Source organism: Aquarana catesbeiana, linkage group LG05 (assembly GCF_042186555.1).
Source record: "Aquarana catesbeiana isolate 2022-GZ linkage group LG05, ASM4218655v1, whole genome shotgun sequence".
NCBI classification, from domain to species: domain Eukaryota; kingdom Metazoa; phylum Chordata; class Amphibia; order Anura; family Ranidae; genus Aquarana; species Aquarana catesbeiana.
In genome coordinates this window covers 512,324,785-512,613,142 of record NC_133328.1, presented here as the reverse complement: position 1 = coordinate 512,613,142, position 288,358 = coordinate 512,324,785, and the positions used below count along the sequence as shown (strand labels likewise).

At 42.7% G+C, this 288,358-nt stretch overlaps 3 protein-coding genes and 1 non-coding gene across 7 annotated transcripts; 3 read left to right on the top strand and 1 right to left on the bottom strand.

Moving 5' to 3' along the window:
* Positions 1–33,884: 33,884 nt before the first annotated feature.
* Positions 33,885–43,270, top strand: RPS20 (ribosomal protein S20). Its single transcript, XM_073631644.1, has 4 exons — positions 33,885–34,023; positions 37,962–38,061; positions 38,437–38,510; positions 43,057–43,270. Exons 1-4 carry the CDS (start codon positions 34,021–34,023, stop codon positions 43,237–43,239), a joined length of 360 nt encoding a protein of 119 aa, XP_073487745.1. The 5' UTR covers positions 33,885–34,020; the 3' UTR covers positions 43,240–43,270.
* Positions 38,249–38,315, top strand: LOC141146561 (small nucleolar RNA U54). Its single transcript, XR_012244954.1, has one exon. It is a non-coding gene; the product is annotated as a small nucleolar RNA U54 (small nucleolar RNA).
* Positions 43,271–70,876: 27,606 nt separating the features above from the next.
* LOC141146063 (kinesin-like protein KIF20A) lies at positions 70,877–138,662 on the top strand. Its single transcript, XM_073632826.1, has 18 exons — positions 70,877–70,987; positions 73,411–73,494; positions 74,743–74,862; positions 74,967–75,105; positions 93,584–93,768; positions 94,272–94,347; positions 110,552–110,716; positions 112,429–112,540; positions 117,267–117,338; positions 117,590–117,736; positions 120,792–120,954; positions 121,931–122,092; positions 123,744–123,883; positions 124,211–124,376; positions 124,894–124,972; positions 125,362–125,423; positions 129,507–129,617; positions 138,258–138,662. Exons 1-18 carry the CDS (start codon positions 70,877–70,879, stop codon positions 138,513–138,515), a joined length of 2,352 nt encoding a protein of 783 aa, XP_073488927.1. The 3' UTR covers positions 138,516–138,662.
* Positions 138,663–156,884: 18,222 nt separating this feature from the next.
* On the bottom strand, positions 156,885–280,057 carry LYN (LYN proto-oncogene, Src family tyrosine kinase). Of its 4 annotated transcripts, none has more exons than XM_073631642.1 (13): positions 279,781–280,057; positions 225,979–226,058; positions 201,071–201,119; positions 200,875–200,980; positions 197,085–197,183; positions 196,899–197,002; positions 189,928–190,077; positions 185,872–186,024; positions 182,623–182,805; positions 180,366–180,442; positions 168,462–168,615; positions 167,838–167,969; positions 156,885–160,116 (listed from the first exon to the last, which is right to left on the bottom strand). In XM_073631642.1, the coding sequence occupies exons 2-13, from the start codon at positions 226,051–226,053 to the stop codon at positions 159,914–159,916; spliced, it is 1,485 nt and encodes a 494-aa protein (XP_073487743.1). In that variant the 5' UTR covers positions 226,054–226,058; positions 279,781–280,057; the 3' UTR covers positions 156,885–159,913. The 4 variants fall into 4 exon arrangements, with proteins under 4 accessions (XP_073487743.1, XP_073487741.1, XP_073487744.1 ...); XM_073631640.1 differs by having other exon boundaries at positions 225,916–226,058; positions 279,781–280,054; XM_073631643.1 differs by lacking the exon at positions 279,781–280,057 and adding an exon at positions 229,334–229,437.
* Positions 280,058–288,358: the final 8,301 nt, after the last annotated feature.

The following is a 288,358-nucleotide window of genomic DNA, read 5'->3' as shown; positions in this document are numbered from 1 at the left end:
ACTATATACGATATATATATAGTATTAGGACCCCTGCCTTTACATGCAATTTAATGGCATCCCTGTCTAAGTCAGTAGGGTTCAATATTGAGTAGGCCCAATCCTTGCAGTGATAACAGCTTCAACTCTTCTGGGAAAGCTGTCCACAAGGTTTAGGAGTGTGACTATGGGAATATTTGACCATTCTTCCAGAAGCGCATTTGAGGTCAGGCACTGATGTTGGATGAGAAGGTCTGGCTCACAGTCTCCGCTCTAATTCATCCCAAAGGTGTTCTATTGGCTTGAGGTCAGGACTCTGTGCAGGTCAGTCAAGTTCCTCCACCCCAAACTCGCTCATCCATGTCTTTATAGACCTTGCTTTGTGCACTGGTGTGCAGTCATGTTGGAACAGGAAGGGGCCATCCCACAAAGTTGTGAGCATGAAATTGTCTAAAATGTCTATGTATGATGACACCTTAAGAGTTCCCTTCACTGGAACTTCATTCAAGCCTAACCCATGAAAAACAAGCCCACACCATAATCCCCCCTCCATCAAATGATTTGGACCAGTGCACAAAGCAACCCTCATTGCCCCATTGATGACGCCTGTTACAACAAAACGCATGTTGGGCGGAGGAAATATCCGTGATGTCAGCACACCCGCCAGGGCGCAGGACGAGTGTACATACTGAATGCCTGTATATTTCTGTCGATTTGTGAGTATACATTTAATTAGGGTTGCGCCGATATTAAGCATCTGCACGAGTATCGGTACTCGTGCAAATGCGCCAATACCTGAAACCAATACTTTTCAGTCTGTCAGTGCCCCCTGGGCACTTGGGTTGTTGGAAGCTAGCATCATCAAGATTGAGGAAGAATAGGATAGTCAGCATAGGCAGTCTTTAAGGGATCCCACATCCATAGCAAATTCAAACAGTTACATCAGCATCAAGTGCTTGATAGCTGCTGATCCAAGACTGATTCATTTTTATGAATGTGAGTCTATAAACGGAGTCTGTGGACAAACGCACTCTTTGATTCCTTACAAACCCTCCAGCAGCACTGAATGTGCTTCAGAAAGCATGCGGGATACAGGACAGGCCAGTAGCTCAATTGCATATTGAGCAAGTTCTGGCCAGTGGTCCATCCTCAAGACCCAGTAACCCAGTGTATGCTCTGTTGGAAAGGACTCCAAGTCTGCTCTTTCCCCTTGATATTCCTGCACCATGTAAGGCAGACACTGGCGATGTTGCTTGAACTGATCAGACCTTGGCGCTGAAGACTGAAAAATTGTTTAAAGGCATCGGTCAGCTGGTCACCTTCTCCACCGCTCTTCCTCTGACTAAGCGAAGCCTCAGCAACACATTGTCCAGCACCAGGAAATTGTAACCTCCCAGGGTCTGGAAACAAACCTTTCTTCAAGGCCTCCTGAAGATGTTTCATCCTCTGCACCCTCTGCGAAGGCAGGATGAGTTCTGCAAACTTACCCTTGTAACGTGGATCAAGAAGGGTTGCCAGCCAGTAATGATCCCTCTCCTTGATACCAAGAATCCTAGGGTCCTTTCGCAGGCTTTGCAGAATCAGGGAGGCCATGCAGCGTAAGTGTGCAGAGGCATTTGAGTTCTCTGGGTCACTAAGGATCACATGATCCGTAATTACCGCCTCCCAGTCACGTACAACTCCTTGGGTTTCTGGGGACTGAAAACCATCCCTTGAAGACTGCTGCTGAGTGTTATCCCCTACATCCATGCTGACACAATCCTCCTCCTCATTCTCTTCTTCCTGTGTGTTTGGTGGGCCCGTAGGAATGCTATCTGGATAAAGGGGGGTAAGGAAGTCCTCCTCTTCCTCCTGCTGTTCTGCCTCAAGTTCCCTGTCCATGATTCCATGAAGTGTGTGCTCCAACAGGAAGACTAGAGGGACAGTGTCACTGATGCATGTTGCATGCATTGTCCCTGCTCACCATCCTTGTGGCCTCCTCACATGGTGACAGGACAGTGCATGCATCCTTTATCAGTAGCCACTGGAGTGGCGAAAAGAAGCCAAGCTCCCCTGACCCGGTCCTTGTGCCATACTCGCACAGGTACTCATTGATGGCCCTCTGTTGTGTGTGCAGCTGCTGCAGCATTGCCAACGATGAGTTCTACCTGGTGGGCATGTCACAAATGAGGTGGTTGGTGGGCAGGTTGCATTCCCTTCGAATGTCAGCCAGCTGAGCACTGGCATTGTATGACCGGCGGAAATGACCACAGACTTTTCTGGCCTGCCTCAGGAGATCCTGTAAGCCTGGGTATCTGCTCAAGAAGCGCTGCACCAACCAATTCAGGACGTGTGCCATACATGGAACATGGGTCAAGTGTCCCTGTCAGAGGGCAGAGAGAAGGTTGGTGCAATTGTCGCATACAACCATTCCTGGCTAAAGCTGGCGTGGCGTCAACCACCTCTGAGCCTGCCCCTGCAGAGCTGACAGAATCTCTGCCCCAGTGTGGCTCCTGTCGCCTAGGCAGACCAACTCAAGCACCACATGGCATCTTTTAGCTTGACTGCTTGCGTAGCCCCTTGAATGCTTACAGAGCACTGCTGGTTCAGAGGACAAATCTGCAGAAGAGGCCCCAGAGGAAAAAGAAGAGGAGGGGGTGGAGGAGAGAGCTGTGGCAGAATCACCACTAGCATTTTGGAGGTGTGGTGGCTGAACAAGCTCCAACAATACTGAACCCTGTCCTGCATCCTTCCCAGCTGCCAGCAGAGTTACCCAGTGGACCATGAGTCAGCAGTAATATGCACCTTACTGCTGACCGCCCTGTCCAACAAGGCCAAAACATTGACTTCCACATGCTGGTAGAGAGCCGGAATGGCCTTTCGTGAAAATAAATGGCGCTTTGGAACCTGCCACTGAGGTACCGCACATTCCACAAATTCATGAAAGGGGGCAGAGTCTACCAGCTGAAAAGGCAGCAGTTGCACTGCTAGCGATTTGGCCAAGCTAGCATTCAGACGCTGAGCATGTGGATGGCTGGGACAGAATTTCTTTAGACGGTTTAGCAACTGGGGTAGGGAAATTTGCCTGCTAAAATCCGATGTTGGTGTACCGCTAGCAGATTGGCCGCAAGTACTTGGGACACCTATTTCTATACCTTCATTCCTCTCAGTGCAGGTTTCTGAAAGAACTGGAGGTATAGTGGGGTTGGAAATCCCAGCTGATGAGGAGCAAGGAGAGGTCCGCCTTGTTCTTTGATGTGGGTCTTTTAAGTGCTGTTGCCAACGGACTGCATGGGAGGTCATCATAAGTCTGGTCAAGCATGTGGTGCCCAAGCGGCTGCTGTTTTGGCCATGTTTGATACGCTTCAGACATATGTTGCAAACAGCAACGGTGCGATCTGCTGCACATGTTTTAAAAAAGGCCCACACCAAAGAACTTTTCAAAATATGCGGGGAGTCAGCAGCACCCTGCACCTGCTTAGCTCTGCGGTGTGATGCAATAGGGTGGCTGCCCTTAAACTGCCCCCTGGATGGCACCCTGCCTCCTTGGAGATGTGCCTCCTCCTCCTCCTCTCTTCTATCAGGCACCCAAGTAGAGTCAGTGACCTCATCATCCCCTCTCTCCTCGCCACTGGAGCAAACTTGGCAGTATGCTGCAGCTCAGGGAACATGACTGCCAGTTTCTTGACCTTCTTGGGCACCCCTTCTCTCTAGGCTCACATTACTCCCTTATTCAACCTGGGTACCATCATCGGATTCTTCAAATCGCTGCGCATCCTCCTGCAGCATGTACCCAACACTGTGGTCGAATAGTTCGGGGGACTCCTCCGTGCATGATGGTGGGGCTAGGGAAGGAGTGACTGTTGACATGGAGCCGATGGGATAGGCCGCTTTGGCAGCTGCATTGGCAGGAAAACTATTCTGAGCCTGGGTGATAGAGGATGGGGAGGATGAGGAGGGCTTTGTTATCCATTCCACCAACTCTTCTGCATGTTGTGGCTCAATAACACGGCCAGCTGCAGAAAAAAAGGACAAGCGTGCTCCACGGCCACGTGCTGAGGATGCACCGTGTCCACAACCAGCACTGTCAACTGCAGAGCCTCCTTGTCCTCTTTTGTGGCCTGTGAGTGTCTGCCTTTCCTTGGTGGACATGCTGTAAATTTTGTGTACACCACCAGAAAAGTAGTAGCAACTGCACTAGAGGTGCAGGGTACTGTGTACACCAACAGAAATGTAATAACAACTATGAGTGTACTGTATGTATTGTGTGCTGTGTACACCACCAGAAAAGTAGGAGCAACTGCACTAGGGGTGCACGGTACTGTGTACACCAACAGAAGTGTAATAAAAACTATGGGTGTACTGTATTGTGTACACCACCAGAAAAGTAGTAGCAACTGCACTAGGGGTGCATGGTACAGTGTACACTAACAGAAGTGTAATAACAACTATGGGTGTACTGTATGTATTGTGTGTTGTGTACACCACCAGAAAAGTAGTAGCAACTGCTCTAGGGGTGCACGGTACTGTGTACACCAACAGAAGTGTAATAACAACTATGGGTGCACTGTATGTATTGAATTGTGAATAATTAGTGCGCTATTTTCAAAGAACAAAGTGAGATAAATTGCCACAGTGCAACTTAACTATATAAATATTGTGCAAATGTGCATGCCAAAAACTCCATATGCATATAATGGGTTAAATAGAAACCTCCATGTGTAACTTAAAAATACCAGAAAAATGTGTGTGTATATGTATGTATATATATATGTGTGTGTATATGTATATGTAGATCTCATAAATATGCTGGCTGGTGAGATAATATATTAAAAATGCACTGCTGATGGATGTTAAAAAGATCTTGGTACACAGATTACTATTATAAGAAAAAACTTAGTGAAACTGCATATACATATGTCGATCAGTTCTATCAATCAGTGGTTTAGATAGGGAAAGAAACCCCTGCCTTTCAAAATCCTCATTCGCTTCTGTAATATCCTTCGCTCACGCCCCACGATTAGGTAGCTGCTACTGTTGTCATAAGCTATTGATCTCAAACGAGAAACAAGAGAGACAAACTCATCGCGCAACAATGTGGCAAACAAACTGATAAGTTTTGACACTGATAAGTGTCAACAGGTTCACTCACATGTATCCAGCTATATCTGAGCGTGTTAAATCAGTCAGGCGCTCAGAAGCTCAGGCGTGCTTCTACTCACTTCACCTCCGTGCTGTTCCGTGCATCGGAGTGACGTCACTGGCTCCTCCTCCTGCCGCATTGCGTCACAGGTCATGTGACTTTCTCAAGGGAATCTGCTCAAAGTAGTAGAAACTGCACTAGGGGTGCACAATACTGTGTACACCAACAGAAGTGTAATAACAACTATGGGTGTACTGTACTGTGTACACCACCAGAAAAGTAGTAGCAACTGCACTATGGGTGCACAGTACTGTGTACTGTGTACACCACCTGAAGTATATTAGAAAAAATACACCAGGAATGGCCTGCAGTCAGATATAGCTAAACTGGATACAGTGGATATATATAGGAGACTGTCTGTATATATATGAATTAAATACACTGCGGCTAACTGAATAACCGGCCTGCCAGAAGTATATTAGAAAAAGTACACCAAGAATGGCTTGCAGTCAGATATAGCTGAACTGTATGCAGTGGATATATATATATATATATATATATATATATATATATATATATATATATGAGACTGTCTGTATATATGTATTAAATAAACAGCTGCAGCTAACTGAATAACCTGCCTGCCAGAAGTATATTAGAAAAAGTACACCAGGAACAGCTTGCAGTCACCAGTCACATATAGCTAAACTGTATGCAGTGGAGATATATATATAATACCCTGCAGCTAACTGAATAACCTGCCTGCCTGAAGTATATTAGAAAAAGTACACCAGGAACGGTCTGCAGTCAGATATAGCTAAACTGGATACAGATAAGCAGGCAGCCTTATATAGTGAGGGGGGGGACTTAGTCCTCCTGAGCCATGATTGGCAAAAGGCACCCTGCCTTTGGCCAATTATGGCTCTCTTATCTGAGGGCAATGGGATTGGCCAAAGCATGCAGGTCATGGTGCATGCTTTGGCCAATCATCATACAGCAATGCACTGTGCTCCCGCAGTGCATTATGGACCGTTATGCGCCTCTCAAATTTGGTACGAACGGCCCATAATGTTCGGTTTTCGACGAACGGCGAACAGCCAATGTTCGAGTCGAAGAAAGCTCATCCCTAGTCCACACCAACAACACTACACACTGTGTAAGCAGCCTTATATAGTGTTGGGTGTGGACTTACTCCCCCTGAGCCATGATTGGCCAAAGGCACCCTGCTACCTTTGGCCAATCATGGCTAAAAGATCCATCCACGGCCCATCTTCTATGTTCTGGCTGAAGAAAGAAGGTTCTCATCCAAGATTTTACAATACGTGGCCCCGTCCATTGGCCTCTAAATGCAGCAAAGTTGGTCTGTACCTTTAGCAGAGAAACAGCACCAAAGCATAATGTTTCCACCTCCGTGCTTGACTGTAGGTATGGTGTTCTTAGGGTCATAGTCAGCATTTTTCTCCCTCCAAACACCGAGAGTCCCCCTCTTCAAGAAGGCACATGTACAGTCATACCACTGAAAATCTAAATGATTCAGAGAAGGATTAGGAGAAAGTGCTGTGGTAAGATGAGACCAAAATTGAGCTCTTTGGCATTAACTTGACTCGCTGTGTTTGGAGGAAGAAAAATGCTGACTATGATCCTAAGAACACCATCCCTACAGTCAAGCATGGAGATGGAAACATAATGCTTTGGGGCTGTTTTTCTGCTAAAGGTACAGGCCGACTTTGCCGCTTTGAGGGACCAATGGATGGGGCCATGTATTGTAAAATCTTGGATGAGAACCTTCTTTCCTCAGCCAGAACACTGAAGATGGATCATGGATGGGTCTTCCAGCATGCTAATGACCCAAAACATACCACCAAGGCAAAAAAGAAGTGGCTCAAAAAGATGCATATTAAGGTTACGGAGTGGCCTAGCCAGTCTGCAGAACTTAATCCTATATAAAATTTATGGAGGGAGCTGAAACTTTGAGTTGCCAAGTGACTGCCAAGAAACCTTAAAGATTTAGAGAAGATCTATAAAGAAGAGTGGACCAAAATCCCTCCTGGTGGAGAGATATCTGGGGGCAGAGCAAAGAGTTAACTGTGTAGTAAATGTCGCTCTCAGTCGGCTGGCACTTAGATTGTGGTCCCGCAAAATTTTTGTGCAGGGTGAGGCTGAGAGTGTCACTGTCTCTTATCAGTGACAGCCCAGTGTCAGTTTGACCAGCTATTTTTCACAAGCTGGTGAAGGTGGTCTGACACTGCGTCTGTCACACCCCCATTTGCATTTGATCATTTTTCTGCTTGTTTCTATACACCTGTGCAGAATTCTATTTTTTCTATTTGTGCCAATTCACACTTGTATGCTTGGACACCCTGTGCTCTATGCCCTACACTACAAAAAAGTACATGAGGGGGTTTTTTGTAGCATATTTGGGAGTTTTTGATTTCATTGACTTGGGAATGCTTGTTAAAGTGCTATACACATGTTTTTGTGGGTATTTTTCTGCCTAAAAAAAAATGAGTTCCTCTCCTCTTAAAGAAATACTTACCTTTCCTTGCCCTGCCTAGGAACAAACTCCTGAAGCTTGATACATGTGTAAAAACGCCTGTGACACGCATGAAAAAAAATGCTTCAAAACCATCAGGCATATTCTCTGCTTGTGCTCTGCTCAGGTGTGAATGCAGGCTAAATACGCTAAAAACCTCAACTACTTTATTAAGCGTAAGTGTAGAGCATAGGGTAACTGAGCATACATGTGTGACCAGTCACAATTAGAAAAAGATGGGATTCTGCATAGTCGGGTACAGTCAGGAGTAGTCAGATGAAGGGAAATGAGAAGAAAAACGCTCCAGTGTGTGTGTGTGTGGGGGGGGGGTTAGGACAGCATGAAAACTACAGTCATCACAGAGGGAAAGAACATCATAGACAATCCCTGGGATATTTGATGAGCCTTTATTTTGTTGCTGGGTTTGGTAATAAATTAATTTATACTAAATGTATGCTTGTTACACACAGACAAGAGACATTGTTGCAAATATAATTGTAAATTAAATGAAAATGTATTAACTGTTCCCCTTTAATACTATCAATACTGATGTGGTTTGCTAGTAAAATATGGACACTGTAAGGTATGTTCTTTTAATGAAGCATAGTTAGGCATGTGTTGTTCATCTGTTTGTGGCATAAATGAGTTTAATAAAATCTTGCTTGTTAGTTTAACGCCAACTCTAGCAAAATGTGGTTAGATTAGTTTTTATATATCCGTTGCGTTAGTTCTATTTTGTCAGATGCCACTTAAAATTTTAATTGAAGAAACCTGGTGACTGCAGTACAGCTGTGATTTTTTTTTTTTTAAATAATCAACATAATTTGTATTTATTTAATAATTATGCCGCAATTGATTAATATTTTCATGCTGCAGGTGTGCTGCGGTTTGAAATATATGTATGCTGCATCTTTGGTGCAGTTTTTCAAAAAGGCACCTTCCATTGTAAGTCAATGGGAACACATTTGGCTGTATTAGATCAAAAGGGTGCTTCTACTAAATACTGAGCAAAGGGTCTGAATACTTAGGACCATGTGATATTTCAGTTTTTCTTTTTTAATAAATCTGCAAAAATGTCAACAATTCTGTGTTTTTCTGTCAATATGGGGTGCTGTGTGTACATTAATGAGGGAAAAAAATGAACTTAAATGATTTCAGCAAATGGCTGCAATATAACAAAGAGTGTAAAATTTAAGGGGGTCTGAATACTTTCCGTCCCCACTGTAAGTCGTGAAAAAAGAAAAGGGTAAAGAGGGAAATAAGATATGAAAAGAGGAATGGGAAAATAAATGGGGAGTCATGAACCCATATTTATGTAAGGAAACTTTTATATTTTTAAGTAATCAGTCTGTGTGGGATAATTTGAGGATTGAAGAAGGGAGACCACGAGGGAGATGGGGGTAAGGGAGGTGGGGGGAGATTGTAGAAGGTATAGAATTTTTTGATTGTGGAATGATGTAAATGGCAGATTCTTTATAACTTGGAAAATAATTAAGAAAGAATAGAAAAAAACATTGAGTTTGGAAGTTGTATAAGGGCTCTTTCACACCGATGCGATTTGATGTCCTTTTGTGCAGCTGAAAGTGTTATGCCCCGTACACAAGAGTGGAAATTCCACCAGCAAAAGTCCGATGTGACCTTTTGGTCGGAAATTCCGACCGTGTGTATGCTCCATCAGACTTTTGCTGGTGGAATTTCCGCCAGCAAAAGATTGAGAGCAGGTTCTCTATTTTTCCGTCGGAAAAAGTTCCTATCGGAAATTCCGTTCGTCTCTATGCGATTCCGACGCGCAAAAAAACACGAATGCTTGGAAACAATTTGACGCATGCTCAGAAGCATTGAACTTCATTTTCTCGGCTCGTCGTAGTGTTGTACGTCACCGCGTTCTTGACGGTCGAAAGGTCAGAGAACTTTTGTGTATGCAAGCCAAGGCATCAAAAGTGTGAAATGGGCCCTTAAAGTGTTAATAAACCCACAATAGTAAAATTTGTCTGTATATGCAGAATAGCATGCTTGTTATACTCACTGTGGACCTTTAGGGGTTAATCCTCTGCATTGTGTTTTATCCTGTATGCATAGATCCTCCTCCTCCTGCACTGTCTATCTGGGGAAGGCCAGCAAACACAGGCATAGTACATGACCTGCACATGCTCAGTTGTGTATTTTTTGCTGTAGAGAACAGTTTCTTGTTCTCAGAGCTAGCCAGGTCACATGATATTGACATCACACATGTGGGCGTGTATACAGGCTGCAGTGAAAAATCTCCTCCTTCCTGAACTCTCAGCACTGAAGAAACTGTTTATCATGTAACCGTGGTATACAGATCAGCCAAAAAGGTATATGTATATAGTGGCAGTATTTTAATGTAAAAAGAAGATTTATAAGCTGTGGGCACCGTGGGGGGGATGGCAGATGAATTATTTTGATATTACAGAGTTTAGTAATGCCCCGTACACACAAGCGGAATTTCCGTCTGAAAAATGTTGGATGTTTTTTCCGACGGAATTCCGCTTGGCTTGCATACACAAAAGTTCTCTGAACTTTCGACCGTCAAGAACGCGGTGACGTACAACACTACGACGAGCCGAGAAAATGAAGTTCAATGCTTCTGAGCATGCGTCAAATTGTTTCCAAGCATTCGTGTTTTTTTGCGCGTCGGAATTGCATAGAGACGAACGGAATTTCCGATAGGAACTTTTTCCGACGGAAAAATAGAGAACCTGCTCTCAATCTTTTGCTGGCGGAAATTCCACCAGCAAAAGTCTGATGGAGCATACACACGGTCGGAATTTCTGACCAAAAGGTCACATCGGACTTTTGCTGGTGGAATTTCCACTCTTGTGTACGGGGCATAACACTTTCAGCTGCACAAAAGGACATCAAATCGCATCGGTGTGAAAGAGCCCTTATACAACTTCCAAACTCAATGTTTTTTTCTATTCTTTCTTAATTATTTTCCAAGTTATAAAGAATCTACCATTTACATCATTCCACAATCAAAAAATTCTATACCTTCTACAATCTCCCTCCACCTCCCTTACCCCCATCTCCCTCGTGGTCTCCCTTCTTCAATCCTCAAATTATCCCACACAGACTGATTACTTAAAAATATAAAAGTTTCCTTACATAAATATGGGTTCATGACTCCCCATTTATTTTCCCATTCCTCTTTTCATATCTTATTTCCCTCTTTAAACTTTTCTTTTTTCACGACTTACAGTGGGGACGGAAAGTATTCAGACCCCCTTAAATTTTACACTCTTTGTTATATTGCAGCCATTTGCTGAAATCATTTAAGTTCATTTTTTTCCCTCATTAATGTACACACAGCACCCCATATCGACAGAAAAACACAGAATTGTTGACATTTTTGCAGATTTATTAAAAAAGAAAAACTGAAATATCACATGGTCCTAAGTATTCAGACCCTTTGCTCAGTATTTAGTAGAAGCACCCTTTTGATCTAATACAGCCATGAGTCTTTTTGGGAAAGATGCAACAAGTTTTTCACACCTGGATTTGGGGATCCTCTGCCATTCCTCCTTGCAGATCCTCTCCAGTTCTGTCAGGTTGGATGGTAAATGTTGGTGGACAGCCATTTTTAGGTCTCTCCAGAGATGCTCAATTGGGTGTAAGTCAGGGCTCTGGCTGGGCAATTCAAGAACAGTCACGGAGTTGTTGTGAAGTCACTCCTTCGTTATTTTAGCTGTGTGCTTAGGGTCATTGTCTTGTTGGAAGGTAAACCTTCATCCAATTCTGAGGTCCCGAGCACTCTGGAGAAGGTTTTTGTCCAGGATATCCCTGTACTTGGCCGCATTCATCTTTCCCTCGATTGCAACCAGTCATCCTGTCCCTGCAGCTGAAAAACACCCCCACAGCATGATGCTGCCACCACCATGCTTCACTGTTGGGACTGTATTGGACAGGTGATGAGCAGTGCCTGGTTTTCTCCACACATACCGCTTAGAATTAAGGCCAAAAAGTTCTATTTTGGTCTCATCAGACCAAAGAATCTTATTTCTCACCATATTGGAGTCCTTCAGGTGTTTTTTAGCAAACTCCATGCGGGCTTTTATGTGTCTTGCACTGAGGAGAGGCTTCCGTCGGGCCACTCTGCCATAAAGCCCCGACTGGTGGAGGGCTGCAGTGATGGTTGACTTTCTATAACTTTCTCCCATCTCCCGACTGCATCTCTGGAGCTCAGGCACAGTGATCTTTGGGTTCTTCTTTATCTCTCTCACCAAGGCTCTTCTCCCCATATAGCTCAGTTTGGCCGGACAGCCAGCTCTAGGAAGGGTTCTGGTCGTCCCAAACGTCTTCCATTTAAGGATTATGGAGGCCACTGTGCTCTTAGGAACCTTAAGTGCAGCAGATTTTTTTTTGTAACCTTGGCCAGATCTGTGCCTTGCCACAATTCTGTCTCTGAGCTCTTCAGTAGTTCCTTTGACCTCATGATTCTCATTTGCTCTAACATGCACTGTGAGCTGTAAGGTCTTATATAGACAGGTGTGTGGCTTTCCTAATCAAGTCCATTCAGTATAATCAAACACAGCTGGACTCAACTGAAGGTGTAGAACCATCTCAAGGATGATCAGAAGAAATTGACAGCACCTGAGTTAAATATATGAGTGTCACAGCAAAGGGTCTGAATACTTAGGACCATGTGATATTTCAGTTTTTCTTTTTTAATAAATCTGCAAAAATGTCAACAATTCTGTGTTCTTTTCTGTCAATATGGGGTGCTGTGTGTACATTAATGAGGAAAAAAAATGAACTTAAACAATTTTAGCAAATGGCTGCAATATAACAAAGAGTGAAAAATGTAAGGGGGTCTGAATACTTTCCGTCCCCACTGTATCTTAAAGTACATTTCTGATTGCCTGAATATCAACCACTCCTTACACTTTATTACAGACTTGTCCAAAGTATCCTCATACAGTATGTATGCATTATTTCTTCTATGTCACAAATATAGTCTACTTTCACAATCTATTCCTCTATAGTAGGATTCCCCCCCCCCCCCCCCCCCAATACTTTGGAATCAACCCTTTGGCTGTATGCAATAGATATGGCATAAGGAACATTGTATACCGGGAAGCTGATATTTCTGTTTTATGAAACAGGGGTCCATCCATACTCTTTTTTTTTTTTCCCATTTGTCCTGTTATTTCTTGATTAATGTTGGAAAATTATCCCCAAAACACCGTATTCTCGGGCATTGCCACCAAATATGCCCAAAGGTTCCAGGTTCATCACAACCCCTGCAACACAGAGAAGGCATCCCTACCTGGAACCTGTGGGTAGTAACCCTTAATATTTTAACTCTCTGATGTTCATTCTCCAGCAAACATTTCTTGCTCCTGTTTAGCTACATAAGGAGGTATTTTAGGTTCTGCTTCTCCCACTAATATATACTACTGTATATATCTCACTAGATATAGTGCCTCTTACCATCTGGTGAACTACATAACTTTTCCATTGGCGTTAGGCTCCTCCTGGGCATATCGGGTGGGTTAAGGACTTTAAAAAGTGTGAAATTTGTGCATATCTCCATTTATCTAAGGGTATCATGCCCTATTTCTCCCTTTATTTGTGTACTGAACATAAATTATTCTCCTTCATAACTTTTCTCAACTGTAGTGAATTTCTCCCTACCCATCAAGTAAAATATAAATAATAATCATTTGTCGAAAATAACTAGTGCCAGTTAATTAAATCAACAGGGAAATATACCCCCATTTAAGTTGTCTATGTACTTCATGCCACACCCTCAGTGCATTCTATTGAACTAGTGATTCTACTTACCCCCGATATCATTGTGGAACCCATATCACCTTATCTATTGCCACTGACTTTTATTAGAATAGTTATGTGTCCATTCCACCAGTCTTGATATTTGTTCTGCCTGAGAGTATCTTTTGAAATACCAGTCCCCTTCCTCTTTAGCCTTTGCCAAAACTGTGTAAGCAATCCTAGGACGTCTATGCAGCCATATGAATTTCAGTACAACTGATCTTAATATCTTAAAAAATACTTGCGGTAAGACAATGGGGAGCACCTGAAAACTATACAGAGCCTTAGGCAGAGTGCTAATTTTTACTGTATTTATTTTGCCAATCCCAGGAGTCCTGTATCTTAAAAAAATCAGTTCCCTCTTCACAGAATTGAGCAGTGGAATATATTTTCCTCTATATACAGCTTCTAGGGAAGGAGTAAGTCTAATACCCAAATATCTGGGTTCCTTTTTCTGTCATTTACAATAAAATGTAGGTTGTATTGCCAATTACACTTGAAGAGGTACTGAAATATTCAAGATCTCCAACTTTGCTATATTAAATGAGATATTTCTCTGAACTGTTTCAACTCTTCTACTACGTTTGGGAGGGTTACTCTTGGACTGGAAACAGAAAACATAAAATAATCTGTTTAATCTGCGACTTTGAATTCTTTTCCCCCTAGTGTGATACCTTTAAGCTGAATTCACACTGAATTGTGATCAAATGCAGGGAGAATGGATGTACATTTCCATCCATTTTATGTGTGTTTTAACGTGCATTGACTTGATCTGCGTTTTAGCGCACTTGTAAAATGCAGGTCAATGCAGGTCAATGCATAGACACATGGGGGGGTCATTTACTAAGAGTCCCGGGAAGTACTGGGCACTCTTTATGTAATAGTACCGATTTCAGGCAATCAAGAGTTCAACTAGGCGAACGTGCGAATGAAAATAAACAATATACAAAAACATATTTGGGGGGCACACCCTAAAATGCGTTTAAATTCAAGATGGTGCTGCTATAAGACCAACAAACAGTACAAGACATATTACAGCACACACATTCAAGATTGACATTTCCTGCAAGGCTAGTTAAAAACACCTGAACGTATTCAAAAAAATACGGGGGTTTGGTCACACTATATGGTCATATAGTGCTAAGCCCACTTACTGCAACAAAGTACCCTGAATTAGTGGGTCCTACTCTAGTTATAGAATGGAAGATCCTTTGTCTCAACTATGGGAGCTGAACTCCTCTGTGGGAGAACTGAAGGGGATACATCCTATGCACTGGTGGCCACTAAATAAGAGGTAATGAGGAGGGGGAGGGGTGCTTCAGCCCAAAGAAACCTGGTCAGGGTCTATTACAATATACAAAAACATATTTGGGGGGCACACCCTAAAATGCGTTTAAATTCACGATGGTGCCACATAGAGGAGTTCAGCTCTCAGTTCTCCCACATAGAGGAATTCAGCTCCCATGGTTGAGACAAAGGATCTTCCTTTCTATTACTAAAGTAGGACCCACTAATTCGGGGTACTTTACCTCCATTACACAAAAAAAAACAAAAAACCCTGTACTCTCAGGAAATCTTTACCCTTTACAACTGCTTTGGAGCTGTCCGTGCACTTAAAAGCTTCTTATTCCGCTCTTTGAATTTGGGGGTTTCCTTCCTTCTATCCCTGGTAACTCTCGCTATGCATCAACATTAGGGTAAGCTATGCTTATGAGACTATTTTACGTACACGTCCCGCTTGAACGCGGATCCGCATGGTGGATGTGTGGACCTGCGTCCACGCTGTGGTCATTTTTTCTATATTTTCTTTTTTTTTTTTTTTTTTTTTTTTTTTTTGTGTAATGGAGGGACATTAGCCTATTGGATGATTTTTTCTTTGTTTTCAGATACTCCCCCTCTTGGCCTACATTTTATCCAGGCTCATTTGGGATAGTGTTGCCCCCGTTGAGTCTCACTAGTTTGGGGTCACACAGGGGGACGAGTGTGGATAAGGCGGGGCCAGTAACTACGCCCGACTTCCCTTTGGATCTTCAGGGCGCCTTGCACATACTCGCCTTCGGGACTCCGGCAGTGAGTCTTCTTGATTGAATATGCTCGGGTATGCATTGTCATTGTTATTGTTATTATTTTTATTTTATTTTTTTTTTTTTTCATTGTACTTTTCATGTTTCCTGATGTCCAATCATACAGAACGGTCTAGGATGCAAGCAATATGTTCAATATATATGATCTCTAATTATTTCAAATTTACATTTTATTATGTAGTGCGATTCCTCCTACAATTTGCCCCTGATGAAGGGATTCTATAGTTAGTCCCGAAACGCATAGGCCCAAGGTGGAAGACTACACGAATATACATTCAAACTCTACATCAGCATATTCATATCCTTATTTATTTTATTGTCTGTGTAGTGTATTGTATTAGATTTTTCCCATATTGTATATTTATATTTTTGTACCAATAAAATAGTTTTTTACTACTTCGTTGCCTTCAATGTCCCACCAATTTTTTGAGGGGTTATCTCCTTTTCTCCTTTTATAGTTCTTTTATAGTCACGTGATGTCAGAAGAGGCGAGGTCACCTGGTTAAGTCACTGGGTGGCCCTGCCCTTGCCAATATAACACCTGTCACAGCGAAGAGACAGCAGTCGGCGGGAGCCCTCCCATTGAGGGGGAGCGTTTTTTTTTTTTTTTTTGCTATTTTTCAGGTCTGTTGGGCGCCGTGATTGACTATGGATGTACATCGCGGGACACTTTTAAAAAAATTTAATAAAGGATTTGTCAAAAACTGTCTCGTGGTTTGTATTTTTTGGTGAATGGGTAGGAGTACAATGTACCCCTACCCATTCACATAGGGGGGGCGGGATCTGGGGGCCCCCTGCACTAAAATTTAAATCAACATAACTCAAGGCACGTTAAAATGAATATATAAAAAGGATGGAAATGTACATTCATTTTACCTGCATCATAAGTCAGTGTTAATTCAACCTTATATTTTCATTAGCTTAGATCAAGGATAGAGGTGGCTCTAAGTAAAGGACAAATAACACTGGCGACAGGGGGCATCCCTGGCCAATCCGTTCGCTTCTCCTCCCAGCCAATCCGGTCTTAAGACCCCTTAACTCTCCTGATTGGCCGGGAGGAGGAGCAAGAAGTCAATAGCCAATGTTGATTCGCCAATGTCAAAAGTGGGTGGGCACAGTGCTCTGCGCCCCGAGCCCAACCTTTTTAAAGCCAGTTAGAGCCTCAGGCTCTAATCATGTGTTTCAAAGATTTAAAAAAACCTCATAGAAATCTATGCGTCCGGCGCCCTGCATGGAGATTAGGGGCCGGCACTTGGATTTTAAGGGGGTGGTGCCACTGCGCCCCTTATAGACCGGCCACTGCTGTTGGCTTTAGAAGTGTTTGGGGAAGAGGTGAAAAAATTACATCTCATCCTGTATTTTGGAGGGGTTCACACTGCACCATTAAAAAAAAAAAACATAACCCCAGCCTGGGGACGCATAGCAATTTACCTGGGAACTGGAGGCATGCAATAATGCCATATTGGTGACCCTAGATCAGGGGTCTCAAACTGGTGGCCCTCCAGCTGTTGCAAAACTACAAGTCCCATCATGCCTCTGCCTATGAGAGTCATGCTTGTCACGGTCAGCCTTGCAGTGCCTCATGGGACTTGTAGTTTTGCAACAGCTGGAGGGCCACCAGTTTGAGACCCCTGCCCTAGATACATTTAATTACTATTTACTGTATATAACCTCATGTACTAGTCGTATTATTCAATGCTTGTGCATGAAGAGCAGATGGGCTATTTCAAAAAATGTTTGCTGTATTTTCTGCAACTTGCAGGCTTTGATTCACCTCAGTCAGCTGACTTCAGACTGTAAATTCCAACTTCCCAATAGAAGTCCACAAAATGCTCAGATTTATCTAATCGGGAGGCACAATGGTTGATCCAGCAGTGGTATGCCTTAACAACCAGCCAGAATTAATCTCAGCAGCTTGCTGCAGTAAAACGTTTTGCCTTTAGCTGTGCTTTAAGCAATTTTCATGATTTGACAGTAGAGGGCGCTTGTTCATTTTAAATTCATGCTGCAAGAAAGTGAGCTCTCTGTCTTATCTTTGTTCCTTATGTTGGCAATTTTTTTTATCTTGTATGGATTCATCTTGTAATCATCAGGATTCTGTTTGTTATGCAACAGTTATACAAATGAATGAAATCTGGGATGGGGGGACCACAGCAGCAATACATATAAAACATCATCAGTTTTAATGTATTACATAAAAGATTATTACAATATACATACCTCCCAACTGTCCCTGATTTCGAGGGACTGTCCCTGATTTGGAGCAATGTAAACGAGGGAGGGTTTTTTGGCTGGATTTTTGGGGGTGCCGGAGAAAAAGGGGTAATTTCAATACTCCACAATAAGTATAAAAAATAACAGAATTCTTTATTACATACAGGACATAGTTAAAGAAAGCTTTTAAAGATATGAGGCTATGTGCACATGTACAAGGATACATCTAGAGTTCTAAACAGTTGATGAAATTTGATCACTCCGCAGTAGCATTGGAGTGGTTGTCCCGACATGTTTTGCCACTTTGGGCTCATCAGGGGATATTTTAGACACAATTAGATGTAACACTGCATAGAACAGAGCAAAGTAGAATTAAAAACATTACATTGGCTTTAGAAACAGTACAAAACCGTTATAAGAAACAAGAATAGTGATGGTACGGTAGAGTAGGCTGTCGAATACCATGCCCATCATAAATCGCTCACCCAAATGATGATCGCTGTCCTGTGACTCAGTGTCGAATCAGAAAAAAACGTCACTGGGTAGTGCATAATAGGAAATGCCAAATAGGGCCTAACAAAGTTGTTCGGCTAAAATCTAGCTAGTAAGATAAGGCAAAAATTTAGTGAGTATGGATGATCCTATGTGAAAGGTTCCTTAAATTGTAGAGAAAAAGGGAAAAAGATGGGGGGGGGGGAGGAAAAGGGAGTGAGAAGGTGAAGGTGCTGGGTGAGGGGATGAAAGGGTGTGGATAGTGAGGAAAAGGGTGGTTACCATCTGATGTACCGCAAGGCGCATGCGCGGAACTTCACAGGAATGCTATTTCCAATGATTTGGAGCAATGTCCCTCTGTCCCTCATTCCTCCTCATTTGTCCCTCATTTTGGTCTGATCTATATAGTTGTACAGTATATAAAACGCACTTTTTATCTTTCAAAAAGTGTTTCCCAGTGCTAAACCTTTCATCCAACTTCTAAATTGCTGCACGTGTACATTTTAAAAGCCAATATAACAGAACAGTAGTGGTAAAAAAAAGCACTTGTGGATTTAATTAACCAGTTGCTGACCGCCTAACGCAGATATACTGCGGCAGAATGGCACGGGCAGGCAAAATCACGTACCTGGTACGTGATCTGCCTCCCACGGGCTGGGGGCTCATCGCGCCCCCCTGGTGCCAGAGGCGGTCGGCTTCGTTGGGGAAGCGATACAGGCTGAGGGGGAAGCCACTCATTCGCGATTGCGATCGCTCCCCAGGAATGAAAATTTTCCTCTGCTGCTGTAATGTAAACAGCGGCAGAGGAAGTGATGTCATCTCTCCTCGAGCCGGTCTTTTCGTTCCAGTGCCTAGGAGAGAAGACATCAATGTGAGTTGCACCAACACTACACTTTCAGTAGAACACACTAGGCACACTTTTCACCCCCCTGTACCCCCTGTAACATTGACACCAATAGCAGTTTTTTTTTTTTTGCATTGGTGTCAGTTTGTGACAGTTCTAAGTGGTAGGGCAGTTAGTGTTAGGCCCCTTTAGGTCTAGGGTACCCCCCTTTAGGTCTAGGGTACCCCCCTAACCCCCCCTAATAAAGTTTTAACCCCTTGATCACCCCCCGTCGCCAGTATCACTAAGCGATCGTTTTTCTGATCGCTGTATTAGTGACACAGGTGACGCTAGTTAGGGAGGTAAGTATATAGGTTCGCCGTCAGCGTTTTATAGCGACAGGGACCCCCATATACTACCTACTAAAGGTTTTAACCCTCTGATTGCCCCCTAGTTAACCCTTTCACCAGCGATCACTGTATAAGTGTTACGGGTGACGCTGGTTAGTTAGTTTGTTTTTTATAGTTTATTACAGTTTTAGGGCACCCGCCGTTTATTACCTTATAAAGGTTTAACCCCCTAATTGCCCGGCGGTGATATAAGTTACATTTTTAGGGTCAGATAAGGTCTGTGTCGCCCCAGGCAGCGTCAGGTTAGCGCCAGTACCGCTAACACCCATGCACGCAGCATACACCTCCCTTAGTGGTATAGTATCTGAACGGATCAATATCTTATCCGATCAGATCTATACTAGCGTCCCCAACAGTTTAGGGTTCCCAAAAACGCAGTGTTAGCGGGATCAGCCCAGATACCTGCTAGCACCTGCGTTTTGCCCCTCGGCCCAACCCTGCCCAGCCCACCCAAATGCAGTATCGATCGATCACTGACACTTACAAAACACTAAGCACACATAACTGCAGCGTTCGCAGAGTCAGGCCTGATCCCTGCGATCGCTAACAGTGTTTTGGTAGCTTTTTGATACAGTCGCTGACAGTCAGGAGCTTTTTTGCCTGTGAGTCTCACTAGTGTACCACTAAATTTAGAGCCCAAAATGGCAAATCGAAGGTACACTAGTGAAGAGGCCTACACATTTCTGAGCATGACAGATAGTGAAGAGGAAGTCACTCATCTGTCAGATTCAGGCTCAGCGGCTCCATGACAGATAGCTCTGATGACAGGTTGTGGTCCCTGCCAAGGTCAGGCGTACCAGACCCCAATCTTCTTCTTCTTCTGTCCTTGAAGTGCAAGAACCGCAGATCCCTCGTATGGAGCAGAGAAGTACTAGCACTGCTATTCCTTCTGGTGAACTGGCAAGCACCAGTGGCCTAGTACACCCTGATCGTATATACAGCACTGCAGTAACACTTGATGACGTGGCGAGTCCCATAAGTGCAGTTCAAGCTGGCGAGGTGGCAAGCACAAGTAGTGTCCCGCTGCCACCAAGAAGACGAACACAGGCCCGTCGTGCCCATAGTGCCCTTCCTGCTGCATTCGCCAATCCGAATTGGGAACCCACCACTTCTGCAGCACCCGTACTTCCCTCATTCACTGGCCAACCCGGCATTCAGGTGGAAACAGTTGATTTTGCGTCACTGGATTTTTATTCGCTGTTTTTCACCGAAGATCTCTACAGATCTATTGTGGACCAAAGCAATTTGTACGCTGGTCAACACATCGCCACTATTCCCCAGTCCTCCCTTGCCAGAGATTGGAAACCAATTACGGTTTCCGAATTTAAGATCTTTCTGGGTCTTTCCCTCAACATGGGCATAAATAAAAAGAGTGAGTTGCGGTCATATTGGTCCACTGACCCAATTCACCATATGCCCTTGTTCTCTGCCTCCATGGCCAGGGCACGATACGAGCAGATTTTGCGGTTCATGCACTTCAACAACAATGAACTCTGTCGTCCTCGTGGAGACCCTGAATACGATCGACTCTACAAAATTCGGCCCCTCGTAAACCACTTCAACCAACGTTTTGCAGACTTGTTTACTCCCCATCAAGTTGTCTGCGTTGATGAGTCCCTGATTAAGTTTTCTGGCCGCTTGTCATTCAAACAGTACCTTCCCAGCAAGCGTGCCAGATACGGGGTCAAGATATATAAGCTCTGTGACAGGGCCACAGGCTATACATGTAGTTTTATGGTTTACGAGGGCAAAGATAGTCACGTAGAGCCGACAAACTGCCCTGACTACATAGGAAGCACTGGCAATATTGTGTGGGACTTGGTGTCACCCTTATTCGGAAAGGGGTACCACTTGTATGTGGACAATTATTACACGAGCGTGCCACATTTTAGTCACCTTTTTGATCATCAGATTGGAGCATGTGGCACCTTGCGACCTAATCGCCGGGGCTTTCCCCAGCAGCTTGTAGATTCCCGTCTTAGGCTGGGGGAGAGAGCCTGCTTGCAGTGTAATAATTTTCTCGCTATGAAGTGGAGGGATAATAAGAATGTTTTCGTTCTTACCTCCCTTCATGCAGACACGACGGTCCAAATTACTACGGCGACTGGTGTTGTGGAGAAACCCCTCTGTGTCCACGAATATAACCAAAATATGGGAGGGGTGGACCTCAACGACCAGTTGTTGGCGCCGTACCTAGTTGCCCGTAAAGGCCAGACGCTGGTACAAAAAAGTGTCTGTTTATTTCAATTGGCTTTGCTGAACGCTTATGTGCTATACAGAGCTTCAGGGTGGACTGGATCCTTCCTTAAATTCCAGGAAGAGATTGTCAGAGCCCTTCTGTAGCCAGACGGTGCTCCACCTCACCATCCCCAACCAAATGCAGTAAGCCGGCTGCATGAGAGGCATTTTCTTTATGTCCTCCCGAGTACCCCTACCAACGAGCCCCCCAAAAAAGATGTCGTGTCTGCAGCAAGCGCGGATTTAGGCGTGACACCCGGTATTATTGTCCCTCCTGTCCTGACAATCCTGGTCTTTGCATTGGTGAATGTTTTGAACGCTACCATACACTAGTTGAGTATTAGCGTAGGGTACAGCACTGCACAGACTAGGACACACTTTCACAGGGTCTCCCAAGATGCCATCACATTTTGAGAGACCCAAACCTGGTACCAGTTACAAAAGTTAAAGTTACAAAAAAAAGTGTAAAAAAAGTAAAAAAAAAAAAACCAAGAAAAATATAAAATAATAAAAACCAAAAATTGTTGTTTTATTGTTCTCTCTCTCTACTCTCTCTCTATTGTTCTGCTCTTTTTTACTGTATTCTATTCTGCAATGTTTTATTGTTATGTTTTTATCATGTTTGGTAACCATTTTTTTGTTTTCAGGTACGCCATTCAGCTGCAGAGCGGATTTATTTATCTTGACAGCAACAGTGTTTGCTCCCACGATACATAAAGCCGTGACTCTAGCGTTGTCGGAGGTGATTTCACCACCACAGTTACATACTTTAGCATATATGCCGAAGCGTGGGGGCAGCAGTGGGTGGAGGAGCGATTTTCTCCTGCCTTTTGCAGGAGGATGCTCCCATGCTTCGGCATATATATTTTTTAGGCACAGGTTGCGTTTAAATGTTTTAATTTTTACTATTTTTTTTTGTATTTGCTTTGCAGGTATGGTAAGTTATACTGTTATATTGTAATGTTACTTTGTTTTATTGTTAACCATCATTTGCTTAGCAGGTACGCCATTCAGTTGCAGCGCAGATTTATCTATCTTGACAGCAACAGCGTTTGCTCCCACGATACATAAAGCCGTGACTCCAGCGCTGTCAGAGGTGATTTCACCACCACAGTTACATACTTCAGCATATATGTCGAAGCATGGGGGCAGCAGTGGGTGGAGGAGCGATTTGCTCCTACCTTTTGCGGGAGGATGCCCCCATGCTTCGGCATATATAAACGGTGCATGTATGCCCATCAGTAGAAGTGGGTGGATGAAGGGAGGTATTCTAATAGTGGGCATACCCACCGATCAATATCTTTTTTTTCGTTCAGCCCACAGGCTGCATGAAAAAAAAGTTTACAATATATGCCCAACAAGGACCAGCAACGTACTGGTATGTTGCTGGACTTTGAGTGGTTATACCAGAATGATGCCTGCAGGTTTAGGTATCATCTTGGTATCATTCTTTTCAGCCAGCGGTCGGCTTTCATGTAAAAGCAATCCTAGCGGCTAATTAGCCTCTAGACTGCTTTTACAAGCAGTGGGAGGGAATGCCCCCCCCCCCCACCGTTTTCCATGTTTTTCTCTGGCTCTCCTGTCCCAACAGGGAACCCGAGAATGCAGCCGGTGATTCGGCCAGCTGACCATAGAGCTGATCAGAGACCAGAGTGGCTCCAACATCTCTATGGCCTAAGAAACCGGAAGCTATGAGCATTTCATGACTTAGATTTCGCCGGATGTAAACAGCGCCATTGGGAAATTGGGAAAGCATTTTATCACACCGATCTTGGTGTGGTCAGATGCTTTGAGGGCAGAGGAGAAATCTAGGTTCTAATAGACCCCAATTTTTTAAAAAAAGAGTACCTGTCACTACCTATTGCTATCATAGGGGATATTTACATTCCCTGAGATAACAATAAAAATGATTAAAAAAATAAAAAAAATGAAAGGATCAGTTTAAAAATAAGATAAAAAAGCAAAAAAATAATAAAGAAAAAAAAAAAAACCAAACACCCCTGTCCCCCCCTGCTCTAACTCAAAGGCGAACTCAAGCGTCGGTCTGGCGTCAAATGTAAACAGCAATTGCACCATGCATGTGAGGTATCACCGCAAAGGTCAGATCGAGGGCAGTAATTTTAGCAGTAGACATCCAGACATCCTCTGTAAATCTAAAGTGGTAACCAGTAAAGGCTTTTAAAGGCTTTTAAAAATGTATTTAGTTTGTCGCCACTGCACGTTTGTGCGCAATTTTAAAGCATGTCATGTTTGGTATCCATGTACTCGGCCTAAGATCATCTTTTTTATTACATCAAACATTTGGGCAATATAGTGTGTTTTAGTGCATTAAAATTTAAAAAAGTGTGTTTTTCCCAAAAAAAAATGCGTTTGAAAAATCGCTGCGCAAATACTGTGTGGGGAAAAAAATGAGACACCCACCATTTTAATCTGTAGGGCATATGCTTTAAAAAAATATATAATGTTTGGGGGTTCAAAGTAATTTTCTTGCAAAAAAAAATAATTTTTTCATGTACACAAAAAGTGTCAGAAAGGGCTTTGTCTTCAAGTGGTTAGAAGAGTGGGTGATGTGTGACATAAGCTTCTAAATGTTGTGCATAAAATGCCAGGACAGTTCAACCCCCCCCCCCCCCAAATGACCCCATTTTGGAAAGTAGACACCCCAAGCTATTTGCTGAGAGGCATGTCGAGTCCATGTAATATTTTATATTGTGACACAAGTTGCAGGAAAAAGACACTTTTTTGTCACAAAATGATATATTGCTCAAACATGCTATGGGAAGATGTGAAATTACACCCCAAAATACATTCTGTTGCTTCTCTTGAGTACGGGGATGCCACATGAGACTTTTTGGGAGCCTAGCTGCGTACGGGACCCCAAAAACCAAGCACCGCCTTCAGGCTTTCTAAGGGCGTAAATTTTTAATTTCACTCTTCACTGCCTATCACAGTTTCAGAGGCCATAGAATGCCCAGGTGGCACAACCCCCCCCCCCCCCCCCCCAAATGACCCTATTTTGGAAAGTAGACACCCCAAGCTATTTGCTATTTGTGAGTATTTTGTGTTTTGAAAATTGAAAAAAAAAATGTTCTTGTCTTACTTCATTTTCAAAAACAAATGAGAGCTGCATAATACTCACCATGCCTCTCAGCAAATAGCTTGGGGTGTCCACTTTCCAAAATGGGGTCCTTTGGTGGGGGTTTGTGCTATCTTGGCATTTTGTGGCCTTCGAAACTGTGATAGGTAGTAAAGAGTGAATCAAAAATGTACGCCCTTAGAAATCCTGAAGGCAATGATTGGTTTTCGGGGCCCCGTATGAAGCTAGGCTCCCAAAAAGTCCCACACATGTGGTATCCCTGTACTCAGGAGAAGCAGCAGAATGTATTTTGGGGTGTAATTCCACATATGCCCATGGCCTTTGTGACCAATATATCATTTAGTGACAACTTTGTGCAAAAAAAAAAAAAAAAAAGTTTGTAATTTTCCCGCAACTTGTGTCAAAATATTAAATTCCATTAATTAATATTCCATTAATTATTGTTAACCATTTTTTTGTCTTCAGGTACGCCATTCACGACTTGCCTGCAGGTTTAGGTATCATCTTGGTATCATTCTTTTCAGCCAGCGGTCGGCTTTCATGTAAAAGCAATCCTAGCGGCTAATTAGCCTCTAGACTGCTTTTACAAGCAGTGGGAGGGAATGCCCCCCCCCCCACCATCTTCCGTGTTTTTCTTTGGCTCTCCTGTCTCAACAGGGAACCTGAGAATGCAGCCGGTGATTCAGCCAGCTGACTATAGAGCTGATCAGAGACCAGAGTGGCTCCAAACATCCCATGACCTAAGAAACTGGAAGCTACGAGCATTTTATGACTTAGATTTTGCGGGATGTAAACAGCGCCATTGGGAAATTGGGAAAGCATTTTATCACACCAATCTTGGTGTGGTCAGATGCTTTGAGGGCAGAGGAGAGATCTAGGGTCTAATAGACCCCAATTTTTTCAAAAAAGAGTACCTGTCACAACCTATTGCTATCATAGGGGATATTTACATTCTCTGAGATAACAATAAAAATGATTTAAAAAAAAATGAAAGGAACAGTTTAAAAATAAGATAGAAAAAAAAAAAAAAAAAGAAAAAAAAAAAAAAAAGCACCCCTGTCCCCCCCTGCTCTCACGCTAAGGCAAACGCAAGCGTCGGTCTGTCGTCAAATGTAAACAGCAATTGCACCATGCATGTGAGGTATCACCGCGAAGGTCAGATCGAGGGCAGTAATTTTAGCAGTAGACCTCCTCTGTAAATCTACAGTGGTAACCTGTAAAGGCTTTTAAAGGCTTTTAAAAATGTATTTATTTTGTTGCCACTGCACGTTTGTGCGCAATTTTAAAGTATGTCATGTTTGGTATCCATGTACTCGGCCTAAGATCCTCTTTTTTATTTCATCAAACATTTGGGCAATATAGTGTGTTTTAGTGCATTAAAATTTTAAAAAGTGTGTTTTTTCCCCAAAAAATGTGTTTGAAAAATCGCTGCTCAAATACTGTGTGAAAAAAAGAAATTAAACACCCACCATTTTAATCTGTAGGGCATTTGCTTTAAAAAAAATATATAATGTTTGGGGTTCAAAGTAATTTTCTTGCAAAAAAAAAAACATTTTTTCATGTAAACAAAAAGTGTCAGAAAGGGCTTTGTCTTCAAGTGGTTAGAAGAGTGGGTGATGTGTGACATAAGCTTCTAAATGTTGTGCATAAAATGCCAGGACAGTTCAAAACCCCCCCAAATGACCCCATTTTGGAAAGTAGACACCCCAAGCTATTTGCTGAGAGGCATGTTGAGTCCATGGAATATTTTATATTGTGACACAAGTTGCAGGAAAGAGACAAATTTATTTATTTTTTTTTTTTTTTGCACAAAGTTGTCACTAAATGATATATTGCTCAAACATGCCATGGGAATATGTGAAATTACACCCCAAAATACATTCTGTTGCTTCTCCTGAGTACGGGGATACCACATGTGTGAGACTTTTTGGGAGCCTAGCCGCGTACGGGACCCTGAAAACCAAGCACCACCTTCAGGCTTTCTAAGGGCGTAAATTTTTCATTTCACTCTTCACTGCCTATCACAGTTTCGGAGGCCATGGAATGCCCAGGTGGCACAAACCCCCCCCCCAAATTACCCCATTTTGGAAAGTAGACACCCCAAGCTATTTGCTGAGAGGTATTGTGAGTATTTTGCAGACCTCACTTTTTGTCACAAAGTTTTGAAAATTGAAAAAAGAAAAAAAAAATTTTCATTTTCAAAAACAAATGAGAGCTGCAAAATACTCACCATGCCTCTCAGCAAATAGCTTGGGGTGTCTACTTTCCAAAATGGGGTCATTTGGGGGGGGGATTGTGCCACCTGGGCATTCCATGGCCTCCAAAACTGTGATAGGCAGTGAAGAGTGAAATCAAAAATTTACACCCTTAGAAATGCTGAAGGCGGTGATTGGTTTTCGGGGCTCCGTACGCGGCTAGGCTCCCAAAAAGTCCCACACATGTGGTGTCCCTATACTCAGGAGAAGCAGCTAAATGTATTTTGGGGTGCAATTCCACATATGCCCATGGCCTGTGTGAGCAATATATCATTTAGTGACAACTTTGTGCAAAAAATAAATAAATAAATAAATAAATTTGTCACTTTCCCGCAACTTGTGTCAAAATATAAAATATTCCATGGACTCAACATGCCTCGAAGCAAATAGCCTGGGGTGTCTACTTTCCAAAATGGGGTCATTTGGGGGGGTTTTGTGCCATCTGGGCATTTTATGGCCTTCAAAACTGTGATAGGTAGTGAGGAGTAAAATCAAAAATTTACGCCCTTAGAAATCCTGAAGGCGGTGCTTGGTTTTCGGGGCCCCGTACGCGGCTAGGCTCCCAAAAAGTCCCACACATGTGGTATCCCCGTACTCAGGAGAAGCAGCTGAATATATTTTGGGGTGCAATTCCACATATGCCCATGGCCTGTGTGAGCAATATATCATTTAGTGACAACTTTTGTAATTTTTTTTTTTTTTTTTTTTGTCATTATTCAATCACTTAAAAAAAAATTTATATTAAATGGCTCAACATGCCTCTCAGCAATTTCCTAGGGCTGTCTACTTTCCAAAATGGGGTCATTTGGGGGGGTTTTGTACCGCTCTGCCATTTTAGCACCTCAAGAAATGACATAGGCAGTCATAAACTAAAAGCTGTGTAAATTCCAGAAAATGTACCCTAGTTTGTAGACGCTATAACTTTTGTGCAAACCAATAAATATACGCTTATTGACATTTTTTTTACCAAAGACATGTGGCCGAATACATTTTGTCCTAAATGTATGACTAAAATTGAGTTTATTGGATTTTTTTATAACAAAAATAGAAAATATCATTTTTTTCAAAATTTTCGGTCTTTTTCCGTTTATAGCGCAAAAAATAAAAACCGCAGAGGTGATCAAATACCATCAAAAGAAAGCTCTATTTGTGGGAAGAAAAGGACGCAAATTTTGTTTGGGTACAGCATTGCATGACCGCGCAATTAGCAGTTAAAGCGACGCAGTGCCAAATTGTAAAAAGTGCTCTGGTCAGGAAGGGGGTAAATCCTTCCGGGGCTGAAGTGGTTAAGGGGGTGTGGCAGGGGGCGTGTCCTATGCTTACATACATTTGCTAGTAGGTGTCCCTCATTCCCATCTCAAAATGTTGGGATGTATGCAATAATATAAATATAATATTATTTACAATAAAAGTGATATTTTATATGTATATGTTTACCATTATAACCAAAAGTGAAAGTACTGCTAAAGGCTCTTGTATTACTTCATTACCGCAGTACACCAGAGCTGAAAATTATGAACCCAAATCTCTATGACTGCTTGTCTAAACAAGTACCAAATCCAGTTACTATATTAAAGGATATCTAAAGGTTTTTTTTTTTGTTTTGTTTCTTAAAAAAAACATGTCATGGAGTTGCTTTTGCACAGAGTGGCCCCGATCCTCCTTTTCTGGGGTCCCTCAGCGGCGCTCCTGGCTCCTCCTCTTCTCCAGTGCCCCGTTGGAGAGCTGCTCTCCCCCGGAGCACTCGTGCAGACATGCTCCCGTGTCCTGCTGCTGCATCTATGGACACAGACAGCAGGACTTGGCCCCGCCCCCGGCTCTTGCATTATAGGATTTGATTGACAGCAGTGGGAGCCAACGGCTGCACTGCTATCAGTCTATCCAATCAGGACCCGAGACACCGGTTGGAGCTGGTGTGCTCGTCCCCATTGTTGGAAAGACCAGGTTCACGTAAGTAAAAGGGGGGCTCAGGGGGGCAGCTGTATCACAAGAGCCTTTTCACCTTAATGCATAGAATGCATTAAAGTGGATGTAAACCCGATTTTTTTTTTTATATATATATATATCATACTGTAGAGTATAAGATTTCCTATCATTTGAGCCCAGTCTTGTCACACAGAGTTAATCCATCTCTGAGCAATCCTCTTTTATTGTTCAGTGAGAAAAATCTTGACAAACTGAGAAAAACTTTGTCAAATACCCCCCCTTGCTTTGAGTGACAGCCTAAGACACAAGCATTATTTTTTTATTTCCTCCCCCCCTCCTTTCTTCAGCAGCTCTGCAAGGAATGGCTGTTCCACACCTCACCATGATTTGGCATGCTGAAGTCATGTGGTTACTTTCCTGTCTTTTCACTGGATGTTAGAGATCATAGCAGAAGTTCAGCAAAAGTTCAGTTAGAAATGCACAGGAGAAAATGCATATTGACAAGGAGTGTAGAGGTGGGCGGGGAGTCTACTGACATCACGACTCCACCCACCGAGCTCCAGACAACAGACCCACCCACAGAATCTGCAGTTTTTCTGGTCTAATAACAGACAGAGGGGAGACATTTGACAGGTAAAGATACATGCAGGAGGCATGTATATCCTTATAGATAACCCCTATGGCAGTAGTTTAGAAAGGATGACATTGGGATTTACATCCACTTTAAGGTGAAAAACTGTGAGGGTTTAAACCCCTTTAATACATGAGCCTCATAAATTAACCATTAAACTACCTTTATTTTCCCTGACTGAGCCAAATTTGTGCCTCACCTGCACCCCTCTCAGACACTGCAGCTTCCAGTGGGAGGTTTTCAATAACAGGCAGTGCTGGCCATTCAGAAAGCAGTGGGCAGGAATGAGTGTGGTCAGGTGATGAGTGACAAGCTGCCGGCTAGTGAATCAGCAGTGACAATGTTGACATTCACACCCCCTGCATAATTTTTTTAAGCAAGCAGGCACAACCTACATGAAAGTGGCAACTCTGCTCTGAACTCAGGAGCAGTGCAGCACCCCACCACGAGAAGAAGCTGCATTAGGTGGACATTACTGGCTGGTTCTACAGGTATTAGTGAGAATTTGCAAGAGAAAGCTGTACATGCAGATGCAGCACATTTCTGTTTTTATTTTTAATGGTAGGCCATAGTCTTATTTCAGTTTTAAATAGTTTTAAACGCAGGCATTGAAATCATTTTTGATGCACAAGAATCTCAGCAGCCTGCCAGCCACACAGGAGGAGTTACTATACCAGTGTTTTTTAACCAGGGTTCCATGGAAACCTGGGGTTCCTCCTGAGGTTGCTACAGGTTCCATAAGTATTGTTGGATTGATCTTCCACCTACACTAACCACCAATCCAAGGGAGCAATTTTCCACTAACCACTCAAAAATAAGATTGGGGTGCTGAACTCAAATTTAGTTTTTATAACACAGCAGTTCATGGAAGCTCTTTTTAAGCTGATTTTGGCTGCTATCACAGGAGCGATCTCGCTGACTGTGTCCAATTCCTGTGTGTCCGATTCCTGACAGTTCCCCCCGCAGCCGGCAGGAGAGGAGGGGAGCCGTTTGCGGGGGGATGAGAGGGGGTGGAGGAGGAGGACAGGAGCAGCAAAGGAGAACAGGGGGGCCGGTGGAGAATGGGGGGGGGGGCGAAGAAGGACATGGAGGGGGGGCTGGGGGAGGATCACACAGGAAACAGCTAGGAATTATCGCTGCGATCACCAATCTCCCTGTATAGCTTTTTAGCTGACAGCCGCTGGAGGGAGAGGAGGAGAGGTGGCTGTCAGCTAAAAATCTCATAGTTGCCAACATTGTAAAAAAATGTATAAGGACACTTTTTTGGTTGTAGGCGGAGTCTTATTATAATTAGGGGGTGGGACATGCATTTGTAGGCGTGGCATAGCAAAAAAGAAGAATGCAGAGCATCTGAGCTGAAAATGGGCGTGGCTTATATGGGCGTGGTTCAAATGGGGGTGTGGTTAGAGTCTGAGATGAATGAGAGATGGAGAAAGAAAGGGGGAAAGAGGGAGGGAGGGAGAGAGAAAGAAGGAAAGAAGGAGGGAAGGAGAGAGAAGAAAGAAAAGAGGGATGGAGAGACAGCAGGCCCAGATCCTACACCACAATAGAAATGTGTATTCCAGAGATTAACAAATCAGCAGATAAAGATACTCCAAACACCTGGTGTTAGCGCTTCAATCATCCTGGCACCATGGTTGTAGTGGTGTCTGGATGACTGAAGCGCATTATTGCTATTATTACATTGTAATATAGAATGAAATAATTCAACTCACCATAATCCAGAATCAGTGGGACCACTGAAAGTGTCACCTGCCACGTCGCCTGCCACCAGATGCCATCAGGTGCCCCCAGCAGAGTCCATCCTTGCATCAGGTGCCCCCGGCAGAGTCTTTCCTTATATCAGGTGCCCCCCGCAGAGTCCATCCTTACATCAGGTGCCCCCAGAAGCAGAGGCCCTCCTTACAGATCTGTGTCCCTGGCAGCGAAGCCCCTCCTTACATCTGGTGTCCTCAGCAGCGGAGCCCCTCCTTACATCTGGTGTCCCCAGCAGCGGAGCCCTCCTTTACATCTGGTGTTCCCAGCAGCGGACCCTTCCTTTACATCTGGCATCCCCGGCAGCGGAGCCCTCCTTTACATCTGCTGTCCCTGGCAGCGGAGCCATCCTTTAAATATGGTGTCCCCGGCAGTGGAGCACTTCTTTACATCTGGTGTCTCTGGCAGCGGAGCCCTCCTTTACATCTGGTGTCCCCAGCAGGGGAGCCCTCCTTTACATCCGGTGTCCCCAGCAGCAGAGCCCCCCTTTACATCTGTGTCCCAGGCAGCGGAGCCCTCATTTACATCTGGTGTCCCCGGCAGCGGAGCCCTCCTTTACATCTGGTGTCCCCAGCAGCGGAGCCCTCCTTTACATCTGGTTCCCCCAGCAGCGGAGACCTCCTTTACATCTGGTGTCCCCCAGCAGCGGAGCCCTCCTTTACATCCGGTTCCCTGGCAGCGGAGCCCTCCTTACAGATCTGTGTCCCCCAGCAACAGAGCCCTCCTTACTTCAGTGTCCCCAGCAGCTGGCAGCAGCGGAGCCCTCCTTACAGAGTGATTTGTGTCATGAAGCAACATAGCCCTTCTTACTTCAGTGTCCCTAGCAGCAGCAGCTGAGCCCTCCTTACAGAACGATCTGTGTTCCTAAGCAACAGAGCTCTCCTTACTTCAGTGTCCCTGGCAGCAGCCCTCCTTACAGAGCGATCTGTGTCCCCCAGCAGCGCGGTAGCTACAGTTCCCGACTTTCTCGTGTGTGTTCAATGGAGAGGGGAGAAGCTGATTGGCTGCCCCTTCCCCTCTCCACTGAACACAAGGGGAAATAATCCTCGTGACGTGGGGGCGGCCATCTTTTTGTAGCCAGCCAGCCATTTTTTTTTCTAAAACATTCCAGATTTTCTCGGGACTAAGGAAAAATCCTGGGAAATTAATCGGGACGAGCTCCGATCTGGACGAGGGTCCCCAAATCGGGATTGTCCCGGGAAAATCGGGACTGTTGGCAAGTATGAAATCTATACAAAGGAGATCAGTGTTCACAGCTGTTCCCTGCCACACCGATCATTCCTGGGAGATCGTGAGGCGCTTGTGGGTGTGCGGGAGCCACCACAGAAATGCGGGAGACTTGGGATGTTTGTGGATGCATACCTCCCAACTTTATGAGATGGGAACAACGGACACCTATTAGCAAAGGTATGTCAACATAGGGCGTATCCCCTGCCACTCCCCCTTAAAGGAGAGTTATACAAAGAAAAAAAAAGAATGGTTGAGCCCACAAGTGCTTTTTTAACACTACTATTCTTCATATTGTCTTTTGAAATGTACAAATGCAGCAATATAGAAATTGGATGAAAGGTTTAGCACTAGGAAACACTTTTTGAAAAATAAAAAGTGCATTTTATATACAACCATATTGGTCAGACCAAAACGAGGGACAAATGAGGAGGACAGAGGGACTTAGCTCCCAACTCTCCCTGATTTGGAACAATGTGAACATTTACATGCACGGAAGTCAGTGCTTCTTATGGACACATACATTTTTTTCATGGAAACCACCTATCAACATGCATTTTACAGGTGGATGCATTTTACTTGATATTACATATTTATAATGACAGGTTCACTTTGAATCCAACTCTCGTGTATGGGAGTAATTTGTACTATGTCAGACACTGCAGTGTGGTAGTGTTTCCCTCAGTAATGATGGCGATGTTTCGTCAGATTATGCGACCTGTCAGACTGTGTAACGGAAGTGATGTTCCGTCGCCACCATCTTGCTATACCCCCGCAGTCCTTTATAGTAAGGATACACTGAGAAGGGGGAACGCGGACATCTTTTTACACCCACCAGAGTTTTGCAACCTATACTTATTTTTACCGTAAAGTGAGTTTATATAGTGAGTTACAGTGCTTAGAACTCCGTCTGACTGGTTAGATGTTGAATTTTAAAAGCAGCGAACTTCTGTCAGATTAGCAAAACTATGAGATGAGCAGGCTTGCCGTTGCTTTTAAAATTCAACATCGAACCAGTTAGACGGAATTATGAGTACTGTATTTCACTATATAAACTCACTTTACTGTTAAAAATAAGTTTAAAATGCAAAATTCCGGTGGGTGTAAGAAGATGTCCGCTTGCCCCCTTCTCAGTTTATCCTTACTAAGGAGGAGTGCGGGGTGTAGCAAGAGGGCGGTGATGGAACACCACCTCCGTTACACATTCTGACGGGTCGCCAAATCTGATGAAACACCAGCCGCTGGTTCTTTGTCGCACTTATAATGACGTGTTTCCCATAGATCGCCCGCCTCCTTTGTATAAATATCAGGGCGGAGCCAGGCCTCGTTCTCTTTGAGTACAGCCAGTGGGGTGTACGTACGCTGTGGACTGTCTGCTCCTGGCTCACCGCTGTTCGCTCGGCAAGTCTCACGAATAAGTCGGCCAGGAACGTGATCAGTCATGGTGAGTGTGTGGCGGCTCTCTCCCTTCTCACACAGCCCGCCATTGTACATGTGTGTGTCTTGTCCCATAGTCCTGCAGTGTGCTCACCGGGGAGCTGACTAATGGTGCATTGTATGCGGGTCCCCCGTGTATCCGGACTGTTCAGTCTGATGTGCAGGCCGTGTAGCACTTTCCTTTAATATTACAAGACGACTGGGTGAGGGTGCATAGACTACATTGAGGTGTCATTGGCTTAGTACAGTGTGTGAGGGTTATGGTTCCCTGCATGGGGATGTACAGGTGTCCCATCTATTCCCATTCATATCTATTGTTATAGTTGCTGTTCCCCGTTTGATGTGGGTGTATGGCCCTGAATGTGGATGGTGTGCTTAGGACTGTACAGATGAGACTGGGAGCTTCTGTCCATTGACTTCAATGGGACAACCTGCATAGAACACCTGTACATCCCTATGTGGGTAACCATGGCCCTTTGTATGTTTTATATGCTGTCATTCACCCATGTGAATCAGGACCCAGGACCCTGCATTCACTAGATCTGGTCTCTCACAGAACATGGAAATGTTAATATTTTAGTAAATTAACTGAATACCTTTTCTCATTAGCAGTCTTGTGACTTTTATCAGTGTCTGGTTAAAGCTTGGAGTTTTAATTCCCTTCTGACTCTTCTGTGAGGCTTCCTGACCCTCTCTGGACAGTCCTGATTGGCCCTTTGCTGATCACATGTACCCTCCAAAAAATACTCTGTAGCAATCCATGCTGAACTGAGCATGTGCAGTGTGACTCCAAGGCTCTGTGCTATCAGCAGATGCTCTGGGCACAGTAAAATGGGGAGGATTGGAGAAGACAGGATCAAACAGCCTTTTTATATATAATGCAGAGGATTAACCACTTAGATTCTAGTGAGTAACCATTATGGATATACAGACTGATTTTACTGTTGTGGGTTTAGTAATGCTTTAGGCCAGTTCCACACTGGAGCTGTGTTGGCGCTAAAGTGCCGTTTTAATGGCGCTGTTTAACCACTTCAATACCAGGCACTTAGACACCTTCCCGCCCAGGCCAATTTTCAGCTTTCAGCGCTGTCGCAATTTGAATGACAATTGCGCGGTCATGCTACACTGTACCCAAGCAAATTTTTTATCATTTTGTTCCCACAAATAGAGCTTTCTTTTGGTGGTATTTGATCACCTCTGCGGTTTTTATGTTTTGCGCAACAAATAAAAGACCGAAAATTTTGAAGAAAAACAAGTTTCTTTGTTTCTGTTAAAACTTTTTGTAAATGAGTACGTTTTCTTCTTCAATGACGGGCACTGATGGGCACTGCTTGTTTGCAGTGATGCCCCTAAGGGTGGCATTGCTGGGCATCACTGCAACATAATGGTGCCAATCAGTGCCCATTTGTGGGCACTGATTGGTACAGATTTGGCACACTGGGCACATGTGGATGACCATGGGGTACATACCTGGCCATCCACATGTTGCCCCTTCCCTGGTGGTCCTAGTGGCGATCCCTGGTGGTCCAGTGTGGTGATCTGCGGGGGGGGCTGCGCTGATAAACAATCAGCGCAGACCCCCCCCCCCCCCCCTGCCAGGAGAGCCGCCGATCGGCTCTCCTCTACTCGCGTCTGTCAGACGCGAGTGAGGAAGAGCCGATCAACGGCTCTTCCTATTGACAGCGTGATCAGCCGTGATTGGACACGGCTGATCACGTGGTAAAGAGCCTCCGCCGGAGGTTTTTTACCAAGATCGGTGCGTCAGACTGACACACCGCTCCACCGATCGCCGCGATGCGTGCCCCCGGGGGCGCGCTGCAGCATGTCATATGATGTCCAGTCAGGATAACAGAACCACTTCCCGGACGTCAATCCGCCATAGGGCGGGCAGGAAGTGGTTAAGCCGTGTGTTTTTGACCGTTGGGGAATGCAACATTGACATTAGTGCTACAAAGCATTGCTACTTGAGCAGCAGCATTGCTTTTTAGGTAGGTGGTAAGCTGCAACTCAACCTCCTGCTTTACTGCTACCTGTGTGAATGAGCCATAATGGTCCACTGACCTTTTGACTGTTGCAATTTTTTCTGCTGTGATCATCAGTACAGCATTCTAGGTTAAGGGACTAGTGTTGGACAAATGGACTATTTTACTAGTAAAGTAGTAAGAGGGTTATAACACCTGTCAGTTTTTTCCATCTCTGTCCTATTGGATATTTCCCTTCACCTGGCTATAGCAGGATGTTAAAAGCATCCCAAAGTGAGGGAATCGGTTATAACAAGTCAGTTGGAAGTAGGGTTGTCCCGATATACCGATACTAGTATCGGTATCGGCACCGATACCGAGCATTTGCCCAAGTACTTGTAATGGGCAAATGCTCCCGATGCTTCCCCCGATACCTAGAGGACAGCTGTGATTGGCGGTGGGGGAGTTACAAGATTCTCCCCCCGCGGCTTTCACCAGCTTTAGTGACATACAGCGGTGATCACTCACAGCTGACTGTCACTGCATCCTCCTCCATGCCCCCTCCGTTCCTCTGTGCCTCTCCGCTGTCCCCTGCATTCCTCTCTCCTTATCTGTCCCCTCCGTTCTCCCCCTCAGTTCCTCCGTCCTCCCCCTCCCTTTGTGTATGGATAGTCAGCTGACTGTCCATTCACATAACTGAAACATTGTAATCTCCTGTGATTACGAAGCCGCTGTCTTCTCTCCATTCTCAGTGCAGCTGACGCTGCAGAGAAAGGGACTGGGGAATCTCTATCCTCTGTCTCTTTCTCTGTCTCAAGGGGGAGATATCAGAGGTCTGTTAAGACCCCTGATATCTCACCAAAGACCCCCCAAAAGGGCTGATTAAAAAAACAATAAAGAATAAAAAAAATATTATTGTAAAAAATAAAAATTGTAAAAAAACAAAAACACACACATACAATGTTCACCCCCCCCCCCCCAAAAAAAAATAGCAAAAAAACTGTCACGTGACATTAAAAAAAGTATCGGTAATCAGTATCGGCGAGTACTTGAAAAAATGTATGGGTACTTGTACTCAGTCCTAAAAAAGTGGTATCGGGACAACCCTAGTTGGAAGGCTTGCCTTCTATTTTTGTTCTGGTACCCCAACATTTGTTCACTCCCCCATAACAATAAATGGGATGTATTTCCCTCACAGGGCACAGACCAATAAAAATCTAGAAAAATTGCTTGGCTGTTGAAGTTCCTTGCCATGGCACACTATCTTCATTGTTAAATGTTCTTGGCACCCCAATTCAGCTTTTTAGTGTGCTGTACCATGCTACTGGAAATCCACAACAGCGACTCTTGGTCTGTTGCACCTTAGGCAGTTTAAATGAATGGGCACCACAACAGACCTGACTGGTGTGAATGGCCCATTAAACAAGCCCTTCCTTGCCTCTGCAACCATAGGCATTGAGGAGACCTTCATCTTCAGTCTACAACAGGCACTGATCTTGGGTTTTCTCTATGTAGAGCACAATCTTGTCAGCCTGCTAGCCTTCTGACATAAATGCACAGGTGTTTCTTTGCTGTTAGAAACCAACTGAAAGTTAACTTTGGAGCAGTGGTTGTCAACTTATATGCTGAGACCTAGGAGGCCACAACTGGCCCCTGATGTTTCCACAGGGCCAGGCATAAGTCTGTATTTGACAAGACCGACATATTATAGCATATGATAGACTGCAGAAATGCAAAAGATGTGGTTGCAGGCAGGGCACTATGACTTTAAAGCATTAGTTTCCATGAGGATATAAATCTAACATCCAGTATGGGAAGAGATGCTCTTTAAAACAGGAGATTTGCAAGTTTGATAAAAAGTTACCCAGTATAATGGAAATGATGTAAGTGAAATGCATTGAAACAGTATTAAGTGACATAAAAGCTTTTTGTCTTTACCTGACATGATTTGCAAGAATAGTAATTATGTGAACTTTTCCCACAGGCATTTAAAGACACAGGCAAAGCACCTGTTGATTCGGAGGTGGCCATCCATCGCATCCGTATTACACTCACCAGCCGCAATGTGAAATCTCTGGAAAAGGGTATGTTTACATTTAAAAAAAAAAAATTGTAAGACTCTTAATGTGTTGTGAGTTATCACATTTGAGCAAGAGATTTAGATTTAATCCTTGATGCATACCTCTGGTAAACATTTTGCTATTGAGCTGCTTGTGTAGGTTTTATCTTGTCCAGGGATATGAAGTTTTATCATATGTATTATGATCTGGTTGGCAATGAGGATAACATTTTGTCAATGATGTACAGTGATTGATTTATACGCTATTCTGAGCTGACCTTGGAAATGCAACTGGGTTAACATGCCTTTGTATCACTTAACAAGAGTTAATATCCATAGATTGTGTGATGTATAATAAAATCTTACTATGATGGCACTCTAATGGTAATTTGTCTCCTAGTCTGTGCTGATCTGATCCGTGGAGCAAAGGAGAAGAACTTGAAGGTGAAGGGACCTGTGCGCATGCCCACCAAGGTAATGACTGATATGGTGAAATCTTGTTATAGTGAGGCTAAGTTCACACTTGTGCTGCTGTCATGCTTTGCCTTCAGAAAATGCAGGGAACAGGACCCCTGCACCTTTTCTGAAAATGGGGCTTGTATGGAAACCACAAATGCGGTGCTTTTTGTGTGGGTGGTTACAGCTGTAGGAACAGGTACAGACCTGCAGCAGCAATCACTGTGAACCTAGCCTAAATGTATGGTGTGCAGCAGGATCTGTGCTTTAGAACTAATTTTAGATTACTTCCGCAGTTTAGTGTAAAGTGAGAATCTTGTTAGGATGGTGACTGAGGAATGTATGGTAGAATAAGTTTTGAGTTTAAGCGTTAATCTTTAAGACAGAAGTAGGCTTAAAAAAATTGCCAGCAGGTTATAAGACTTGGACCCCTTTCACACTGAGCTGTGTTGGTGCAAAAGTGTGCTCGATGTAGCAGGGCTTTAGCACCGTTTTAAAGGGGTTGTAAGTAGAGGTCGACCGATATATCGGCCGGCCGATATATCGGCCGATATTTGGCGTTTTTTACTTAATCGGCATCGGCCGATTGTGCTGATAAAAAAGGCCGATTATAACTTCAGCCGTGACTTGCAAATGACTTCTGTAATATAAGTCAATGCAAGTTGCCTGAAAGTTATCTTCTCTCCTTCTCTGGGCAGCCTGCCAAGTCTGATAAGAAGATACATTTGTATCTCTTCAAGTTCTTTTTTATCAATAGACTGAACTCCGTGGAGAAGTTTTCAGTTTAACCATTTAAAGACTAAATCTTTTCTGACACTTGTTGCTTACAAGTAAAAATCCTGTATTTTCTGCTAGAAAATCACTTAGAACCCCCAAACATTATATATATATTTTTTTTAGCAGAGACCCTAGGGAATAAAATAGCGGTTGTTGCAATATTTTATGTCACACGGTATTTGCGCAGCGGTCTTTCAAACGCAATTTAAAAAAAAAATACACTAATAAATTAAAAAAAAAAACTAAGCAGTAAAGTTAGCCCATTTTTTTTTGTCCAAAAGTTTTGATTACCTGTTTTTGTGTATTAATTTTTAAGATATAGTTTTTTTTTTATATTTTTTTTAATCTAAATTCTACATACAAGTGAACTGATTGGAGGTTTGTTTTGTTTAATAAATGTTTAAATGTAAAAAAAATTTCTGTATCACTTTAGGTTGCTTTCACACTGGAGCGGGCATGCGTTGACGGTAAAACGCTGCTAGTTTTAGCGGCGCTTTACCGTCATTTTAGCGGCGCTATTCGGCTGCTAGCGGGGAGCTTATCACCCAGCAGCAGCCGAGGAAGAGGTTAAATGCGCGCCTGAAGCGCCGCTGCCGAAACGCTTTGCAGGCGCTTTGGCAGCGGTGTGCATTCATTTCAATGGGCAGGAGTGGTGGTATACACCGCTCCAAAGATGCTGCTTGCAGGACTTTTTTTTAACATCCTGCCAGCGCATCGCCTCAGTGTGAAAGCTCTCGGGATATCACACTGAGACTGCAGGGGAGCCGTTTTACAGGCACTTTACAGGCGCTATTTTTAGCCCAAAAGCGCCTGAAAAAAGCCCCAGTGTGAAAGGGGTCTAAATGTTAGATTTTATGAGATGAAGGGGAAAAAAAAAAAAAAAAAATCGGCCTAATATATCGGCCCAAAAAAATCGGCATCACATATCGGCCATCGGCCACTGCGATTTCTAAATATCGGCATCGGCATCAGCCAGAGAAAAACCCATATCGGTCGACCTCTAGTTGTAAGTGTTTTTCACCTTAATGCATCCTATGCATTAAGGTGAAAAAACACCTGTCAGTGCCCAGACCCCCCATTTTACTTACCTGAACCCTTGAACTTGTCCCATGGGGACAAACCTTCTCTGCTAGGGGCTTCTCGGCTGCTGATTGGATAGATTGATGGCAGCGCAGCCATTGGCTCCCACTGCTGTCAACCAAATACAATGGGGCAGGGCTGAGTCCTGCAAGGTAATGCCCCCCCCCCCAGATCACTTCTCCCAGGGGGTTATCTGATGCAGGGAGGAGCCGAGACAGCTTCCAAGGGACCCCTGAACACCAGGATTGGGGCCAGTGTGCAAAACGAGCTGCACAGTGAAGGCAAGTATGCATGTTTAGAAAAAAAAACCTTTAGTGTCACTTTAAGCAGCGCTTTTGCACCTCTTTTTGACCACTAGCGAAGGTTAAAAAAACTCATGTTGCAACACTTCTGAAGCACTGCCCATTCATTTTAATAGATGCAGTGCTCCCAAACTGCCCCAAAGATGCTGCTTGCAGAACTTTTCCCAACTTGCCAAAAGCGCACTGCCTCAGTGTGAAAAGACACATTGAAATAGATGGTTTTCAGGCGCCATTTCTAGTGCAAAAAGCCTGAAAACCACCTCAGTTTGAAAGGGTTCTTAAGTCTTTTGCCTAAAATTTGACTTTCCTGCCAGCAAATGTTTGCATAGTACAATAGTGTATAGTCTGGCATTGTAGATACCTGAAACAGAGCTAGGTAATGAGATTATGTAACTTCTGCATGAATGGTAGTCACATCAGTGCCTGGCAAGGATGCAAAACAAGATGGGGGGGCACCTGAAGGATGGAGGATATAACATGACACTGGGGGGGGGGGAGAGACAGTGGGTACAGGTAGCTTGCTCCCAGGGGTGGAGTGAAACATGTTTGGTGTGGCCTGGCTTCAGTCCAGGCTGAGACTGCCATTCACTTCACCTCATACATATGGGTCTGCTCTTTGATGTGTGGCTAATGGATCTTTTTTCCTCTGACATTCAGCCCTTCAATTGCACATTATCTTGTCAAAGGTGTGAACCAGGCACATGAGGCATTTTACAAGAGTTGGCTGTTGGCTCTAAAAAAGGTAGTATAGTAAGGCTGGGGAAAAAATCTATTTAAATCTTGAGTTGAGGGGTCAAATCGATTCAAAATTTAAGCAAATCGATTAAAAAAAAAATAGAAAATTTCACCGAGCCAGTCCTGAGGAGCTGTGGGCAGGAGTTTTTAGGCGAGGCTGCAGCTTCGGCCTAGTCCGTGAGGCTGAGGCCTCTCCTCAAAACTCCTGCCAGCAGCTCCTAAGGACCGGCGTGGTGTCCAAAAAAACTCAATTTGAATCGTAAATCAAGTTTTTTTAACGATCGCAGATTTTATTTTTTTGAGAATCTCCCAGCCCTATAGTATAGGCATCTTCCCAATGTAAACACTTGAGGTCTAGTGGCTAAACAATATTGGAGGTGGTAAAGGCTGTTAAAGTAACAATATGCTTGCTGTGTGCAATGGATTTGCAGTGTCCCCAAACACCTGAGGTACCCCACTGGTGCTCTAGGTTCACCTTCTGTCTGCCCCATAGAATGCTACTTTCTCTGTGGGCAGATATGCAGGCTTGCTCCCAAGCCAGGCTTTGCATGCTTGGCTCAGGCCTGCTCCCTAACATGATTTGAATGACAGCAGCAGGAACCATTGGCTCTCTGCTGCTTAGTGAAGCTTGTGAGAAGGAATAGAGACCTGAAGCCAGGCACAGCACTGGGATTGATACGGGACTTGTAAGTGTTTAAGGGTGGGCAGGTAGCCATGCTGTTTTCCTTAATGCAGAGAATGCATTAAAGTGTCACTAAAAAAAACTTTTAGTTTTTGGACAGTGCAAATGGAGTAGATCACTTTTATTGCTGTCTGTTCCCCTGTTGGGGAGATTCACACTCCATACTTACGATTATGGAAAGTGATTACAAGAAAATCCCAAACTTTATTACTTTCCTGGGGGCAAACTTGAGGGGAAGTCTTCCATTGGACATTAGTTCTGGTGATATGGGGGGGACATCTGATTCCCTTAGTTTGCAGGGATTGCATTACTTCCTGTTTTGCTCATGAGACAGGAAGTGAAAGTAAATCTCCCCAATCAGACAAGATGGCAAACATCTGACTTTCCCTTACTCTATCCAAATTGAGAAAAGTTTTGCCTTTAATTCTATAAGGTAAACTTTTTTGCCTTTACAACCTTTTTTTATGTGAATTTCATAATGTGTGATCTTGAGCAACTGAAACTTCATACATTCTGTCTGCTGTGGTTTGTCATCTAGTTGACATGGAAATCATGTTTTTTTTGTATCAAAAGTGGTGGGACAATCTTTTTTTTTTTTTTTTTTTTTTTTCCTGGGAAATCTTCAGATGGAGACACCTGTTCTGGTGACAACTGATTACTTTCACTTTGTAAAGATTTTCTTGCTCTCTGGAACTTTTAATGGCAATCTCTCCCTGATGGGGCAGTGACTTGACTGACAGGATCTAATAACCCTTCCCTACTTTATCCAAAGCTAAACGGACTTTAAATACATGGTGGTTGGTTTTAAAATTACTAGGCTGTGCATTTGGGTATAACAATTCTATAGAGTTCTGACATGCAGTATATTAGATTGGTGAGTCCAGTTGATTCCATGACTTGCAAAGAAACTTATATCTGTAGAAATTAAACCTCAAGCTTATAGTAGATAATCTTGATATTTTTTTAAGTCTAAATTTTTGTCTTTTAGACTCTGCGCATTACTACAAGAAAAACCCCTTGTGGTGAGGGTTCCAAGACATGGGATAGATTCCAGATGAGGATCCACAAGCGCCTGATTGATCTACACAGTCCCTCTGAGATTGTGAAGCAGATTACTTCCATCAGTATTGAACCTGGTGTAGAAGTTGAAGTGACCATTGCTGATGCATAAATACCACCTTTGAATAAAAGTTACCACCATATTCCAGTTTCTTTAACTTTATTTAAAACAAGTAGTGAACAAAAACTATAGCCACACAAATGTTTTGGTGCAAAAATGTTCAAACTGAAAGCCGCAATGAAGTTTAATAGGATCCAGTTGAGTTTATCGGCCAAAATGAGTCACAGTGTTTGGCAGCTTACCAGTCCCTTTCCCCAGCTTGTGCTTTTAGAATAAGACCAAGTAGCGCACTGCACTGGGATGAAATGGTTAGGGATCCAATAGTCTGAAGAAGGAAGGTGGACTCTCTGAACAAGCCTTTAACCCATATTGGATTATCTTGACCATTTTATCCTGATTTAGTGTGCTACTTTGATATCTATTCCACAACTCCAAGCCCCCGATGAAAGGAGGGGACTGGACATCTTTTAAAACTCATTGGACCATACTACTGTGCCTTTTTAGTGATGTAAAAAATCAACATCCTATTACATTCTCGAAGACTTGAGCATTACTACAACAGTGACCTATGCTGTATTCATCTTTTTAGAGGGCTGTCTTCACTACATGCCTGGAAATGGTTTACATGGCATCCAGCTTTTCACCAATTCTGAAGTCTCTGAAAATATTTCTAACAGATTAGGAAGAGGTCAAAATCTGTCAGGTTTCTCAATACAGAATTGAGATTCTCATGTAATCACTTATCAGTGAAACCTATAAGGTTCTTCCCTTTCTCCACAAAGATGAGCACGTGTTATGGGGAGGAGATTGGCTGAAAAGCAGAACTATCTTCTGTCACAAACTGAGCAGGCTGTTTATTACTGAAGAGACTTGACTAAATTATACCTGCTTGCTATCTTCTGATATGTAAACTGAGGTATGCGTGTACAGCTCAATTTACCTCATTGGCACCATCCCTACATGCACAGGAGTGAGCCATGGTTCTGATTTGACAGGTCAAATTGCATGATGTCACACCCCATTGCTGGCAATGGAGCCATTCAAATGGTTGTGACTTAAGTCGCAGCAACTTTGAAAAGGTTCCTGCACTACTTTTTGTAATTTTATTGCGGCTTGCGTTTACTTTTAAGTTGCGAGCTGCAAAAAATGGCACATCAAAATTGCACTGATCAGGCAGCTTTGAAATTGAACTGAAGTAACACCATTTTAAAACCACAACAGTGTGAGCAAGGCCAAATTGCAGATGACCAGCACTCGGCAGAAGATGTTGGCGATGGCTGGGGGACAACTGAAGGAAGGTATGTTTAGCCCAGCTTTACCACTGCAGGGCAGTCTATTCTATTAGTATGGAACACGGCTAGTAATAGTTGCTGTGACGCTGCCTCTCACAGCATGTATATTTTATCCCTGGTGGTACAGTGGGGCTCTGTCTAAAACAATCTCCTAGGTGAGAACCATTTCAGTCAGGCTACCTCTAGGTTTCTACTTTCTTGGGTACTACTTTTGAAAACTGATGCCTGGCATGTTAACTGAACATAGATGAGGGATTTTCTGATCTGCATGGTTGCGCTATACTAGGGATAGGCTGAACCCCATTCTGTTTGCACCAGAACATACCGAACAGGCAAAAAATTTGGATGAACGCCGTTATGGGATTAAATTAAATAGATTAAAGTCTATGGGACACAAACATGAATAATAAAAATAATATATAATAAAGTGCTCATTTTAAAGGCTTGTATGCAAGTTATTGTCAAAGTTTCTTTTTTTTTTTTAGTGCTTAACCACTTCCTGCCCAGCCTATAGCAGATTGACGGCTGGGCGGTGGTTCTGCTATCCTGACTGGGTATCATGACCTCCAGCAGGATAACATGCGGGCATGCATTGCGGCGATCGGTGGAGCGTTGTCAGTCTGACACACCACTACACCGATCTTGGCAAGTGATCAGCCGTGTCCAATCATGGCTGATCACAATGTCAATAGGAAGAGCCGTTGATCAGCTTTTCCTCACTTGTGCCTGACAGATGCGAGTAGAGGAGAGCCAATCGGCAGCTCTCCTGATGGGGGGGGGTCTGCGCTGATTGTTTATCAGCGCAGCCTCCCCTCAGATGACTACACTGGACCACCAGGGACTCCACTAGGAGCACCAGGGAATAGGGCAACATGTGGATTGGCAGGTATGTACCCCATGGCCATCCACATGTGCCCACTGATTGGCACCATTATATTTCAGTTCTGCCCAGTAATGCCACCTGTCAGTACATATCGGTGCCCGTCAGTGCAGCCGAAAATGTACTTATTTACAAAAAATTTTAACTAACATTTTTGGTCTTTTTATTGCGCAAAAAAATAAAAACCGCTGAGGTGATCAAATACCACCAAAAAGCTCTATTTGTGGGAACAAAATTATAAAAAAATTGGGTACAGTGTAGCATGACCGCACAATTGTCATTAAAATTGCAACAGCGCTGAAAATTGGCCTGGGCGGTTAGGTGTCTAAGTGCCTGGTGTTAAAGTGAAAATTTAAATGATATTTCTTTAAATATCATGCCTGGGGGGTGTCTATGCCTGTAAAGGGGTGATTTTTTTTTTTTTTTTTTTTCCCCCCCCTGTGTTTAGAACAGTACCACAGCAAAATGACATTTCTAAAGGAAAAATTGTCATTTAACCACTTTCAGACCAGCTCATGCCGATATGTCGGTACTTTGAAGAAGGATCATTGTTATGGTAGTAGCTAGCAATTTTGAAGTGTGACACGTTTGGTATCAATTTACTCAGCGTAACATTCTTTCACAATATAAAAAAATCGGGCTAACTTTACTGTTTTTTAATTTAAAAAAGTGTGTTTGTAAGACTGCTGCGCAAATACAGTGGGACGAAGTATTGCAACGGCTGCCACTTAATTCTCTAGGGTGCAAAAAACCTATTAACTTGTAAACACATCTCAGAAAGAGGCTTGGTCCTTAGGTGGTTAAAGCTGATCGTGGCTGTAATGAATTGTTGGGTCTTGGCAATATAGATAAAAATCATTGAAAAAAGAGCATGTGGTCCCCCCAGTCCATTACCAGGCCCTTTGGGTCTGGTATGAATATTAAGGGGAACCCCAAACCAAAATTTAAAAAATTGCGTGGGGGTCCCCCTAAAATCCATACCAGGCCCTTTGGGTCTGATATGGAAGTTAAGGGGAAACCCTGTGCCAAATAAAAAAAAAAAAAAAATGCTGTAGGGCTCCCCCTCAATCCATACCAGACCTTTCAGGTCTGGATTTTAAGGGGAAACCTGCGCCAAAATTAAAGGCGTTGGGGTCCCCCTCAAAATCCATACCAGACCCTTAGCATGCAACCTGGCAGGCTACAGGAAAAGGGATGAGAGAGTGTCCCCCTCCTGAACCGTACCAGGCCACATGCTCTCAACATGGGGAGGGTGCTTTGGGGTAGCCCCCCAAAGCACCTTGTCCCCATGTTGATGGGACAAGGGCCTCATCCCCACAACCCATGCCCGGTGGTTGTGAGGGTATGCGAGTGGGGGGCTTATCAGAATCTGGAAGCCCCCTTTTAACAAGGGGACCCCCAGATCCCGGCCTCTTCTTTTTTTTTTTTTTTTTTTCTCCGCTTCTTTTTCTGGTCTTCCTTCGGTTTTCCCCTTCCTCCATCTTCTTCACACACTTCTTCCTCCGGTCTTCTCCATCTTCTTCCTGCTTCATCCTCCAGACTGTCTCGACTCGATGGGAGGCTCCCGCTGTGTGACTCTAAACGGTTGACCCTGACTCCATGGGAAGTCCCAGTGATGTCAGAGGGGGTGGGGTCACCAAGTGGCACCGCCCTCGGTTATATAAGAACTGTCACAAGAACAGAAGTGTCACACAGTGGAAGCCTCCCATTGAGGCGGGGGAAGGAGAGAAACCGAAGGAAGACCAGAAGAAGATGGAGGATGAAGCTGGGGGGAAAGAAGAAGACATTATTATTATTAAAGGAATTGTCAAAAACCGGCTATTGTCGTTTTTTTTTTTTTTTTTGTTTTTTTTACCATTTTGACACTTTTTTTTTTGTGAAATGGTAGGGGTACTTGTACCCCATTACCAATTCACACAGGGTAATGGGGGCTTCCAGATTATGATAAGCCCCCCTGCCCGCATACCCCCACAACTACCGGGCAAGGATTGTGGGGATGAGGCCCCTGTCAACATGGGGACAAAGTGCTTTGGGGGGGTACGGTTCAGGAGGGGAGGGCGCTCTCTCGTGTCCCCCCCCCCTTTTCCTGCGGCCTGCCAGGTTGCGTGCTCTAAGGGTCTGGTATGGATTTCGCGGGGGAACTCTACACCATTCTTTTTAATTTTGGCGCAAGGTTCCCCTTAAAATCTATACCTCAGGTCTGGTATGAATTTTTAGGGGACCCCTACGCCATTTTTTTAAAATTTTGGTTCGGTGTTCCCCTTAATATTCATACCAGACCCAAAGGGCCTGGTAATGGACTGAGGGGCATCCCGTGCTTTTTTTTTTTTTTTTTTTAATGATTTTTATCTATATTGCCGGGACCCGACAATTAATTACAGCTGCATATTGGTCGGTGTTCGCAGAACATCCGAACAAACAAAATTCGGCCCGAACTTATGCTCGGGCCGAACCATTCGCCCATCCCTACTCTACACTGGTGCTCTAGATAATGTAACAAACTGAAAACAGCTCTTAAGCCCTGTTTCACATTGATGTGGGATTGAAATCATACAAGTTCAGTTGAACGTGCACAATTTCATTCCCGCATGTCAGTCTGACTATTTTAGACATCTGTGCGGTTTCCTGCACAGATGTGTAATGAAATCACCAAAAGTAGTACAGAAACTACTTTTGGGAATTGGTGCGGCGCTGCTCTGATTCGGACAGTTCCATTGCAGGCAATAGCTGCTGATTTCACATGTCAAATCGCATGCCAAATCGCATGAATATGAACCAGGGCTAAAAGCCATTCTGTAAAAAGCAAGTTAATGTCTTACTACTGTCCATGCTAGCAAGCTCTGCTTAGTGTTATTCCTGCACAGTATCCCACTGTTATTCTTAAGATTTCAATGCAAAAGTTTTGGTTGGCAAGCAGAAGATTTCTCTATCAGAGGATCATTTTTCTGTAAAAGACAGCGGCAAAAAATGTATAAATTTCCATTTGTATTGCGGCTTCCAATTTTCTCTTGTCATAGGGACTTTAGGTCTGCTGCCTCTTGCCAGAATATACATTGAGAGCAAACTTTTAATAGATATATAAGCCAAAAACATATAATATTGCAGCTTAATTGTGGTGGCTCTTAATTTTATTACAGGAACTTGTGGAGCACTGTTAATTTACATATATTGCACTTTCACATTAGGCCCTGCCCACAATCAGGCCACTAAAAGGTCACTGCCCTGATTATTAGTGCAGCCTCATCAGTGTACAACAATGAAGGAGAAAAATTACTTATTTGAAAAATTTTATAACAGAAACTAAGACAAACATTTGTTTTTCGGTCTTTTTTGTTTAGCAAAAAATAAAAAACCCAGTGGTGATTAAATACCACCAAAAGAAAACAAAAAAATTATAAAAATTTCATATGGGTACTGACCTCACAATTGTCATTTATTGCTAATTCACACGTTGGCCCTTTTGCATGTGATCAGCTGTGTCCAATCACTGCTGGTCACGTGCAAACAAACTTGCTGGTTATCAGCATTCCTTTCCTCACGTGTGGTCATAGTATGAGGAGAGGAGAGCCCAGGATCTGTTGAATACTGCAGATCGTTGAGTAATGCCTCTGACGATATGCGCAATACGTAAGGTCACTTACCGATCAGCTGTGTGACGTCAACGCTGCCTATGCGCAGATTGTCAGAGGCATTATCCGTTGATCAAAAAAGCGTGATCTGCAGTGTCTCGATAGAACACCGGCATGTTGATGAGGATCTCTTGCTCCGCTCTGGTCCCACACCCCGTGCAACATTGTTGGACTCCCCGGTTACATGCCAGTGCTGTGTATTTCTTCTCCGTCCATTTCCTGTCACACTTCTTGTGTTACCAAATACAGAGAGCTTCTCCCCTCCCGTGCTGTGGGCTGTCACTTAGGTGTACCAGTGAGAATGGGATACTGACAGAAACCGTATGCCACCAATGGGAGACACCAGTGTTCTGTCAATTACTGCAGATCGCGCGTTGTCGGATAATGCCTCAGACGATCTGCGCATGCGCAGTGTTGATCTCACGCCATCTCAGCTGGAGTGATGTCACTACTGGGCATACGCAGATCGTCGGAGGCATCCAATGATCTGCAGTATTTGACAGAACACCGGTAATGGTAACTCTGATAGCACACATTTACACTGATCCTCACTTCCCTGATTATCAGTGCAGCCTCATCAGCGCACACCAGTGAAGGGGAAAAATGCTAAATTTTATAACAGAAACTAAGAGAAACATTTGTTTTTCTGGTCTTTTTTGTTTGTTTAGTAAAAAACCCAGTGGTGAATAAATACCACAAAAAGAAAACTGTCTCAAAAAAAATGATAAAAATGTCATATGGGTACAGTGTCGCATGACCATGCAATTGCCATTCAAAGTGTGACAGTGCTGAAAGCCGAAAATTGGCCTGGGCAGGAAGGGGGTGAAATTGCCCAGTACTGAAGTGGTTAATGCATTCTCTGCATGCAGCCCCCCTTATAATTACTTGAGCTCAGTATCGATACAGCGCTATGCACGAGAGCAGAGGCTCTCTCACCTCACTGGACAGAAGGGCAGTAGCGGAGGCCAGTGAGCCTGCACAAATGCCCCTATAGCAAGCGGCTTGCTATGGTCTGCAATTGGCAGAGGGGAGGAGCCAGGTGTGCTGTTGAGGGACCAGAAAAGAGGAGGCCCTGGGCTGCTCTGTGCAAAACTATTGTACAGTGCAGGTGAGTATAACATGCTTGTTATTTAAAACAAATAGGTTTACAATCGCTTTAAGGTAAAAAAAAAAATGTACCAGTAGTTTTATTGTCCTGCCCACCTCCCTATATTTACCTGAGCCCTTTCTCGATCCAGCGTTGTGTGAGGGAAATTCACCTGAGACCACACTCTGGATCAAGTTAAGAAGTTTTCTTTATTTGACTCATACGGGGAAACAAGTTACAACAAAAGGACAGATATTTGCCCATTGGTTCTGATCTCTATGAGCCGTGCAATAGAGCAGTATACATAGAGTTCAGTCTTGTGAGCTCCTATCTGACTTGTCTGTCTAACAATTGTAAAACTTGCATTTATATACCTTTTACAAGCCTTATCTTAGCCATCTCTCCTAGATATGATTGGTTGCTAAGATCTTTATCAATGTAACTAACCGTATATCTGACACCTGTTCTACAACCAGACAAACTTATTCATTCCCAGAATTCCTATATGTTCATTAAAGTGATTTATAACTGGTTTTGTCCAATTAAAAACACCTGTGTACTGACAGTATGGCATCCAGCTGTGTTAAATCAAACCCTCCTCGTCCTGATAAGACTTAACCAACTTCAAGGATAACAGATTTACGACTTTGGGAGAATTAACTTTCAATAACCCCACCTTATGTGTTATATGTCTCACTATATAATCCCATATGTATGTATTTATATATTGCTTCTACAAAAAGGTATTGTATTATTTACATAATAAATATTTTTATATATATATATATATATATATATATATATATACACACACATACATATATATATATATATATATATATATATATATATATATACATACACATCGGTGTTATCCTATTCAATGTATTTTAACAGTTTTAATGAGGGCACAAGCAGACCTTTGTTTGACCCTGTCAAACTTAATGTACTGTACATAACTTTCCCATATTCCACATAATTATTTCTAAACCACCTATATAAGATGTTCTTATCTTATCAGGCTGTAATTCAACTGCTGTAAAAAGTCTCTCTTCTAATTAGTGAACTAAAAATGAACTATCTTATCTCTGTGATTTATATGCATTTCAAGGACTCGAAACAACGCTGTGTAACCTGAATCTATTCTACTTCTAAGCAATCTTTTTCAAGCATGCATTAAATGATTATAAAATAAGAATTTAATTTTTCTAACATGTTGTGCCCATCTGCAGCGGCTCTCTCTTCTCACAGGCAACAGTGGGAGCTCCTGCTGCTTTCAATCCAATCCTGTGAGGAAGGAGTGGGGGATGTTGCCAAGTTATACGGTGTGTGTCCATAGTTGCACACTGCCTGGCTTTGGAGTGTGTTCACATGAGTGCTCCTTATGGGGGCACTCACAAAAGAGGATGAGTGGAGAGTGCCGGTGGGGGACCCTAGAAGAGGGGGCAACAGACTGCTCTGTACAATACCATTGCACAGAGCAAATAAGTATAAGTTCTTTGTTTTATTAAGTATGTGCATAGCAGATATTTAACCATTTATCACATACAGAATTGTTGTGATCTGTCTAAGCTAGTACGAGAAAACATTGACAACACTGGAGTGTGCACTCCTAATTGAGAGATATAGAGATTTGCTACAGAACAAGTTTGTTTCCTGGATCTCATGCTGATCCAACAACTTCATTACACTGACCTGTAACAAGCCTTGACAATTTAGTAGTTGATTCAGCTAGCTGCATCCTTTTTCCAGACTCAAGTATTGACAGACAGGCATAGGCATGCGCAGTATATTGCATTAGGGTGTGTACCCCAAAGTTTACATACAGTTGTGCTCATAAGTTTACATACCCTGCCAGAATTTATGATTTCTTGGCCATTTTTCAGAGAATATGAATGATAACACGAAAACATTTCTTTCACTCATGGTTAGTGTTTGACTGAAGCCATTTATTACCACAAAGTATCCCGCATTATAAATATATTATAAATATTATTACGGTATACAGTATTATAAATACACCAAACAGCACAGAGACAAACCTCAAACCTTCTGGCACAAAGTCGTTTGGAGTGAGACCAAAATTGAGCTTTTTGGCCACAACAATAAATGCTACACTTGGAAAAGGAGTCAACAAGGCCTATAATGAAAGGTACACCATTTCTACTGTGAAACACAGAGATAGATCACTGATGTTTTGTGGATGTGTGAGCTACAAAGGCACAGGAAATTTGGTCAAAATTTATGGCAAGATGAATGCCGTATGTTATCAAAAAATACTGGCGGAACATTTGCATTCATCAGCCAGGAAGCTGCGCATGGGACGTACTTGGACATTCCAACATGACAACAATCCAAAACACAAGGCCAAGTTGACCTGTCATTGGCTACAGCAGAATAAAGTGAAGGTTCTGGAGTGGCCATCTTAGTCTCCTGACCTCAATATCATTGAGCTACTCTGGGGAGATCTCAAACATGCAGTTCATGCAAGACAGCCCAAGAATTTACAGGAACTGGAGGCTTTTTGCCAAGAGGAATGGGCAGATTTACCATCTGAGAAGATAAAGAGCCTCATCCATAAATACCACAAAAGACGTCAAGTTGTCATTGATGGTAAAGTGGGCAATACACGGTATTAAGAACTGGGGTGTGTAAACTTTTGATCAGGGTCATTTGGGTAGTTTCTGTTGCCATTATAATTTAAAAAGAGTAAACACAGTTGATTGATAATAAATGGCTTCAGCCAAACACTAACCATGAAAGAAAAATGTTTGTGTTCTTCATATTCTCTGAAAAATGGCCAAGAAATCATAAATTCCCCCAGGTATGTAAACTTATGAGCACAACTGCACATACACACTATTATAAATTAATCTAAACAAACATTTTAACATGTATTAAAACATTGACAATGTCAGTAGAGCAGTAGACTATATCAGTAGGGCAGTGAACAGTGTCAGTAGATTTTTATTTTTAATATTTTTTACAATTTAAAAATTCTTTTTGTATAATATTTTTGGGTGAAATATCAGTTGTCTAAACAGCTCTGTGCTAAGCAGATTCCTGTTCTTTCATAAAGACAGTTTACTATGCTTCAGTTATGAATGGACACAGTAGCGATCGATAACAATTCCTCACTCAGGGATGCCAACCGCCAGTAAATTTACTGACAGTTTGTAAAAATCAGTGATTTTTTTTTACAACTGCTAGTAAATATCAGGGGCTGATAATTTCATGCTGTGTTTACTTTTTAAGTGTAAATCAAGCAAATTACTTTGTTATAAGTAGTGTCAGTGTTTCTATATCATGTTTATACTGTTAAAATATTCACTGTGTTACTTTTCAATAGGAGTTCTGTAATTTCTCAAGTTGCCAGTAAAAAAATGTGCTCTGCCAGTAAATTTTCCATGTTTTGTCAGTAAAATATGCTGCGGGAGGTTGGCAACCCTGCCCTCACTGTACTCATTCAGAAAATGAAGGGGCTGGTGAATTACATATTTACCAGCCCATTCCTCCACTCTCCATCCTGACACATCCTTCGCAGCAGCTGGTGGGAGAGGAAAGAAGGGAAGCTGGCAGTGCTGCAGGGGAGTTGGGAGGGGGACACAGAGGGGCCTGGGCAGCAGGGGAAATTGGTACTGCACAGGGTGATTAGGGTGTGCCCAGGCACACCTGGCACACCCCCCCTGTGCATGCCTATGCAGACAAATAATGTTTAGTTGACTCAGCAAACCTGAAGTTTTGATACTGAACACATTAAGGCTGCAATCACATAAAGGAGAAGTTTGGTGTTAACAAAAAACAAACATATCTCTTTGCTGCAGCATCAGTGTGATGCTGCAGCTCTCCCACATTGGCACTAAGCCAGTGGTCTCCAAACTATGGCCTGGGGGTCAGATGTGCCCCTTTGTTTAGTTTTTTTCGGCCCTTGGGGCACTATTCATCCCACTGAGATACGCAGTGGGGCATAGTTCCTGCCACTGACACCAATGATGGTGCATAGTTCCTGCCACTGACATCGATGATGGGGCATTGTTCCTGCCACTGACACTAATGATGGGGCACTACTCCTCTCACTGACACGACCATGGACACTATTCCTTCCATTGCCACCAATGATGGGGCACTATTCCTTCCACTGACACCAAAAATGGGGTACTAGTCCTTCTCACTGACACAAATGATGGGAAACTATTCCTTCCACCGACATCAATAATGGGGCACTACTCCTCCCACTGACACCAGTGATGGGGCACTACTCCTCTCACTGACACCAACGATGGGACACTATTCTTTCACTATTCTTTCCAATGACACCAATGATTGGGCACTATTCCTCCCACTGACACCAAAAATAGGGTACTAGTCCTTCTCACTGACACAAATGACGGGGGAATATTCCTCCCACCGACTAATAATGGCGAAGTACTCCTCCCACTGACACCAGTGATGGGGCACTTTTCCTCTCACTGACACCAACAATGGGGCATTGTTACTGACACCACAACATTTTCTACTCCTACTGACCATAATAAACTGGCCCTTTGTTTAGAAAGATTGGAGACCCCTGCTCTAAGCAGAGAACTGAACAATCAGATGAGTGCTGAACGCTCAATTCTTGATACACCAGGTTGGGGAGGGGGTGGGAGTGTCTGGCTTTGGCTCTCAGCTACGCAGCTGTCTCTAAGGCAGCTGGATAGATCCCGACAATATTGTTGGAACCCTTCCAGAGACTGGAGCGACTCTGCTACATGAGCTGATAGGGGGCAATAACCTGCTATCAGCTGATTCTAGGTCACTGGAGAGCAAAATTAAGTGCATTCCAATTTTTAATTTTTTAACTTTACATATGCACACTTCCTTTACTTGGAGCAGAGGTACTTGCTTTTAAAAGTCATGTCCCATTTTTTATGACCTATTTGTGCTTGTGCATGTGTTTTTGATCCATGAGCTGATTTACATATTGTGCTGACTGAATCAGAATTGTTATCAGCAATCTCTTTGCAGTACACTATAAAACAACCAGAGAAAAGAAGAGGGGAGAAGTGTTCCTGGGTGTGCTAGGGTGTTAGTGACAGGATCCGCAGGTTAAAAAAGAAAAAAAACAAATGCAGCCACCATATCTAAGGACTGGGATGTGGCAATATATAATTTTTTTGTGCCTGGGTTTAGATATGCTTTATTTGTATTTCTACTTTTTGGGGTGGAGCCTACTTCACCCTAAGCAGGGACACTTCACAAACGTGCTCGCTATTGCCTGGAAAAGATGGTCATGCGAGAATCAGCATTAAGGCGGTATTTGTATGGAAAAAAAAATTATAAAAATTTTGTTTGGGTACAACGTTGCATGACCGCGCAATTGTCATTCAAAGTGCGACAGAGCTGAAAGCTGAAAATTGGCCTGGGCAGGGAGGAGGTAAGAGTGCCCAGCAGGCAAGTGGGTAAGCCCTGGTAAGCAAGTAGGAGCTGGGGTATGGTCTAGTAAACTTCCATTTAGGCAGAAATGAACAATAAAGTTGCCTTGGGCCCCCCTGTTTAGCTGATGAGGCCTGGGCCCAGTACAACAGGATCAGTTATACTGCTTTGTCAGCATCCCTGCCATGAACACCTGGGAGTTAGCAACCTTAACCCCTTTCTACCTCCTTGGGCAGCCTGCTGACTCACTAGCACATTTCTGTACAGAGAACAGTGAAATAGACATTTACATAATAACAGTAGGGTTTCCAGTAACATGTTACACATACCAGTAGTTAGGCAGTGCCAACATTACAACATTCCTTTTAAGCGGGTCGCTTTTAACCCCCACTAGTGGCCAAATTTTTTTTTTTTTTTTTTGTAAAAACTGAACTTCCTTTTTCTCTAGTCCTATGTTTAATATTTCCGTTTTTATTGGATTAATTTTGAAGTTTGACAGTTCTCCGTATTTTTTTATTTCTTTCAATATGTTTGGGAGTGACACTCTTGGGTTGGATACGTACATCAAGATGTCGTCCGCGTAAGCTGCGATCTTATGCTCTTTTCCTCCTAGTCTCGCTCCTTCTACCCCTTTGTTATTGCGGAGTGTTGCTAATAATGGTTCTAAAGCCAATACATATAATAGTGGAGACAGTGGACAGCCTTGCTGTGTTCCGTTCTGCATCTTAATTTTTGGAGAGAGTCTACCGTTTACTTTTACGACTGCTGTCGGGCCATTATACAAATTTGTTATCCACTTCATCATTTTTGTCCCGATACCCAAGTGCCGCAATGTATCCATCATGAAACCCCAGTCTACCCTGTCGAATGCTTTTTCTGCATCCAATGACAGGAATAGAACTGGGGTCTCATTCTGCACCTTCTTGTGCAACATCAGTAATGATTTTAGGCTGTTGTCCCGCCCCTCTCTCCCCGGGACAAAACCAGTCTGGTCCGGGTTGATCCACTGTGGGATTAGTTTTTTTATCCTAGTGGCCAGGATCTTGGAGTACAGCTTCGTATCAGCGTTCAGTAGGGCTATTGGCCTGTAGCTTGAGCAGTTAACTTTGTCTTTCCCTTCTTTTGGTAGTATTGTAATATGAGCTAGTAGCGATTCACTTCTTATTTCTTCATCTTCCCCTAAGGAATTCATATATTCTAATAGTTTTGGAGTCAGCTGTTCTTCAAATTTTTTATAGTATTTGACCGTGAACCCGTCTGGTCCTGGACTTTTTCCTACGGGAGTTTCCTTTAATGCCAGTTTTACCTCTTCTTGCGTAATATTTTTTTCCAATTCTTCTAGTTGGTCTATTTTTATTTTTGGTAAATTTGCTTTTTTTAGATATTCTTGTATCCTCTTTGTTCTTGTATTCGCTTCTTTCCAACTTTCCTGTCCTTTTATTGCATATAGGGAGCTGAAGTATTTTTGAAATGTTATCGCTATATCTGTAGTTTTATTTACCACTTCTCCTTTTTCATTTTTGATCTTCTCAATGTAATTCAAAGACTTCTTTTTTTTTACCAAATTTGCTAGGTATTTTCCTGGTTTGTTACCCCATTTGTATTTTTCTTGTACTACTCTGTTGTACTCCTTCCTTTCTTCTTGTTCCATCCAGTCTTTTAATTGCTCTCTCTTTTGAGATAATAGGCCAAAGATTTTGTTGTTTACTTGATTTTTGTGTTTTCGTTCCAATTCATAAATTTCTTTAATTATTTGTTGCATGTTTGTTTTCCTTTCCTGTTTTTTTCTTGCCCCTATGGCTATTAATTTGCCCCTAATAACAGATTTATGCGCCTCCCATATAGTTGCTTTCGATACCTCTGGTGTATCGTTTTCCTCAAAATATCTTTTAATTTCTTCTATGATACTTTTTTCGGTCTCGCTGTCTTCTAATAAAGTTTCGTTGATTCTCCATGGACCCCTTTCAAAGACTTCTCCTTTTATTTTCATTCTCAACGTTACTGGGCTGTGATCTGAGGCGGTTATTATACCTATTTTTGTTTCTTCTATTTCTTCCAAGTTTCTATGTTCGACCATGATGTAATCCAATCTGGAGTAACTTTTGTGTACTGTTGAGTAGAATGTGTAGTCCTTTGTGCTGGGGTGCTGGATTCTCCAAGGATCTATTAGTTGCTGTTCATATAGTGTTCTTTTTAATTTCTTTAGTTGTTTTACCTCTTTGTCCCTTACTATTGAGGTGCTGTCCATTTTGTTATCCATGCTAAAGTTGAAGTCTCCGGCTAGTATTAATTTTCCTTGTTTGAATTCCATTAGTATTTTAATGATATCTATCAAATATTTTTTAGGGTTCTTATTAGGACAATAGACATTAGCCAATGTATATTTTACCCCTTGTATAGTTCCTGTAATAAAAAGATATCGACCCTCCGGATCTATTTTCCTTTGATCTATTAGAAAACGTACATTTTTCCCTAAACCGATGGCTACTCCTTTGGCCCTTCTTATTGGCGAGTCTCCTTAATACCATGTTGGTATGTTTCTTGAATAAATTTTGGTATTTGAGTTTTGGGTTATATGCGTCTCCTGTAGGAAAATTATTTCTGCTTTACTTTTTTCTAGTTCTCGGAGAATGATGTTTCTCTTCCCTGGGGAATTTAGTCCTCGGACATTATAGGAGATTATTTTTATGCTGTTTACGTTTTCCATTCTTGTGCCTTTTCTTCCCCGCCCGTTCTCCAGCCCTCCCCCCCACCCGGTTCTCTTAGAAGGCCGGGTGGAGGGGACACCCAGCGGACACACGGGGTCTCCTCATCTCTTGTCTCAAAATAGGTGCGCCTATGTAACCACTCATGTGGATCAGACCTTTCCCTCCCCTCCCTCCTTCCCTCCCTTTTCCCTCCTCCCACCCTCCCCCTCCCTTTTTTCTGATATGGGTTTTTTACCCCCATATTCTCTAGAGCTGAGAGCATTTTACTTTGTTTTGTGGGGCACACCCTGCCCCCTCTGCTCTATTTATTGTGAGGCGGAGCTCTGTGAGACACCCTATTCCCCCCTCGCCTAAGCACTAATAGGGCGACCCCCTGTCCACTCCGTGAGTCCCTGTCTTCCTCTCCCTGCATTTTTGTTGTGTTTTACCAATCCTTTCACTTTCCTTTTTTCCCATCCCATCAACCCCAGCCCCCCCCCCCCTTTCCACTCTAAGGCCCCTTTCACTAATGTGTGGTATTTTCTCAGTTATTAATTTCCTCGAGATTCCACATCTTGATGTCTGTTCCTTGAATTTAATTGCCATTGCAGGTCATCTCCTGCCGTTATTCGCTCCTGTCTACTTGCATATTTTTCCAGTTCTGGGGAGGGGATTTCTAGTTTGTTACAAAAGTCCGTAATCTCCTCCACATATCTTAGCCTCGCACTTATTCCGTTTTTCCTTGCTATTAGACATGCTGGAAAACCCCAGTTGTATTGAATTTCTTGCTCCCGGAGGATTCCTAATAGTGGTTTTAATGTCCGTCGTCTTTTCAACGTTTCTTGAGACAAATCTTGAAATATTTGTAATTTACCTTCCGCAAACTCTATTTGTGTTTTCCTCTTTAGGTTTATCCAGTTCTGTTTTTTTCTGCCCATTTTTCGAAACGTACTATTACATCTCTAGGTGTTTCCCTTGAGAACCTTTGAGGTTTTTTTACTCGAAAGACACTTTCTATTCCTATTATGTTGGTTGCATCCTTTCCCAAGATTTGGTTGAAGAGATTGTTCATTTTTTCTATTAGGTTTTCTGCTTGTTCTGTTTCCGGTAACCCGCGTATTCTCAAGTTTTTCTTTTTATCTCTATTTTCTTGCTCTTCTATTTTATATGATTGTTCCTGTTGTTCCTGTTTTAGTTTCTTTATTTCCTCTTCCAGTTCCTTTATGTTTTTTTGATGTAGGTCTACTTTGATCTCTACTTCTTCCACTCTGTTTAACATATATCCCATGTCTTTATGGAGTGTTGATATCTCTGCTTTTAGGGAATTCTCTAGTGCCGCAAACATTTTTTCCATATCCTGTTTTGTTGGCAACTGTGGCCCTTGTTGTCCTTCCTCCTTTCCTCTGTCTTCCTCTCCCATTTCTGGCTCCATTCTGGGTTCTGAGAGGTGGCTGGTTTCTGTTTGTACTTTATACTGGCCTTTTTTATCCTTGTTGTCCTTCTCTTTTGTATCTATTTGTCTGCCCTTTGAACCCACTTGTTTCTCTCCTTCTCCAATTCCTTGCTGTATATACCTGTTCATAGGGCCTGGACTTGGGCCTAGGCTGTTCCTAGGTGATTTCGGTATTGCTCCCGCACTTCTTGTTGTTTTCCCCTTCATGTTTGTTTCTATGGCTGGATTTGTAAGATCTTCGAAGCTGCCTTCCAGAATACCCCTTGGTTGGGGTCTCTTAATGATGAAAAAAATCTCCCAGCCTTCTTAAATTGACTTATTTTTACTAATATTTCTTTTGTTCCGTTCTCATACCCACCATCCTTCCCACAATCCAATAATAGAGATAATTAATGAGATATGAGTAGTCTCCGTTTCCCAGAAGTTATGTTACTACCTTAAGTACATTAAGCATTCCTTGGTGCTGTTCAATTGTTTAAACCATAGTATTAAGTCCCCATGCACACGGACATCTCTACAGCTGCTTTTCTAAGCCCTTTCTGCAGCTCAAAAAGGCCTGTCTATGTTAGTCTATGGCTTCATGCCCACCTAGGCGTCTCTAAGCTGCAAGTGGCATAGGCGTTCCTAAGCTGCAAAAAAAAAAAAAAAAAAAACCCAGGCCCAATGGGTTCTGAGAGACGTTTTTCAGCTGCAAAAACGCTCCAACGCTAAAAAACGCTCAAAAACGCCCAAAAACATCATTCTCCAACGTCCTCCAGCGTCTTTGATCCATTGAAGAAAAAAAAAAAAAAGAAAAAACGCTCAAAAACGCTATTGCAAAAACGCTGCAAAAAGCTGAAAAAAGTAAAAAAAAAGTCACTGCAAAGACACCGGCGTCTTCACAGTGCTTTTCTAACAGCCCGTGTGCATGAGGGCCCAGGTGCTCAGCAAAATAATTCAAATGTTTTAGCGATATAATGCAATCTAATTCAAGTATTCAGCAAGATGATTTATATATTCAGCAGTATAGTTCCAGTATGAGCTTATATGTTCCACATTTTTGTTACTATGAAATTTCTTCTTATTCTATAGTTTGTACTATCAAGCCTATAGTTAGTACCATTTGCAAAAAAAAAAAAAAATCACAAGAAAGGGAGATACTGCAGCAGCAGCAGCAGCAGCAGCAAGCAGGTGGGGGCTGGGAGACAACTCTTCCGTTGGCTTGTCTCTCTTTCACCTTCTCCTTCTCTTCTCCCCTGTTCCCCCCCCCCCTGTTTTTATTGTTTTTCTTAGCTCACTTGATTCAACTTTTTCAGCTCTTTCGCCTTCATTTACTTTCATTTACTTTCACTTTTCATTCCATTTTATTTCATTTTATTTCAATGTGTTCTTTCCCTTTCCCTTTCTTTTGTTCTATTACTTTTCCTTTGCTTGTTCACTTCAAAAAAACAATTGCAATAGAAAAAAGCCAAAAGAGGAAAAGAAAAAAAAAAAAAAAACGCTCAAAAACGCTATTGCAAAAACGCTGAAAAAAGCTGTAAAAAAGTTAAAAAAAGTCACTGCAAAGACACTGGCGTTCTCACAACGTTCTCCCAACAGCCCGTGTACATGAGGGCCCAGGTGTTCAGCAAAATAATTCAAATGTTTTATCGGTATAATATAATCTAATTCAAGTATTCAGCAAGATGATTTATATATTCAGCAGTATAGTTCCAGTATGAGCTTATATGTTCCACATTTTTGTTACTATGAAATTTCTTCTTATTCTATTGTTTGTACTATCAAGCCTATAGTTAGTACCATTTGCAAAGAACAAAAAAAAACAAAAAAAAAAAAAAAAAAAAAAAATCACAAGAAAGGGAGATACTGCAGCAGCAGCAAACAGGTGGGGGCTGGGAGACAACTCTTCCGTTGGCTTGTCTCTCTTTCACCTTCTGCTTCTCTTCTCCCCTGTTCCCCCCCTGTTTTTATTATTTTTCTTAGCTCACTTGATTCTACTTTTTCAGCTCTTTCGCCTTCGTTTACTTTCATTTACTTTCGCTTTTCATTCCATTTTATTTCAATGTGTTCTTTCCCTTTCCCTTTCTTTTGTTCTATTACTTTTCCTTTGCTTGTTCACTTCAAGACAATTACAATAGAAAAAAGCCAAAAGAGGAAAAAAAAAAAAATTACGGTACTTATCTTTTAGTTGTTGTTGAAGTTGGGACACAAAGGGACGCTCACTACTGCTTGCTGCTGCTCTCTGATGCTGCGAACGCTCAGGTGCTGTCTCTGATGTTATCAATCTGCCCAGGTCTGTCTGACCCGCTGAAGTCGCAGCTGTTCTCCGCTCTCAGCTCTTCAGTGTCCGCTGCCGCTGCTCCTTGCTCCGCTCTCCTCCGAAATTCCCCGGTGCACTTCAGCTGGTTCCTCCGCTCTCCGCGGCCGGCAACACCGCTGGGGACTTGAAACAGCCCCCAGCAGCGCACCGTTTTCCCTGCTGCCGTCGCTTCCGAAGCACTCCGATCTCCGCGGTTTTCCAGTTCTCCTAACCCCCCGTCGTCGATGAGCCTTCTAGCCCGTCCGACTACGGAGGGGTGGGGGGGGGGGATGCAGGCAGACGCAGGTACAAACTTCCTCTGGCTTACACCGCAAGACAGCTCAGAGAGTGATGAGAGTGATGAGCAGGGGGGGCGGCCACTAGTGGCCAAATAAAGGGTTAAAAGTGCCAGCAAATCACTGAAGCGCTTTGCAGGCGCTTCAGCAGCGGTGCCCATTGATTCCAATGGCATGGGCGGTGGAGGAGCGGTGTATAAAGCGCTGCCGCACCGCCCAAAAGATGCTGCTTGCAGGACATTTTCTAACGTCCTGCAAGTGCACCGCCCCAGTGTGAAAGCACTCAGGCTCTCACACTGGGGCTGCAGGGGAGGCTCTTTACAGGCGCTATTTTTAGCCCAAAAGCACCTGAAAAACACCCCAGTGTGAAAGTGGCCTTACTGCACAAAAAAATTGTTATTTGTTAAAAAAGCGTAAACAGGCCCTAATGGAAGCTGTAAAAAGAGCCTTCAACTTGTTTTCCTAGTGTAATAATTTAACAGTTTATTATTTCCTTTAAAGCTGACCTTAACAGCTATGAAGCCTGTAATTTACAACCACGGAGGTGAGGACTAGGGATAGGTGAACGGTTCGGCCAGAGTATAAGTTCGGGCCGAACTTTAGCTGTTCAGACATTCGCTGAACAACCGAACAATTGGGTAGTTCGACCGTTTGTTCGGCCCCTCGAACCGACCACAATGCATTGCGGTGCTGAACAGTACATTGCAAGCACTGATTGGCTGAAGCAGTGAAAACTTGAGCCCATTAGGGCACAGAGCACTGTCAGAGTCATGATTGGACACTGTCATCATGACTTTATCCAATCATGGCTCATTACCGCCCCACAGTATAAAAGTATTCTTTCAATGGCAGCCATTTTCCGTTGGATTTTGGCGTGGAGAGAGATAGAACAGGTCTCTATTCAGTGCTATCAGTTAGTTAGTGTGCTATACTGTGCTATTTTGCTTCAATTTTCAGTGTAGAATATTAGTTTAGTGTCAGTCTAGGGATAGTGTGAGTGTAGTGAGGAGGACCATCATTCAGCTTTGCATAGTGTGCAGCTAGAGTAGGGACAGCTCATATAGTTTCAGTGTAGTGTAGTGAGACCTTATCAGTAATCTTGACATTAGTGTATAGCTAGAGTAGGGACAGTTCAGATAGCGTCAATGTAGTTGAACACGTCTATTTGATTGCGTTACTGCCAGTTTAACGCCATTTACTTCTGTGTGCGTTAATGGCAGTTTAACGCCATTTACTTCTGTGTGCGTTACTGCCAGTTTAACGCCATATCATTTTGTGTGCGTTACTGGCAGTTTAACGCCATATTGTTTTGTGTGCGTTACTGCCAGTTTAACGCCATATAGTTTGTGTGCTTTACTGCCAGTATAACGCCATATAGTTTTGTACGTTACTGCCAGTTTAATGCCATTTACTTCTGTGTGCGTTACTGCCAAGTTTAACGCCATAAAGTTTTGCGTGCGTTACTGCCAATTTAATGCCATATCGTTTTGTGTGTGTTACTGCCAGTTTAATGCCATATTGCTTTGCATGCATTACTGCCAGTTTAACGCCATATAGTTTTGTGTGTTACTACCAGTTTAACGCCATATAATTCTGTGTGCGTTACTGCCAGTTTAACGCCATATAGTTTTGTGTGCGTTACTGCCAGTTTAACGCCATAAACGCCATATAGTTCTGTGTGCGTTACTGCCAGTTTAACGCCATATAGTTTTGCATGCATTACTGCCAGTTAAACGCCATATAGTTTGTGTGCGTTACTGCCAGTATAACGCCATATAGTTTTGTGTGTTACTGCCAGTTTAATGCCATTTATTTCTGTGTGCATTACTGCCAGTTTAACGCCATTTAGTTTTACATGCGTTACTGCCAGTTTAACGCCATATCATTTTGTGTGCATTACTGCCAGTTTAATGCCATATTGTTTTGCGTGCATTACTTCCAGTTTAACGCCATATAGTTTTGTGCGTTACTACCAGTTTAATGCCATATAATTCTGTGTGCGTTACTGCCAGTTTAACGCCATATGGTTTTGCGTGCGTTACTGCCAGTTTAACGCCATATAGTTCTGTATGCGTTACTGCTGGTTTAACACCATATAGTTTTGCGTGCATTACTGCCAGTTTAACGCCATATAATTTTGTGCGTTACTGCCAGTTTAATGCCATTTACTTCTGTGTGCGTTACTGCCAAGTTTAACGCCATAAAGTTTTGCGTGCGTTATTGCCAATTTAATGCCATATGGTTTTGTGTGCGTTACTGCCAATTTACCGCCATATAGTTTTGTGTGTTACTGCCAGTTTAACGCCATTTATTTCTGTGTGCGTTACTGCCAGTTTAACGCCATTTAGTTTTGCGTGCATTACGGGCAGTTTAATGCCATATCATTTTGTGTGTGTTACTGCCAGTTTAATGCCATATTGTTTTGCGTGCATTACTGCCAGTTTAACGCCATATCGTTTTGTGCGTTACTACCAGTTTAACGCCATATAGTTCTGTGTGCGTTACTGCCAGTTTAACGCCATATAGTTTTGTGTGCGTTACTGCCAGTTTAACGCCATATAGTTTTGTGCGTTACTGCCAGTTTAACGCCATCTACTTCTGTGTGCGTTACTGCCACTTTTAACGCCATATAGTTTTATGCGCGTTAATGTCAGTTTAACGCCATATTGTTTTGTGTGCGTTACTGCCAGTTTAACGCCATATAGTTCTGCGTGTCATTGTACGTTTGGCACATTATATTGCAGTATATTATAGTGTATCCGTGGAGTGTGTCTGTGTAGCTTGAGTACTCAAATTAAAGTGCACCAAACGCCTCTTTACATTAAAGTGCATCTACGTACGAATTTCAACTTCTTCTTTACATTTGCTTATAAGCACCACCCCCTCCATCCCAATAATGTCTGGGAGGACAAGAAGGAGAGGCAGACGTTCCCTTGGCACTGTAAGGGGGTCAGCAACAAATGTGTCCACATCTCCTCTGTTTAGTGAGCTTGCCCATGCTATCCAGCCACAGCATGCAGAGGAGGTGGTGGACTGGCTTAGTAAACCTTCCTCATCCTCCTCATCCTCTGTCACGCAAGCAGAGACAAGTGTGCAGTCCCCTGCAGTTGCCAGAGTGGATAAACCTGCCTCCACATCTATTCCTGCCATTTCCCCAACATCAGCCATTAAGGAGTCAGCTGAGTTATTGACCACAGCATCAGCCATATGCTCCTTGAGATGCCCAGCCATTACTGGATTCGGATGTTGGTTCTGAGGTTTAGGATGACAGGAACATGAGCCTAGAGGGAGGGAGGAACACTGTTAGACAAATTGGCATTCATGTTCCCCAAGCCGCAGCGTATTGCCAAGTTGTCTCCAGTGGTAATGATGAAGATGGAGGAGATGATGATGATGATGATGATGAGGTCACTGATGCGACGTGCCAGATGGAGGAAACTGAGGGTGAGGCGGCACAACCCCAAGGAGACCAACATCAAGAAAGAGTAGAGAGCAGCCATCCTATTACATCACATTCTGCAACTGTTATCTCCTGGCCCACTCCCCAAAGCTCAGCTGTTGCTATCTGCAAACTGTGTCTCAGGCGCATGTGGCAAAAACACCAACCATTTGGGTACCACATGCCCAACACGCATTTAACGTCCAACCACTCAGCCCATTGGCAAGAGCACCTAAAAGCCACACAAAAGGGGCACAAATCTGTCCCTCCTCCTCCTTACCCACTTCAGTCTGCCTCTGCTATACCGAGTCATTACCTCTCAGCAGCCTCCACTGACAGGGATGATGGTATAGCACAGGGTGTCCTAGGTCCTAGCAGCACATCTGTCAGCAGCACACCACCAGCTGTAGACTGTAGCCGGCAAATTTCTCTGCCCGATCTGCTGCAGCGGAAAAAAAAAATACAGTCCCTGCCACTCACATGCCCAGCGTCTAAATGCAAGCTTGTCAAAGCTGTTTCCTTCAGCCTGGTGGATCTGTCCCCTTCCGAGAATTCGTACAATGTGCTATACCACAATGGCAGGTTCCTAGTCGCTACTACTTTTCATGTAAGGCCGTTCCATCTCTCTACCATCACATGGAAGGGAATGTTCTGGCATCGTTGGGCAAGACAGTCAGCCGTAAAATCCACCTTACTGCTGACATGTGGTCCAGCAAGCATGGCAGGGACAATATATTTTGTTCAAAGCACACTGGGTAATGCTTTTGCAACTCGAAAGGATGCAGGACAGGGCTCGGTGCTACAGCTTGTTGTGCGCCCACGTCTCCATACAGCTGGTGGTGAAGATGCCAGACCTGTGAGCTCTACCCCCTCCTCCTCCTCCGCCACCTCCATGCCCCCCTCTGCAGAGGTACCCCCTAAGTTTTCAAAGGGCTATTCCATGAGTCAGGCTAAAAGGTGCCATGCAGTGCTTCAGCTGGTGTGTTTAGGGGACAGGAACCACACCGGAACAGAGTTTCTTGCAGCTCTGTAGGGACAGGCCCAGAGGTGGTTCACACCATGCCAACTGGAGCCAGGAATGGTGGTGTCCGATAATGGCTCAAACCTCCTGTCAGCCCTTAGACACGAAAAATTGACACATGTGCCATGCCTGGCACATGTCCTCAATTTGGTGGTGCAGCATTTCCTAAGTACGTACCCAGGGTTGCAAGATGTATTAAAACAGGCCAGAAGAGTCTGTAGCCATTTCAGGTGGTTATACACAGCCAGTGCTCGGTTGGCTGAAATTCAATCGGAATTCCACCTGCCCGTAAACCGCCTGATTTGTGACATGCCCACCAGGTGGAACTCAACTTTGGCAATGCTGCAGCGGCTATACATGCAGCAGAGGGCCATCAATGAGTACCTGTGCCAGTATGGCACAACGACGGGCTCAGGCCGTCTCGGCTTTTTTTCCCCACGCCAATGGCTGATCATTAAGGATGCATGCACTGTATTGTCACCATTTGAGGAGGCCACAAGGATGGTGAGCAGTGACAGTGCATGCATCAGTGACACAATGTCCAGTAGGTTACAGTGTGGTGGAAAATGTTGTTTTGAGTCTTCTATTGGTCAAGAGAGGAGCGTTGGAGAAGGCGTCCGCCTAGGTGAGGCATTTTGGAATTTTTTTAGTCCTCGCCGCAGACGAGTTGGCGGATCATGAAATTCCTACCATCCTGGGAAATCCTATTTCTTTGACTGTCCAGATTGACACCCATTTCCAGGAGCGCTCCCAGAAAAGGACTGCAAATTCTCGGCTTCTCGTCTGGCTCTAACTTACCAACACCCCTTAAGCCTTGTACACACGCCTTGAACAACCCAGAGTCTGATTTTTGTCAAAAGGGCCAGATCTTGTCTTGCATACTAACGGTACACAATTGTCATGCCACAAACATGAATGTAGTGACATACTACGAGGAATTTCAGCTCTTGAGCGCCACCCTTTGGGCCCCTTCTGCTAATTTCGTGTTTAGTGAGCATTGATTCCGAGCATGCGTGTTTGTATTTTCGACTTTTGTGTGACGGATTTGTGTACTGACCATACAAAAATATGACGTCAAACCGTTGTCCGCCGAAAATTTACAAGCCTGTCATCCAACATTTGTTGGCCGAAAGTTGGACAACAATTGCCAAAAGGAGCGTACTAACGGTAAGATTTTAGGACAACAGTCTGTCAACAGACAATCCCCTGCCAACAATCGTACCATGTGTATGAGGCTTTAGTATCTCCCAATGACTCATCTCCCTCCTCTCAAGAAGAGCCTATGCAACAATGCCATCCACACCATAAATCAGGCTTTCCTCTCTGGCCCTGCTATCTTGAGGTCTGATGTTTTCAAGCCCTTCTCCATCAAAGTGGATGCCTCCTCTGTAGGGGTTGGGACCATTCTTTTCCAATCACTTTATGGGGCTAAACATCTCTTGCTGTGTGAATTGGATGCAGGGAAACCCACATCCAATTTGCACTAGTGTGAACCCAGCCAAGAATTGGCTTGCAGCATTTTTGTTTGCTGCAGGGGAATTGCTACCTTCCAGAGAAGCTATTACACACCACAGTTCTCTACCCCACAGTGGGGGCTCATCCACATTGTTAAATTGTAGTAACACACACAAAAAAACATTTTACGGAATGATACTGCACGGTAAAGCTCACAGCAGGGGTCCGGTGTGTCCCTGTTCACCAATGCAGGTGCGAATCAACTCCGAATTTTGCCTGAATTCACACCTGAATCAGACCATAAGATGCACAGGACCCTTTCTAAATGTAGACTGTTGCCACCCCGTAGCCGTGTAAAACTGCTCCATTGATAGCCGGTCATGATCTCTTGTCATGCGAATTGGATGCAGAGAAAGCCACATCCAATTTGCATATATGTGAATGCAGCCTAACACATAAAAAAGTGTAGTGCATTGCTAAAGCACCTAGGCAGCACAGCACTTGTGTTATACACACAGCAATGCACAGATGTGAACCATCTATACATCATGGTACACATTGTTTTTAAAAAAATCCATTAAAATATCACATTATAACATTATATTGCAAGTTACAGTAACGCACTGTATAACTGTATATATGTGTTGCAGTGTGTTATTGTTCATTGTTTGCGTGGGGTTCACTTAGGGTTGCCACCTCATCCCTTTACAACCGAACACGTATTAATCAGGTTCTGGAGCTAATTTAATGCAGGTAAGCTAATGAATTTAATTGCCACCTTCACCCTGATTCACACTGATGCGGGTTTGAAATCATGCGAGTTCAGCTGAACTCGCACAATTTAAAATCCGCATGTCAGTTCGACTTTGGGAGCAATTTCAGAGACATCTGTGTGGGTTCCTGCACAGAGGTCTATTGAAATCGTCCCCGAAATCGCCAAAAGTAGTACAGGAACTACTTTTGGGAATCAGACTATTCATACGGTGCTATTGCCAGCAATAGCTGCCGATTTGGCATGCGATTTGACATGTCAAATCGCATGCCAAATGGGACCAATGTGAACATGAGCTTAATCAGCCACAGAACCTGTGTAATTAATGTGTTCATTTTTAAAGGATGAGGTGGCAACCCTAGGTGCACTGAACCATACACCCATAGAGGGATGTGTTTACCGGCACGGGGATGGGATGCCTATGCAGGCAGTCCTATTCATGTAATTTGGGACACAGCAGCTTCACAGATGCTGCTCCCAATCTGCACCTGCACTTGTCTGGCTGTCATGGAACACCCTGTGCGTTTCCCACACTGCATTGCTACCTCAATATTTGTGATTTGCTGCGGTAGTTATTACAATGTTAATGACTACCCAAATGCATTGCAAACACAGTTTGGTTAATCAATTTACCTGCACCGGATTGCATTAAACAAAACAGCCATGAGATCTGGTTGCCGTGTGACTCCAAAAAAGGTGTCATGCAATGCGATTCGAGCCCATTTAAAATTAGCTTTTAATTGCTTTCTAGTGCATTTATACAATGCGTTGTCATGCACCACAGTAACAGTTTTAATTCTCTGTACACTTTTGTGTGCATTCACATCCCATGCAAAATAAATGAGCCACCTAATGTAACGCACCTCAACGCATAACTGTATGCTGTGTTGCGACATGGCTGAACCCTTAGGGCCCATTGACATCTTCACAAATTACTGCATGACAACGCAGCTACACCTGTGTTTTAAATGTATCTAGCTCACATCTGTGTGATGCCACATGACTTGATTTGACATTTGTTGTTTTTTTTTTTATGCATCAACGTGCATAATAAGCCCTATTGATGACAATGGTAGTGCAAGATGATGCAAGATTATTGCTAGCACACAGAAAATGAGCATGGAAGGAGAAAATAAATATTTCATTGCTAAGACTAGTCTGAGACCCCATACACACTATTGTATTTTCTGCAGATTTGTGTCTTCAGATTTACCAAAACCATATAATATGAGGTCAAACCTTAAGAGTTTCAATTTGTATGCAATCAGGCAGGCCAGTGCAACTACATGGTTTTGGTAAATCTGCAGACAAAAATCTGCAGAAAATTGAATAGTGTGTATGGGGCTTTAGTCATGTGTGGCTACACATACCTTCTGTGTGCTGTGGAGGCCAATGGAATTAGTGGAGACTGATGAGGTCAGGTGGGTGGCAGATGATATGAAGGCGGCAGTAGCTGCTCATCACTCCCTCTCTGCTTGTGCTGCTGAATCTAGACTTTGTGTGGTGGGTTGCTGTTGGTCCAGAGCATTAAAGTGTGCTGTAGCTTTGTATTAACGCTGTCACTTGTACCCCCAAAAACTGGGATTTGCTTACTTTGGCAGAATATTCCTTTCTCCTATAGTATTTAGCTTTTCTTTAGAATGTATGGGGGATGCATATGGGACCCCGTTCTGAATAAGAGAGCTGAAGTAGTATGGGGCCTTGCATTACAGCTGGAACTGTTCTGCTTGTTTGCTATTCTATAATATGGAATAAAATCATCTGGAAGCTCCTGATCTCCTAGTGGTGGGTGTGTGTGTAAATACAATGGAACCATGGTATCGGATTATACTAGAAGTGGTTTTTCTATTAGCAATGGCCTCTATTAGCACAGCCATAGAAAATACCAGGGTCATCAACACATAAGTGTGCTATTTTGTGTGTTTGTACTTTTAATGCTCAACTTCAAGGTGCATTCTGACTTTCTTGATTTCCAGCAGGTGCAATGGAGATCAGAGATGACAGTTCCGTGTTGACTGCGGAAGTGAGTTCTCTGCTGGATCCAGCGATATGCAGTGCTATAGGTGACACGCTCGTGTCTGACTCTTCAGTGTTGGTAAGTAAGCCCTTAAACCTTTTTAAGAAAAGATCTGAACTGTAGGTGTGCACATAGCTTCTATGGAGTGGAAAACCAACTACAATAAAACCTTGGATTGCGAGCATAATTCGTCCTGGAAACGTGCTTGTAATCCAAAGCACTCGTATATCAAAACGAATTTCCCCATAAGAAATAATGGAAACTCAGATGATTCCTTCCACAACCATTTATTCATAGGTCCTTCCGTTTATAGTCCATATAAAAAGATTATAGCAATGTGACTTGGTTGCGTAACCATAAAATGTCCATCCACAAATTAAAGCCTCCACAAGGGGATTAGACGCAAAATCCAGCAGGAGCTACAGTGTATAAAAGAGAGGTCATGTAAACTGTAGCAATATGGTTACATTTAATGAAGGTACAACATTTAGCAACTCACATGGTTGATTAAGAGGCACATGGCATAGGCATCCGGGGTAAAGCTGTTCATAGATCATCCCCCACACCGCCAAGTCTCTCCACTGCAGTCTGCAATCGTGACAGGGAAGACTACCCTGCAGTAGAGTGATCTGAAAGTGTGGTTTGAACCACTCGTGGAGCGCAGCGTGAAAGGGATGGCATAGATGGCAGTGAGGATGATCAGGGGTAGACAACCTCGGCCCTCCAGCTGTGGTGAAACTACAAATCCTATTGTGCCTTTAGGAGTCATGCCTGTGATGATCAGGGTCTTGCAATGTCTCATGGAACTTGTAGTTTCAAAACAGCTGGAGGGCCGAGGTTGCCTACCCCTGGTCTAGGTGGACAGCTTTACCCCAGATGCCTGCATACCTAGATGTGCCTGTTTTAATCATCAACCATGTGAGTTGCTAAATGTTGTACCTTAAATTTAAACTTTTTGCTTGTCTTGCAAAATGCTCTCAAACCATGTTACACTCCAAGATTTTACTGTACACTGGTTGCTATATAAAATATTTGTGGTCAGGTCAGCTACTTTGATAAAAGAACATGGCTGAAGACTTCAGAGATGTACCATACACATACATGTTCATTTTGTCTTCACTGTCCAGCTCACTAAAAGTATTTTGATTAGTTGCTCTAGTCTACTGTAAGGATGGGCTCAGGCGTGTTCGCACACTCCACGTGCGGAGCCCGCGCTAATCACAGGCAGTGAGACATTTCTCGATCTCTGCAGCCGCACATCGGGAAAATGTCTCCCTGCCTGTGATTAGCGCAGCACCGTGCCGACTTCCTGGCAGGCTCTGCACGTGGAGTGTGAACACGCCCGAGCCTATCCTTAGTCTACTGCAAGCTGCCTGCTTTGCCGAGGAAAAACAAAGGGCCCATTCACTGCAGGTGAGATGTGTTTCTGAATCTATTCCCACTGCATATACAGTCCAAAAATGACATTCTCTAATGGGCATAGTTCACACCATTGCAGTGCATAGTTTTTTACGAAAACCTGAAAATACAGGTCTATAAAAGCACAAGGCAGAAGATCTGTGAAGAGCACATAAAAGCACAAGGCAGAAGTGACCTCAAAGAAAAATGCAAGCAAACGCTTAAAAATACTAAGTGGTAGTAAAGCCACGTTTTGAAAACTTGCTGGCACAGGATATTTATGATCGAGACCCTTTCAGTCTCTCTTGTCATAGATTCTTCCTGCCTGTCAGCTGTTATGTACACTGAGCTGCACATGCACAGCTCAGTGTACATTTATGGCCCCCAATCTGTGCCGCGACAATGTGACTCAGTGATGTCATTGTGGTCCAGCCAATTAATTGGCAGAAGACAGGTGAAGAGGGAAGCAAGATGTGCCGGATTGATCACACCGCAGCGCTGGAGGATTTCTTTGACAGGTAAGTCTGCCATAATGTGCATAGTAGCACATTATGGCATAGGCCTGCAGAGGGTCCCTAAAAAAGAAGAAAATGTACCAGACTTTACTACTGCTTTAAGAAAAACTTCCTGCAAAAGCTTGTAAACGTACACAGACACACATGCAACAATATCCTTTTACAGGAGTGGGATTTTGCACATTCTGGGTGTAATGAGCACTGCTGACTGTAATTTGGTTTGTTTTCCCAATATTTGGCACTTGTCATGGGACCACTGTAGCTGATGAAGATTTACATCAGTTCATTTCTATATTGCAATTGTTTGAGAGCAAGGAGGTCCATGTCCTGGCCTTTCCACCAGTGTCCTTGCTGCCCCATATGGAAGCTTAAGTGTCTTGGGAAAAAATTATTCTATTATTTATTAATAAATGTATCTTGGGAGCTAGCCATTGTGTGCAGATCCAGAACCATTGAATTGTGTGCACTCTAGGGTCCATAGATATCACTAAGGCTGGCCAGACACCACAATCTGGTTGTATAATGGTAGACTTTGCTTGATCAAACTTTTATATTAATGTTAATTAAATTTGTATTTTTCTTTCAAAGAATGAACAAACTTCACAACCACTGAAAGTGTACTTGAGAATCAGACCTTTTTCAAAAGCAGAGCTTGCAAACCATGAATCCCAGGTTGGTTTTTATATTTGTGTTCATACAGTATTGATACCGGTGCCCTAATGTTTATACTTGTCCTGTACCTGGGAGGAAATATTACTCCTATAGTTATTGCCTCCTTCCCTAACAACCTGAAGTGTACTCAACGCCTTCATAGAGAATTAAAGTGAGGCTAAACTGGTTTTAAAAAATATATTATATTCCAGTATGTATTCTTAACTCAAAAGTACCTTCTATTGCTTTTCTGCCGCCTCCAAATTACTCCCGAGATAAAACAATGAACTATGGGATGTGTAATGTGCAAATGACTGCAACTAATGTGCACTGCTGGTTTCAACCAAATAGTTTGAAGGGGAAAAGGAGAGGTTTGAGAGCTTGGATGATGTTACAGGGAGGCAGACAAGCACATAAGATATGATTTAATAAGGAATTAATTGCAGGGACATGAACTCCTTCCGGACTGCCACGGTGTCCCTTGAAATAGTTTTCCAAAGTCCAAAGCAGGCTGGATCAGCAATTTGTTGCATAATTAGAAGCTGGTCCTGCTGGCTGCTGATCTGTAGCCCTGACTGAGAGCTGTCTGTAACAACTCCCAGCACACTCTCAGCGCATAAATAACAGCCACCCAGCGACGCATTTGAGTACTCTGCCCTAATGTAAAATGCTAAATTATAATATAAGTGGCAGGGGTAGCATTCAAGTCATACTTCCAGAGGTGTAGAAGGTGACTGGACCTCCCAAGTGGGTTGTGTTCCAGTACTGGTATCGTCCGGGGGGGCTGATTCTTTCTGGGCTTCATGTATGGGGAGAGCAGTTGAGTAAAATTGATCCCATGGATTTCTCTGTATACATCTATTTCCTTACTACAGTGTTTTAATAAAATTAAAAATGGAAGGACAGTCCCACGTCCTCCCAGTGGTGACCAGTTTTGTTAGGGATTTTCCCTACCAAGGCCTATTGCAGGTATTGTTTCATGCATACAGGACATATGCACCATGGAAAAATGTGGTGGATTGTTTATATTCAGCTTTTACTTATCAAATGAGTTATGACTGTTCTATGCATACTGGTATACGGCTTATTTTGTACCTTTCTTATTTTTTGGACATGCCTTCCTACTGAAAAATAAAATATATTTGGAAAAAGATTGATCTCATGGTGGTATGGTTAGTTGCCAGTATGGGCTGCACATACAAAACACAGCAAAGTGTACATTTGCCATCAATTCCTTATTTCAGTTTCCTTTTCTCCATTTCTTTTTAGGATTGTGTGACTGTTGAAAACTCAGAATTGGTTTCTCTTAGTGCTCCTAAAGACTCCTCTGCAATGAAAAACTCTGAAAGGGGAATCGGACAATCGGTGCACAAATTTACTTTCACAAAGGTTATTTATTACATTATGATTTTTTTTTTTTTTTTTGTGCCTTTTTTTTTTTTGTTGTGCCTTTTTGCTTGCCTTGTAGATGTTTACTGTTTGAACTTTTACAGATATTTGGACCAGATACAGTACAAGCAGAGTTTTTCGATGGCACAATAAAAGATCTAGTGAATTCTTTCACCCAAGGGCAGAATGGGCTTGTGTTCACGTATGGAGTCACCAATGCTGGAAAAACCTTTACAATACAAGGTATCAAGTTGTGCTTTTGTTTTTTGTTTTTTTTTTTTCCTTTAGTCTTTCTGCATCTAAAGCGCTAGTGACTTTCTGTACATGGCAAAAAAGGTTAAAGTATTGCTTAATATCATTTAGACACTCAGAAGTTTATGAGGCCACTTTATAATACTTAAACGCTTAAGGTGAACTTTTGTACATTAAAAGAATGGACTCATTGGTATGACCTCCTCATATGAGATCCACTGCAGCTCCAGGTCTTTTCTGGCACTTTTTTGTTTACAAGTAAAAATCCGTATTTCTCAAGTCGTCTTCCAGGACGGCACCCTGAGAGATGACTGGTCCTCCTGACGGGAAACACAATCAAAAAAGAGGTTAAAAACCCCGCCCCTCCCTGCACTCCTCAGTTTTTGATTGTGTTTCCCCACAGCGAAACAGTTTTTTTTTTTTTTTTTTTTTTTTTTTTTTTTTTTTCTAATAGACATAAGGCCGAGGGCTGGAAGTCTCCCCCTGGGCGCCAGACTGCAGGTTTTTGAAAAACCTTTGGGTCTGGTAGGGCTTGCCCTTCCCGGGGGGTTCGTTTCCCCTATTTCTCAGGGGGGCAATGAAGAGCTCCCCATGAGAACTGGAGGACCCTGGGCACTGTGAGTCTCCAGAACTCCAGGGACCATGTTCCTGCTTCCACCTCTCCTTACCTGACGGTTTTAGGAGAGGATTTGCCATATCTGCTGTTTTTTCTGCAAGACGCAGGTGTATACTGGGTCTCCTGGCCGCCTCAGTGCCAGCGGCTGTGTGTGTGTTCGGCGCCATTTTTTGGGGATCTTTCCGGGAGGAAATGACGTCACGGCGGCCCGGACACTAAAGCACACTGACCCGAGGCCTCGGCAAGATGGCGGCGGGGTTCGGAGCGCCTTGAGGAGCCAGAGGCCAGCACAGGGACTACAGGTACCAGCTGTTAAAAGGGGGGTAGTTCCGGGCGGCAGCATCACTGGGCAAGGAGCAGGCGTCCACTACTCACTGGCTGCAATGGAGCAGGAGGAGTCTACAGCTATTGTGGAGGCCACCGAGGGTGAGTCTACCAGGCTGGAGGAGTTAAGGGAGGGGGTGGCCCTCTAGCCTTACCCTCATAAGAGATCTGTTTTATTTTCACTAGCTAAACGGGCTTCTTGTTTTGGCAGACACAGAAACCCAGAGTGTTGCCAGTAGACAGAGACCCAAAAATCCTTCCTGAACCAAGAGGTGTGGGTACTGCAATGATAAACTAGCTGCAGAGCACACCAAGCCGTTCTGTTATAAATGCATCCACAAATTGTCAGGGAAGGAGACTTCAGAAGTTGAGAGATTTTCTCTCAGTACAATCTGAAATGCTGTCCACACTTAAAGCCTTTCAGGCTAGCCTCAATTCTAGGCAGGATAGCAGAGAAGGCTCATCCTCCCAGGAAAGTGCCTTTTCCAGTGTTAGACAGAAACTGCCATCTTCTCAGGATTCGGAGGAGGCGGAGGAAGTGGAAGACCCCTGCCATAGTCTCCTTGAAGAAGGGGAAGACGCAGAGGATAGCCAGGAGGAAGAGGGACACTCCAGACCAGGCCGACATATCTTCTCTACGGATGATATGGAGGGCCTCCTAGGAGCTATTTATGCTTCTGAGGAGATCCAGGAGCCAGAGGCACAGAGTTCTGTACAGGATAGGCTGTATCAGGGGTTGTCTAAAGCGCAGTCCGAAGTGTTACCTATCCACCAGTCTCTGAAAGACATTGTTTTAAGAGAATGGAAGGAGCCAGAAAATAAACTCCAGAAGTTTAAAACCTGGAAACGCGGGTGTCCGTTTAAGGAAGAGGAGCAGGAGAAGTTTTTTAAATTTCCCCAACTGGATGCATCTCTGGCCCAGGTGTCTAAACAATCTGACCTGTCTTTTGAAGACGCAGGTAACATTTGGGACCCAATGGACCGTAGGTCAGAAACCCTTTTACGCAGGGCCTGGGAGGCCAGTGCGGCTACATTAAGTCCGGCTTTAGCTTCAGCTTGTATAGCTAGAAATACTAACATGTGGCTTAATAAATTGACAGATCATGTGGCGAGTACTTCCAAGTCCAAGGATCTTTTGGATTCCCTGGAGGTAATTGGTAAGGCGGTAGCCTTTCTTGCGGATGCTGCAGTGGAGTCGGTGCGGACTTCAGCTAAGACAGCAGCTCTTCTTAATTCTGCCAGAAGAGCCATATGGGTTAAGACCTGGGATGGGGACTATACCTCTAAGTCTAGGTTATGCGGCCTTTCTTTTGAGGGGTCTCTCCTGTTTGGTACAGGATTGGACCAGACCCTCTCCAGATTTACGGAGAAGGGAAAGAAATTTCCGGTTAAACCTAAAAAGGCCAAGAAATTTTTTCGAGGCCCCCAGGCCAACAACCGGTTTAAGGACCGGAAGGAAAGAAATGGGGTATTGGAAAAGCCAAACAGAAAGGAGCTCTCCTTTTCTCCGGCCTCAAGGTCACAGACAAGGATCCTAAGTGATGCCAGCACCAAGGTGGGTGGGAGGCTAGCACAATTTATCTCTGTGGGAGCAGATAGCCCGGAGCCCTCTGGTCCTTCAGTGGATAAGAGAGGACTACAGGCTAGAGTTTGCCTCCAGGCCTCCGCAAACGTTTTTACTGACCTTTCTACCCAGAGAAAGACCAAAGGGCATAGGACTTATGGAGAATATCGAGCAGTTGGCGAGTCAGTCATTCTCCCAGTTCCGGCGGATCAGCAAGGAAGGGGTTTTTATTCCCACATCTTTGTAGTTCCCAAACTGTCCGGGAAATTCAGGTTAATCCTGAATCTAAAGAAATTAAACACCTTCCTGCGATACAAAAGATTTTGCATGGAATTGGTCTACACGGTCAGAAAACTTCTGTTAGAAGTTTTCATGGCTACCATAGACCTGAAGGATGCATATCTGCATATTCCCATTTTACCGCAACACCAGGTATTCCTTCGCTTTGCTATTCACACAGATCAGGGTACCCAGCACTGGCAGTTCCAGGCCCTACCCTTCGGACTGGGGGCCAGTCCAAGGGTATTTACAAAGATCCTTGCAGAGGTCATCTCCTACCTGCACCTTCAGAGGATCTCTGATACCTTATTTAGATGACCTGTTGGTCTACAACCTTTCCAGGGAATCCCTTCTCCTGGATCTGGACAGGGTAATATTCACCTCGGAGTCCCTGGGATGGTTGATAAGTCACGAGAAATCCTCCCTGATTCCTTCTCACACCAAGCGCTACCTGGGCCTGTGGGTGGACTCGGTAGGGCAGAAACTGATCCTCCCGCAGGAGAAAATAGAAGCACTGATTGCTTCAGTGACTTCAATCCAGCGCCAAGAGGTAGTATCCAGAAGAGTGATCATGAGGATTCTAGGTCTCATGACTTCATGTATTCCGGCAGTACCTTGGGCCCAGCTCCACTCAAGATCCCTGCAAAACTTCCTGCTATCCTCATGGGATGGGAAGAAGGAATCCCTGGATATTCAGGTTACTATCCCTCAAAGGATAAGAAATTCCTTACTTTGGTGGCTCAACCCCCAAAGGTTGAGGGCAGGTCATCTTTGGTCCCAGCTCCAGCCGGTCAGAATAACGACCGATGCGAGCTCGTGGGGATAGGGGGCCCATCTAGAAGAACTTCAAGCTCAGGGTGTGTGGGACACACGACAGAACGGCGTCTTCCAATTTCTGGGAATTGTTAGCTGTCAGGGAGGCGCTAATAGCCTTCGAGAGCAGGATCAGGGGGAGAGAGGTTCAGATTCTCTCCAATTCCACCACAGTGGCCTTTCTGAACCGTCAGGGGGGTACACGGTCGCTTTCCCTAATGAGTTTGACACAGGAGATTCTAGAATGGGCGGAACAAAGGATACCGTCCATCTCTGCAGTGCACATAAGGGGAGTTTTCAACATAAAAGCGGATTTCCTCAGTCGTCAGACAGTACAACAGGGGGAATGGGAGCTGAATCCCGAGGTTTTCTCCATGGTCTGTGAACAGTTAGGCACACCGGAGATAGATCTCTTTGCTTGCAGGGAAAACAGGAGTCAAGAAATACTTTTCCCTCTGCAGGGAACGGGGGTCCAAGGGGGTGGACGCATTAGCTCAGGAATGGGATTTCACTCTAGCCTATGCTTTTCCTCCCTTAGCCCTGATTCCGAGAATCCTTCAGAGACTAAGTCGGGCCAGGGGCAATTTGATCTTGATTGCCCCCTGGTGGCCCAAGAGGTCCTGGTTCCCCACGTTGTGGAACTGGGCGGTTTTACCTCTGGTTCAGCTTCCAGAACGTCAGGATCTTCTGCTTCAAGGCCCTCTTTACCATCCGAATCCTGTTTTTTTCAGGTTGACAGCCTGGCTGTTGAAAGGGAGAACCTGCGCAATAAGGGGTGTTCAGAGAGAGTGATTGACACCCTGTTGCTGAGTAGAAAGCCTGTAACAAGGCGCATTTATGCTAGGGTCTGGGGGGCTTTCTCCCGTTGGTGTGAAGAGAGAGGAGTTCCCCAAAAAGATATTTCAGTTATCTTAGACTTCCTACAGGAGGGAGTAGACCGAGGTTTAGCTACCAAGACTCTGAAAGTTCAGGTAGTGGCTTTGTCTAGTTTTCTGGATATTAAATTAGCTCTAGATCCTTTAAGAGATTCTTGTCAGCTAGAGAGAGACTTTCCCCGGTGCAAATGAAGGAATTTCCACCGTGGGATTTATCTTTAGTCCTGGAAGCCCTTTTTGAGCCGTTGGCTCAATCTTCAGTTAGACTGATTTCTTTTAAAACCGCCTTCCTTCTGGCTGTTACCACAGCCAGAAGGGTGGGCGATTTGCATGCTCTTTCTATGAAGGAGCCCTTTTTCCGTCTATTAGAAGACAGAATTATTCTCAGGCAGGACCCTTTGTACCTTCCCAAGGTGGCTTCCATAGATCACAAGAGATTATTTTACCCTCCTTCTGTCTCAATCCTCAGAACGAGAAGGAAAGGGCCTTTCATACGTTGGATGTCTATTGCTTTACCTAGAAAAGGTTAAAGTGTTCAAGAAATCTCAGCATCTGTTGGTCGGTTTTTGTGGAGTTCGAAGAGGCGAACAGGCCTCTAGAATGACCATCGCTAGATGGATTAGACAGGCTATTGCCATAGCTTATGAGCATTCAGGGCAGACGGTTCCATCTAATCTTAAGGCTCACTCTACAAGGTCTCTGGCAACCTCTTTGGCAGAAAGAGCTGGAGTATCGGTAGATCAATTTTGTAAAGCAGCAACGTGGTCAAGCCAGAACACGTTCCTGAAACATTACAGAGTGGAACTTCTGTCACCCCAGGACCTGGCCTTCGGCAGAAAGGTCCTGCAAGCGGTTGTCCCGCCCTAAGGTAGGCCTGAGCTACTTGCTCTTCTCTCAGGGTGCCGTCCTGGAAGACGACTTGAGAAAATGACCAGTTACACTTACCGGTAACGGTGTTTCTGGGAAGTCTTCCAGGACGGCAGGCCTATTTCCCACCCGGTTTGTATTATTATATAGTGGTACATTGGAGGTGTTTTTTGTTTCACTTTCATGCACTGGTGTGGGTCAATACTTTTGCACAACTGAGGAGTGCAGGGAGGGGCGGGGTTTTTAACCTCTTTTGACTGTTTCCTGTCAGGAGGACCAGTCATCTCTCAGGGTGCCGTCCTGGAAGACTTCCCAGAAACACTGTTACCGGTAAGTGTAACTGGTCATTTTTTGGTAGAAAATTACTTGGAACCCTCAGATTATTTTTAAGCAGAGGCCCTAGAGAATAAAGAGTGTTTGTTGCAATCTTGTGTGTCGCGGTATTTACACAGTGGTTTTTCAGACGCTTTTTTTTTTTTTTTTAAAAAGCATTTTAATGCAAAAAACAATGTATAGGCCAATTTTTATGGTAAAGTAAAAGATGTTACACTGAGTAAATAGATACCAAAACATGTCACACTTTAAAATTGCAGGCACTCGTGGAATGGCGACACCCTCCGATACTTAAAAATCTCCATAGGCGATGCTTTAAATTTTTTTTTTTTTTTTTTTTTTTTTTACCGGTTACCTGTAAGTTACAGGAGGTCTAGCGCTTTAATTATTGCTCTTGCTCTGTTTTCAGCGATACCTCACATGTGCTGCGAACACCACTTACATATGCGTTTGCTTCTGTGCGCAAACACAGAGGGATGGGGGCACTTTAAATGTTTTTCATTTTTAAACATTTTATTCTTTTTCATCACTTTTATTCATATTACAAGGAATGTAAACATCCCTAGTAATAGAAATGTGGGATGACAGGTCTTCTTTATGGTGAGATCTGGGGTCTTTAAGACCCCAAATCTTCTCTACCTTTTGAAAGCAAAACGTCAAACTTTTTTTTTTTTTTTTTTTTTTTTATTTCCAGCCTAGACCAAAAATGACGTTTGGTCCTCCTAGATGTAATCGGAGACTAGCTGGTCTCTGTGACCAGCCGTGCAAACTACTGGATCCTTTCCCAGGCTCACTGGTAAGAATGAGAAATGCCAGTGAGCAGTGGGAGGGGCTTCTGAAATCTATCTCATTGCTTCCAGCAGCTAATTGGCTGCTCGGACTGCTTTCATGTGGAAGAAAACTGCCGTCTTGAAGAAAAAATACTGGGGTTGTGACTGATAGTTTTAGCCATAACCCCAGTAAACCACTTGCAAGCTGAAGTGTGTGTGTGTGTGTGTGTGTGTGTGTATATTATATGTATTGTGGTTAACAAGTGGTTACCTGAGATGTAGAGCTTTCACTGATCCAGTCTTCTTGGTAGACTGCATAGGAATTTTTAGTATGAGCAGACTGTTTAAAAATCTAATTGATTAAATTGTAGAAAAACTGCATTTGGTACTCGTCATTAAACAACTCAAAATCAAAGCTCCCGCAGCTGCCCAAACAAACACATAATACCAGTGTTCTAACGTGACTCGCCAACTGCTATGGCTGGTAAGGTTATAAACAAGCGATTACACAGGATAAAATATTTGAACTGTTCCAATCTTCATGGACTCGCTTACTGTGTCTCACTTCATTCTGCCAATTTCAATCTCTCCACCTGTCAGTTTTTCTTCCGCATTGGACAAACGGCAATTAAGGGGAAGAGGAAAGGAACTTTCATAGCTTAACACAATTGCGTGTTATCAATAATGAAATCCTCTGCTCCTGGCTGTGTTCCAAAACCCGAGAGTCTGATCTCTGCAAAAGGCTTGTCAGCTTGGTGTCAGCGTCTTAGCCTCCACCCTACTAGTTTTGTTATGTTAACATCCTCGGGGAGCGGCAGGGAGTTTTAATTTGAATCCACGCTTTTCCAGGTATTTCTGTGATGCTTATTCCCCTTTCTGCAGTGTGACCTGAAGTATACAACCTATATACAAATGTCCAGATAAAACAATTAATGTGTAGGAGGGTTCCACCACCATTGCAAATCTTGCCATATGTTTCCACTTGTGAATTCAACACCACCACCAATTGCAGCCTCTTACCAAGTGATAAGACCCCCAAATTATAGGCGGTCTTATAACCGCATGTTAGTAAACATCCATCCCCAGCCTTGGAACCATATGGGATATCAGAGCAACAGGTGGTTCCATGGCACTTGAACTCCAGGGTACATCAGCAGGGTTTCCCTGTTTGCACCTCTGCTCGGCCATATACATTAAGCCATGTAAAAGATGAGCAATCATTCCATAGTGCAACCCGCAGATTTATTGTAATAAGTATTTCTGCATCTACTTGCATAGGTTCTAGGATAAATCGCATAGAAACACAACCACCGCTGCTGGCTCCAGTTGGTGTAATGACATCGGCACGAGCTTTGCTCCAACGCATTTCAACCAATAGGCCCTTCTCACCCTCCAGGGCTTCAAAGTGGTGAGGGGTATAAGATTAATTAACCACTTGCTTACTGGTCACTTAAAGGGGTTGTAAAGGTAATTATTTTTTTTTTTTTTAAAATAACAAACATGTTATACTTACCTTCACTGTGCAGCTCGTTCTGCACAGAGTGGCCCCGAACCTGGTCTTCTGGGGTCCCTCGGCGGCTGTTTCAGCTCCTCCCCGCAAGCATTAACCACCTTAATGCGAGCTCCCGCATGGTGGTGAGTGCTTGCGGGCGCGCTCCCGTGATACAGCCGGCGGCTATAGCCGCTCGCTGTATCACTCGGCCCCGCCCCCCGGTGCGCCGCGTCATCGGATGTGATTGACAGCAGCGCGAGCCAATGGCTGCGCTGCTTTCAATCCATCCACTGCAGCCAATCAGCGACCAGGCTGAGCTGCAATGAAGATGACGAGAACAAGCAGCGAAGATTCGAGGCGTCAGGTAAGTAAAACGGGGGGCCTGGGGGCGGCGGTATTGTCAAAAGTTTTTTCACCTTAATGCATAGAATGCATTAAAGTGAAAAAATTTTTACCTTTACAACCCCTTTAAACCCCCTTCCTGACAAGCTCAATTTTCAGCTTTCAGCGCTGTCACTCTTTGACCATTGTACAGTCATGCTAGACTGTACTCCGTATGATATTTTTATCATTTTTTTTTTTTTTTTTTTTTTTCCTTCATTGATGAGGCTGCACTGATGGGGGGCACAGAGACACTGATAGGTGGCGCTGATGGGGACTGATTGGCAGCACTGGTGGGCATTGATGCGTGGCCACTGTCATTGGCTGACAGCTGATCACGTGCTAAGGGGCCGGGGATCGGTGATCAGGGGGTGTGCAGGCATCACGTACATGGATGCCCTCCCGGCAATTTAGACCTGCACTGTAGCCCTCTTTTGGCTATAACATGGGGCGGCATTAGGTTAAAAAAAAAAAAAAAAAAATTATATATAATTTTTTTTTTTTTTTTTTGTCACTTTGGAATAGGGGTGTCACCCGCTGAACTTTCATTGTTTTCAATTGTATTTGGATTTATGATGTTGGTACACATCACATTTTTGCTTTTTGTCGCTGCCATGGCATGTGGTTATTTGACCAAATGCTCAAGCATTTGTGGCAACTGAAATGGAGTTTCAATGAACCTGAACTTGGTTCTTTCCCTTCAACGGGAATTAGGTTCTTCTAGGCAAGATACCTATTTTTGCTTATTTAGTTTAGGTAAATTGAGGACCTCATTTGCTTTGAATTTACTTTTTGAGGGAATGTTGTGTGTGTGTGTGTGTGTGTGTGTGTGTGTGTGTGTGTGTGTGTGTGTGTATGTATTCTCTATCTCTTATTGCTACCACGCCAGTGGTAAGTTCTATTAGACCTAGCTTTAGACAGGTCCTTGGTGAGTGCTTTTGGTCAATAAAGGTTGAAAGAAATTGACACAGGGCTTTCAAGACAGCACCTGAGAGATCATAGCTCCTCCCACAAGACACATGATTTGCCTCAATCTTCTCACTTTAAAGGAAGGCTTCTCCCCATAGATCCCCCAGCTTGGCAGGAACACTATGGAACTGGGTGAGTCTAGCATTTTTCAGGGCAGTCCTGGAGGGTTGGTGTCTCCCCTTTTACTTTTTTACTTTTTTTTTTTCTTTCAGTGTTAGGTCCCCCAGCATCCCCTCGGTACAGGTGTGGGATGTTCTGGCTCCTTCTCTTTCCATGCTCAGGGAGTGCCTGTACTACCTGGTGGGATAGTCCTGTTTTTGGTTTTCAGAGCTCGGCACTGCTGGTTCTGCTTGCTGCACCCCTGGGCCATATTTCTGGTGGTTGAAGGAGCGTCCTCGGCCATTATGTCATTCAGGAGGGCGTGGGACTTCTGTATCAGGTGTACAGTGTCTGTTTTTTAGCCACAAGGCTACAGGGAGGAGGAATGACCCTGCTGGTGCCCATTTCTGGTCCCGGCCTGTCACAGCATGGCGTCTCAGGATTCCAGAACCGGCATTTCAAGCCACACATTTTGCTGCAGGCACTGCAGAATGGAGGAAGCAGGAGTCTTGGCAATCGCTGGGTCAGTTGCTGGCAATCGCTGGGTCAGTTGCTGGCAATCGCTGGGTCAGTTGCTGGCATCAGCAAAGCCTAGGTAGGGATTCAGCAGTGTTCTCTGTGCTGAGCTTCTTGTTTATACCCCCCCCCCCCCCCCCCCCCCCCCGTGGCTGGGGCCTGTCTGGGCACTTGAATTAGTCCATGTCTTTTTCAATGCATCGGTGTTTAAGCTGATTTGGGAGTATTATGCTTAAGGATCAGTCTCAGCTGGGGCTCATGCAAAGTCCAACTTGAAAATTCTTGGAAAATGCCACTTTGTGAGAGGTGCTCTATACTTGTTAAAGAGGAGGAGGAATCTTCAGTTTTTTTTTTTTTTTTTTTTGCAATTGCCTAGTCTCCTCAGTCAAAATAACTCCGTGCCAAAAGATTGAAAAGTGGCACAATCTCTGAATCTGAGGAACATACTGAGGGTTTTTCAGCCTAAATACAAAACATCCCTTGAAGAGGTAAATGGTCTTCTGAAAGTGGTGCATGATGTGCTAGGCATTGAAAAGAGAAAAATCTGTCCTTAGATGACCGTACTTGTATCTAGACAAGCCTAAGGGGTGGGTGTTTCCGGTTCATCCTCATTTCCAAAGAGAAGATTCCCTTATGAGGAAGACCTAGCAGCTATATGGAGTAAAATGCCTAGCTTAGGCGTAGCCTTTTCCCAAGATCTCCACAAGTATGTATTTGGCTTTTAAGGCCATGGGCAACCTCAAGGTGACAATGGACAAGAGACTGGATCTGCTGCTTAAAATATCCTGGCAGTCTATTGTGGGGTATCTGAAACCTGCTATGGAAACTACCTGTGTTGCTAGAAACCTTGAACAATGGCTTTATCAGGTGAAGGTGCATATTATTGTAGGTACATCCAAAAAAGGAGATCTAGAAATCTTGACTTTGCCTAAGGCTGTAGGATATATAAGGGATGCCTCAGACAAATCCATTCAAATGTCAGCCAGATTAGTGGTGTTTACTGATTCCTCCTTTGTGGCTGAAAACTTGGCTGGGAGTTTGGCTTCCAAGATAAAACTGCTGACATATACCGTTTTTCAGGTGACTTTTTTTTTTGGTCCAGAATTAGAATCCATTCCGGATCGTGCGGCAGACAAACTTTTACAGTGACAAAGTACAGGGCTGTGTGTGTTCTTCCTCAAAGAGCTCAATAGCAGGAGGGTAAAACGCAGGGAAAGAAGACTTGTACCTCAAGTCAAAGAACAAAGGGGGAGTGCTTTTCCATCCTCCTGCACAGTCCAAGAAGTCTCAGTAGTTCTGCTCTCCCAGTGGGAGGAAGATTGCAGGGGTTTCTTGCACAATGAGGTTACCTCACATCAGTACATTTTGGGTATGGTCTCCAAGGATACAACACAGAATTTGCGGCATCCCCTCCGAAAAGATATTTGGTGACCGATATTCTGAAAAATTTGGTAACAAAGTGCATGATACAAGAATGAATACTTCAGAAGGCAGTTAGATCTGTGCCGGCAGATGAAGCACCAGGGATTCTACTTCTATGCGTTTTCTAGTGGTGAAACCTTTGAGAAAGTTCCACCTAATTCTCAGTTTGGGACCACTGAGCAAATCAATACAAAAAACTCTGGATGGACTCTGGATATCTTTTGGTAAGATCTGCTTGTGCAAGGTTGCTACGTGGTATCAATTGACTTTAACAACGAATCGATTCTATTCATAGTGTGTATGTTTGTGTGTGTGTGTATATATATATATATATATATATATATATATATATATATATATATATATATATATATATATATATATATATATATATATATATAATTTCTCTCTATCATCGATTATTCGGCCAGTAACATAATGGGGTTAAAAGTAAAATGAGCCCTTTTATAGTACAAAGAGCAAATCACTACTGTAAATATTACTTTCACAGTTCTACAGTAAAAAAAATGAACCCCTTACAGTAGTGATTATTTATTTGTTTTTTTTTTGTACTATAACGGGCTAATTAAAGTTTTTTTTTTTTTTTTTTTTTTTTTTTTTTTTTTTATCCCTGTTATGTTACTAAACGTCTTAGACCTGGTTTACATCTGTTTTTTGCAGGAACGCACTACAGTTCATTTACACGGTTTCCTATGGGACATGTTCACATCTCTGCTTTTTTTCAACCGCTGCGTATTTGGAAAGGGACAGGGACATTTTTAACGCAAAACTGCTTTTTTGGTTCAATATACTTCAATGGAGAAGCTGCAGAAAAGCACGTAATGCGTTTTTGCAGCAGTTTGTGTTTTTTTTAATCTGCCCAACAACAAATTGGCCACAAAAAATGCAAAAAACGCAGATCGCAGCAAAATCACATGCACAAAAATAAAAATGCACTGCAGAAACAGATCAAAAGCAAACTGCATAGGTGTGTACCGAGCCTTATGCTGGTCACTCGGATCAATTTTCAGACGAGAATATTCAGACGAAAAATCTTTGTACATTCGCCAAATGAAAGAGTTTGAAATTTTCATTTTTTTTAACATTCTGTTAAAATGAATGTAATTTCTGAATGAAAACCACACACTGTCTGAAAATGCCTATTTCTAAATTTTCCCGTCACTGTTGTTAAACGAACGTCGATTTGACCTCACTAACAATTAGAAAATTGAACTAACGTTCTTTTACTGTATATCTCTTCTGTCTGTTATTCGAGTGGATTAGAGCTTTTGCTCCCTAACCATATAGTTGGTTACTTACATTTACCACTGTATAGAGATATTTAAGAATAAATTGCTTTTTTTTTTTTTTTTTTTTTTTTTTTTTTTTGCTATTAACCGATTAGTTGGCCGATTTATTGTTTCAATTAATCAGTTATGAAAATAATCGTTGCAGCTCTAATTACATGCTGTTCATACTCTGTCACTGAGATTCATTTTCTGTAGCCTGCAAAAAACCTGGTTAATCCTGCCGCTCTTTATCTCCATCTTCTGTTCGTGTCCCAAATTCAGCTTGGGATTTTGCAGCTCTGGTGGTAACTCTGCACATGCTCAGTTTTCAGTGTATATCTATGCTGCTAATTTCCTTCCTATCATATCTGAGATGTCCATGTGACTATAGTCACACATGTGGGCACATACACAGTGGTAAATGACAGCCCGTTCCCTCCCTCCTTCATGCCCACTAATCAGCTAAACACAATGGGGGTAGGATATTACATGTAGATTAATGAAGGCTTCACCTCCTGCTTTTTTAGACACAGGCTGGAGGGGTGAGACAGCCTGTGACTGGCAGAAATCCACCCACACAATGTTGTCAAAAATGGATTTGATTTCAACTATAGATTTGAATGCCGACTTAAAACAGTTTATTGATGTATTTATTTTTACGCTGTATTCAAAAGGCTTTTTTTTTTTTTTTTCCCCTTTTCTCATTTTGAACATGTGACTAGCAGAGGACTAGAAGCTCCTCCGGCTTATGTTTCCCTGCAGACAGGCTGCAAAAGATCTAGGTCACGTGACAGCTGTATATCGATTACTTGGATGTTCTTTTGCCTGCCCCCCCCCCCCCCCCTTTACATAACTACTGAACAATTTAAATGGTGTTTATCACTTTAAGGAAGATCCAGAGAGAAAGAACTTTGGTCATCTTTTATAGTACCCTTTTGGTCTAAAAAGAGCATGGTTCTCCTCACTTCTCCATCTGGCAGCCAAACTTTTTTGGCCTTTTCCTGTAACACAATTTCTTCAGGGGCCTTTACATTACCTGGAGGAAGCATCGCAGCTTGCTTTCTGAGTAGCAGCTCTTAAAAATGAGAGGTTTTTGGAGCTTCTAGTTTCTACTCTTGTCAGCTGCAAGAAGGTGACTAAAGCCATCTGTGGTAAAATGTGGAGAATATATAACCCTCTTCTGGTTGTCAGAAGACCTTTTTGCTATTTTGGAATTTATACTGGAGAATACTATATGGACAAAGGTGTGGCAGTTTTTTTTTTTTTTTGGGAAGTTTTCAGTAGAGCCTTTGGTTGTATGGCTTTTTAAGGCTCTAGCATAAGGTTGCCCCCTGTCCAGGATTCACCCGGACAGTCCGGTTTTTACATCCTCTGTCCAGGTTTCTCACTGCCTGACACCAGTCACCAGGGCACCCCCAAAAACTCTTCCAACACCCCCATAAAAGCTTAATTAGAATCTTGCTTCCATAACATGTATCAGATGTTAACCTATCTTCACATATTTGTAATTGTCAGGGTGGAAACAGCCCTAGTTACAAGGGACTTGTTTCTCTCTCTGGAGGGATACAGGACCTCCTGGCCACATTTTCCAATGCTTTGCTTCTAGCTCCGGCTACTGGAGCCCTCTCAGGACTGTTTACTCTGACAGACCAATGTATTGGAGATGAGGTGTGTGTGTGGGCAGAGGAAGGAGCTGCACGGCGTGTGAGGGGACAGCAGGACAGAGGGGAAGAGAGAAGCTGGTTGCCTATTACCAGACTACATATGTATGTATTCATCTCACAGTATGTTGTGGTTGTGTCTAGCAGGGGCGGACTGACAACTCATGGGGCCCCGGACAATAGAAGATTATGGGGCCCCCAGGCTTACAGGTGGCCGCCATTCCAGGAGTAAGAGTAACAGAGTACAGCAGTCAGGATGAGCACCACGCTCACATCAGAGTCCTCCCTTACATCAAAGTCCCAACATTCTCCTTATACATCAGTCCGCAGAGTCCCACCCTATGGCATAGCCCCCCCCATGTCACCCTATGGCAGAGCCCCCCCCCCAGTGTGTCACCTTCTATCAGCGTCCCCTTACACACTCGTTAGCACCTTAGTGCTTGGTGTGGCAGGCAGCTGGCAGGAAAAGGCCTTTTAAATTGGAAAAAAAAAATCCACTTGTTGCAGGCTCTGAACTACACAAGTGAGTCGTAGAGCCAGTGGAATAGTGAACTGCTGTGGTTGGCCTCAGATCTGGCAGTGGGGCATGTGAATAAAAGCCATACTCGATGTGTGCCATGATATCGCTGCACAGGTGTTTGCCCAGACCTGCCGCCTGATCAGAGGCCGAGCTCAGCAGTTCACCGTTCAGCTGCTTCCGAATGGCAACAAGTGGATTTTTCACGGGCATAGGATTGTTAGATCGACTTCTGTTTGGTGGCAGTAGGCACACATGGATGATACAGTATGTGTGTATGTATGATAGAGATAGATGGATTACAGTGGGGACGGAAAGTATTCAGACCCCTTTAAGATTTTAGCAAATGGCTGCAATATAAACAGAGTGAAAAATTTAAGTTCATTTTTTTTTTCCTCAATGTACACACAGCACCCCATATTGACAGAATTGTTGACATTTTTGCAGATTTATTAAAAAGAAAAACTGAAATATCACCTGGTCCTAAGTATTCAGACCCTTTGCTGTGACACTCATATATTTAACTCAGGTGCTGTCCATTTCTTCTGATGATCCTTGAGATGGTTCTACACCTTCATTTGAGTCCAGCTGTGTTTGATTATACTGATTGGACTTGATTAGGAAAGCCACACACCTGTCTATATAAGACCTTACAGCTCACAGTGCATGTCAGAGCAAATGAGAATCATGAAGTCAAAGGAACTGCAGAGCTCAGACAGAATTGTGGCAAGGCACAGATCTGGCCAAGGTTACCAAAAAATTTCTGCTGCAATTAAGGCTCCTAAGAGCACAGTGGCCTCCATAATCTTTAAATGGAAGACGTTTGGGACGACCAGAACCCTTCCTAGAGCTGGCTGTCTGGCCAAACTAAGCTATCAGGGGAGAAGAGCCTTGGTGAGAGAGGTAAAGAAGAACCCAAAGATCACTGTGACTGAGCTCCAGAGATGCAGTCAGGAGATGGGAGAAAGTTGTAGAAAGTCAACCATCACTGCAGCCCTCCACCAGTCGGGGCTCTATGGCAGAGTGGCCCGACGGAAGCCTCTCCTCAGTGCAAGACACATGAAAGCCCGCATGGAGTTTGCTAAAAAAACACCTGAAGGACTCCAAGATGGTGAGAAATGAGATTCTTAGGTCTGAGACCAAGAACTTTTTGGCCTTAATTTTAAGCGGTATGTGGGGAGAAAACCAAGCGCTGCTCATCACCTGTCCAATACAGTCCCAACAGTGAAGCATGGTGGTGGCAGCATCATGCTGTGGGGGTGTTTTTCAGCTGCAGGGACAGGACTGGTTGCAATCAAGGGAAAGATGAATGCGGCCAAGTACAGGGATATCCTGGACAAAAACCTTCTCCAGAGTGCTCAGGACCTCAGACTGGGCTGAAGGTTTACCTTCCAACAAGACAATGACCCTAAGCACACAGCTAAAATAAGGAAGGAGTGGCTTCACAACAACTCCGTGACTGTTCTTGAATGGCCCAGCCAGAGCCCTGACTTAAACCCAATTGAGCATTTCTGGAGAGACCTAAAAATGGCTGTCCACCAACATTTACCATCCAACCTGACAGAACTGGAGAGGATCTGCAAGGAGAATGGCAGAGGATCCCCAAATCCAGATGTGAAAAACCCAAAAAGACTCATGGCTGTATTAGATCAAAAGGGGTGCTTCTACTAAATACTGAGCAAAGGGTCTGAAAACTTAGGACCATGTGATATATTTCAGTTTTTTTTCTTTTTTAATAAATCTGCAAAAATGTCAACAATTCTGTGTTTTTCTGTCAATATGGGGTGCTGTGTGTACATTAATGAGGGAAAAAAATGAACTTAAATGATTTTGGCAAATGACTGCAATATAAACAGTGAAATTTAAGGGGGTCTGCATACTTTCCATCCCCACTGTATAATATATTTATCACACACATAGACACGCAGTATACATCTATACACAGACATATACACCAGCACTTTTCACCCAAAAATCAGCCTAATTGAACACGCTGTTGCCCCCATCTCCTGACATGCTGGGACTTGTAGTGCCCCAGCAGCTCAGACACATTAGGTGGTAATGCAGGAGAGGAGGGGACTGCCTGTGTACCGGTGGACAGGTAATGAGTAGGCAGGGGAGAATTTCAGAACATGTCCTTCTTCCAGAAGCATGGCACTTCTCACACAGAAAATTGATCTAACAGCTTCAGAGACAGGAGGAGCCCTGCTAGAGCAAAAACACCCCCCCCCCACCCTACCCCCGCTCACCAGGGTAAGCCACTGACAAAAATACACTGTTCAGCTCAGCAAGCTTACCTTCCAGCAGGTTGCAGTCTGCCCCACACTTCAGGCTGTCCCCTCCTCCCTCTCCTCTCCTCTAGCAGTCCACATCTCCTGCTCTGAATCAAATGAGCCATGGTGGGGAAGGGGGCATGCACACTGTTCCTATTGGCTGAGGAGGCAGTGCAGAGCGGGGCAGCTATAGCCTCGGGATTTTCACAGCAAAATGATGTCGCCAAGGGACATTTCAGGGACACATGTAAAAAAAAAACAGATTTTTACATAGTGTCCCTGGTTTTACGGAGGCTGGCCACTCTGGGGCCACCTAGTGGCCTTGGGGCCCTCAGGCACTGCCCGAATGGTCAGTCCGCCCCTAGTGTCTAGTGTATTTATACCTGTTTGTGTGAGTGCATGTATCTGTATATATATATGTGTGTGTGTGTATGTAATTGAGCATATGTGTATATATCTCAGTATCTGTGTGCATTTAAGTGTGTGTTTTTATGCATGTGATTTAACTCAACATTTTATATATCTGAGTACATAATTCTCTATTGATGTGAACATCTGGTAATTCATACAATTACTAATAATTTCCCTATATACAAGCCCCATACTACACCAGGAGACCCCCCCCCCCCCCCCCAAATTACACTAGGAGGCTCCCCACCAAACTTTACACACTATATATACACTATATTGTACATTACACACGCCTGCACTATATGCATTTGGCTACACCTACTGTTCAACACTGCGCATGCCGCATTACTACTCCCCTAGGGCACACAGGTTTCCCAGGTATTTTACAATCTCAGTGTGCTACAAAAAAAAATGCCAAGCCCCGCTGAGGTGTTCGGGCTTGAAGAAAAGGTGGCAACCCTACTCTAGCGTGATCTGTCAGTGGCCCTGCAGGCTCTAAGATGAGAAGTCTGAAGATGCATTTCCTGTGTCTGGTGGCAGGAACCACAGTCTCAGGTGTTGTCCTGAAAGACTACTTAAACAAGTTACCGGTAAGTCTTGAATTTTCTTTCTATTAGGCCTCATGTACACTGGGCATTTGGTTTTCTCCTGATTGCCTTTACTCCTGCCAGGAAAAAGCTGGTTAACGCACCTAAAGCCACATGTTGCATGCGCATTCAGCATTTGAACGGTATTCATTGGCCAGAATAATTCTGCCCATTGAATGGAATGAAGTCTGAAGCAATAAACACCTAAGGTTTAAGCGCATTTACATGCATCAAAACTTTTCTGCCTAAACATTCCACTTCTAATATGCCTATAAACACCTATGTATGCATGGACACCTAGACTAACATAGAGGTGCTTTTACAGGCTGAGAAGGTAAAATGCCTGTAAAAGGTGTTTTTAAGCCCTGAGTGCATGAAACCTTATGCACTAAAACATTTTTGCCTCTGCAGGAACTCCAAAAGATGGTGGTATACTTCCTCGTTCACTTGATGTGATTTTCGCTCATATCAGAGGTCGACAGTACCCCAAAATGACTCTAAAGCCCTATCTTGGCAATGATGTCATGAAGCTAGACCCTGCACAAGTCAAGCAGGAGGAAGCCACAAAAGCAGCTCTCCTTTCCAGCCTGAAAGAGGTTAGTGGCAACCTAAAGCGATAAATGAAATTTGAAAACAAAGTTGTCCACTAGATGGCATTATTATTCTTACTGTTGGCTCAAATTGTGTGCTACATTATCTGTTCTCTTGTACTACTATCAACATATGTATAAATTGTGATACTTGCCATATGCTCGGTTTTCTGCCCTTTTCAGACCCTTTCAACAATTTTACATTTTTTTTTTTTTTTTTTAATCAAAGCCTGGAACAGAGCAAAGAGCCCGTTACCAAAGCTATTTCTCAGTATGGTAATCTGTTTCGCTGCTCCATTTGATCATATTTGTGAATCTTTTTTGAAACTGTCAAATTGTAGTGCATGGACCGCGTAACATTCTTTTCACACATCCGAGTTCGACAAGCATTCCCCACGCCTCTTGTTCTTCCTGACACCAGGAATGCTTGCTGTAGCATTTACTTTGTGCTACATAATGGCTGAAGACACATACTAAATTTTGCTTTTTTATTTTTTTTTGCATTGCAGGATGGTATGAAGACTGTTTCAAGTTCAGGAAATCTTCGTAACCTGGCCTCTAGTAATGAATCTTCACCTGTAAAAGGTAAATTTAAACAGTGGGTGCTGGTTATTACAGCTTCATATTGTATGGCAAAGTGATCTGTTCTTGTAAGCATTTAGTAGTGTTGTACCGGTATCGTTCCCGATACTAAGCATTTGTATGAGTACTCCTCATGTAAATGCTCCAATACCTGAAACGGATACCTTTTTTGTAGTGCAATTTAAGCACTGCGAAGAATCGCATTTGATTTAAACAGGCATGCAGTGCGATTCCTGTCCAAATTGCATGCAGTTTCCCCCACCGCACCTGTGTGAACCCAGGCTTGTCAGTGACTTCAGCCTGGGTTCACGATGGAGCGTGTGGGAAACTGCATGCGATTTGGACAGAAATCTCACCGCATTCCTGTTCAAATCCCATGCGATTCTTTGCAGTGAGATTTGAGCCCATTCATTTTGTATGGACTTAAATGGCACCACAAGGGTATTGGTACTCGGTATCAACGAGTACTTGACCAAACAGGAAATCGCTGGTAAAAGAAAACTATCGATGCAACCCTAGTATTTAGTTCTAATTTTCAAGTTCATCTTTTCTGACAACCTTGACCTGAGATTATGCATTCCCAGTGTCATCAGAATTAACCACTTGCCGACTGGCCACCGTACATATACTAAATGGTAGGGTGGTGGTGCTGCTCCTCTGTAGGACGACTAGTGAATATGAGAAGATCTACAGTATAAGGTGCAAGTGACAATCATTATGTAAAAAATGTATGTAAAGCAGGATGTCTGCACTAGACCCAATAAACAAACAAAAATATATGGTGTATGTATGTATTTTCCGTGTTCATCAAAGTAAAAACAGCGCCACCTACCAGATGTGATGGATCTCAAAATATAGAGATTGGATAGGCACACACAGGAAGGATCACCTGGCCGCGGCTGTTTTGTTTGGATGTCAGTGCCTACGACTTTTTGAATAAATACCCTTTAAATTTGAACACTGCACCATGAAGCCTCTTCTTTTTATTTTATAAATACATCCCGTGGAGGAATATATTTTACTAGAAGGCTCTGAGAGGAGTATTTCAGCAGAGAAAAGCCGTTACAGGAGGGGGGGATCCTGTTGAAAATTCAGTGAAAACAATGCCTTTGGCCAAGTGATCCTTCCTGTGTGTGCCTATCCGATCTCTATATTTTGAGATCCATCACATCTGGTAAGAGGTGCTGTTTTTACTTTGAACAGAAAAATAGTTTGTCCTTCTGAGAAGTTCGTCCTGATCACATTGGGTCAAGCAGTTTGGACTACACTTTTTTTTTTTTTTTGAGCACCTTGGTTTATTGTAGTGCACGCTGGCACTTATATGTGCCTCATTCGATTTTTCAATTGCGCATCTTTATTAGTTATACACAAATGTAAATATGCCCACAATGTTCTTACAGTAAATTTGCAAATCTGTGGAAATCTTCAATATAAGGTGCAAATGGCAATGTATACAAATGTGTAAATCTTCCCACAGTAACTTGCTAAAGCACAATATGGATGGGTGAAAAAACGTAATGTGCGAACAAAAACAAAGGTGCAACTCCATGCAGTAGACTCAGAATGTCCCATGTGCCACCTTAGGCACAAGTAGCATTCAGAAAAAAATAATTCATAAAGCAATCAAAGGATGTGCAGGTGATACCCTTCACCATAACCAGAAACTAAATGGCTGATGCCTAGCCAGTCCAGTACGATGACACCTTAGTGTGCGCTGGATTCTCACCTTAATGCTGCAAGGTAACAGCATAGGACTAGAATGGATGCTTCAGACAGCATCTGGGAGTTTCCTGGGGGTCCCTCTCCAGTAGGTCTAGCTGGTGATGCCTTATGATGGGTAAGTCCTCCTAGATTAAAAATTCTTAAACAATGGAGCGCTTGTTCTGTGTATAATGTGCATAATTCAATCAAAAGATAGAATATATAAAGATATGATAAAACTATAAATATAGATATTGTTTGAAATTGTCACAATTTTTTGATTGAATTATACACAGAGCTACATTTGTTTAAGAATTTTATACCTTCATGCTTGAGATCATTTGAATGGTGCAGCTGCTCTGTTTCACCCTATTAGTCTTTATACACATAGCAGCGCTTTAGTATTTTCACATACAGTCGTCCTAGATTGTTTCCTCTGCGCCAGTAATAAAGGTAAAGGAAAATCCCACCAGTGTAGTAACGTTTGGTAAGTTATTTATTAAAATTTGTGGCTGATACACTCTCACTTTTTGAATTAAAGCGGAGTTCCACACAAAAATGGAACTTCCGCTTTTCGGAACCCTCCCCCCCCCTCCGGTGTCACATTTGGCACCTTTCAGGGGGGAGGGGGGTGCAGATACCTGTCTAAGACAGGTATTTGCACCCACTTACGGCATAGACTCCCATGGGAGTCTACGCCTCTTCCCGTCCCCACCGCGCTGTCTCCTGGGAACACACAGCTCCCAGGAGAGAGCAGGGACCATTTGGGACGCGCAGCGCGACTCGCGCATGCGCAATAGGGAACCGTGAAGTGAAGCCGCAATGCTTCACTTCCTGATTCCCTCACCTAGGATGGCGGCAGCTGCTGAGAACCGAGCGGGTTCTCAGCGTCCCCTGCCGACATCGCTGGACCCTGGGACAGGTAAGTGGCCATGTATTAAAAGTCAGCAGCTGCAGTATTTGTAGCAGCTGGCTTTTAATATTTTTTTTTTTTTTTTTTTGGCGGTGTGGGTGAACCCCTGCTTTAAGCTCATAAACAACTCACAAGCAGCGAGCTCATATTCCCGTGTCACTTCCAGTTTTGCCTATCACTCAAACCCGACGTGTAGCGTCACGCCAACGCAACTTCATCAGGGGATCAATACTGTGGCAGGTTGGCTCTATTGCACAAAATGCCATACCTGTACATCATTTTTGTGTAACAGATACTGGGGGGGGCGCGCAATCAGTGGGTCCGGCGGACACACAGAGGGGCAGCACGGTGATCTCCCTATGTAAATAAGGCAGATCGCCGTTCTGACAGGGAAGGACACAGATCTTCTTCTGTTCCTGCTAGGCAGGAACACCGATCTGTGTTCAGTCAGTCCATCCCCCACACAGTAAACACCACCTAGGGACACACTAAACCCTTTGATCACCCCTAGTGTTAACCCCTTCCCTGCTAGTGTCATTAGTACAGTAACAGTGCAAATTTAGCACTGATCCTTGTATTGGTGTCACTGGTTCCCAAAAAAGTGTCAGGTATCCAATTTGTATGTTGCAGTCCCGCTAAAAGTCGCAGATCTCTGCCATTACTAGTAAAGAAAAAAAAAAATCCCATAGTTTGAAGACAGAATTTGCGCAATCCAATCAATTAATGCTTATTGGTTTTTTTTTTATTTATTTTTTTGTAGCGCAAAAAATTAAAAATGGCAGAGGTGAAAAAGCTTGATTTGTGGGGGGGGGGGGATGACATTAAGTTAATTTGGGTAACGCAGTACCGTATCGTAAAAATGGCCTGGTCATTTAGGAGGTAAAACCTTCAGGGGCTTAGGTGGTTAAAGCATTTACTAGTCCTGGCCTAACTAACTTTCTTGATGGCTTTCTACAGTAGGAGTACTATAGGCCTTCCAAGAGGTTGGGTGCTCCTCTTGCTCAACCTCCTAGGAGTGTAGGTCAGACTTGGGCTAAATGGTGAAGTACTGCTACCAAGTAACTTGTTTTGGGTAGCCTTCCACAAATATAAGAGATGAGGCTGTCTAGGCCTGTGCATTCTAATTTAAGTGGGCAGCATCAGAGCAGCTTCTGGCTGGGAATGATACTTGAAGCTGAGGCAGCACAAAGGGGCTCTGTTCGGTTACTCTTGATAAAGTAAGGGTCAAGAATAGTTACATCAGTGATAGATGTTTTATGTTGGTGCCAAAATACAGCAAAGCTTTTACCTGTCTATGGTTCATTATGTTTTTCTGCTGTATTCACATCTGTACAGAGCCTGGAACCCTTCTAGGACCCATGAAGCCAGAAGTAAATTCTGGGGTTTAAAGGATGTCTGTCTAGAGGGAAATGTGTTGGCTTGCCCCCTGCTGAATTCCTTCAGAAAAAAATGGCTGACTGGCTGTTATGCTGACCCAGGGCTGCTGTTAGAAATCACAGGCATAGTAAACAGTTTACTATGCTTCAGTGATGAATCAACACGAGTAATTGGTACCGATCGCTCACTGTGTTCATTCAAGAAAGGAAGGGGCCAGTAAATGGCATATTTACCGGCCCCATGTCTTGCTTTCTTAAAACATTCCCCTGTGTGCCTGCAGCAGCTGATGGTGGGAGAGGAACAAAGCCAGCAGTACTGCGGGGGGAAAGGGGCACACGGGGGTTTGGAGAGCAGATGGAAGGGGCACATGTGCTAGAACCAATCCCTCTGCAGTGCAGCAAGAGGGAGAAAGAGGAGGAGAAGCTGGCAGCATTGCAGGGGGAGGCAGGAGATGCTTAGTTTCTGCAATAAAACAGTACAGCAAGCCCTCCTGATCAGAAGATGCCTGGGGCCCAGTACAAGACAACTGGCTGGTACTGCCTTCTAAGCAGCCCTGTGCTGACCCACTAACTTGAATGCTGACCCAAACAAGGAAGCAGATCAGGAATGTTGGAGAGGTTGAAGTCTTTACTTGCAAAGTGGTTCTGGCTTAGTGGCTTTAAGTACTGAAACAAATATGCTTGGCAGTCAGTCAAACCTCAAGGCTGCCATTGCTATGCTCTCCTTGTTTGGTTATGTTCATTAGGGATGAGCTTCGTGTGAGTTGAACCCATGTTCGACTCGAACATCGTCTGTTCGCCTGAATTGCGAACGATATGGGCCGTTCACGCCAAATTTGTGGAGCGTCGCAGCCCATAATTCACTGCGGCATAGCAGTGCATTGCTGGCTGATGATTGGCCAAGCATGCACTATGACCCGCATGCTTGGCCAATCACAGCGCCGTCTGTAGAGAGCTGTAATTGGCCAAAGCCAGGGTGGCTTTGGCCTATTATGGCTCAGGGGGTTTAGTACACGCCCCACACTATATAAGGCCGCCTGCACGGCGGCCCTGTGAAGTGTGTTCCGGCGTTGAGAGACAGTGTCACTTGATTTAAGTTAGATAGATTAGGCAGGACAGTCAGTCAGCTGCACTTAGTGTGTGTGTGTGTGTGTGTGTATGTATATATATGCATCCCAGGTGGTGTGTATATGTGTGACTAGAGACTAGATTATTCAGTTTAGCTAGATCCGTTCCTGTTATCTTCCTACTGACAGGTAGGCTTGTGTTACAGTATTTACAGCTACCTGAAGAAAATTGCTGGTGTTCTTCTGATCCTATTAGTACCACAGTCAGGCAGCTAGACTATTTACAGTTAGTGTAGTGCGTCCTCTGAACAGTATTAATCTAAAGCTACAAGTTAGTGTAGTGCGACCTCGGCACAGTGTTCAGCTAAAGCTACCTGTAGAAGATTGGTGGTGTTCTCATACTACAGGCAGGCAGTTGATTTTGCTAGCTGCAGTATCAGAGTGTGTGTATATGTATGTATATAATCCCTCTCGGCACAGTGTTCAGCTAAAGCTACCTGTAGAAGATTGGTGGTGTTCTCATACTACAGGCAGGCAGTTGATTTTGCTAGCTGCAGTATCAGAGTGTGTGTATATGTATGTATATAATCCCTCTCCTCTCAATGTCCTCTCTCCATGTCCTCTCCTCTCCTCTCCATGTCCTCTCTCTCCTCTCCATGTCCTCTCCTCTCCTCTCCATGTCCTCTCCTCTCCTCTCCATGTCCTCTCCTCTCCTCTCCATGTCCTCTCCTCTCCTCTCCATGTCCTCTCCTCTCCTCTCCATGTCTCTCCTCTCCTCTCCATGTCCTCTCCTCTCCTCTCCATGTCCTCTCCTCTCCATGTCCTCTCCTCTCCATGTCCTCTCCTCTCCTCTCCATGTCCCTCTCCTCTCCTCTCCATGTCCTCTCCTCTCCTCTCCATGTCCTCTCCTCTCTCCTCTCCATGTCCTCTCCTCTCCTCTCCATGTCCTCTCCTCTCCTCTCCATGTCCTCTCTCCTCTCCTCCTCTCCATGTCCTCTCCTCTCCTCTCCTCTCCATGTCCTCTCCTCTCCTCTCCTCTCCATGTCCTCTCCTCTCCTCTCCTCTCCATGTCCTCTCCTCTCCTCTCCTCTCCATGTCCTCTCCTCTCCTCTCCTCTCCATGTCCTCTCCTCTCCTCTCCTCTCCATGTCCTCTCCTCTCCTCTCCTCTCCATGTCCTCTCCTCTCCTCTCCTCTCCATGTCCTCTCCTCTCCTCTCCTCTCCATGTCCTCTCCTCTCCTCTCCATGTCCTCTCCATGTCCTCTCCATGTCCTCTCCTCTCCTCTCCTCTCCATGTCCTCTCCTCTCCTCTCCTCTCCTCTCCTCTCCATGTCCTCTCCTCTCCTCTCCTCTCCATGTCCTCTCCTCTCCTCTCCTCTCCATGTCCTCTCCTCTCCTCTCCTCTCCATGTCCTCTCCTCTCCTCTCCTCTCCATGTCCTCTCCTCTCCTCTCCATGTCCTCTCCATGTCCTCTCCATGTCCTCTCCTCTCCTCTCCTGTCCTCTCCTCTCCATGTCCTCTCCTCTCCTCTCCTGTCCTCTCCTCTCCTGTCCTCTCCTCTCCATGTCCTCTCCTCTCCTCTCCATGTCCTCTCCTCTCCTCTCCATGTCCTCTCCTCTCCTCTCCATGTCCTCTCCTCTCCTCTCCTCTCCATGTCCTCTCCTCTCCTCTCCTCTCCATGTCCTCTCCTCTCCTCTCCTCTCCTCTCCATGTCCTCTCCTCTCCTCTCCTCTCCATGTCCTCTCCTCTCCTCTCCTCTCCATGTCCTCTCCTCTCCTCTCCTCTCCATGTCCTCTCCTCTCCTCTCCTCTCCATGTCCTCTCCTCTCCTCTCCTCTCCATGTCCTCTCCTCTCCTCTCCTCTCCATGTCCTCTCCTCTCCTCTCCATGTCCTCTCCATGTCCTCTCCATGTCCTCTCCTCTCCTCTCCTGTCCTCTCCTCTCCATGTCCTCTCCTCTCCTCTCCTGTCCTCTCCTCTCCTGTCCTCTCCTCTCCATGTCCTCTCCTCTCCATGTCCTCTCCTCTCCTCTCCATGTCCTCTCCTCTCCTCTCCATGTCCTCTCCTCTCCTCTCCATGTCCTCTCCTCTCCTCTCCATGTCCTCTCCTCTCCTCTCCATGTCCTCTCCATGTCCTCTCCATGTCCTCTCCATGTCCTCTCCATGTCCTCTCCATGTCCTCTCCATGTCCTCTCCATGTCCTCTCCATGTCCTCTCCATGTCCTCTCCATGTCCTCTCCATGTCCTCCTGAGGAGTCCCTCGAACTGTTTGACCAGTGTTTGGTACATGCTCCAGGAGGATGCCCAGCGTTTAGAAGGCTGATGCTACTGAGCTAGATGAAGGCAGTAACGTGAGCACGGACAGAGGGGGTGCCCAAGGCAGTCGTGCTCCCCATACTGCCAGGTTTGCTCCAGTGATGAGGTCACTGACTCAACGTGGGTGCCTGATAGGAGGAGGCACATCACCCACAAGGCAGGATGCCCTCCAGGGGCCAGCCTAAGGGCAGCACACTGACTGCATAACACCGCAAAGCTCCTTCTGCGCTTTATTCCAAAAGTTCTTTGGTGTGGGCCTTTTTTGAGACGAATGCATCAGATCGCACCGCTGATATTTGCAACATGTCTCAAGCGTATCTTGCGTGGCCAAAACATCTCCCACTTGGGCACCACATGCTTGACCAGACATATGTTGACCTACCATGCAGTTCGTTGGCAAGCGTATCTAAAAGACCCACACCAAAGAACAAAGAGGACTCTCCTTGCTCCTCATCTCTCTGAGACCTGCACTGAGAGGAATGAAGGTGTAGAATTAGGTGTGTCACAGCCAAGTACTTGTGTGCAATCTGCTTTCGGTACACCGTCAGATTGTACCAAGCAAATTTCCCTGCCCCATCTGCTGCACCGCCGAAAGAAGTTTGCTCCCAGCCATCCACATGCTCAGCGGTTGAATGCTAGCACTTCAACTGCTACCTTTTCAGTTGGTAGACTCTGCCCCCTTCCGTGAGTTTGTGGAATGTGCGGTTCCTCAGTGGCAGGTACCCAACCGCCACTTTTTCTCACGGAAGGCGATTCCGGCTCTCTACCGGCATGTGGAAGGCAATGTCCATGCCTCGCTGGACAGGGCGGTCAGCGGTAAGGTGCATATTACTGCTGACTCATGGTCCAGCAGGCATGGACAGGGAGGCACAGATAAACACACATGGATTTCTTCAGAACAACAAAAGTTTATCTCCTTTTTGGGTCACAACTGAGGATACGGATCTCCTGGCTGCAGAGGGCGAATAATTTATTTCCTATCACCATTCAATTGATTCCTAGTGCGTTTTAAAGCTTGCGAGTTGGTAAGCATACTCTACAGCTACGGTGGTGGGAATATCACCTTTTGGTTTATGTGCACATCAGGGTGTTGGTCATTATTGGAGGTCTACATATGATATATAGAAATACTACACTATGGCCAGTTTCTTGCTTTTCTCCCTTTTCTGGTGTATATGAACTGAGGGAACGGTAACCTGAGCCTGGAAGGAGCCGAATACTCTATATCCTAAAGGCCCTGGAACTCAACGTTGGCCATGCTGCAGCGGCTGCACACACAGCAGAGGGCCATCAATGAGTACCTGTGCTACTATGACACCAGGACAGGGTCAAGGGAGCTTGGCTTTTTTTTTTTTTTTCCCCCACGCCAATGGGCCATGATCAGGGATGCATGCACTGTCCTGTCACCATTTGAGGAGGCAACGAGGATGGTGAGCAGTGACAGTGCATGCATCAGACACTGTCCCCCTTGTCCACCTGTTGGAGCACACGCTGCGTGGAATAATGGACAGGGCACTTGAGGCAGAACAGAGGCAGGAAGAGGAGGACTTCCTTAGCTCTCAAGGCCCCTTTTATCCAGACAGTGTTCCTGCGTGCCCGCCGATCACACAGGAAGAGGACGAGGTGCAGCCTGGCACTCAGCATCAGCAGCAGTCTTTAAGGGATCATTTACAGTCCCAAGAAACACATGGACTTTTACGTGGCTGGGAGGAGGTGGCTGCGGATCATGTCGTCCTTAGTGACCCAGAGGACTCCGGACTGAATGCCTCAGCAAACCTATGCTGCATGGCCTCCCTGATCCTGCAAAGCCTGCGGAAGGATCCTCTTATTCGTGGTATCAAGGAGAAGGAACAATACTGGCTGGCAACCCTCCTTGATCCACGTTACAAGGGTAAGGTTGTGGACCTTATCTTGCCGTCGCAGAGGGAGCAGAGGATGAAACATCTTCGGGAGGCCTTGCAGAAAGGTCTATGCAACGTGTTCCCAGAGACTGGGAGGTTACAAACTCCTGTTCCTGGACAACGTGTTGCTGAGGCTTCAGTCAGTCAAAGAGGGAGCGGTGGAGAAGGTGGCCGTCTGACCGATGCGTTCAGACAATTTTTTTTTTTTAGTCCGCAGCCCCCAAGGTATGATCGGTTCCAGCAACCATCGCCAGCGTCTGTTTTACATGGTGCAGGAATAACTAGGGGCAAGATCTGACTTGGATACCTTTCCCACCAAAAATCCTCTGGGTTACTGGGTCTTGAGGATGGATCACTGGCCAGAGCTTGCACAGTATGCAATTGAGCTACTGGCCTGTCCTGCATCCAGTGTTCTCTCGGAACACACATTCAGCGCTGCTGGAGGCTTTGTAACCGATCACAGGGTGCATCTGTCCACCTCGGTCGATCGACTGACCTTCATAAAAATGAATCAGTCTTGGATCACCACCAGCTACCAAGCACCTGATGCTGATGTAACCGAATAACATTTTTTGAAATGTCAGATCCCTTCAAAGACTGCTGATGCTGAGTGACTATCCTGTTATACTGAGTAATTATCCTCTTCCTCAATGATCATGATAGCTTGTAAGAACATTTTTGGTTCTGGGTGCCGCCAGTCCCGCCACCAGTGCCTAAGGCTCAATTTTTCAGCCCCTGTTTAACAGGGGCATGTAATTACAATTTGATGCAGTTCTTTACAGCAGGGCTAGTTCCTGCGCTCCAACTAGAGTATCTGTGAGGGGTTCCAGTGTTGTGGCACCAGTGCCTAAGGCCCAATTTTTCAGCCCCTGTTCAACAGGGACATGTAATTAGAATTCTTGATCTAATATTTCACAGCAGGGCCCGTTTCTGCGCCCATCAAGAGTATCTGTGAGGACTTAGTGTTGTGGCACCACCACCAAAGGCCCAATTTTTCTGCCCCTGTTCAACAGGGGCATGTAATTACAATTCTTGATCTAATATTTCACAGCAGGGCCCTGTGAGGGCTTACAGTGTTGTAGCCACAACAACACCTAAGGCCCAAATTTCTGCTGAGTATATAGGGCAGGCCCCTACATTCAAACATCCAACTTACAAACGACTCCTACTTGCAAACGGAAGGAGACAACAGGAAGTGAGATGAAGTCTACCCCTAGGAAGGGAAATTCTCTCCTGTAAGAGTTAATATGGGAAAAACTTTTCTCCACTGATGCTTTATCACCAATCCTTGTTTCACAAAAAAACCCACATTTTCAAAAAAACATTTGTCATTGGGACAAAGTGAGGTGAAATCTTCTGAAGAGGTGCACAGACAGCAAAACAAATGTCACAGGGGTGATAACCCTTCCCTATGTTTTCCAAAAAGCTTAAAATAGATTTTTTGGCTGGAGGTAAACACGTTAAAAATGTACCAGTTCAAAATTACAAACAGATTCTACTTGACAACAAACCTACAGTCCCAGTTTTGTTTGCACTGCCTGTATACTGCTGTTCAGAGTGTATATAGGGCCTGGGGCCCCCACACCTTTCCTTTTTTAATTTGGGTGCAGGGTTCCCCTTAATATCCATACAAGACCCAAAGGGCCTGGTAATGGACTGGGGGGTACCCATGCCATTTGTCTCACTGATTTTTCATCCATATTGCCAGGACCCGACATTACATTAATATCGCAAGCAGCTTTAAATGACTGTTTCCTTTTAAAAATTACATTGTTCTGCTCTAAGCACGGGAAACACGTGCCACTTTACAGGCATACTATAGACACCCCCCAGGTACGATATTTAAAGGAATATTTCACTTTTTTTTTTTTTCTTTTACTTTAAGCATCATTAACCACTTCAATACCAGGCACTTAGACACCTTCCCGCCCAGCCCAATTTTCACCTTTCAGCGCTGTTGCAATTTGACAATTGCGTGGTCATGCTACACTGTACCCAAACAAATTTTTTATCATTTTGTTCCCACAAATAGAGCTTTCTTTTGGTGGTATTTGATCACCTCTGCGGTTTTTATTTTTTGCGCAACAAAAAAAGACAGAAAATTTCGAAAAAAAACAAGTTTTTCTTTGTTTCTGTTAAATTTTTTTGTAAATAAGTACGTTTTCTTCTTCAATAATGGGCACTGATACGGCGGCACAGATGGGCACTGATACGGCAGCACAGATGGGCACTGATACGGCGGCACTGATGATGGGCACCGATGAGGTGGCACTGATGATGGGCACTGATAGGTGGCACTGGTATGCGGCACTGATGGGCACTCATAGGTGGCACCGATGGGCACATAGGCGGCACTGATGGGCACTCGTAGGTGGCATTGATTGGTATATATGGGTGGTACTGATGGGTACGTATGTGTGGCACTGATGGGCACTGATGGGCACTGACAGGTGGCACTGATGGGCAATGACAGGTGGCACTGATAGAGCATTGCTGGGCAGATCTGGGCATATCATGGACATAATAGTGCCAATCAGTGCCCATTTGTGGGCACTGATTGGCACAGATTGGGCACATGTGGATGGCCATGGGGTACATACCTGGCCATCCACGTTGCCCCTTCCCTGGTAGTCCAGTGGGGTGATCTGAGGGGGGGCTGCGCTGATAAACAATCAGCGCAGACCCCCCCCCCTGCCAGGAGAGCCGCCGATCGGCTCTCCTCTACTTGCGTCTGTCAGACGCGAGTGAGGAAGAGCCGATCAACGGCTCTTCCTATTGACAGCGTGATCAGCCGTGATTGGACACGGCTGCTCACGTGGTAAAGAGCCTCCGCCGGAGGCTTTTTACCAAGATCAGTGTAGCGGTGTGTCAGACTGACACACCGCTCCACCGATCGCCGCGATGCGCGCCCCCGGGGGCGCGCTGCGGCATGTTATCCTGCTGGACGTCATATGACGTCCAGTCAGGATAACACAACCACTTCCAGGACGTCAATCCGCTATAGGGCGGGCGGGAAGTGGTTAAAATCACTGCTCCCGAAAAGTTTTTTTTTTTTTTTTTGCATTGATACATGTCCCCTGGGGCAGGACCCGGTTCCCCAAACCCCTTTTAGGACAATGCCATGCAAATTAGCCTTTAAAATGAGCACTTTTGATTTCAAACGTTCAAATCACATAGGCATCGATGGGGTTCTAACGTTCATGCAAATTTTTGGTCTGTTCGCAGGTTCTGGTCCGAACCGGGGGGGGTTTTGGCTCATCCCTAATGTTCATGTTGTGTCACTCTTGTGCTCCTGTAATTGCATGCATTAGTGGATGCCTAATCTTCTACCTACACACAATCTGATGACTGCAAAAAACAAGGCTTGAGTGTCAGGTTTCATTCTGTACATTGAGAGCTCTGGTTGTGATGAAGATCCTGACTTTTTGGGATAAGTAGTTTATGCCGATCAAGATGGAGAAAGGAGCAACAAAGGAATATATCAAGTTGGAAATGGAGCTTTCCCTAACAGTTAATGGCAGGTTTATGAGTTTAAAGCTAACTGACAGATGAAAGTTCACATGTATTTAGCAGTTCCTTAAATGCTACTTTAAATATCAGTCATATTAATACTCTGCATGTATAATACTGTAGGTGACCATAGAAGCTACATTGTATATGGGATTTCGATTGGGTAAATTCTTAAGTCAATGGGAAAATGACAGAGGGCATCCTGAAAAGTCTTCACCCTGCACAATAAAATCTGGTTATTTGGGGCTAGTTAATAAGAAGAAAAAGGCCTGTTCTGTTGTAAAGCTCTCAACTAGGAAAATGAAAAGTTGTGTTAAATGACCTTTTTCCCCAAACTAACCTCCTTGATAGCTCACTGGTCACCTTTACATATTATGCGGTTGGGTAAAATCACTGTGGTTAAAATGATCCTGCTCCCCAAAGTGTGTGTGTTTGTGTGTGTGTGTGTGTGTTTGTTTTTTATTTTTTCTTCCTTTTTTATGTCCTACCAGTCAATCCACCCCTTCATTATGTGTAACCTTCCAACAACAAATTTTTTTAGTTGACCTGGGGAAGGAATCACTCGACTTCCTAGGCCCACCATTTATTTGCCTAAAACACAAGGCTTTCTGGGGCTCCCATATATGAAATATTACCATTAAGCTCAGATGGTCCAACTGAATAAATGGCTTGTAACAGTAATCACTCTGTGGGCAAGTCTGAAAGGGACACGTTGCAACACATTGGCAATTACGAGATTCCTTTTGGTTGGCCCTGAAAGAGTGTAGATTCATTGCAAACCTAGTCACCTCACATTCTCACACTTTGGGATTGCGTTAAACAGCAGGAAGGTTGTCTTCCCACCTCACTGCTCTGTCATCTTTCACACGGAACCCCTTGTTTTACCCAGGTTGTGTACCTCTCCAGCCTCCTCCTGCATCTGGGTTGATCTTTAACTAGATTGAATAGATTAGCAGGCCCTGACAGGATTCTCCTTTTTCCAACACTGTCAGCACTTTCAATGTTTATCAGGTTTCATTTGAAAGTAGTCTTTTCTTCTTGATTAGCCCCCCCCCCTGTAAAGAGCTTTTCAAGCTCCACTTTCAAGCTCCACATCCATCCAATGTTAACAAGTGGGAATTTGACCTTGGTGTCACTGTTGAACCAGATGATTGGGCTTCTATGTGGCTGGCAAACAAGTCCTGCTCTTTAAATGTTGCCATGCTAGAGGCCTCATACGTGATGGTCTCCTACTACTGGTACCTGGTTCCAGCATGCATTTCTGTCTGTTCTTTTTAGAGTGCTTTCAGGGCTGCAAGGTTTTGATCTCACCGGTGTTGGACAAATCTTTTTTGCTCCGGAACCTGCTTTAACCAGAATCTGTGACCTTTAGACATTACCGATGCTCAATTTTAAGCTTTTTAGAAAGTATAAGTGCTGCTAAGCAGACAGTGGTAGCTGCCTGGAAAACCCACTCTGCTTGAAGTAAAAAATTGAGTTGCATGAGCCATGGTTCATGGCAAGATTGACACCACCCTACATGATTGTGTCCCAAATATACCAAAATTTGGCAGCCCTAAATTGATTTCTCCCTGGTGACTTTTTGATTCCATGCTGCATGAATCATAATGTGCACCAGACTTTTGCTGCCACTAGTGGCTTCCCAATATAACATGCCCGCCCCAGGAACCCCCTCCCTCCACCCTTCTTATCCATCCTTGCCCACCTCTGTCTGTCTTTCTTGCTTTTCCACCACTTTGAAAAGGACACCTTTTTTTTTTTTTTTTTCTTGCACAAACTGACCACTTAACATTGTTTTAAAGCCTTTACCCTAATGCATTTCTTACATTATGGAAAAAAATGTAGGCATCGGTATCCCCCTCCCCCTGTTCTTTCTTTACCTGAGGCCTCATTTGATCCAGTGCTGTGCCCATCTGCAGCAGGGGGCAGAGCAAAGTACCACTGCCTGTGTCTATAGAAGCATGCCCACACGGGTTCACCCATAGACTTCCTGTCGGGGCACTTCTAGAGAGGAGCCAGGAGCAGGTAACTATAAACCTGTTTGTAATGTGTTCTTTTGGGGGAACCCAAGGACATGTCAGCTATGGGCATGCTTGCCCTCCTCTTGTTGGAGCAGCCTACATGTCTTGGGTCAGGCTTTTTATTTTCCCAATGGGTGCAGTTTGTGCTGGGATTTAATGTTAAAGGCTACAATCACAATTTTTGAAAAAAATAATTCACATATTTTTGCCAGGGGAAAAAATGTATTTATGGAAACAAAGAAAGGAGGGTTTGGGACTTTAAATTAGGTGTGTGGAATCGCACACCTCCATCCCTATCTATATGCAAGAAAAAGAGTGTTTGGGGCTTTAAATGGGGTAGACCTAGCATGGCTAAAAGATGAGTCAATGTAACAAGACGTGTTTTATTCATTAAACATTACATGGCAATATGAGTACATACATGGTAAATAAGCATTACAATCGCATATTGACCAGATATTCACAAAAACAATCATAGCAACTTGGAGATGGCATATTGAGGTATCAGACAATTGTCCATAGTAAAGAATTGCTTTAAAAGCAACATGGTGGGGTAGCTTGGGATTGGATGAAATAAAACCATCTAAAAAGAAAATGGTGCATCAAAATTGACCCGATGCACGTTTCGTGGTTTCCTACCACATCAGGGGCGAGTGCACCAATGTCTGTAAAAAAGCATAAACAAACAATATGTTCAGATGTTACACCCAAACACAAGGGAGACTATATATATAGTATGTATGTATGTATGTATGTAGAGAAATGAACTCATCCCTAAGTACTTGCATATCAATTAAGTCTAGACCATGTGAACCTGAAAACTGGTGCCTGCTAGAAATGTTTATCCCGGGAGCCGAGGAAGGGGCCCGCAGGAAAGCCGAACGCACACAATGATCCCTAGAGAAAAGGAAACAAGTGGTCAAAAAGAGAACCATTTGGGCTACAATGCTCTAAAAGTGAATAAATCTGAGTACCGGTATATGAAGGTGTATATCATTGAAAAGTATAACTTTTGTGAAACAAAAAAAAAAAGAAAAGTATTAAACCGTAAATGGAGCCCAACTATTTCCACACTTCATTTGTATCCACTTTTTATCTTGGTGTTGGGCTCCATTTACTGTGTCTCAGTTGTTTCTGCTGTTTGTTACTGGGGAATCAGGAAAAAAATGCAATTCAGGAGTACAGTCTTGGTTTATTGCACTTCTTTTTTTTTTTTTTTTTTTTTTTTTTTTTTTTGCGCTCTTTGACTCGGAAAGCAAGACCAAGTTTCTATCTTGACAGCCAGCATCTTTTAAAATTCAGATTTTTATTTACTTAAGCACAGTAGATATTCTAGTCTAAAACATTGTTAAAGAACATGGTCTTCAATGCAGGGTACAATAAAGTTGTGGTTTTTATTTCTCTAGCTGGAGAAGGGGAAAATCTTCATCAGTTCTCTGCGTGGGTATCGTTCTTTGAAATCTACAATGAGTATGTCTATGACTTGCTAGATCAGTTCCCTACATCAAAAAACCAAAAGAGGGCAGCCTTGAAAATATGTGATGACCAAGCTGGCATTTCTTATGTCAAAGGTAATCCTAACTTTTTTTTTTTTTTTTTTTTTTTTTTTACCAGAAGTTACATTAAGGTATTCAAATGAGACATGGTCAATTACGAGTTGTATAGTGCCAGCAGAGTCACAGCCTATAATTGTTTAGCATAATACAAATGTTTTTTTTTTGTCAGATTCTAGTGTTCATGTTTTAGTAAAATTTTAGAGTGTCGCATATAAAATAATTATATATTTTCTTTTTGGGTTTTTGTTTTCTTCATGGCAGGTAGTGAGAAGTAACCTGAGAATGTGCATACTTTACACTTTAGCCTACTTTCATTTTACTTGAAGGCTTAATTTAGACGTTGGGGGTGGCAAAAATGCACGAATGAGCTGCATTTCTACTGCCCGCCAACTACCCTCTTAAGCTGCAATAAGCAGCAGATGGGCATGGGGGTGTTTGCATGTCAGTCGTGCTGCTTTGCGTCCATGGAAAAGTTTACCCAACATGTAGCAAATTGGCAAGCATCAAGCCCACTAAATGCCTCATACTCTAGCAAATGAGGAAGTGCTATGCATGCAATTGTGGTGCGTTTTGTCAGCAGAAATTGGGTTAAAACAGGTGGTGAAGAGGCATCTCATCACTTCCCCGCAGCCTGTCAGTAGCCTCTGAAGAGTAATCTGAATGCGAATTGGACTTCAGAGGAAAGGCGTGGCAGGAAACAACCCCCGCCCCTTGGTCGGCACCTCAACTGCACATCTTGGGCACACACACACACACACACGATCGATCAGTAGGTCATATAGCCCTGCACTTGCCCACATCTAGGTTGCAGATGGGCAGCACCTTCCATTGCGTCTCCTCCTCCTCTGCATCACGCCGGCTTCCGCCATGTGTCTCCTCCCTCGTCGTCCTAGGCATCCAATAGGATTGCCTGTCCTTTCAGCCAATCGGGTGACAGGTCTCAGGACCCGCTTCCTGATTGTCTGGAGGAGAATCAGTGTGGAAATGGTGAATATTCATTTGCTATTGTCACACAAGTGGGTGTGCTCGGGGCGCAGTGCTTTGAGCCCCAAGCTCACCCTTCTGTCTGAAGCCTATTAGAGCCTCTGGCTCTAATCGCGTGCTTGGGGGGGGGGGGGGGGGGAGGAACCTCTATTGGAATCCATGCACCCCTTATGGATGGGCTGCTACTAAGTAAAATCTGAGGAGTTGGTGTTACTAAACCCACAACTGTAAAATCTGTCTGTATCCACAGTAAAGCATGCTTGTTATACTCACTGTGGAACCTAAGAGTTAATTCTCCACATTGTTTGAAGGCTGTTTGATATGGTCTTCTCTGATCCTCCCCTTTTATTGTCCTCAATCCATCTGCTGATAGAACAGAGCCCTAGGAAGCACTTTGCACATGCTCAGTTTTGTTGTGTATTGCTAGAGGTGTTTTTCTTAGTTTTTTGGGGGGGAGGGTGCATGTGATCAGCACAAGGCCAATCTGCACTGTCCAGACAGTCAGGGGTCATGCAGCCTCATAGGACAGACAGAGGAGAATGACAACTCCTCCTACAAGCTTTAAACAGTGCTCAGACACATAAAGTCACAAGACTGCTATATACTGATGCTGAAAAAAGGTATTTAGCAGTTTACTAAATAAAAATGCATTTCCATGTACTGTGGGAGACCAAACATATTGAATGCAGGATCCTGGGTTTAGTAACACTTAAGTGTGTTTTATATATGTATATTTTTTTAAGATCTAAAGTGGCTCAATATCACCAGTACAGAGGAGGCATGTAAGATACTGCAAATTGGGAACAAAAATCGGAGCCTGGCATCTACTAAAATGAACCAGCAGTCTAGTAGAAGGTAAGATTTGTTTAGTTTTCATATTCAGTGATTTAGCATTGAATATAGCTTCTATTCAATCCCCATCATATTAAGGCACTTGTAAGAAGTGAGGTAAAACCTCTGAAATGTGACGGCTGGCTACCTTCTGGAAATACTGATTGGTTTCTAACTTCAGTATCTGAGTAACTGACCTGAATTAAGTATGCAGCATCTGAATTCCAAAAACACTCTTTGCATATTTTGGGGTTTTATTCTAAGTAGTCAGGCACCAAGTAGTGTCGGAAAGGGTCAGCAGTGGGAGTCTTGCCATTTTCCATTATGAATTACTTTAAGGGGGAAATGGAGGTTGCGGTTTCTGACTTCTCATAAGTATCGGTCATATTGATTCTCTCTAGGTTTTACCTAATAAGTTTACGCAACAGTGTTATCAACTCGAGGATGTTATTACCTTCCTAATCTGCTTGTTTCCAGTCTAACTCATTTAAAAAAAAAAAAAAAATGGCAGCATCAATTTTTGGGAAAGCTTTTAAAGCAGTTGTCAACTTTCAATATGCAGGAGGCCTGAAATGTTGTTTTAAGAATCCCTTCACACATCGTGATTTGGAATTCCAAATTGCTTGGCAACCGCTGCACAACGTGTTTAGGTGCCATTACCCATTATGGCACCCCAAACACATTAAGCTTCTGCCGTGATTATCGCGCAACAGAATTGTGCAGCAAACCACGTCTTTTAAAAATGGCTTGAAGCTTTTCGCCCAAAAAGGAGCAGAAGCTTCTCTTTGGGCAATGAACACGCATAGGGCAGCCCATTCAAACTATTGGGCTGGTCCTATGTGACGCACAAAATTGCATGGGATTCGCTCTTTGAAAATTGAGTATCAGGAAGACTTGTTTTGCTACGCAATATGTGAATAGGGCCTCAAACTGAACTGTAGAGAATTTTGAAAGCACTACCCTTGCAGTGGGCACCCCCCCCTTCCCGCACTGCAAGGGTTAAATGCTTGTTTTATACTACATTACCAAGGAAAAGGATGTTTACTTACCTTATCCCTTGCACCCCTGTCAGTCAACGCTCAGATTTTCTCTAAGGCTCCAGGTTGAGAGGGGTTTTCAGCTTCCTCTCTTAGAATGCAAAACTGCTGGTTCTGCATTGTATGTAATGTGAGCTTAGACAGACAGAGCACCAAAGACTTCTAGGAACTAATCTCATGGAAGGAGGTACTGTCCAGTATTTACTGTCTGTCTTGGTTATGGAGATTCACACCTAATTGTCCTGATCACCAATGTCACCAGGAATGAAGGCAAGGGTAAATTCAAAATTTGGAGTTGCCATCGGAACAGGAATAGAGAAGAAATCTAACAGGGACACTTGTTCCTGTGACAAATGTCTAAGGGATATCTTGCATTCCTGCTGAGTCCACAAGACAGGAAGTGAGGTGAAAATCTCCCTAGTGCATTCATACTTGCGGATGCACCTTGCCTCCGATTAGATGTGGGAACCCCAGCAGATGTTTCCATGATTTATCTGCATGAAGCAGCCCCATTGAAAGCAAAAGAAGGCTGCCGAATCCTGCAGCTAATTGTGGCTTCTCTCCTAATTGTTCATGCAGCTATCAACAGCAATTTTTTTTTTTTCCCCGAGTCTGTTCAGATTGTTACTATTTCATTCAAAATGGTTTAAAGCAGGAATGGGCTATCTTGGCGCTTTGGTGAAACTACAAATCCCATTATGCCCCTGCTGCTGGGAGTCATGCCTGTGGCTGAGTCTTGTAAAGCCTCATGAGACTAGTTTTACCACAGCAGTAGTGTTGAGGTTGCCTACTCTCATTTAAAGAATTTCTCTTTGGATAGAGTGGGGTAGGATTCTTGGGTTTTTATTGTCCAAGGCCTCACTGGGGATTTTCTTTCAGTTCATGTTCTAGTGACCTAAGGACAGAAGTTGGCAATGATCTCAGTGAGACACTTGGCAATAAAAAGCTGTTTGGGGGCTCCAGCTGTCCGTCTCTCAAGACATTACCCCGCCTTTCTGTGCTGGTGACACAGGGTCGGAGTGCAGCCAAAATAACGTTTTAAACCTTTCTTACTCTAGCTGGTACTTAAAGTAGAAAAACTCCTCCTGAAATGTACCTGCAGCTGTCCTTAGCCAGCATGCGCCCACTGAATTGCATTTTTTTTCTCTGATGTTGGGGCTGCATATCCCATGATCCCTTACATGTATCTTACAGTGCATGCATTTTCAATTGCTTTTTTAGTAACTAGATGGCTGCTCCACCCACCACCTTTTTAGATTGACAGCAATGCTGAAGAATGCTTGCAAATAAAGGGTTTGAAAAAAGATACATTTATTACCTGAAATGAATAAATCGCATCTATTTTTCTGTTGACCCTTCACTGCTGGTATTTATAGAGCGCCCTTCTTCAGACTGAAAGCATAGATGACATCACGATACAAATTCACTACATATATTCAGTCATCTGGAACCAATTAATTCATTTAGCATTCACTAAGTAATCATGAGTATAGAAATTGGCTTAATGGTTGAAACGAACGAGCCATCGGGTGTAGTGAGTACCCCACACATCATGAGGATACCAGGAAAAGGCACCGGTTATCCAAAAAGAGAAAATGCACATATGTATGCACTAGATTCTGAACCAAACATGTTTGATTCAGAATCTAGTGCATACATGTTTTTTTTGGTATTATGCTTTTGGACTGAAAAAGGGCGCTATTGTCTTAGCCCCAAACTGTTACCTTGCATAACCTGGAAAGTTTATGTAAATTTTTTTTTTTTTTTTTTTTAAACATTCCATTTCTGCAGCAATACCAATGCCCCAAACACCCCCCCCCCCCCTTCCTATATACGGCCCCCAGGAAGGCCTGATTGCTTTGCATCTGCCATGATGCACCTCACCCTCTCGGTATTTGAGATAGAGAATACATATATCTATAGTTTCATTCTATCAAACCTCAATATATCAAAATCATTCATTTTTTTTTTTTTTTACGCAATATTATATATATTTCTTCTAATGTAACTTATTTGTCAGTTTTTTTGTTTTTTTTTTCCTCTTCCAGCGCTGCTGTCAAGGACTGGTGGCAGAGTAGCCATCTAGTTGGCACATGAGCTGTAGTGCTGTCTAGGAGCAGGTGGCTACATTGGGGCTCCAGAGAAGACCCCCTTCCCAAGGCAAGTGTAGCCGCCCCACAGATGGAAGTGGTTTGCACGCGATTGGAGGCCATTTCTGGCAGTGGCCATCTTGAGTAGGGGCATATGAATTGTGTAGCATTTACTTCCTGGAATCTCTCTGCCTGTAACTCAGGCATCCAGACAGGAGGGTGTGCTTGGCAGAGAACCTTCTCCCCCTTCTGAAGCCTCCTGGGACAAAGGACATTATGTGCCTAGGCCAGGAAGTAATGTACAAAAAAGTTTTAAAAGGGTAAATATGATTTACTCTAATGAAAAGAAAGAAAAAGAGCGCACCAGCCTAGTGCATTATCCTTGACAGATTTATTAATTAAAAACTACTCACAAAGGTCGAAGAAAAAATCGCATTGTATATGGCACAGAGGCAAATAGTTAGTTAGATTTAGGTCAGCAGCCATGTATATAGTCCGGAGTGCAAACATCCCACAACAGACAGACTGGAATAGTCATACCAATACCTAAATCTAAATATGAATTATAAACTAAAAATTAAAAAGTAAAAATTAAAAAGTAAAAACTATAATTAAAAATTAAAAACAAAAAATTAAAATCAAATACTAGAGCTAGAAATATAACTATAAATTAAACTAAAATCATATTAAACATAAAAAGTTTCTTTTAATAAACATTAAAAATAAATAAATATATCATGGCCCTTTTAATAATGACGACAAAGCCAAGACCCACCCTTCTCAGAGGACTGCCCACTAATCAAGGGAGGAGCCTTAGAACTAATTTGACCAGTCTTGTCTAGATGGACACATATATAAAAGCCAGCAGGAGACCAACACTACTAAGGCTCTGATGAAGAAGGGTAACCTTCGAAACGCGTTAGCCAGCAGTAGTCCGTACGCCTCCTTCCTGGGACCTGGAAAACTGCTACCACTGGACTATTTGCCTCTGTGCCATATACAATGCGTTTTTTTTTTTTTTTTTTTTTTTTTTTTTTCTTCGACCTTTTGTGAGTAGTTTTTATCTTGTTTTTAATTAATAAATCTGTCAAGGATAATGCACTAGGCTGGTGCGCTCTTTTTCTTTCTTTTCATTTAACACTAGGACAATCCCATCCTTAAGAGCAGCAAGGCCGAAATCCACAGTCCTTCCTGAACCCTTGGGACCTTTTAGCCAATACACCTGTGCGCAAGAGTATTTTTGCATCTTTTCATATGATTTACTCTAATATCTTATTTACAAATGCTAACAGCATAGGGATAAAAATTAGTTGATTCTGATTGAGAGTAAAGTTCTGCTTGAATTAAAAAGCACCAAAACAAACCCGTTTCTACTAGTAACTACTTGGCAAATTGCAGCATGGCAATCCTTGTTTTAGTTTGCTTCCAAATGCTTTATATATCAGATTTCCTTTTTTATGTGCGTTTTTATAAAAGATAAACATGGCCATAAAGAAAACTAAATTGCCATTAATTATCTTAGTGCATCAGTGGTAGAATGGAGAAATTTATTTTTAAGTACCTCCCAAATTGCTTCTCTTATCGAAGCATTAATCTTTTTTGTTTTGTTATTTTGTTTTCCAGCCACAGTATATTTACAATTCGGCTCCTAAAATTAAGCAATGGTGATGATCCCAGTGTTCTTGGAGTGTCAGAGTAAGTCTTTTGCATGTGAACTGTATATCACTGTTGATTCTTGACATGTTTGTTGCTACTTTTTCACATATTTTACTTTAGACTTGTGTAGGGTAAACCACAATGGCCAATGATCTTTAGGGCTTATAAACCGAAGTTGCACCCTAAAGAATCAGAATGGCGTGGAGTGCAGGCAGTCTTAATTATAACCTATTGTACTGTACTTCTTTTTTTTTTTTTTTTTTTTTTTTCCTCTTTTGCCCCTTGTGCAGAATGTCACTGTGTGACCTGGCTGGATCTGAGCGCTGCAATAAAACACTAACTGTTGGCGACAGATTGAAAGAAGCAGGAAACATAAATAATTCTCTGCTCATCCTTGGAAAATGTATTGCAGCTCTGAAACACTGTCAGAACCCCAAGTAAGTTCATGATGCCTTGTGGCAGCATCAAGAAATTTTAAGATGTGTTCCTATTTTGGCATTGAAAGCTTGCTTAAAGTAAATTCCAAGCCACACACACACACTTTCCTGTCAAACAAAAAATGCATTTGTTACCTCCTGAAGTCAGGCTAGTTTCCAAGTTCCTTCTTCCTGGCAATCCAGGTTGTGTGGTCTCCACCACCTGCACACTGCTGCCTAGTTTTAAGCTATTCTGCTTGTTGACTTTGTGCTTGGGATCAGCTACAACTAAACAATAACCAATCTGGCTGTTGCCAGCACTGATTAACTTGTAGCCTGACTAGTCTAGTTTAATAAAGTGTAGTACCCTGCCGTAGGTTGGTTAAATTAAGTTTTTGGCTCTGTTGTGGTCTGTTCATATTTTCTGGTAGTCAGCCAGCCTCTTTAAGAAGCTTCCAGAAATAGAGTAGGAAGGTCAGCTACTGGGATATAACTATTTTTCAGACCTCAGCCAATCCCTGGGAGGTAGGCTCAGAAGGTATGGCTGGGGAGAAGATAAATGTTTGGGAAGGTGTGTTGAGCTCTCTCTCTCTCCTGGTGTCTCCCCCCGGCAGGCAGCTTAGGGGTGTAGGTGGAGTGCAGTGCGGCTATAATACCACTCAGTCCCAGTACAATGGAAGAACTTTTGAAATAATGCAGTGACCGTTCGCAAGTAACCTGGTGGGAAGGAGCCTTACCAGGAACAGTCAGTTCCAACAGTGTATAGAGGGCAGAACGCAGCTGAACTGACGGTCTGTGGGGGGAGGGGGAAATGAGGCCTGGCTGTCTTATGCCCAAACAGGCATGTGTCTAAAGCAGTGATGAGCCCTAAGCTTTCCCTCCTCGTCAGGAACATTTCCTTGCCACTCGTTCTGTCCCTAACAGGTGCGGTACATGTCTCCAATCTACCAACTCTCAAATACATGCAAAACCAGGGAGCCAGGGCCTTAAAGTGGATGTAAACCCAATGTCATCCTTTCTAAACTACTGCCATAGGGGTTATCTATAAGGATATACATGCCTCCTGCATGTATCTTTACCTGTCAAATGTCTCCCCTCTGTTATGAGAGCTGAAAAACTGTAGATTCTGTGGGCGGGTCTTTTGTCTGGAGCTCGGTGGGTGGAGTAGTGATGTCAGTAGACTCCTCGACCACCTCTACACTCCCCTTGTCAATATGCATTTTCTCCTGTGTATTTCTTACACTGAACTTCTGCTATGATCTCTAACATCCAGTGAAAAGACAGGAAAGTAACCACATGACTTCAGCATGCCAAATCATGCTGAGGTGTGGAACAGCCAATCCTTGCAGAGCTACTGAAGAAAGGAGTGGGGGTGGGAATTAAAAAATCATGCCTGTGTCTTGGGCTAGTGCACGAGATATGTAAATCACCTGTCACTCATAGCAAGGGGGAGGATTTGCCAAAGTTTTTGTCAGTTTGTCAAGGTTTCTCTCATTGAACAATAAGAGGATTGCTCAGATGGATTAACTCTGTGTGGCAAGACAGGGCTCAAACGATAGGAAATCTTATACTCTACAGTATGATATAAAAAAAAAAAATTGGAGTTTACATCCACTTTAAATAGACTCTGCTTGACCCAAGAAGGCTGCCAGTCACGTGAGGTGGCAGCATTCAATTGGATGCTTACCCCAGTGACACAGGGAACCATAGAGGAACTGTACCTCTTGACTTCCCCTCCAACTGCAGTGTCGCTGTGGAAGAGCACTACCTGCAGTGGAAAAAGACTGCACCTGCCTACAGGTGATACAGAAGAGCTACTGCGGTTAGGCCTCAGCAGAATGCTATTGCTGAGCCCCTGAAGGGAGCTGGACTTAAAACTTGCTTGAGGACACTACCTGAGCTGGAGTGGAAACCTTTCACTGAAGTGGTGCAGGCTAGCTGGTTGGGGGCTGCCTCTGGACATTGAATAGGACCTTTCACCTATAGCTCCAGATGTGCAAGTGCTTTTAGTGTGAGGTACCAGAGGTTGCTGCATAGACTGTGACTACTCAGAGTCTTGGGGTAACTGGCTATCCCCTTTTCAGAATACTATATGGCCCAGTACTGTTGAAACAGGATTTTTTTTTTAAGGAATCTCCTCCAACACTTGCATGTGTTTTTGAGTATCCTGCACTCTTATCCCTCCTTCCTGCCTATGTTCAAGATATGCCATAAAGCTTCCAAAGACACCCCCTAGACGTGGCCTGAATGTTGTCAGTGTGCTTCTAGAACTGGTATCTGGGCCTGGCAGCTTCTGAACAGGTAAGGGTTATTTACAGCAGCCCCTTTGGGCAGTTGGTGCTACAATGGTGTAATTTAATGGTCTTGTGTAGCTTTTATAATGGGCAGTCTGCATGGAAATAGTTTTGCCTACTGTATATACGTAAAGGCTTGCGCTGTTCTAGGTTATGGTGGGTTTTAAGCAGTTTCGTTTTCCTATAATTAAAGCCTATGTAACTCAATCACAAGCTATGGGTAATGACTAAAAATGTGGTCAAATTGATGTGGGTCTAGTCAGCTGACTATTTAAAATGAATGGTGTAGCATGCATTTTCTTCATGTACACCCAAGAACAAATTGGTAAGATGAAATATATTACACATCTTTCAATGTGGTGGCTGCCTTTTTTTTTTTTTTTTTTCAGGCCTCTTTCCTTTATTTTTACCTCATGATCCTGCCCATAACACCTCCTGTCCTTGTGCGACAACGCTTCCTTACTCTACTGTAGGTCTCTAACTTTCGAGCATGCCTGGATACACTGGAAGAAACTCCATGGCAAACGTTTAAAATTGTTAAATGTTAACATGCATGCATCCATCCTATGGGGAAGTAAAAGGCTCTAGAGCCACAATGCTTTCTTGTATTCCTAGACTAGAATTACCTTGGAAGACGGTGGATAGTCATACTAAGGTTGGGCTGGCCTATGCTGGCTTCCCTTGCCTGGCTTTTTTCTTTTTTTTTTTTTTTATCTTGATTCAGTGTCAAGACTGCCTTCCCGGAATTTTTATCTTTTTTTTTTTTCTCCACACCTTTTTAGAAAAGCAAGCTATGTTCCCTTCAGGGAAAGCAAGCTAACTCGGCTATTCCAGCCCTTCTTTTCTGGTAAGGGGAAGGCTTGTATGATTGTCAACATCAATCAGTGCGCCTCTACATATGACGAAACCTTGCATGTCATGAAGTTTTCTGCTGTTGCTAAACAAGTAAGTATTGGTTGGTATGGTTTGACAAGGCAAAACTTTAGTTTTGTATTTTTTGGATAGAGTAGAGGGGGATTAGAACACCTGTCAGGTTTTATTGCGGTCTGTGCCCCTGTTGGGGAGATTCACCCTCTGTCCTGTTAATCATTATCATTGAAAGCCCAAGTATTGGGTCATCACTTAAAGTGATAAAGGAGAAATCTCCAATGGGGACACCTGGGGGGGGGGGGGGGGGGGGGGGGTGTGCGTGCCCCCAAAGAGATTCCCTTTAATTTACAGGGATTTCCTTTTCGTTCTTGTTTTGGCTATGGGACAGGAAGTGAAGGAAAATCTTCGCTAGGACACAGATGGCAGAAAAAACCTGATGGGTTATAATCATCCAAAATGATGAAGAAAATGGTGCCTATAGTTCTACTTTAAGATAAATAGGACTAATATGATGATCCATTTCTTAACAGTGTAAATTGGACTATGGCGCAATTGTTTTTTTTTTGTTTTTGTTTTTGTTTTTTTTTTTTGTTTTTTTTTCACTCCCGCCTCCTTACCCTGCAGATTAACTTCACAGAGCAAACTGAGGTACTTCAAATTCAAGGTGCATGCTATGAGCTTGCAACCTGTACCCTGTTTTAATGACTAAAGCAAGCAAATATTTCAACTGACTTTTGCAATATGGTTCTGCTGGGTAAACAAAGCATTACCATTTAGAAAGAATAGTGGGGTGGTCGCCTGTGAGGTCTTGCAACTGGCATTGATATCCTATTAAAATTTTTAGCAACGATTCCAAAGTAGTTGATAGGGTGGAAGTATGCTTCTCTCCTACTTGCCATATGCTCCTTCCCAGATTTTAAATGTTGTATTATAGTAGGTGGATCTGAAGTGGTCCTCATCTGCAGATACTGCACATGTATTTTTTTTATTTTCTCAAAATTTTGCAACTCGAGGACAATGTTGGCCATTATAAAACTTTTCTGTTTTAAAGGTTGTCCAGGTAATTCAGCCCAGAAGCTTTGATTTCATTGCTCCGAGAATAGTTGGAAAAGATGGCAAAATCATCACAGAGATTGATGCTGATATATCTATTGAAGACCTTCTTTCTGAAGATGAGGCTGAAGAGATGGATGTGACTGTTATGAGTCCCGAGGTAAATGCCTTTTCCTATGTCAGACCACTTGGTTACATAAAAAAAAAAATTACTATCCTATATACATGATCCCATACCCACAGTTGATCTAAAGGAAGGCCAAACAACTCCAGCAAAGCATGATCCAATTTGCTCCAGCAGGGGAGAAAAAAGCCTTCCTGATTCAACCCCCCCCCCCCCCCCCCCCCCCCCCAAGAGGCAATCTGATATTCCCTGGATCGACTTTACCTATTATTGTTTGTATCCGTTATTACGTACATTTACATCCAGGACTTTTTAAAGCAATTTATTGTGCTGGACCGAACCAGCTCTCGAGGTAGTCCATTTCACATTTTCATAGTTCTTACTGTGAAGATGCCTTTCTGTATTTGGAAATTAAATTGTTTCCTCCAGATGTAAAGAGTGCCCCCTTGTCTGTGATGACCTTAAAGCGGACCTTCAGTCATTTTTTTTTTTCCTTTTCATCTTTCCATTTATTAAATCTTCTGCCCTTGTTTTAACTTTGGATAGTAATTTTTTTTTTTTTTTTTTTTTTTTCTGCCAGTAAATAACTTTATACAGCAGACTACCTGTTCCTTGTCTGGTCATGAGCCTAGGCTTATGACATGTACAGCTTTCTTACACTCGCAAGAGTTTGCCAGGAGGGAAGGGCAGATGAGGAAGAGGGCCAATTAGAGCTGCAAAGCTGGAGGTGTGCCTCTGTGTGTCTGTAAATCCAGGAAGTGAACAGGCAGCAGCTTCAGCTGCCCACAGTTAAAATGGATGCAGCCAGACTTTGTAAGGGAGATTTCTGCAGCATATTTGGCAAGCACAGTATATGTAAAATATGCAAAGTGGTTGGAGAAGCTTCAGAATGGCAAAGATGTTTTTATTACAAATTATGTGAGCAGACTGCAGTTCAAGCAGTTTAAAGTGAATAACTCAACACCAAGTTCACAATATGGCCCACTTATGTATTTTACATGTTGATCATGTCCCCCCACCCCCCGAATCTCCTCTTCTCAACTATACCGTGAGGGAGCCGTAGTACAGTCTTATAACTGCTGGTACAGTTCTGACTTGAACTGTAAATAAGAAAACTCTTTGTGCTGAACAAGCTGACAAAGGATCGCATTGTGACAATATGGACTGATTTATGTAAAATACCATGTCATCCTCCAAACTGAAACCTTGTTCACATTCATTTAACAAGTCATCCCAATGCATTTCAATTTTCTTCTAGCATTGACTTCTTTTGCAGCTTTCTGGATTTGCTTACATAACTTTTTACTTTTGCTTTAGCTACAAAGAGTCAATACTGGAAGTATTCTTTCTGGCTGTATAATGGCCAGCAGCAGTTAGCCATTATGAGTACCACTCTGATCAAGGTCTAAATATGGAATGGTCTCCACATACATACTTGGAGTCAGGTCCCCGTCTGGTCTTCTGCTGCCTATCCATATTTCATATTGGTTAAGGCTTGAATGTTGGTTCTTGGCACCCTTTTTTTAGATCTAGTGGTTGCCTTACATTCGCCCATGCTCTGATTGCATATTTCAATCAAATATGATTGCAATTGGTATACAAAATCTGATTTCGGTCTAACTGATGGGGGTTAAACTGTTGGTATTTTATTTTGTTTGTGATGTCATGACTGTTTAATGCCCAATAGGATCTTTTGAGAAAGATTGAAGAGTTGAAGGAAAAGCTCATGACTGAAAGACAAACCAAACTGCTTTTGGAACTGCAGATCAGAAAGGAGATGGGGGAAGCCATGTATCAGCAGATGGTTCATCTTGATGAGACTTGGAGGTATTTGATCCAAATGTGAATTTGGAAGGGAAAAAAGCTGAACAAATTTTAATGTTTTATAGAAAGGGTTTTTCTCCTAATGTAGATGTAGTATTTCTGTACATCCTGGAATGAGCGGTCTATGCTTGCCCTGGTTTGTATAACTTATTACAGTGTGCCCAGTAAAAAAGACCCTTATATACACAAGGCTGTATAACCCTGTAAATGTAATCATTTTTGTTTCATCACACTTAGCGATGGACCTGTTTGGTATGTTTCAGATATAGCTTCTTTGTTTTTTTTTTGTCACTGGGGTATTTGTATTTTGGTACTGTTTTCTAATATTAGTAAAAGGCTTGAAGACTTTAAAGAAACAACCGAGGAGCAACTAGAAAGCAGACTAGAAATGTACAAGAAAGCCATAAAGAATCATGCATACCGTCAAGCAATGGAGGACTTGGAGGAGAATTATGTGCCATACGAAGAGTTCCAGGCCGAGCAGGAGAAGGTAGAGGTCAGTGCATAACTTTCCTGCTTTTTGATATTGAAAAGTCTGTACAGTCTGAGGTTGGTATTAATTTGTGAATTAAATGATTAATTTGAATTAAATTATCATTAAATTGTGAATTTTTAAGTGAACACCGCTTTACCATATAAGCATTCCAAGGTAGACTGCCTCTAAATTTCTTACTTTTTTTTTTCTTTATTTAGTAAATTAACCCTTTGGATCCTTTGTATGTTCATGGAGGCAGAGTCTTGGGCCTGTGTCTATGCACTCACAAATTTATGAGAATGCAAAACCTGCTTGAAAACATGTCAAGAGATGTCAACTGCAAGTCATATGCATCTGTCAATTTAATGTTCAATGATCTTGGAAGGATCTCAAACTGGTGCCACTGACACAAGCCCAAAACCTTTTGACAGACCCTTGCATGGTTTCTGCAATCTCCATATGGCACAATGTGACATTTTTGAGCAAAGTTGATTTTTGCTGCAGAGGCTTTGCATCTAACATTATATTATCCCTACAGGATAGGGATCGGAGGATAGAAGAACTTGAGATTGCACTTGGTCTGAAGAAACTGTCAGATGACGACGAAGCCATTACAGGTACATACGCTTCCTTTTTAAGAGGGTTCTAGATCAGGATATATTAACCTAAAACCAACTGTACTATTTTAGTACAGTTTACTTAATCTTCGACTCCAAATCTTTGACTTTGGCCTCTCATAGAACCTTTGCTTTTGCACAATGGCAAGTATATATGTAAGTATTTAAGGAGGGGATTGGTACAGTGCCACGTTCAACCTTTTCCTGGGGGTGGAGGAATTCTAAGCTATTTCAAGAGATTTAATGGAAAATTTTCCTTGCATACAGCACTTGCATAAACCCAGAGTAATATTTTGCATATTTTCGGTTAGCATTGTTTTTTTGTAATTCAACTCTGGTGGGAGTAGTGGATTCCACTTTAGGTGACTGGTTAAATGTTTGTCCTTCAGAAAAGGATTCCATGTCTGGAGCCGTTGAAGCATTAACCAAACGAGGCCAAGAAAAAGCCAAGGTAAAATAATCTGCAATTACCCCATAAGTGGTGAGCTAAGTAACTTTGAGATGGTTATACTGGACAACAAAGGTTTTTGAACACTTTTTGGTGTATCTTCTCGTTTTTTGGCTAATCACAGAAATGACCTGTCCTTTTTAACCTTTCACATACCATTTTTATATAAAAAAAAAAAAAAACTCTATTTGTAATACGTGTTAGCTATGCTGCACGCTTGAAAGAAACATAAAAGAACATGGAACTGTTAACATCCAGTACATAAAGTACAGCTAGAATATCTGTAGAGATGAAACAATAGCTCCGCTGCTTGGAATGCAGTTTGGATATACCAAGTATTGTTACATATGTGAATGGGAGAGCCACGCAAGAGTCGCATTACAATAAAGAAATGGCTACTCCAAAAGAATTTTGGTTCCACGATAGCACAACATTGTACACAAACTACTTGCTCGTCTGACCAAGATATTTTCCCCCTTGCCTCACATAAAACTGACTAATGGAAGCAGTGAAAAAGGTGGAGGTGAAGGATTATTTAATTTTTTTTTGGCAGATGTTTCCAGGAATAATTGATACAAAGGTGCTCTTTTGGAGCATTTTTAGCGGCAGCTCTAGAGGTCGTTGACACCTTTTGGGGACTATTCTGGGATAAATTGGTGTTCTTCCCACTGCACCCCTCGGCTCTCCATTCCATCCTGCTATTGACACCCCCTTCAGTGAGCTTCCCAATTGAAATACCTAGGTGTTGAGATCCATAGGGATCTCTCCTGCTATATATATCCCTCAATCTTAAACCTATGCTTTCTCAACTAGCTCAAAGGTGCGCTGTGTGGCAATCTCTACCCTTAACTTTTGTGGGTCATGTGAACCTTATAAATATGACCGTCCTCCCTAAATTTTATATATACTTATTAGATTTACTCTACAATTTCCACTATCCCTATGTGGTCTACCTGGCTGCAGTCTTGGTGACCATTCATCTGTGTTTCTTCCAAACCACCACCAATCCTGCCTTTACTTAGTTCGGAGTAGGTGCCAAGCAGCACAGCCTCCAAGGTAATCTAGTGTTTCATGGTCTTTGCTCTAATCCTAAAATTACTTTCTATGAAAACTACACTCCAGGTGTGGAGGAAAGTGAGTGTTTAAAGTTGGCACAGTCAGCACCTGGTAACCATATACTCTGTGGGGGAAACCCAAATGCTTTTCTTTTTTTTTCGCTTCTATTCTGGACCCCCCCCCCCCCCATCTGGGCCAGGTACGGCATAACGTTGCGTGATATCATACCCGGGGGAGGGGGGGTGTCTGCTTACTTTTTGACAGGCTGACATCCTGGTACCACCTGTCCAACAGATGTTTTTTAGATTCTTCCAACTACAGCATGCTGCCCAGGCCAAGTTCCCATATCCTATGTCTCTCACTTCTATACTATTAAACGTTTTTTTTTTTTTTTTTTATCTCTGAGCAATATAGATAACATTTTCTTTTTATGAATTGATACCTCTAGAGTTACCCAGCAATTTCAGACATGACAGGATGTACCCACAATAAAGCCCCGTAGACACACAATCAGAATCTCGTACAAAAAATATCACTTTCGAAGCGATCGTACGATAATTTGATCATTAGTACACAGCTGTCCCAAAATTTCTGAAGGGACAAACGCGAAAAAATTTTTCTCATGTGATATTGGATCTTATGATTTTCGTTTTTAATCCGTACAGTTTTTGTCTGCAAATACAAATGCATTACATCATTTCCAAATTTTTATTCTGTCATACGGGAATTTTCATACTTTAGTAACCTATTTTGTTTTCTATATGGAAACTAGCATCCAAAAAATAATCATTCATCCGATAATCTCATTGTGTGCACTAGGCTTAAAGGATGATTGGGAGCAAAGTATATAGCAATACCTCCCTTTGATATCGACTAGAAATGGATATGTACAGTTGAGCCTTCTACAGTCTTTCACTCACTCCACGGACTCAAAATGTATAAGAGATGCTGCATGTACTATATGCTACACTGAGCTTGGTACTATGGTCCTGCTTCTTCGTGCAGGAGTTCTGGCAAGCTGTGGTGGCAGATATGAGACTTGCACGACTGAAAAATTTTGTTTAGTTTTCATTCGTAAAATGCATATTTATTCTGATATATTCGTTATGTTGCGTTAATTTGTTTTCTGATTTGTTTCTGTATAGATATTCATTATAACGAATTGATTTGTTTTATCGTTTCTTTTTCGGATAATTTAGTTATTTATGCATGTATATATTGGTGATAACGATTCATAATTCAGAAAGTTATTTTATTGAATCCATTCATCACACAATGACTATCTTTTCTGCTGCTTCTTAAATCTCATGTCATCTGCTCAAATACAATACAACACCCTTCTCAGGAATGCACTTTCCCAGCGGTTCTGCTGTGTCACTGCTGCTGGTACCAGGAGGAACCTGATGAGAGCTTGAATCCATTAACACACGCACACTGTCTCTTCTGCTTCTCAAAACTCGTCTCTTCTGTCCTTCTCACTCAGTTCTCAGGAATGCACTTTGCCAGTAATTCAACTTCCAGCACAAAATGAATCAGCTGATTAGACTGTAAGATTTACTCCGAGTCGACCTGTTTCATTAGACCTTTAACAAATTCATTCCGAATGAGTTATTTTCGTATTAGTTGAAATTCGTAATTTCCTTTTCTTGGGACATTCAGATGCATCCGAATGTCTGAAAGATGCTAAATTTGGTTGAATTTCAATTCGTTACCAAACTAATTGCACATGTCTAGCAGATATTGATGCAATGGGCAGCCTAATAATTGCTGTAGACCACCTTATACTACTATTGAGCGTCTGTGACATAGATGACACAACATATCATCATAAAAAGCTGTGTTGTGTTTCTATGCTGCCCACTACGTTAGAAAACTTTCTCCAAGTGGAAATTGATCACCCCTACCCACTCAGAAATGGCGTTCTATGTTTAATGTTGCCCTGCCACTCTATAAACCTGCATATCGGACACAGTTCTCAAAAAAAAAAAAAGTACAAAGATATGGGCAGCTTGGGTTGAGGTGAAAGCTTTTAATATAAGGTGTAATTGTTTACACTTCTGCCAAAACCCTTAGGATCAGTAGTAGGAGGAATGATTCCTCACAGATTGATAAAATATGCCACTGCTGGCTGTTGTGTTCTAAACTAGATAAATGTTTTCCTGTGGTGGGTTTTTTTTTTTTTAAAGGGTGGGGGGCTCGCCCATAGATTGCTTATCGATGACAAGTAGTTTGAAGATCTGTTAGAGCAGTGGTTCTCAACTCAGGACCCACTAACAGGCCAGGTTTGCAAGATAACTGAAATACATCACAGGTGATATCATTTGCTGCTCTGTGATTGCAGTATTCTAGTCTGCATCTCCCCAAGGTAATACTTAAAATCTGGCCTGTTGGTGGGTCCTGAGGACTGGAGTTGAGAACCACTGTGTTAGAGGGACCAGCAAAAATAGCCGGAAAGCATTCAAGGGTGTCATTGACAATTTTAGCAACTACAGAGCACCAAACTATATACCGCTGGTTAACAAACCTATTACAACATACAAGACCATGAAGTGCAACATGTCACTGAAGATTAACTTTCACACTTGAAAGTTCTTTCCTGAAAATCTAGGTGCAGTCAGCGACCGGCATGGTTAAAGGATTGACCAGGACATTGTGCCAATAGAAAAAGCTATTGGGGCAACAGAATCAATCAGTGCTGACTATTGTTGGACACTGCAGTGAGATGCACATGACAAAGGAGAATTGGCAGCAAAACACACTTGGCCCTGTTTTTGTGCAGTGTGTCAAACATTATGCAAATAAAACACATTTGTCATTAAAATTTAACTTTAATATTTCTCAAGATTCCTACGTGATGGTTATTCTGAAATTATGCTTATGATCAGTTTGAAGGGCTCTATCATTGCCAAAATTTTTCAGGAATAAAAACTTTTGAGAAAACTATTTGAGAAAATGTTTGTTTCTACACTTGGGTAGATACGGTATATACAGTAGCCTGTCTAATAATAAAAAAATTCCTCCTTTTGACAGACCATTCTTAGTCTGAAGTTGCAATTACAGAATATTAAAGATGAAACTGATTTACATATGAGAAGACTGGCTGAAGAAAATGAAATGTTAAAGCAGCACCTGAAAGTAAAGGTAAACTATTGTGTATATATTCAACATAGGGAAAACTTGGGAATGAAACCAACACGCTTGTTTAAACTCACGAGTTGTTGGGGACATTGCCCAATGCTGTTGTGTCACTAACTAACTTTAGTGTGTGGGTTTTTCCCTTTTCATCTTTCAGGACAGCCACTATGAGAGTCTCCTCCTCTTCCCTTAGGAATAACTGAGCCAGCCCATAAATTCCCACTTCCCCCTGCCGGACCTCAGTTTTTAGTATTTCCTCCAGCGGGGAGAAACTGTGCATGGAGCCAGGCCGGTCAGTCAGGGAGGCTGTGGCCATTTTTGTCAGATCCTGTAAGGGGAGCAGGGGCTTCCTAGGAGGAAGGTGTGGTACGTACCCGCCATCTAGTTGCCACCCCATCCTAGTTGAGTGCTGCAGCAGGTTGCGGGGAACCCTTATCGTGTCCACATGGCCGCAGCAGGCAGGCATTTGGCTCTCCCTGTACACAGTACAGGCCGCGTTTTTTGGAACTAGGCGGACCGGACAGCGGCTGATGTCATTTCCGGCGGAGGGCGAGCGCTTACTATCTCCAGCCTTCCTAAGGTAAGAGCACCCTGGGGAAGGGTACTCTCGATCTAGGATTGCCACTCCATGTATGGTTCCTTCTGTGGGGGGGGCAGACCCTCTGGGTGGTCAGGGGAGGAAGGCTCAGATCCCCACATGCTAAAGAGGGTCTAGTGCACTCCCAGGGTTGTATCCTGAAAGCCTAAAGTGACAATTTTTTTTTTTTTTTTTTTTTTTTTTCTGCTGCTTTTTTTTTTTTTTGGTGCATGTTTTTCAGAAAGCTACAGAAAAGTCTAAATCGGCACATAGCTCTAAAAGGAAGTGTGCCTATTGTAGGGACTTTCTAGAGGAATCGTGGACAAAGGTCTTGTGTAAGGACTGCATAGACTCCCTTGTTAGAGAAAGGGAATCTGAACAGGAGTCAGGACTAGCAGCTTCAGTAAAGGAGTTCTCGTCCACCTCTTTTAAAACCTTATTTGAAAAATTTCTAATCCAGCTCTCCAGGATACAACCCTGCCACAGGCTCAGGGCTCTGCTCCTGCCAAACCTGCTACTACAGTTAGGGCATAGGAAGTTTCAGGCCCTTCCGGGCTGGAACAGAGACAGACAGTTCCTCCTCCGATTTCCAGGAGGGTTCAGAGGGCGAGGAGCAGGACGGGGAGTCCAGGAAACCCTCCAGATATATAAATTGTCCCTGGATGAGGTAGAGGACCTCTTAGGGGCAATATATACAACCCTCTGTATTCAGACGGAAAAGAGGTACCAGATGTACAAAGGCTTGGGGGAACAAAAGTTTTCGCAGTACATGAGGCACTGGTTGAAACTGGTAAAAAGCAGTGGCAAGACCCCGAAAGGAAGCCCTTTTTTCTCTAGGTCCCTAAAGAGAATATTCCCATTCTCAGAGGATCCAGCATCCATTTGGAAGAAAAGTCCCAAATTAGATGCCGCCTTCTCCCAGGTCTCCAGACACACACGGATCTGGCATTTGAGGACATGGGGGCCTTGGCAGATATCATGGACAAAAGAATAGACTCTCTCCTTTAAAGACTTGGGACTCAACAATAGGCAATCCTAAAGCCAGAATTGGCTGTTAGTGGTGGCTCGCAATTTAGAGCACTGACTCTCCCAGATCCAAGAACATATTGATGCAGGAACTGCCAAGGAAACCATTTTATCTTTTTCCTACGATTCTGCGACGTATCGCATACATAGCAGATGCCTCGGCAGAGTCAGTCCGCATGTCGGCCAGATCAGCGGACCTAGCCAACTCTGCCAGGAGAGCCCTCTGGCTGAAAACTTGGCCAGGCGATGGCGCCTCTAAGGTCGAGTTGTGTGGGCTACCTTTGACGGGAGACCTTCTTCTCTTCGGCCCAGGTTTAGAGACCATTTTAGACCGCACAGCAGACGGGAAGAAATCCTTCCCACTTAAAAAAACTCCAGCACAAACAAAGAAGGGGTTTCGCCCGCAAAGATGTAGGGAAGCTCCAAAGCCGGAAGGGCAAAAGAAAACTTGGGGCCAAAAAGGCAAGAGCAGAGGAGGGGCAATTTTTTTGCCCTCCTGAATAGCCTGTAAAAGCCAATGACTCTCCAAGCACAGTGGGAGGAAGACTGGGTGCCTTCCTCCCACATGGGAGGCAATATCCCCCAACCAGTTCATCCTAGGGGTTATAAGAAGGGGGTACCTCCTGGAGTTTACAAGACCTCCCCCGCGGAGATTCCGCATCTACCCAGGTGCACGGCAAAGGCCGACGCTCTGTTGGAAGCACTGAGAGATCTAGAAATTCAGAATGTTATTCAGAGTACCAAAGGCGGAAGGAGAGGGGTTCTATTTTCACATCTTTGTAGTGAAAAAACCCACAGGAAAATTCAGATTAATTCTGAATTTAAAACCCCTGAACAGGTCGTTTACATACAAAAGATTCCGTATGGAGTCAATTTTTACAGTCAGAGCCCTGCTACCCCACAACTGCTTCATGGTATCGCTGGACCTAGGGGACGCGTATCTACATGTCCCTATAGCACAGTGGTTCTCAACTCCTGTCCTCAGGACCCACCAACAGGCCAGGTTTGCAAGATAACTGAAATACATCACAGGTGATATCATTTGCTGCTCAGTGATTGCAGTATTCTAGTCTGCATCTCCCCAAGGTGATACCTAAAATCTGGCCTGTTAGTGGGTCCTGAGGACGGGAGTTGAGAACCACTGCTATAGCAGAAGCCTCGTAGAGGTTTCTACGCCTAGCAGTAGACTTAGGTGGAATAACGGTACACCTACAGTTTCAAGCACTGCCATTCGGGCTATCCTCCTCGCCCTGCATTTTTGCCAAGGCCATGGCCTCTTCCAAGACTTTTCTCCAACTCCAGGGAGTATCAATAATGGCCTACCTGGACAACCTGCTCCTATTTGCAGCGTCCCCAGTACAGTTAGCCAAACATCTAGAGCTAACAGAAAAGGTCTTGACAGGACTGGGGTGGCTGCTGAACTTGGAGAAATCCAGCCTGATTCCCTCAATGCATCATGTACCTAGGATACCTGCTGGACTCAACACTGAGTGTTTCTCCCGATAGAGAAGGTACTAAAACCGGACAGAACAGTAGCCTCTCTCCAGTGCAACCAACAGGTCTCCATAAGATTTCTGATGTCAGCGTTGGGTCTGCTAACCTCTACCCTCTAAGCAATGCAGTGGGCAGGACTGCACTTTCATCCTCTGCAGTCCTTCGTCCTAAGGGTGTGGGATCACAGTCAGAGAGATCTAGACACCTTAGTGCACGTTCCACACCAAGTAAGGAGATCACTCTGATGGTGGAGGAAGGTAGCGAACCTGTCGCAGGGACGTCTGTGGCTCATCCCAGTTTCTCAGGTGGTAACCACAGATGCAAGGGCTGGGGGGTTCATCTGAGATCCCTCCTAGCACAGGGAACCTGGGAAGACGATGAGCTAAGAAGGTCGTCCAATTGGAAAGAGCTGAAGGCAGTCGGGCTAGCCCTCAGGTTTTTCAAAAAAGAACTCCAGGGCCACCACATTCAGGTGCGGTCGGATAACTCATCTGCCGTTGCCTACATAAACAAGCAGGTACGAGAAGCGGAGTCCTGTTGGCCTTAGCCCCAGACATTCTGAGCTGGGTCGAGATCAACACTCTCAATCTCAGCAGTCTTCCTGAGAGGAGAGAAGAATGTGATAGCAGGCTTTCTCAGCCGAAAGAAGCTGAGAGGGCGACTGGGTCCTCAACCAGGAGGTTTTCAATCTCATATCAGAGATGAGGACCTCCGGAAGTGGACCTTTTTGCGTTAAGGAACAATTGCAAAAAGCCCCCTGTTTTTTCTCCATAGACGGAGGGGAAGGAGCACTTGGGGTGGATGCATTGACCCAGAACTGGCATTTCAAGACCTGCTATGCCTTCCCACCTCCGGTATTGTTGCCGGCAGTTCTGAGGAAGTTTCAGATGGAAAACGCGTCTGATTCTAGTAGCACATTGGCCAAAGAGCATGGTTCTCAATTCTCAAGCAACTGGCAGTCAAACCTCCCTTATTCCTACCACCTCAGAAGGATCTCCTCTCACAGGGCCCAGTCCTCTGTCCACAGGTACACCAGTGGAAATTAGCAGCCTGGCTACTGAGGAGGGTATATTAAAATCTAGGATTCTCAGAGAGATTAATCTCCACCCTCCTAAACAGCAGGAAAAAGGAAATGCGCCAGATTTATAAAAAGGTCTGACTACATTTCAATGAATGGTGTGTAGGAAGCTCATTCTTGGTGCAGAGCACCACAGCGGTGTTGGAATTTCTGCAGTGCGGGACAGACAAGGGTTTATCCATAAATACCCTCAAAAGTCAAATGTCAGCACTCAGTGCTTATTTAGAAAAACATCTGGCCACCAACCCATGGGTATTCAGATTCTTTAGGGCTCTGTCTAGACAGAGACCAGTTCAAGGCCCACCCTTTCCCAAGTGGGACCTTTCTTTAGTCTTGCAGAGCTTAATGGGAGCCCCCAATGAACCTTTAGAAGGATGTTTACTAAAGGAGCTTACGTTAAAAACAGTTTTCTTTAGTAGCAATGACAACTGCCAGGAGGGTCAGTGAGATTGAAGCCTTATCAGTCAGACCCCCTTTTTGTGTTATTTTCCCAGATCGGGTCGTTTTCAAGGCCGATCCGGCATTTTTGCCTAAGGTGGCTTCTGGATTCCACAGAAGTCAGGAGGTAGTCTTACCCTTATTTTGTTCCAACCCCTCAGGGGAAAGGGGATTAAAATTTCATTCTTTGGACGTAAGGAGATGCATCCTACAGTACCTAGATCTGACCAAAACATTAGAATAGTCAGACTTTGTTTTGTTTTCTGGGGCCAGAAAGGGATACAAAGTGTCTCAACGCACTATTGCCAGATTGCTCAGAACAACCATTGGTCAGGCCTATGCATTAGCGGGTAAAGAAATCCCAATGGGTATAAAGGCACACGCTACCAGAGCTATAGCAGCTTCTCAGGCAGAAAGAGCTGGAGCAACGCCAGAACAAATATGCAGGGCAGCAACATGGTCCAGCTGCTCCACTTTCGTAAAACATTAGAGTGGACCTGGTGTCAGCAGGTGAGCAAGCCTTTGGGCAAAAGGTGTTGTAAGCTGTAGTCCCACCCTAACTGGTAAGTGCTCGTTCATCCTCTCATAGTGGCTGTCCTGAAAGACAAAGGGAAAATTAAAGTTACGCTTACCAGTAACCTCTTTTTCAGTAGTCTTTCAGGACAGCCCTAGTTAACCACCTGAAAATTTTGGGGGTCTTCAAAACCAGAATGCAGCATAATGATATGTGATGGTATGTTAATGTGTTCTTGTGTCCCCCCCCCCCCCCCCCCCCCCCCCAGCTGGCGATCTTGTAATAAACTGAGGTCCGGCAGGGGGAAGTGAGAATTTATCAGCTGGCACAGTATTTTCTAAGGGAAGAGAGGAGGAGACTATCCCAGTGGCTGTCCTAAAAGACTACTGGAAAAGACGTTATCGGTAAGCATAACTTTTTTTTAATAGGCTGTAACCAGCCCAAGTTTTTTGTTTTGTTAACCTTTTTCCTGGCTCTGCAGGTCTTACCTACTTTGATTCCTTTAGTGACCAGCAGAAGAAAATGCCTCCTAAAGCTGATTATACACTAAGATTTTCAAATGAGCGTTGGTGTGTTCTTACGAACATTTAATGTGAAAATTCTTTGTACATTTGGAAACTAGACAAATGTCATTCGAGCGCACTTCAAAATTGAACTGCTTTTCCCATTCAATTTTGGAATGGAATGAAATCCACTTATACTGAAACTTTTTCGTTCAAGAAAGTCATCCTGTTTCTTCCTTTTCTCATCACTGTGGTCAAAACAAACCTCAATTTTACACAATGAATGATTAGAAAATTGAACAAACATTTTAAAATGAGAAATTTTGAACAAAAGTCTAGACAATGGCCAGCTTAAGCATATTTGACTGAACCAATACCCGAGGTCTTGTTCAGAGGTATGATTTGGGAGATGTTAAGTGTTGGGCACCTTTACAGAGTTCTTTCCTCCTGGGTTCTTCTGGGCAGGCTGTGTATTTAGTGTCTCTTCAGCTTGAGGAACTGACTTCTCCTGTAGGGTCATGGATCTCCCTGGCTGCCCTGCTCTCACAGGGTCAGTAATTACCCAGAGGCTGCTCTTAAAGGGCCTACTGCTATTGCTTCTTCATTGTACCTGTCCTTGCTTTGGGTGAACTGCAGCCCTAACCCCGCTCTCCTTAAGAATGGAGTCTTTTTTTTTGTAAAAAAAAAAAATAAAAAAAATTTAGACTTTAGTGACTGGGACCCAGAGCCTGGGATTTAGATTTGGCCCACCAAGCCACTTGGAGGGCTCTAGTCTAACACTCAGAGGTAAGGAGGCATTACAAATGTTTACAACTTTGTTGTTTTTTTTGTTTTGTCAAATGGTGCCCCTACATACCCCAAAATTGTCAGCTTCCCACATTTGTATTAAGCAATTAACTTTGATCCTAAATATAACAGTCCATATATTGCCAGACTATCTTCAGCGATGTTGCATTGCTGTATAACTTATTGAGAAAATATTAGTGCTATATGAATTAAGAGATAAAACAATATCTGAAACTACAGCTGTATTCCCAAACAAGTGCAGAATGAGTAGGTTTACAATGACTTTCACTGTATTGAAAGACTTTGTGGGTAAATCGCCTTAACCAAGCTTAATGATCCACCCTTTTAGGCAGAATACAGAGGTTGCCAGTCCTTGCCTAGGAAAGGCCATGTAACAACCTATTAAAGGCTTCATAAACCTTCCTATCTATAACCTGTAGTAGAGTAAGGCTGGGTTCACACTATTGCAAATTTGTTTCCCCACATCCAATTTGCATATCAGGAGATTGTGACCGGCTCTCTATGGAGCCAGTTTACACGTCTCCAGAGCAGCTCTAGTGCCAATTGCACAGGAGTCCTGTGTGTCTTCTGGTCCATTTTGGGTCTGAATTCAGCCAATAATTTCGAACTAAAATCGGACCTGAAACTAAGAGGGACTCACCGGACCCCTGCTGTGAGCTGCTCTGTGAAGCAGTGTGAACCCAGCCTAAATTGTCACATTAGTGTCAAATATGCAAAATCAACCCACGCGGTGTTTATACATGACCAGTGCATTGACCTAGTTCAGTTGTAAGGGTAGAAAGGGAATGAAGGAATCTTGGCTTCCACATGTGGCAAGAGTAGGTTATATAAATTGGAGTTAAAGGAGGTGGCAGTTCTCAGACCTTGTAAAACTTAGTCATGATGCTCTGTAGCTTTGCTGTTGCTTCTCAGTAAGGGATGTATAATGCAACATGCAAGGGGTTAGCCAAGTTTATTGCTTGGGTTTAGATACTTCCATAGATTGCTGCTATTTTCTATCAAATTGGATGTATTCTAATGGGTTACAGCACTTTGTATTGCCTTCTTGCACTTGTATCCATTATCTCTGAGTCTTAGGCTTCACGCACACTGGGTGTCAAAAACTGCATTTGATGGGTTTTATTCCCTCCCTGCCTCCTAAATGCCCCTCTGTTAGCCTTGAGTCTATGAAGGATCATGGACTGGCAGTGTTTAGAGGCAGAAAAAAAAATCACTTGCTTGTTCAAGAGGAGCGTTTTGGTATAAAAAAAATTGCCAGATGTGTATAAACGCTAGGTGCGTTTTAGCGCTTAAAGCATTTTGTTACCCCAGCAGTTCATATTCCTGATATGTGCCTGCTGTATCATGTACTTGTTTGCAAAAGTATCCTGTTCTTTGCATTGCTCCCCCAGCTCTTATGCAGCTGAGAGCAAAGGGAATGTAATCACTTATAAAAAAGTTATGGGGGGTGTTTAATGCTTTTCTCCCATCATTTAGGTTGTACTTATTACTGGTGATGAACCTGACAAGTTGCAACTAGAACCTCCACTCCTAGTAACCAGTTATAACTGGTCTTAAATCTCGCTGACTTAAAGTGGTGTTCCACCGAAAAAAAAAAAAAAAAAATAGCATGAATGTTCCTCAAAAAAAAAAAATTTGAAAAATTTTATTTTTTTATTTTTTCTCATCTCTAAATGGCTGTTGCTAGGGGGTCCCTCGTAGTCTGCCTCCTTCAGTGCCTCGGCTGGTGACATCACTTCCCCTCAGTGCAGGAAGGGCTCAGCTCTGCCCCCTCCCTCTTGTCAATCATCTGGGACACATTACAGGTCCCAGATGACTGAGCGGCCAATCGCGGCACCGCTCGCGCATGCACAGTGGGTGCCCGGCTGTGAAGCCACAGCCGGCGCCCACAGTTGCAATACTGCCGAACTGAGGGGGAGGCGAGCGGAGCTTCTATCCCCGCATTGCTGGACCATGGGACAGGTAAGTGTCCGATTGTTAAGTCAGCAGCTGCAGTATTTGTAGCTGCTGACTTAATTTTGTTTTTAAAATGCAAACTCCTCTTTAACGTACTAAAATATGGCTGCTGAGTTACTGTAGTGTAAACCATATTCTGTACATGGGGTGTGATTGACACAAGATTATTTTATTATTCTTATACAAATGTGTTAATCTTCAGTCTAGTTCAACACTACAATAACAGAAGTGAACCCTTCATTGCATTTTGCAGGAACAGGAGGTGCGAGGTCTCCAGAACCTGGCAGAACGAGCCATTCAGCTAGAGGCTTCTGTGACAGAACTTCAGACCCAGCTGGATGAAAGCAGGAAGCTTGTGTCATCAGTAGATGTATGTGAACCAAAGCCTAAGAAGGGCCTGTTTTCTAATCTTAGAAATACCATGAGCAGCTCGCCAAAAAAGACTAAACTGTTGGAAAAAACAGGGGAAACCACAGGCCTAACCAGGAAAAAACCTTTGTCTCATAAATGACAAAACCAGACGCTCTTCACTTTGGAGTATTTATTGTTTAGCGTATACTTATTGCTTGTGTTTTTGTTCCTATTTATGTAAATTAAAACAATGTTTTTTTACAATGTTTGTATATCACAATTTTAATAAATGGCTTGTCTTAAGTAACTAGTAGCTATAGTGTCTAAAAAGATGGTTTGAGGTGCTGCCGACAACACCAACATTGGCCTCTAGTATTGTCAAGATGTGACCACCTATTCTGAACAGACAATTGAAGTGTGCTGACATATAAGGATGGACGCAAAACTCAATTTAACTAAGTAGATCCTAAGAGCAAGGTATTCTCGTGATAGAAAGATGAAAGAAAACCAAACCATAAAAAAAAAGCAAACCGAGGGTGAGGGGGAGGAGTGCTGCAAATTCCACAACTCTAGCAGAGTGAAAAGAAGGTGTAAATGGTCGATGTGGGTCTAATCAGGGCGGGTCTTCGCTAAGATGCCGCAACTCCCATATTTTGTTATGGGCCTCTAATTTGTCATAAAGCCTAGCTGTCAATTTTTCTATAAGTTCTACATTAGAAAGACGTGCAGAACGAAAATTGAAGAATACAAATTGTTTCAATCCATTATTTACATTGATTTTAGTTAAATTTGTTTTAACTTGTTTTTGGAATTCATTTTGTTTGCATCGAATTCTATTCAAAATTAAGTTTACATACCCTGGCAGAATTTGATTTCTTGGCCATTTTTTCAGAGAATATGAATAATGCAAACATTTCTTTCACTCATGGTTGATGTTTGGCTGAAGCCATTTATTATCAATCAACAGTGTTTTTACTCTTTTTAAATCATTATGGCAACAGACCCAAATGACCCTGATCAAAAGTTTACATACCCTGGTGATTTTGGCCTGATAACATGCACACAAGTTGACACACAGGGGTTTGAATGGCTATTAAAGGTAACCATCCTCGGGGGTCGTGTCCTTATGTGAACGGCAGTGGACGTGTTTCTAGAGAGCTCCGGGGTATACTGCCTGCCATCCGTATATCTACCGGTCTGAGCATTGCCATCGCCACCAGACTATTCCTCTTGATCACCTGCTCTACCCTGGCCAAGTAGTGAGCAGTGTTGCTGCCTGGGAGAGAGGATATTTGATCGGCCTATACCATCCAGCTGCCATCTTGCCCGGCCGGAGTCCTGCAGCGGTGCCTTGGGCCCTATCCATCCACAATTCCGGAAAGCTGCTCAGCCATCCTGAGCCACCATCTCACTCTCCATACCCCAGCTGTGGCCTAGAGAATTGCTGGGCCGGAACTGCTTGTGGAGGCCGGTCGCGGCCTGCCAGGGCCTGGTAGCGGTGGCCATAAGTGGTTGAGAGAGCCCATCGGGTGCCCACAGGCCGAGCCATCCCTGGGAATCTTCCTAGTCCGCTTAATTATAGGGACAGACAGGATCTTAGCTGAAGCTTGCAAGCATCCCACACTACCATACGGCAACACCTCCATCCTCCTCTTCCCTGATTTCTCGGCCGAGCTACAGATGATGAGGAAAACCTTTAATGTCTGCAAAAGACTTAGAGCAAAAAACATTAAATACAGCATGCTTTATCCCAGCTGACTCAGGGTCCAACATGACTGCAATGTCCGTTTTTTTGACACCCCATCTGAGGCCAACGGCTGGCTGGCCACTTTGAGATAAGGGTTTCCTGACACTTAAAATTATCTGCATGGATCTTCCACATCCTGAACTCTGCTTATCCCTACTGTTCTCCTTTTCACTAGTACCGGAGCCACGGCTGTTGCACCTTTACGTTGGATACGCACTTTCCCCCCACGGTTTGATTTTGTAAGAGCACAAAAGTTCCCTGAACTGTTACACCCAACTTTTTGGAGGAACTTTGCAAAAGTTCAGCTTGAAAATTCAGCTCAGTGCTACTAAAGACTGCACTGTGACCGGACTATCAGGTTCACAGGCATTTGTTTTGTTTTTTTTTTTTTTGTTTTTGGGTATAGACCGCTTCCTGGCCTCCCCCATGATCTGGGGGGTGCTGGGAAATGGTAGGATAAGCACCTGGTGCTTGGGAAGTTTTTAATTTTGGTTGAAATGTTTTTTTCTTTATGTTTTAATGTACAATGGCTCATGCTCCACTGCTGCCTACCCGGTGTTGCCTGCTCAACTAATTTTGGCTGGAGTGAATATGGCGTCACGTGACAGGATACTTTTTCTGTGGTATCCTGGAACGTGCGTGGCCTCAATTCTACATTTAAAAGGGTGCTTCTTTTTCAATACATCAAACAATATAGTCCAGCTGTTCTAGTTCTGCAGGAGACACACCTGGTGGGCAGTAAGCTAAGGGCTTTGAATAGGCCCTGGGTACAGCAGGCCTTTCATGCCTCCTATTCAACTTGTGCGAGGGGTGTTTCCATCTTGGTGCATAAGTCTCTCCTGTGTGTCATAGAAGCAGTCCACACAGATCCACTGGGTAAATGTGATACTGGTACTTGAGCTATGGCAGCAGAGATGTCTTTGCTGGCATATATGTGCCGCTGACCTTTAAATCCGAAATTCTCTATACTATTCTGGAGAGGATCACCCCCTATTGTCCTGCAAAAGTTTTACTACTGGGCGATTTTTAATGCCATCCTTTCCCTATATTTGGATAGATCCTTACCACCTAAGTCCTTCAACAGGGAGTTGCCAAACTGGGCATTATCTGCAGGAGTCACAGAAGTCTGGAGGTGGAAATTCCCATCCACCAAATCCTTTTCATTTTTCTTTTCCTCCTACAAAACTGCCTCCGGAATTGACTGTTTGCTAACCCCTCTATGCTGACAGACGCTCTGGGAGCTGCTTATCTACCCAGCGGCCTGTCTGATCACAGCCCCCTAGAGATCGCCCTGTGCATTTCCGCCTCTTGTAATGGCTCTGTGGCGTCTTGGTGCTCAATGGATTTCCCACCCCGATATAGCCGATCAAACCCCCCTGGCCCTAGGCAATTACTGGGGTTCTAACGAGGGTTCATCCTCTCCAGAGATAGTCTGGGATGCTGTGACAGACCTAGCCAGGAGAGAGACTTTTGGAGGGGACTGTATGCTAGCCTCTTGCCGATCGATCGGGGCCCTTGCATTTGGGGGAACAGTGCTCTTTGTGAGCTGTATGCCTGGGGACCCTTGAGGTGGTATTACTGTGGATTTGGGTCCTGGTCCCCCAGGACACACAGACTCTGGGGACACTGGATTTGCCTTATTGTAATAGTGGCTGATTCATAATGCTGGGACAGATATTGTTAGGAGATGCTGATGTAAATTCCAACACCTGTCTGTCTATTGTCTGCTAAAATGTGTATTGTAAATAAGTCTACTATGGGATCTAAGAGTCATTAGATCCCCATTGTTATTTGTGTTAATTAACTCTGCTATTGTGTGAAGAATGGTCTGTTGATTGTGATAATGTTGATTGGATTTTCTGAACTACAAGACGGCCAGTCTGGCCTAATGGTCATGTCTGAGTCATCTAGGCTGTCTAAAGGGATTAGTTAATTAGCTCAGGTTAATTAGGTTACAGCTGTATTGTTACAGTAATATGAGCAGGAGGTCTGCACCTCCACTTTGAGTGTATAAAAGCCTGTATTTTGCAATAAGTGATTCCTGTTTGAACTTACAGCCTGCCTGGTGTTTGTTCTGAGCTATCACCACTGGACTAGAACGGCACAGAGCTGTAGTTCTAATCCCGGAGCATTGGATGACCGAACCATCAGACGTTGCAGTCTGATTCAGTGGCTGCAGAGGAGTGTCGGGAGAGTGGAACCGAGCGAGTAAGGGGCTCGTTACAGATGCCTTCAAGGCATTTACAAGAGGCTATTACATCTCAACCATCAAGGTGGTCGGGCTGCAACAAACTGCTACCACATCAGCGTTGGAGAGCGAGGTGGGGTTGGCTTCTGACTGCTACGGTTTGGATTTCTCCGCCTAAAACTTTGATATGTTGCAGGCATCTAAACAGTCTTCACCTTCACTTAACTGAGGTCACTAGACTGGAAATGTGTAATACGAAACAAAAGTTCTTTGAACAGGGGCACAGGAATGGCAGGCTGTTGGCGATGTCTCACCATGACACCCCCCAGTACCGTGGTTTCTGAACCTACCTCTCCCACAGTTGAGGCCGTCTCCTCCCCAGAGGCTATTCTGCTAGCTTTTCATGATTTTTATCAATCCCTATATACCACCACACTACCCTCGGGTTTAGACCCAGAGAGGTTGGCATTTTTTTTTTTCTGGATCCAATAGCCCTTGGCTGGCTTTCCGATTCTGAAAGAGCTCAATTAGTTGCTCCAATTACCATGGAAGAGGTTCTTGCTGTAATTAACACCCTATCCACAGGCAAGGCTCCTGGCCAGGATGGTCTTCTGGTTGATTTCTATGTAGCACATGGCAACATGCTGGCCCCCCTGGTTGGCCGCCCTATTTTCACATTGCCTGGAACGTGGCTCTCTCCCACCCTCCATGGCGCACGCACATGTTATTCTCATCCCCAAGAATGATAAAAATCCCAAACTATGTGCCTCTTATAGACCTATAGCACTCCTAAATAATTATCTCAAAATCCTTATTAAACTCCTCACCGCTAGACTTGACTCTTCACTCCCCTCTCTTTATAGACTCGGATCAGACCGGGTTCATGACCCACAAGTCTACAGATGTATAAAAATATATATAGGCGCTCAGAGCTAATGAAGCGAAATACAGTAAATTAATCAAAAATCATGTATGATCTAAAGAATGCTGAATAAATCCAGGTGTTCCATAAATAATACTAATTATAAACTGAAAAAGTCCATAGTTCAAAGGAAGTCCATAGAAGAAAACAGTAAGTTGAAAGACACCGGATAAGGGAATTTCTTGTTGGGCACATTATCGGGCTTTTCACGAAGGGCCACTCTTCTCTGGAGTGAAGTCAGCTCAAATCCATCAAGTCCTCTCCTTTTGCTTTTACAAGTGTACAGATATCAACTTTGTAGATTGTTCACTAACCTAATGCAAGACATGACAATCGGGGAACCACAGTGGTTGCCTCTCTCAATATTGAGAAGGCTTTCAGCTCGATTTAAGTAGCCTTTCCTGTGGGAGATTCTGTGGAGAATGGGATTTCACCTCGTGTTCATTCACTGGTTATGGACTATATACCATTTGCCAACGGCTGCCATTCGGCTGGGGGGTCGTCTGTCTCCTGTTTTCAAACTCTCTCGGTGTACACAGCAGGGCTGCCCCCTCTCTCCGGCCCGTTTTGCCATTGCCATGGAATCAGTGGGCGAAGCATTACATGTCTCGTCGCTCATTAAAGGATTACAGCTGGCCTGGCTGGAGGAGAGGGTGGTCTTGTACGCAGACAACCTCCTCCTTTTACTAAATGATGCTGGCTCCTCTCTGCAAGGGGCATTGTCAGTCCTAACAGACTTCTCAGAGGTGACAGGGCTTAGGGTTAATTGGTCAAAGTCGCAACTGCTTGCTATTGATGCTGATGCTAAAAAAGAGCCTTTTGGCTTTTCTTTAGCTATAATGGGTGGATGCATTTACCTACCTGGGGCTGTGTAATTCCAGAAACGTGACTGACTTCATTTCGCTGAACTTGTCCCTGGTAGTCAACTCAAAGCCAAGCTCAAAGCATGGGAGAACTTTCCCCTGTCTCTACTGGGTCATATTAACCTCATCAAAATGAAAATACTCCCCAAGCTTACATATTTATTTCATAATTCCCCTCAATGGATCCCCAAATCATTCTTCTCCCAACTAAACAATATTTTCTCCTCCTTTCTTTGGTGGCCCACATCCCCCCTGCTTCAAGTTAACCACCCTTATGCGTCCTTGTTCACAGGGGGGCCTGGCATTCCTGGACTGCCACAAATATTTAATGGCGGCTCAATTAGTCACTGCATTTTGGTGGCTTGTTCCAGATGGATGCAACTCGGCTTGGGCCACTGAGGCTGCAGTTTTGCGATCTGTGGAGGCGTTGTCTAATCTCCTTTTGCAGAGTCCAAAGGCTCAATTACAACCTAACCCCCTCCATACGTACTACCCTTAGGGCCCGGAGGGAAGGCCTGGCTTGTGAAAAGTACCCTCTGACAGCCGTATCCCCAAATGCCTCCCTCTAGAACATTCCTAACCTACAGCACTTTCTCGAGATTTCAGACCCTGTGATGTGGGCCAAGTACCATATTAAGGTTCTCTCGGACATCACCTCAGACCTATCGATATTCTTTTGATCATCTAATGTCTCACCACAATGTCCCGCTCTCATACAAATTCAGATATTTACAGTTGTCCCATGCTTTCAAGGCTCAGTTCCCATCTGGCAAAAAGCAGTTGATGCAGTCCGACCTGGAGCAGATCTTACGCTTTGTACAGAAAAGCCCACCTTCATGCTGTATGCACATCTCCTCTGGGTCTCGTCTCCTGAACTATCCAGGATCCAACAGCAATGGGACGGGACATTCCGGAGATGGACTCTGAGGACTGGAGTGATGTCTGGGACTTTCCATTTAAAATATTTGTTTCCTTGAGAGACCAACTCATACAAGATTGTCCATAGTGCATATCTTACTCCCGTACAAGTGCACAGGATGAGAGTCTCGCTCTCGCGCTCTCGCTGTCTCTCTCTATGTCCCCGGGAACTACATTCACGTCTTCTGGTCCTGCCCGGTAATTACTGTTTTTTTTTGGTCACAAATCCTTGAGGTGAATGAACTACTAAGTATATCTATTGTTCCATCCCCAGGAATATAAGAAATAAAAAGTGCAGCGCTATATTTGAGTGAAAAACACATACATATATGAAAATGAGTAAAAAGTGAGCTTCAGTGTAAATCATCCATATGTAAACTCTGGTTTCAACTGACACTCTGAATCAACAAAAAAACAACAAAGGAAATAAGTAAATGCAAAAAAGCTCTTATGACAGCACCTGTGAATATTATAATAAAAAAATCAGAGTGTTATCTCTCTCAAAAATGTGTGACTGTGTTAAAGCAGTCCCATAAAAACATAAACATAAATGTTGCTCAAAGGAACAAGAAACATCATCGTGAGAAAGTGACCCATATGAATGGGTAGGATTCAAACAAGTCTCTGGGATTTAAACAGTTCATCCAAGTGTAAAGGTGATCACAGGGCGTATATACAGATCTCACACCGCTGTATGTATATTCACATCCAAGGTAATTCTTCTTACATTCAACAAGAGGGGAAGTAAGTAAAATGCCCTTACCAGAAGTGGTGGACTCACTGGCCGTTGGCGGTGAGTCATATAAGCTTTCACCGTTTGCATGGTAGAGTTAGATGTCTCCGATCCTGGGGTGGGAGCTGCGGAGGGCCTCACGACTTTAAGTCTTCAACGATGGGACCAGGTCCACTCGGATGAGGGAGCGTGTTCGGTTGTCAACTGGAGTCCTCCTCCGGAAATCACTCACTTGGCTTTGCCCATATATGATCGAAAAAAGAGAAAAGGCTTCCACATGGTGTAAAATCCAAGTAACCAAAGATTTTATTGTTATTGTTAAAATTTCCAATAAAAATTCAGGTTTTAAAATTAAGTTCATATGAACAAAAATCTAGCGCAGTGAACTCTGATGGCTGTGGTAGTGTCACATACCGATGCGTTTCGTCTACCAAGACTTCAACTGGGGTAAAGCTAGCCTGCCATCTCCTGCGCTATTTATCTAAAAATACAGAAAACCTCCATTGGGGACACCTGTGCGGCGTGACTTCCGGGTTTCCACATCATGTGACTACCCATCAGATCACGTGACTGGCTTTAGACGAATTCTAGGTGGAGAAACGACTGAGGCACCAAGCCTCCATCTGATTCTCCCGTCCTCCCAATGGTCGTCAGAGATAAGGGTCACGTGACTCCCGCGTCATCACGCCTGAGCGCGGTGACGCGGTATACCTTAAAACGAAGCCAAGCCTCTGTCCTGTTCTCCACTCATATCGTTCTCTGTGTTTGTCCGTAGTCTAGATCACGTGACCACCACGTCATACTCCGTCACCATGACAGCGCACGAAACACTCCAGGAGAAAACAAATCATTGGGATACAGGATCAGAGAGGGTTTGTGGCTTATTGTGGAACACGAAAGCTTTCCGTGTAGCACCAAATAGGGCTAGATTATTGAATTCAAAATAGCCCAATTATTGATAAAGATAAAAAATAATAAAAATTGATAATAAAAAATATGGTAAAAAAAGCAGTTATGTCGCACTCGTTCCCCTATGGTTACATATACATATCCCTCATAGAGGGAGCAAACACCTATAATGTTATAAATAATAATATCAAACATTACTATGTGGGGAACACGATATTTGAAAATCTGGAAAACACAATGTTTTAAAAAACATGTCTGTCCACTGAACTCTTTATGGATATGAATAAGGTCTGTTTTACTAATATATAAGGAAATATAATAAAGGACCCATATACAATCCCTTTTTCAGATACATAGATTAATGTTCAAAAGAAGAACGGTACATCTCACAAAACCTTTCTGTCAGGAGAAATTATAAAAAGAAATTGTAAAAAATGGGAGCATGTCTATATTCAATATCCTACCAAAAACTTGCTCATAGGATATCTTCTAAGCAGAAATGAAACAAATATCCAAATATAACCACATCTTTAACCTGCTAAACTCTTAGCAGGTGTTGTGGAAAATATTGTGAAAAACATTAAGAATAGTATTGTGAAAAATGTTATTTAGGAAAAATATTACCAAGAATGTTTGAAAAATATTATTATAAATATTATAAATAAGGGGGCGTTTTATTCTACTAGTCGCTGACTAGCGGCCTCAGTTGGATAAACATCCTAAATTAATAGATACCTATCTCTGTATAAATGGAGTAAAATGATTGGCTAATGGGGGAACTCGGAACAGACCTCTATGATTGATTTATGAACGCATTAATGTCCCACTCGATGTTTAGGCCATGGGGCGTATAACATTTTATTTGGTGTATCGAGAACGTTTCCAGTCTGGACACTCCTCTGATATTGGATTCTCCCCTCCAATGCAGTACAAATTTATCTATGATCTGAAAAGTAGTACCCATTGGATTTTGATTATGATAAAGTGCATAGTGTTTGGGCACGCTATGATTGGTACGCCCCTCACCTGTGATCTGTTTGCTTGTAATTGGTGTGTGTATATAAAAGGTCAATGTGTTTCGGGACTCCTGACAGACCCTTTCATCTTTCATACAGTGCTGCACTAATGTTTCGGGATTCTGAGTCATGGGGAAAGCAAAAGAATTGTCAAAGGCTCTGCGGGAAAAGCTAGTTAAACTGTATAAAAGAGGAAAGGGATATAAAAAGATATCCAAAGAATTGAGACTGTCAATCAACAGTGTTCAAACTCTAATCAAGAAGTGGAAAATGAGGGGTTCTGTTGAAACCAAACCACAGTCAGGTAGACCAACTAAAAATTTCAGCCACAACTGCCAGGAAGATTGTTCGGGATGCAAAGAAAACCCACAAATAACTTCAGGTGAAATACAGAACTCTCTGAAAACATGTGGTGTGGCTCTTTCAAGATGCACAATAAGGAGGCACTTGAAGATAGATGGGCTGCATGGTTGAGTCGCCAGAAGAAAGCCATTCGTACGCAAATGCCACAAAGTATCCCGCTTACAATACGCCAAAAAGCACAGAGACAAGCCTCAAAACTTCTGGCATGGTCATTTGGAGTGATGAGACCAAAATTGAGCTTTTTGGCCACAATCATAAGCGCTACATTTGGAGAGTCAACCAGGCCTATGATGAAAGGTACGGAGGTGGATCGCTGTTGTTGTGTGTTTTGGAGACGTGTGAACTACAAAGACACAGGAAATGTGTTTAAAATTGTTGGCAAGATAAATGCAGTATGTTATCAAAAAATACTGTAGGAACATTTGCATTCATCAGCCAGGAAGCTGTGCATGGGATGTACTTGGACATTCCAACATGACAATGATCCAAAACACAAGGCCAAGTCGACCTGTCATTGGCTACAGCAGAATAAAGTGAAGGTTCTGGAGTGCCATCTGTCTCCTGACCTCAAAATCCTTGAGCCACTCTGGGGAGATTTCAAACGTGCAGTTCATGCAAGACAGCCCAAGAATTTACAGGAACTGGAGGCTTTTTGCCAAGAGGAAGGGGCAGCTTTACCATCTGAGAAGATAAAGAGCCTCATCCACAAATACCACAAAAGACTTCAAGCTGTCATTGATGTTAAAGGGGACAATACATGGTATTAAAAACTAGGGTATGTAAACTTTTGATCAGGGTCATTTGGGTAGTTTCTGTTGCCATTATGATTTAAAAAGAGTAAAAACAGTTGATTGATGATAAATGGCTTCAGCCAAACACAAACCATGAGTAAAGTTTTATTCATATTCTCTGAAAAATGGCCAAGAAATCATAAATTCTGCCAGGGTATGTAAACTTATGAGCACAAATGTGTGTGTGTGTGTGTGTATATATTAGTTTTTGTCCTATTCTCTCTAGAAATTTGATTAGAAAACTATTCAAGTTTGAATTTCACCCGCAATTTTTTTTCGTTATTTCGGATTCGTTTAAATTTGTTACTATTGTAACTTGGAAATTCGGATACATCTGAATAATGAAATGTGTCAATTTCAATTTGAAACAAAAAGCACATGTCTATTCTACAGCTTTCGTTCTAGCATTCAGAGTGTCTGAGGAAGGCAGGGTATTTTTTTCCAGTTGATTGCTATGAGGTACCTCGCTTCTGTGAGCACATGTTGTAACAACTTTTTATAGGTAGGGTTTAGCAAAATTTGCAGAGAACAAGCCCAAAAGGTAAAATTGGGGGGGGGGGGGGGGGGGGGGTAAACCGGATGGATACATCAATGATGCTGTAGTAAGTTTTGGACTTTTTCTGGTTTCTATGCCAAAAACATAGCTGGCAGGGGTATGGTGGTTTTTTTTTTTTTTTTTTTTTTTTTTTTTTTTTTCAGTGGGCTCACTGGGTATGAGCTGCCAGTGGTGTTTCATGCAGCTGTTTAACAGAACAAACGTGCTTTATTGTTGTCAAAACAAATAAGACAGAGCATACAGATTAGCTTGAAACAAAACCTTACAAAATGCTTGGATACCATACAGAAGGTAAGGACAGACACGACCATAATTAGCAGAGTAATTAAGTACATGTTTGCAATCAGAGATAAACAGCTACAGGATTGAACAGGAGAAGAGATTTGTAACTAGTATACATATACATACCCATACCCCACCCTTCTAGTCTCTACGTGCTCGCCCATGGGGCCCACACCTTATCATATTTCCACTGGCACCCTCTATTAATGTAGGTTAATCTATACATGGGTAGGGCTGCATCTATCAAAGCTTCCCAGGAGGAGAGAGAAGGGGGGGGGGGGGGGACGGATATCCACTTCAGGAGAATCTCCTTCTTTGCATAAAACAGGAGGTAGGATTTCATGCAGCTGTAATTGTTAAAACTTTATTCTTGTGACATGAATCCTATTGCCAGGTCATCTCCAGTTTGGGCAGGCAACTTTGAGGAAGCCACCAGTTACCGGGTTAACATTTGTGGGTTTCCAAGGCTGCAGTTTGTCTACATGTCTACAACATAACCCATGATTTCAAAGCTAAAATTGGTTTGCCTGGGTATTGCATGTTGCATGTTTTTTTCTTCCAACCACAGCATCATGTTAATTTCTCAAAAAAATAAATAAATTAAAATCCTAATTTTAGAAACCTAAAAATTTGTTAGTCAGGGTTAAGTGGGATAGTTGCCATTAAAACAACGTTCTCACATTCAGGACCTCTACGTTTTTCCTGAGTGATTTTTAGATACAATTGTATGACTTCTTTGTATTGGTTAGCCACATTTCAGAGTGCAGTCAGTATTTACTGGACAATTGTCAAATGTTATGTTCTGGATACCTTGGAGAGTGCAGTGTGTTCTCGCCTATTAAAGTAGTTGTAATGTAAACCACCTCTTTTCTGGTCTCACTGTTGGTGCTCCTGGCTCCTCCCCTCTGCCAAGTGCCCCTATAGAAAGCAGCTTTCTACGGGGGCCCTTGTATGTGTGCTTGTTTCCGAGTCCCCTTTCACACATGCAGGCCATTCATTTCATCAGTTCAGTTACGTCAAAATAGATTAAGGATTCATCAGTTTTTCATCCCGTGGTCATCTCGTGTGGTTTTTTTTCTCATCCACTACCAATGCAAAAACGGATGAAAAACTGACCATTTGTCAGTTTACAGCCGTTTTTTTTTTTTTTTTTTTTTTTTTTGTCCAATCTGTTTTTTAACAGAAGAAAAATAAAGCTTTGATCAGTTTCAAAAAATGAATGACTGATGTGAATTTAAACTGATGTAAATGGATGATTATCCATTTTTGAATCGTGATGCATTAATGTCCGTTTGTCATCAGTCAACGGATGGATGAAAAACAGACAGTATGTGTGAAAGGGGCCTTACTGTCTGCATCTATTGACACAGCAGGACTCTGCCATGCCACCCACTCCCTCTAAGTAAAAAGGGGGGGGACTAATGTCTAAAACTATTTTTTACCTTAATGCAAGGAATGCATTAAGGTAAATGTTTAGGCTTTATAACCACTTTAAGCAATGGACCCTATAGCCAATAGCAATCCTCTGGCTGTTGTGATTCCACTCATAGTGCGCATGCCCTACCAGTGCACATCTTTCTACTCTGGAAGCTGCACTATGTAACTATTTTTTATTAGCTTGAAGAGTACCTCTAGCATATTAAATGGCCCTGCCCTTTGCCCCGCATGCTCACTTCATCTAGTTGTAGGGTGGCTTGAGCAGGGATGATGGAGCCCTCCTCTTCTCTGCTAGCCGCCCCATGTGATACATGGCTAAGGTATATAATTATTGCATTATTGTGAAGATTGTTTATAATGGTGGCTTTCAGAATTTTATTGGAATTTTTTTCTTTTTCCTAGGAGTAACGTCTGATTTTTGGCAGCGCTTTCCTGCTTGCTCTGCCCCAATCTCAGTGCTGTGGGGCCATTGCTTGTCACATGACTTTTATATCACCACTGAAAGGTTTTTGGAACATCAAATCAACCCCTCTCTGCAAAAAACAAAACAAAGTGGGCACTGGTCCAAAAGGCTGTGAGGCCAGACTGGCAGGATGGCAAATGCCATAACCTTCTCCTGCTGGCTTTTCTGGAATAACCTGAAAAATAGGGTTACTGGAGGAAAGAGGTAGGCAAATGCATTTGACCCCAGGTTGCAAGGGTCATGATTTCTGGAAAAGCACACTGACAGTAGTTGAGGTTGTAGACTATCAGATCTGTTAGGTCCGCGTCTGCTGAAGCTCTTGATTAAATATTTCCTGTTTATTGACCATTCTTTCATATCTGGAAAGTCTGCAATGGTTTCACGGATGATGATCTCTGCCCAGTGAAAGGCTGTTGCTGACTCTTATCAGAAGTTTAATGCTGCAAGTCCCACTTGGTGACTTAAGAGACTCCTGTGGTGTTGCATAGCTGCAGCTTGACTAATTTCCCCTAAAGTAGGGATTGGAAGTGACAGCCAGATATTTGAGCATATGCTCAGTAAGTTGGACCCTTTTTCCTGTACCATTTGACATAAACATTGCAAACCCCCCCCCCCCAATCTGAGGGACCTCCCTTGAGCAAAACTGGCAGGCATCGCCCACCAGAAGATCTGTTTATCTGATTTGAAATCTAAATTGGTTGGGTTCATTCTTCCTATCCCATTGCTGGAGAAACCCCAAATGAAACCTCCAGCAATGCCACCTTGACTACAGAACTACTGGGCATAGTAGCCAATAGAACTCCAAGCAGAGGAGGAAAGATCTGCACATGCAGGTAGGTATCTTGTAGAGCTATGTGAAAAAGCCAGTCTCCTGAGTGAACTACCTTGATAGAAACATCACGGGGTCTCTAACAGGTAGTATCTATAATCCACATCCCATGGAAACTGGAAATATTCAGAAGACTGCATAAGGACATTTTTGGAACACTTAGGATCACAACAAACTTAAAATAACTCTTTATTGACGAATGTAAAACAATATTACTAAAAAGTAAATGTTCTGTCGTAACATTGCTTGGAGGAAGAACTCCCTACGCAAATTGTACACACAACTATTCTTATACAGCAGATACCAATATTTTTGGTTAGGGAGTAACACCATCCTGGGTTATAAACAAGATGGGGTTCTGTAGGTTTGTTCTTAAGTTGAATTTCTATGCAAGTTGGACCAGGTACATTTTTTTTTTTTTTTTTTTTTTTTTTTTTTTTTTTTTAAATGTAGCCAGAAATTGTTTTTAACGTGGTGTTTTTTGTTTTTTTGTTTTTTTTGATAGCATAGGGAAGGGTTAATGCACCTGTAACATTTGTTTTGCTGTCTGTGCCCCTGTTCAGAAGATTTCACCTCACTTTCTGTCCCTGTGACAATTGGATTTTGAGGTTGTTGTGGATTCAAGGATTGGTGAAAGCTTCAGTGAAGACACCTTTTTCCCATGGTAACTCTTACAGGAGTGAATTTCCTTTCCCTAGGGGTAGATTTCCTCTCACTTCCTGTTGTCTCCCTCTGTTTTGAAGTAAGAATTCTTTGTAAGTTGGATGTACTGTATGTAACTTGGGGACTGCCTGTACATGTTTTGCAGCATCCTGCTTCTTCAGGAGGAGTTGAAGACCATAGCAATTTCAATCTGGACACACATACGGACAATTCTAAAACAATCCATTAGGTTGCCAAAAGTGTAATTTACTAATGAGTATGATACACTTACTAAAAGTATGTATAACAATCACAAGTGTTGTGTAGTTGGTACATTGCTATTCCCTAGGCAAGTGTGGGCGCACAAAGAAAGGGGAGGTAGGTAATCCTAAAGGTGGCAAAAAAGACTAATAATAACTAAAGAAACCATATGGAATTATTTGCTAAAGGCAAATCTAAAGTGCGCTTGGAAGTGCAGTCGCTGTAGATCCGAGTGGGACATGCAAGGAAAAACAGCATTTTAGCTTGCACATGATTGGATAATAAAATCAGCAGAGCTTCCCCTCATTTCAGATCTACCCCTCAGATTTACAGCGACTGCACTTCCAAGTGCACTTTCAGTGCAATTTCAAATGCACTTTGCCCTTGTAGTGCAAAGTGGATTTGCCTTTCGGAAATAACCCCCTAAGTCTCTATGGACTCAATTTTAAAGGATTGTGCTTGAAGAAAGATATTGATCTTTTAGATCCAAGTCCAGCCTAAAACTCTCCTGATGATTTAGGAGCAAGGTTAAATAGAAGCCAGTCCTTTGTTCATGTGGTGGCCTTGCTGCTTTGGAGGTCACCAGAGAGGCTATGCATTCCATGTGACAGTCCCTGTTGACTGCGGTATTTGGTAATTTCATGGTCCCTATAAAAAATTCTAAACTGGTCTGTGGCCCTTCCCACAGCAGTATGATGTCATCAATGTAGCGTTTGTAAAATTTAAGGCCTGACCATTTATTTTTCAAGCCTTAAATTTTACAACGCTACATTGATGACCACATACTGCTGTGGGAACAGCCACAGACCAGTTTAGAATTTTTTATAGGGACCATGAATGCTAACAACTATGGGTTAAAATTTTCAGCTACATGGAATAAGCAATCTATCAAATCTATCCAACTACATTAGTACTAATACATTCTTTAAAGAGACAGATAGGAATGGCTATGTGCCCATAGGAAGTTGTCACCACCCCAAATGGCTTACAGCTATCCCCGAGGGCCAATATATGAGAATCGGGAGAAATTGTAACAATTTAAATGATTACAATATTCAATCAGCCATTCTCACAGACAGATTCATAGAGAGAGGTTATTCCCCCAGAGCTTTAGATAAATGCCGGAAAAAAGTTAACATGAGTAGAGAGTCCCTTTTGACTAAAAATAATAAGAAAAACACTGTTTGGAGGCGATATTGCCGTTTGAATCCTGTAATAAACGCTATATCGAGATGTACAATTTTATTTTAAAAAACATTGGCCCATCCTTATGAAGGATAAAGATCTACAAAAAAAGCACTACCGACCAGACCACAATTTATCTACAAAAGGGCCCCAGGACTTAGAAATACAATCACACCCAACATCCCAGACCCCCCCTAAAAGAACCGCAACCTTTTTGGATAGGGAAGTTTTTCACTATTACATGAGGTACAAAGCATGTAAAACATCCAAAAGTTCTAAAAGGAAAATTGACTGTTTCCAGTCAGTAGTCACAAAACAAAATTTTTAAATAAAACCTTTAATAACTTGTGACTCTGACCACATCACTTATGCAATGGAATGTCTGTGCCCAAAACAGTACATGGGTAGGACCACACACAAATTACGCACCAGAATCAATGAACATCGAGCAAATATAAAAAATGGGTTCCCCAAACACAGTGTGTCAAATCACTTTAGACAGTTCCACAATAAAGATCCAACTTTACTTGTTTACTATGGCATAGAAAAAATTAAAAAGCATTGGAGAGGTAAAAAAAGAGCTGTGTCGCAGAACAAAACAAAATGGCTGTATAAATTAGACACTTTGCAGCCTTTATGTATGAATAGACCTAGACCTAAATTGCTTCCTAACTAATGACTGAATTTTCAAACACTTTCCTGCCAGTTCTTAGACGCCCAAAAGTCATGGGATGTTCCATGATGTATTTTTATGTCTGTATAAATAATATAGTAAAATAGGCCATGTTTATCTGTGTGTATTTCTATACATGCTTATGCATATATATTTTTTCATATTTTTAGAATCTTTTTATATTTTTTTTTATATTTATTATTTTTCTATGTGGTATCAACTGAGTCTTCCATGCATATGAAATGTTTTCATATTTTGCATAAAATTGCATTTTATACGTAAAGGGTATTACATCAGGGCCTTTTGCAGAGTGGGTTTCACTGAATGTAGTTTTGAAGTCACAAACATGGGGGTTGTGTCTTTTATCATTGAGAGATGTGATGGGTGGAGACAGCTATGCTCCGCTAATCACATCCCACTTTGAAGGTATTTAACATAATCTGCCTAGTGATCGGGACGATTCCTGATGACGTTGTAAAATGAAACGTACGTCGAGGCGAATCCGGTCATCGACTTCCGGTTTCTTACACCACGGTGGTGGAACGCACGCTGGACACCAAGTGGAGGCTGGGCGGCTGCGGACTTCACCTCTTGGTGGTTTTCTGTAATTTCTAGTGCTGGACAAGGCACTAAAAGATGTGAGCAGCCAGTGTGGCATTGTTGTTATACTATCGTTTTTATTAAACGTTATCACGCTATAGTCCCACTTTATGTTTATTTTTTAATGGTATATCCACGGTGGAAAGGAGAATCCTAAAGGCTTCCAGTTACAGCTCCAGTGACAGATCAGCAAAACCCACAGATATACACAAAACAGCCTGTTACGACCTTTCTTTTTAATTAAAGAGGTCATGTCCATTTGGTGAGTAAGCAATTCACTCACATTCCATCTGGTGATATTCACAAGATTTGCCTTGGTGACAGTGTTATGAATAAGATTCACAGCACAAAAAATTACTAATGGACTTTGAAAAACTGATCTGTGAATGTCTCACCGTCATTATGAATTGTTATTCACTCAGCACAATGCACTTTAATTGCTTTGATTAGTAGTTCTTACTATTTTTTGTTATTACCAATTTGAGGTTTCTAGTTCTCTAGCGCCCCCTACCACTTATCACTTAAACATGATGAAGTGCCTGGGAAATTTTATATTTATGTATGTACAAAGAAAAATTCAAAGGCTTGCTGCACAAACATGTATTAAAATAAAAAACATACAAAAAACAATTTCAGGTATTCCATCATTACAGTTTTGGGGAAAGGAGCTAAATAGCCCAAAACTGTAATGATGGAATCCCTTTAATTTGTTTTTTTTTTCTTGTGTTTTGTATTTTTTTTTTTTTTTTTATGTTTGTACAGCAATCCTTTGAATTTCTCTTCTATACTGTATATGACCTGTGGGATGATCTATATATTCCAACTCTCTAACATAACTGTATGGAAAATATTCAACAATACCACAGCATAAAAGCTGACCATCTTGATCTGATAAAGAAAACTGGACTTCCCTATCCTTGTGAGCAAGGCAGATGTGAAATGTGTCAAGGAAGGTTGGCTTAGGGTGGAGACCTCAATGATATGAATTTTTTTTTTTGACAATTTTTAAACACCGAAAGAACAGCTATGTTTTTTGGAGTGTGGCTTACTTTTTTTTTAACTTTAGATTGAGAGTGGAGATGGGCTGTGGTGGCCAGCACCCAGGTTGTCCATGTCAGATGAAAGGAGCAAGTCTGGAGCAGAGCCATGGGTTTGGGTATGTTTTTGTTTTAATTAAACAAGTTTGTTTTTACAGCATCATAGATAATCAGTATGCAAAAGGTATATGTTTCATACCATAAGCTTCTCATTTTAATACATAAAATTATCAAGGTAAAAATTACAATAGAAACCACACATTATATACATTAAAGTGAGGGGAAAAATAAAAAAGGAAGACATTTCCATAACAGCAAAGTCACTCTTGGGTTTGTATAACAAAATTGATAGATTTACATATATGGCTTGATTGAACAACACAGATGTTAACACTTGAATGCTTTTAGAATGTATCTATCATACCTGCATAGTAGAAACAGACATTTTGTGTATTCTAAACTGAATCTTTGCTTATCACTACGAACTAAGCCTATCACTATGCCATTATTTATGTATATTATAAAATGTTTATCCATGGTTCCATCTTGGCTACCACCATTATGCATGTCTAATGGATTCATTTCTTGACATATTTAATAAGAAATTGCAGTAATGGTGTCCATAGACTTTAGATGGCGATTCATATGTTTTACTGAGGAAAATCTTTGTTGCACACAAACACTGATCGGTCATGAAGTGAGAATAGGGATCAGAGATGATCTTGTGTTCCCTTTACAGCTTATCTCCCATTCTCTATGTGCATAAAGTATACATAAACGGTTAGCTGAAGTTAACATTTGTGTTAAGGGATGCATTGGTCAAAGATGCTTGAGTGTTGCTGTCTGCATGTTTGACTACCTTACCTTCTGCTCTCTATGGCAGGCTTAACCCATAGCAACCAGCTAGATTTTTTACTTTTCACGCATTCATTTAAAATGACCTAAAATATTAGGTACTATAAGTTACCACACCGAAACAGCGAGTCTGTTTATCAGTATTCAACAGACTACAGCTGTGAACCTGGTAACATTATGGAAAGTCTAGATAAGCAATATTAGTACGGTATGTATTTGCAGCACTACTACCTGAGTACTGCAGCAAAATTACTGCAGAAAGTTATATTTGATATATAGGTTTTACACTTTTATTTTAAATAACAGTGATATAACACATTGGGGTTGATTTATTAAAGTCAAATAAACTGCACACTTTGCAAGTGCAGTTGTACTCTACAAGGGAATTTGCTCCAGAGCTCTGGAACTCTGCCGAATTCCATCAACCAATCATGTGCAAGCAAAAATGCTGTTTTAAAAAAAAAAAACTTTCATGTGATTTAGTATTCTTTGCAAAGTAAAGTTTCACTAATTCATTTAATTTCCTATTCATTCATTCAATGTGCACAGTCTATTTGCCTTTAGTAAATCAGCCCCATTGTGTTAATGTATAGGATAGAATTGCTCATTCTGCTGCTTAAAGAATATCTAAACTAAAGAACAAAACATTTAATATGTTTCAGCTTACTAGTACTTGATATACAAAAATACCAGTTGATCCTGCCAGAAACCTAGTATCTTTTGTCTCTTCCTGTGCACATCACTAGGAAATATAAATGAAGATAACAAATTTCTCTACCACATCTAAGGACTGGTAAGCCCCAATTTAATACTTTTTTCTGCACTAGGTTGGATGATATACTATGTTCTTCCTCGTATGTTAAAAATGTTTATTGGAGCTAACCGTTTGTGATCTTCGTGCCTTACTGTGGATATGACTTTTTTGCACTGAAGCAGCAGAGTTTTATAAAGGTAGTACTGGCTTGCCCCATCTACTCCTAGCATTGCACAAAAGTAACTCATACCTTCTCCTTGACAACTTTTTCCCCCTGTGGAGACATCAGTAGTACTCTTGCAACAGGGATCACGTTACCACAGCTTGTATTAAATAAATCCCATCAACAGCCTTCCTTGTGTATTTATCCCCAGTATACTACGCTGACTGATCTTATTGGCAGCTGCCCTTACACTAATCCTTCTGTCGTGCCTGCTTTAACCTTTACCCCACTGGCAGCCTCCTTGTACTTATCCACTGACAGCCCCCAAGGAACAGAGTTTGGTGCCAATTCAGGAGTTGAATTTAAAGAAGCACTCATGACAAATGATCGGCCAAAGGGTTCCTCACATCTCTAATAGGAAAGTTCAGAGCAAGAATGAGAAAGCAGGAGCACACTAAAGCCTATAGACATATAGGTGAATGTTTTACTTAGATAAGCCTTTGTTAATATTCAGCACAGTTTGTGTTTCTGCCGCTTAAAAGGTTGGATTTTGTATGTAAAAAAAATAAAAATAAAATAAAAATTATTTAATGAAAAATTTGCAGTATGATTCCTTGTACAATCGCAGTTTCAAATGTACTGTTCTACATAATTATGTACATTCAAACATGCTGGTGTGTTTATCGGGTCAGAAAGAATTGTCACGCGAATGCCTATCAAAGAGAAGAAAGGTGACCACTACTATAACCAAGCCTTGGTGAGAGGGGGGTAAACATGTCGTGGGAGGGTGTGGCTGAGACCACATTCATCTACATACTAATACACTGGGTTGGTGAGTGGCACCCTTTCTTCTCTTTGATAATGCTCTTACACCTCTAAATGGTTAGCTGACGCCAGCTCCCTTCACTGCAACCAGCGGAGAGATCTCTGTCTCACCCTAGAGTGGCACTGCAAGTTTCATTTGGATTACATGAATGCCTATATTGGCCTACACTAGGTGGATCTGTCTATTTTGTGTGATCTGATATCTGTATTCTCATGAATAAACTCACAGCTTTTTCCATGTTGCGCAGGTAAACAGTGAACTTTAAAAAATGCACCACTTTCATCAATTAAATACCAGAAGATGCAGGATAGATATACAAGTCTTTGTGTACGCTTTCATAGCTTGCAAGAGTCTGTCAATGAGCATGAGAAATGTTACTGCCATGCTGTGTCCTTCAAAGCCACACAAATCCGATAGCCTTGATTAATGTACACTGCTGGCCATTGTTATTCAGTATGTTCAAGTTTCCCAGCTGTATAGACCAAAGAGAAAGGGAATAGCCTGCTCAGTCAGTTCTGGAACATTATAGTAATCTTGTCCATGATCTAGGGTTGCTGTTGATACTGGCTCTCTGTGGCTGTGTAGAAGTCATCTAGAACACTTTGTAAGTAATCAAATGTGGGTCTTTCTTCAGCTTTTTCTTTCCAGCACTGTTTCATAACATCATATAACTCCTCTGGGCAGTTGTCCATCCGTGGCATCCGGTAACCACGCTGCAGTGCCGACATCACATCTGCATTACTCATTCCTAAGAAAAAATGGAAAACATCAAACTCTACAAGTAACTGGATCAAGGCTTTATTGCACTATAGGAATTTAATGCATCCTATGAATTTATAATTCATTTATAAATAAGTATCCCATTATTATAATTTATAATAATGGGATACTGTCAACTTTTTTCCTTTTACTCATCCTAAAAATATTGGGATATGGTCATCCTTTTTATTTTCACTCACCCTACAATTACAGTAAAACCTTGGTTTGAGAGTGACTTGGTTTTATAGCGTTTTGGAAGACAAGCAACATTTTTTAATAAATTTTGACTTTATATACAACGATGTCTTGATATACAAGTAGTGTCATGTCACAACTGAGTATAAAAGAGAAGAGAGGCACCTCTAAGTGTAGCAATATGGTTACATTTATTGAAGGTCCAACATTTAGCAACATATTGCTACTCTTAGAGGCGCCCCTCTTTTCTTTTATACTCTGGAGCTCTTGCTGGATTTTGCTTCTAATCCCTCAGTGGAGGCTTCCATTTGTGAATGGACATTTTATGGTTACACAACCTGGTCACATTGCTATAATCTTTTTATATAGACTATAAACTGAAGGACCTATGAATAAATGGTTGTGGAAAGACTCATTTGAGTTTTCATTATTTCTTATGGGGAAATTCGCTTTGATATACAAGTGCTTTGCATTACAAGCATGTTTCTGGAACGAATTATGCTCGCAATCCAAGGTTTTACTGTAATGGGATATGGACACATTTTTATATTAATCTATCATACAAATAATGGGATAGTGTCACCTGTTTCTTTTTACTCATCCTCCAAATCTATGAAAACCACAAACCTTAATCAATTAATTAATGAATGTATTAAATATTTGCACAATGTTTCACAAACCTGGGCCATTCATGCTGAGTATATGATGAGAAATTACATTTCAAATTTTAGTGGTTGTAAAGGCTAGACATTTTTTACCCCAATGCATTCCCTGCATTAAGGTAAAAATGTCCCAGTAGCAGTATTCCCCCTTTACCTCCTACATACTTACCTGAGTCCTTACTCCATCCAGGGCTGTGCCCATCTATAGCGGCTCTCTCCTCTCTCCCTGCATTCACAGGACAGAGAGGATAGGAGCATGAGCTGCTGTCAATCAAATCCTGTGAGCAGGAGGGTGGGGCCCAGCCTCACTGTGTGTGTCAATGGACACACACAGCCTGGCTTGGGAGCGAGCCTGCATGTGCATTCCCATAGGAAGTGGTTTCTTATGGTGGCACATGGAGAAGAGGAGTCGCCAAGAATGCTGGCAGGAGACCCCAGAAGGTCTTGAGGGCGCTCTATGCAATACCATTGCACAGAGCAAGTGAGTATACCATCTCTTTTTATTTTAGGGAAAAAAATACCTTTACAATCGCTTTAACTTTTCCTGTAAAAGCCAAGCTTTACTGTACCCTACCACCTTCCTGGTTTCACTGTTGGTCATTGCCCTTGTGAGAGGCAAACTTGATCTTTACAGAAAACATCTAGATGTGTCTTGAAGTCAACCTGCTTTTATCGCTGGATCTTTTGATTGTCAGCATACTTTTTTTTTAAACTATGTATTTGGTATTTTTTCAGCAATTTAAAGCATAACTTTACCCATAACAACTTGACAAAAAATAATGTTCTTTAGCAAGGAACATACATTTCACATTAATTACTTCAGGTCTGCCCTAGAGCAGTTTTACTGCTACAGGGTGGCACCTGTGCGCTGGATCACATATCTATACGTGAGTCCACTCCCCCGGGTAAGGGATGCGCATGCACGCCACTGGCGGCACGCTTCCGCTATGATCACACACAGCGGGTACCGTAGACTCGATGTCTACTGGCTCCTGCCGATGATCAAGCAGAGAGCCAGTACAACAATCTGCCTATGTAAACAAGGCAGATTGCCATTTTGACAGGAGGGAAGGCATGGATCCTGTGTCTCTGGAAAGCAGGGACTAGGATCCATGTCTTCCCCTAGTAAAAACACTGGTAAGGCACACAGTTAACCCTTTGATCGCCCCTGATGTTAACCCCTTCCCAGACAGTGTCATTAGTACAGTGGTAGTGTATATTTCTAGCACCGATCACTGTATTATTGTCACTGGTCCCCAAAAAAGTGTCAGTTATTGCCGCAATATCGCAGTCCTGCTATAAGTCACTGATCGCCGCCATTACTAGTAAAAAAAATCAAAAATAAAAAAAATAGCCCATAGTTTGTAGACGCTATAAATTTTGCGCAAACCAATCAATATACAATTACTGGGATTTTTTTCTACCAAAAATAAATACAGAAATTTAGATTTTTACATTTTTTTATTGGTTGTTTTATAGCAGAAAGTGAAAAATATTTTTTTTTTTCAAAATCCTCGGTTTCTTTTTGTTTATAGTGCAAAAAATAAAAAACGCAGTGGTGATCAAATACCACCAAAAGAAAGTTCTATTTGTGGGAAAAAAAGGACATACATTTTATTTGGGTACATCGTCGCCTGACCACGTAATTGTCAGTTAATGTAACCGTGCCGTATCACATAAAATGGCCTGGTCATGAAAAGGGGGTAAATCTTCCGGAAAGTGAAGTGGTTAATAATTATGCTACTAAAATTTGTGTGTGCTCTAAATTGCCTCCAGCATTGTTCCTGTTTCCTCTTGCTGCCATTTTGCTGAAGCCCAGAACCCCAGCAGTAGGGCTTGTTCACAACACACATGCATGAAAACTGATGTGCATCAGTTATGTGCCCTATTCACACGAATGTTGATGTCATGTAATTTATTTATTTTTTCCCTGTGCAGATTCCTGCGCAGAAAAAATCTGCACGTGATACCAGTGTTGTGGTGTGAACAGGGCACAAAATTGTTTTTTTGTGCCCTTGCAGAACACGTGCAGAAAAGCTGACATCTCTGCACCATGGTGTGAACGAGGCCTAAGTCATAACGTGGAACTAAATCCATCGATTTAACGGTTTCAAAAACAGTTACATTCCTGGAATGTCAGGATTGTTAACTGTCACATTAGCTTGTGTCCTCAACCAAACTGTCAAACCATCAAATGGCTGGTGTCATGTGCAGCACCATGGCAGTTGCAGATCAAGCAGAAGCGGCTTCCTTGGCTGTACAGGATAGAAGAGTATAATATCCGCTTTAAGGATGTCAGCAGATCGGCCTCTACAAACTCAGCAGTGCCTAAAAATGCCTGAAAAACAGAGAGCAACTGAGCATGTGTAGGCACTTATTTTTAATATTTTTACATAGCTTCACCTGCAAAAGGGGCCAGCCTGAAGTGATCTACAGGACTTGGACACCTTTCACACTGAGGCAGTTTTCAGGCGTTTTAGCACTATAAATGGCACCTGAAAACTGCCTCTCAAGCCACCCCAGTGTGAAAGCCCGAGTGCTTTTACACTGGGGCGGTGCGCTTGTAGAACGGGAAAAAAAGTCCTGTAAGCCGCATCTTTGGGGCGGTGTGGGAGCGCTGTGTACACCGCTCCTCCCCTGCCCCTGCCCATTGGAATGAATGGGCACAGCTTCCAAATCGCTTCGGAAGTGCTGCATCAAGGGTTCATTTAACCCCTTTTTAACCCAGTAGTAGGGTGGGGTTAAAAGTACCCTACTACTGCCCAAAAAGTGGCACCAAAGCTCTGATACAACAGCATTAAAGCGCCTCTAAAACGAGCTGCGCTTTACCACTAATGCCGACACCCCCCTTGTGTGAAAGTAGCCTTAATTTTCTGATTAAAGTTCCACTTTAAATGTCAGGTTTATGACATATTTACCCTATAGTTTCTTCCATAATTGTCCTACAATACAATACAACCTTTTGTTTTTCAACTGTCATTTTCCAGTACAGATCTCTATCCACCTGGCGGTACCAATTCCAAATACTGTGAAAGGGTGGCAATCCCTGTCTAGCCAACTCATAGCGACCAGGTTCAAACTTTCATTCTCTAACATTCACTTAAAATGACAGTTTAAATCTGATTGCTCTGAGATATCTGTGGATGATAAAGCCTGTTGTTTTGTCTAAATATTACATTTCTACATATTTTAAATACTCTTTATTAGTATGCACTTTAAAGTGATTGTAAAGTCTTGTTTGTTATTTAAAAAAAAAAATGTCATACTTACCTGCTCTGTGCAGTGGTTTTGCGCAGAGTAGTCCAGATCCTCCTCTTCTCGGGTCCCTTTTCGCTGCTCCTGGCCCCTCCCTCCTGTCGAGTGTCCCTACAGCAAGCAGCTTGCTATGGGGGCACCTGAGCCGAGCTGCAGCTCTGTGTGTCCATTCAGACGCAGAGCTGCCATTTGGCCCTGCCCCTTCTCTCTCCTGATTGGCCAACTGACTTTGACAGCTGTGGGAGCCAATGACACCACTGTCGTGTCTCAGCCAATCAGGGGGGAGAGTCCCGGACGGCTGAGGGATTCATTAACATCGTTGGACAGAGATGGGGCTCAGGTAAGTATTAGGGGGGCTGCTACACACAGAAGGCTTTTTATATTAATCCATAGAATGTATTAAGATAAAAAACCTTCTGCCTTTACAACTCCTCTAACCACTTGCCGACCAGCCGCCATCATTACACACCGTAATTGTACATCATTACACACCGTAATTGTACATCGGCTCCTTTAAGAGCCATAGCAGGTGCGTGTATGCCGCCAGAGGCGTGCGTGCCTGCTGCACCGCGGGGAACCCGATGTGTGTAGCCGGCCGTGATTGCACCCACGATTGCAGGCACAAGAGCCAGAACGGGGATTTGTGTGTTTAAACACACAAATCCCCGTTCTGACAGGAGAGGAAAAAGAGATTGTCTGTTCATAGTAATTAGGAACAGCGATCTGTCTCCTCCTCTAGTCAGTCCCATCCCCCCACAGTTAGAAACACTCTGAGGGAACACATTTAACCCCTTGATCACCCCTAGTGTAAACTCCTTCCCTGCCAGTGACATTTGCACAGTAATCAGTGCATTTTTATAGCTCTGATCGCTGTTAATGTCAGTGGTCCCAAAAATGTGTCATAATTATCCGATCTGTCCACCACAATGTCACAGTCCCACTAAAAATCAGATCGATGCCATTACTAGTAAAAAAAAAAAAAAAAATAAAATAATAAAAATGCTATAAATCTATCCCCTATTTTGTAGACGCTATAACTTTTGCGCAAACCAATCAATATACGCTTATTGCGATTTTTTTTTTTTTTTTTTTTTTTTTTTTTACCAAAAATATGTAGAAGAACTTATATTGGCATAAACTGATGAAGAAATTTGTTTTTAAAACATTTTTTGGGGATATTTATTATAGCAAAAAGTAAAAAATATTTATATTTTTTTTCGAAATTGTCGCTTTTTTTTGTTTATAGGGCAAAAAATAAAAACCGCAGAGGCGATCAAATACCACCAAAGGAAAGCTCTATTTGTGGGGAAAGAAAGGACTTCAATTTTGTTTGGGTACAACATTGCACGACCGCGCAATTGTCAGTTAAAGTGACAAAGTGCCGTATCGCAAAAAATGGCCTGGTCATTAAGGGGGGAAATCTTCTGGAGCTGAAGTGGTTAAGTATATGGACAGCCATCTTAAAATCGAAATTTAGTCAGAAAAATAAGTCCTGCTAGAACACTTCACAGTGGTGTAGTGGGTAGCACTGTCACCTAGCAGTAAAAAGGATCGCTGGTTTGAATCCCAATCACGACACTACCTGCCTGGAGTTTGCATGTTCTCCCTGTGCCTGCGTGGGTTTCCTCCGGGTACTTCGGTTTCCTCCCACATTCCAAAGACATGCTGGTAGGTTGATTGGCTTCTGTCCAAAATTGGCCCTAGCATATGAATGTGAGTTGGGGACCTTGGATTGTGGGCTCCTTGATGGTAGGGACCGATGTGAGTGGGTGATGTATGTGTGGAGCGCTACGTAAATTGACGGCACTATATTGGTACCTTAAATAATAATATAATCGATGAGCATCTACAATTGTACCGGGATAGAGACAATTGTAGACACACACCCACACTCACTCAGGTTGAACTGGATGGACTGGTGTCTTTATTCAACCTTACTATGTAACTTCATCCTGGACTCTCTTGCAGATATAGCTATGTAAAACATTAAAAATAAGTGTCTATATTGTTTAAAATCCAGTAATAAACGGCCTCACCCTGCTCTGCACATGCTCAGTTGCTCTCTGTTTCTAGGCACTGCTGATTTCCTAGAGGCCGATCTGCTGATAGCGTTAAAGCGGAATTAAACCCCCCTATCCTTTATTTAGGAAGCTGATTCTGTTTGAACTGCAACTGCCATGATGCTGCAAATGTGTTCAGTTATGACACCAGCCATTTGATGGTTTGATAGTTTGGTTAAGAACACAAGCTAATGTGACAGTTTGGTTGAGAACACAAGCTAATGTGACAGTTTGGTTGAGAACACAAGCTTATGTGACAGTTTGGTTAAGAACACAAGCTAATGTGACAGTTTGGTTGAGAACACAAGCTAATGTGACAGTTTGGTTGAGAACACAAGCTTATGTGACAGTTTGGTTAAGAACACAAGCTAATGTGACAGTTTGGTTGAGAACACAAGCTTATGTGACAGTTTGGTTAAGAACACAAGCTTATGTGACAGTTTGGTTAAGAACACAAGCTTATATGACAGTTTGCATTTGCAGCATTCCAGGATTGTAACTGTTTTGAAACTGGTAAATTGATGGGTTTAGTTCCGCTTTATGATTTATTACTGGGGCTTTGGGCTTCAGAAAAATTGCAGCCTCCGTCAAGAAGAAACCGGAGCAATGCTGGAGGCAATTTACAGCACACACTCATTTTGGTAGCATAATTATTAGTATGTCCCTTGCTAAAGAACATTGTTTTTATCAATATATAGATAAAGTTCCGCTTTAATCTATTTTTAAAGAACTACAGAAAAAACTAATTTTCCTGTAGATCTCATCTTCTGTCATAGCTACTGTAGCTATTTTTAGGTATGGTGGAATGAGAACGCACGAAGTGCATACTTTATTCCTCCTTGACCTCTTTTTGCACTTAATGGACAGCTTTTTTTATTGACTTTAGATAAGGATGCAAAATTGTATGTGACAATAGGAATTTTGTTATTAGACTCTCTAGAATTCTTTACAGGATGATGTAACACAATCTCTGTTTAAATAGCTAGTGTGTCCTGGGAAACGACGTGATTTTCTGGACAGGCCACTACAGTACATAAAACAGTTTACAAAGAGGTGTTGCCAAAGTAAACAGCGCGTGTTGCCAGGCCTGCCATGGTTACCATTATCTGGAACCTACAGCAAAGACAAAGAAGCAGTCTGGGCTTGTGGTTAGAGCAGCAAATAATGTCTTTACCACTAGAACAAAGGCATGACAGTGGGGGTTATTTACGTATGGCAAATCCACTTTGCACTACAAGTGCAAAGTGCACTTGAAATTGCACTTGGAAGTGCAGTCCCTGTAAATCTGAGGGGTAGATCTGAAATGAGGGGAAGCTCTGCTGATTTTATTATCCAATCATGTGCAAGCTAAAATGCTGTTTTTTATTTTTCTTGCATGTCCCCCTTGGATCTACAGCGACTGCACTTTGCACTTGTAGTTTGCACTTGTAGTGCAAAGTGAATTTGCCTTTAGTAAATAACCCCCAGTGTGCCTTGTTATGTTCTCTGGATGGAATGATTTCTCTAAGTAACAGATATGGTTGTGCTCTTCGGAATACCTGGATAGGGGATCTTCCCATATGTGATTATCTCAGACAGGAGAATGCCAAAGGACCAAACATCTGATTTAATTGTAAAGGATCCAAAGTTGATGGCCTCTGGAGCTGTCCATTTAATGGGGAACTTTGCACCTAAAAAAAAAAAAAAATGTATACCCATGTTACACTTATTTTCTTATTTCATTGATCTGTAATTAAATATAAAAATGTATCTTGAAGTCTGCAAGTAATGAAGAGAATGGATGGTTTTGATTAAGGGAGTTCACACGCATGCATTTTTCATGGGATTCAGTGGGTTAGAACATAACTATTAATACGTAGAATATAGATGCCTTTGTGAATGACAGTTAGCCTGTACAAGCATCAAAATGACTCATTATCAGCTGCAGAAACTTTCCAGCATATCTGGGAAATATCTGAGCTGATCAAATGATTGTTCTGTTTGCCTTTATAGAAGGGAGTTAGGGATTTGTTCAGTGCACACTCATCAGAGAAAAGCACCTACAATGTGCAACATGTTGACACCTGTAGATCTTTCTTCTGCCAAGAGAACTGAATGTCTATGGCAAGATCAATGTAGACAAAGATTACTTTTACAAACATAGCAAAACACAGAAACTATACCTTCTTGTGCTGTGTATTCATTATCTTCAATGACTCGAGCCAGACCAAAGTCAGCAATTTTACACGTTAGGGAATCGGAGACTAGTACATTGGCCGCCCTGAGATCCCGGTGGATGTAGTTCTTTCTTTCTATGTAAGCCATTCCTTCTGCAATCTGTAAAAGATTAATCAATTGATTAAACGGGAGTACTGAGACTGAACTTAAAACTTAACCCCAAATGTAGCAGGTCAATGCATCCTGCACTCTTATCTCTAGCAGATGCAGCAGACCATTTAGTGGCAGCAATGGCACTGCATCAATCAATGTAGGACAAAGCCAACACTATAGTTGAAAATATTCTTATGTAAAGAATCACATAAAGCAGTACAAGTAAATGACAGAAATGTCAGTTTTTAGGATGTGCAAGACCACCTTTTCATGGTAAGTTTGTCTCCAATTTTGATTACAAAAATAATTTGTATGGGCAAGCCATGCTGATGACTCCAAGGGCCAGTCCACATGGACTGCACTGGGGGGGGGGGGGGGGTAAATTGATTAAAGGACAATTGAACAAAAAGTACACTAGACAGTTAAGCTGTCCTCAGCTGGGCTGTGAAGTTTTTTTCTTTATAAACATTTATTTCAGGATACATCAGGGTTTGCAAATGATAAAACCCAGCCCTGTCTGAAAGATTTTTTTGGCAACTTCTATAAACTGACTAAATCTGTCTAGGAGAGGCAAGGGGTATCCCTCCACTATGTGTCATTTAAGTCTATGTATTTAGCAAAACAGATACTGTTGGCACCTGCAGAAAGCAGAGTTCACCACCCCCTGGCTGCAGGTGGTAAATATGTAACCACTCCAATGACATTTTTTTACTTTTAGCAATGAGCATAATTACAAAATCTATAAACCCAACATTTCATATTCCTGATATGTGCCTGCTGTACCATGTACTTTTATGAAAAAGTACCCTGTTCTCTCTGTATTGCTTCCTTTGTGTGAAATTCCTTGTGTTCCTGACAGTCCCTCTGCTCTCCTACCAAAAACTGACCACACTATGCATTCATCTCGGCATGGTCAGTTCTCTAGCTGTGCTGGGAACTCAGACTGCTCTTCTCCAATAATCAGACTTGTCCTAAAAACCTCCCACACCCGAACACAGTTATTAACTGGAAAGAACAGTGTACTACTGTTTCTCCTCCCCTAGCTCTCTGAACTCCTCATGCAGCTAAGAACAGAAAATATGTGATCACTTATTTAAAAAAAAAAAAAACGAGGGAAAAAAGGTACAGTAATATCTTTGATACTGAGCATAATGCGTTCCAGAAGAATGCTTGTAATCCAAAGTGCTCGTATATCAAAGCAAGTTTCCCCATAGGAAATAATGGAAACTCAGATAATCTGTTCCACAGCCACTGCTTGTCTATGCAGTGCCGCATGTGGCCAGAGGTGTGGGGGCGCTGGAGACCACTCGGAGACACTCAGGAACGGAGTGTTTCCGAGCGGCTCCGAGTGTCTCAGAGCGTCACCAGTGCCCTGCACCTCTGGCCAAATGCGGTACTGCGCACCCCAGAGGCTTGCAAAACAATGCACAATATACAGGTCTGTGGGCTGTGGTGAACCATTGTCCAAGTATGTTCCTACTTTCTGGGTATTGGAGTGTCAATCAGAATGTATAGTACTTATACCCTTGCATTGTGGCTTCATTTAGATCAGGCTGGTCCTTAACTAACAGGAAGCACTGTTTGGACTGTATGTAGCATCTGCTGTGTTCTGGCAGTGGTGCGTGGAATTCCCATTCTGTTCCCAGAACAAAATCAAGTCAGTCTAAGAGCTTTTCAGCCATTCACAGAAAGCTTTGCATTTTATGAATTAATACAAGGCTTCCTCTTATTGGCTGAGGTGGAGAGGTGGGCGGATGATATCACGATCTCCACCTCAGCCAATCAGAGGAAGCCTCGTATTAATTTTTATAATACAAAGCTTCCTGTGAATGGCTGAGCAGTGCTCATCCTGACTCGATTTTGTTCTGGCAGGTGACAGGAAGTCCTATTATTATTATACAGGATTTATATAGCGTCAACAGTTTACGCAGTGCTTTACAATATAAAAGGGAGACAGTTACAATACAATAAAATACAAGAGAGAAAATAAAAATGCCTATTGCCAGAACCGTGCACTGTATGCTGTATGTAGCTGATTCTACATACAGTTTATACAGCACACACAGCGGGCGCATCTGTTAGTAAAAGAAAATAATTTGTTTAGACCAACTTGGTCCAAACTGTCAAAGTCACAGTAAACCTGGAGTTCAGCTTTAACATTACAGTGCGGTATTTCCCTGTCAATATGAGAGAAAACAGAAACCTGAGCTAAAACTACCTTCACATGTTTGATGTCTGTTCTGTTGTTTGATGAGCCGGTAAAACAAGTTTATGACCAAAATCAAGGAAACTTTGCCAAAAATCCAGTGTATGCATATTACAGTAAAAGCTGACGGGCTTTTTTGAATGTGTGTTTTTTTTTACAAATATGTTGATTGATATTCACAATGGCAATACAAATAAAAGCTACGCATACAAATCGCTTATCAATGTACATAACAGGTAACAGTATTCGTAAATCCCATACAGGGATAAAAAATAAAACCGGAGGGGGAAACAATGTAGGGGAGGGGGAAAGAGCAGGGAATATGGAGGAGGGGAATGAGGAGCAAGTAGAAGAAGAGTGCAGCTCCTAGGCACATAAGTGTACAGCAAGTACTGATATGAAAACCGTGTACATCTTTGTAGGAAGTTTGTGTTCATGAGTATAAATACAAAAAAAAGGCAAGCGACGGTATCTACTGTATGAACCTTCCTCCCTGTGTTTGACCGCTGAAGTTTCAAAAGCCCCAGTAGATTAGAAGAGCCATTACAGCCTACATTGCACTTTAGGTGCTGTGGTACCCTCTTCATAGAGCGGAAGATGGGGATAGAGAAGAAGAAAGAAAAGAAAAAGCGGGGAAGGAAGGGTTTAGGAGGAAAAGAAACATAATCTTTAAATGTAGATTGGTAAAGTTTGGAAGGGGGGATTCTCTGCCGGTTAATCCCCCTACACCAAGTCCCCACTGCAGGTGGGTTAAGCAGTTAGTGTATCAAGAGGTACTCTTAAGTGTAAGCATTGGGTTGAGAGGTGCTCATAGTGAGGTCTGAGAAAGGATTTGTTGATTTGAAGTAAAGCCAGCAAGCCCATGTGGATGAGTATTTGACAGATATGGATCAGTTCTTCCATTGTCAAATTCCTACCTAAAATGGAGAAACCATTCTGTAATTATTGGACTTTGAGTAGATTTCCAATGCACAGGTATGCTCATTCTGGCTGTGTTGACCATGTGCATGGCTACAGATTCAAGGTAATGTCTTTGAGAGAGAGAGAGGTGTGATGGAGTAGACGTCGGCTGGAGTGAAATCTAAGGTATAGGTGGGTAAATGTGAAGTTTTATCCTACCTTTAAAAAGACCATATGTAGTTTGAATTTTAAAGCGGGGTTCCACCCAAATTTTGAACATTATCTCTATGCATTCCCTTCCTTGCCTAGATGCTGACATGCTGTGTAAAAAAATTTAAATTGCCGTAATTATCTTTTTTTTTCTAATCTTCTTAGCACTTCCTGGTTTTCCTCCCATGGGAGTAGGCGTGTTTCTAGCCTCTCCCAGACCTCCCACAGTCCCCTCGAGCTAGTCTCAGGCTTCCCAGCATGCATTGTGCAACAGCGTCATCACAACGTCTCACAAATCTGGCCTGCCAGCATTCACCGCATCCAGGAAATACATGCTTGTGGGCTTCAAATGCCCACAATGAAGATGGAAACCGCCTTCAGTGAATTTTATGTTATTCTTTACAACGAAATCGGACACAGGTGGACTTATTACACAGAACATGTGAGTAGATAATCATGAGAAGAAAAGTTTGTGAATGAACTCCAAAAAAAAAAAAAACAATAGATAGGTGGACCCCCGCTTTAAAAAAAAAAAACTTGTGAGTTTTTGATGAGATCTGAAAATTAGTGTCCTGGGTCTCTTGAATTTGGCCTGGGAACCCAGACCAGGAAGGAGAGTATGGACCACACCAGTGACCTGGTACCTCATCCCCATTTTGTGTTTTCCTCTGAATATAATATCCCCCCCACCCCCTTTTTTTCTTCTTCTTTTCTTCCTCCATAGTCTTTAATTATTCTCTGCCCTCTGAACTATTCTCTCTGTATCTAGGGATGATTCAAACGTCAGACATTTGCCCGTGACCTCCTTCCACAGTCCCTATTTGGTAGGTATTTGCCAGTGGATTTAGGTTGAGTCAGCACAGCCCCTTGAGCTATCATTTACCTGCTAGGTATGCCTATTTTATTTCTATAGTAACCGCTCTTCCAATTATTGTAGCTGTTCCCTTGTGCTATCATATTTGACTCCTTTAATTATTCCCAATTGTTGATCGAAGGTCCTTTTTTTTTTTCTGTTAACCCTACTTCACTTGCTTGTGCATTACCAAATGTACTACATTATTTGTGGATTCATCTATATATGTGAACTGTAAATCTTAGTTTTGGATTATGTGACTCTTCCCTATTCCAAATGCACTTTTGTACTTTTGTGAAATATCAATAAAGCTCCTATTGAAAAAAAAGCTTGTATTTAAAAAATGAGAAAAAAAAGCCTGAAAAAAGAAAACACATAAGGACGGGTAAGCTGAAATATATTCAATTTTTTGTTTTTTGGCTTAGGTACAGTTTAAAGTGTATGTCCAGTCAACACTTTTTTATTTAGTGGCAAAGTATTACAACCTAAGTCTGGTTTTTAATGCTATTTCAGACTTTTTTTTTTTTACATAAACCTCCCCTCATTAACTACAACAAAAGATTTGGCTGGGTGTCCAGTGTGTTCCTATACCTTTAAGGAGGGGTGTGGCACCTCCAGGAATGCCTGCCCTTAATCTATCCATTATTATATATGTGTTCCAGCTTTGGAGGCTCTCAAAATTTTTAGAGTTAGGACTGTAGTACACTGGTGTGTTGGGAAGTGGCCCTGCAGCTTACGCATATATTTACAAATGTGTGCAAAATGAAACCCCTGGTTTTAACGTGAACTGTTAGACAGGACAATTCAGTGTTTTACAGGCTGGTTGGTAAGGAAGCTGGGAAATTTTCTTTTTTGTTTTAAAGCATAAATCCACTTTTGTTGAGAAAACATTCCCCCTCTTGGTGATCTATGTACATTGCAAGGATTATAAAAACAACCTTTGTTTCAGATTCCTACCTTTTTGTTATTCTGAAGAAATCTCTGTATGTTCCTCTATGCCTCTGTGATTAGTGGGTCTAATGGGAGTGGTTTCATAATTATCTATCAGCTGTGCACCTGCACAGTACTAATGAGGAAATCTGCTGGGCCTGCATCCCTTTAGACATGTTCCTACAGGGAGTATCTCACCAAAAATGAAATGAAATGAAAGGGGATGCCTGAAATCTGACTTGTATCTTAGGCAGACTTCTGGGAAAATTGGTGAGCCAATCACACAAGCAGGAAATTATGTTTCCGGGGAGTGGTCAGTACACACTCTAGGTAGCCATATTGCACTGAATTTACAGAAGATTACAGCATCTGCAGATTGAAAAGGAATTGTAAAATTTAATAACATTTAATTACAATATGACTTGTGTTTTTTTTTCTTTATTTGCTATTTTTTTTCCCCACAAAAGTGGAGTTACCCTTTAAGGGAAAGATGAAAAAGGAACAACTTAACAGTCAGGCCCAGTGGCCAATTTTGACAACTTCACAACTATTTAAGCTGAATGTGAGTATATACAAATGTTCTTCAGCTGGTTTTGCACAAGGTCTTTGTTTCTTCCTCTTAGTACGCTCTGTTGAAATATGTTGCAAATATACCATCTCATAGTGCCCTTTCTCAATACTGGTTTAAAATTAAGACGTGATATATAAAATACAGCAGACCTGCAAACCCATCAAATCATTCTTTGCATCTATTACCTTTTGTACCACCACCCCCTCCCTTTAGAATGTAAGCTCCACGAGCAGGGCCCTACTGTACCTTTTGTATTGAACTGTACTGTAATTGTGTTGTCCCCCTTATACATTGTAAAGCGCTGAGTAAACTGTTGGCGCTATATAAATCTCGTATAATAATAATAATTGTGTAAAAAAATAACAATGGTATCCTACAGAAGAATCAGAATTAATGTAGAAATGTCTTTGCTGTTTTTAAAATGGATAACATTGCCATAGAGAACATCTGCCTCTGGAACCTATGTGCAATTTTCATTCTTCTAAACTTTCACATTTTTGGAAACAACTTATCTGAATAACAGATGTAATTCTTCTGTAAATGTCTGTTATAGTTTATTCCTTCAATGTTTCTACACAATCACTTGTGTACTGTTTTGAGTGACAGGCTTCAAGGAACACTATGCCCAGGTTTGAAAGGACACCGCTGAATATAATGGAAATACTAGTGTTGAGGCATGTCTGCTGAAGTTCTAGGTCTGCTGAAGTTTTCAGGTGTGAACAGGGCCTTAAAGTTAGTTTATCAGAATTTGCAACGTTTGTAATGTGCCAATACAACTTGAGTACAGACATTAAAAAGTTACAGCAAGTACTTTTGATGTTCTTCAAAATTTAGTCTCATTGTCTAAAAAAAACAACACAAGCCCCCCACACTGACCAATAATATTGCTCTTGAAGGTTTGTGAATGACAGAGAAGAGTGGAGCTAAACTTTGTGTTGACTGCACTTAAAGTGGAACTTTAGACAAACAGATATATACACAATTTCCAATCCATATAAGTTTACATATGTAAAACGCACACTTCTGTTGGTTAGAATGATGACTCTGCTCTTTCCTGGTTTACTATTACTTTTTTTCCTCAGTATGCTCCCTACTGATTGAACCAGCCTTTTCTCAACCAGGGTTCCATGGAACCCTGGGCTTTCTCCAGAGTTTGCTAGGGGTTCCTTAAGAGGAAAGCAGTGACAGATTAATCGTCTACCTATACTGGCCACCAACATAAGGGGTCACTTCTACAATGACCAGCAAGATTACTACAATTTTAATTGTCTGTATTTCTTTTGTGACCATTAATATAAGGTTTCATTTCCTGATTATTGAAGAAAATGTTGTCATATAGAGTGGGAAGTGTTAAGTACACCTCATTCTTTTATTAAAAACTCTCTATAACCTACTGATCACTGTAATGTAGATATAACACTTTTTGTGGGGTTCTCTGAGACCTGAAGCTATTACAAGACCACAAAGTTGAGTCAGGGTATAAGCATGCCTCCCAACTTTTTGCGAAAGGAACGAGAAACGCCTATTAGCAAAAGTATGTATGCATAGGACACACCCCCTGCCACGCCCCCTTAAAGGAAAATTTTTCAAATAAATTATTAGTTTAACCCACAAGTGCTTTTTTTTTTTAAAACCACTACTATTCCTTTATACTGGCTTTTGAAATTTACCAATGCAGAAATTTAGAAACTGGGTAAATGGTTTAGCACCATGAAACACATTATGAAAGATAAATAGTGCATTTTATATACAACTATATAGATCAGACCAAAATGAGGGACAAATAAGGAGGAAAGATGGACAGAGGGACTTTGTTCCAAATCAGGACCAGTTGAGGGCTATGGTATAAGTGTACCTCTCTTGCTGTGCAGCATCCAGTATATGAGATGCATAATTCAAAAGATAAACTGACCTGAATTACAAATACTGAGGCACGCAAAACAATAAACCCTTATGTATTTCAATTATGTTATTGTTTGCCTGAAGTCTTAGTATCAGCAGAATTTTTATTTCTCTTGGTTTGATAACTCACTTTCCAAGAAGATTTACCAGATTCCTCCATTCTATGGAGCACAAGCATTACACTTTATAGAGTACCCTAGGACTCATACATACTGAAAACATGGCTCAAACCATTGTTCCCAAAATGGCGACGAGTGACTGCTCATGGGTAATGCCACAAAGGCAATTGCCAAAGGCCACAAGCCAAACATTTCCTCAGCAAGAGTGCCTTCTAAACACCCAGGCCAAAATTCTAACTTTGCACTCATTAGGCCACATAATGTTTTTGAATTGCTTAGAAATAATTAACAGTCATTTAATTATTAACCCAAATTAAGGTCGTAAAAACCTTTCAGTATAGCTTCTGCTTTTTTTAGCTAGCTCTACCTAGGTTACTTTTCTCCATTTTAACAGTGCTGTGTTTCATTTCAGTTTGCATACTTTTCCACTTCCTACTTTTGCAAGACATAATAGCTAGTCTATTGTCTAACAGTATTTTACATATAAACACAAATATATCTTCATGAGCACCCTAAACAGTATGGTCACAAGCATGCACAATGATCCATTGAATGGGAAGTCAGGCAATGGCTATTCCTTTGTATCAGAGTAAAATGTTGGATGTTTGCCAAAGACTGAAGCTCACATTTGCATCCTCTGAGACATTTCTAGACTCTGGTCACTTCTTTAAATAGACGTATGTGTTGTCTTTACTGTAAACAGTTTCCTGTGCCACAAACAATGCAATGCATCTGCTGGCAATCAAGTCAGTGATGCCTTCCTCTACCGTGGGAGTCTCCATAATGTAAAACAAAGAGCCTGGCAATGCAGCTGTGAGACGGTGAAACCATCATTATGGCCCCATGAGAGTGGCCAGACATGAAGACTGCTCCTGGAAAATCGTAATCTTATCTTAGAAAGATAAAAGACACCATGATTAAACTACATTCAGAACTTCAGGCAGATGTAAAGATGTAAAGCATGGTACACACTAGTAGTTTCTTTCCGCGAGCTGAATGAAAAAAAAACTGTCAACTCCGGTTTGAGCCCCTGTACTAACTATGCGAAGTTAGTATAGTGATCTCCCTTGCTGAGCTGTTGTGTTCCTGACAGGGGGACAGCCCCCCGCCAGAACACTCCGGTCAGCACTCTCCGCCCAACATACACACAAGCCGAATGTTGGCCGTTTTTTTTTTTTTAACCAGCCAATGTCTCCCGACATTTGGCCCATGTGTACCAGGCTTAAGAATCACTAATTCAAATTATATAAAAACCTTGTGAGCTGCCGAGCTAAAAACTAAAGTGAAAATTAAACTAAACTAAAGACAGCTGCCAACACTCCCCACACTTCCCCAAATAGATGATAACAGATTTAAATGACACAATGTGCAGCGCTAGTAACAATTAATTACTCATAAACATATAACGAATTGAAGTACAAATATATCTATAAATCTGTCCGCTTATCTCCTACTCTATTAGCGTTTAGATGATCCCTGAAAACCCTTCTCTTCAGAGAAGCCTACCCTACCCACACCTAACAACTGTATTTTCATTTTCTCCATTAGCTCACCCCCCACAGTTATTACCTTTTGTTCTACTTGACCCTCCCTTCTACCCTGTTTCCCCGAAAATAAGGCCTAGCGTGACTGTCGGTGATGGCTGCAATATAAGCCCTACCCCGCAAATAAGCCCTAGTTAAAGTCCTTGTAGATCTTATTTTCAGGGTAGGGCTTATTTTCGGGAAAACAAGGAAGGCCTTTTTTGGGGGGTAGGGCTTATATTGCAGCCATCACCGACAATCACGCAAGGTCTTATTTTCGGGGAAACAGGGTAGACTGTAAGCTCTAACGAGCAGGGCCCTCTGATCCCTCCTGTACTGAATTGTATTGTAAGTGTACTGTCTGCCCTCATGTTGTAAAGTGCTGCGCAAACTGTTGGCGCTGTATAAATCATGTATAATAATAAAGTGCTAAATGTGTGTGTGTGTGTGTGTGTATATGTATGTATATGTATATATATATATATATAGATATATATATATCTATCTATATATATATATATATATATATATATATCTATATATATATATATATATCCTGTGAACCGAAAAGTAAATAATAAAATAAACACATATGGTCCAAAATAAAGTGCTGCGTGTATTGCACACAATCCTTAATAATGTATTATAGCAAACAATAACAGTCCATTATAGTAGCAAAAAACACTTCCTGCTCCCACACATGTCAGCCGATCAAGTGTTTTGCAGAGCAGGCACAGGATGGGGTGAACGCCGTGAACCAGGGCCGCAGACTTGGACTTCAGGTGACACTATCACCCCTCAGCATACCAGTATATTATAAGCGTGTTTTAACCACTTCAGCCCCGGAAGATTTTACCCCCTTCCTGGCCAGAGCACTTTTCTGCGACGGCACTGCGTCGCTTTAACTGACAATTGCGCAATCGTGCGACGTTGCACCCAAACAAAATTGACGTCCTTTTTTCCCCACAAATAGAGATTTCTTTTGGTGGTATTTGATCACCTCTGCGGTTTTTATTTTTTGCGCTATAAACAAAGAAATAGCGACAATTTTTGAAAAAAGCACAATATTTTTAACTTTTTGCTATAATAAATATCCACCAAAAATATATAAAAAAAAATTGTTTTTCCTCAGTTTAGGCCGATATGTATTCTTCTACATATTTTTGGTAAAAAAATCGCAATAAGCGTATATTGATTGGTTTGCGCAAAAGTTATACAAAATAGGGGATAGATTTATGGCATCTTTGTTATTAATTTCTTCTTTTACTAGTAATGACAGCGATCTGTAATTTTTATCGGGACTGCGACATTATAGCAGACATGTCTGACAATTTTGACACATTTTTGGGACCATTGACATTTTTACAGCGATCAGTGCTATAAAAATGCATTGATTACTGTAAAAATGTCACTGGCAGGGAAGGGGTTAACACTAGGGGGCGATCGCTGTTCATACTCTGTATGAACAGACGGTCTGTTACTTCTCCTCTCGGAGAACCGGAAACTGTTTACACACACAGATCCCAGTTCTCCATGTGCCCCGAGCAATCGCGGGAGCCCGGCGGTGATCGCGACCGCCGGGCACTTGCATCGGCCCCGTTGGCAAGCAGCCTTAGAGCAGCATTGCCTTCCACAGTGCTATTGTGTTCTGCTGGCAAAAAGCCTTCCCTGCCGACAGAAAACAATGATTACTGCTAACGGCTATTGCAGTAAGTAATCACATGCAAAAAAATCTGACAGGCTGGTTGTACTGAAGTCGATTGATAGATAGATCTGTATAAGAAACAAGATAATCAAAATATGGAAGAGTAAGCTAATAAAATTTAAAAGTAATGACAAAAAGCCTGTTGTTTACAGAGTTCAGTAGATAAACCTCAACTATACACAGTCGAATGACTCGTCCCCTCTACCAAAAACCATCAGTGAACAACATAGCATATTAATAAGTAAATTAAATTAGTACAATTTCCAGTATAAAGAAGCTATGTGGTGTCAAGAATTATGACTTCATGCAGATTCCATGTACCTTTTTGTAAAGGTGTCAGAGATTTGAACAAAATTTGCCAAAACCAATAATATCTTGCTATTGAGTACTTGGCAACAGCAGCCCATATGTATAACGTAAAAACCGTATCTGCTTTGTCCCCGTTTGCTCTACAACATTCTAATTTTCTAGTGTGACAGACTTGCATTAAATATTCAGACTTAAATTAAAGCACAGCAAAGCACCAGATTTCCATCATCCAATTTATAAATACAGCATCCTGTGTGATTTACATACAGTACGTGTGAATAATAACACTTAAAATTAATGTGTTTAGTTTTTAATAACTGGAAAAAAAGAGATGTGTCTCTGATGCTAGTTATTTCTTAGTGCTAGCTAGTAAATAAAAAAATGACAGTCGCCATAAACCCAAACCATTTACTTCTTTTCTTTCACCCACGTTCTATAAATCAGCCTAATGGGTACAAATTGCACCCATGAAGTTAAATCATATAGACACCATTCAGCACTTGCATTGGATTAAGTTGCATCTTTTACCTGAGCAGAAAAGTCAATCAGCTTGGGAAGGATAACTCTGGTACCTTCATCGCTCTTCAGAAAATCTAGTAGGCTCCCTATTAACCAAGAAAGTGTATATATACTTAAATAAGGAAACATTTATTATAAACATAGGTATGCATGGATACTGTAAACATTTACAATTTAAACAACCTTGTTGCTAAACCAAATGCCCCCATAAATGATGTCTGTAAGGCAGAAAGTATGTACTGATCTCTCCTGCTACCTATACTGCTCCACTGAATAGAAATAGTTGGCGAAGGTTCTTCTAAAACGGACTCATCCAAGAATGTCATTCTCTTGTGTCCCTCGCAGTACTAGATGGTTCCTCCACCAACTTCTAAGTCGTTATAGGACACAATGGTGCTGCAGGGGTCAATGGAAGGGACCGGTGAGTACTGCAGGGAAAATAGGAGATTGGCATGCCAAAAAGTTTTGGTTTCAGAAAAAACTTTACCTGAATATCCCTCTTTAATCAAACAGTGAGCTAAATACATATTTTCTGTTTTCCAGGCACATCTTTTATTAGGTACTTTTCGTTTAGCTACAGGGTCATTTGCAATTAATAACGGCAGAAATTTAAATAGTATTGTTTAATGTATAATGTATTTCACCAAGCTGCACAGGTATGTCTAAAAAGTTTGGTGAATGGTCAGATATCTTAACGGCAACATGGGCCACATGTGCGTGCATGCACATGGCTATCCGGAGACACGTTGAGAGGTGCCATCTAGCTTTGCGTACACGTGACCGTCAGGGTAAACCTGCTGCGGGCAATCAAACGTAGTCAGTGTGACAGACAGGGTCACAGTGCAATGTAGCAATGAGTAAACATCAAGTTCTGCTACAAATTGGGAAAAACAGTGACAGAGACGCATATGGTGCAAATGTACAGGACGGACGCCGTCAGCAGAAAATGTGTTTACGACTGTCTCAAATGTCCTCTTCACAGGGGATGAGACCTGGTGCTACCAATAGTATCTGGAATCCAAGCAGTAATTGATGGAATGGTGTTTACCATCTTCCCCACAACTCAAAAAGAGTAGTCTGCAAAAGTCCAAGGCCAAGACAATGTTGATCGTCTTCTTCAACAAAGATAGCATCATCCATAAGGAATTAGTTCCTGTGTGTCAAACCGTGAATGCCACATTCTACAAGGAAGATTTGAAATGGTTGCTATGGCGCATCCGCCGTGTTTGGCCAGAGTTGCACAGGACTGGACAGTGGATGTTGCTGCACAATAACACGCCTGCGCACTGTGCGATCTGTATGCGTCAATTCTTGGCTCAGTGTGGCATACCTTTTCTTAATCATCCACCATATTCCCCTGATCACGGTTACAAATACTGTACTGAATTCAGCTTACAAGGTATTGTAGCTCACAAAACTCAAGGCTTCTGGGTAAGCGCAGCCAAGTAACTGTACCCTCTGTAGACCACTTAAGGGAAGAAGGAGAATGGAATGAAGAGACACACAAACTATGTGTACCTCAGACCTGCATATATCCATACCTACATACATATACCATGCTGGTAGGGGCTGGTGAGAGCCTTTGTCCAAGCTGATGGTTGGTTCATCATAAGTTCAAGTAATTATTTCCAACCATGCAGTTATGCAAGAAGGGAAAAGTGCTTAAATAATGTAGGTATCATTTAGATAATTTATTAAAATTTTAAAATGCCATAAGGCAAAGAAAAAAATGCTGGCACCTTGTGTAAGATGTGACGCTTGAGGTCAAAAACCTACTGGCTTTGTCCTACACATTTTGTCTAAGGATGACTGTTAGGACGAAACTCGTAGGTAGTTTCCCAGCATCCTCGTATGATTCCATGGTTGAAAATAATTATCTGGAAGTCTGACTCATCAGTGTGGACGGACACCCTCAACAGCTCTAATGGCATCAAAGAACATTGAGGTCCTATAAGTGGTACCTTGATTTAAGAGAGATATGGTGCATCAAGTGCTTAAATTGGACCTCTGTTATGTCAGTGTTCTAAAATTCTGACGATTTACCCTTTTCAGTTTTGGGTGAAGGTCACAATTTGTTTCTATCCGCAAAGTGGTTAATGTTATTTTCGAGAGTGCCGCATCCTTCAGAATTTGTTGTATGAGAACTATGTATCATCTTTATGCATGCTTTGGAATATTTTTTTAGATATATATTAGCAATTACTTTTGAGGACATACATTTATATACACATACTTTAAGCCATGCACATGTAGATATTGGACTCACCTTTGGCCATGTATTCAGTAATGATATAAATAGGTTCCTGCTTTGTAACCACAGCATAAAGTCTGACCAGTTTATCATGCTGGAGAGTCTTCATCAGATTAGCCTCTTGCATAAAGGCTTCCACTGACATGGTCCCAGTTTTCAACGTTTTCACTGCTATCTTTGTATTATTGTTATAGAAACCTGAAATGGATGATTAATAAAGTGTCACATAAAGTTTTTAGGTGAATGAATTAACAAAAAGTAATTACTTGAGCCTAAAAGCAACACACCTTTAGATTTCATTCAATGAGTTAGGCGACAATGCATGCCAAATCCTCAAATCTTTTGTTCATTACAGCAGCCTATAGAGAGGGGAAAGGGGATTGGGACTTTGAATGAAGCACATAGAATCCCCTTTCCCCTCTTTTTTCGACATATAGATAGAGATGGAGGCAATTGACCTTACCAGGTCATCGCCTCATATAAAGTCACAACTGTTCTCCTTTTTCTTACAGCTGCCTATAGAGTGCTTTTTAGGTAGATCAAATTCAGTGCCACCTTCAGCACTGCACTAAAGGAAAGTATGTGCCTCACCACACCCCCCTCCACTCCAGACCCAATCAGACCATGCCCAAATGTATTGTACTGCAACTTATGTTTTGACCTCAGGGGTTGATTTACACAAACTGCAAAGTTCCAAATCTGCTGCAGCTCTGCATAGAAGCCAATCAGCTTCCATTTTTTTTTTTGTCAAAGTTCAATAAAACAAGCTGAAATAAGAAGCTGATTGGCTACCATGCACAGCTGCACCAGATTGTGTGCTCTCCAGTTTTAGTAAATCAACCCCCAAGTGTCTTTTTGTCACCTGTCTACATGTCAGGTAACCCAGGGGGACCTGAACTACTAGAGGACACTATTTTGCAGCATTAGCCATTAAAATAAGGACGTAACAATCATATTGTGAGATTTTATATGGTTATATATTGGTTTAAACAAGTTCTGAGCTTAAGCAAATTGACATACTAAATATTATTTATTAGTACGGTGTATTAGATTCACCAATGGCCTTAAAAATGTAAATAATAAAGGCATAGGAAGGCATATTAAAAGAGCCAGCAGGAACAAGTTCTGTTCTGAGATGTTTCCTGCTAGGCACAGCGCTAGGCAAGCACTGACTATTTTAATACAGTAAGAATATTATTTTATATTTTGTGCGTGGTATTCCTGTTGTTGGTACAATTGATTCATTTGGTGGAGAAGAGCCGCATCAGCATCTGGGATGTGATCGTGTTATGTAGAGCCTGATCGCATCTGATGCACCATGTGAAATAATTACAGGCATAGCTTGCCATGTATAACCTCTTTACAAAAGGAGAATCCCTAAGTCATTGTTTAATGAATAACATTTTCTTGTCATGTCAGTACTGAGCACCAAAAGCGTTTATATGCTCTTGTCTTTGACAATAAAGCACTGGAAAATCCAAACTGACAATAAAAAAAAAAAAAAACAATATATATGTACTAATGCAATCTGACTTGTTTTCATAAGACACTGCTAATGTGTTACCATAACTACAAAACGCTTCCTATAAAGAATACATTAATTGGCTGTTGACATATGAGAGGAAACGCAATGAAATCCACATATGGCATCATTATCCACAATTTCTACATTCATTTGGACAGACTAATCTCTCAAATTGAACATCAAGCTTTTTAACGTCAACAAGAGGAAACATCTTGAAACTCATGCTTCTAGCTGTTGCAAAAACTGCCCGTGTCATTTCCTGGGTTGTGAATGTACATAAACCTTTGGCCTTTTACATTCTAAAACTATCTTATGGTAGCTATGGGAAAGCATAAATATCCATTCATAAATCTGTCCCTTTTCTGTTATATTATGTTCAAATATTTTTACATATTGGCAATTATCATTAACAATCCTATACAATGGGCAGGACCCTCTTTAAAGTAATGAATATTTGTACAATGTTTTCACAAATTCACAATTACAGGGGTCATTGTGTCTAGCAGCTTATAGCAGGTTGCTAAGTAAAGAACTCACTAGGAAACACAAGAAGGAATGCAAATGGTTTATAAAAATTGAACCCTATTTTTATTTTAAAGCAAACCTGTGCTTTATTTTAAGGGTATGAATAATGTATTCATTACTTCACTGGCAGCTGATTTCAGCAGAGGTATACTACCGGTATATGTTACACTGATGGACCAATCGGGTCCGCCTGTCAGTTTTTCAGGTGGACCTGATCGGACCATCCATTGCTCTCTATGGAGGGGCAGATGTCAACGGACATGTATCCATTGAAACCTGCGAACATCCGATCCGATCCTGTCTGCTAAAAACAGGCGGATGGAGATCCGTTCCCCATCCATCTGGCAGATTGAATCGGATGACAGCCGGATGGAAATGGACAGGCGGTCTGTTTACATCCAACTGCTCCTGCGGAGTGGACACGGACCTGTTATCCGCCTGCTCAGCGGGGATCAGTGGACAGATTACCCACTGATCAGGCGGATCCGCTGCTGGAGTCCACCTATCTGAAAGGGGCCTAACACAAACACGTAGGCTCAAGAAAGGAAGGGTAACCCCTGGAAGTCGCACATCTATGGTGTCCTGCTGCAATGAATGGTGTGGCAATCTCAGCCTGGACTCTGACCAGGTCACGACCCCAAAGCGTTTCACTCCACCCTCCGGAGCTTAGTCATGGGGGGCAACTCATGTGTATGGGGAGTATTATATGCATGAGTTTGCTATTCCCATGACTAAGCCCTGGGGGTGGAGTGAAATGCGTTGGGGGCATGGCCTGGTCGGAGTTCAGGCTGAGGTTGCCACTCCATTCATTGCAGCAGGACACCATAGACTTCCAGGGGTCACCCTTCCTTTCTTGAACCTTTGCAGGAGACAGGATGGGCTCCATCCCCTGTCACCACTCTAGCAGCAGCTGCAGATGCACTGTCTACATACCCTCCTGTTGGGCCCCAGCGGCACACACACTTTTCTCAGGTCACACAAACACGTAGGCTGTTGTAGTCACAGCTTCAAAGCCCCTATAATCTGTAGGACTACACCTTGTACTTTTGCCATTAAGAGCTTCTTCACAGCACTTCAGTTGAGCTGTGTTGTTCTGCATAGCCAACCCTGGCAACCCTAAAAAGCACCCCTATCATTTTGTGGGAGAGAATGCCCTAGAGCCATAATCATCATCACTTTTGGATGCAAGAGAAATAATTTGTCTACATGCTCACCCATCCAGACTTCCCCAAATTGGCCAGCTCCAAGTTTCTTCACCAGTTTTATTGATTCTCTTGGAATTTCCCAGGCATCTTTGTCCCAGGGTTTCTGTGGCTTGGGAGAATAGCATGGCTTATCAAGTTTCCTACACAGACCATCTGCTTGTTCTATTAAAATGAGAAATATAAACCAAGAATAAGTGTAAGATTGAAAAATATATACAACAAAATAATAACAACAGTACACTAATAATAAAATTCTGTCATTGGACCCGTTGAGGTCACCATAGACCAAGGGCAAAGATTAGGGTACTTAGCATAGATGTTTGGTTTTGTTTTACAGTGTGGACGGAAAGTATTCGGACTCCCTTTAAATTTTTCACTCTTTGTTATATTGCAGCCATTTGCTAAAATCATATAAGTTCATTTTTTTCCTCAATGTATACACAGCACCCCATATTGACAGAAAAACACAGAATTGTTGACATTTTTGCAGATTTATTAAAAAAGAAAAACTGAAATATCACCTGGTCCTAAGTGTTCAGATCCTTTGCTGTGACACTCATATATTTAACTCAGGTGCTGTCCATTTCTTCTGATCATCCTTGAGATGGTTCTACACCTTCACTTGAGTCCAGCTGTGTTTGATTATACTGATTGGACTTGATTAGGAAAGCCACACACCTGTCTATATAAGACCTTGTGGCTCACAGTGCATGTCAGAGCAAATGAGAATCATGAGGTCAAAGGAACTGCCTGAAGAGCTCAGAGACAGAATTGTGGCAAGGCACAGATCTGGCCAAGGTTACAAAAAAATTTCTGCTGCACTTAGGGTTCCTAAGAGCACAGTGGCCTCCATAATCCTTAAATGGAAGACGTTTGGGATGATCAGAACCCTTCCTAGAGCTGGCCGTCCGGCCAAACTGAGCTATCGGGGGGAGAAGAGGTGAGAGAGGTAAAGAAGAACCCAAAGATCACTGTGGCTGAGCTCCAGAGATGCAGTCGGGAGATGGGAGAAAGTTGTAGAAAGTCAACTGTCATTGCAGCCCTCCACCAGTCGGAGCCTTATGGCAGAGTGGCCCGACGGAAGCCTCTCCTCAGTGCAAGACACATGAAAGCCCGAATGGAGTTTGCTAAAAAAACACCTGAAGGACTCCAAGATGGTGAGAAATAAGATTCTTTGGTCTGATGAGACCAAGATAGAACTTTTTGGCCTTAATTCTAAGCGATATGCGTGGAGAAAACCAGGCACTGCTCATCACCTGTCCAATACAGTCCCAACAGTGAAGCATGGTGGTGGCAGCATCATGCTGTGGGGGTGTTTTTCAGCAGCAGGGACAGGACGACTGGTTGCAATCAAGGGAAAGATGAATGCGGCCAAGTACAGGGATATCCTGGACGAAAACCTTCTCCAGAGTGCTCAGGACCTCAGACTGGGCCGAAGGTTTACCTTCCAACAAGACAATGACCCTAAGCACACAGCTAAAATAACGAAGGAGTGACTTCACAACAACTCCGTGACTGTTCTTGAATGGCCCAGCCAGAGCCCTGACTTAAACCCAATTGAGCGTCTGTGGCTGTCCACCAACGTTTACCATCCAACCTGACAGAACTGGAGAGGATCTGCAAGGAGGAATGGCAGAGGATCCCCAAATCCAGGTGTGAAAAACTTGTTTTTCCCATAAAGACTCACGACTGTATTAGATCAAAAGGGTGCTTCTACTAAATACTGAGCAAAGGGTCTGAATACTTAGGACCATGTAATATTTCAGTTTCTTCTTTTTTAATAAATCTGCAAAATGTCAACAATTCTGTGTTTTTCTGTCAATATGGGGTGCTGTGTGTACATTAATGAGGAAAAAAATGAACCTAAATGATTTTAGCAAATGGCTGCAATATAACAAAGAGTGAAAAATTTAAGGGGGTCTGAATACTTTCCGTCCCCACTGTATATTGCAAAAGACTAATATAGACTTTGTAGCTGGAGTTTAAAGAAAGTCATTATAGCTTACAATAAAAACAAACAAGCCATGTTCGTGTATGAATGGCTTAACTAAATAGAAAAAAGGATTCCAGCCAGGTGAGAATTTGATAGAAGTCTTTGTTACCATTTATTACCTTCTGGTCATAAAGTAACAAAGCGACAGTTACCAACTAAGATGAAAGTAAGTCATGAAGGTAATGCGTTGTTGACTTGAATATACTGTAAGACCTTTCTTCAGAGCGCGAGCACGCACACAAACACACAAATATATGCAAAACACACCTGTATATACACACAGGCACTTGTGCTCTATACAAAAATATATATATAAAGGGCGCAAAGGAAACAATACAAAAATCAAATAAATAATATACAATGTGTATCTGATTAATAAAGTGCACAATAAAATAAACCATCAAAAATGTCCATAATAATCATGTGTGAACAAATCTTGTATACTCCAACACCGTGAAAAATAAAGTGCACACGTGCTTCAGTAAACTTGCTTAAAGTGCTTCACCCAAAGTGATAACAAAATGCGCTCACCAGATCGCCTCGGTCACACAGTGACCTCAAAGCATGACTAATAGGAAGGACTCCTTAATTCAATGCGGAAGCTCCTTTACGCGTCCCATTCCAATCAATCATATATGAAGGAAGCTGGATCCCAATCCACTTTGTAGGTGTCTTCACCTGATAACATCTCTCCACTGCATATATCAACTTGCATCAAGTAGGTCTATGAAATAGCTCCCCAACAAAGAGCCACAGAAGGCAGGATAGTGCAATACCGCTTTATATTTTATTGCTTAGACCTACTTGATGCAAGTTGATATATGCAGTGGAGAGATGTTATAAGGTGAAGACACCTACAAAGTGGATTGGGATCCAGCTTCCTTCATATATGATTGTTTGATTGGAATGGGACGCGTAAAGGAGCTTCAGCATTGAATTAAGGAGTCCTTCCCATTAGTCATGCTTTGAGGTCACTGTGTGGCCGAGGCGATCTGATGAGCGCATTTTGTTATCTCTTCGGGTGAAGCACTTTAAGCAAGTTTACTGAAGTTTGTGTGCACTTTATTTTTCACGGTGTTGGAAAATACACAAGAAGATTTGTTCACACAAGATTATTATGGACATTTTTGATGGTTTATTTTATTGTGCACTTTATTAATCAGATACACATTGTATATTATTTATTTGATTTTTGTATTGTTTCCTTTGCGCCCTTTATATATATATATATATATATATATATATATATATATATATATATATATATATACTGTATATATTTGAATTGTTATTAGTTTTCCACTAATTTTAGGTGCAACATTGGTATATAATCAACAAATAGTTTTTTGTGGCGCCGACACCCAAAACTTACCCCTCACACTTGTGCTCTATAGCATAAGTTAGGTTTGAAAGTCTAGTGCAGCGTTTCTCAACCAGGGTGCCACTCCGGTGTGCCATCTCGGCTCATCAATGCCATGCTGCATCTGGTGTTTTCTCATTGCTATGGTGCAGGTTGGCCGGCCATCAGCAGCATGGAAACCCATGATGCTAGTTCAGGGTGGGTGGCATTCAGGGCAGCCCCAGCTTTTAGAAGGGAATTGAAATGTGCCTCAATTTATCCTGCTCTTCCTCCCACCCACTGCCATGCTAAGCTGTGGTGAGGATTGGGAGGTTGGACTCTCGTCTGAGAAATTAGGGGGTATCTTAGCGTGAAAGGTGGAGGGGGGGGGGGGTGGACTGAGCACTCTAATGTGAAAGAGGGAGAGGGGGAATGGATTGAGGACTCTGATGTGAAAGGGGGAGGGGGCATGGGGACTCTAATGTGAAAGGGAAGGGGGAATGAGGAATCCGATGTGAAGGGGAAGAGGCTTCTGATGTAATAAGGGACCCCATTTTACACTTGGGTGCCTCAAGATTTAGCATATTCTCAATGGGTGTCATGAATGAAAAAGGTCGAGAAACACTGGTCTAGAATCTGCCAGTTACACTTCTTACCATTATAAAACTGTATATTTATTGTAGTAATTTACAAATATATCAACACAGATTCAATCATAGTAGAGGCTACTTACTCTGGTAATGCTGGATCATGTTACTAATACATGGAAAAGTAATTCTAGGAGATATATAAAAACCACCATTGTCAAGAGTTCTGATTTTGTAGTGTTTGATGACATCGCCAGTCTTGGGATCAAAATCTCTTATTGATAATGAGTAGCTGCCTGCAAATGGGGGAAAAAAAGAAAAATACATGTAAAGAGCTAAAGAATTTATAAACAAATGCAGTTAACAGTGCATAATCTTTCTGGCTGAAACTATTTTTTTACAGGTGTCCATCAGGTAAATGTCCTATAGTTTTGCTCCATTAACCTAAAGCCCCGTACACACGACCGTTTTTTCCGACAGGAAATGTTGGATGTCAGGCTGTTGGCGGAAAATCCGACCGTGTGTATGCTCCATCGGATAATTGTTGTCGGATTTTCCGCTGACAAATATTGGCTAGCATGTCTTCAAATTTTTTGCCAACAATTGTGTGTTGTCGGACTTTCCGATCGTGTGTACACAAGTCCATCGGACAAAAGTCCAAAGTACAAACACGCATGCTCGGAAGCAAGGATAATAACGAAGCTGCTTTGCTGGTGATACTGATGGAGTTATTGCAAACTAATTTTCAAAGGCTTTTTTTTTCTAGTGATATCAAGAATAATATATATATATATTTTTTTTTATTTGGGCAAGTTACCACAACACAATTATCCCGTAGCTTTTAAGAACAAAGAACTATGTTGGTGTCCCTTGTCAATTTTACATTGTATTTTTTGAAATGTAACTGCCTACTCCCAAACTGTCAGTTGAAGTAAAACACATAGCCAAGTATTATTCTCCACAATTTTTTTATTGTGCATTAAAAAAAAAATTAGACATGCTATCTGCCAATAGAACTTAACCAAAAAGTGCATTCTATGCATCCAAAAATATAGAAAATATACCAAATTAAATCATTATTCAACCAAAAAAATAATGTCAAAGCAATAACTCCAAAGCCAATAATAAATAGCACGTTATCTCCTCCGATTCCGCAACATGTCTGGTTGACGAACGGCCGTTCAGAAACGAACTGAAAAGCGCTAAATGAAAAACGCAAAAAGAAAAGCGCGAATCAACACTCACCAAACTTCTACTAACATGAAATTAGCAGAAGGAGCCCAAAAGGTGGCGCTAAAGAGCTGAAAAACCACATAGTACTTCTAGTACTTCTCTACATTGGTAATTGTTGGACAACATTTGTGTGACCGTGTGTATGCAAGACAAGTTTGAGCCAACACCCATTTGCACAAAATTCCACGGTTTTGTTGTCGGAAAGTCCGATCCTGTGTACAAGGCATAAGACTTATATCACTCCAGACTAGTGTTAAAAGCTGGAAAATGTGAGATAACTCAAGGAATTTTGACCATGAATGGTTGTGTAGTAAAACAGATATGCTCTGAGTGGTAAAACTAAAACATTGACCAAATTACTTGAAAATTTACCTGACTTAAATTTGTGGCTAATAAAATTTGGCTAAGCTTCAAACAGATTTTTTTGAATTCTCTAACATTTAAATATTGAGTGAAATATTTTAAGTGTAGAAAATAAATGTATCAATTATCTGTATCAAAAGCATGTAAATATGCTTGTATCTTCATAATTCGTTCAACCAGTTATTTCAGACACATTCATGTTCAGATCACATACTGGTATGTGAATATTAACTTTTTGTGGAGGCTAGATTCACACTACTTCAGGGGCAGTTCATGAGCTTTTATGTGTGTTAACAACAATGTTATTAACCCCATCGTGCCTAAGGATAAAACAAATCTAAATGCCTAAGCATAATTTTGCAACTTTGACATGTGTTAGTAAAACTGTACATATTATCACAACTACTTTGTACATCCAGGTGGATTATACTGTGTTTTTTTCAGGACAAATTGGGCTTTTTTTTACCAAAGGAAAATTGATCCAAATAGAAAAAAAAAAAAATTAGCTGTATATTTATTGCTACTACCATAACCAAACACCAAAGAACTGTCATGGTTATGCAATAGAGGTTCTTTGTCAGCTTACCTGTCATGTATTCCTCTCTAAAGACCAGCTGTCTCTCACCTGACTGGTTTTATAACCTCTCCTCTAAGCATGGCCCCACCCCAGGCCCTATCAGGGAACCCTATATTAACCTGTGCACTGCAAGCCAGCAGTGCTGATCAACCATTGTGTGTTAGCCTCTGTGTGTACTTGCTGTGTTTCCTACGTCTGATTCCTGTTAGCAACTTTGGCCTGTTCTCACTATTCCTGTCTGCTCGTGACCCTGACCTTTGGCCTGTCCCCGACCATCCCTGTTTGCCTGTGACCCTGAACCTTGGTGTGAACTCTGTTGTCCTTGTCTGCTTGTGGCCCCGATCTTGGCTTGTCCCTTACTTTCCTTGTTGTTCCAGCCTGCTGCCCCCTTCCTCTTCTCCTGTAATCTACCATGAGCGTGAGCTGTGAGACCCTGGGGGCCACGACCTGGAGCCAGACTGCAGCTCATCCTTACCACTAAAGGCTCTGGTGAACACCTGCTGGCTCTTAGACTCCGCGCCCTGGGGAATCTATGCTCTAGCTCCCAGTGGGATCTGTGTCAGTGATCCAGTAGACCTGCTTCCTGAACCTCCCAGGGTTCAATCCGCAGCAGTCAGTCCTAGGGTCCACTACCTTGTGGTGCACTTCTGACTCCTACAGAGTGCATCTGTCACCTAGCCTCAAGGTGACCTGACAAGAACAACCCAAAATAAATTCTCCTGATGATTTTTAGTGATACCACATTTGTGTATGTTAGTTTTTGTTTATACCTGTAGTACAGCCTAAAAACAATAGTACGCATTTTCCTTTTTTTTTAAAACACACTGACACTAACTGACACTGATACTAATTAAAAAAAAAAAAACATTAACCCTGGCACTGACCTAGATCAAACCTTGATCTAGGTATTTTTTAATTTGATTAAACTTTTTTTTTAATTTTTTTTTCTCTGCGAGGAGAGAGAGAGATACTACAGTGCCTTGAAAAGGTATTCATACCCCTTGCAATTTTCCACAATTTGTCATCTTACAATCAAAAATAGTAAATGCATTTTATTGGGATTTTGTCATGTGACTCCGTTGTCTGTCTCCTAGATACCGTGGCTCTTGTGCAGGGGAAGAAGTGCTCTATCTCCGGCTGTGCCCCCGGTTTTGATAGACCAACACAAAGTAGCACATAATTGTAAAGTGGAAGGAAAATGATAAATGGTTTCGTGCATTTATATTCAGCCCCCTTTACTCTGATACCCCTAACTAAAATCTAGTGGAACCAAATGCCTTCATATGTCACCTAATTAGTAAATAGAGTCCACCTGTGTGTAATTTAATCTCAGTACAAATATGGCTGTTCTGTGAAGCCCTCAGAGGTTTGTTAGAGGACCTTAGTAAACAAACAGCATCATGAAGTCCAAGGAACACACCAGACAGGTTAGGGATAAAGTTTTGGAGAAGTTTAAAGCAGGGTTAGGTTATATAAAATATCCCAAGCTTTGAACATCTCAAGAAGCACTGTTCAGTCCATAATCCTAAAATGGAAAGAGTATGGCACAACTGCAAACCTACCAAGACATGGCCATCCATCTAAACTGAAAGTCCGGGCAAGGAGAGCATTAATCAGAGAAGCAACTAAGAGGCCCATGGTAACTCTGGAAGAGCTGCAGAGATCCACAGCTCATGTGGGAGAATCTGTCCACAGGACAACTATTAGTTGTGCACTCCACAAATATGGCCTTTATGGAAGAGTGGTAAGAAGAAAGCCATTGTTGAAAGAAAGCCATAAGAAGTCCCATTTGCAGTTTGGGAGAAGCCATGCGGGAGACACAGCAAACATGTGGAAGTAGGTGCTCTGGTCAGATAAGACCAAAATAGATTTCTTTGGCCAAAAAAGCAAAATGCTACATGTGGCGGAAAACTAACTCTGCACATCACACTGAGCACAATGAATTATAGCTAATTCACAACAACGCTCCCCTGCTATCGGAGCCATTAGAACACCAGAGGGTAAGATAGTGAGCTCCCCTGATCTAATTCTGTCGAAATTAGCCAGATTGACAGGGAAATATACCCCGGAAGAACTTACAGAATACCTACAAGGCATTGACTTCCCACAACTCACGAGCAAGAAAAGGAAGGCCCTAGATGCTCCGCTCACTATGGAAGAGCTACAGGCGGCGCTGGCGGCTTTCCCTAACTACAAGGCCCCTGGGGCGGACGGGTTACCCATGGAAGTGTACAAACACTATGCGGAAATACTTTTACCAAAACTACTGACGGTGTTTAATGCAGCTAGGGAACAACAGGCCTTACCTCCCTCCCTCCATATCCACAGCCAACATTGTCCTCATATTAAAACCCGGAAAAGACCCTTTTGACCTGGGCTCATACAGGCCCATATCTTTGTTACAGAGCGATATAAAGCTCCTTGCCAAAATCCTGGCGATTAGGCTAAATAGAGCCATTACGGATATTGTACATCCAGATCAGCCTGGATTCATGCCCAACAAGTCGACGGCAGTAAATCTAAGGAGGCTGTACCATGCAGTTCCCGGCAGATAATGTGGGACAGCGGGCCTTGCTCTCGCTGGACGCTATGAAGGCCTTTGATAGCCTCGAGTGCGAGTACCTGTGGGAGATCCTTAGACGATTTGAGTTTGGAGACACATACGTTGCATGGGTGCGTCTGCTATACCACAACCTGCAGGCAGCTATTCGGGCGTCTGCGGCCATGTCACACGCCTTTACCCTGGGTAGGGGCACGAGACAGAGATGCCCTCTGTCACTCCTGCTCTTTGCATTAGCCATAGAACCCCTAGCGTTTAAAAGTAAGAGCCCACCCGGGTATCGCCGGCTTCTGATATGGGGACAAGCAGGAGAAACTGATGTTATACGCAGATGACAATATGATCCTACTTGGAGATGTGGAGGGCTCATGTCTACCAAGCGGCGCGCTCCAAGCACAAAGGGAGATACGCAAATATGCTGCCCCACAGAGAAAAAAACAGTGCAGTGGGGCCGCACATTTGCATACAGTCGGCATCAGGGGGTCAAAACAGTGAATGGGAGCTGTTCTACCAATGCCCACCCAAAAGGTAATGCATAACATATGTTGGTACATCAAAAAACAGAATGTGCAGGTCAACATATCACTTATTTGCAAACTAGCACCATTTAAAACCATGACTACCCTATGTAAATTAATTGATATATGTTAAAATGCAAAGGTGTAAATAGGCCCTTAAAGTCAACAGCAAAGCCTTAAGCCTCTAACTATTTCTAACTACTACCCCTAGCCACTGACAGGCTGTACATAGGCTGTAAATGACAGGCAACAAAAGCAAAATTATTCCAAATCCAAGAAACTTGAAACCCATTGGGGATATAAGCTCCCCTGAGAGAAAGGATGTCATCTAAAATTAAAACCATTACCACACTAAGTGTGTTTAATACTATATTATTAACCATTTGCCGACCAGCTCATGCCGATATACGTCGGCAGAATGGCACGGCTGGACAAAACAACGTATGGGTACATTGTTCCCTTTAAGAGCCGCTGGAGGTGCGCGCGCCCGCAGCACGGCAGGGGACCGGATGCGCGTGAGGCTAGGGTTAGGCTTATCGCTCTCCATATTGCCCTGTATTTTTACCCGTGATCACTTTTTATCCTTGTATGCTGGTTTTTATAAATAAATTACCATTTTTTGACCTACACTATGTGGAAGCAATTTCTTTCTCCACATACCATCCGGATGAGAGTGGCTCTGGTGTGCAGTTGATCCTACCATCAAGATCCGGCTGCGATGCTCTTCTGATTGGAGGTCTGTTTGGAGGTTACCTACCGCTTCCCTGGATTCCTTCCGGAGGTCCTGGACCCTTTGGAGTTCCATACATCCACCGTTTGTGGCATTCTGCCCGTATGACTCTATGTCGCTGACATGTTGTTGATGATGTACCATCTTTGATGTTTTCCATACTGGACAGCGTTCAGCATTTTCCTCCTTTGATTTTCCATCATCTGGTGTTGGACGCTCAGGCTTATTCCTATGTCATTGTTTATGTTGGACAGCACCATATATATATTTTTTCACTTTATGATTCATTATCTTTTAGTGGTTTGAGGTTTTGGTTCGTTCCAACTTAATAATATTTTTTCATGGATTGGACTTCTTTACACTTTATTAATCACTTAATATATTTGATTATTCACAAGATTAATCACCCTTTTTTCATTACTTCACTTATATTACCATATTTGTGTTTACTGGTTAGTGCTACATTATTTACCACTTCGATCCTTTTATGTTTGTCACATTTTTTTATGTAGCTGCTTGTTTTAGGGTATTTGGGGTTAGCGCAGTAATACCCACATTTCCATAGTTTGTAGACGCTATAACTTTTGCGCAAACCAATCAATATACACTTTTTGAGATATTTTTTAACCAAAAATATGTAGAAGAATATTTATTGGCCTAAACTGATGAAGAAATTAGTTTTTTAAAAATGTTTTTGGGGATATTTATTATAGCAAAAAGTAAAAAAATATTGTTTTTTCTTCAAAATTGTCGCTTTTTTTTGTTTATAGTGCAAAAAATAAAAACCGCAGAGGTGATCAAATACCACCAAAAGAAAGCTCTATTTGTGGGTAAAAAGGACGCAAATTTTGTTTGGGTACAGCATTGTATGTCCGCGCAATTGTCAGTTAAAACGATGCAGTGCCAAATTGTAAAAAGTGCTCTGTTCAAGAAGGGGGTAAAATCTTCCGGGGCTGAGGTGGTTAAAAACTGGTATTTTTTCCCTTAGTATATTACCTATACCTATCTTAAAGGCTGTAAAAAATCTTAATGTTTCCTGTGTTTTACTTCTGGCTGGTAACTAATTAACTAAGACCAATAGAAACTAAAAAATGTGACTGCTGGCCTAGGATAAAGAAATGAAAAAGATATCAAACCTTTCAGAGTTTCACTCTCTCTGATCAGGAAAGCGCCAGCATTATTTCCGGGAGCCAACAGCTGCCTTTCTGCGTCCTTTCTTGTAATGTCTTTGAAAAACCATCTGAGAAATGAATGGTAAGATTTAGTACCCATGGTTTTAGCTCCCTTCTTAACTGATCACTTAAATACACATTGGAACTTACTCTTCTGTCTCTAGTGTATTAACTTTGGCTACATAGTTGCTTGGGATGAATCCTTCTTTCTTTGTGGCCAAGGATTTGGCTTTCCACCACTCTCCATGCCTGTAGGAAAGACTCAGATTAGTTAACTCAAAAAACTATCACATAGCAATTTGGCAATATATCCTATTTAAAAATGGTGTATACATATAGTTTTACATGATACATAGGCTGCTATAAATGAATACAGCATTATTAAATAAAAATAAAACATCCTACTGCCTGATCCTGTCCATCTACACTGTCTCTATGATTGACCAGTAAGAGGTGAGCACAAAAAATATAAAAAAAGTTGTAAAAAAAGTAAAGTGCAGCCCTAAATAGCCAAAGATAAGAAACATAAATCAAACACATAAAAGCAAAAAACTGACAAACTGAAAAATTGTGCAGTGTCCAATCAATGGAATCCAAATATGATAGTTCAAGCTATAATGCCAAGTAGATATAAATGCACATGAAGTACTTCTAAAAGGAGTAAAGTCCCATCCACATAAACCCATGTTAAAAAGTAGAAAGGGAGCACCACTTATGTGTGCCTTCACCATCCACTCAAAATACGCTTACCAGATTGGATTCACTTCCAAGTTATAAGAAGTTAAAATGCACCTGTATCACAAAGAGGTATGTAGCTCCACAGCAGCATGGAGTCTATGCGCTCCAATGCCACTCACTCCAAAGTCATGTTTATGGCTGGCCCAGGGTTGTGTTGGAGGGTGGATCCCCACATGCTGGTTATGTTGGAAGGTGGGTCTTATCAGAATCTGGAAGCTCCCTTTAACAAGGGGCCCCCCAGATCCCGACCACCCCTATGTGAATGTACCCCTACCCATTCACCAAAAAGGTTTCAAAAAGTAAAAAACACAAAAGACAGTTCTTGACAATTCCTTTATTAAAAAAAAAAAGTGTTCCGTGATGTCCATCCTTCCTCAATCACGATGCCCACGGACCCAAAAAATAACAGTGACAGCTGTTAAATAGGCAAGGGCGGGGCCACCCGGTGATGTAACCGAGTGACCCTGCCCCTTCTGATGTCATGTGCCATCAGACGGAGGTGGGGTCATCCAGTTATGTCAGTGGGTGGCCCTGCCCTCGCCTATATAACAGCTGTCAAAGCCAAGAACAGCAGTCGGCAGGACGGCTCCCATCGAGGTGGAGCTTTTCTTTTTTTTTTCCTATTTTTCGGGTCCATCAGGGCCGTGATTGAAGAAGGATGGACATCACAGGACACTTTTTTTTGGCGTGGAGTTTCCCTAAAATCCAAACTGGGGAACTCTTGATTTTTATCTATATTACCGGGAGCCTCAAAAAACATTACAGCCGCGAACAAGTTTAAATGAAATGTTTTCCTTTTAGAAATGTCATTTTGCTGCGGGACTGTAAAACACATCACACAGATGCGCTACTTTACAGGCAGACTAAGGGGACACCAGGCATAATATTTAAAGGAATATTTCATTTTTATTGTTTTATTGTTTCACTTTAAGCATTATTAAAATCACTGCTCCTGAAAAAAAACAGTAGTTTTTAAACCGTTTTTTGCATTGATACAAGTCCACCGGGGCAGGACCCAGGTCCTCAAACACTTTTTATGGCAAAAACTTGCATACAAGCCTTTAAAATGAGCACTTTTGATTTTTCATGTTCATGTCTCATAGACTTTAACGGTGATCGCATGTTCGCCCAAATTTTTGGCCTGTTTGCATGTTCTGGAGCGAACCAAACTGAGGGGGTTCAGCTCATCCCTACTGGTCAGCAGACTTTATTCTGTGATGCCCGTTCGGCCAGCTTCTGTCAGACCAGCTGCAGTACACACAGCCGAATGTCAAACGGTTTCTAATGAACCGGTCAATGGCACCAAAAATTTGGCCTGTGTGTATGAGGCTTAAGGGGTTGAAGTTGAAGAGGTGTTCAGCTCTGCTGGAATCACTTGACTCCCCACAGCAGCTGTTTCTCCTTTTCAAGTACAATGTGCTCCCGGCCCCTGGATGGGCAATACAAAGTGTCGATCAGGAGCCTGGAGACCAACACTCTTCTCATGGAAAAAGAAAGGAATCTGTAACAATTCACAGAAAGGGTGATCGTGGATAAAGGAGGGGAGAAGAAGTGTGGTAGAGATATATCATGCTGTATGAAGACATGCCGCGGGCAAAGAGGGAGGCTATAGACAGCTGCTGGGTGTATTCTACAATATAGTGCATCTTGAGTATTTTATAAAGATATGAGACATAAGTTCTGAGTTTCAATCTTGTGATTTTATTCTGACTTTTATTAATATAGCACTACACCACATGTAAAGTAGTTTTATTAAATGCCTATGATACTTTTATTATTAGAACATATCCTAGTTTTATACGTCAACAATGTCATGCACGTTAATCTAAAATGAAAGGAACACTCCAATAAAACTTGAATATGAAGCCTTGCAATGAAAACAAGTAAAATAGCCTGCCTATTCCAGGGTTTGGTTTTTCATCTAGGTACATCTCAATGCTAACTTCATAAATATAGTTAAAGCGGTTGTACACCCTGGGAAAAAAATAAATAAAAAAAAAACCTGTAAGACAAAGGCATAATGAGCTAGTATGCATCGCATACTAGCTCATTATGAAATACTTACCTTAGAACGAAGCCCTCCAGCAGCACCCACACACCACTGAAATGGCTGACATCGTCCCAGGTGTTTCTTCTGGGTTCCGGGAGCCGTCGTTTACAGCAGGCTCTGCAGGTAAAGCACGGTAAGCCGGACCTTCAGAGCCCATGCGCAGATGATGTCATCGGCTGCATGCATTCTGAATATCTCCTAAACTGTGCAAGTTTAGGAGATATTCACAGTACCTACAAGTAAGCCTTATAATAGGCTTACCTGTAGGTACAAGTAAAAAATAAGACTTTACTTCCTCTTTAATTCAAGGCTTACAGTACAATTTAACATTATCTAGATATAACACACCTTTATTATATATCTTCCCTGTGTTTTGTTTCCTCTTATGATTTAATAATTACCAGCATCTTCATTGGCTTCCACCCAGACCTGCTACAGTGTTTTTTTTTATGTTTGAATCACAACACAATCACAATGCAGTACAATGTGAATGATTCTCTGTTCTCCCTGCATCACTTTGGTGCAAGGGGTTAAATCACTAACCATCTTCTTAAATAGGTCAGGGACTTGTATAGCAAGATCTCATAACTTACCAAATGTATGACATTATGAGGGGTTTTCAACAGCAGGCAACTCCAATGTCTGGGACAATGAAACGGATCGCTGCTTCAGGTGAGTATGAAAATCCACCAGAAAGGAAGGGCTGGGTGTAGACCAAGTAGAAAAAATAGCTGCACACCACCATCCGTCCAACAGGTTTATTGAAAGACTGCCACCAGGACTATAACAACAGACCAAGGGGTGACGACATACATTATGCTTCTTCAAAGAAGCACAATGTATGTGTGAAACATTGTCACCCCTTGGTCAGTTGTTATAGTCCTGTTGGCAATCTTTCAATAAACCTGTTGGACTGATGTTGGTGTGCAGCTTTTTTTTCTACTTGGTCCAATGTCTGAGGACAGAGCCAAGAATTCTGAACTTCTCAAGAAAAGTCTACTGTTCCCAAATGTTATTAAAACAGTGAATGGGAGCTGTTCTACCAATGCCCACCCAAAAGGTAAACACCAGCTTTGGAAAACTTAATCATTTTAGAAAAGAAGTTTAGAAGCAGGAAAATTATAAATTTATCAAATAATGAACATCACTTACTCTTCAATTACTTTCAATTTTTCACCCTTCTTGAAGGTCAAGTCATCTTGGTGGATGCCTTGATATGGGTACAAAGCTACAACAATATTCCCAGTCTCCTCCGGTTCTACCACAACAATCCAAAAATAAGAAAATTATGTAACATTCAGAATCTGTAAATGTAGCAATGCATTTATTTTTCAGACTAAAGGTATACCTGCTTGTGGAAATCTTTGTCCAGGCAGAAGGGTTCCAGCGGTTGATGACTACAAGAACATTTTTTATGATTAATAGGATACAAAGCACAATAATGAACATTTTACACACAACAAAGTTAGTTGTTCATTTCTTCATCACCATGAGCGAAGACAGAAACAAGCAATTTACACCAAATAACACTGAATACTGATTTTGCAATTGAGTCTTAGGAATATGAATTTTTTAAAATTCTGCTGGTGGTCAAAATTCATACACATTATTTCATATTAGAAATACTTTTGAACAAATGTAAATCTTGACTGTCATACAGATGGAGAGTATTGACTGGAACAAAATACTCCAAACTATATCTGGTTAAACAGGAGCAATTAGTAGGCTTAGATTTAAGATGACACCCAGCCAAGCAACGAATAAATTCTTTCGGGGTGAAACGCATCCAGGTGATGTAGTCTAGGGTGGGGACTGGCTCAGAAGTTGGCTACTTTTGATTAAATCTAATGAGGTGTCTTTTATGGAGTGTTATTTAGTACTTTATTCTTGGCATATTGGCTGAGCAGGATGAGCTGTAGATGACCTGAGAAACAAGTTTGGGACTTGGAGAGGTGCAATTTCTTTGTCCCTGAATCCAGTCCATTAGGGCTGAGTGGAAAAGTCTGATCAAGGATAGGTTTCCCTGAATGATATTATCCCTTGAACATAGGGTAAGCCCGGAGATTTATGTGGCTATCAACAGGCCAAAATATATTTTAATAAAAACTTGAACTCAGACAAACCTATACACAGTCATTGATGCCTCTCCTTTGGAAGATACTAATAGCTTTCTTTTTGTGCAGTACTATTTATGAAGTACCTGAAAGAGGATGGACTGTAGTTTGGAGCTAAAGTTCAATTTTAAGCCACCTCCAGGACAGGGAATCCCCAACATAAATCATGGTAGTGGTGCTTCTGTATATATGACTTAATTTAATAACATATAGAATAATAGTGTGCGGTAAGCTTTTTAAAGCCACCATTGATCTTACCAAGCTAAATTATTAAAGGTTGTTTGGCTTTAATAGGTAATTAAGGTATAAGATGCACCTAAACAGGTCCTATATAACAGCCTTGCTCTTATTATTTGTGTCAGTTATTCTCATTTCACCTGTATGAACAAAACTATTTAGTTCACTATCTAAATTCTAAGATTTTAGTCCAGAAGTCCATTATCCACCTTAGAAAGTAGAAGAAAAAAAATATATACAGGGTTATTCAATACAACAGGCCAAATTGTAATCATAATGTGCAAAGTACAGCAAGCAATCAGAACTCAATTCAATTTTTAGCTATATGGCAAAATTTACATGCTTAGCTACTAGGGGTTACTGCAGTTTGCACAATACCATTTTCAAACGTAATAAGTCTACAAAAGGTGATTCACTGCCTAATGGAGGAATTTCTGTTGACTGCTTACATATCACTAGGACACAGCAGTGTAACCTATTGACCAGAGCCTCTGCAATGAATGAAGGCAGTTGTATCCCATTAAGATTTAAAGTGGTATTAAACCCAAAACCAAAATTGTAATATATTGCAGCTTACTAATCATTAGATATGGTGGCTGCCTTAGTTTTTATTGTTAGGATTTTTCCCTCTGTTTTTACCAGTTTATCTGGCAAATAATTCACCTCCTGTATTAGAGTGCCCCCAGTCTGGATGAAGGAGCACAGTGGGCACATTTGTACAGCACAATTGTCAGTCTGGGGGGAGGAGAGTGTTAGATGTACTAAAAGATTTCAATACACTAACAAATTGAAGCCAAACTCCAAGTAACACTTTATAAGCAATTACAGTTTTTTTCATTTTGGGATAAAGATTTTACATAAATAAGTAAAACTGATCATTGTAAACACCCCCTGCCAGTTTTGAATGTTTTGTCTCATCCCTGTAACTGGTGCTGCTTACTGGCTAGATCACCAGGTGAAAATAAAGGAAAGAAAGAAAAGAAAGCCTAAAAAATAAAAGTAATGCATCTAATAATTGGTATGATAAATGTTTGCTTTTGGGTTCATTACGGATTTAAGTCCGTACCAAGGGAGTCAGACTGTCCATCCACTCCTACACTCCGACACATTTTAGATGGCACCTTTTAAGTCTACTTAGCTTCACAATGTATAATAAAGCAGTTTTTTTTTATTAAATAAAAACATGTCACAAGCCTAGTCAGTTCAAACTAAAATTAAATATACAAAGGATTTCCTATGTGAAAAGTGCTTGCTAGACACGCAGTTATATAAATAGCTAAAGGATCTAATATTAGGAAATGTGTTTTTTATTATAAATGTTTTAATCATTAATTTTTTTTAAACATATGCTCAGTCTACGTATAGGCCAGGTTATTTTACCAAAAGAAAGCAAAGGGAAATGATGGACATACACTAAGAAAATCAATTTTATTTAATTTAGTGGATCAATAAAAAATGGATTATTATTTGTCACTGCATTTTGCCTTCTGCTCTTAGGCTGAATTGCATTCATTTCAAAAATACATAATATTGCAATACAGTAATTATGAAATAACTGTCATGATGGCATGCATGCAAATACAAATGGAAATAATAACATGCATTGGGGTTACTGGGATTGATCAAATTAAAGATGTGATTTTGGAGAAATAAATTACTGATAGTATTATTGCCTAAGTGAGCCATGACATGATCAAGTAATAATTTCACTCTCTTTTCTAACAATAGATGTCCATTTATGACATGGATATCTGAACTTCATGATAAAAAAAATATTTTTATTGAAATTTATTCTAGATAACCACATCAATTGTTGCATATAATTATAAAACTTATTTTCTAGCATCATCTCATTGCTTCATCACTCACTTTTGACAATTTGACACATTTTTTTTTTGCCTTGGTCACCAGTGCAGAAATATCTCAGATAATTTAGTTACTGGTAGATCCTTATGCTGCTTCTCACACAACCATATGATATTTCAGTTTTTCATTTTTAATAAATCTGCAAAAATGTTAGCAATTCTGTGTTTTTCTGTCAATATGGGGTGCTGTGTGTACATCAATGAGGAAAAAAAATGAACTTAAATGATTTTAGCAAATGGCTGCAATATAACAAAGAGTGAAAAGTTTAAGGGGGGCTGAATACTTTCCATCCAGGGGCGGACTGACCATTGGGCCACTCGGGCACTGCCCGAGGGCCCCAGGCCACTAGGGGGCCCCATCAGGGTTGCCAGCCTCAGTAAAACCAGGGACAGTATGTAAAAATCTGTGTTTTTTTTTACAACTGTCTCTGAAATGTCCCTTACCGACATCTTTTTTGTCTAAAAATCCCAAGATTATAGCTGCCCCACCTCTCCAGTACCTTCTCAGCCAATAGAAGCATGTCTGTGTATACTGTGTGTACATGTATGTGTATACTTTGTGATTGTATGCTGTGTGTGTGTGTGTATACTGTGTGGCCCCATAATCTCTGATTGCCTGGGGGGCCCCATAATCTCCTATTGACCGGGGGCCCCATGAGTTGTCAGTCCGCCCCTGTTTCCGTCCCCACTGTGTATATATATATATATATATATATACATATATATATATATATATCAGTGTAAATTTGCTGTCCCCTCAAAATAACTCACACAGCCATTAATGTCTAAACCACTGGCAACAAAAGTGAGTACACCCCTAAGTGAAAATGTCCAAATTGGGCTCAAAGTATCAATATTTTGTGTGGCCACCAATATTTTCCAGCACTGCCTTAACCCCCTTGGGCATGGAGTTCACCAGAGCTTCACAGGTTGCCACTGGAGTCCTTTTCCACTTCTCCATGACGACATCACGGATCTGGTGGATGTTAGAGACCTTGCACTCCTCCACCTTCCATTTGAGGATGCCCCACAGATGCTTATCAGGGTTTAAGTCTGGAGACATGCCTGGCCAGTCCATCACCTTTACCCTTCAGCAAGGCAGTGATCGTCTTGGAGGTGTGTTTGAGGTTGTTATTATGTTGGAATACTGCCCTGCAGCCCAGTCTCTGAAGGGAGGGGATCATGCTCTGCTTCAATATGTCACGGTACATGTTTGCATTCATGGTTCCCTCACTGAATTGTAGCTCCCAGTGCCGGCAACACTCATGCAGCCCCAGACCATGACACTCCCACCGCCATGCTTGACTGTAGGCAAGAAGGCAAGAAGGCAAGACACACTTGTCTTTGTACTCCTCACCTAGTTGCCGCCACACACGCTTGACACCATCTGAACCAAATAAGTTTATCTTAGTCTCATCAGACTGCAGGACATGGTTCCAGTAATCCATGTCCTTAGTCTGCTTGTCTTCAGCAAACTGTCTGTGGGCTTTCTTGTGCATCATCTTTAAAAGAGGTTTCCTTCTGGGACGACAGCCATGCAGACCAATTTGATGCAGTGTGCGGCGTATGGTTTGATCACTGACAGGCTGACCCCCCACCCCTTCAACCTCTGCAGCAATGCTGGCAGCACTTATACGTCTATTTCCCATAGACAACCTCAGGATATGACGCTGAGCATGTGCACTCAACTTCTTTGGTCGACTATGGCGAGGCCTGTTCTGAGTGAAACATGTCCTGTTAAACCGCTGTATGGTCTTGGCCACCGGTCTGCAGCTCAGTTTCAGGGTCTTGGCAGTCTTATTATAGCCTAGGCCATCTTTATGTAGAGCAACAATTCTTTTTTTCAGATCCTCAGAGAGTTCATTGCCATGAGGTGCCATGTTGAACTTCCATATGAGAGAGTGAGAGCATTAACACCAAATTTAATGCACCTGCTCCCTATTCTAGGGAAAATTGCTAATTGGGCCCAATTGGACATTTTCACTTAGGAGTGTACTCACTTTTGTTGCCAGTGGTTTAGACATTAATGGCTGTGTGTTGAGTTATTTTGAGGGGACAGCAAATTTACACTGTTATACAAGCTGTACACTCACTACTACATTGTAGCAAACTATAATTTCTTCAGTGTTGTCACATGAAAAACATAATAAGATATTTACAAAAATGTGAGGGGTGTGCTCACTTTTGTCAGATTCTGTGTGTATATGTATATATATATATATATATATATATATATATATATATATATACAGTATAACACAATTTTTTTACAGAAAGTACACGTAATGAATAATAATAATAATAATAAATTTTATTTATAATGCCCTCATCAAAAGATCTCAAAGGGCTACAGGTTAAAACAAAAATGAGCAATTGAGCAATTTATGTAATGAAACACAAAAAAACTAAAAAGGGCCAAAGGCTTTGCTAAAAAGAAATGTCTTAAGACTTTTTTTTAAAACAATCAATAGATTGAGGAGCCCTTAAGGTGTCAGGTAGGGCATTCCACAGGCGCGGGGCAGCTGCACAAAAGGCCCTGTCTCCCATTGTCTTAAGGCTAGTTCTCGGTATATGAAGAAGGTTTGAATGATTGGAGTGGAGGGGACGTGTTATGTTTAGTGGTTTGAGAAGTTCTTTAAGATAGAGGGGGGCATGTCCATGGATACATAGATATGTGAGGAGAGAAACCTTATACTCAATCCTGGTGGAAACAGGAAGCCAGTGGAGAGACTGAAGAATAGGGGTAATGTGCTCATGATTCTGCACTCTCATCAGGATCCTTGCTGCAGAGTTTTGGATGTATTGAAGCCTCTGCAGACTCTTTCTAGGAATCCCAATGAGAAGTGCGTTGTAGTAGTCCAATCTGGAGGAGACAAAAGCATGAACCAGTTTTTCGGCATCTGAGAGGGAGAGAATGGGACGAAGTTTAGAGATGTTACGGAGATGATAAAAAGAGGTCTTACATAGATGATTTATATGGGCCTCAAAACTGAGTTCGGAGTCCATTTTTACACCAAGATTTGTGACTATAGATGAAAAGGGGATGTTAGAAAATGGAAAAAGTAATGCTGGTTATGGAACTTAGAACAGTAATATGAGTTTTTACCAGGGAGGTTGGAAGAGGGTCCTGGGAACAAGTGGAAGGTTTCATCCTGCTGACGATATTCTGCACCTCTTCTAATGACACCTCAGGAAAGCAGTTAAGGGGTTGGGAAACAATACATGTTGGGGAAACAATTTGGGTGGGAGGACCAGAAAGGGCAGAACGAATGGGAGAGATTTACTAAAACTTGAGCACTCAGAATCTGGTGCAGCTGTGCATGGTAGCTAATTAAAGTGTAAGTTCATCTTTATAGAAAATCTGTAAGGTGAACTTACACTGGACCCCCTCCTCATCCCCCCCTGGTCCCACAATCCCCCATTGTGAGACACCAGGTCGTGGCTTCAGCATGTACGGATAGGAGGCATTCTAATTGTTCGGCACCATCACATGGACGGCAATGACCAATCAGAACCTGCCAAGCTCATCCTGTTCTCACTAGAGGAGAGGAGAGAAAGCCAGGAGGATTTGTAATTCCCGGACCAGTAAAGTGACGTCTTGTCTCTCACAGCGGGGGATGGCAGGATTCTGGTATAGCCAGACCGGGGGGGGGGGTGAGGAGGGGGTCCAGTTGAAGTTCACCTTACAGATTGTCTGTAAAGGTGAGCTTACACTTTAAGCTTTGACAATAAAACCTGGAAACTGATTGGTTTCTATGCAGAGTTGCACCAGATTTTGCACTCTCCAGTTTTAATAAATCCCCTACAATGTCTTCCTGAGATCAATAGAGATAGTTGCATTGCAAAGAAGCCGCTATCTCCCTGCAAACAAAATATAAATGTCGGTAATGCAAACTATGTGTAAAGTTAAATATTTTGGGGACTGGACTTACAATATCACATTTGCCAAAAAGTTAGAATTGGTTTTAGGGATCAACTGTATCTTTGGTCCCACCCTGCTGACTGCAGCCCACTCAGTCCAATACCTTTGTCCCTGTTCAAGTAAATGTCACTGTATGGACCTGCTCTGAGCCATACAGGCTTTTGTTTAGTAAATGCTCTCTCTTGGTCCTCTTTATACAGTGCATGTGCACCTCAGCCCCCCTTCATTCCTCTGGGGATTAGTACCCAAGGTAGCCTGCAGTATTCCTGCAAAATGGGCTTTCTAAAGAAAGGTTGTAAGTCTCTGGGCAGAACCACAAACTGAAAACCTTTGGATCATAGTCAAAGGTAAGTATCGGACCAGGTGGACTGCACTCTGGGGGGTGAGGCCATATCTTAAAAAACAACTTGTACAAAGCTACAGTTGTTCTTTAAAAGAGAAGTATGGCCAAAAGTTTAAGTAAAGTCGCACAATTTCAAAGTTGGATTCTGTATGAACGGGGGCTTAGATAGAATTGGAGACAGGTTCACTTTATGTTTTCACCACCCATTCTAATTTATAGTAGGGTACTGCTGCACTTAATTAATTAAACTAAATACCATAACATTGTTCTGTAATGCTTATACATGTGATCGATACACAACAAAGTGTACAAAGTAATTCTTTTTTTATCCCTTTCATGACTAAGCCTATTTTTGAAATTTGGTGTTTACAAGTTAAAATCTGTATTTTTTGCTAGAAAATTACTTAGAGCCCCCAAACATTATATATATATTTTTTTTTAGCAGAGAATCTAGAGAATAAAATGGCGATTGTTGCAATATTTAATCTCACACAGTATTTGTGCAGCGGTGTTTTAAACGCAACTTTTTGGAAAAAGGGACACTTTCATGAATTTTTAAAAAACCAAACAGTAAAGTTACCGCAATTTTTTTGTATAATGTGAAAGATGATGTTACGTCGAGTAAATAGATACCAAACATGTCGCACTTTATAATTGCACGCACTCGTGGAATGGCGACAAACTACGGTACCTAAAAATCTCCATAGGCGACGCTTTGAATTTTTTTTACAGTTACCAGGTTAGAGGAGGTCTAGTGCTAAAATTATTTCTCTCGTTCTGACGATCGCGGCGATACCTCACATGTGTGATTTGAACACCGTTTACATATGCGGGCGCGACTTCCGTATGCGTTTTCTTTGCTGCGCAAGCTCGCGGGGACGGGGGCGCTTTAAAAAAAAAAAAAAATGTTTCTTATTTATTTTATTTAATTTTATATTTATTAATTGTGTTTAAAAAAAAAAATTGATCACTTTTATTGCTGTCACAAGGAATGTAAACATCCCTTGTGACAGTAATAGGTGGTGACAGGTACTCTTTATGGAGGGATTGGGGGTCTAAAAGACCTCCAATCCCTCCTTTGCACTTCAACGTATTCACATCACCAAAAACGGCAATTATGAAAACTGTGTATTTTTTTCAAACCGGCGCCATTGGCAGCCGAGTAAACGGGAACTGATGTCATGATGTTGCTTCCATGTTTACTATTAGGAGGCTGGAACAAAGCCATTCATGGCTTCGTTCCAGTCCGTCCCCAGCCGCCGGAGGCGGCTGATTGGTCATCGGGACTCCCGATGTCCCCTCCCACTCCTCCGGTATAACAGCCGAGCGGCTTTTAGCCGCATCGGTTGTTATAACTGGATAGCCAATTGCCGGCTCTAAAAGACAGTACCGGGATGATGCCTGCAGCTGCGGGCATTATCCCAGTATAACCCCGGAAAGCCGAGTACGCACATCTGCGTACGCTCGGCGGGAAGGGGTTAAAGAACAGATTATGGTTTTAGCAACTAAAGAGTGTCACGTTTTTTGGGCAAAAATCTTTTTTTTTTGTAAAGAAATAGACATGGATCCAGCTGTAAGTAAAGCTGGCATGTCAACAGATAGTGCCTTTTATTGTCTATCATATTATTTAAAAATGTGCTAGGGAAATGATCAGGTGATGAACAACACATCCCTGAAAACAGAAGTCCACTTAGTCAGTGCCTTGTACAGATCTTCGATCCAAGCCTTTCTAACCAAAGCTGTGCAGCCAAGGCCACAGGAAATGCAGACTAGGGCCGGCCATACAAGGGTCGAATTCTGAAATAATTTTCTTTCGAAAATCTTATCTAAGAATTTTCGTTCAAATTTTGCACCATTAAAACAGGCGATTTTTGTGCAGCCATCAAATTTGAGTAATCGGGCATGTTGGAAATTTTTTGAAAAACGAATGATTTCTAGTCAATGATGGGAGAATCGTGTGAGAAATATAATCAGAAAAGCACAAGAAAAGAAAATGCCCAGAAAGAAAAGAATTATTTTCTGTAGCAACATGAGGTAAGATTGAAGGCTTGGTTGGTCGAATTTGGAAATCATTGGTGGCACCATCGGATCACAAAACGCACAAAATGTCTGATTTTTGAAAGAAAATTCCATCGGAATTTGACCATGTATGGCCTGCATATGACAAATATCCACTGATGATATTATCACTCTACTCTCTTTATTATACAGTAACAAATATTATGTAAGAAAGAGAAATATCCATAAGAATGATTTAAAAGCCATATTTTGTTCTGAAAAAAGGCATTATTGAATCTCGAGGACAGACAGCTAGCATTTTAAGAAGGCATCCTCTGTATTCTGTCTCTGATTTGCACTATGCTACAATGAACATGGACTGCAGTATCGAACCTCTTAAATGTGCTGGTCCTTGCACAAATTTGAGATATACAGTTGTGCTCATAAATTTACATAACCTGGCAGAATTTATGATTTCTTGGCCATTTTTCAGAGCATATGAATGATAACACAAAAACTTTTCTTTCACTCGTGGAAATTTGCTCAAAATTGTTGGCAAGATGAATGCAGTATGTTAGCAAAAAACACTGGAAGCACATTTGCATTCATCAGCCAGGAAGCTGTGCATGGGACGTACTTGGACATTCCAACATAACAATGATCCAAAACACAAGGCCAAGTCGACCTGTCATTGGTTACAGCAGAATAAAGCGAAGGTTCTGGAGTGGACATCTCAGTCTCCTGACCTCAATGTCATTGAGCCAATATGGGGAGATCTCAAACGTGCAGTTCATGCAAGACAGCCCAAGAATTTACAGGAAATGGAGGCTTTTTGCCAAGAGGAATTGGCAGCTTTACTATCGGAGAAAATAAAGAGCCTCATCCACAAATACCACAAAAGACTTCAAGCTGTCATTGATGTTAAAGGGGGCAATACATGATATTAGGAACAGGGGTATGTAAACTTTTGATCAGGGTCATTTGGGTAGTTTCTGTTGCCATTTTGATTTAAAAAGAATAAACACAGTTGATTGATAATAAATGGCTTCAGCCAAACACTAGCCATGAGTAAAAGAAATGTTATTGTGTTATCATTCATATTCTCTGAAAAATGGCCAAGAAATCATAAATTCTGCAAGAGTATGTAAACGTATGAGCTCAACTGTATATTGACAGCTAATGTTGCCAACTTTACATGTTCGCTGGTTAGAAGGATGTTACATAGTTACATAGTACGTGAGGTTGAAAAAAGACACAAGCTCATCAAGTCCAACCCATGTGTGTGATTATATGTCAGTATTACATTGTATATCCCTGTATGTTGCGGTCGTTCAGGTGCTTATCTAATAGTTTTTTTTTAAACTATCGATGCTTCCCGCTGAGACCACTGCCTGTGGAAGGGAATTCCACATCCTTGCCGCTCTTACAGTAAAGAACCCTCTACGTAGTTTAAGGTTAAACCTCTTTTCTTCTAATTTTAATGAGTGGTCACGTGTCTTGTTAAACTCCCTTCCGAGAAAAAAAGTTTTATCCCTATTGTGGGATTGTGTCAACAGTATGGTATTTATAAATTGAAATCATATCCCCTCTGAAGCGTCTCTTCTCCATAGAGAATAAGTTCAGTGCTCGCAACCTTTCCTCATAACTAAGATCCTCCAGACCCTTTATGAGCTTAGTTGCCCTTCTTTGTACTCGCTCCATTTCCAGTACATCCTTCTTGAGGACTTGTGCCCAGAACTGGACAGCATACTCTAGATGTGGCTGGACCAGAGTCTTGTAGAGCGGGAGAATTATCATTTTATCTCTGGAGTTGATCCCCCTTTTTAATGCATGCCAATATTCTGTTTGCTTTGTTAGCAGCAGCTTGGCATTGCATGCCATTGCTGAGCCTATCATCTACTTGGACCCCCAGGTAATTTTCCATCCTAGATTCCCCCAGAGGTTCAAATCTTTTTGCAAGGTTTCCACATCCTGCAATGAAGTTATTGCCCTGCTTAGCTTAGTATTTTCAGCAAATACAGAGATTGAGCTGTTTACCCCATCCTCCAGGTCGTTTATGAACATATAAATAGGATTGGTCCCAGCACAGAACCCTGGGGGACCCCACTACCCACCCCTGACCATCCCTACTACTCCCCATTTATCACCACCCTCTGAACTCGCCCTGAAACCATTTCACACAAAATCCTTCCTTTCCAATAAAATATCTAAGTTTGTGTACTTTAACCTTAGGTGAAAATGTTTAAAGGGTATTTTGCCTCTGGTAAGAAGCATTAGGTTTCTGGAAGAAGACATCATGCTTTCGTAATAAATTATTGCAAAGCAAATGGAAAATATACTGTACATACTTCCTCCGTGAGACAAAAAAAGTTCCTCTTTTGTGCTGGGAAATGCCTAAGATATGCTAAAAATATTTTTTGCAAAGGCAGTGTTTTTTTTTAAATTGAAAATACAGATTTTAAGGATTTAACTGATGGCAATGGCTATACATGTCCATATTTTCTCAAGGAGAACACATATATTAAAAGTGCATGTCTGCAAAAAACAAACACGTGCAGTACTTTTCTTTTTTGCATCTGACAACTCTGTCCCTGCTGCACTGAATTTAGAGTAAAGCCTTGCCCAGTTCTCTCCTGCTGGGCTCCAGATAATTGCCCCCTTATGTTAGGGAGAGGTGTTCTACAGTTCGGCAGGGCTGATGATATTGGTGTGGGATTTCAGTGCAGCATAGAAAGAGATAAAACATGGAAAAATGTGCATGTGTTGGAAAAAATTGATTGAATGTTGTAAGGGGAACTCAGGTTCATCTTCAACAACCTATCTCCCATGCTTAAATTCCATTGCCCATTTATTATTTACTAAAGTAATTTCAATTATTTTCTTTGTCTTTTATTTAGACATGTTTATTCGATCTTTGAGCTCCTCATTTTTTTCTGTCTTGGCATACCCTATATCCTTCTAAGAAAACATTCTGGCAACTGATCCTCAAGCATATAAAAATATACACAAATGTACCCCATACTCATTTACATAAGGGGGGGTTGGGATTCCAATAAGCCCCCCACCAGCAGACAGCCACAACCACTGGCCGGGGCTGTGGGAAAGAGGCCCTTGTCCCCATCAACATGTCCTCAACATCCCCCATGGCATGTAGCCTGGTATGGTTCAAGGGGGGGGGGGTGCTCGCTTATCCCCTTCCCTTTCCTGACCTGCCAGGTTGCATGTATGGATAAGGGTCTGGTATGGATTTTGGGAGGGAATCCACACGTTTTTTCTTTCTTAATTTTGACAGGGGGTTCCCCTTAAAGCAGAACTACACTGCATCTGGGAACCAAAATCCAAAACACATTTAATACATTTTTAAAGTGAATGTAAACCCCATTCATGAAATCTGACCTGGGAACATACTGTATATCTGTAGTGTTTACTTATCTCTCTCCAAAGTCCCATGTCTGCTGCTCTGTTCCTCTGTTGTCAGCATGATAACTTCTGACAAGCTTTCCGACACTTTGTGTCAAAGAGTTAACTTACAGATAGATAAGCAGAGAGCTTGTCTATTCACAGCACAGCTCTGTAAGTTTCTTCGTTCGTCTGCCTAAGTGGGGGGGGGTCCCTTTCCTCCAATCAGCTCTTATACAGTGTATGCCCAGACTCCCCTCCCATTGCTGAATCAGGAGGAAAAATTTCTAACACGATGTGCACTTTCTAAAGAGTCCAGAAAGCTGAAGACAATAGATATACTGTAAAACTTATGTAGGGGGATTTGTTTCATCCCTGTGTATCATCTGAGGCTGTTCACTTCACTGGGTATATGTGAGGATTTACATCCACTTTAATATTCAAAGCAAACTCCTCCATCCTTCCATGTCTCCATGCTTTATTTTGCTGAGAAATCACCCTAAAAAACACCCCCTTAGCATTTTTGGCCACGGCTGTCTTGAGTAAGGGCAGATGATTCATGTAGCATTGACTTCCTGGAATCCATCTGCCCCTAGCTCAGGCATGCAGGCCAGGAGGGCATGCTTAGATGAGAAAACCCCTCCTCCCATCCTGAAGACTCCTGGAATGTATGACAGCATTTGCCTATGCAAGAAACCAGGAAGTAACTGAAAAAATGTAACAAAAATAAAAAGTTCAGAACAAGTAATCTATTTACTAATGTTAGCAGCAGAAGGATTAAAAATAGTCAATGTTGCAATAAATTTTCTAGCAAGATAAAATTATCTAATCAAAGTGACATAAGTAGAAGGAGTATATGACTCCTCCACAAGACCACCTAATAGACAAGTGATCGGATCCATTGGCAGCTGTAGGTGATAATCGTTATTAATGATCTCAATACCCTCATTCCAGTAACGTACTAATTTAGGGCATTTGCAGAGTAGATTAATCAAATTCCCTTTTTATTTACAGTAGTAAAGATAGAGGGGAAGAAATCTGAATCGTCAAGGTATATAACAGAGCATCTACTCTGAATTCTCATGGCATTCCGCAATTGCAGATACATAAAATAGCGATTGGATAATAAGGGGAATTCTGACTTATTCAAAATTTCTCTAATTCAGGAAAGGATCTATTGCACCAAATGGGTATACAGTCTAGGGAGTCCTCAATGCCCAGATGCTTCTTCAGCTCTTTCCAGATTCTCCAAAGCAAGTGGCCAGTTGGGCCTCTGGAAGTCCCATTTCCAGCTGGGACATCGCAGAATACTCCACCAGAGAGTGAATCAACAGGGTCCTGGAAGGGTCTGCTACCAAGGATAGATCCCATCCTGCAAGATGCTGCAACTGTGAAGCCAAGAAGTAAGTAAAAGACTGCGGAACAGCCATTCCCTCCTGGTCTTTGGGGTACTGCAATGTAGCTAATTTAATTTGGGCCACTCCATTCTTCCAGATTATTGCTCTATACTGAGACTCTATATGGGCAAACCAATAGCCCGGTATCCAAATGGCTGCGTTGTGAAGAACATACAGCAGTTTGCGGTGCCCACACCATTTTAATGAGATTGGCTCTGCCTGTAACAGATAAGGGAAGTTTGCACCAGCTGGCAAATTTAAACTTAAATTTCTGTAAAATAGATTTCAAATTTAGAGGAATATAGTCTCTAGGGTCTCCAGTAACCTCAATTCACAGGTATCTAAATGATCGAACCACTTCCACCTGAGCCGCCAAACCTGGTAATTCAGCTTCAAGGTGGTCCAGTAGTAAAAGGGAGGATTTATGCCAGTTGGTGGTAAATCCAGAGTACCACCCAAACCTTTCAATGAGACTCATAACAGCCTCCAAGGAACCTACCGTATCCCCCGGGTATATCAGTGTGTCATCAGTGTAGAGGGAGATTTTGTCCTCCCTCTCACCCTGACGAAACCCCACAATGTCCGGGGAAGTCCTGACCATAGCTGCCAGTGGTTCCAATGCCAGGGCAAAAAGCAAGAGGGAAAGTGGACACCCCTGTCTGGTACACCTGTGCAAAGGAAACATCTCCTATAAGATCCCATTAATCCATATTCTGGTGCAAGGAGCCACATACAGTAGCTGCACCCAGGCAAGAAAGGACTCTCCAACCCCGAACCTCCTCAAAACTGCCCAGAGGTATTTCCACTTGATGCTGTCAAAGGCTTTGGCAGGGTCAAGGGAGAACACTGCCCTATTTCCAGGATTATCCACTGGCAGCTGGATATTCAGAAATAAACGTTGTATGTTAAACACAGTCGACCTAGCCAGTATGAAACAAGATTAATCCAAGTGCACCAAACCTGATACAACTCCTGTCAATCTCGTGGCTATAACCCTAGCAAGTATTTTAATATCTGTGCTAAAAAGCAAAATGGGCCTATACGAGTCGGGTAAAAGCGGATTCTTGCCAGGCTTGGGTATGACCACTATGACCGCCTCATTCATGGATTGAGGGAGACCTCCAGAATTCACTGCGGCATTCAGGTTATCCATTAGGAAAGGAAGGAGTGGTTCACTATACCTTTTATAAATCTCAGCCGGGAGACTATCTGTACCCGGGGATTTACTGTTAGCCATAGAGGCTTCTACAAGTGTAATGGGAGCGTTTAATAACTTACGGCCACCCATAGACAGGGCTGGAAGAGGGCACTGATCTAGAAAGTTCTCCAATTCCATCTCTGTAGGATCAACATTGGATGTATATACATCCTCACAATTTTCCCCAAACACTGATGCCACCCGATCCGAGCCATGAACAGTTGCTTCGGCAGGGGTCTGGATGGCATCAATCTGCGACTTAGCCCGTTGTGCCCGAGATATCACTGCCAGAAAGTGCCCAGTATTTTCCCCCTCCTTAAAATAGCGCTGTTGCAAAGAAAAAAAGTTTATTTTCTTTAGCCGTGGAAACAACCTGTTGATACATGGTCATGGCCAACCAACTTTGTTTGTTCTCTGAGGAAGGCCGAGCAATGTAGTGTTCCTCGGCCTTCCTAGCCTCAGTAAACACCAGGGTTTCCCACATTCCCTAGTATTAGATTTGATAACAGAGATTTGTTTTATGATAAGACCCCTGAGGTGTGCTTTGAGGGCATCCCAGACAATGCCCAGAGCCGCCGTACCCCTATTGCATGTGATAAAAATATTAATTGCCCTAGGCAGGGGATCATCAGCAGGGAACAATTGGAGCCAGAAGGGATTTCATTTCCAGAGTCTCTCTCCAGGGACACCCGGAACAGAGACTAGAGTCCATAGGAGAGAGTGGTCAGAAATACTTTGAGCAACATATTCAATTAGGATAACTTTGGGCATGGCTAAAGGGTTGCAGAAACAAAAGTCAATGCGAGAATGCTCTATGTGTGGCAGAGTAACACGAATAACATTTTCTGTCTGGATATCTGTCCCTCCACGCATCTCCCAGGCCAAGTTCACCTATCAATCTTGCAAATGAGGTAGCACCGCCAGGGCCTCCAGGGCACCCACCAGAAGGTGAGAACCTGTCTAATTTTTTATCTAAAAGATTATTAAAATCTCCCAAAACCCATATGGGTAGATCAGGATATGGAGCCATACATTGAGCTAGGCGGTTTAAGCTGTCAACAGAGAAGGGTGGAGGGACATAAATATTGGCTATAATACATAGCATACCGGTCAGTTTGCATACCAGGAAAATATATCTGCCTTGATCATCCACCCGAGAATGGATTAATTCAAAATGTTACTTCGTTAGCAATTAAGATACTAACCCCTATGGAATATGCGGTGTATGTGGAGTGAAACTGCACCTGATAACCAGAACTGAGTTCTTCAGTGTAGATAGAGTATCAGGTTATAAGTGTGTTTCCTGCAGGCACACCACTGCAGATCGATATAGTTTAAGTGTAGAAAAAAGTGCCTGACGTTTCACCACATCACCGAGACTCCGCACATTCCACGAGAGAAGATTACATTCGACCACCATAGTAGCAGCTTAACAATAGCAATGGACATAATAACCTTATATTGGGTAGGAAAAACCAACAGTCTGCACTAAGCCATTTATGGACATAGTTATGACATAGGAAGAGAAGCCAGGCAATTGGTAAATATTCCAAGAAAGGGGGGAGGAAGAGTTGATCTCTGTAGTTCGTAGAGATAGGGGAGCACATGGTCAAGATAGCAAAGTGGGAGGCAGTCACTTTGATAATACAGCATGTACACACTTCAAAAAGCCTTGCAAGGGCCCCTTTTAAGGCCAGCACAACTCCCGGCAGGGAATAGGGAGCCAAGGAACATAATAAAGAAAAAAAACACATAATCCCCAAAAACAAATGACGTCAAACATAAGTGGTGTGTCAACATGGGACAGTCAGTTGGGGGGGGCCCTACGTCACTTTACTCCGCAGATCCCACGGGACTTGCCAGTTCAATGTGAGGAAAAATAATAGCAGATACAGCAACTGTATGTAAGTTTACCACCTTAAAGGGGTATATGTAGTAGCACAAATATGCTTAACTGGCATTCCACCTATAAAAAGAACAACAAACAGGAAAAGAGGGCAATTTTCTGTGGCTCAGGTATTCATGGGTTTTCACAGAGTATGTTCTTCTCGATCCAGCCAGTCGGACGCCGCAACAGGATTCTCAAAGAAGTGAGTGCGATCATTTGCTGTTATCCTCAGTTTTGCAGGATAGAGCAGTGCATAGGAAACATGATAGCGTGGCAGACGCTTCTTGATACCTTCAAATTGTGCACGCTTATGTTGTAGTTCAGCAGAGAAATCTGGCTAGAGAAAAATCCTGACATTATCAACCTTCATTGCTTCACCCTTGGTTCTGGTCTGGTAAAGGATAGCATCCCAGTCTTTAAAACTCAGGAGTTTAAACAGAAAAGGCCGTGGAGGTTCTCCAGGGTGTGGGGGCCGCCCAGGGACACAACGCGCCCTCTCAACTGCAAACATAGGGGAAAACACTTTCCGGCCAAAAGCTTCAATAAGCCAGCACTCTATGGAAGCCACAGGGTTCTTTCCTTCAGTTTTTTACGGGATGCCCACAGCCCGCACATTATTTCTTCTAAGCCTATTCTCCATATCTTCCAAACGTGCAGTGTGACCAGAAGTTAAGGCCTCAACCTGTCGCACTTCATGCTGCAATGGAGAAACATCATCTTCAATAGTACTCACACGGCCCTCCAGTACGGTCTCTTAATTTCTGCATATCTTGTCTGATTAGTGCAACTATTTTCACTCCTTTAAACTCATTAGTGAGATTAGACAGGTTAGTATTGCAGGAGGTGATTGCAGTAAATATCTCTCTGAGTGTAGGCTCAGGGTCCTGTGTACTGATTACTGAGACCAGGAGAGCAGGAGTACTCACTGTGTCCCATTGGAGCTCAGCAGGGTCATCCAGCCATGCAGGATTGTTCTCGTGGTGATCCAGAGAAGCTTCTGAGGATACAGCCGTCAACTTGGCTGGGGTGTCCTTGTTCAGTGTCCTGGCAAACAGCTTTTGAGCTTCTTCTTCTTTGGCTGGCTGGGGTAGACTGGCGCCATTTTGGATCGCATGGTCCGGCCCTGCAAACTAATCTTTTCCTCACTTAGACATATCGCTGAGGGACAGGAAAGACACCGAAAGACACCCGGGGCAAGGCTGAGTGTAGAGCCGGTAAGCAGCGGTGGATGCTCGGCTGTTAAAGGAGGATTTCAGGGTGAAAGACAGGAGATCCGGCAGAGAGAGCCTTCAACACGTCCTACTCCATGTGCCGCAAGCAGTGTTGATTGAGAGAGTGAAGTTCCACTTTAAAATCCATACCAGACCCTGTTTTTTTGACAATTTTTTATTGCCGGAAATTTTTACATTCGGCTGATGAATCATGGTTTGTTAGGACACCGGCGAGGGTTTGCTCCTAGCAACGGATGCAAAAATGGACCATTTGTCCATTGACGTCCATTTGGGTTCGCCTCCATTTTTTAAACGGAAGAAAAATAGGCCTTTCTTCCATTTAAAAAAAAATCTGTTAACTAAGACAGATGTCAATGGATGTCAACGGATGACCATCCGCTAACATCCACTTGCAGATAGGAATACATGGGTGTACGTTTTTTTCTCCATTACAAATAGAACGCCCGTGAAAGGGGCAGAAGAACCTATAGGACAGCCTTTATCATCTAAACAATGTGACATGAAACTGCACATGAGACATGACCTTATGAACTTTTGCCCAACTGATTCATGTTTCATTTTGTGTACAGTCCAATCAGATTAGTACCCAACCATGTCATCTATGACACAGTGGTCATGTGGTTTTGTTTATATAAAGTCAGTGACAGCTACTAAAGTATTTCTTTCTGAATGCACTCACTGTGTACATACCACATGCACAGATTTTGATGATTGAGTGCCTGCTTCAAAAACTCATTTAAAACTGAACAAACGGTGTATAAAATACAAGTCAAACCCTAGTAATCACACTTCCAGCCCTTAATAATAGAAACATGTGCCAAAACTCTACAGTTAAACCACATTCTCAGCTGAGACCATAACGGCACTGTATAGCCCAGGAACCACACCCGCTTTCTTATATACATTGTCTGTTTTTCTGATCATGTGAAGTGTTTACCAGAAGTTTACTAAAGAGGAACACTGCACACTGAGCTGAGCTGCAAATTCTATTTTTCACTGTAAATGTCTGTTTGGCATTATTCTCAAGAGAAAATATACTTCCTTATTAGCATCATGTAACCTGGTTAGCATGTCTCCGTTACAATGTATACCCATCTTTTTCTTTCCTTAGCACACAAAAGGATGGTAATCACATTAACAGTGCAAGAAAAGATACAGCTGACATCTTCAATAATACTATATATACTATACTGTAATATAGAAAAAAACTGCGCTATACTATAAATTGTGTATGAATGCACAAAAATAAATTATACATATCATAAAATGGTGAAATATAAAATCTGAAAAACTCCTCTCATTTTCAGATTTTATATTTCACCATTTTATGATATGTATAATTTATTTTTGTGCATTCATACACAATGTATAGTATAGCACAGTTTTTTTCTACTTATTTGGCATTTTTTGTGTGTATCCCACAGTTGAACTGCTGCTTTTCTGGGGGGTTTTTATATAGTGGTAGTACTAGCAGTATTTTTTTTCATTTCCTATATACTGTAATATAATAATATACAGTGGGGAAAATACGTATTTGATTCCCTGCAGATTTTGTAAGTTTGCCCACTTACAAAGAAATGAAGCGGCTGTAATTTTTATCACAGGTGTATTTTAAATGATAAAGACAGAATATCAACCAAAAATCCATAAAAAAACACATGATACAAATGTTATAAATTGAGTTGCAGTTCAGTGAGTAAAACGAGTATTTGATCCCAAAGCAAAACATGACTTAGTCCTTGGTGGAGAAACCAACCCTTGTTGGCAAGCACAGAGGTAAGACGTTTCTTGTAGTTAGTGACCAGGTTTGCACACATCTCAGGAGGGATTTTGGTCCACTCTTTTTTCTTCTCTAAATCGTTAAGGTTTCTTGGCTGTCGCTTGGCAACTCGAAGTTTCAGCTCCCTCCATAGATTTTCTATAGGATTAAGGTCTGGAAACTGGCAAAGCCACTCCATGACCTTAATGTGCTTCTTCTTGAGACGCTCCTTTGTTGCCTTGGCTGTATGTTTTTGGTCATTGTCATGCTGAAAGACCCATCCATGACCCATTTTCAGTGTTCTGGATGAGGGAAGAAGGTTCTAATCCAGGATTTTACAATACATGGCCCCATCCATTGGCTCCTCAATGCAGCAAAGTTGGTCTGTACCTTTAGCAGAGAAACAGCCCCAAAGCATAATGTTTCCACCTCTGTGCTTGACTGTAGGGATGGTGTTCTTAGGGTCATAGTCAGCATTTTTCTTCCTCCAAACACAGCGAGCCCCCCTCCTCAAGAAGACACATGAACAATCATGCCAATGAACATATAAATGATTCAGAGAAGGATTGGGAGAAAGTGCTGTGGTCAGATGAGACCAAAATTGAGCTTTTTGGCATTAACTCTTCTTTGGAGGAAGAGAAATGCTGACTATGACCCTAAGAACACCATCCCTACAGTCAATCACAGAGCTGGAAACATGATGCTTTGGGGCTGTTTCTCTGCTAAAGGTACAGGCCGACTTTGCCGCATTGAGGGGCCAATGAACGGGGCCATGGATTATAAAATCTTGGATGAGAACCTTCTTCCCTCAGCCAGAACACTGAAGATGGGTCATGGATGGGTCTTATGGCTTTCTTTCAACAATGGCTTTCTTCTTGCCACTCTTCCTTAAAGGCCAGATTTGTGGAGTCCACGACCAATAGTTGTCCTGTGGACAGATTCTCCCACCTGAGCTGTGGATCTCTGCAGCCCCTCCAGAGTTACCATGGGCCTCTTGGCTGCCTCTCTGATTAATGCTCTCCTTGCCCAGCCTGTCAGTTTAGGTATATAGCCATGTCTTGGTAGGTTTGCAGTTCTGCCATATGCTTTTCATTTAAGAATGATGGATTGAACAGTGCTCCGTGAGATGTTCAAAACTTGGGATATTTGTTTGTCACCTAACCCTGCTTTAAACTTCTCCACAACTTTATCCCTGACCTGTCTGGTGTGTTCCTTGTCCTTCATGATGCTGTATGTCCAGTAAGGGTCTCTAACAAACCTCTGAGGGCCTCAAGGAACAGCTGTATTTATACTGAGATTAAATTACACACAGGTGAACTTTATTTACTAATCAGGTGACTTCTGAAGGCAATTGGTAACACTAGATTTTAGTTAGGGGTATCAGAGTAAAGGGGGCTGAATACAAATTCACGCCACACTTTTCACATATTTATTTGTAAAAAAATTTGAAAACCATTTATCATTTTCCTTCCACTTCACAGTTATGTGCCACTTTGTGTTGGTCTATCACATAAAATCCCAATAAAATAAATTTACCTTTTTGGTTGTAACATACACACACACACACACTGATAATATATAATACTATTCTTTTTGTGAATAGACAAGGTGTCTAAAGCAGATCTTTAAATTCTTTTAATTTTAATGTAATGAAAAAATCCAAAATGTTTTCATCTTTCGTTCTGTCACCCTATGTTCACACTCTTGCTTTTTGTGTGGGCTGCGTTTGCACGGCACGGCAGCCCATTCAAATGAACGGGCTGCCGTGCCTCTGTTTCAGCAAAAAAAAGGTGCAGTGCATTTTCACTGTGGGTGGTTGTGGGTGCGGGAATCGCTGCAATTCCCGCTCCCACAGTCACACACAGAGATGTGAACATAGGGTTGGGTTGGCCAGGATGTGAGAAGAGACAGACGTGTTCAGCCTGAGCTCCCGTCATCCGTGTACACAATCCGCCTGCATCCTGGTTTTCCCCCAGGCCATCCTGCTAAGCAAGTACCTTCCTGCTATTTGGGGGGCTATCCCGGTCCTTCCTATGACTGGGAAGCGTAATTCGGCTAAGGCAGCCACTCCCATTCCCCGAATTCCGCCACCGAACACTCATGCGGCGGCCATCTTGCCTGTCATATCATTGCCCCCGGCCTCTGTAGTGGTACAGATGGACTCCTGAATGGTGGCGTTCTGGACATCGGACCCAGAGGGGTCACCTGCAGCCCCGCGGGCAGCACCGGAGCTGCTGGGAGAGCAGTCCACCGCAACGATCCTGGCAGCCATTGCGAACAGTAAGTCTTCTGTGGAGGGGAAGATCGACACCCTAACAATCAAATGTGGGCTGATAAGGCAGGATATGGATAAATTCAGGGGCCGCCTTACTGAGGCAGAGCAGCGCATTTCTGCAGTGGAGGACACGGCTGTTTCCACCGCATAAACTGTGGTGGAGTTGCAGCAGCAGGTCAAGATCCTTATGGCCCATTCAGAGGACGCAGAGAACCATCTCAGGCATAACAATGTCCGGGTGGTCGGGCTTCCGGAGGGTGAGGAGGGCACCAACCCTGTGGTGTTTGCAGAGGTCTTTTTCAAAAAGCTCCTGGGCCTACAACATCTGTCCCCAGTGTACATCGTGGAGCGAGCAAACAGGGTGCCTACTGGGTGGAGGCCTGCTGGTGCGTGGCCACGTGCTTTTCTAAAAGTATCACAACAAAAAATTGGGTGGCACTTTCCTCTCATTCCCCTTCAAACCTCCACTCCATGGCTTAACTTTCCCTACGTGGTTGGAAAAAAAAAATAAAACAGAGGAGTACAATCAGAGAGATTGTACAACTTCAATTATGGAAGTTGACTTACGAACCAATTGATGTTTCGAGACTTGTTTTCTCTCTTTTGTATCTTCTAATATTTACCAGCACAGTCTGTTATCCGACATCTATGTACTGAGATGCTGGTTATCATGTACTGTATGGTATTATACAGTTTTTAATCTCGCTAATGACTGTATGCTCACTGAAAAATAAAGAATTTAAAAAAAAATGGGTGGCAACATCTCTGACACCAAACCTTCCACTATAAAAACAACACTACATTTCAAACCCTATACTCATTCACATGGGGGGCCAGGATCTGGGGGTCCCCTTGTTAAAGGGGCCTTCCAAATTCCGATAAGCCCCCCACCCACAGTCTCTTACAACCACTGGCCAGGGTTGTGGGGACGAAGCCCATCAACTTGAGGATAAGGTGCTTTGGGGAGAGGGCCCCTGCCCCAAAGCACCCCCCCTTCATGTTTAGGGCATGTGGCCTGGTATGTTTCAGTAGGGGGGGCGTGCTTGGTGATTTTTTTCTTAAAGATTTTGGCGTTGGTGGTTCCCCTCAAAATCCATACCAGACTTAAGGATCTGGTATGTTTTTTTGGGGCGCCCCACGTCTTTTTTTTTTAATTTTGGCGTAGGGTTCTCCTTAAAATCCATACTAGACAAAAGGGCCTATTATGGATTGGGGATGGACCCCCACACCGTTTTTCGCACATTTTTTTTTATTGCCGCCAATTATTTTATTTTATATTTATCTGTTGTTAAGGATGCAGCGGCTGGCTTCCCGGCCCACTCTTTAACAACCAGCTTATCACTGGACACCTGCATTTAGCAGAGTTTAGAAGAGTTTAATAGAGTTTAGGAGCTGTCAGCATTATTTCTGACAAAACTCTGCTGCTCCAGAACACGTTGCAAGAGGGTTTTTTTCTGCCATTAAACTCTTCTGCCAAAAAATGTGCATAAACACATAGGATAACATGCAGGGGTGTTTAGAGGCAGTTAAAAAAAAGTCTGATGCTCAAAACACACCCAGTGTGTAAGAGGCATAAAAGTAAAAAAAAAGTCTGAACGAAATGACCTACTGCTTTCTTTGTTCTTTATTACCGTCAATTGACAGTCAAATAATTGAAGGTATTTTTAGGCTTTCCAGTATGGGATTATGGTAAAAAAAAAATACTCCAAACAGGCACTGACTCTGACAACTATATAGTCATACAAGATTGGCTTAGAACTACAGTATATACAGGCTCCAGTAATATGTGTGGCCCTAACACTAATCCCTAACCTGCCATCATGACTGCAGACATTTTAGTTACTTTAGATATTGAGGAATCAGTGTCTAGCTGTAGATTCTGTACCCCTGTACTTTTCCCTGTGTTCCTGTAAGTAGGTGGCTGGTGGATCACCACAAAGTATTATGAGAACCTTGTATCATGCAACCGGAGTGCTGCTTCAAAAGGCCTTCTCACTTTGCTTCATGAACTGATCGCTATTGTATACAGGTAGATTCATTAAAGGCTTACAATGCTGGATTTTATGGAAGAAAATTCCTTTTTTGTTGGCTAAGCTTTAATCACAAAATTCCATAAATGTGACAGCATCAAACCCAAGTGACAATTTAAATCATCTTTGAGATTTGATCATCAGTACTAGATAAACACATAGATCAAGCTGTTTAGACTACAATCGTTCATCCACTGGCACCTTAAACCACTGGATGTCAAACTTAAAATATATCAGATGTATAGTCTCTTATTAGGTTTGCATTTGTTTCTGCCTGGACCAAGACAAAAAAATACAATTTGAAAAGTAGGAATGTGTTTAAAAAAGGCTCACTGGAAGCAGTTACCATAGGCCAGAGAATGACTCTTTGTTGTTGAACTTACAAGTTTTAAATGCAAGCACAAAAACAGCTGTGGAGCCAAAGGCTGATTTTTATAACCCCAAGGAAGAGACTGGATTGATGTAAGGGGAAAAAAAGAGAAGATGAGGAGCAAGCCATGCTAAGGTATGTTTTCTTCCCTTGGCTATCTACTTACTGGCCTTTGCTGTTTATTGGATGTTGGATCTGGTACATAAATAGTTCGATCAGGGCTACGTACGGGATATTGCTTCGTATCACTGCTCTTTCCAAAGTTAGAACGTTGTTTTTTCGATTTTGATTGGAGGCATCCCATATTTTCTGTATGAACACAAGAACATAAAAAAATTGTTGTTTTTTTCTAGAGCTGCTGCAAGTACTGTAGCGAATAGTACATTTTTTTTTTCTCTATTAATGCCCAAACTTAGGTAGAATGGAACAAAGTTCAATATTCTAACTCCTTCTAAACACCATAGTTTATGATAGATTTTTAAAATTAAGGACTTTTATTAAAGAAACAAAATACCCCTATAAGGCATAATACATGGAAATTACAAAAAATAATAAAACAGCAATAGCAACAGATCACATCACAGCTGATAATAGTAAAAGATCAAGCTAATAATAGTAACAGGATAAAACAAAATTAAGGAAGCATCTTATTAGTTGCTAAGCGAAAAACTTTTGCAGGCGTCTAAAAATGTGCTTCACTTTTGCACAAGGATATCCAAGAGTCATATACTCTTCAATGCTTGTAACATCCCTGTGCTGATTTGCAAATGCTAAATGTATTGCAGTCCTCCCTATGGAAACATAAACAGAAATTTTCGTACAGACACTAGTTGGACCTCTAGTGTATTTTGTCACAAACAAGGTCACGCTGTAATTACTTTTTTTCCACCAATAGCTATCAGGTAATGTTGTCTCTTAATGACAGTGACTGGTCACAGCAGCATATCTATGATATGCATATACTGCACCATGTAGGAGTGACTACAGGGAAATACTAGAATGTTGGTCATTTTTTTTCAAATTTTGAGTGGTTTCCCATAGATACAACAATTTTCTCTAATTCACGCATTGCTTATTCTAGTGTGATTCTGAATCTTCTATGATCCATGTTCACTAGCAAACTTTTTTAACTTATCCCAGAATCTGTAAACAATAGTTGCTTTGGGGATCATCAGTTCTCAAACTTCTATGTTGTATTAACAGCAGTGCCTGGTTAAGGCACTCCCCAGCCCTGCTGATTGGACACTTAGGGATCAGCAGTGCAGTGATGAAGTCATCTGCTTCCTTTGCTGTCAGGATATTCACTGCCAGCACATGTGCACTGCGTCACAACCGGTGCAGGGAATGACAACAGGCTCACAGATTCATTCAGATACATTAGTTGCATTTTAGAAATGATTTTAATGATTTGCAATACCGTATTATGTTAATTCTTTTACAGCAGATCAACGTTGTATCATTTTTTTCTCTCTTTTTTTTATTATTAGATGTTATATGAAAAGTAGCATGAAAAATATTCCATTCTGTTAACTGTATGTAGTACTGATACCAACATTCTTTTCTTTACGTCATGCCTAGATTTATTGTTTCTTTACATGCAAACCAAGAGAAAGGACGTCTAATAAAAAAAGTCTAAAGAAAGTGACAGAGCTAGGGACAACCTACAAAAATGATTTTTTATATTTGATGATGAATAAAATATGATATTCACTTTGCACATAGAACACCCAAACGTTCAACTGATAATACTAATATAATATATAATTCATTTATTCCTTAAAGCTGCATTATGTACAAAATTTAAGTAAAGTTCTTTGTTACTGATCATCAACACAATTGGTTATAAGCATGTGTAAAATGTTAGAAGTATGTTATAATAACAAAACAATATATTTACACCAGATTCATTGCAAATAATATACATTACTGCATGTACCTTTTTTTTCCTAAATAATAACCCTCGCAGTAAGTCCCAATTGAAATCAGCAGTTGTTTTTTTATTGTAGGTGTGCATATGACTGGTTAATAAAATTCAGTTCTTGTTAAAGATGCCAGTTGTTAAAGCATTTGTTACCCCGACATTTCCTATTCCTGATATGTGCCTGCTATACCATGTACTTGTATGAAAAAGTATCCTGTTCTCTTTGTATTGCTTCCTTTGTGTGAAATCCCTGGTGTTCCTGCCAGTCCCTCTGCTTTCCTATTAAAAACTGACCACACTATGCTAGGAACCCAGCCTGCTCTCCTCCAATGGTCAGATTTGCCCTGGCACACCTCGCCTGCACAGCCTTTCACTGAGTACTCCCCCAGCTGAGAACAGAGAGAATGTGACCACTTATAAGAAAGGGGAAAAAAATGAATTTATATTTTTTTTATATTCATGGACAAATGTTTTGCCTTTAATTTCTATTTTAAACTGAATGGTTTGTTTTACAAGGTGATCGTGCACAATGACTTTAACTTGAAGAAAAATAACAGCAAAAAGGTCTAAAAATATCCAACAGCAATTGGCTGTGTGTCCCCATAACTGGACAACCTGGGATGCCTAGTTCAAACTGCTGGTACCAATAGACATTGGCTATGTTACCCAGTCTGCTTGAAATCAGTATTCAAGAGCAATGATCATCATATGTGCCATTAGAATTTATACAAAGGGGTTACCCCTAATAGATTTATCATCCAACCAATCGAAGATTAAAAAAAAACATTTTTTAATTTTTTTTTTTTTTTAATTGGAAAACACAATATTGAACAGTAAACAAATTAAACAAGGTCGGCTGCAAGTACCAGGAAGAGATGGCCAGCACCCTGATGGTGCGTCATGACACATGCACAGTAGCCTCCAGAGATACTTCACGTGAGTTTCACAGGAGGCTGAAGGCAAGTGACACATCGTTCTTGCCTAGGTGAGAATAAGAAGAATATTAAACAAAAAAAAGTTAATAAAAAAAAAGAGCAACTTGTTATTTTGAGAGAGGAGGGGTTATGGATGAGATGGCAGAAAGTGGCTAGTGAGAGTTAAAGTCTACTTAAACCTACTCAGATAACATCTACAAAAATGTATATTCCTCACCCCTGTAAGCAATTCGATTTTTATTTTTTTATTATTATTATAAATAGGGACAAGATAGGAATTACAGGAAAGTCTCTTCATTGAATTCACTAACAGATATCAATAAAAAAGGAGGTTTTAATCTTATCCTATTTAACCTAAAATTCAATATGGAAGTAGCTGGAGTTGGGATTCAATGGACATTATAGCATCTTGTGTACTAAAACTCATAAAGAAAAAATTATATTTTTAACATGAATTGCATTTTACTAAGCTCAAAATAAAGCAAATTTATTCCGAAAAGTACTAAAATTTAGCTACTGATTTACCATGTCAAAGCAGGAAACTAAAGTGCTGGGGACTACTCAAAATTTGTCTGCCCCTAATAAACAAAATAGTATAAAGCGTTTCTTATTTTACATATACTACGTTTGTGAATTGTAGGGTGCCACATAAAAATAAAAAAAAGACTTACTACAGTACACTTTTAGAACTTAATAAAATCAAGGTTCTATATGGTGATATTACTTACAGCCTGGGGGGGTCCTAAGACTTGCGGCGATGTCTTAAACAGCCACTTGATACATAATTCAAGATCTTTACAGGTCTGTGGGGAATCTTTGAACAATCATGTGAAGGACCTTGTTTTTACCATATTTTGTTCATGCAAATGTTTCATGAAGAAAATATTTTCAATTCCCTTTTCTGCTTTTCTGAGTAGATAAGGTTGACGGCACTGAAACAGGAAGTTTTGCTCTCGACATGAGCAGATTATACATAGGAGTGTAACCATTACAAAATCAACATTTAGCTCTTTAAGGGTTCCAGCCGACTGGTGACTGCATGGGAGTTTGTCCTTATATACAAAAACATTTACACCAATCCCTGGTCCAAAACATCCCAGACCTGCAGCTTAACAACAGACACACACTTACACACTGGGGGAAATTTAGCTATTAAGCTATATACAGAATTAAACACATGATTGGCACAGATAAGGCAGCCTCTTATATTATAAAGGATTTCCAACAGATTTGTATGTGAATGCAATCCCTATGCCCGCAATCCTGGACAACCAACTGATATAATTTTCTGCAAATGATTTATAGCTGAACCTGCGACACATCAAGCGTTGGCATCCTACATTGTCATGAATGATCCATCTGAGTCCCACATAACAAATTTGCCTTAGATCTCACATTTTGTTGTTATGGCTTCTAGGCTTATTTAAGGGTAATTCTACCCAAAGCAGATATTTCATTTTTTGTAGATATTGGAGAGTGACACCATGGTTTCTTATGTCTTCAGGGACTCCAATGTTAAGATTTCTTTGTTTGCGTTTTCTTGTGTTTCATTATGGGGATGTTCCATCACCCATACTTGTATTTTTTTATTTAACTTTTTCTATGAGGTATGCAATGCAATGTGGGAACTCCTGGAGGCACTTGGGTTTCACCGTGGATGGAACCAGAGCAAGGAACCATGGCAGGATTACCTTTGCTGCTGCAGTTCCCAAGAGATAGAAAAAGACAGTGGGTGCACACCAGTCTCCACCTATAACTAAAATATTATTATTGGCTGGAATGGTGCTTTAATGAAGCAGTGCAAAGTGTGATGACTGTGCAAAGCAAAGTAACTCACAGCAGCCAATCACATTTTACTTAAATACCAGAGTGTCAGGTTGGTTTTGGAAATCTTTACCCCTTTTTATTAAAATATTAGCTGTCAATGTAAACAGACAGATCCCCGTTCTGTCAGGGGAGGATAGACAGATCGTCTGTTCTTAGTGATTAGGAACAGCAATCTGTCTCCTCCCCCAGTCACTACACTGCCCCCACAGTTAGAAACACCTCCCTAGGGAACACTTAACCCCTTGATTGCCCCCTAGTGTTAACCCCTTTCCTGTCAGTGACATTTATACAGTAACCAGTGGCTATTTTTAGCTCTGATCACTCTATAAATGTCAATGGTCCCAAAAAAGTGTCAAAAGTGCCCGATCTGTCTGCAGCATTTGATTTCCCTATTCACACTAAAAGTGTGGATGGAGGAATCTCCACTGCTGGCTATTGTATTTAGGCAGCCCAGGCAGACATGGCTTACACAGACGCTCTCACCTTGATCTTAAGGGTCGGGAGGTCGGTAGCACTTACTTTATTACCGGTGGCTTCCCCTGCTCAGCAGCTTCCCATTCTCCTGCTGTTCTCCTGCGGCCTCCTATTCTCTGGGTCATCACAGCGGTGGCAACTTCCATTTCCTCCCTCCTCCTCGGCAGCCAGTTTGGAGTCTTCTCTTTTTGGCTAATCGGAAAACTGGTCTCACACCCACTTCCAATTGGCCGGATTGAGGATCAGTGTTTCAACAGCAAATATTCATTCGCTGTTGTAACACACTTGGGTAGGATCAGAGCGCATCCTCTGCGACCCGAGCCCATGTGATTTTGAAACCTATGAGAGCCTCTGGCTCTAATCAGGTGGTTAATAAAAAAAAACCCCGCCAATGTAATTCATGCACCCGGTGCCCTGAAAGGGGTTGGACGCACGAATAAGGGGTGGCGGCGGCAGCCATGGATAGATTCATTGTATATAGATGGGTAGAGTGGAGAGAGGGGGCGGTGCCCAGGTGCCCCAAATGGATGGGCCGCCACTGTTACAGGGTCTCTTTTAATGTGAACATATAGTTAACTTTTAATGAGAAGATTTTGACCCATTATTGTTTGAGAATGTAATGCTTGATATGAGCTATACATTTAACAAGCTGGCCCATCCATGTTTTAGTTACTGTGCTAAAAATGTGTAGCTCAGACATTAAAACGATCTCTCAGTGACTCAGTACAATTGCACAATCTCTTTTTCTAATAACTTGAGAGAACATATCAGACACACAAGGAGCACTGCTTTCTATCAGTCAAACTGATTCACAGATTTGCATTGTAAACCACCATCTTCGTGTGGCACTGCAGAGCAGGAAGCCATTTCTGGATAGGCATTCAGCAAATATGGCTGCCCCTAGATGCATATGTCATTTCAAACTATAAACAGAAACAAGGTTATTAAAAACTTGACATGTACGGGTAAGGTATTTATATCAATCTCTTTGTATATAGCTATATAAAAAAAAATACTTTAAAGACACTATAATAATGGGGCACAGTAGGCAATTGATAAACCCTAAAGAGAGGGTTAATATACTCCTGACTAGCCTGTAACAAATATGTTTCAATCTGTACTTTGCCAAATTCAAATATGCATCAGCCCCGGTTCACACAGGGGCGACTTGTCAGGCGACCTAGCCGCCTGACAAGTCGCGTCCCGTTCTGTACTACGGAACCATTCTAATAGGAGCGACGCAAGTCGCTCCGACTTAGAAAAAGGTTCCTGTAGTATTTTTGGGGCGACTTCAGGCGACTTGCATTGACTTCTATACAGAGGTCGTTTTGCAAGTCGCTGCTGAAGTCGTGTGCAGGTCGCCTCGGTGATTCGACCTGCAAGTTGTGTTGCCCCTGTGTGAACCGGCAGTTAGTGTTTTGGTTCCTTTATTCCGTTAAGTTAAACAGTTTTATTTTTTGGACAGAAAATACAAATTGACCTAAATGACATCTCTTACTATGAGCAAGCCAGTTCCTGACTGCCCCTTTGCTTCTGCCAAAACCAAAACCATTGGTGCCGTTAGTGCCGAGTTTTATAAACACCTGCTATAGACTTTTTAATGGGACGCAAATGAAGGTCTGCATAAAATGTATTCCACTAAGTTTATTTCAAACCTAAATACCAAAAAGAAAAGACAACAAAAGGAGAAAAAAGTTTTTTTTTTTTAAAGTGGAACTTCACTCTCCCAATCAACATTGATTATTTTTAATGCTCATGCTGATAGCATTGGTAAATAGATAGGAATGTACATCCTAATTACTTGTATTAAACTTTTTTTTACATTTACATTTCTTCAGTTACTTCCTGGTTTCCTGCCTAGGCAAATGATGTCATACATCCCAGAATTCTTCAGGAGTGGAGGGGAAGAGGAGGGGTTTTCACAGCTAAGCACACTCTCCTGCATGCATCATTGAGCTAAGGGCAGGAAGTAAATGCTAAATGAATACGGCCAGGCCAGAAATGCTAGAGGGGTGTTTTTTTTTTGCAAAGAGATTTCTCACCAAACAAAAGCATGGAGACATGGATGGATGGGGGAGTTTGCTTCGACGATTAAAAATGAATTAAATGGCATTTTTGCTTTTGTGGTGCTCAGATGCAGTGAAGATCTGCTTTATCTATATATATCTATATTTTTAACTAACCATTAAAGTCATCAACATGGAATACTTTTATGGACTTCAAAGAACTGTCTCCTACATACAAAGGCTTATTATACCTTAAAAGACAGATTAGAAGCACACATGTTAAAGCGGTTGTATACCCCGCTTGAACATTTTTACCTACAGGTAAGCCTATAATAAGGCATACCTGTAGGTAAAATGAATATCTTGTAAACCTGTACGGTTTAGGGGATATTTACTTTGCAATGCAGCTGCTGACGTCAGCGGCACCTGTGCTCTGAAGGTCCGACAGGAGCGGGCGTAAAATTCAGAGCTTCTTGCCAGAATGGGGACTCCCGCACCCATACCAAATGAGCCACTCACAGCGCCAGAGCCGCGAACCCGGAAGAAACGCAGAGGAAACATATTACCTTCCTCAGCAGTGACCGGGAGGCGGTGCGGGCACTTTGTTCTAAGGTAAGTATTTCATAATGAGCTGCTATGCAGTGCATAGCAGCTCATTATGTCTTTTCCTTACAGTTTTTTTTTTTCTTCCAGGGCATACAACCACTTTAAGTTAAAATGTAATACTGTGGTATGGTCCTTCTGTGATAACTTTTAGCATGATTATCTGCACAGAAGATCTGCTGACACAAAGCATGAATGCTGTGCAACTGAGAACTTTGCTTGCCATGAACTGGCCATGAAGGTTTTCCCATCCTTCCTCATACACCTGTTTCTGAAAGATCGTTTCTAAAGCTGGCCACACACCAGTAGAATTTCATTTAAAATAAAATAATTTTTGGAATGTTTGTTCAATTTTCTTATAGGTAATAGGTCAAATTGACATTTGTTTCCCACTGTAGTGATGAGGAAAGTTGAAGGAGAAAGAAGGTAATTTATTCTTGAATAAACAAAATTCTAACTGTGAATGTGTTTTCCATTAAAAAAAAATTGTACATATTGTAATGCACATGGGCATCCTAAAATCGAACGTAGAATTTGAAAAGCCAGCATAGCAACTGAAGAAAATTTTTCGTTTTCATACTAAATTTGTCAAGTTCATAATGGTATTATTGAATATTCTTACTAACCGTTTTTCTGAATTTCCATACGAACGTTCAGATGAAATTCTACTGGTGTATGGCCAGCTTAAAGTGGTTGTAAACAGTGAAGTGACTGGCCTCAGATGGCCTTAGATGTTACACAGAGATGAAACAACTCCTCCTACATAAGTTGTACCTGTTTATCTGCAGCCATCTTTCCTCTACATCCATTCAATGTGCATAATTTGCACATGATCTCTCAGCTCTGAAAAGAAGGGGGTGGGGAGCTGAAGTTATATCAATGAGGAGACCTCTGAGAGCTGATCGGAGGGAAGGGACACACTTACCTTCATACAGCACACAGGAACAGAGCTCAGGCTGTCAATCACACACTGTGCCCTCCCCTGTCACCATTTTTCTCTTGGTGTCAGTAAAACTCATCAGAAATGACTGATGCTGATAGCAGAGGAATGAAGCAGCGTACAGAAATGATACTTAGTCCTCCGGATTGAGACAAGTACACACTATAGAAAGATATGCTTTGTTCATATTTCATGTCTGAGGTTCACAACCACTTTAAGTGACTGCTATGCAGAGCTGATTGGAGGGAAGAGACACCCTCCCCTTCACACATGACAGAGGAACAGAGATGAGGTGGTCACAGGCTGTGCCTTCCCCTGTCACCATTTTTCACTTGCTGTCAGGAAAACTTGTCAGAAGTGACTCATGACTATAACAGAGGAACGAGACAGCAGACAGAAATGACACCTAGTACTCTGGATTGAGACAAGCACACACTATAAAGGAATATGCTGTGTTCATATTTCATGTCTGAGGTTTACAACCACTTTAAGTCTATATTTCTCACTACAAAGAGATTCTGAAGATAAAATGTGTTGATGCATACTTCAATATCAAACAGGCTACAATACAGGGTCCCATAGAAAAGTCAGCTTTTATCAGTTGAAAAGAATAGGAGCGATGATTTCCTTAGTGCTTGCACCATGGTGTTAAAGGGGAATTTCCAAAGAAGAGGAACCTGTTTGTGGGCACTTATGTTGGCCAGCAGTGGCTTCTTTCATTCTATCTTTGGTATCCTGGGAACCTAGAAATCTGCCCTGTATGTTTTCTTTTCTTTTCACTGTGAACTACAGTTCTGACTGTAAATGCATTTTGATTTCAAGAGGTTTCCGAGGTTTGCAATGCACAGCACAGGAAAAACCCAAATAGGTGGAAATCATCTAGTGACATCTGCTTCGCTTGCAAGTGGCTCCATATCAGCTGATTACCAATGATATGGGGCGTGGTACCATCCTGTTTCGTAACAGTCTTTCCCCCAAACCTCCCAAAAAGCTGTTTCCTAATTTTCTTGTTTAATTTTGAAACCCACTTCCAGTGAAAATGTACTTTGCCCACACCAGGTAATATACTTACTTTAAAGTGGTATTAAACCCAAAAGCAAAAACATTTATTATGCTGTAGCTTACCAATTTTTATGTGATGGCTGCATTCATTTTCTTTTTTAGGCTTTCTTTCTTTTATTTTCACCTGGTGATCTAGCCAGTAAATTGATATTTTTCAAAAGAACAACCTGTCCTTTAACTGCTTAGAAAGTGTAAGCTGGAGTTTGGCTTCTATTGATTATTGTATCTAAATCTGCTAGTACATCTAGCACTCCCCTTCCCCCCAGACTGACAATGCTGCTGTCCAGAATAGGCACTGTAATGCCGCGTACACACGATCGCACATTCCAACAACAAAATCCATGTTTTTTTTCCGATGGATGTTGGCTCAAACTTGTCTTGCATATACACGGTCACACAAATCTTGTCGGAAATTCCGATCGCCAAGAACGCGGTGACATACAACACGTACGACGAGCCAAGAAAAATGAAGATCAATAGCCAGTGCGGCTCTTCTGCTTGATTCCGAGGATGCATGGAACTTTGTGCGTCGGAATTGTGTACACACGATCGGAATTTACGACAACGGATTTTGTTATCGGAAAATTTGAGATCCTGATCTCAAATTTTGTTTGACGGAAATTCCGACGGAAAATGTCCGATGGAGACTACACACGGTCAGAATTTCCAATAACAAGCTCCCATCGAACATTTTCTGTCAGAGAATCCGACCGTGTGTACGCAGCATTATACTGGTGGCGTGTTACTGGCCAGATTACCAGGAAAAACAGAAGTAAAAAAGCCTAACAAAAAAGAAAACATGCAGCCACCGCATCTAATGATTATCTTAATGCATTCTATGCATTAAGATCAAAAACCTTCTGTGTGCAGCTCCTCCCTCAGCACCCCTAATACTTACCTGAGCCCTTCTGGATCCAGCGATGTTGCACAAAAGACTCGGCTGTCTGGAACTCTCCCTCCTGATTGGCTGAGACACAACGGGCGCCATTGGCTCCCGCTGCTGTCAATCGAAGTCAGTGAGCCAATGAGGACAGAAAGGGGGTGGGACCAAGCCACGGCTCCGTGTCTGAATGGACACACAGAGCAGTGGCTCGGCTCGGGTGCTCCCATAGCAAGTTGATTGCTGTGGGGGCACACGGCAGGAGGGAGGAGCCAGGAGGGCCGCTGAGGGACCTGAGAAGAGAAGGATCTGGGCTGCTCTGTGCAAAACCATTACACAGAGCAGGTAAGTATAACATATTTGTTATTTTTAAAAAACAACAACATCATGATTTTATTATCACTTTAAAGTGGTTGTAAACCCTGTTACATCACTTTTACCTACAGGTAAGCCTATAATAAGGTTACTTGTAGGTATCATGAATATCTCCTAAACTTGCACTGTTTAGGAGATATTCACTGTATCCGCATGTGCCACCAGTATTGGCACATGCACACTGAAGAAACGGCCCGCTCATTCCCTTTCTTCAGAAGCTGTGCCATGACCACGCGAGCCGCATGCGCGCGGGAGCGACATCTTTGCCAATTACAGAGCCGGAGCTCGCGAACCCAGAAGTAACTCCGGGAGACATGTCGCCGGTCACAGTGGTGTGCAGGGACCGCTGCAACAGCTTCCATCTAAGGTAAGTATTTCATAATGAGCTAGTATGCGATGCATACTAGCTCATTATGCCTTTGTGCTGCAGGGTTTTTTTTTCAGATTTAATACCGCTGTAAAGGAAGGAGTTAACTTTCCCTGTGCGCTTTTATCAGCCTAATTTGCCACCCAATACCCTATTAGATCTGAATTGAAGGGATTCTTTAAATATGAACTCCAGGCAGATAAAATAAATCCATATTTACATACATATTTATGCAGTTCTGTATTTATGAATTCATCAATAAAGCTGGATTTCCACCACTCATTTTTTTAATGTTTTTTTTATGTGCTTTTCATTAAAACATGTCAATGCATAATGACGCAGATCAATGGATCTACATTGATATGCAATGTAAAGAGCATTGCAAGTCACTTCAGCCCTGGAAGATTTGGCTGCTCAATGACCAGGTCATTTTTTGCTATTTGGCACTGCGTCGCTTTAACTGACAATTGCGCGAACGTGTGACGCTGTACCCAAACAAAATTGACGTCCTTTTTTTCCCACAAACAGAGCTTTCTTTTGGTGGTATTTGATCACCTCTGCGGTTTTTATTTTTGTGCGCTATAAACAAAAGAAGAGTGACAATTTTGAAAAAAAAAAAACACAATATCATTTACTTTTTGCTATAATAAATACCCCACATTTTTTATCAAAAAAAATTTTTTTCCTTCAGTTTAGGCCGATATGTATTCTTCTACATATTTTTGGTTAAAAAAAATCGCAATAAGCATATATTGATTGGTTTGTGCAAAAGTTATAGCGTCTACAAAATAGGGGATAGATTTATGGCATTTTTAATATTAATCTTTTTTTTTTACTAGTAATGGCGGTGATCAGCGATTTTTAGCGGGACTGCGACATTGTGACGGACAGATCGGACACTTTTGACACTTTTTTGGGACCATTGACATTTATAGAGCGATCAGAGCTAAAAATAGCCACTGATTACTGTATAAATGTCACTGGCAGGGAAGGGGTTAACACTAGGGGGCAATCAAAAGTTATAGCGTCTACAAAATAGGGGATAGATTTATGGCATTTTTATTATTATTATTATTTTTTTTTTTACTAGTAATGGCGGCAATCTGCATTTTTTATCTGGACTGTGATATTGCGACGGAAAAATTGGACACTTTTGGGACAATTGACAATTATACAGTGATTAGTGCTATAAAAATGCACTGATTACTGTATAAATATCACTGACAGGGAAGGGGTTAACACCAGGGCCCGATCAAGGGGTTAACTGTGTTCCCTCAGTGTGTTCTAACTGTAGGGGGGATGAGACTGTCTAGGAGGAGAGAGAGAGAGATCGGTGTTCATACTCAGTATGAACACACGATCTGTCTCTACTCCCCTGAAAGAACCGGGATTTGTGTGTTTACACACACAGATCCCGGGTTCTTGATCTGTCACGAGCGTCGGCTCCGGGCACACGCTGCGGGTGCACAGCCCTAGTGGCCAAAAGGCGACGTAAGGTAACGTTGTTTTGCCCAGCCGTGCCATTCTGCCGCAGTAAACCTGCAGCGGCTGTTCAGCAAGCAGTTAAACGGGTTTTGATGAATTTCCACTGATTTCAAACAATTCAACAATGCACATATTGTTACACAGAAGCTGTGTAAGTACCCAAATGTGTCCTGGTATTAGCGTCTTGCAATCCCTGTACAGCAGAGCAACAACTGGCAAAAGAGAGAAGCACCCACAGACCCAATCAGTTTTACTGCATTGCTCATATGCTAACAAGAAGCATGCTTATAGGAGGAGAGCACAGATTGACAGAGAGATGAACACATTGAACTGATGCTTCTCCTTTCACTCTCCAGTTAAAGGCTGGGGGAGGGACAAGACTTGTATGTGTTTTTTTTAGCAACCCAGAAAAGTCAGGTCTTCTGCCCTGACAGACAGGGCTATACTGTGTGACAGAGCTGTATAAGTCTCAGGACCAGGTGGATAGAAATACAGCTGGTTGGTTATAAACAAACTGGTGGTTGTAAACCTCAGACATGAAATATGAACAAAGCATAACATCTATCAGATGAACTTGTCTCAATTAAGAGCACTAAGGCCCCTTTTACACTGGGGCGGTGGGGGCGTCGGCGGTACAACAGCGCTATTTTTAGCGCTGCTGTACCATCGTTCTTGCAGCTGTATTCAGCCGCTAGCGGTGCGGTTTTAACCCCCGCTGGCGGCCGGAAAAGGGTTAAAATCCCTCATACAGCGCGGCTATAGCCACGGTATTGCCGCGGTGTAGCCGCGCTGTCCCATTGATTTCAATGAGCAGGAGCGGTTTAGGAGCGGTGAATACACCGCTCCTTCACCGCTCCAAAGAAGCGGTTTGCAGGACTTTTTTCACCGTCCTGCCAGCGCACCGCTTCAGTGTGAAAGCCCTCGGGCTTTCACACTGAACAAACAGCGGAGGCTGTTTAGGGGCGGTTTGTAGGCGGTATTTTTAGTGCAATACCGCCTGCAAACCGCCCCAGTGTGAAAGGGGTCATAGTGTAATTTCTGTCTGCTGCCTCATTCCTCTACTATCAGCATGGATCACTTCTGACAAGTTTTCTTGACACCAAGAGACAAATGGTAAAAGAGGAGGGATCTCCAGCTAATTGACAGCCTCAGCTCTGTTCCTGTTTTCTTTTTGGAGGGATGTGTGTCTTTTCCCTCCAATCAGCTCTCACAGCTCTCCTCACTGAGCTCTGCAGATTGTAATTTCAGCTGTCCGCCTTCTTTTTTCTGAAATATCACACAAGATTAAAAAAAAAAAAAAATGGACTTTGAATGGTTGAAGAGGAGAGAAGACAGCAGAAAAACAGGTAAAACTTATGTAGGATGATTTGTTTCATCTCTGTGTATCACCTGAGGCCAGTCACTTCACTGATTATATTTGGGGGTTTACAACCACTTTAAGTAAAACAGCTCCCTTAACCTATATGTATTTCATCTTTGTATTAAGCTGTTAGTCTGGAGTTCAGCTTTAGATGTAGCCATATACTGGTTTTCTTTAATACAGCTTGTGTGGCCCATTCAACGATAACTGCTGAGAGTTACGATTAAGGAAGTTTTACTATTAATTCAAACTTTCCAGTGTGTGTTCTCCTTACTGCCCTTTCGCAAGTGTAAAATGACCCACCTACTGAAGTTCAGTCACAAAGCGACATTAGCTGTGACTGCCTGTTGTGTCAAAGCTAACTCTGTACAGACTCTGCCAGATAATAAGTGTCATTTGATACTTCTGAAACTGGTGAAACCTGTTCTGAGACAGCTCAGGGAGAGAAAGCGAATGAAGTATTGTCACACGAGATGCAGTGAAAGCTGACAGTGAGATTTGATGCCTAGTGATTAGTGTTTCTGTCTTGCAGCACTGGGATCCTTGGGATCCTGACCAGGACACTAGGTGCATGGAGTTTGCATGTTCTACCTGTGCTTGTGTGGGTTTCCTCCCACATCCCAAAGACATGCTGGTAGTTTAACTGGCGTTTGTCTAAAATTGGATGGCTGCCTAACCTCCTATCTGCCCCAACATCAATATGATAAGCAATTTTAGTGCCCAGGAAGAAAAGCACTCTAGAAATATAGGGGGCTGTTTATGAAAGGCAAATCCACTTTGCACTACAAGTGCAAAGTGCACTTGAAATTGCACTGGAAGTGCAGTCGCTGTAAATCTGAGGGGTAGATCTGAAATGAGGGGAAGCTCTGCTGATTTTATCATCCAATCATAGGCAAGCTAAAATGTTGTTTTTTTATTTTCCTTGCATGTCCCCCTCAGATCTACAGCGACTGCACTTCCAAGGCACTTGTAGTGCAAAGTGGATTTGCCCTTAGTAAATAACCCCCATAATGTCATTAATTAAAAATGATCAATCTAATCAGGAAATAAAAAATGCTAAGCACACTGATAAAGAATTTCACTGTGGTGTTCATGTTCTAGATCAACATCACTAGAAACCCACATATGAACAGATACAAAGTATTTTGAATATAGAGGCTATGCTGACGTCAGTGTGACAATATAAGCAAAACTCTTAAAGCAGTCTGCTCACATAATTTGTAATTAAAAACATCTTTGCCATTCTGAAGCTTCCCTCCAACCACTTGGCATATTATTTTATATATACTGTGATTCTGTACTTGCCAAATATGCTGCAGAACTCTCCCTCCACTGAGTCTTTCTGCAGCCATTTTAACTGTGGGCAGCTGAAGCTGTTGCCTGTTCACTTCCTGGATTTACACAGACACACAGAGGCACACCTCCAGCTCTGCAGCTCTCATTGGCCCTCTTATGACTCATCCCCCTGCCTTCCTGGCAAACACTTGAGAGAGAGAGAGAGAGAGAGAGAGAGAGGGAGGGGGAGAGAGAGAGAGGGAGGGGGAGAGAGAGAGAGAGCTGTGCATGATGTCATAAGCCTAGGCTTTTTACCAAACAAGAAAGAGAAAGTGGGCAGTATAAGGTATTTACTGGCAGAAAAAAATGTTTTCCTATCCAAAGTTAAAACAACAAGGGCAGAAGATTTTTTAGATGGAAAGATGACAACATGACTGAAGTTCTGCTTTAAAGTGGAACCAAACCCATTGATTTAACAGTATCAAAAAACAGTTACATTCCCCACAGCAGAGAATATAACTGTCACATAGATTGTGCTCTCAACCAAACTGTCAAATCATCAAATGGCTGGTGTTATAAGTGATCACAAGTGCAGTATCATGGCAGGTTACGATCAAACAAAGGCCAAGGTGGCAGCTTCCTTGGCTGAAAACGATAGGAGGGTTTAGTTCTGCTTTAATGTAGGGTTACAGTTATGTGCCCTAAACATATAAGCTGCATTAGAGCCAGTGCTTGATTTATACTACTGTTCTTCTCAAGGCTAACAATCTACTGTTGTTACACTGCTACCTCCATCAGCTGGCAAGGCTTCGTACCATACCTGCTTCACAATTTAAAGCAGAGTTCCACCCAAAAGTGGAGTTCTCGCTTTTACGCTCCCCTCCCCTCCGGTGCCACATTTGGCACCTTTCAGGGGGGAGGGGACGTGTTTTTGACAGGTCCCCTTCCCCACTTCCGGAGACAGGCCACGGTCCGATCTTCCAGAAGTTCGGGCCCCCTCCTCCTTTCCCCACCAGCGGGCCAATTAGGAAATGCTGCGCGCTTCAAGCATGCTCAGTAGGGAACCCGCTGTGAAGCCGAAAGGCTTCACTACCGGGTTCCCTTATCAGAAATGGCGGCGGCGGCAGCACCCGGGAGTCGATCCGAAGATCGGCTGGGGTGCCGACATCGTGGGCTCCCTGGACAGGTAAGTGCCCTAATATTAAAAGTCAGCAGCTGCAGTATTTGTAGCTGCTGACTTAATTTTTTTCACCCAGGCTGGACCTCCTCTTTAAGTGCCAACACAAGGATCCTTTCTTGCAGCCACATGGCTGTAATCTTCAAATCTCACTGGACTGGCAGAAAATGACTGTCACCTTTTTTTTTAATTCTAGTGTATTAGTTTTGTGACATAAGACTGGAACTAAAAGAAGGGAATTAAAGGATAGGTTTGGGGTTGTTAAAAAAAACAAACATCCTTACTCACCTCTATGCTGCAGCATCGGGGTAATGCTGCAGCTCTTCCCTGTCGCTGTTAAGCCTGAGAACTGAGTGATCCTGTTACCGTTGAACCCTCAGTTCTTGGTCAGCTCTGAGCGTAGAGTGGTGATTGTCAGTCACTGCTCTCTATCCTGCCCCTCCAGAGCTCACTGGAGCGCCGGGCTGGATGGGGGGAGGGTGCAGCTGGGTTCAGCTCTCACCCAAGTGCTGAGAGCCAGAGCTAGCTGTCAATCAGGGCTCTGGGTGGATCAAGATCCTTCCAGAGGTTGGAGCAGCTCTGTGATGTCAGACAATAGCAGGCTTTAGCCAGCTGTCGGCTAATACTGAGTCACAGGAGAACACAAATAAGTGCACTCCTGTGACCCACGTGAGAAGTATTGTCAACACAGCTTTGGCCATACTGCTTTTACCGGGTTACCTATTGTTTTTACAGTTTGATTCTAGCGGTACAGATCCAGTCATGTGTGGGTGGTGTGTGCCTAGGCCATGGCCTGTGTTGAGTATGCAGAAACTTGGCCCTGCTTATAACTGCAAGCAAAGTTCACAAACTTCTAGATCAGGATTTCTCAACCAGGGTTCCGTGGAACCCTTGAGTTCTTCCAGAAGTTGCTAGGGGTTCCTTGAGCAATGGTCAATTTCTGCCTCTCAGGTAAGTTCTCAATGGCATCATTGATCTTTTAAGCTATCTGTAAGGGGATAATTCTTCCTAATAACCACAAGTGTAAGGAGCATTCTTCCCACTGACCATCACACCAATGTACCATGAGAGGTAGATTTTAAATTTTTAGCAGGGGTTCCCTGAGACTGGAGAATTATTTTCAGAGTTCCTCTGTGTTGAAAAGGTTGAGAAAGGCTGTTCTAGATGCTTCAGTCATGGTAATGGCACTCTAATGTGTGGCTAATAATATTTCTGCTTTTTTAGGAATGTCTCACCTTTATACTGGGTATACTGTATAATGGACATACAGTGGCAGAATTATTAGGTCATCCCAGTGATTTACCTTTTAGAAATATACAAAGTGTTATGCCCCGTACACACGGTCGGATTTTCCGCCGGAAAATATGTGATAGGACCTTGTTGTCGAAAATTCCGACCGTGTGTAGGCTCCATCACACATTTTCCATCGTTTTTTCCAACACACAAAGTTTGAGAGCAGGCTATAAAATTTTCCAACAAAAAAATCCGTTGTCGGAATTTCCGATCGCGTGTACACAAATCCGACGCACAAAGTGCCACGCATGCTCAGAATAAATAAAGAGATGAAAGCTATTGGCTACTGCCCCGTTTATAGTCCCGATGTACGTGTTTTACGCGTTCAGAATGATCGGATTTTCCGACAACTTTGTGTGACTGTGTGTATGCAAGACAAGTTTGAGCCAACATCCGTCGGAAAAAATCCTAGGATTTTGTTGTCGGAATGTCCGATCAATGTCCGACCGTGTGTACGGGGCATAACACTGTCAAAAGCGATGGAGCTCGTATTAGCCCAAAGTGCTGACAAGAGCAACAAAATACATGAGTGAAGGCACTTGCAATTAAAGGAAAGTTATTGTTGGTTGCTCTTTGTTTTAAAAATGACATTCATTACATGTTTAATGTTATGTAAGTCATTGACCCATGGTATGCAAATCATCATCGCTTATTCCAGTCTGATTTCATGTACTTGCATGCTTGTTCTGGGTCTTTGATTCCGAAAGTGTAAAAGCTAGAAACAACAGGTAACTAGCATTTTCAGAGGAGAAAAAGCAATAACAGACTGCATTTCTCTCAACAGGTTTCCTTTAACTATAAATATCAAAGAATGAGAGATAAAAAAACTATGTTCAGTATCCCTCCCTCAGCACACACAGAGAAAATATTGATAAAACAATAGTCAGCAGCTGCTATACTAAAACAAGATGCATCAAATATATGTCAAAGAAAAAATTTCTAAAACATTAGCAGCGCTAGTGCAAAAATAGCAAATATTTAAAAATATCAATGAAATTGCTTAAGAGTCCACTTAAACAAAGTATCAAATGTTGATCTACTCAGTGAAAGTCCATTAAGAAAACGCAGATGAGTATAAACTAGAGGATTGTGGAAGAAAATATTAGCAGCGATCCCAAGTCTCCATCACCACATCACTTATGCCACAGCCCTGTAGGTAATCCACTTACCAGACCCTGCTGATTAACACGCTTATCAATCAAAGGGATAGTCGCTGTTCACTGGACACTTTTCATCTGTATTTTGCTCACTGCAAGAATGTTTGCATAATATAAGGGAATGTAACATCAATACTATGTCAGTTGTGCATTCCCCTCTAACCTCTCACCGCTCCCACGGTGTTCCCGGGAAGGATAGGCGAGGATAAGCCAACTCTGTAGATAGCTGCGTAGCAACGCACTGATGCGTTTCTGACATCACTTTCGTCAGAGGGGGAAACGCGTCAGTCCGATGCTACACAGCTATCCAGCCCGGTTAACCATCTGGCCCAGTTAACGGGCAATCTCAGGTGCCCGGCAGAGAGAAAAAAGCAGAGTGACAGAGATGAACTCATTGCTGTGCAGCTTCTCCTTTCACTGTCCAGTCACAGCATAGGTGGATGGATAGCAGCTCAAGATGGGAGGGAAAGTAGGAGACGTGCTGCTAGACAGGTGAGTATACTACAAGCGGTGTCAGATTTAATTTCTTTTTGGACGTCTGATTTCTTTATGGATGTGACAGGGTCTCCTAAATGACCTCTATGACTAAGCCCTGGTGGGTGGGGCGAAACATGTCAGAGGATGTAGCATGTGGAGTGGTGCAAAGCTTAGGTCACCTTACACATGTTAACCACATAGACTGGATCGGGTTGAGCGGTGACTTCTACTAAACACTACTGGATGGTGATATTTTCCGCCAGCATATTTCCTGAGTACCAGTGGGACTGTATACTCTCCTTTTTTGCTTAGAGCGGCACTACAAGCATTAGCACGCCAGCACTACGTCTCCTAATTGGTACAGTTTTTAGCATTGTATGATAGATTCTATTTAACTCTCTCTAAAGGGTGAAATTTATGATAACAGATGTATATAATGCCAAGATGTATAAATATCCTTTAATTCACACATGACACTGTTATAAAAGCAAATACAACCTTTATAGCAAAAGCACAAAAAGCAGAAAGTCTATATGATGTCCCAGTAATACAATGTTTGCATTTTGTAAAAGTAAGGAAATACATGCAAGCTGCCGGGGAAGATATCTCCAGGCACAGCCACTTATAAGCACAATAGCTAAATATTCAGTGACCAAATATATCCTTTATCAGTCACAGAACACGTCATTTTAAATGTCATTGGCTGCACAGCCTGAGAGCCTTCTAGCTCAGTAACGCAGAGACTGGTAAGACATGACTAATACAAAAGTGCAAACAGCACAGCAACAAGCAACGTATCAACAGCTACCAATCTGAATCCATCTTGTACTGGTCTAACTTCTAACTTCTTCAGAATATATACCCATTGGTTATTATGTGTACGTGCACTTAAGCCGGTCATACATGGATTGAACTTCGTCCAGTTCAGCAGGGAATGGCTGAATTTCGATCCATGTATGGGCAGGCTGGTTGTACAAATCTATGGATCAACTTGTGTACAGGTAACTTGTTGGAAATTTTCTCTCAATCAGTGTAATCTGACGGCGGTGAACTCTCCCCGCTGTTAGAATACAATGTCGCTGCAGGAGGGATTCCCCCATCCACACACTCGATGGGAATCAAATCATTTTCTTTCATTCAACCCACTGGTTGAACTAAATGGAAAAATGACTCATGTATGTCCATCCTTAGCATATGACTCCTTGAACTGGGTGTTGCATAAGGTCATAGGCAACATAAAAACATTCCTACTGCCTAGGAATATGCTCCTTTCCAAAGATAGCAAAATGTCAAAGTGTGTAACAAATTAAATGTCATCAAAAACAGACAGTCCGCTTAAAAGTAATATTTTAGTTTAGTGGAGCGTGCTGCACCTACTAGACTAGGTCAGCCACTTTTTTCTTAGCGCTGGTTCACACAGGGGCAACACGACTTACAGCGCGACTTAGCAAGGCGACTTCAGCGCGACTTCAGCGCGACTTCAGCGCGACTTCAGCGCGACTTGGGGCGACTTACAAGGCGACTTCAAGTCGCCTCCAAGACAGGCGACTTTCCAGTGGCCAATCAAACTACAATCTGCTCTGGGGGAGGGAGGGGTTTGCTTGAAAAAAACATCTTCTCTTCCTGTGAAGTCGCTTCACTATAGACCACGATCCGACTTGTAGGCGACTTCCATTAAAATCAATGGGTACAAGTCGCCTACAAGTCGCCTTGAAGTAGTACAGGGACCTTTTCTGAAGTCGGAGCGACTTCAGTAGCGTACATATAGACGGCTCTCATTCACTTACATGGACTTTCAGATGTCAAGCGACTTGGGGCGACTTGAGGTCTGACAAGTCGGATCCCAAGTCGCGGTAGTGTGAACCGGCACTTACACTTTTGGATTATCAAACAGGGAGAGCTTCCTGCCATAGTTCATAACTCCAGTCAACCTTGAAAGTTTTGGGTGATCCTGCCCAACTTTGCATGTTTCAGCACCTCCCACTGCATTTTCCATAATTTAAAAGAAAATGTACAAGTTGTCAAGGCAATGTAGAACACCTTTGTTATGGTCTCAACCAGTGTTGAGATTTAAAAACTTAAACGCAGCTAACCTATCAGTGAAGAAAATATAAGAAAGTGGTTTAACTTCCCAATGCCTAAAATATCACGGTTGAGTGGACTGACATGTTAATTCGTTCTCAAAATTCAGTACAATTTTATAATACAAATACAACTTATACAATTTGAAATGTTAACTAATTTTCATATAATGAAGTCATGCAATTTTAAAATTGTTAAAATGGACCTGAACCAAAAATAAAAAACGATTTGCTAACTTAGAGTCAACATCTAGAACTGTTAATTGTGTATAAACAGTACCTTGAAGCATCTGCAGTTTTTGTATTAAATTCCTCCTGGAAAATAGCAGTGCACTTGCTATGACTAGGCACTCCTGTGTCTTGACCCCTATCTATATTTCTACAGTATGAGATCATCAAAGGCACTGCTGGCTCTGACTGACAGCCTCACAAGATTGGGAGTAGGAGTTGGTGGTGTCACTGCTGTGCTGCTTGATGTTTTCTTGCTGGAGGGCAAGCTGCAGTGCAAGGATCTGTTTGTTTCTAAATTATTCGATTTGTTGGTCTGTAATTTCTGCACCTCTCTGTATGCCTCTTTTTTGTATACTCTTTACTTATCTTATTCAGTCACAGGTTACCAGCAGAAATGGACAGGCCTGCATATTACAGCACAACAATAAATGTATGGCAAGAAGTGCCCTTGCAGGGGCCAGTGCTATACAAACATATATCTCGGATGTACAAATCAACATATTAAGAGTTCTGGATGATACAAACATCACAAGAAAGTGCCTCAAATGGCAATCTGGCCCATAGATCCAACAAATACAACTGTCTCTGTTCGAGAGACTCGTCTCATCTCAACCCTACGTATTATAAAACAAAGCGAAGGGGGGAATAGAGAACAGGAAGGAGTAGGGAGGGAAGTTCAACACCACAAAATCAGGGATGCGACAGGTCCAAAAAAGACATAATAATGTTCATAGTAGATCAGAATGCTTCCTCTTCAACCATTAAGATCTTTATTTGTGTCTGTAGTCAAAAATTGTATCCATTCTGCCCAGGCTGCATAAAAGGAACCATACAGATCCCACAGCCTATACAGTATGTCCATTCAATTTCTTTCAAATAGTTTTTATTAAAAAGTAAGCAAAGTACAAATACGAACATTCAAACTAAACATTTCTGGAGGAACAAGCACAGTCCTCCGTATTGATACAAAGAAAAACACGTAATATTCCAGTAAGCACACTATCTCTATGCAAAATCCACAGGGTATAAGGTAATAAAAAACTAAAGAATATATGTTTTATATTGCAGCGTAGAGAGTGGATAAGACAGTCATTAATTGTGTCGTGTTGAAAGATCAAAACAAAGATAAAAAAGGAAAAGGAAAAACTACTAACAAACAACAACTGCAACCTGCACCATTACTCTTAATGGAGACAATTAACCAGCAAACCCAAGAACCAGTGGGAGAAGTGGTATTACATCTCAGATAATTTGAAGATGGCATCCCAGTAACCTCATTTTACATGGGAAGTTTTCAGGCCTCGATTACTGACCGCTAAGAATTTCTCATACAGATAATGAGAATTAACTCTGCGAATGAGAAGACCCGGTTAGGTTTCCACCTACAGGGTATGAGGCTCTTTGCCACATTAAGGAGACAGGAAGTTAAGGTCTGCTTATGCTTTTTAAAGAGACATAGTAGTCACATTAAAGAGCATGTGCAATGGGTCATTGGGGGCCCGTGAATCGTAGACATATTTTAGAAATATCTGCCTGAACTTTTGCCAAGAAGAACTTATTATAAGGGCATTCCCACCTAAGATGGAAAAATTAGTCCTCTGAAGACATGTAGAAGGAGTATTAGTATGCCTATGGGTCAGTCTAACCAGGACTCAGTACCATCTAGCATATAACTTGCATATAACATGACTGTTGGATTTCAGAGTTATTAGAGGAGGCATTATCATTTTAGTTTTTTGATCCTCTGAAAGCATGACTCCTAGAGATAGAAGAAACAGAGTTCACCCTTAAGATGGACATAGATGAGTCAGTTTTCTCCAGCGGGGTGAAAGAAAAAAATTGACCCCCTTTCCCCATCCATATATTCGAGGTGGATGGAGGGAATCCTCCCTGCTGTGTACTTTGTATTCGGTCAGCCGGGAGACTTCCCCACTATCGAATACACTGATCAATGCATCCTAGTTAGAATAGGTTGCTAGGTAAATTTAGTTTGACTCTCTGTAATCAGTGGAGCAGGGAGGTGATTGGTGTAGTCTGCTGCACATTACAGAAGCTGCTGGTCTAACTACTTCCCCCTGCATTCTGGAAGATTCTGGAATTATGGTGGGAGGAAGAATGGATATTTATGGGAACCCAGCCAATCCCTGGTGAAGTAGAAGGTGGTTGGAATCACTAGAACAGAGGGTCTTGGATCCTGGGTTAGCCCTACCAGGGGAGTCCTCTGCTTGAGGGGTCCTGCTCCTCTGGGCAGTCTGCTGAGATGCTGCTGTGAGATCATCGAGGTCCCAGCCATAGCTTAGTCTGGGGGGGCCTATTCCCTATAATCTGGGGTCTCTTGATTTTGATCTGGAGAAGCACTCTGAAGAATACCAGATGTAGGCAGGATGGAAGAGGGTCCAATGGTTGGTGCCCAGAGGATATCAGAAGGTGACAGGCGATGATCCTGAGGTCTGTGAACACTGACCTATGCCCTGTGTCCCAGTGACTTTATGCAGTTTCGCAGCTCCACACAGGAGCAGGACTTAGCATTTCTCCTAGCACGTAGTGACTTTGTGGAAGTCATTTGCCAGGATAGTGAGAAGAGTCCCCAGTTACTTCAGTTCCTTTGGGGTATAATCCCATGTTTCCTTCAGAGATAAAAAAGACAAAAGATACCCCTAGACCAGGGATATGCAATTAGTGGACCTCCAGCTGTTGCAGAACTACAAGTCCCATGAGGCATAGCAAGACTCTGACAGCCTCAAGCATGACACCCAGAGGCAGAGGCATAATGGGACTTGTAACAACCAAACGATGGGATGATAGGACTTGTAGTTTTGCAACAGCTGGAGGCTAACAGCTAATTGCATATCCCTGCCCTAGACCATTCATTTGAGCCAGTGACAGAGAAGAAAATTCTGTGATCCTGGCTGCGTGTGCACTAAGTGAGGAAACAGGACCATTCAAATCCAGCTGCTCCTACCAGGGTGCACTACACATTTTGTTTGTTTGAACTGTAACATGGCCCAGGTAAATGGGAATATTTATGCAACAATATAATGCTGGAATATGGTGTAACTTGTACAGAGAACCCCTCCAAAAGCTACCTTTCCTATCAAACTTCTTAATCCTCATGCTCAATTAATTGTAATATATACAGGCAAGATAGGGTCTGTAGGTTTGTTCTTAAGTTGAATTTGTATGTAAGTCAGAACAGGTAATTTTTTTAAGTGTAGCTCCAGCCAAAAAAATAATTTTTAAGCTTTTTGGATAGCATAGGGAAGGGTTATCATCACTTCTGTAACATTTGTTTTGCTGGCTGTGCCCATGTTCAGATGAACCTCACTTTCTGTCCCTATGACAAGTGGATTTTTAAAATTTTGAGTTGTTGTGGAAGCAAGAATTGGTATTAAAGCTTCAGTGGAGGCATCCTTTTCCCATAAGAACTCTTATGCCGCGTACACACGAGCGGAATTTCCATCGGAAAAATCTTGGATGGTTTTTCTGATGGAATTCCGCTCAAGCTTGGCTTGCATACACACGGTCACACAAAAGTTCTCTGAACTTTCGACTGTCAAGAACGCAGTGATGTACAACACTACAACGAGCCAAGAAAATGAAGTTCAATGCTTCCGAGCATGCGTCAAATTGTTTGAGCATGCGTAAGAATTTTCGCGCGTCGGAATTGCTACAGACGATCGGAATTTCTGATTGGAACTTTCTCCGACCGAAAAGTTGAGAACCTGCTCTCAATCTTTTGCTGGCGGGAATTCCGCCAGCAAAAGTCCAATGGAGCATACACACAGTCGGAATATCCGACTAAGAGCTCTCATCGGACTTTTGCTGGCGGGATATCCGATCGTGTGTAAGGGGCTTTACAGGAGTGAATTTCCCTTCTTAGGGGTAGATTTCCTCTCACTTCCTGTTGTCTCCCTCCGTTTGTAAGTAGGAGTCGTTTGTAAGTCAGGTGTTTGTAACCCGGGGACCGCTTGTATAGTGCATAAACAGCAAAGAGATATTTTGGAGAGTTTCCAATATAAGAAAAACAGATACAGTAGATAGTTAAAGTAAAATATATTATTGCCATTGCCTGCAAAAACAAAAAGAGACTGCCCCGAACAGCTGGCTGAATTGGCAGATGAGTACTGATAAATATAAATGGCTGCTTGGACCAGCTAGCAGAGTACAAATTATTAAATCCTTTTAAATAGTCCTTTTTTCACGCAGAGTTGGTCCAGTTATCTGGCTGATATCTTGGCATAGGTATTAAAATGCATCAACCTAAGGCTCCAAGCACACTAATGTTTTTAAAAGCTGAGAATATGCTAGAAGAGAAGCTGGATGAAAAATGCTGATAATAGCGTTTTTGTGTCAGCTTGTAGTATCATTTTAGTAGCTCTTAGAAGCTTTTAGGGCCATTTAGGAGCATTAGCATTTTTACAGTACATGAAGAAAAAGAAAAAAAAAAGCTAAAAAAGCTGTTAAGGAGCATTCAGCATTTTTTTTTGCTAGAAAAAAACACTCCAAAAACTTTACAAAATTGTATTTTTCTAGCTCCTAGACACTGAAGCTCAAAAAATGCTAACAGCCTATAGGAGCTTAAAAAATGCTAGTGTGCATGGAGCCTTAAAGGACTGATCCACCCAAAACGTATCTCTTTTTTTTTTCTGTAGACACCTGATAATTTTAGCACTTAATATCCCATATCTCTTAAGGAACTAGGTGATAAGATATGTATATGTAAAGGTTCCTTGTGGTGCTCCCGCAGCTCATAGAAGAGCCTGTTGGATAACATTTTTATTTACTATTGCCCTATTATGCCCCGCACACACGGTCGGAATTTTCCGACGGAAAATGTGTGATAGGACCTTGTTGTCGGAAATTCCGACCGTGTGTAGGCTCCATCACACATTTTCCATCGGATTTTCCGACACACAAAATTTGAGAGCAGGATATAAAATTTTCCGACAACAAAATCCGTTGTCGGAAATTCCGATCGTGTGTACACAAATCCGACGGACAAAGTGCCACGCATGCTCAGAATAAATAAAGAGATGAAAGCTATTGGCCACTGCCCCGTTTATAGTCCCGACGTACGTGTTTTACGTCACCGCGTTCAGAATGATTGGATTTTCTGACAACTTTGTGTGACCGTGTGTATGCAAGACAAGTTTGAGCCAACATCCGTCAGAAAAAATCCTAGGATTTTGTTGTCGGAATGTCCGAACAAAGTCCGACCGTGTGTACGGGGCATTAGTATTTAGAGGAGTGGAAACACTCCAAGGCAAACAAAACCCACCCCCCCAAAAAAAAAAAAAATTTATATATTGCAGCTTACCAGTCCTTAGATATGGTGGCTGCATTCTCTGTGTTCCGTGATGTACAATAAAGAAACATGGATTTTTTTTTGTACATACCTGTAAAATCCAGTTTTTGGAGTACATTGCATGACACAGAGATGCCACAATAATCCTCACTTGATGCATCATTGAGTGAGAATTAATATTGCTGCTCTATATCCCACGATGTATGACAAAGACATGCATTTTAAGGCTTAAAGTAGAACTATAAGCAAAACTTTTTTTTTCATTTTGGATAGAGTAAGGGAGGGTTATAACCCCTGGCAGATTTTTTTTTCCGCCATAATATATAAAAAAACAAAAAAACAAAAAGGACAGGAGGGTGCACAGACCTTCTGCATTACCAAAGATAATTTTATTAAAGGTATAACAGCAATTATACTCACATACAAAGGTGGTATACAAGCTAAACAATGCAACAGCAATAGCAAGCAGTGTATCTATGGTCTGCAACTGGAACAGAACATCTTGGAGGACCAGATGGTGTTGCAGGGTGGCTTGCGCGTTTCAAGGGATGACCCTCTTCCTCAGAGCCAAAGCGATGAATCCTTCCTTTTTTATATATGTTTGAGCTCCAAGGACACCCATTGTTCTGAGGTGGGCAGCAAGACCAGGAACATTCCACACATAAAGGGTTGACTGCACCACATATTTCTAGACCTAGCACCAAAGCGCAGAATTGTTTTGCAGATGTGGTAGATTTTTTTTTGTTGGCCATCTGTGTCCCATTGCAGAGAATTTTCTTCACTTCCTGTCCCAAAGCCAAACAGGAAGTGAGAGGAAATCCCTGCAAATTAAGGGAATTTCTTGGGGGCCACCAGGTCACCAGAACTAGTGTGCTCATTGGAAGATTTCCCCACTTTTACTTTTCTGAGGACAACCCAAAATTTGGGATTTTTTTTACTTTCACTTTCAATGATAAAGGTAAACAGGACAAATAAAGAGGGTGAATCTTCCTAACAGGTGCACAGACAGCAATAAAATATGACCGGTGTTCTAATCCCTCTACACTCTGTCCAAAACTAAAAAAAAGTTTTGCCTTTAGTTATACTTTAACTTACATTTTTTAACAAAGGTGCTTACATTTTTTTAAAAAAAGTCTCATATCCCTGGACTATATAAGCCCTGAGAGTATTAAGTAATTATTTATTAAATTAGTTATGATGTTTCTAAACCTGTTATTACTCCACTAGGTGGTAACTGTGATAGTAGAAATGCCAGCAAACAAATCAAAAGGTTATTAGCTGTATCTTTATTTCATGCTGTTTATACTTTACTAGAATCTATAATATTACCTCTTTAGAAGAGATAAACTGCCCCTCAAGGAGTCTGGTTCTTTTTTATGACTGACTGATTGGAAAAAATTAAATTGCAGATTGCTCAATCTACACAAATGGGTTGGATGGAGGAACCTCTCCCATCTGGATTTTGTATTCTGACAGCACCACCCTTTGCTATCAGAATACATTGATCAGCAGCTGAAGCTGATTGGAAGCAGTCACTGATTAATGGAAATTTTTTCCAACATGTCCCTTGGACAGAAGTCAATTAAACATTCCTCTGGGGTTACCTGAAAATTCCTTCCCGTTCTAAATTTTCTCGAATGAGAAACTGATTAAACAATCAAACTCTGTTGAGCAGGAGAACTCACACACTGAACGAAATTTGGTTGCAGGATATCACTCGCCAGGGATGGTTCACTCCTCAGGCTAGTGAGGGTGTGAGACATGGAAACAGGTAAGTATATTCTCTGAACTTTGTAGCAATCCTATAGCTGGCGAGTTGCTGACAGTGACAGAATAACTAACGTGACATCAACCTTATGGACCTTGGAGCATCAGTGCAGGAGAGTCTCTCCTTGTCCATTGTGAAAGGATGTGCATATGCAGGAAGAAGAGTGCCACTGAAAAGCTGAAGTCCATTTATAGTTTATTAGTGTCCATAAATCAGCCATTGCAAATTTGGGGTTGTAAAAGGCCACCTTCACAAGGGCTGGAGAAAGCTATCAAATCCCACTCCTCTACACATAGTAAAATGGAGCATTTGAAAGGTCTAGAGCAGTGGTGGTCAACTTTCTTGATGTGGGGACCTCAAGTGTGGCCCTTGATATCACCATATAATTTAGAAAATATTTAATGTCAGAAGCAGCAGACAAATAGTGGAAGTCCAATGGACATGGTACAGGAGATGAGCAGCGACAGCAGACATGGTACAAGACATGGGGAGAGACTGGGACCATGGTGCAGGAGATGGTCAGAGACTGCAGACATGTTACAAGAGATTGTCAGAACCTGCTCACATGGCACAAGAGATAGTCAGGGACTGCAGACATGATATAAAAGATGCTCTGAGACTGTGGACATGATAAAGGAGAGGGTCAGAGACTGCAGACATAATAAGGAGATGGTCAGAGATTGCAGCAGACAAACAGTGGAAGTCCAATGGACATGGTACAGGAGATGAGCAGCGACTGCAGACATGGTACAAGAGATTGACAGAACCTGCACACATGGCACAAGAGATATTCAGAGACTGCAGACATGATATAAGAGATGCTCTGAGACTCTGGACATGATAAAGAAGAGGGTCAAAGACTGCAGACATAATAAGGAGATGGTCAGAGATTGCAGACATGGTGCAAGATATGGTCAGAGACTGCGGACATGGTGCAAGACATGGTCATAACCTGCTGATATGGCACAAGACATGATCAGAGACTGCAGACATGGTGACAGAGATGGTTAGAGACTGAGGACAGAATTCCAAAATATGGTCAGAGACTGCAGATATGATACAAGAAATAGTCAGAGACTACGGACATGATACAAGAGATAATCAGAGACTGCATACATGATAGAAGAAATGGTCAGATACTGTAAACATGCTATAGGAGTTGTTGGAGATTGGGGACATGCTTCAGGTGACATTTTACTTGAAACTGCTAGAAATCACTACTTTACCAAGGCAATAAGGAAACACAGATTCGTGAGGCCCTTTCCACGAGAAGTGGCAAAGGGCCGCATGCAGCCCCTGGGCCACAGGTTGGGCACCAGGGATTTAGATGCAAGGAGAGAAGTTTGTCTTAGACACTCTTATACAGAGGGTTTTCACATTTGCTAATGATAGGAATGCTGAGTCATAAACAAGCCTGTAGATAAGTAGGTCTGACTTGACTGGTGGCATACTTGTTCTGGATCAGTGATCTGGAAAATGCTAAAGCCAGTGGATCAGCATGCTAATTTGGTAATTTGGCAACTGGCAATTTCAGAAAGTCACCAATGACTGGTCAAAATAATCTCATGTAAATTTTTCTTAAAAAAACAAATATGCGTATTTAACAACATAGAACAAAGTACAACTACACAGCACTGTTTGTAACTGCACACACTTGTTGCTCTTTCTTTACAGCACATTATAAGATACTGTGGGTTTTTTTAAATCAGATAGGCACACGTAAGGAGATATATTTGAAGAGTGCAATGTGCTCCATTTAAAAATTTCACGCAAGAGGTGCAGTATGGTGCAGAAGTTATATGGTAAGAATATATGAGTATATGAAATATATGAGTATATGAAATAAGCAATATACAGTATTTAAAATGTAAATTTCTCTATTCATTTTTTGTTTCCTTTTCCCACAGAACGTGACATTTTAAAGAAGATGAAACCTTTTTAGGAAGTCTGAAAAGGAGAATTTATGTCTGTGTTGCATCACTTTAGACTTTACCCTTTCTTGTGTCACCAGCCATGAAATTTACATACATTGCAGTCTGTGTCCTTGTTGGGGAGATTCACCTTCTCTATTCATTTTATTGATTACTGTCACTGGGAAAGTATGTGACAGGAAAACCAAAATGTTACAGAAAAGGAGATGAGAGGCAGTCTTCTAATGGGGATGCCTGTTCCAGTAAACACTGTCTAAGAAAGGAATTACCCAAACTTTCGAGAGATTTCCAATCCTTGTGTCCTCAGACAGAATTTGAGGGTAAATCTCACCTGAGGGTTAAAGATGCAAGAAAGTTACCATTCACTAATCTATCTTAAACCCTGAAAAAATAAAAAAAAATCAGTTATAAATACACTTTAAACTAAGTGAAAGTCAAGTCCAAGGTAACAGTTGTGCACTGCCAAGTCCAGAATGGAAAACAACCTTCCATGGCAGAGCCTGGCCACTTTTTTTTATCATCCTCACCTTTATTCTTATCCAACCTAGACTAATATTCTTTTTGTGAAGGGAGTAATGACAAAATGTCTATAAACTCCCTACGCCAAATCTTCTCTTTTGTGCTGGTTAACAAATGAAAACCCAATGGGGACAATAGGCATAGACTATTTCCCACAGCTCTCAGGCACCTTGTTCAATGAAGAATTGCTCTGAGACGGAACCTGAGCTGGGGGAGAATCAAACATAGTTGTATTAGCAATCTGTCCAAGTCCAGTGACCCCCGAGTTACCTGCCCATACAGAAGCTGCCGCATCTTTGCCCGACACCATTGGTCTTTGAGGTGAAGCTGCAGATAGATTAAAAACCAATTGCAAATGAGTAGAAGGCAAAGAAGATAAAAGGCTAATTTGATCAGACTCACCAGCAACGCTGGCATTACGCACACTGGATGTCGTAGGGCCCTGCTCTGCAGCAGCTGAGAGTGAGGGTATTGACTACATTGCTGTGCCCAAGCCTGGGTTAAAACCCACAGCTACTCCGGGCACTTCTGACAGCTGCGCCGGCGTTCCAGGTTGTCTAAAGGACGATCGACCAATCCGAGCCGCCGGTCGGAGCCGGCTCTAACCAGGCTCAGCCCTCTCTCGGGTGACGTAGCTGTTCTGGCAGGCGGAGACAGCCGCGTCTTTACTATCTCCCCTTCTCCTGGAGGGAGCCGGTGGACTGTACGGCCTCTTCTGGCTCCTCCTTCTTGCATCCCACCTTGCGACCTCAACAGCTACTCCTCCAGCAGTTCCTTTGCGCCGACCTGGAACCAGGAATTCTAGCGTCTCTCCTCCACCGTGCTGCCCGCATCTTCTTCGCCTTCTACGGCCGCAACTCTATCCGCGAAGGGACCCCCGCCAGCATCCTCTGGAGCCTCTTAACCCACAGGTAGGGAAAGGCATCTTCGGATCCAGCCCTTGCCGCCTTCAGCCTCGGCCCACTCCAGAAGCTGCCAAAGCAGGGCCTTCATGCCGCCTTAGGAGGTATTATGCTGCGGGCTCAGAGGGGAAGCTCTTTTGCCTGAGCTCCTGCAGCTATACCATCCACCTGTGACTGGCATCGGACCCTATCCGCACCCCCTTATATAGGGATCCCAAGGGGTTCCAGAACCTTCTATTCATTTTCAAGGCTCCTCTCTTCAGCAGTCACAAGTCTCCTCCAAAGCCACGAGCCCCTGACATGAGGGGAGACTTGAAACTCCTGCTGCTGTACTCCCATGAGGAAAAGGGGAGCTCTGAAACCCCTATCCCCCTTTTCCTTATATTCTACATGCCGGTCCCAAGGTTGTGCAATTGGAAAGGTTTAGGGCACTTTCACACTGAGCCACCCCGGGTGTCGGCAGTAAAGCGGCGCTACTTTTAGCGGCGCTTTACCGTCATTTTAGCAGAACTTTTCGTCCGCTAGCGGGGCGCTTTTTATCCCCCGCTAGCGGTTGAAAAAGGGTTACAAGCGCCCGCAGAGCACCATTGCAGCGGCACTTTGCCGGAGCTTTGGCGGAGCTGCCCATTGATTTCAATGGGCAGGGGCGCTTTGGGAGCGGTGTATACAGCGCTCCTAAAGCACCTCAAAGATGCTGCTTACAAGATTTTTTTACCGTCCTACAGGCGCTATTTTTAGAGCTAGAGCGCCTGTAAATCGCCTCAGTGTGAAATGGGTCTTAAGGAAAGACCTGGCGACCTACCAGGAAAAAATTCACCAAGAAAATTCAGTGGAAAGGGGCCATCAAGCATATTAGACATGGTGCCTAGAGAGCTGTCCCACGGAATCACTGAGAGCCAGAAACAAGTGAATGGAGATATTCCTATATACAAACTGCCGGCAAAATAAGTGGGCCACCAGGAGATTTTAGGTGCACATAGTATACTGTGCTAATGCCCATTTTCACAATATTCTTCATCCATTGTTTACAGAAGCAGGAGCCAGTAAGGCTAGGTTCACACTGCTGCCATGATTTTGATCTGACTTGCGATTATGTAGTGCTACTTGGATGCAACTTTGATAAGATTTGTATATTCTATGATGCCAAAATTGCACTGGAATTGCAGCAAAGTAGTACAGGAACCTTTTTCAAAATTCCTCCTTACTGAGTCGCATTTATGTGAACAGGCACCATTGAAAACAATGTGATTTCCCTTGTCATGTGATTCAGTGCGACTCAAGTTGCATCTAAAATCACACTAGTTTGAACCAGGCTAAAGGGCTGTTTTCCAAGCCGTAATACTTGTTTCTTGCTGTCCCAACATTTTGCAGTCAAAATTCTCAGCTTTCTTCATAAATGGCATTTTGATTATTTTATAATATTGTTGACAAATTTAAATTATTATTATAATACAGGATTTATATAGCACCAACAGTTTGCGCAGCGCTTTACAATGTTAGGACAGACAGTACAGTTACAATACAATTCAATAAAGGAGGAATAAGAGGACCCTGCTCATTAGAGCTTACAATCTAAAAGGGAGGGTCAAGTGATACAAAAGGTAATGACTGTGAGCCATGAGCTAATGAAGAAAATGAAAGTACAGTTGTTAGGTGGAGGCAGGGTAGGCTTCTCTGAAGAGAAACATTTTCAGGGATCACCTGAAAGTGGATAGAGTTGGAGATAGTCGGACAGATTGGGGTAGGGAATTCCAAAGGATGGGAGAGGGCTCAGGAGAAGTCAGTCCTGGAGGCGAGTATGGGAGGAGATGACGGGGGGGGCTAGAGAGCAGGAGATCTTGAGAGGACGATTGGGTTGGTATTTTGAGACTAGGTTAGTGATGTAGCTGGGGGCAGAGTTGTGGATGGCTTTGTAAGGTATTGTTAGTATTTTGAATTTAATTTGTTAGATAGGTGGCAGCCAATGGAGGGATTGGCAGAGAGGGGTAGGAGACCCTGAGCGGTTTGTAGGGTGGATGAGTCTGGTAGCAGCATTCATGATGCACTGAAGAGGGGGCGAACCTATTCAAAGGTAAGCCAATGAGAAGGGATTTGCAGTAGTCGAGGTGAGAGATGACCAGGGAGTGAATCAGGAGCTTGGTGGTGTCATTGGTTAGAAAGGGACGTATTTTGAAGATGTTGTGGAGGTTGAGGCCAATTAAATATGGCCTGATAAAACCAATGAAATGTCCATGCTGGTGCCTTTGCTGAGCATACAAGTAGAAGTAAAGCTGCACGTCTCTTTCATGCATTGCGCTGTGATTTTCTGAACTCAGCAGCCAAGTCATGAGGCTATCTCTCTGCTCACTCTTTACTTTCCTCATGTTAGCATTCTCCTTACCAGCACATTGACATGGATCTCCTATTATTTGCTCTCAGTGGTCCCCCTTCCAGCCTAATTACTGCTGTACAGGTAATTGCTGATGAGAAGGCAAATTCTACTACTTACACTAGTTACATTTCAATAGAAAAATTTAATCATGTATTAATAAATAGAGAGTTGCATAATAAAAGTCCAGCTTTAGAACCAAAGGCTAGAGTAAGATTTGTTTTGTTTTTATTATTTGCCATCTGTGATCCATTGGCAAGCTTTTTTTCCACTTCCTGTCCCATTGCCAAACTAAGAAGTGAGAAGAAATCCCTCCAAAGTGAGGGAATCCCTGGCTGTCACCATATTCACCAGCATTGATGTCCCCATTGGAGGATTGCCCCTATTAGTGATTTGTTGACAAGCCAAAATTTGGGCTTTTCTTTTACTTTAACTTTCAATGAGAAAGGTAACCAGGATAAATAGGGAGGATGTCCTACTCCCTCTCCACTCGGTCCAAAACAAAAAAAAAAGTTTTGCCTTCTATTTTAATAGTGGATCATACCCTATAGCTGTCATAGAGTATAGTATACATTTACCCTTTTTTAAATAGTAGAAAATCTTTGGCGTAAATCATTTAATGTATTTCATCAGCACTTATGAATTAAATTGTTAGCTGAAATATTGTATGCAGCATTGAATCAGTAACAGAAGCTCCTATTTCAGTCAGTCTTGTATTGTAAGTTCATGGATTATCCGGGCAAAGGTAGCTCAGGGAAATTCCTATGTTTAACTGTTGCCAACATTGCATGTACTTTCCCGCTATTGCAGTAGGTACATTTCTTAAAAGGTAACTGTCACTAATGCCAATGGGTGTAATAACAAATAATATTAGAGGACTTGCTTCTTGATTACATTATAGGGTTCATTTAAAGCGAAGCTCCACCAAAAAGGGGAAGTTGCGCTTTAAGCACTCCTAGTTTTGACAGGTACCCGCTCCCACTTCCGCTCAGGATCGCCTAGGCAATCCAAGCGGAAGTTCTACTCTCTTCCTCCCTCCCTGCAGTCTTCTGGGGCACGTCACAGGTACCAGAAGACTGCCGAACCATTCAGCAAGCGCAGCACTGCTCGCGCTTGCGCAGTGCGCACCCGGCTGTGAAGCCGCAGACCATCACAGCCAGGTGCCCACAGTTGAAATGCCGATGCCGGGGAGAGGATAGAGAGAGAAGCGAAGGTTTAGGTGACCACATCGCTGGATCATGGGACAGGTGAGTGGCTGTTTATTAAAAATCAGCAGCTACACTTTTTTTAGCTGCTGACTTTTACTAAACACAGAAAGGACGTGAGCTCCTCTTTAATAATAGTAATAAGCAGCGATGACAGACAATGAACTGAAGAAACCAGCATGAGTTTAGCTTTTATCAGTTTAGCACAATACAATATTATTGCATATCTTTGGTCCATACTTATTTTCAAATAGAGCTCTGCTTTGCATATTTAAAGCAAACCTGTTATAAATTTGGAAATGTGCTTCCCACATAAATGTGGCATCATAACTTTACTGACCCCAGAGACCAGTACTATATTTTTCCATACATTAAGGTAAGCAGAGGGGTTCTGAAAGGGCCCAGACTAATAATTTTATTGGCATAATAATCAGTTAAAGCAGAGATGGATAGAACACCTGCTGCCAACAAAATATGTTAAACTGAATAGACATTATAAACTGTGTGTAGGTACTGTACAAACACAGGTGACCTATGCCAAAAAATGATAAGCAAAGTGTTAACAATGACATTTTGAAATGTATGCCTCTTTTGGTGGTTGTAAACCCTTAAATATACCCAGTGAAGTGACTGGCCTCAGGTGATACACAGAGATGAAACAAATCCTCCTACATAAGTTGTACCTGTCTATCTACAGCCGTCTTGCCCCTGCATCCATTCAGAGTGCAGAATTTACACAGGATCTCTAAGCTCTGAAACCCAGGGGGTGGACATAAGTGAGGGGAGCTCTGAGAGCTGATCGGAGGGAAGGGACACACTTACCTTCATACAGCACACAGGAACAGAGCTGAGGTTGTCAATCACACACTGTGCCCTCCCCTGTCACCATTTTTCTCTTGGTGTCTAGAAAACTCATCATAAATTACTGATGCTGATAGCAGAGGAATGAAGCAACAGACAGAAATGATACTTAGTCCTCTGGATTGAGACAAGTACACATTATAGAGAGATATGCTGTGTTCATATTTCATGTCTGAGGTTTACAACCACTTTAAATGACTGCTTTGCAGTGCTCTCGGTCTGCGGGCTTAGGGCTTCTCTACCAGTCAAAAAGTTCTGGACTCCTTGGCAGGCATGGCTGGCTGTGATTTAGCGCAGTGCATAAGCCTATATACAAGAACACACATTTCATTTGTGAAGACTGTGTAAATAAAAGGGCCCTCTGAGATTTTGGTTCTCTTTAATAGCTCCTGCAAACCGACCCGAAAGTGCCGCTGCTTTGATTAGGGCTTTCACACTGGAATGGTGCGCTAGCAGGACGGGAAAAAAAGTCCTGCTCGCAGCATCTTCGGAGCGGTGAAGGAGCGGAGTGTATACCGCTCCTTCACCGCTCCTGCCCATTGAAATCAATGGGACAGCACGGCTATACCGCCGGCAAAGCGCCTCTGCAGAGGTTCTTAACCCTTTCTCGGCCGCTAGCGGCCAAATACTGACGGTAAAGCGCCGCTTATAATAGCGGCGCTTTACCGCCGACGCCGCCCCCGCCCCAGTGTGAAAGGGCCCTTAGAGTGTTGTAATAAAGCAAACAATTTTGCTTCTCTTTTGGTAATCTAGAGTATTCCATTGTTCACGTAGTCTCTTTAATTGTGGTTGCTTCTGGCCTATGTTCCCAGGTGTCCCTAGCTTTTGCCTCTAAGTGGTACTCACAAGAAATGACACAGTCCTTGTTTCTAACCCAGTTAACAGGGACCTCTCTCCATGGACCAAATTCTTGTGCCTCCATCCACCGGACTAGATATAGGCTAAACTCAAGGGCCTAAAAGGGCATTACCCGGAAACCAAAAGACAGGGCTTCCCTTTGAGGCATTCTAGAACCCCATTACCTTTAATGTCCAAATAGACAGGGAACACTCTCTTGACCAACACTGAGACATGCAGTAAACTTATCCCATTTCCTCTAGACACTGGGCAGGAAGCGAAAGCATGTTTTGCAGTGTGACCACATTTGCATATTATGAACCATGAGAAATTTCAAGCATTGCAAGTGCTACTCTTCAACTGCATCCAATATCCAAAAATTGGCCTTGCCCAGATGCCTTTTAGTGACTTACTACCCATAGTTATTAACAGCATAAGTTAGAGGAGCATGCCATAGGAGGAATTCTGATCCTTTAACTTCCTATGCTTGAGCTGACATTATGTTCACACAAAGGGAACTACAAAAAACTAAATTTCAACTCAGCTGTACCTGAAAACTCTCATTGCAGGATGTTAAAGTGAAGGGATGACAGTTTAGGCTTAGTATAGAATTGAAACAGTCATTTAGACTTTGGGAAGCTTTAGAACTCTAATGCCCGTACACACAATCGGACTTTCCGGCAACAAATGTTGGATGTGAGCTTGTTGTCGGAAAGTCCGACCGTGTGTATGCTCTATAGAACATTTGCTGTCGGACTTTCCGCCAACAAATGTTTGAGAGCAGGTTCTCAAATTTTCCGACAACAAAACTTGTTGTTGGAAATTCCTAGCGTGTATACACGAGTCCGATGCACAAATGTCCACGCATGCTCGGAATCAAGCAGAAGAGCCGGACTGGCTATTGAACTTCATTTTGCTCTGCTCGTCGTACGTCTTGTACGTCAACGCGTTCTTGATGTTCGGAATTTCCAACAACATTTGTGTGACCGCGTGTATGCAAGACAAGTTTGAGCCAACATCCTTTGGAAAAAAATCCACGGTTTTGTTGTCGGAATGTCTGTTCGTGTGTACGGGGCATAACACTTAATGTTCAGGTGGACAGCAGGCTTTAGGCACTCCAGAACTATGAGAATGATGCATGTGACATAGGACAGCGGGAAGAATTAGGAAGGAGCAGAATCAGTTTATACCTATACCATAGATATCCTGTGAGGCTGCATAGAATATCTTCGATTTATCCTGAAAAGTGGTGGCGCTGCGGGAAAGAAGTAAGCACAATGATCCACATATGGTGGACCTATCCCCGGATTAAACCATTTTGGGAGTCTGTGTTTCAAATTTGCACTAATGTGACTGTGACTGATACACCCTATCAGAAGTCCCTGGAAGTAGCTTTACTTTCCATCTATCCGGGCACTCTGGGGCAGCTAAAAGGGGCTGCTTCCTTTCCTCTTTGCCGCAGCGCAAATTCTTATACCTAGACATTGGATACTGTATATAGGAATGTTTTTCAAACTATATGGCTGTATGGTCTCCTTGGATTGAGTTCTCAAGCTCTGACATCATGAGATCCTTTATATGAATAGAATTTACCTAGAAACTTGAGTCTTATCTCGAACAGGTGGCTTGGAGGGACTGTATTTGCACACTAAAACAAAACTCCTCAGAAGTGTTTGGTCTTTTTTTTCTCTTTCCTTTCGTTCTTCCTCATTTCTCTTGGGCAGCTTTCTTGCCCACAGGAAACACTGGTTAGCACACTATAGATGCTTTTGATGAACGGGTGGTAATTCATGTTTATAGTGAATGTATTTTTTAGTTTAGAAGAACTGTTCTGTAGGATTGGCATATTTTTGTTATATTAACGCAATGATACACGAGAGCACGTTGTTCCAGGCATGTGCCTTCCGAGTGTAAACTTTATAAAAACGTAATAAAATGAAATATTTAAAAAGAATCAGTTTATACCACGGGTTGTGTAAATGTTTAGGATATAAACATAAAAATAACATTAGGAACAAGAGCACAAAAAAACAGGGAAGGTTAGAAAAAAAATGATTTTCAAGATGAATCTGAATAATTCTAGGTCTACCAAACTACTACAACAGTATTTCAAAGCACAACTTGTAAAATTAATGAATACAGGCACAAAACAATTAGGCTTGTTGGTGATAAGGATCAAAAACATGACCTGGAACAACCTAAATAAGGGTTGCTTGATTTAGAGAAACTCAAATCCCAGTAGCATAGAGAAACCAAATCAGAGAGGGGCACAGAAGAGGCTCTTCTGGCTACTAAAGGTAATAGCAAGCATTTTGTAGTATTCACTGTTAGGCAGGACTAAAATGGAGTACGGGTTCATATTAAGCCTCCAAAGCATATAAACCCTGAAAGAAGAACTTCCCTTTTTAGATTGAACAGCAACATGCAGGAACAGAAAGCAGTGCAACACACTGAAACTTTGTAGCTGATAATATAGAAGGGCCATAGGTGAATGTGGCAATACAAAGAAGCATTTACTCTGTGTACAGCTTAAAGATGTCCTTTTATGAAACTGAGATCTGCGGCGATCCCGAGTCTCACCGCTGATCTCAGCGCTTTACCAGTTTATGAAACTGAGATAATCAGCGGAGAACATGTTCTCCGCTGATTATCTCAGCACAGTGAGAATTCACAGAAACGGCCAGTTTATGAAGGTGCGATCTCCACACCTCACTGGCGATCTGTGACAGAATTCTCACTTTCTGATTCACCATTTCAGAAGTGGAGAATCAGAGTGAGAAGCCTGAAACTGGCTGATATTCTGGAGAAAGAAAGAAGTCTTTTGACTTCTTTCTTTCACCAAACAGTCAGAGCACATCTTCCCCACCATTACACACCCCAAAACCAGCAGGATAGGAATTTATAGTGTATATATATATATATATATATATATATATATATATATATATATGTATGTGTATATATATATATATATATATATATATATATATATACATACACATATATATATATATATATAATATATATCTATATATATACATCTATATATATATATATATATATATCTATATATATAGCTATATATAGATACATATATATATATATATATCTATATATATATAGATATATATATATATATTTTTTTTTTTTAGATGTTCACGTCTCTGGCTGGGTTCACACTTGTGCGATGCGTGAACCAGCGTGATTCCTGTGCGGGTTTTCACATCGCACCTACATTGACATCTGCGCACCACTGCGGGTGTCAATGTAAAGTTAATGACACCCTCAGATCATTTCACAGATCGCAGTGCGAACTATGTAATGGTGCAGGAATCGGATCGCATGGGTGTTCACACCCATGCGATCCGATTCCAGTGCGGACCAAATAAAGGGTCCTGTACCATTTTGGTGCAAATGCAATATGATTTAGGGCCAGTTCCCACTGCTGCGGTGTCCGAGATCGGATGTGATTCGCACCGCAGTGCAAAATCACATCCGATCTCTGTGCGATGCGATTTCAGCCATACAGATAGTATTGCTAAATTTGCATTGCCCTCGGACCAAACTCTTACAGGACCCTTTTTTTGGTCCACAGCAGAATCGGATTGCATGGGTGTTCACACCCATGCGATTCGATTACTGTCCGAGTTTGCAGATCGCACTGCGATATGCGAACTGATTTGGGGGTGTTAACTTTTAGGCCCAGTTCACACTTGTGCGATGCCGGACATCGCACAGGCATCGCATGTTATTTGCAGCACACTGCCATTCACATTACATGCGATGTCTGTGCGGTGCGATATCAGCTGTACAGATAGTATGGCTGATATCGCACCGCATTCGGTGCAAACACGCACAGGACCCTTTTTTCTGTTCGGACCAGAATCGGATCGCATGTGTGTTCACACATATGCGATCCGATTCATGTCCGAACTGTCAGTTCGCAGTGCGATATGCAAGCTGATCTGGGGGTGTCCTTAACAATGTATTGACACTCCCCAGCGATTCGCATATGGCAGTGTGAACTGACATGCGAGTCGGTGCGATGCGGGAACCCGCAGTGGATTCGCAGTGTTCTCGCATCGCACCAGTTTATCAATTTTTATGTTTATCTATAATGAAATATATTTTATTTTAATTTATTAATAAATATTTATACTTGTATACTTTATTAAAATTATTTTTTTAATGATTATAAATGTATTTTGCATTTATATGAATGGTGTATAGCTGCATTACATATGTGCATTACATTCATTTACTATACACCATTCACATTTAAATAGGAACATGTATGATCTTTAAATATTGATAAAAACAATGTTTTTTTTATAATTAGGTTAATGTATATTGTGTAGGGGGAATTTATCTTTATTATTTTATTAATATGTTGGGGAATAATGTGTGCTGATTCGTGTTACACTTTTGTATTTTACACTTCCTCATACTGTAATCCCGCTATATCACACGAGATTACAGTGAGAAGAGCCGTTCTCAGGAGTTCCCGGCGTTTGTAGATCGCTCCTCAACTCAACATGAGAAGCGATCTACACACTTTCATAAACAGGCACTCAGAGGAGAGCGATCTCCTCTGAGAATGCCTGAGAACTGAAAAGCGGTATTTTACCGCACTTTCATAAAAGGACACCAAAGAGTAACTCCACTTTTGTTGAGAAAAAAAGATTTCCCTCTGGGTGATCTGCTGTATGTACATGCAAGGATTTTAACAAGCTTTGTTACTCTGAATAAATAGCTGATTGTTTATCTGTGACCATGTGCAAAATGAATCTGTATTGGAGTGACTTTATAATTATAAATCAAATTCTGCACATGCGGAGTTCTAATGAGGAGAGTGGCAGGGTCTGCATTCCTGTAGATGTGATTTCACTTTGGGAATATCTCACCACAAATTACATTTTTGTTGCAAGGGATGCTCAAAATCTGACTATAGTGAATCAGTGAGTCAATCTTACAAGCAGGAAATGACATATCTGGGGGTGCATACACCACCACACATTAATACACCATCTGTGTACAGAATGCCTCCAGGTAGCCATATTGCATTGAATTTTACAGAAAATGAAGGCGCTGCAGATTAAAATGGAAAGGTCATTTTTTTAATAACATTAAATTACAATATGACTTGTGTCACAATTGTATATGCTATATTATTTTTTTATTTGCTATTTTTTTTCCATGAAAGTGGAGTTACCCATTAATAATTAAACAGGGGATTTCCCATACGGTTATCCAAATGTCTAATCACTTGTCCTGGTACCAAATTTTAAGCAGAAATGGGAAGAACATACAACATGCACAGAATGAGGGATCTGAATGAAAGGTGACCAGAGGGTCATTTGATGTTTTTTTTTTGATTCACTGTGATCAGATCCTTACGTTTGCAAAGACTACATATTAGAATACAGTTCACCTAAACCACTGGTCTCCAGACTGTGGCCTGTGGGCCGAATCCAGGCCTTGGCTTGCTTTTATCATACACTAATAGTGGGGGCACTATTCCTCCCACTGATACATAACACTATGCTTCCAATTGGCACCAACAATGGCGCACTATTCCTTTCACTGACACCAACAGTGGGGCATAATTCTTCCCACTGATATAAACAATGGAACACTGTTTCTCCCAGAAACAAAGATGATGGGGCCCTATTCTTTCCACTGACACCAACAATGGGGTACAATTCCTCCCAATGACACCAATTATAGGGCACTATTTCTTCCAGTAACACCAATGATTGGGCACTGTTCCTTCCACTGACACCAGCAATGGGGCACTTTTCTACCCATTGACACCAATGATAGGGCACTCTAACTCCCACTGACATTGGTGATGGGGCACTATTCTTTCCACTAACTCCAATGGTGGGGCACTATTCCTCCCACTGACACCAATAATGGGAGACTAACCCTAAAAGGTCAAATGCAGCTCAGAAGGAAGTCAGAAGCACTGGTGATAGAACTTACAAGTGTCTCAAACTGATCTAAAATGTAAGCTGAATATATGAAAGCAAATAATATTTTCTCATCTGCGCAGTCCCGCAAGTTGTTATATATGGAAGTTGGTTTAAAGGGTTAGTTCACCCAAAAGCGAAATTTTAGCTAGAGGTAAAGCCTGGTGGGGTCAACCAGGCTCTGGCTTCTAACTTGGATGTTCCCACAGGGTGATTCCCCTGCCATAACACCCTACTCTGTCCCTGTCCTCCTGGATGTGTTGGGTATTCCTGCTCACCTTTGCGCATTCCAGTTCCTCCTACCGCATTCCCTAAAATTTAAAAATCAAACAGGGGGATGGAAACTCCTCCTAATGTTCACAGCCAGGACTGCTGATAAGGCAGTACAGCCAGCCCTCCTGTACTGGGCCTGGGGCCCATCAATTCAAAAGGGGGGCCCATGCACCTGCTGAAGCAGGAGGGCTGGCTGTATTGTCTTACTGCAGTCATTGATCCTCTTCTGCCTCCCCCTGCAGCGCTGCCAGCTTCTCCTCCTCTTTCTCCCTCTGGCTGCACTGCAGGGGGATTGGTTCTAGCAAATGTGCCCTTTCCATCTGCTGTCCAGGCCCCCCGTGTGCCCCTTTCCCCCGCAGCGCTGCCAGCTTCATTCCTCTCCAAACCGATCCTCCTGCAGCGCAGTCATAGGGACAAAGAGGAGTTGAAGCCATCAGTGCTGCAGGGGGATCCACAAAACTCACAAGTGTCTGGAATAAAACAGTATAGCCGACTCTCCTGCTTGGCAGGTGCATGGGTCCCCCTTTCCAAATGATGGGGCACGGGCCCAGTACAGGAGGGCTGGCTGTACTGCCTTATCAGCGGCCCTTGCATAGGTTAGCTGTTCAATTATTCAGAGAGAAAAGTCCTGCTACATCTCACATGGTCTAGGCACACTAAACCCCTAAAGGCTCCTTTCCCACAAGCAGTACATATGTGTATTAATGTAGTGTGTGTAGGATGTTTAGAAATAGTGTGATTTACATGGCTAACAACATTATGACATTATGCTATGTGCAATATATTTGTCCTCTTTGCACACGGAAGCAAATAATCTGTGCATGTCGCATATCAGATTGCTGGGTAGGAAATATGTTAACTGATCTAAACTTATGTAGTCTGATGCAAATCTTGATTTGTATTAATGCATGCAACTGTAAATCCACTAAAGTATATAAACGCCGTATTATCTACTTTTAGAAGCTATTATTGTTAGAGATTTGCAACAAGATCTACATATTTCTTCATTATGTTAGAAGGTTCCTTAACCACTTCAGCCCGGGAAGACTTGGCTGCTGAATGATCGGGCCATTTTTTGTGATTCGGCACTGCGTCGCTTTAACTGACAATTGTGGGGTTGTGCGACGCTGCTCCCAAACAAAATTGCTGTCCTTTTTTTCCCACAAATAGATAGAGCTTTCTTTTGGGGGCGCGCACGCCTGCTATCCCGATCCCACAAGCCGACGTGAAGCTACAACAGCTCGCGGGATCGTGCCGACCTGCCCCAGTAAAATGACGGCGTCTGGTTGGCAAGTGGTTAAAATGCTTCCACATGCTCAATGAAACTATTTATGCATTAAAATTATAGCTGATCAGCATGCACACATTACAATCTGATTGTACAATCTCCCTTGGATTCTCTTGAAACTTTTTTACTGCTATCAGTTACCCTAATCGAGCCTTATTCTCCAAAATTAATCCATACACATCCACTACTTCATGGCCCCATAATCTATATTAAATGAAATAATTTCTTACTGTGTTATCCTGGCTCCTTGTAACAACCTCCATGAACTTCTCAACCTTATCCTTTTTCCCCTCCCTTACATTTGTTTTCAACAAGCAGTGCATGTTAGTTGCATCCATGCGCACTGCTCTATGCACATTAGAAATGACATAGTCCATCGTCATTATCGCATCTCAGGAGCAATCGCCGGGGGGCAGGTACCATTTTTACATACAGTGGGACCATGGAGAACAAATGTAGCTACTAGCTCTCCTTCTAACAGAAAGTCAGTTCACAGCGGCAGCAAAAAAAAAAATAGATTTTGGAGATCTGGAAGAGGCTGAGAGCAATAGAAGGTATTTTTAAAATGGTTCTAAGGGCTGAAGATTTTTTTTACCTTCTCTGCATTAAGGTAAAAAAACTTCTGAGTGCAGCTCCCCCCCCCCCCCCAGCCCCTCTTATACTTACCTGAGCCTGATCTCAATCCAGCGATGTACAGGAGAGCAGTGGCTTTCTTGGCTCTCTCACTCCTCACTGGTCAGAGACAGCAGCGGGTGCTATTGGCTCAATCACAGCCAGTGAGGAGGGAGTGGGGGCGGGCCAAGCTGTGCTCTGTGTGTCAATGGACAGACAGACCCAGCTTGGGAGCGAGCCTGCATTAATACCCCCATAACAAGCAGCTTGCTATGGTGGGCACTCGGGAAAGGGGAGGAGCCATGAGCGCTGGCAAGGGACACCAGAAGAGGAGATCGGGGCAGGTAAATATAACATTTTGTAATCCGAGAAAAAAAAGAATTTCAATCATTTTAGGAATACATACTAGAATAAAACCTTCTTTTTTTTTTTTAACAAGAGTTTAGTGTCATTTTGTCCAGTGCTGTTGAATATTACAATTATTGAACAAAAGGGTGATTTCAGCTCTAGTTATGTGTGCTCGGGCACCTTCCAAACAGGTGTCATCAAATTATCCCCGCAGTCATCTTAGCCCTCCGTCACATCTGAGAGATTCATCGTGCATTTGCCTAAAGCACCATTTGCACGGCCATTTTGCCGCTCTGTGAATTCCAGCTGCAGGAATCTACTGATTCCTGCTGCTGAGATTGACAGCTGCACAGCTCTTTGTGCCTGTTCTTAAGGTCAGCGACCGCCTGTGGTGATTGTGGCTGGAGGCACTTTGTGTGCCTTGGTGCAACAATGCTCAACATGAAAAATACCATTGTTTTAAATTCTGCTTGTTCACATCTGAATTGCTCTGTCATTTGTAGTTGAATGCCTGTTGTTAGAAAAAGTACACAAGCTTTGTGAGTCAATCATTTTTGGCCACACAGACTTGAATGGGATTGAAAAATGCACAAATCATGTTAGGCTACAAGCACATTGGCGCATTTGTCCATGTTGCGTAAACAAGCTGCATATTTTGGTGGCCCGGATTTCTGGGTGCTGCATACAGCTGCCCATACACATGAATGGGTGAAGTCAGGTGTAGTCATCTACAGTATGCCCCAAGTAATGTCTTACACAGACGTAATGCCCCAAGTACAGGTGAAGTGTGTTCAAAACATTACATGTGCACTACTTTACACAACTAGCCCGTGCAAAGCTGTGCACAGCCGCCTTTACCCATCATGTCTAAAAAACTGCTGTACCCAGCACCAGGACATTCAAAGCATCAAAAAATACGCAGCCTGTTAAAGTGATAAGGGTTTGTTTTTTTAAATAACAAACATGTCATACTTACCTCCACTGTGCAGCTCATTCTGCACAGAGTGGCCCCGAACCATGTCTTCTGGGGTCCCCCGGTGGCTCCCGCGGCTCCTCCCCACATCAGATAACCCCCTAGGAGAAGTGCTGTCCCGAGGGGGTTACCTTGCAGGCACGCTCCTGAGTCCAGCATTTGGTGTCCATATCCGCCGAATGTATGACTCGGCCCCGTCCCCCAGCATCATTGGATTTGATTGACAGCAGCGGGAGCCAATGGCTGCGCTGCTATCAATCTATCCAATCAAGAGCCGAGAACCCCGGGCAGAGAGACGGCGCGGCCCTCACCGGGTCAAGTTCCAGGGCTCAGGTAAGTAAAATGGGGGGGCTGGGGGGACGGTCACTGCCAGATGTTTTTTCACCTTAATGCATAGGATGCAATAAGGTGAAAAAACACGAAAGTTTACAACCCCTTTAATGCTGCATGAACAAAGTACCCATGTGTATGTAGCCCAACATAATTCAGTGTAGTACTTCACATTCACCCAGCCTCTCTCTCATTGCTTTTTCAGTGGGGCCCTCATTTTCATGGTTCCCACTCTGTTATTAAAGTGGAACTTTGGTCAGAAAATGTAATTCTCCTAGATCACTTCAGGCTGGCCCCTTTTCCTAGTATAGCAATGTATTTTTTTTTTTAAAGTGCCTATACTAATCCAGTAATACACTGTCTTACCCTGTTCTGCACATGCTCAGTTGCTCTCTATTTTTCGGCACTGTGCTGAATTTGTACAGGCCAATCTGCTGACAGCCTAAAGGTTTACTCTGTTTAAGGGGCTCTGGGCTTCAGCAAAATGGCAGCCTCCAGCAAGAAGAAACAGGAGCAATACTGGAGGCGACTTAAAGCACCCACCAATTTTGGTAGCGTAAATATTAATGTGGAATGTATGTTCCTTGCTAAAGAACAAAGTAAAGTTCCACTTTAAACCACATTTCTAAGAATCCCCCCCTCAAAAAAGGCAACTCTTTTGAGATTTCCTGTCACATGAGCTGAAAATCACGGACTACTGTTCAGCCTAACCTGTCTTTTGTACCTCAAGTAGGCAAACTCCCATTTCAGAGATTCAGCACTGAGCCCTGGGAACACAGGGAATTATTATTATATAGAAATGCTGAACACATGCACACCCTTTTTACTTTTCCTGTCAGAAGTTTGGCTGAATGAACACCACTTTTCAGCATAAGTGGCCAGAGATTACATCAGTCGACGTGCGTAGCAGGAAATGAGTCAATGTATGGCAGTACGCTTACTGACCACACACAGATGCAGGGCCCTGCGATGGCCAACAGCACTGCACACCAGTGGAAAAATAGCCTCTGACTAGAGCACAGATAGTACATCATGGCTTATTCTAAACAATCTATGCATTATAATGAGGGAAGGAGAGGACACACAATGGGGTTGATTTACTAGAACTGGAGTGTACAAAATGTGGTGCAGCTCTACTTAGAAACCAATCAGCTTCCAGTTTTTTTTTTTTTTTGTTAAAGCTTAAAGGGGTTTTATGTTTTTTCACCTTAATGCATTAAGGTGAAAAAACATCTTACGATCACTAGCCCCTCAGAGCCCCCCCCCCCCCTCGTTTTACTTACCTGAGCGTTGGAAAGTCTTCCTTTGCTTGGTCTTCTTGGCTCTTCATTGGATAAATTGATAGCAGCACAGCCATTGGCTCGCGCTGCTGTCAATCAACTCCAATGACGCAAGGGCCGGGGGGGTGGGGCCGAGCCCTGTAGTCGGCGGATATGGATGCCAAATGCAGGACTCGGGAGCGTGCCCGCAAGGTAACCCCCCCTGGAGAGCGCTTCCCAGAGGGGGTTATCAGAAGAGGGGAGGAGCCGAGACAGCCGCCGAGGGACCCCAGAAGACGAGGATCGGGGCCACTCTATGCAAAACGAGCTGCACAGTGGAGGTAAGTATGGCATGTTTGTTATTTTAAAAAAAAATATTTAGTGTCACTTTAATTGAATAAGCTGAAGTTAGAAGCTGATTGGCTACCACACACAGCTGCCCCAGTTTTAGTAACTCAACCCCAAAGTGTCCATAACGATCTGTAATCGGCCTGCAAACTTTAGAATAGCTGTTATCAATCACTGTCCCAACTGTAATTAAAGTGACACTAAACTCCAAATTCTGTTCAGTAGGAATCGTTAACTCAAAAAAGTAGCTTCTATTGCTCTCAGCCTCCTCCAAATTCCTTTTTTTCCTGCTGTGACGTTCTCCATGGTCCCACTGTATGTAGGAACATAACCATCCTCTCTTGGGCACTTCTGAGATGGACCAGGGACTATGGTATATGGGATTTGTAATGTACTGTACATAGAGCAGTGCATATGACCACAACTAACGTGGACTGCTCCTTCCAAATAGAAGTGGGGAGTGGTTGGGGTTAGGGGCTCATGGAGGATTGCACAAGGAGACAGAAAAACATAGTAAGAAGTTATTTGGTGAAAAGTAGATTTCAGAACCATTGAGTAGTGGATGTGTATGGAATATTTTTGGAAAATAGGGATATCCTAAAAGTTACTTTTATAAAAAATGCTCACACGTAGGATTCTTATAGGTCAGGCTTTATTTACAGGGCAATAAAAATGTTACTGATGTTATCACACATGTGTTTTCTAAGAGAAAATTTCCTGTGTAATGATCAGTAAAATACTTACAGTACGTAAAGATGCATATGTGTAGATAACTGTTTTTATGAGAATTTATTTTTCCCCTTTGTTTAGACTTAATTTACATGTGTACAAATGTGTATCCATATCCATAAGCGCGTAAAGCGCATGTTGTTAGATGCGGATTTTAGGATTCTGTGTTACGGATCGTAAAGCAACACGTTTACGCGTGAATGGCTTTACTGAGAACAATGCAGCTGTGTTCAGATCTGTTGTTAAAAACACTTGTATATGCATTTTGTATACGTGAATGAAGCCTTAAGCCTGGTAAAGCCCAGTGGGTTGAACGGAAAAAAACAGACAGATCCAGTCGGAGCCACTGTACTAACAGTTCAAGGTTAGTACAGCCATCTTCCCCACTGAGCTGTTGTGTTCTGACAGGGGTATAGCCCCCTCGCCAGAACACTCTGGTCAGGGCTCTCTGCCATTGGCTGAGAGCGCTGATCGGGACCCAGTCGGCTGCTGGTTTACCAGCATGCTCGTCCGACAGAAGCCGGCCAAATGGACCGGCTGGCATACACAAGGGCCAAATGTCGGATGTTTTTTTTATTGAACCGGACAATGTTTCTCGACATTCGCCCGTGTGTACTAGGCATTAGAGTACATGTGTGTATGCTGTGTGCCCAAACCCTGATATAACCAGTATATAACATATTAGAGCTTGAGTTAGCCTGTATATACCATATCATAGCTTAATTTAGCCTTTATTTAACATATTATATTCTCCTGTAAAGCGCACAGGCACTGCAAAGCACAAGTCAGTGCAAACGAATAGGGTGCAGTCCTTTGTTCTTATTTTGAACAACTAGGTACAAAAGATGAATACACTGTAGACATAATCCAGCTATATTTACATCTGGCCCTATCTAATCCTCAAAGAAAGGTATGATACTCACTCCACTGGAGAGTGTACACAGGGAAATGTACATACTTTACTAAAAAAATTCACTGACTGGGTTTCTTCTAAAATATGAGATGGTGTAAAGATATTTTTTTCCCACAACTGTTGGCTACTTGAATCAATAGAGTGGGTAGAGCTAGGAACACCAACAATTCCTTAGGTAGTTTTGCCATACGGTACATTGACACCACCAAATACACAACACAGAAATGTTATCTTTATATCATTACAGTACCATTTAAAAATCCAGTAGAACAGGTGAAATAACAGCTCCTGAACAGTTGCAAGTCACGAGTATAGTTTTCAGTTGATTTAATACAGTTGTTATTTTGACAGTCATTTCTGATAAATATATACACACACAATTACCAAAAGTATTGGGACGCCTGCCTTTACACGCACATGAACTTTAATAGCATCCCAGTCTCAGTCCGTAGGGTTAAATATTGAGTTGGCCCACCCTTTGCAGTTATAACGGCTTCAACTCTTCTGGGAAGGCCGTCCACAAGGTTTAGGAGTGTGTCTATGGGAATGTTTGACCATTCTTCCAGAAGTGCATTTATGAAGTCAGGCTTTGATGTTGGATGAGAAGGCCTGGCTTACAGTCTCCCCTCTAATTCATCCCAAAGGTTATCTATTGGGTTGAGGTCAGGACTCTGTACAGGCCAGTCAACTTTCTCCACCCCAAACTCGCTCATACGTGTCTCTCTGCAGCAGGGGCCCGCCGCCATACCGTCCCCTCCTCCTCCCTCCTCCTCCTAGGCAAATGGGCTCGCTTTTCCTTTTGGCCAATCAGGAAACGAGTCTCAGGACCTGCTTCCTGATTGGCCGGGAGGAGAATCAGTGTGACAATAGTAAATATTCATTCGCTATTGTTAAACAACTGGGTGGGCTCAGGGCGCAGTGCTCTGCACCCCGAGCCTACTCTTTTTTAAAGCCTATTAGAGCCTCTGGCTCTAATCACGTGCTTAAAAAAAGAAACCCCCATTGGAATCAATGCATCCAGAGCCCCGCATTTAGATTAGGGGGCCGGACGCATGGATGGGGGGGGCGGCGCCCGTGCGCCCTGCATTACAGGCCACCACTGATGCTTTTCAATTCTTGAAAACAGACAATTCCCCAGAGTAAGACTGCTTTTATCCATAAACTGGCAGATATGCATGTTGTCAGTATATTATTTTTGGTCACATGTATTGCACCAAACAGTCTCATATAACATAGCCCTTAGAGCTTCCTGGAGGATCTGTATAGACCACTAAAACAGAAGCTACTTCAACTGTCTACTTCAAAGTAGTTTAGCAACATTAACAAAAAATATCTTCATCACCCCAACCTCTGGGTTTCTGTGTGCCACATCCCTGAGCTTCCTGTGCACTGATCACTGCATAGTAGTCGCCTTGATACTCATCCTTGGAATTACATGTCCCATAACTCCAAAGGCCACTGTGCATATACACATTTGCACATGGACCCAAGCAGTATCAGAGGATTCTCTGTTTCCCCATCGAGTGCATTTAAGGGTGGCTCCATGGATCCCTGGAAGACAGTGGAGCCACCCACAAACCAGGCATCTGGGGCAGCAATTAATGGACCAGCTTAACTAAGCTAAGAAAAAAGACAAGATTTTGAAGAAGTAGCAGCATACAGGATAAGTAATAAGGTAAGCTGTTGTAATCACTTTTTATATACTGTATTAGGGTTTAATAACCCCTGATTTTCAACAAATCACAGTGACTTTTAAAAAAAAAGAAATAAAAAGAAATGAAAAACTGCACCAGCAAAACAACTTTACTTCTGCATTCTGCATTTCACACAGCAGGAAGTTAGATCTGAAGAAACACTTTCAGAAGCATAATCTATCCTGCATACTTTTAATACACGACTACTTGTTGTGTTCATTTATATAATTAGTTTTGTCCCATGTAATCATCACAGTAAGGAATAGCTTCAAGTAGCACAACTAAAAACCCCATAGACCAGCCTTCCTCAATGAGAGTTCTGTGGTACCCCAGGGTTCCGTGGACACTACAGGTTACTAGGTCATATTTGAGCAACATTCGCCTCCAAAGCTGGGCATACATGGGTCAGTTTTTTTTTTCGATCAGCCAAAAAACTAAACACATTCCCTCATCCACACAATCCACACAAGGTGGTTAGAGGAATCTTCCCCACTGTGTTATAGAATCCTGACAGGGGGGTCTCCTCCACTGTCAGAATACACTGATCAGTGCTGCAGCCACTGATCAAATTTTTTTTTTTCCAACAAGCCCATTTACGAGAAGTCGATCATTAGATTGCCTTCTCATGAACATGAACAGCCAGAGATGGACCGAAATTTCGACCCACTTATGGCCAACTTTTGATAATTAACTACTGACAACAATAATCTTGTAAGGGAGGTTTCTACCCAATGACCACCAATAGAAGGATCATTCTTCCCAGTGACCATCACGCTAATGTACCATGAGCTGTAGATATATTAGCCATTAGTAAGCATTTCCTGAGACCTGAACGTTTTTTCAGGGGTTCCTCAAGAAGCTGCTAGAAGAGAAATTAGCAATATCTGCCTCCCAGAAATGAAACCACTGGGAACAGTCATCTTGTATTTTGACCACCTGTGACCATGAACTGTAGATATAGTCATTATGAACAGGGGTTCTCTGGGACCCAAAGATTATTTCAAGGGCTCCTCCGGCTGCCATAGACTTATCCGGCTCACATACTGACCAGATGAGACCTATCCTAGTTAAATGCTGACTTTAAGCTTAACTATAATATGAATATTACAAAAAGATCAGTAGACACGAGACAATTTCCTTAGGAATGTTATAAGGCCTCATTTACACGGCTGTAAAAAAATTTTATATTTACAAGCCTTTTTTTTTTTTTTTCTTAAACCTGAATGCAATCGCATTGTTTTCAAAGGAGACATTCACACAAGTGCGTAAACATGCACGGTGTTCAGATTCATAGCACAAAATCCAAAAATTTGCATCTGAGAACATACGCATATATGTATGCCAGATGCAGGTATTAGAAAGAACAAAACAAAACAAACAGGACAATTGTACGCAAGTATTTACTGATCATTATGCAGACTTTTGTGCTAGAAAAAAACACGCGTAATAAAATCGGTAACATTTTTACACTCATCTGAATGTAGCCTTACAATCCAAATCAGTAGGACAGAACAGCACATGGGATGTTGGTGGTTCACCGTCAACTCATATTAAAACTTGTTTCGTGTCAACAAGGCAAAGCCTGGGACTTTTATGAGCTCCTGTAACAGGTGCACCTAGATACTGTACATATATAAAAGCAGAAAGGAAAGCTAATCACTGGTACTCACTCTATTTCTGCTGCTTACAGAGTCCCCTCAGCTGCCGGGAGTAGCCAGGATAAAGCAAACCAAGGTGTGGATGAGTACACGTCCCACAGCAGTCCAGAAAATAGAATTCTTGCTGGATTTAAACAACAATAGGAGATAGGAATGCAGCAAGAACACAGGCTGCTTCCCCTGAGCCGGTCACTAGAAGGAACTTCAGCTATCTAACTAGGGCTGGCTAGATTTTTTTTTAGCCTTTACTTCCTGGTGTGTATCTATTCGCTGGATTTGCATAGAGTTTTACAGTCTAGAGGGCAGAAACTTCTTAAGCAAATGGAAAATAATGTGGTGGTGCAATGGAACAGTTGCACTGTTCTGGGTAGGGCAGTGTATCTGCTATTACATACAGTTTGTCTCTATTTACAAATCAGTCAGGGCGATTCAGACAATTTCTGACAATTTACTGGTCATGTACATGCTGTCGGATGACGTGTGACAAATTCACGAAGAGTGTCCAACGCTTTTATTATAAATATTGATACATACGCCAAATATAGGTAGTTTATAGTAGAGACAATTTTATTGTTTGCCAGACTTGATAGGTATACCACTAGAACAGCAAATTGGAGTAAAGGAAGACCTCTTCCATGTTGGTGTTAATTGTTTGGACTTGTTTTTCAGAGGTTGTAAAGTGACACAGTAATAATGTAATTAAATAAATACATAGCTGCCAACTGTCCCGGATTTCCTGGGACATTCCCGGGACTTGGACTTCATTCCCGGATTTGTGGTGTCCCGGGAAATGTCCCGAAAAATCCGGTTCCCGTTTTTGAAGCCGCCGCCGCCGCTAGAGGTTGGCGGCCGGCGGAGACATTGTCTCCGCCGGCCGCCATTTTGTGGAAGTTCAGGAAGACGGCTGGGGGGGCTAGACGAAGCTTCTGCGTCGCCGCCCATCCCCTGCCCCGCTCCGCCTCGGCCCGCCCCGCTCCGCCTCGCCCCGCTCCGCCTCGGCCCGCCTACCCCCTGCCCCGCTGCCAGTCTGATATGGAAAGGGGCGGGGGTTCTAGGTGGGGGGGAGCGCGTGCACCGCTGTGGGACACCTGATGTGAGTGGGGGGGGCACTGGGGACACCTGATGTGAGTGGGGGGGGCACTGGGGACACCTGATGTGAGGGGGGGCACTGGGGACACCTGATGTGAGTGGGGGGGGCACTGGGGACCCCTGATGTGAGTGGGGGGGCACTGGGGACACCTGATGTGAGGGGGGGGCACTGGGGACATCTGATGTGAGGGGGGGCACTGGGGACACCTGATGTGAGGGGGGGCACTTGGGACTCCTAATGTGAGGGGGGGCTCCGCCGGGGACACCTGATGTGAGGGGGAGCTCCGCCGGGGACACCTAAAGTGAGGGGGGGCTCCGACGGGGACACCTGATGTGAGGGGGAGCTCCGCCGGGGACACCTGATGTGAGGGGGAGCTCCGCCAGGGACACCTGATGTGAGGGGGAGCTCCGCCGGGGACTCCTGATGTGAGGGGGAGCTCCACCGGGGACTCCTGATTGTGAGGGGGGGCTCCGCCGGGGACTCCTGATGTGAGGGGGGGCTCCGCCGGGGACATCTGATGTGAGGGGGGGCTCCGCCGGGGACACCTGATGTGAGGGGGAGCTCCGCCGGGGACTCCTGATTGTGAGGGGGGGCTCCGCCGGGGACTCCTGATGTGAGGGGGGGCTCCGCCGGGGACTCCTGATGTGAGGGGGGGCTCCGCCAGGGACACCTGATGTGAGGGGGAGCTCCGCCGGGGACTCCTGATGTGAGGGGGGGCTCCGCCGGGGACTCCTGGTGTGAGGGGGGGCTCCGCCGGGGACTCCTGATGTGAGGGGGGGCTCCGCCGGGGACACCTGATGTGAGGGGGGGCTCCGCCGGGGACTCCTGGTGTGAGGGGGGGCTCCGCCGGGGACTCCTGGTGTGAGGGGGGGCTCCGCCGGGGACTCCTGGTGTGAGGGGGGGCTCCGCCGGGGACTCCTGGTGTGAGGGGGGCTCCGCCGGGGACTCCTGGTGTGAGGGGGGGCTCCGCCGGGGACTCCTGGTGGGCTCCGCTGGGGACATCTGATGCAAGGACGGACTCTGCTCGGACATCTGAAGCAAGGACGGACGGCTGGTGGCAGGCGACGTGGCTAGTGACACGCTCAGGGATCCCACTGATTCTGCATTATGGTGAGTTGAATGATTTCATTTTATATTACAATATAATAATAGAAATAATGCGCTTCAATCATCCTGACACCATAACAACCATGGTGCCGGGATGATTGAAGTGCTAACACCAGGTGTTTTGAGTATCTTTATCTGCTGATTGTTAAACTTTCTAGAATGCACATATTTCTATTGTGTAGGATCTGGGGCTGCTGTCCCGTCATTTCCCTCTCTCTCCCTCTCTCTCCCCCTCTCTCCCCCTCTCCATCCCTCATTCATTTCAGACTCTAACCACACCCTCCAGAGCCACGCCCATTTAAGCCACGCCCACAATTTCACGTAAACCACGCCCGTTTTTCGCCGCGACGCGCAAAGCGCGCCGCACTTGTCTGTTTTTGCTAGGCCACACCTGCTGACGAATGCCCCGCCCTCTAATTATTGGACAGCTCCGCCTACAGCCACAAAAGTGTCCCACATTTTTTTTTTACAATGTTGGCAACTATGTAAATAAAAATAAATTATGTAGTTTAACCACTTCAATACCGGGCACTTAGACACCTTCCCGCCCAGGCCAATTTTCAGCTTTCAGCGCTGTCACAATTTGAATGACAATTGCGCGGTCATGCTACACTGTACCCAAACAAGTTTTTTATCATTTTGTTCCCACAAATAGAGCTTTCTTTTGGTGGTATTTGATCACCTCTGTGGTTTTTATTTTTTGCGCAACAAATAAAAAAAGACCGATAATTTCGAAAAAAACAAGTTTTTCTTTGTTTCTGTTAAAATTTTTTGTAAATAAGCACGTTTTGGGGGGCGTGGCCAAGATGGCGCTGTAAGCGGCTGCCTTTTCAGAGAGCTCCGTTGATCCGAACAAAAATCCGGATCCATCGGCCCTAAAAAAGCACCAATTCCACTCCTGTTGCCAAGCAGGGGATAGGGGATCCTATCCCTGCTGAGATCTGGGGAAAATTTTGACTCCCGGAGCGAGATTGGGGACCCGGCCTACCGCAGGCGACTAGGCCGAAGCCGCGGCCTTTCCTGACGGCCGCGCGGCGGACCGGGAACCCCCTGCCGCGATCGGCCTAGACATCGGGCCCTGCTGACTGCCTCGGACCACAGGTGAGGACGGGAGAGGGAGTCCTGGACTGTGTCTGGGCCGCGTCCTGGGCCTGAAATCCTTTTATTCCCCCCGCGATTCACTAGGCCGCAACCGCGGCCTTTCCTGGAGCCCCGGGGCCGCCGGATAGACGGGGGTACTGCTGTGTCCTGCTGAGCTAATGGAGGGGGCCCTGTGACCGTTCAGAGACACTGCCAAGCTACAGGAGCAGACCCTGGAGAGCCCACATCCCCCCTTACCTCTGTGGTGAAGTGCGGTGGCTGAGTTGGCTGTCCCTGTGGGCCTGTGCGGCTCCTGTGCCATTTGCCTGCAGATGAGGAGGGAGGACTGTCAAAGGGACACAAACGTTATCCTACCTGCTGCTTGAATATCCCTGACTTCGCAGACAGGCTCCCTATACCAATTGCTGAGTACTGCCCGGACCTGGGCCCCCGCCACCTGAATGAGGCACCGGAACTCCAGCGCAAGATACAGTAAAGGGGGTAAGAAGTTGACCTTCCCACCCCAGCCGGACTCCCCCCAGACACCCACCGGTCCCCCTCCGGAGGACCCTAAAGTGCGCGGCACCCACAGAGTCCCACAGACAGACATTATGGAGTCGGATGACTCCCGTCCCCCCTGGTTGGCGGACGTCATGGCAGCCATTGCTACTTGCCAATCAACACTAACAACAAAGATCGAAGCAGTTCAGTTGGACATGGGTCTAATCCGTCAAGATATAGATAAAATCAGATCACGAGTCACTGAGACGGAGCAAAGACTGAGCACCACTGAAGACACCACTGCGGAACATGAGAGGTCCCTCCGTACTCTTCAAACTAAAGTAAAGGCCCTCGAATACAGAGCTGAGGACGCAGAGAACAGGAACCGGCGAAATAACCTTTGTATTGTTGGTCTACCGGAGGGGGTGGAGGGGAGTAACCCTACCTCCTTTATAGAGGGCTTGCTCCGTGACCTTCTACCTGAGGCCCGCTGGTCACCTTACTATACGGTGGAGAGGGCGCACCGCATCCCGCCTAAGCCGGGACCTCCTGGATCCCCCCCTCGCACCTTCATTCTACATCTACTTAATTTTAGAGACAGAGACGAAGTTCTCGGTGCCTCTAGAAATGTTGGGGACCTCAGATTCCGGAACACGAAGTTGATGATCTTCCCCGATTATACGGTAGAGACCCAGAAACTTAGAAAATCTTTTGACCAAGTTAAGGCGGCTCTACGATCACGCAACATTCGTTACAGTGTACTTTTCCCTGCTCGCCTGAGAGTCCAGGATGGCGAGACAACCCGCTTCTTTACCTCTCCAAGGGAGGCCTCCACCTGGCTGGACTCGCTACCACGGATCCGTTGATGGTGTACCTGGCATGCAAGGTGAGATCCTTCATTGTTTGTTCACCATAGTCTTGGCTCAGGTCTGAGGTAATATACGTATTCCCACATGGATGACTTTCTTCGTTGCATAAGTTTTGCTCAGTTCAATCCATGGTGTGGACAGCCTTGGGAGGAGAAGTTTATTACCCCTTCCAGGGAAATTCTAAGATAATGCCCCTGCCAAACAATTTGGTCAGGAGACCGTTGAAACATGAAGTTCCTTTACAACTGCTTGTTCTCTTGAGGGATGCTGGGAACATTTTTGTTCGATATCTTCACCCAACGATGGACAGACTTTACTGTGGGGTCGTACTATCAGATATTTCCCCGTCATCTGACTTTCTGAATCTCCACAGCCTGTTGTATTACAAACGGAGCTCTCAACTGTATAAGCCGTTTGAAATGCTGTTTCCCCCCCCCGTGTGAAGTTTCGGGGGGGTGAGCTTGCCTCTTCCACGGACCCTCTGTTGCAGCCGGCGAGCTGAATAAGTTCGGGATTGAAACCCGCCTCAGTTTTGGGGGGCTGGGTGGGGAGGGGGGTGGGGTAAGTTCCCCTATTGGGGCCATTTTTATTTTCATCTGCTTCGATTTTTGGGATCCTCTATCTGTTTTTGGTTTGGTTTTGTTTTTGTTTGTTTTTCTTACCAAAATAATTGACTTATCAGCATTGCACTGTTTACAGATGTGTCCGGTTCGGGTCCCGGGGTCCGATCCGAGAGCCGCGATTTCCATTGATCCTAATACTCTTAACAATATCAATGGCCATGTCCTCACTTAACATCATCTCCTGGAACACCGGGGGACTGAATTCCCCGGTTAAACGCTCTCTGGTGTTCCAATTCATTAAGTCTTATAACCCACACATATGTGTGCTTCAGGAAATGCACCTAACAGGTCGCAGGGTATTGGCCCTTAAAAATCATGGGTGGGACACCACTACCATTCCACGCACTCCACATTTTCTAGGGGTGTAACTATACTGGTGCTGAAGTCACTTCCTTTTCGGCTCTTGGATTTGGCCCTGGACCCTGACGGACGGTATGTTATTATTCACGCAAAAATTTATTCTTTAACGTGGACTATTGTGGGCTTATTTTTGCCCCCCCCGGCCTCCTTGCTGGTGCTCAATCAGATCACCGGTAAGCTGGCCGACTTTGCCTCTGACAACAATGTCATATTGGGGGATTTTAATCTGGTCCCTGACCCGGATTTAGACAGGCTAACTCCTGCGGGAGGTCATTGCTCTGGGTTGGCTGAGTGGGCGGATACCTATGGCCTGACTGATGTCTGGAGGTGGCGTCACCCCCAATCTAGGGCATACACATGCCACTCGGCCTCCCACAGAACGTTTTCGGGTTCTCCCACGGGTTACAGACATACGAATACTGCCTAGGGGAATTTCCGACCATGCACCCTTGTTGTTGTCTTTGGATCTCTCCCTAGGCTCAGTAGAGAGGGTATGGAGGCTCTCCAGATTTTGGATTTCAGACACTGCAGTAGACTCCCAATTTAGAACGGAATTGCTTGATTTTTGGCCCACAAATGTGGGCTCTGCTGACTCCGCGGTGGTGTGGGATGCCTTCAAAGCCACGACGAGGGGGCACTACCAGACCATCATTGCCAGGGTCCGACGTGAGCGTAGAGCAGACTTAGTGAAGGCAGAGCGGGAGGCGTGTGATGCGGAGGCTCTCTTTGTTCGTACCCGGGACCCTGCGCACTACTGGCATCTACAACTGTTGACGAAGGAGGTGGTCTGTCTCCGTACTTCTCTCACGCAGAAGAAAATGTTGGCTCAATCCCAACGGATTTTTGGACAGGGAGAACGATCAGGCCGTTTGTTGGCCTGGCTCTCTAGGGAACAGGCGGGTGGGATGAGCATTTCACATATTAGAGACTCCTCGGGACAACTGATCCACACACCGGAGGGGATCAACTGTTGCTTCGCTGAGTTTTATGAATCTCTTTATGGTTCCAGGGTAGACTATAGAGGGGAGGATCTGGGGGCATATTTAGACGACATAGATATCCCAACCCTTACAGTAACATATCGCGACAAGCTTGACGCCCCAATTACGTCCTTGGAGATACTAAGGGCACTTAAATCATTGCAGGCTGGGAAAACTCCGGGACCTGATGGCATCCCTGTAGAGTTTTATAAACAATATGCCACAGAACTAGCTGACAAATTACAGGTCCTCTTCTCTGAGTCATCGCGTCTTGGGAAACTTCCTGACACAATGAGTGAAGCAATCATTGTAGTGATCCCCAAACCAGGGAAAGACCCCACGTTGTGCTCCTCGTACCGTCCTATATCCCTTCTGAACGTGGATGCAAAAATACTGGCAAAAGTATTGGCCAATAGGCTTAACCTGGTAATTACTGCTTTAATCCACAGAGACCAAACTGGCTTCATGCCCGGCAGAGGAACTGATATCAATATCAGACGCCTCCATACCCACATAGACAGGGCGGATGAGGTGACCAATGGGATGGTGGCCTCACTCGACGCGGAGAAGGCTTTTGACTCCGTCGAGTGGGGCTACTTATGGGAGGTTCTCTCGCGCTTCGGGTTTGGTGCGGGTTTCACGAAATGGCTCCGCATGCTATACCTCGGCCCCTCAGCTAGAGTACGTACCAATGGATGCCTCTCAGGGAAGTTCCAATTGTCTCAAGGCACGCGACAGGGGTGTCCCCTTTCCCCGGGTCTATTTGCTCTGGCAGTGGAGCCCCTGGCTATACTGTTGAGGGCCGACCCAGGGGTGAGGGGTCTTCAGGTGGGACCCATTGAGGAGAAGTTATCACTTTACGCGGACGATGCTCTGCTTTATTTAGCGGATGCGTTGTCCTCTTTGCAGACTGCACTCAATCTGATTGATCGATTCGGCGGGTATTCGGGGATTCGCATTAATTGGGACAAATCGATCCTATTCCCGCTCCATCCCTCGACCCCAAGGCTACCACACCCACAGCTTAAATGGGTAGATGATTTCATATATCTGGGGATAAAAATTAGCGGTAAAGTCCAAGATTATATTGACAACAATTTACGTCCACTCATGACACAGCTTACGGCTAAATGCTCTGCTTGGCGTTCCCTTCCATTGACTCCGTCAACTTGCTCAAAATGATTTACCTTCCCAAATATCTATATTTCTTTCGCAATACACCCATACCCATCCCTAGGACCTTTTTCCGGAGGCTGGAGAGCCTGTTAATAGACTTTGTCTGGGCTGGGAGGCCACCCAGGGTGGCCAAGCAGATCTTATATCTCCCTCTCTCGGGAGGGGGACTGGCGCTACCGAATTTCCAAATCTACTACTGGGCCGCAGTTCTGGTCACGATTCGGTGATGGTTCTCCCAGCCCACGCAAAATCCCGCGGTCACTCTGGAGGCAGCCATTCTTGGTTCCTTTGCTGCCTTGAGTAGCCTCCCGTTTCGGGGTCTCAGGGCCAGTTTGTCCATGACGACCCTGATGCGTACCACTGTAAAGGTCTGGCAGGAGGCTAGGAAAATATATGAGAAACCAAATTGCATTTCACCCCACATGCCCCTGTGGGGCAATCCTATGCTACCCCATTTTTATACTTTACCGGACCCCTCTCTTTGGGCAAAAAAGGGAATTCTTACACTAAAGCATATAGTCAAGGATGGCAGGCTTATGACTTTTCAAGCTCTTAGACAATCATTTGCTATTCCTGCCTCCTTCCAGTTTAGATACTGGCAGCTGAAGCACGCCTTTGAGGCTCAGTTCCCTGCCCCCCTCACTCTGGAACCGGACTCTATTGAAAGGCTCTTGACTTCCAGCGTGATGGGGAAGCCCCTTTCCACACTATACCTATACCTGACAGTGGAATATGATGCCAAACTAAATAAAACCTGGGAAAGGTGGAGGGTTGATATTCCCTCATTGGATGAGGAGGAATGGA

Coding starts and splice junctions, on each gene's coding strand:
- RPS20 (XM_073631644.1), top strand. Junction 38,062..38,436: donor TGTGAAATCTCTGGAAAAGG/GTATGTTTACAT, acceptor TTTGTCTCCTAG/TCTGTGCTGATCTGATCCGT. Junction 38,511..43,056: donor CTGTGCGCATGCCCACCAAG/GTAATGACTGAT, acceptor TTTGTCTTTTAG/ACTCTGCGCATTACTACAAG.
- LOC141146063 (XM_073632826.1), top strand. CDS start 70,877: ATGGAGATCAGAGATGACAGTTCCGTGTTGACTGCGGAAGTGAGTTCT. Junction 110,717..112,428: donor TGGCATTTCTTATGTCAAAG/GTAATCCTAACT, acceptor TATTTTTTTAAG/ATCTAAAGTGGCTCAATATC. Junction 124,377..124,893: donor CCGAGCAGGAGAAGGTAGAG/GTCAGTGCATAA, acceptor TTATCCCTACAG/GATAGGGATCGGAGGATAGA.
- LYN (XM_073631640.1), bottom strand. CDS start 226,053: ATGGGATGCCTCCAATCAAAATCGAAAAAACAACGTTCTAACTTTGGA. Junction 180,443..182,622: donor TACTGAATACATGGCCAAAG/GTGAGTCCAATA, acceptor CTTGGTTAATAG/GGAGCCTACTAGATTTTCTG. Junction 167,970..168,461: donor TGAATACACAGCACAAGAAG/GTATAGTTTCTG, acceptor TTTTTTTTTTAG/GTGCAAAGTTCCCCATTAAA.